This window comes from Podarcis tiliguerta (assembly GCF_965153285.1).
Source record: "Podarcis tiliguerta genome assembly, chromosome: 3".
NCBI lineage: Eukaryota > Metazoa > Chordata > Lepidosauria > Squamata > Lacertidae > Podarcis > Podarcis tiliguerta.
The window spans coordinates 117875534-118152793 of NC_139536.1; the positions used below are offsets into that span (position 1 = coordinate 117875534).

The 277260-nt window shown below is 44.3% G+C and overlaps 7 protein-coding genes and 1 long non-coding RNA gene across 29 annotated transcripts; 4 read left to right on the plus strand and 4 right to left on the minus strand.

Moving 5' to 3' along the window:
* Window positions 1-5597: 5597 nt before the first annotated feature.
* Window positions 5598-65951, minus strand: CLIC5 (chloride intracellular channel 5). 3 transcript variants are annotated; one of them, XM_083435623.1, is made up of 6 exons: window positions 65402-65951; window positions 37645-37754; window positions 36192-36317; window positions 33960-34066; window positions 9802-9983; window positions 5598-7018 (listed from the first exon to the last, which is right to left on the minus strand). In XM_083435623.1, exons 1-6 carry the CDS (start codon window positions 65858-65860, stop codon window positions 6851-6853), a joined length of 1152 nt encoding a protein of 383 aa, XP_083291749.1. In that variant the 5' UTR covers window positions 65861-65951; the 3' UTR covers window positions 5598-6850. The 3 variants fall into 3 exon arrangements, with proteins under 3 accessions (XP_083291749.1, XP_083291750.1, XP_083291751.1); XM_083435624.1 differs by lacking the exon at window positions 65402-65951 and adding an exon at window positions 52876-53253; XM_083435625.1 differs by lacking the exon at window positions 65402-65951 and adding an exon at window positions 50012-50033.
* LOC310675336 lies at window positions 31327-32845 on the plus strand. The gene is made up of 2 exons (XR_014510063.1): window positions 31327-31550; window positions 32405-32845. It is a non-coding gene; the product is annotated as an uncharacterized lncRNA (long non-coding RNA).
* A 22954-nt stretch (window positions 65952-88905) lies between the features above and the next one.
* Window positions 88906-157170, minus strand: CYP39A1 (cytochrome P450 family 39 subfamily A member 1). 4 transcript variants are annotated; one of them, XM_083435606.1, is made up of 13 exons: window positions 156923-157170; window positions 155658-155943; window positions 148369-148504; window positions 142935-143109; window positions 140958-141107; window positions 138429-138522; window positions 130515-130613; window positions 126826-126916; window positions 125277-125410; window positions 124591-124686; window positions 120342-120430; window positions 118940-119027; window positions 116569-116912 (listed from the first exon to the last, which is right to left on the minus strand). In XM_083435606.1, the coding sequence occupies exons 2-13, from the start codon at window positions 155835-155837 to the stop codon at window positions 116841-116843; spliced, it is 1404 nt and encodes a 467-aa protein (XP_083291732.1). In that variant the 5' UTR covers window positions 155838-155943; window positions 156923-157170; the 3' UTR covers window positions 116569-116840. The 4 variants fall into 4 exon arrangements, with proteins under 4 accessions (XP_083291731.1, XP_083291732.1, XP_083291733.1 ...); XM_083435605.1 differs by lacking the exons at window positions 116569-116912; window positions 118940-119027; window positions 120342-120430 and adding exons at window positions 88906-89228; window positions 91212-91383; XM_083435607.1 differs by lacking the exon at window positions 118940-119027.
* Window positions 157171-172408: 15238 nt separating this feature from the next.
* On the plus strand, window positions 172409-186480 carry TDRD6 (tudor domain containing 6). Of its 5 annotated transcripts, none has more exons than XR_014510028.1 (6): window positions 172409-179909; window positions 180261-180822; window positions 180904-181022; window positions 181152-181241; window positions 184010-184070; window positions 185182-186480. XR_014510028.1 is itself a non-coding variant. In XM_083435526.1 (5 exons), the coding sequence occupies exons 1-5, from the start codon at window positions 172439-172441 to the stop codon at window positions 185295-185297; spliced, it is 6627 nt and encodes a 2208-aa protein (XP_083291652.1). In that variant the 5' UTR covers window positions 172409-172438; the 3' UTR covers window positions 185298-186480. The 5 variants fall into 5 exon arrangements, 2 of the variants coding, with proteins under 2 accessions (XP_083291652.1, XP_083291653.1); XR_014510029.1 differs by having other exon boundaries at window positions 185925-186480; XR_014510030.1 differs by having other exon boundaries at window positions 172409-178679; window positions 180735-180822; window positions 185925-186480.
* A 2269-nt stretch (window positions 186481-188749) lies between these two features.
* On the minus strand, window positions 188750-210384 carry PLA2G7 (phospholipase A2 group VII). Of its 4 annotated transcripts, none has more exons than XM_083435618.1 (12): window positions 210279-210384; window positions 206079-206199; window positions 204459-204570; window positions 201621-201771; window positions 200549-200642; window positions 199734-199802; window positions 196730-196874; window positions 195420-195533; window positions 193819-193910; window positions 191577-191747; window positions 190136-190284; window positions 188750-189093 (listed from the first exon to the last, which is right to left on the minus strand). In XM_083435618.1, exons 3-12 carry the CDS (start codon window positions 204543-204545, stop codon window positions 188981-188983), a joined length of 1185 nt encoding a protein of 394 aa, XP_083291744.1. In that variant the 5' UTR covers window positions 204546-204570; window positions 206079-206199; window positions 210279-210384; the 3' UTR covers window positions 188750-188980. The 4 variants fall into 4 exon arrangements, with proteins under 4 accessions (XP_083291744.1, XP_083291745.1, XP_083291742.1 ...); XM_083435619.1 differs by having other exon boundaries at window positions 210260-210297; XM_083435616.1 differs by lacking the exon at window positions 210279-210384 and adding an exon at window positions 209403-209523.
* A 2599-nt stretch (window positions 210385-212983) lies between these two features.
* On the minus strand, window positions 212984-235636 carry LOC310675290 (dual specificity calcium/calmodulin-dependent 3',5'-cyclic nucleotide phosphodiesterase 1A-like). Of its 5 annotated transcripts, none has more exons than XM_083435568.1 (15): window positions 235591-235636; window positions 234109-234291; window positions 232888-232954; window positions 231999-232115; window positions 231136-231276; window positions 230383-230483; window positions 229923-230048; window positions 229167-229277; window positions 228901-229021; window positions 226070-226151; window positions 221402-221534; window positions 219994-220214; window positions 218205-218483; window positions 216767-217048; window positions 212984-213582 (listed from the first exon to the last, which is right to left on the minus strand). In XM_083435568.1, exons 3-15 carry the CDS (start codon window positions 232951-232953, stop codon window positions 213221-213223), a joined length of 2142 nt encoding a protein of 713 aa, XP_083291694.1. In that variant the 5' UTR covers window position 232954; window positions 234109-234291; window positions 235591-235636; the 3' UTR covers window positions 212984-213220. The 5 variants fall into 5 exon arrangements, with proteins under 5 accessions (XP_083291694.1, XP_083291692.1, XP_083291690.1 ...); XM_083435566.1 differs by having other exon boundaries at window positions 221402-221483; window positions 235374-235602; XM_083435564.1 differs by having other exon boundaries at window positions 235374-235599.
* A 4035-nt stretch (window positions 235637-239671) lies between these two features.
* ANKRD66 (ankyrin repeat domain 66) lies at window positions 239672-243858 on the plus strand. 3 transcript variants are annotated; one of them, XM_083435651.1, is made up of 5 exons: window positions 239672-239801; window positions 240200-240354; window positions 241322-241550; window positions 242882-243056; window positions 243335-243858. In XM_083435651.1, exons 2-5 carry the CDS (start codon window positions 240216-240218, stop codon window positions 243353-243355), a joined length of 564 nt encoding a protein of 187 aa, XP_083291777.1. In that variant the 5' UTR covers window positions 239672-239801; window positions 240200-240215; the 3' UTR covers window positions 243356-243858. The 3 variants fall into 3 exon arrangements, with proteins under 3 accessions (XP_083291777.1, XP_083291776.1, XP_083291775.1); XM_083435650.1 differs by having other exon boundaries at window positions 239672-239835; window positions 242882-243858; XM_083435649.1 differs by having other exon boundaries at window positions 242882-243858.
* A 13948-nt stretch (window positions 243859-257806) lies between these two features.
* On the plus strand, window positions 257807-276603 carry MEP1A (meprin A subunit alpha). 4 transcript variants are annotated; one of them, XM_083435572.1, is made up of 14 exons: window positions 257807-258221; window positions 260127-260151; window positions 260252-260299; window positions 261186-261226; window positions 261325-261400; window positions 262323-262440; window positions 263792-263967; window positions 265774-265995; window positions 267763-267900; window positions 268743-268958; window positions 269893-270366; window positions 271824-271997; window positions 273048-273240; window positions 276201-276603. In XM_083435572.1, exons 1-14 carry the CDS (start codon window positions 258195-258197, stop codon window positions 276337-276339), a joined length of 2067 nt encoding a protein of 688 aa, XP_083291698.1. In that variant the 5' UTR covers window positions 257807-258194; the 3' UTR covers window positions 276340-276603. The 4 variants fall into 4 exon arrangements, with proteins under 4 accessions (XP_083291698.1, XP_083291697.1, XP_083291696.1 ...); XM_083435571.1 differs by lacking the exon at window positions 257807-258221 and adding an exon at window positions 258252-258562; XM_083435570.1 differs by lacking the exon at window positions 257807-258221 and adding an exon at window positions 259460-260038.
* Window positions 276604-277260: the final 657 nt, after the last annotated feature.

Genomic DNA, 277260 nt, shown 5'->3' on the forward strand with positions numbered 1-277260 from the left:
TTGTTGTTGTTCAGTCGATTACTGACACAGGTCTGCAGGTGACTTTGCCCAGAGGGCTGCCTCTGTGGGGATGGGATCCCTGACTGACCAGGGTTCACATGCTGGTAATAAGAATACACCCACATTAGCTCGCTTGTCATTCCTCAATGTGCATTTCTTGTGCAAACACGTGCTTCCCCTGCTTCCTCCATAAATTCACTGTTAGGGATCTTATGCAGGGCCAGAAAGATCAGTCTATTTCGGGGGCCACCAGGGGGCGCATTGGAAGATGGCTGACAATAACATCTCTCCAACCCACACGAGGTAATTAAGAGGCTGCTATGGGAAGTATGCAGCCTTCCCGACCCCCCAAGGAGATGGGGGGAGGACTGCCTTGCCAGCGGTGTCCATAATGCAGCCCCGGATCGAAAGAAGGGGGTGCCCGGCCACTTGGCACAAGCCCTCGGTGAAGTCGGCTCTTCCTGACGCTTTTTCCAATCAGCGTACTGGTTCGCTTCAGCTCAAAAATATAACAAAACAAAATTTAAAAATTTGGCTGTATAATTTGGAACTAATGTGATTTGGAAATAATGTGATTTGATTGGCCTGTTAATAAAAATTATATTAAAAAAGAGAAAGATCAGTCTATTTCTGGACTGCTCAGTCCATTTCCACATTAATGCATGGATTTTATTCTTTCCAATTTGCATTTAATATGTTTAAATGCATATTTATATAACTTTCTCAAAATATGCATTTTAAAACTTTGATACTTTATTTCTAATCTGAAACGTGCACTTCAAAATTTGGAGAAGTGCAAAATCTATAGGATAACAAATGTTTTGGTCTCTATCAGGCCTAGTCATGTTGGAATTTGCAAAAACTGAATGCCTGAAACATTTTTACTTCTTCAATGCAAGCTGAATTAGTGGGATTGCATCACACAATTGTTACCATTCTCTCAACAAATTTGATGCAGTGTTGGAAAGGGTGCAGGTAAAGTGGGAAGTAAAGTGGTCAGAAGCTTCAGCCACTGGGCAAAGTTGGGAGAGTGTCCAAGGAAATGAGAGTGCAAGACATTGGCCTCAGTATTTCTCAGGAAAGAAAGCTCTGAAAGTGAGGAAGACATAGGCTAGAAAGGAGGAGAATGAGAGGTTTTGGTCCAAAACTGTAGTGCCACTTAAATGCTATAGTTGGATTTGCAAAAAATAACAAGAAGTGGCGTTTGAACAGTATAAGATCACAGGGAAATAGGCAGACTATATATATATTCCCCTTCATGGATCACTGCCTTGCCGTGGCGAAGGGGCTTGAATAACTCAGAGAAGCTATGAGCTATGCCGTGCAGGGCACCCAAGATGAACAGGTCATAGTGGAGAGTTTTGACCAAACGTGATCCACCTGGAGCAGGAACCGGCAAGCCACTCCAGTATCCCTGCCAAGAAAACTCCATAGACAAAGACAACAGGCATATCAAAGTTATGACGCTGGAAGATGAGCCCCTCAGGTCGGAAGGCATCCAACATGCTACTGGGGAAGAGCGGAGGACAAGTACAAGTAGATCCAGAGCTGATGAAGCGGCTAGGCTAAAGCCGAAAGGACGCTCAGTTGCGGATATGCCTGGAAGCGAAAGGAAAGTCCAATGCTGTAAAGAAAAATATTGCATAGGAACTTGGAATGTACGAACCATGAACCTGGGTAAGTTGGATGTGGTCAAAAATGAAATGGCAAGAATAAATATTGACATCCTGGGCACCAGTGAACTAAAATGGACGGGAATGGGCGAATTCAGTTCGGATGACCATCATATCTACTACTGTGGGCAAGAAACCCGCAAAAGAAATGGAGTGGCCCTCATAGTCAACAAAAGAGTGGCGAAAGCTGTACTGGGATGCAATCTCAAAAATGATAGAATGATCTCGATACGAATCCAAGGCAGACCTTTTAACATAACAGTAATCCAGGTTTATGCACCAACTACTGGTGCTGAAGAAACTGAAATTGTCCAATTCTATGAAGACTTACAACACCTTATAGAAGTGACACCAAAGAAGGATGTTCTTCTCATTATAGGGGATTGGAATGCTAAAGTAGGGAATCAAGAGATAAAAGGAACAACTGGCAAATTTGGCCTTGGAATTCAAAACGAAGCAGGGCAAAGGCTAATAGAGTTCTGTCAAGAGAACAAGCTGGTCATCACAAACACTCTTTTCCAACAACACAAGAGACGACTCTACACATGGACATCACCAGATGGGCAGCATCGAAATCAGATTGATTATATTCTCTGCAGCCAAGGATGGAGAAGCTCTTTACAGTCAGCAAAAACAAGACCTGGAGCTGACTGTGGCTCAGATCATCAGCTTCTTATAGCAAAATTCAAGCTTAAACTGAAGAAAGTAGGAAAAACCACTGGGCCGGTAAGATACAGTCTAAATCAAATCCCTTATGAATACACAGTGGAAGTGAGGAACAGGTTTAAGGATTTAGATTTGCTGGACAGAGTGCCTGAGGAACTATGGATGGAGGCTTGAAACATTATACAGGAGGCAGCAACGAAAACCATCCCAATGAAAAGGAAATGCAAGAAAGCAAAGTGGCTGTCCAATGAGGCCTTACAAATAGCAGGGGAGAGAAGGCAAGCAAAATGCGAGGGAGATAGAGGAAAGATACAGGAAATTGAATGCAGAATTCCAAAAAATAGCAAGGAGAAACAAGAAGGCCTTCTTAAACGAGCAATGTGAAGAAATAGAGGAAAACAACAGAATGGGAAGAACCAGAGATCTGTTCAAGAAAATTGGAGATATGAAAGGAACATTTCGTTCAAAGATTACCATAATAAAGGACAAAAGTGGTAAGGACCTAACAGAAGCAGAAGACATCAAGAAGAGGTGGCAAGAATACACAGAGGAATTATACCAGAAATATATGGATGTCTCGTACACCCCAGGTAGTGTGGTTGCTGACCTTGAGCCAGACATCCTGGAGAGTGAAGTCAAATGGGCCTTAGAAAGCATTGCAAATAACAAGGCCAGTGGAAGTGATGGTATTCCAGCTGAACTATTTAAAATTTTAAAAGATGATGCTGTTAAGGTGCTACACTCAATATGCCAGCAAGTTTGGAAAACTCAGCAGTGGCCAGAGGATTGGAGAAGATCAGTCTACATCCCAATCCCAAAGAAGGGCAGTGCTAAAGAATGCTCCAACTACCGCACAATTGCACTCATTTCACACGCTAGCAAGGTTATGCTTAAAATTCTACAAGGAAGACTCAAGCAGTATGTGGACTGAGAACTCCCAGAAGTGCAAGCTGGGTTTAGAAGAGGCAGAGGAACCAGAGACCAAATTGCAAACATGCGCTGGATTATGGAGAAAGCTAGAGAGTTCCAGAAAGACATCTACTTCTGCTTCATTGACTATGCAAAAGCCTTTGACTGTGTCGACCACAGCAAACTATGGCAAGTTCTTAAAGAAATGGGAGTGCCTGATCACCTCATCTGTCTCCTGAGAAATCTCTATGTGGGACAAGAAGCTACAGTTAGAACTGGATATGGAACAACTGATTGGTTCAAAATTGGGAAAGGAGTACGACAAGGCTGTATTTTGTCTCCCTGCTTATTTAACTTATATGCAGAATTCATCATGCGAAAGGCTGGGCTGGATGAATCCCTAGCTGGAATTAAGATTGCTGGAAGAAATATCAACAACCTCAGATATGCAGATGAGACAACCTTGATGGCAGAAAGTGAGGAGGAATTAAAGAACCTTTTATTGAGGGTGAAAGAGGAGAGCGCAAAATATGGTCTGAAGCTCAACATCAAAAAAAACGAAGATCATGGCCACTGGTCCCATCACCTCCTGGGAAATAGAAGGGGAGGAAATGGAGGCAGTGAGAGATTTTACTTTCCTGGGCTCCATGATCACTGCAGATGGTGACAGCAGCCACGAAATTAAGAGACGCCTGCTTCTTGGGAGGAAAGCAATGACAAACCTAGACAGCATTTTAAAAAGTAGAGACATCACCTTGCCAACAAAGGTCCGTATAGTAAAAGCTATGGTTTTCCCAGTAGTGATGTATGGAAGTGAGAGCTGGACCATAAAGAAGGCTGATTGCCGAAGAATTGATGCTTTTGAATTATGGTGCTGGAGGAGACTCCTGAGAGTCCCATGGACTGCAAGAAGATCAAACACATCCATTCTTAAGGAAATCAGCCCTGAGTGCTCACTGGAAGGACAGATCGTGAAGCTGAGGCTCTAATACTTTGGCCACCTCATCAGAAGAGAAGACTCCCTGGAAAAGACCCTGATGCTGGGAAAGATGGAGGGCACAAGGAGAAGGGGACGACAGAGGACGAGATGGTTAGACAGTATTCTTGAAGCTACAGACATGAGTCTGACCAAACTGCGGGAGGCAGTGGAAGACAGGAGTGCCTGGCGTGCTCTGGGTCCATGGGGTCATGAAGAGGCGGACACGACTGAACGACTAAACAACAACACATATATATTCTTGCGTGAATAGCAGCAGCTAGCTTCATGGGGGAAATCAAGGCATGGCTATCAACAAAGCCATTTCCTGTGCCTGGGGAGATGTCGTTGCAGGTTGGTCACAAGGCAGGATAGCCTCTGCACCATTGGGGTCCTCGGCCACATCATCCCTTGGACTGACCAATGCGGTTGGTCTGGGGGCGTGGCTTGGGCTATTTAAATCGCCCGCGGTCAAGCACTCGCCCACTTTTGCTTCCTGCTTGCGCAGTTCTCCCACCCTCCCTCCCTAAGGTCAGGCTCCTTATCCCTTGACCTTACTATGGATCTCGGTTGGTCGCCTGTTGAAGGGGCCGGGTAGGAATTTTTTCCACTTGGCAAATTGGCACCAGCCATTTGGTTTTTCACCTACCTTGTAGCAAATCGTCACAACTTTGTAAGGTTTGGCGGTTAGGCATTGGAGTATTTGGTTGGAAGTGATGGGAGGTAGTGGCCATCACCTACCCCTCCTAATTCAAGGGTATTCCATTAAAGGAATCTGAGGGGAGTGGTCTCTGTCCGAACCCCAGATTGGAGGCTTGGGCCATGGCACGACCCCTAGCAGTGACCCTGGCGGAGTACCTAGTTGATGTGCATCAGCAGGGCTCCCCCTCTTGGAGGTTAACCCTTCTGAGACTCCCTGCAGACGGGAAGGAGTCAGATATAGTCGGTTCGCTTCCAGTGCCTAAGCCAATACCACTCATTCTGTAACCAATAAAGTTGTGGCCTTTTTTAGCCCATTAACCTAAAATACTGGTTTCATTCTTACATCTCGGGATGGTTTGGGACCTCGCCATGCAAACCCAGTTTCTGCAAAATAGATCCAGGGAATGCTAAAGAACCCCGATCGCAAAATGTGACATTTGCCTTCTCTTTGCAAGCACCGGGTGTCCTTCTTTTCTTTCTTTTTAAAAAGGTGTAGCTTAAGGAACTGCAGTGGAGAAAAAAGCAGAACAGCAACACATTGTTGAACCTACTTGCAGACTTGTTCTATATGATTCAGAGCCAAACCTTTTGCCTTCCAAAATGTTAGGAAATATGAGCTAAAACATCTAAATTTATAAATAAATGAATAAATGAATAAAGAAATAAATAAATGCTTTAAAGTAATTTATGGAACAAAATATCCATTGGCTTCAAGCAGAACTCTTAATACAAAGGCTAGATCGGGCACAGAATAATCCATTTCATAAAATCAGTTTAGGTGAAGTCCAACTTCATGCCAACAGACACAGCAGAATTTCCCTTCCTCTGAACCCTGCTTCTCACCCCCTCACCCCCGCCCCCCCCCAATCTGCTCTGGAGGGTCCTTCAACCCCCACAATAGTTTTTAAGAGCACGCAAGGAGCTGTAGGAGAGAATGTAGGGGAATCTGCTGCCCAGGGGGAAGTTACAATTGGATGTTACCCTCTGTCAGCACAAAGAAACCCACCAACTCTCGGAAGCAGTTATATACCTGCCAAACTTCAACCGAGTGTTGGCAGTGGGGAATAACTTTTTTAAAAAACAAACTGCTGTTTTCAGGATTTCTAGACCAAATGACGACTTAGGAATAGACAATGAACTCCATTTCTTATCCATTCATATGAGGAATCAGATTTCTGTTGCATGCTTCTTCTTTTTTTCTTAACATGCTGAGATGTTCGAAAGGATACTATAGATTGTGAGTTAGCTGTGAAGAGCCGTTCAATATATATATATGTCTAAATTCCATCTCAGTATTATCCGAGTTTCTTTTCAATATTACCTACACTGTTTTTGTATTACTATTGCTCCTCCAAATATCCTTGAATCATATATGTAGACAAAGTTATTGCATTCACTATTTCCCCACTTCTGGGGCCTCTGCTGAGCAAATCTGCGTCCCGCGCCAGCATTCACTCAGGCTTCCCCACTAGCACGAGACTTCTCTCAGAACTGCCTCCTTGCTCTAGGAGGGCAGGACATGCCTCGAAAGATGCTTCCAATTCCCTAAAGTTATGCTCCCCGCACGACAATGTCCCCTTTCTTACTGTCAGTCCTATTTTCCCTCCAATGCTATTGACGGTGTATTTTTAAATAGAACACATCAAGGGTCCATGAAAAAAGGTAGAAATACCCCAAACCCAAATAATTCTTTACATTCATGTTCTACTTAACTTTGAAATTTCTAGCTATAGAATGTACTGTTAGCAGGAGGCTATTTAATCAAACATGGTGATTTCAAAACACTGGTCATAAATGATAAAATTTGTTCCAGCAAATTAGTACACATTTCAGAAGTAATGTTTCCTCTTCTGCATTGCCACCTTGCATTTTCTCGAGGGAACAGATAAGTTTATTTCCAGCCATCCAGTGAAATAGATTTTGATTAGAATTTGCTGAGCCGTTTGGCTACATCAGCATAAGCTATTTCAATTTCTTTGTCCGCAGCACAAGTGTTGATGAATTCATCCCGAGCATAAGCATTTTTCAGGTATCGCCAAAGTCCCGTCATTTCTGCTGGAAACTCATAGTTTCGATATTTCTTCGTTACAATCTAGAATGAAGACCCCCCCCCAAAAAACCCTGCTTTTAATACTTGAATATTATTAATAAGTTTTGTAACATATGGACAAAACTGCCCCCCCCCCCCGCTGTCCAAGCTCTTGTGAGATCGGGAGATCTTGGATGGCCCTACAAGATAAAATAGTCATGGGAGACTTTAACCAATATCTGTTGGAACGCAAACTCTGCCAAGAATGAAAGGTCCAACAAATTCCTCCATTGTCTTGCTGACAATTTTATTTCCCAGAAGGTGGAAGAAGCATCAAGGGGATCATTTAGTTTGGACCTGGTCCTCACAAACAGAAGAACTAATTGGAGAAGTCCGCTCCCCTTCCCCGGGGGGCGGTGTTGCAGGAGGGCACCCAGGACCTGCCAGTGACCCGCCAGGAGGGTGGAGGGATGCTGCCCCCTCACTGTGACTCCCGGTCATGCCACGCCCCCCAGTTGACCAATTGGCACAGCTGGGGGGGGTGACTACTTGCCGTTTAAACTGCGGCGTGGCCGGGGTGTGTGTCCTTTCACCTCCTTGCCGGATTTCCCAGGCCACCCACCTTCTTTTTATGTGTTGCTATGACATCGACTTTGCTATGGACTAAGGTTGGCTGCCATGTTGTTGGGGCCAGGTAGGAATTTTTCCACTTGGCAAATTGGCACCAGCCATTTGGGTTTTGCCTACCTCATAGCAATTGTCACAACTTTGTGAGGTAAGCCTTTGTGATGGGAGGGGAGGTTGTAACCTCTGCCTGCCCCTCCTCAATAAGGGCATCCTGTTAAAAGGATCCATGGGCTAGAGCCATGCCACGACCCGTGGGGGACGCCCTGATTTGACGTATGTCTACCCTTAGTGTGACTCCTTGCAGATGGACAGGAGTCAGGATATAGCCTGGTCTTACCCAATGCCTAAGTCAAATTGCTCACATCTGTAACCAATAAAGTTGTGCCCTATTTTAGCCCATTAACCTAAATTATCCATGTCCCTGTGTGTTTATTATATAAGAGAACTGTGGGACCCGGGGCCTTGCCATGCAAGTGGAAGTACTGGGAAACTTGGGAGGAAGTGATCATGTCCTCCTGGGTTTCATGATACAGAGGCAGGAGAAAAGAATTTAAGAAGGCCAATTTCAAAAAGCTGAAGGAGCTACTGGCTGAGATCCCATGGTCAGAAATACTCAAAGAGAAGGGAGTCCAAGATGGATGGGAGTTTCTTAAAGGAGAAATATTGAAGGCCTAAATGCAGATAATTCCAACAAGAAAGAAAAGTGGGAGGCATCTAAAGATACCAGTGTGGATGCATAAGGAGCTTATAGATGAGCTTAGAGTTAAGAAGGGTGTATCTATGAAATGGAAGAAAGGGGAAATCACAAAGGAGTATACACAAGAAGCCAACAGTTGCGGTGGGGAGCTCAGCTGGGCCAAAGCTCAAAACAAGGTCCCACTTGCAAGAGAGATTTTTTTTTAAAGCTTTCTTTGGCTATGTTCAAAGCAAGAGGAAGAACAAGCAAGTTCCATCATACGAGGAAGCTGGCAAAATGTTGGTTGAATGAGGAAGCTGTTAGGTGGATTTGGAATTGAGGGGATGCTCATCAAATTTGCAGACAACACAAACCTAGGAGAAGCAACTAATGCCGCAGAAGACAGAATCAGGATTCAAAAAGACCTTAATAGGTTGCAGAACCAGGCCCAAACTAAAAAACTGAATTTCAGTGGGGACAAATGTCAGGTTATGCACTTAGGTATGAAGAACTAGATGCACAAATATAAGGCTTAATGTGGCTTACAACTGGCTTACTAGCAGTGCATGTGAATAGGATCTATTGACATGTTGACATGAGTCAACAGTGTGATGCAGCAAAAGAAAAAAAAGGGGAGGGAGCTAATGCTATTCTAAGCTGCATCTACAGAAGTCTAGTGTCCAGATCAAGGGAAGTCATAGTGCCACTTTATTCTGCTGCAGCCAGACTACACCACACCTGGAATGCTATGTCCAGTTCTCGGCACCACAATTTAAGAAGGATACTGACAAGCTGAAACAAGGGCGATCAAGATGGTCAAGCGTCTGGAAACCAAGACTTCTGAGGGAGCTGGGTATGTTTAGACCGCGTGCCATGTTGATTCAGTTAGAAGTGCCCTTTTGGTTTTTATGTTGCTGGCATCAAAATTTTGACCTGACCCCGAGTACCAGAAGTGTATTGGGTTTCTACTGATCCTGCTGATTGAAAAGATACTGCAGAGTAGTAAGACACGGAAAGATAAGTGTGGTCAGAGCACCAAGGAACTGCTGACCATCCTTTGCTAAGCTGATTGCTTGTTAATTATCAAGAGCGATTAGCTGATATTCCTTAATGGGCTCAATGGTGAAGATATTTTCTCAAGGGGAAATCTTCCTACAGGGTACAGTCTGCCTGTGTAGTCAGAAGTCATGAAGGCTGCTTACTGAATTTGAGCAGCATCAGCTGTGAACTTAGCATGTCTGGAGGTGGCTTGGAGGTCCCCCCCCCCCACCTGTGAATCTTGGGCAGGGAACCTGGGGATCTCATGCAGGTTTAGCAGTTATGCTGCCAGCTTTAGCAATCTGCTGTGTTTGCAGTGTGCTCTGCTGGGACTTTTGTAAATAAGACAAGTCACCAAAGGCTGCAGTGATCTCCCTCTCATCCAAAGGTTTATGTAGGGCTCATTCTCCTAGGCTTCTCACTGCTCAGGGAAATGCAAAGCATGTAAAACCATGAGAGGAATGGTGGCAAAGAGGTGCCTGTTCTGAAGACAAATTCTTTTCACCTTGACTACATGAAGTTTGGGCAGAAGGTTGCAGTCGGCAAGAGTCAGCTCATCCCCATCCAAGAACTTGCGTTTCGACACTTTCTCCACCTCTGTGCTACTTGCATCTATCTCTTCAGGTAAAGGATTTCTCAGATAGTCATCCAGTTTCTTCAAAGCCTTTGTTAAACCTCTCTCCAGGCCTGTGTCAAGAAACAAATAAAGAGAAGAGTAAATAAAACAGAATTTCCAATAAAGTTCACAGCCATATACAGAAAACTTTGAACCTAGTCTGCTGGCAAAGCTTGTGATAGTTGTGTGTCTGGCCTATGTACTGTTGGGGTGATGAATCCTAGTCTTCACTAATAAAGACTGACTGTGGGACAGACAAAAGAAAAGGAAAGTCCAAAATCCTATCTTCTACACACCACCCTGGAAACCTTAGAGCATTTTTGGGATACTTGAGGCTGTTACATTGAGCTTCTGGTCTCATACAGAGCAATCACAAGCCTGCTGTTGGCTTGGCACTTCATCATGGCACTGTTATTTTTGGACATTCCCCAAAATACGGAATGAATCTCCTCTCTCTGCTCCAGCCATTCTCTCTCCTTCTAAAACTTTGCAATTATAAAAATCTCTGTGCCACTTTAAAAAAATAAAAAAGTATTGAAAACTTAGTTCAGTATCTTTGCCTTCACAACATTCAGACGATTCGAAGAGGGGTCTGTGATGCCAAACTGCCCGGCCTTGCATGACCAGGATCTTAGAATATATCAGACGAGTAATCTGACAACAAAATCAAATGCTATGAAAGAGTCATGGGGAGTCAACAACAGACAAACGGGGGCTAAGGTTCAATACTATGCACATTTACCTAGGAATAAATCCCATTAAACTCAATAGGACTTACTTCTGAGTAATTGCAATTAGGATTTTGCTGCACAGTGTATATTCAGTAGATTTTGATGATGATGATGATGATTTATCAAATTTAAATTCCCCCCTCTCACAAACACATTTTAAAGGCTGCAGAATATTAATCAGCCAAAGACATGGTTGAGGAGGAACTGTTTTGCCTTGTGCCTAAATATGTAAAATGAAGGTGCCAGGTGAATCTCCCTAGGGAGAGCATTCCACAAATGAGGAACCACTACAGAAAAGGCCCCGTTCTCCTGTTGCCACCTTCCGGACTTCACATGGAGGCGGCACACAAAGGAGGGCCTCAAATGATTGTGGTTCATATGGAGAGAGGCAGTCCTTGAGGCATTGTGGTCCTGAGCCATTTAAGGCTTTATAGGTCAAAACCAGCACTTGGGCCTGGAAACTAATTGGCAGCCAGTGCAGTCAGGCCAGGATCAGTGTCATGTGTTCCTGGGGAGCAATCTGGCTGCTGAATTCTGCACCTGCTGAAGTTTCCGAACTGTCTCCAGAGGCAGCCCTGTGTGTAACGCATTGCAGTTACAACTGAACCTTTAGTTGACTAACAGACAAAAGCTATGATCAAGCTTTACAAACACAGAGAATCTCTGTTGTTGTTGTTGTTGTTGTTTTGGGGGGGGATCCAAGCTATAAATGACAGAACTTACCTATACTAAAAAATAAAAAAAAACCCCAAGAGACTGTTATTTTTTACCTTATAAAAACTTCCCCAAAAGCCAGAGGGCCAAAGCGAGGCAGGTAGAGCTTTTGCTAAGTTGTCCAGGGGGAGAGGGCTGAGCCCCCCTCAAATGATCAGGCAAACCCCACAAAGTCCTGCTGTTGTAAGTCAAAGCTAAAAAGGTGAAGTTCATCTTTTTAAAAATTGTTTATAAAATGCCACATAATTCTCTATTTCATGCTCTCATCAAAGCAAGCACACATTGAGCAAGATTCCGGGAGCATTCGAGAAATGATGATGCTGTGAACTATATTATTCACAAAATGATATATTTGTAAAACCCGTTTCCATAATAATAAAAGTGGTTGGCACCACTTTCCACAGGTAATCTCCTTTCCACATAAACATAGATCATAGTAAAATTAAGCAAAATTACACAAACAGAAATACGTTATCTGTTATATGGCTGGAATTAATGTGATGAAACACACATTGAAGTTTTCAAAAACAATTATGGAATCTTATGAAAGAACATCAAAATTTCAAAAGTGAACAAGCTGCAAAGTGAGATGGGCTGAATAATTCACAGAAAATGAACAAAGTGAGACAGCATCACAGATTACATCACTAGCCAAGGCTGATTGATAAATGAGAGGGAGGGAGGGAGGGATGGGGCTGACTGCAACCTTAGCTGTATGGCAAGAGAAGGGGAGAGAAAGTGGAGACTGAGAAGGAAGATATCAATGAACAGTGCCGTTCCCATACAGTGCAAATCCCTTTGGATTTAAACTTATAACTTCCCCCTCTGAAATACACTTATGGAGTCTTTTGTATATTGAAGAACCGACAGTAATACTTAAGGTTAAAGCACCAGGATATGTTAATAAGATTATTTATGCCAATAAATGTTTTATTGTCTCGCACAGGTAGATCTTATAGGCATATTGTTGTTGTTTAGTCGTTCAGTCGTGTCCGACTCTTCGTGACCCCATGGACCAAAGCACGCCAGGCACTTCTGTCTTCCACTGCCACCCGCAGTTTGGTCAGATTCATGTTTGTAGCTTCGAGAACACTGTCTAACCATCTCGTCCTCTGTCGTCCTCTTCTCCTTGTGCCCTCCATCTTTCCCAACATCAGGGTCTTTTCCAGTGAGTCTTCTCTTCTCATGAGGTGGCCAAAGTATTGGAGCCTCAGCTTCAGGATCTGTCCTTCCAGTGAGCACTCAGGGCTGATTTCCTTAAGAATGGATGCGTTTGATCTTCTTGCAGTCCATGGGACTCTCAAGAGTCTCCTCCAGCACCATAATTCAAAAGCGTCAATTCTTCGGCGATCAGCCTTCTTTATGGTCCAGCTCTCACTTCCATACATCACTACTGGGAAAACCATAGCTTTTACTATACGGACCTTTGTTGGCAAGGTGATGTCTCTACTTTTTAAAATGCTATCTAGGTTTGCCATTGCTTTCCTCCCAAGAAGCAGGCGTCTCTTAATTTCGTGGCTGCTGTCACCATCTGCAGTGATCATGGAGCCCAAGAAAGTAAAATCTCTCACTGCCTCCATTTCCTCCCCTTCTATTTGCCAGGAGGTGATGGGACCAGTGGCCATGATCTTCGTTTTTTTGATGTTGAGCTTCAGACCATATTTTGCGCTCTCCTCTTTCACCCTCAATAAAAGGTTTTTTAATTCCTCCTCACTTTCTGCCATCAAGGTTGTGTCATCTGCATATCTGAGGTTGTTGATATTTCTTCCAGCATTCTTAATTCCGGCTAGGGATTCATCCAGCCCAGCCTTTCGCATGATGAATTCTGCATATAAGTTAAATAAGCAGGGAGACAAAATACAGCCTTGTCGTACTCCTTTCCCAATTTTGAACCAATCAGTTGTTCCATATCCAGTTCTAACTGTAGCTTCTTGTCCCACATAGAGATTTCTCAGGAGACAGATGAGGTGATCAGGCACTCCCATTTCTTTAAGAACTTGCCATAGTTTGCTGTGATCGACACAGTCAAAGGCTTTTGCATAGTCAATGAAGCAGAAGTAGATGTCTTTCTGGAACTCTCTAGCTTTCTCCATAATCCAGCGCATGTTTGCAATTTGGTCTCTGGTTCCCCTGCCTCTTCTAAATCCAGCTTGCACTTCTGGGAGTTCTCGGTCCACATACTGCTTGAGCCTTCCTTGAAGAATTTTAAGCATAACCTTGCTAGCGTGTGAAATGAGTGCAATTGTGCGGTAGTTGGAGCATTCTTTAGCACTGCCCTTCTTTGGGATTGGGATGTAGACTGACCTTCTCCAATCTTCTGGCCACTGCTGAGTTTTCCAAACTTGCTGGCATATTGAGTGTAGCACCTTAACAGCATCATCTTTTAAAATTTTAAATAGTTCAGCTGGAATACCATCACTTCCACTGGCCTTGTTATTTGCAATGCTTTCTAAGGCCCATTTGACTTCACTCTCCAGGATGTCTGGCTCAAGGTCAGCAACCACACTACCTGGGGTGTACGAGACATCCATATCTTTCTGGTATAGTTCCTCTGTGTATTCTTGCCACCTCTTCTTGATGTCTTCTGCTTCTGTTAGGTCCTTACCACTTTTGTCCTTTATTATGGTAATCTTTGAACGAAATGTTCCTTTCATATCTCCAATTTTCTTGAACAGATCTCTGGTTCTTCCCATTCTGTTGTTTTCCTCTATTTCTTTGCATTGCTCATTTAAGAAGGCCTTCTTGTCTCTCCTTGCTATTTTTTGGAATTCTGCATTCAATTTCCTGTATCTTTCTCTATCTCCCTCGCATTTTGCTTGCCTTCTCTCCTCCGCTATTTGTAAGGCCTCATTGGACAGCCACTTTGCTTTCTTGCATTTCCTTTTCATTGGGATGGTTTTCGTTGCTGCCTCCTGTATAATGTTTCGAGCCTCCATCCATAGTTCTTCAGGCACTCTGTCCACCAAATCTAAATCCTTAAACCTGTTCCTCACTTCCACTGTGTATTCATAAGGGATTTGGTTTAGATTGTATCTTACCGGCCCAGTGGTTTTTCCTACTTTCTTCAGTTTAAGCTTGAATTTTGCTATAAGAAGCTGATGATCTGAGCCACAGTCAGCTCCAGGTCTTGTTTTTGCTGACTGTATAGAGCTTCTCCATCTTTGGCTGCAGAGAATATAATCAATCTGATTTCGATGCTGCCCATCTGGTGATGTCCATGTGTAGAGTCGTCTCTTGTGTTGTTGGAAAAGAGTGTTTGTGATGACCAGCTTGTTCTCTTGACAGAACTCTATTAGCCTTTGCCCTGCTTCGTTTTGAATTCCAAGACCAAATTTGCCAGTTGTTCCTTTTATCTCTTGATTCCCTACTTTAGCATTCCAATCCCCTATAATGAGAAGAACATCCTTCTTTGGTGTCACTTCTATAAGGTGTTGTAAGTCTTCATAGAATTGGTCAATTTCAGTTTCTTCAGCACCAGTAGTTGGTGCATAAACTTGGATTACTGTGATGTTAAAAGGTCTGCCTTGGATTCGTATCGAGATCATTCTATCATTTTTGAGATTGCATCCCAGTACAGCTTTCGCCACTCTTTTGTTGACTATGAGGGCCACTCCATTTCTTTTACGGGTTTCTTGCCCACAGTAGTAGATATGATAGTCATCCGAACTGAATTCGCCCATTCCCGTCCATTTTAGTTCACTGATGCCCAGGATGTCAATGTTTATTCTTGCCATCTCATTTTTGACCACATCCAACTTACCCAGGTTCATGGTTCTTACATTCCAGGTTCCTATGCAATATTTTTCTTTACAGCATTGGACTTTCCTTTCGCTTCCATGCATATCCGCAACTGAGCGTCCTTTCGGCTTTGGCCCAGCCGCTTCATCAGCTCTGGATCTACTTGTACTTGTCCTCCGCTCTTCCCCAGTAGCATGTTGGACGCCTTCCGACCTGAGGGGCTCATCTTCCAGCGTCATATCTTTTATATGCCTGTTGTCTTTGTCCATGGAGTTTTCTTGGCAGGGATACTGGAGTGGCTTGCCGATTCCTACTCCAGGTGGATCACGTTTGGTCCAAACTCTCCACTATGACCTGTTCATCTTGGGTGCCCTGCTCGGCATAGTTCATAGCTTCTCTGAGTTCTTCAAGCCCCTTCGCCACGGCAAGGCAGTGATCCATGAAGGGGTATAGGCATATTACCTGCCTTAAATAAGCTGTCATTAGATCCTTATTCCCAAGCTGCCTATCATCACAACTCTCTTCTCTTTTCCATTTCTAAAATTTGAGAATATGTTGTTTCTGCTCAATGGCTCTACTTTTCCTACTTCCAAAGTTGCCCCTTTGCACTGGTTCTGCTGAAATCACTTTAATGAAAAGGCCCAGCAACCCGTTTCCTGCTACAACACATGATCTCTTACCATGTTCTTCTTTTAGATTTAAATTGTAAATATCTATCCTTCAGGGCTGAGAGAGATGACAAGGAAGACCGGGGTGGGCAAGGGGCAGCATTTTGGGGGAATTGTGAATGAAACTCTGTATCCCAGTGACTGGAAATGAATCATATATTGGTGGAATCAGGTTGAGGAATCAATCCATGTCACAACTGAATTCCATGGGATTCAATGACATCTCCTGGCCTTAACCTGTCAGGGAAGGTGCACAAGTACAAAGGGGGGGGGATGACAAAAACTTATTTCTTCAGGTCTTCAAAGGCATTCGGGTGAACCGGCTGGTCCAGTGCCCTATGAAAGTTCTTCCCCCAGGAGGTGCCATTGGGCTGTCAGCTTTGTCTTCCTGGAGGTGGTGTGGGAAAGGGTCTTTTCCACGTCCCCCCCTCCTGGAACCTCTCCCCCGGTGTTATGTACTGAGTTGAATAGGATCCAAACTGCAGCAGTCTGATTGGTCCTAGAACAATAGGATTCAGAATGCAGCAGTCTGATTAGTTGGCAGGAACCACCCAATCATGCGCCAGATATAAGTGAATCCACAACCTGATTGGCTTACAGTAAAATTCCAGAATTAGCCAATCATGTGCGGCCCATTGTGTAAATAATGTATATAAAGCAGATACTTTGAGGGGACTTTCATTCATTCCTCCTCACCACTATGAGCTGAATAAAGAGCATGAAATCACTTTGCGACTTTCACTGGTGACGAAGGTGGGATCCCGCTGAGCTGACTGCCACACACAGCACCGCCACCTGCCGCACCGCTGCCTCGCACCGTGTATCCAGGCTTCAGCTCCGGGACACAAAGAACTCAGAATGGCAACCGACAGCAGCTTCTCGCCGTTCAACCCAGCATCTGGAGACTGGGAAGCGTACGCCTCCCGTTTCACCTTCCTCCTAGAAACCAAAGGGGTCACTGATGAAGAAGACGCCAAGAAGAGGGCGATATTCTTCAGCATCTGCGGAGAGGAGATGTTTGAAATCGCACGGGCTCTCCTTGCACCGGAAGACGTCGCTAATGTTCCATACAAAACAATAATGGAACAAGCTGAAGGGGCACTTTTCGCCACAGCCCTCAGTGGTGGCTCGTCGAAATGCCTTCTACGCAAAGCGGCAAGCTCCTGGGGAAACCATAACTGGGTTTGTGACCTCTCTCTGCCAAGCCGCCCAGTTCTGCAACTTCTCAGAGCTGGAGAACATGCTTCGTGACCGCCTCGTCGGTGGCCTGGAGGATGAGAAGCTGCGACGACGCCTCTACGCTAAGAAGGACCTAACGTTCCAGGTCACTCTGGAGGAGGCCCTGGCAACGGAAGCTGCCAAGAGGTCGACGCAAGAGGCACGGCCGAGCCTGCCATCCCAACCAAGGGTCCACCACGAAGACCTCACCGATGACTCAGGATCTGACAAGGAGGAGGTGCACCGAGTACAGCAGCGCACTCAAGCAGCCCACATACCACAGCTGCCTCGACGAGGAGGGAACTGTGCAAGCTGCGGGGAAAGTCACGAGAGGAGGACCTGTCGTTTCCGCAACACAGAGTGCAGGCAGTGCAGAAAATCGGGACACATCGCCCGGGTGTGTCGAGCTCGGCCCACCCGACGCCAGGCATCAGATGACCAATACAAGAGCCCCAGGTCCCGGGGCCCAACGCACCAAGGCAACTCGACGGAGCTCACGGACTTCCAGGTATACCAGTTGCCCCACCCCAACGTAGAGAAAATTTATGTAGAGGTACAGATAGAGGGGGCCCCATGCCGCATGGAGCTTGACACGGGTTCAACTCTATCCATAATCTCGGCAAGGACCTTAAGGAAACTGTGTCCTACTGGGGGTCCCAAACTCAGGCTGGCCCCATTCACCCTCCGGGACTTCCAGAAAGGTAAGGTCCCCACAATGCGGGTGGGGACCTTCAGGGTGCAATACCGAGGGAGGACGCGGCAACTGGACTTGCTTGTGGTCAAGGGCCCCTACATTAGCTTACTGGGATTGGCATGGTTTGGACCACTGGGGCTAGCCATCACCGGGGTGAACCACACTACCTTACAAGTGGACGTGGATGCCATATGCAAGGAATTTCCAGGGGTTTTCAATGGGAAATTGGGACAGTATACGGACCCCCCCATTGCTCTACAGCTTGACCCCACAGTACGACCGGTCAGGCTCAAGGCCCGCTGGGTCCCGTTCGCCCTGAAACCCCGTATAGACGAGGAATTGGACCGGCTCGTGGAGCAAGGAGTGCTGGAGCCAGTGCCTAATGCCCCCTGGGAAACCCCAATCGTCACACCCGTCAAGCCTAATGGTTTGGTCCGCATCTGCGCAGACTACAAATGTACCATAAACAAGGCCCTCACGGCCCATGCATACCCAGTGCCAGTGGTCAGCCATGTCCTTGCCACCCCGGCTGGGTGGAAAATTTTTGGCAAGCTGGACTTGGCCCAAGCATATCAACAGCTGCCAGTAGATGAGGCCACAGCAGAAGCACAGACGATTGTGACGCACAGAGGAGCCTTCAGGGTAAAGCGGCTGCAATTCGGTGTCAGTGTGGCACCAGGCATATTCCAGAATCTAATGGACTCTCTCCTTAAAGGGATTCCTGGCGTCACCCCCTTCTTCGATGATGTGTTGATTGCCGGGCCCACACCACAGGAGTTTGAGGACCACCTCCGCACCATTCTGCACCGTTTCCAGACGGCGGGTCTCAAGGTGAAGCGGGAAAAATGTCTACTAGGAGTGCCTCAGGTGGACTTTCTGGGATTTATGGTGGATGCAGAAGGGGTCCACCCGACTGGGGACAAGGTACGGGCCATTTGTGATGCCCCAGCGCACAAGAGCAAGACTGAACTTCAGGCCTTTTTGGGACTATTGAACTTTTACCATTCCTTCCTTCCCCACAAGGCGGCGGTAGTGGAGCCCCTACACAGACTCCTGGACAAGCGGGCCCCTTGGGTGTGGGGCCAGCGCCAGGAGGCTGCATTCCAGGCAGTCAAGGACTTGCTTGTCTCAAACTTGGTCTTGGCACACTTCGACGAGAGGCTGCCGGTGGTGCTAGCATGCGACGCCTCGCCCTATGGCATTGGCACTGTCCTGGGACACCAACTCCCGGATGGAAGAGAGGTACCGGGAGCATAATTTTCCCAGACACTCAACGCAACCAAGCGGAACTACTCGCAAATAGACAAGGAGGGGCTGGCAATCGTGAAGGGAGTAAAAAAATTCAATGATTTCTTGTACGGGCGGCCCTTCACCGTGGTGACTGACCACAAGCCGTTACTTGGCTTGTTTGCCCCCGAAAAGCAGACCCCCACAAGTGCTGTCTCCTCGCGTCCTCAGGTGGTCAATTTTCCTTGCCAGCTACCAGTATGCACTGATTCACCACCCGGGGAAGGCGATGGGCCATGCGGACGCCCTCAGCAGGCTACCACTACCGGAAACAGGCCCCGACCCAGCACCTGCACAAGAGGTTATGAGCCTGGAGCTGCTTCCCAACCGCCCCATTCAGGCACAAGAAGTTGCACACCATTCCAAGAAAGATAGGGTCATCTCCCGGGTCCTGGACTGGGTATGGAGGGGATGGCCCAGCAGCAGCCCTGGCCCAAAATTCGCTGGCTACACAACCCGCAAACATGAACTGTCAGCCCACAAGGGGTGCCTGTTATGGGGAAGCAGGGTCGTTGTTCCCCAGCCCCCTCCGCAAAAGGGTCCTCACAGCCCTACACGAGACACACCCAGGGGTAGTAAGAATGAAGGCCCTGGCCAGGAGTTATGTGTGGTGGCCGGGGATCGACGGAGAGATAGAGGCCTGGGTCAAACACTGCCAGGCCTGCCAAGAATCCCGCCCAGATCCCCCAAGGGCCCCAGTCCAGTCCTGGGAGTCTGCCCAAGCACCATGGTCATGCCTGCATGTGGACTTCGCTGGCCCCTTTCAGGTGAAAACATTCTTCATAGTGGTGGACTCCTACACCAAATGGCTGGAATTCGCACTGGTACCGTCCACTTCTACATCCGCAGCCATCCGGGTACTACACAGGCTGTTTGCAACCCACGGGCTCCCTGACACTCTCGTCTCAGACAACAGGACTGCATTTACGTCAGAATTCCAAACCTTCACAGCACAGAACGCCATCCGCCACATCCGTTCGGCGCCATTCCACCCTGCCACCAATGGCCAAGCAGAACGCATGGTGCAGACCACCATGGACACCCTTCGCCACATGACGCAAGGGGATTGGGAGTACCGCCTTGCCACATTCCTCCTAGCACAGCACAGCACCCCCAGCTCAACGACTGGCCGGAGCCCCGCTGAACTACTAATGGGTCGGCGCCTTGCAATCAGATTGGACCGCCTTCACCCTGATAGAGCTCAGGATGAGGTAGTGGTGGGGGAAGGCAAGAAACCCCGGACATTCGAGGCCCAGGACCCAGTGTATGCAAAGAACTTTGGGGCAGGCCCAGCATGGGTACCCGCCACAGTCACCAGGGTCACTGGCCCCTTGTCGTACGAGGTGCTAACAGATGGGGGGCAATGCTGGCACCGCCACTGCGACCAGATATGGTGACGATTCCCGGGAGAAAACCAGGAGGAAGAAAGGTCAGAGGAGTCCCAAGGGAACAGAGGGGCAGTGAGGCCCATAGAGCAGGAGGGTCCAGCAGGAGAGGCAGAATCAGTAAATACAGAGAGGACCCGCGAGGCCGAAAGGACACCGGAACCAGAACCACGACTGAGCGAGCCGGTTGCGCCAGACCAAACAGCCCCATCACAGCCAGCATCCTTGGAACACGAGCCAGAACCTGAACCCCGGACCAGGGAACACCACAGGCCGCAACGCACACGTAGGCCGCCGGCGGACCTCGAGGACTATGAATGCGACCTCCCGGGCAGGACTGGAACTTAGATGGGAGGGGTGTTATGTACTGAGTTGAATAGGATCCAAACTGCAGCAGTCTGATTGGTCCTAGAACAATAGGATTCAGAATGCAGCAGTCTGATTGGTCCTAGAACAATGCAGCAGTATGATTGGTTGGCAGGAACCACCCAATCATGCTCCAGATATAAGTGAATCCACAACCTGATTGGCTTACTGTAGAATTCCAGAATTAGCCAATCATGTGCGGCCCATTGTGTAAATCATGTATATAAAGCAGATACTTTGAGGGGACTTTCATTCATTCCTCCTCACCACTATGAGCTGAATAAAGAGCATGAAATCACTTTGCGACTCTGAGTATATTTCACCCTCTGACTTGGGCAACTCTGCAAGGCTTGTGTTCAAGGCTGGCAAGGAGCCATGCACGAAAGCAGGCCTTTTAAGGAACTATAACACACACCAGAACAAGGGCCCATTTATCATTTTTTAAAGCAGTGATATAAAGTGATTGAAGTATTGCCATTTCTCAGACAAAAGTGTTACTATCTCTAATTTAATAAACCCTAAATTTAATTTTTGCACTTGATATTCTACTGCCCGATTAATCTCCTTCGGCTGCATTTTTCTATGCAAGCCACACTGAAATGACAATATTGGCAGGGTCATAGAACACTATTATTAGGGCAGCCCTGGAAATATGGAGAATTCCCTTTTCTTTTTCGAACATATTAACACCGATTGAATAAAAGGTTTTCCTTGCACGGTAAGCAAAGAATAATATTCTTTTACTGTCCCATTCAAAATCAAGTTATTTACTTAATTTAACTCAATTGGATTTTTGAAATCCTGGCTCAACCATCTATTTTTCAGTGGTGGCCGTCTTCAGATAGGCTTGCCTGCACTTGCCCATCTGCTTCCTATTTCCCATTAGAGGAGGTGGTGGAGAGGAAATGAAGAGCATGGCTTGTATTCTGTGGCCAGCACCTGCCTTCTTGGGAGCCTCTCTGATTCTCCACGCAAGTCTGACTCCTTCGCCCTCACCTGTTCTCTGGCTCCACAATAGAGATGAAACCGCCCAGTGTTCAAGGTTTCTAAAGCTATGGGGCACACCTGCTCAGGCGTTGCATATAAAATACAGAAGAAAAATACTGCCGGTGAGTAACTTTTTTCAAAATGTAAAGATTTCATAATTTTCACAATTTGGTGTGCGACTGAAGAGGCAGATAAAATTTGCTTTTGGAGTTGAGTCTGGCCCCATGTCGCCAACTGCCATTCCCATTTTAGAGAAACAGCAGTGTTTTTATGATGGCAACACTATTCCAGAAACTAGACACCAAGCCTCCAATTATATTAACTGTATCTTGCACAGCTATTCAGACATTTGCATAAGACAGACCCATATCCCCCCCCCCCCAAATCATGCAGGATAGAGCAGTGCATCCCTGCCACTGAACCGTGGGCCACTTTAGGGGGGGGCAGCAGCACCCAGGGCCCCACAGTCTGCCCAGGGACTCTCTCCCTTGCTTGCCTGCCCCCCTGGTTTTGCTATAGCCTTTTGGGTGGGGGGAGAGGGAAGGCTGGAGGACTTGTTAAAGGAAATTGGACATAAAGGGGGAACATTTATTAGAGAGAGAATATAAAAAGGAATGAGATAAGAAAGGGATGCTGAAGAAAGGCATGTAAAAGGACCAGGGAGGAGGAAGGAAACAAACTGGCAGTGTGGGAGCAGTGGTGTAGAGATGTCCAATCTGGCTATGGTGAGGCAATACAACTTAATTGCACCTTATTTGGACTGTAACACACTCTGTGTGAATGTCTGAAAAATGTCCAGAAATTTCAGAACGCTGCAACCATTCAACTGCCTGGGGACGGTCTTAGCCTGACTCCAGCACGGCAGGCTTCCTACCCATCTGTTTCTAGGTACAATCCAAATAACTAGGTATAATCTACAAAGCCCCAAATGGCTTGAGAGCAGGTTCCCTGAAAGACCACATTCCGTCCTATGAGCCCATTTTGAGGATCTTCAGGGCTTCTTGGTGGCCAGAGCTCCTTGCCAGGGAGGCCTCTCTTTTCAGCCTGAAGACCTTCCGGAAGCAGCCAAAGGTGTTTTTGTTCCGACTGGCCTTGAGCCTGATCCATTCTTTTATTTTCTATCCCAGCCTTTCCTCAGGGCAGCGTGCAAAACAGAGGCCCACCCGTACAATTCATTTTATCTTCACAAGAACCTTGTGAGGTAGGAGAGGGTGAGAGAGAATAACTGGCCCAAAGCTACTCATTGCCTTGAGGGTCTGGACCTCCGTGTTAACCATTTGATGGACAGGGCTGGATGGAAACATCATGGACCAACAAGAATACCTTTCCAGGCAATGACCCAACAATTCTTGAGAACAGAAGCCACTTTTCAAACAAATGAGGGCGAATTCTTCTGCCTCCGCTATGCAACTCCTTACTAGTTGTGAGGGAAAGTAGTTCATGCAGCCACATATGGGAATGGCTGAAGCCTTCCTGACAACGCTTCAGAGCTCTCTTTTTTCCTAAGGCAAGCAGACTTCCTTTCAGGCTGCAATATGAAGCCACCCCAAAATGACCTCTGTAAACCTGCAAGCTGCTTAATTGTCACGCGGAGGCATGTTTAACAAACTATGACCTGTGTACAAAATGAATCGTGACTGCTGCTACCTTTGGCCACTGATTGATGCCTTTTCTTTTTACTGCTCTTTTCCACCCACACAAGATTTATCCCATAACACACACAAATGAATTGGATGAAATATGCAATGAGTGAAAAGGGGAAACTGTACATAAATATTCAGTCTCACACAAACAATCTGAGATTTATTTTTCCTTAAAACACACACACCACCTTTCTTGATCACTTCCAGATTCATAGCATATTGCATGAGGTCTATTGCATTTTTCTGGTTTGTTCCCACTACTTTGGAACAGAAAATTAAGGTAAAATACAACAAAATCAAACCATTCCACTTAATTAGGCAGTCTGATTTAAAGACCACATCTTAGTTAAACTTCATATAATCTGGACAAGTAATACCCTAATGCAAATTTCAACCCCCTTAATTTTCTTTATAAATTCATCTTCAGCAATTAAACTGCTCATCTAGATATTGTTTTTGCCATGGGGCAGGTTTTGTACCCTTGGCTAATCTTGCTTTGGATGGCAGCTTCAGGAGTCTCTGTGCTGAAGCCATGCAGATCTCGAGTGGAGACCATGAGAAGTCAGCTTGAGAACTAAGTTGGCACCGAAAAATGAAGAAATAAAAGGGGTGTCTGTAGGAAAAAATAATATAAAGTCAAAGCGTTTGCGGACAATCTGGTAATAACGGTAGAAGAACCAGCGGGAAGTGTTAAAAGAATTTTAGAAGGAATAGATCAATTTGGTCAAGTTGCAGGATTTTACTTAAATAAAAGAAAGACCAAAATTATTGCTAAAAATATGAATCAAGAACTAATAGAGGTAATGCAACAACAGACAGGGATTGAAGTGGTGAATAAAGTGAAGTATTTAGGAATATGGTTAACTCCCAAGAATATTGATTTGTTTCAAAACAATTACTTACCTGTTTGGAATGGAATAAAAAGGGATCTGGAGGTGTGGGGAAGATGAAATTATCTTTTTGGGGGAGAATATCTACGATTAAGATGAGTGTGCTGCCAAAGATGTTATTTTTATTTCAATCACTACCGATAATCAAGGGGGCATTAGTATTTAAAGAATGGCAAAAAACAATTTCAAGATATATTTGGCAGGGCAAGAAACCAAGGATTCAGTTTAAGTTACTAACTGATGCGAAAGAAAGAGGCGGCTTCGCCCTGCCAGACTTGAAATTATATTATGAAGCATCATGCCTCTGTTGGTTAAAGGAATGGATTAAACTAGAGAATGGGGAGTTGTTGGACTTAGAAGGATTTGATAATAGATTTGGTTGGCATGCATATTTATGGTATGAAAAGAAGAAAATTCATAAAGGGTTTGAAAACCACATCTCCTGAAGATCGCTGATAGAGGTATGGGAGAGGTATAAAAATTTGCTTGAACCAAGACTCCCCCACTGGATTTCACCACTAGAAGTGATGAGTGTGAAAAAGATTAATATGAGGGGGGGATGGATAACATATGGATAATTGATAGTAAGAGAGGGGGGGAATGGAAAATGAAATCTTATGAAGATGTGAAAGAATTTGTTTATGATTGGTTGCATTATTATCAGGTCAATGAAATTTCAAAAAAGATTGTAAAGAGCGTGGATATGAAGAAAGAGAATCAAAATATCAAACAGAGGTATTGAATAATGAGTATAAAAATTTGTCAAAAATGTATAAAATGTTGCTGGAATGGCATACAAAAGATGAAGAGGTCAAATCGGTAATGATACATTGGGCCAGAGATTTTGGGTATAATATACAATATGATGATTGGATGAAATTATGGAATGAGAGGTTAAAATTTACAGCCTGTACTGTGTTGAAGGAAAAATATAAAAGGATGTCACATAGAGGAGGGAGAAAGGTTGTTTTCTGCTGCTCCAGAGAAGCGGACACGGAGCAATGGATCCAAACTACAAGAAAGAAGATTCCACCTAAACATTAGGAAGAACTTCCTGACGGTAAGAGCTGTTCGACAGTGGAATTTGCTGCCAAGGAGTGTGGTGGAGTCTCCTTCTTTGGAGGTCTTTAAGCAGAGGCTTGACAACCATATGTCAGGAGTGCTCTGATGGTGTTTCCTGCTTGGCAGGGGGTTGGACTCGATGACCCGTGTGGTCTCTTCCAACTCTATGATTCTATGATTCTAAAATATAATGAAAATGGTATACAGATGGTATATAACGCCAGTAAAACTGGCTAAAATGTATAAAACATGCAATAAGTGTTGGAAATATAAAGAAAAAGAAGGAACTTTCTATCATATGTGGTGGGAGTGTAAAGGGGTGAAAGGTTTCTGGGAAATGATATACAATGAATTGAAAAAGATGTTGAAATATACGTTTGTTAAGAAACCGGAGGCCTTCTTACTAGGATTGGTAGGTAATGAAATTAATAAGAAAGATTGTAAACTTTTCCAATATGGAGTAACAGCAGCAAGAATACTTCTGGCGCAAAGATGGAAGCAGAAAGAAATTCCAACGGTGGAAGAATGGAGAGCGAAATTGACTGAATATGCAGAATTGGACAAACTAACAGGGAAGATTCGATACCAGAGAGACCAAAAGTTCATCGAGGACTGGGGGAGATTTACAGAATATCTGAAAAGCATATGTGATGTACAGATAACGCTTGTTGGTTTTCAAGAGACTCTGTGAAAAATTAAGAAATATTGTAAAAAGGAGAGTAAGAAGGGAGAGGTGATTTTTAAAGGCAATAATAAGTTTAGAAATGCGTTAACAATATAAAGATTGGCAGAGAAACTGAGGGAAGTCAAAAATTGATGAATGTGTGATAAAATGTGAATTGATTGTTTTGAAAATGAATAAAAATATTTTTATTTTATTTTTTTTAAAAAGAGAGAACTAAGTTGGCACCAGCACCCAGCAGAAAGGCGCTCCCATTACGGAGCACAGGTGCAGAGACACACCTTGATTTACTTGGGGGTTCCTTCCCCTCTTTCCATCCTCAACGGAGTAATCCGTACATACAAATATAACTGAGATCTAAGACCCACCTAGTCCAGCACTCACCTCAGAATGGCAACCAGGAAAAGTATACCTGGAGAGAGGCTCCTTGTAGTCACTTGCAATGGTTATTTTAATTGTTATTGCTGTTGTAAGTTTTTAACCTTCTTTTTTTTTTTTACTTTGTAAGTCACACTGAGCCTTTTGAGTATAAGACAACATATAAATAAAGTTGTACCGTAATAATAAAATATAACAATTGCTCCTTACAAACTGCTCTGAAATTTATTTTCCTCTTTGCATGCAGGTAGAATTGAATCAAATAATTATAATTTTTAAACATTAAATCATCTGATATTTTTCTAGAAAAAGAGGTGCCAAAACTCACCATGAACCCTTGAACTCTCTTATAATGACAATGGCACCCAACTGAGAGAGGCCAGAACTGAGTTCCAGCTGGGGGAGGAAAGCCCTTATTAAATCAGACATGAAAAGATACTTCCATTAGAGATATTTATCAAATTCTTAAAAGTTTCCATGTAGGTAATATAGTTGTGGGTGAAATTACTGAGATCCTAAAATGTGCAGGGTGAAGCAATATCTGGGATACAATTTATAGACTTTTAGGACCACATTGATGTAATAGTCCCATTTCTTTAACCTTAGTTTGGCTGACCCACATATAAAACAGGTGGAGGTACATTATTATAAAAGGTAAAGGTACCCCTGCCCGTCCGGGCCAGTCTTGCCAGACTCTAGGGTTGTGCGCTCATCTCACTCTATAGGCCGGGAGCCAGCGCTGTCCGCAGACACTTCCGGGTCACGTGGCCAGCGTGACAAGCTGCATCTGGCGAGCCAGAACAGCACACGGAACACCGTTTACCTTCCCGCTAGTAAGCGGTCCCTATTTATCTACTTGCACCCGGAGGTGCTTTCGAACTGCTAGGTTGGCAGGTGCTGGGACCAAACGACGGGAGCGCACCCCGCCATGGGGATTCGAACCGCTGACCATGCGATCGGCAAGTCCTAGGCTCTGTGGTTTAACCCACAGTGCCACCCGGTAGCTAAAACACATGCAGGTGGGAGAAGATGAACCCTCCCACTACTATTTACCTGTCTGAAGCAGACACCCCCACCTGCCCTACCGCCATCCATTCCCCTAGTCTAGCTCACTTCCTCTACTGGCTCATCTGCAGCCAGTACTCTGAGGAACAAATATAAAAGCAATGACAAACCTAGACAGCATCTTAAAAAGCAGAGACATCACCTTGCCAACAAAGGTCCGTATAGTTAAAGCTCTGGTTTTCCCAGTAGTGATGTATGGAAGTGAGAGCTGGACCATAAAGAAGGCTGATTGCCGAAGAATAGATGCTTTTGAATTATGGTGCTGGAGGAGACTCTTGAGAGTCCCATGGACTGCAAGAAGATCAAACCTATCCATTCTGAAGGAAATCAGCCCTGAGTGCTCACTGGAAGGACAGATCCTGAAGCTGAGGCTCCAATACTTTGGCCACCTCATGAGAAGAGAAGACTCCCTGGAAAAGACCCTGATGCTGGGAAAGATGGAGGGCACAAGGAGAAGGGGACAACAGAGGACGAGATGGTGGGACAGTGCTCTCGAAGCTACCAGCATGAGTTTGACCAAACTGCGGGAGGCAGTGGAAGATAGGAGTGCCTGGCCTGCTCTGGTCCAGGGGGTCACGAAGAGGCGGACACGACTAAACGACTAAACAACAACAAAACCATGAGTAGAAAAGGACTTTATACCCCACATTCAAGCACAGCCCCCTCATGGAGGCCCCACTTCAAACAAGCAGTGCCTTCCTGTGCTTGTACCGTGTTCGTGTGAGGACTGCCACTAAGTATAAACTGGGCCATAAAGAGAGGGGAACAAGTGAGTAAAGCATCTCGTGCAAATCTTTGAATTTCTCTAGCAGCCACATGCTCAGGCCCAGCAAGCGCTGCTGCTTCTTTTCTGGAAAGAAACTGTGCTTAGTAGATAAGGCCCTTTATCTGCCTCCTTTAAAAATGTCTTTACACCACATACCGAGTGCTAATGCTGCAAGAGAAAAATCAAGACCTAAATGTAAAGCCACATTTTATAAATGAAAGATGATCATTACAGCATTCCAAATTAAGCTGCTGTGTGTTTACACAGACTGTGCAGTGCAATTTAAATGATCAAAGAGCAGTGGGAGATACCTCGAAAACCAGGCATCCCAAAGTAATTTCAGATTTTTACTAAACGTGTTAGGCCATGGCCACAGGAAAATGGAATATCTTCTAGTCTAGTGTGCTTGGCCTGGACTACAGTGCCCCCTGGAGTTCTAGAGAACAATTAACAATTTACAAAAAGAAGGTCCCATTGGATTCATCTTCTTATATTCTATTTTATGCATATGTACAAACTGATAAAGAATCCATTTCTGATAAAAGAAACTCTATATTTTAGTGGATGGCTTTGCTGTTGCTGCATCCCCCATGCCAGAAAACTACCACATTTGACACATGGGGAGCATCCTGTCACTGGGTTCATGTCACACGCTAGCTTACGATTTTTGATGACACATTAGTAGACACAAGACACATTTTGTGTACACACTGAAGAAGAATGCAACTGCAAAAAGAACAAAAGTCAAATGTATGTGCAAGGTCTTACACAGACTCAGCAGTTACCGGAATGTATTTCTTAATATTCCTCATGACGATACAAGATTCTCTTCTTTCATATCACTTACTTTTTTAAGCACCACTGATATCTCTATAAATTGCTTTTGATTTGTACTGGAATAAAACAGAAAAAAGTCCATGAGCGAGACCCAAAACCAAAACGCTCCATTGCCCCCTGGAGAGTCACGACCAGTTGGCCTTGACCATGCTGCGCACGGTCATCTACACACACATACAGTCAGGGCTTGACCCCCACTTCTGCTGACCCATGCTTTCTAGGTACAGGTCCAAGTGGTTTCCATCTTGCCTGGCTCTTTTCTCAGGGAAAACCAGCTCTTCAACTCTTAATTGGAGCAAAGGGTAGTCCACAGAAAAACTGAATTGCTGTTTGCTCCGACTGAGCACCAAAGAATGGTTTTCTTCCAGCGGGAGAGCAGAGGGATGAGAGAAAATATGGATCAGCTCTCAGACCACAAACCAAAAGACAGGCACAAAAAGTATGGGATGGGCAGGCAGCACCATTGTACTTTAAAAGCTTAAATATATATATCACAGTACATTTCTGGAAACTAGGCCTGCTATGTTTTCTTGCCTTTTTCTATATGTCTTTTAACAGAAGCCTGAAACACAAATTAAGCAGATCTGCCTGGAGACAAGGCCAACACACCTACTATCCGTGGCACACCCAAAAAACCATTTGGCTGCTTTGAGCATTTGGCAGGGATGGTGAAGAGGTCCCAATGGCCTGCGTACCTTTTCCAGTCCCTTTCCTTCCCAGGCAACAAAACCCTCTTCCTGTGCAGGCATATAGCCAGCAACAGGGAGGGCTAGAAAGACACCCAAGAGGTCCTGTGGGACCTGCCCTTAGAAACGACATCAATACGGGTTACTGCCATCTTGGGATTGTGGCGTGTCCACACCACAATCGGTAAGGAAAGGGTGACTGAGGAAGGTTAGACCCACTTGAGCCAGATCCAGACTCAAACAGTCCAGACCCAAATCGAAATGGGGTGAAGATTTGTGAATGGCACCAATGGGGGGCGGGTGTGGGGAGCTCTGATTCCAAACTTTCTGCATTCAAAGTTTGCCCCATCATGACAGGCCGGTTTCCTCTGTTAATTTCTCCACATCGGCCTGTTTTCAAAATCCTAGAGGCAGGGCTAAGCTGACAACCGAACTGGAAACACTTGTTACCTCGGGTTACACACGCTTCAGGTTACAGACTCCGCTAACCCAGAATTAGAACTTTGCTTCAGGATGAGAACAGAAAATGCGTGGCGGCAGTGGGAGGCCCCATTAGCTTAAGTGGTGCTAAGAACAGTTTCGGGTTAAGTACGGACCTCCGGAACAAATTAAGTTCTTAACCCGAGGTACCACTGTACTTTTCTTGTCATTAGTTTTGCTTCATATCTTGTTTTCAGCCATATAACGGGGGGGGGGGGGAGTACCAATCCTTTACGTCTTTCAAAGCAAGGTGAAAGATCCAGCCAGGGAAAGGTAGCAGCTGGGATGGAGATGCAGCGCTGTGGTCCCTCTTTGGGCCCGTCCTGCCTGTCCTCTCTCCTCTATTCCCTTCACCTTGGCTTTGGCAGGATCAGTGCTGGCCAAGTCCTTATTTGACTAGCAGCCTCCAGGCACAGCATTAATCACCATGCTTGACAGACAGTGACAACTTCTGCCTCTGAATAAATCCTCCGTTTCCCACAGAATCCTCAGAAACATGAAACAACAAAATCCCTGAAAAATATTTGAGAAAAAATTGTTTGTATTTCAATTACCCACTTTTGAAAAGTGAATAGAATTCCTTTTTGCAAAGCCTGAAATCAAATCCCTTGTAACTTTAAACCTTATCCTTAAATAACAAACGACCAGGTTCTGACCATCTTCAAGTGCACATCTGCTTCCTAGTAAGGCTCCCATGTCTAAACTCTGTCCTGTGCTGCTGCACAGTTCTTCCCACCACAGTGACGGGAGAAGCTGTACTTGAGAGAATTCTCCATGCCATCTTCAATGCAAAGGCTTCCTCTTCAGGTCTACCTTCCAAGTAATACAAATTCTTTCAGAAATTGGTGGTTGCTTGATAAAGGAAAGAGCACACTTAAAACGCACACGACAAGCACCGTAAATCACCACTTGCCTTCCTGCAAATGTGCCAACGTCAGTACTGCTAAGCTAGAGTCAAACTGATGTAGGGATTCCTGGGAATCCAACAGAGACTTCTGGCAGCATACTCTTTGCTATATATAGCCAATAGGCATTTCCCGCCTCTCTTACCTAACCACATGATGCAGCAAGGGGGAGGGGGGAGGGGGTTAATCATATGTAAATTAATGATATAATGTTCTTTTATTTTTAGGGCCTTGATCTGAATCCAGGCCAGACCAGTGGATTCCTCTGGGCAGACGGCTGGAAATTCCACAGAATGAAATCGATGCTGGTGGTCTCACAGCTCAGCGAAGAGCAGAACATTGGAACACCTTAATGAAGGTGGCCACCAACACGGGGCACCATTAAATATTCAATTCAGTACAAATTTTAAAAAACAACCCTCATATGAAATCAAAGGGCTCATTCTCTCAGTCAAGGTGAGTACAATTTTAGGAAAGATTAGTCAGCTGCAAACAGCTAGTTGCTCTCTAAACCATCTCCTTCAGCAGCAAATAAACAGCCGGGGGTGTGGGGGGGGGAGCACCTGAGTACTCAGCTGATCATTGGCACATAAATGCCTGCTTTTACCTGAATCTCCTGTGCAATTGTCAGAAATCAGTTGGATTCTTTGCATTTGCCAATTTGGACTAGGGGGGTCAGGTATACTGAGGATATCAAATGGCACTAATTTCTGATTAACAAGCAGCTTTTCTGAGGAAGAAGCAGACGTTAGATGGGGCAAGGCCCTAATCCAGGGGTCAGCAAACTTTGTTAGCAGGGGGCCTCAGACTGTCCCTCAGACCTTGTGGGGGACCAGACTATTTTTTTTGGGGGGGGGGGGATGAACGAATTCCTATGCCCCACAAATAACCCAGAGATGCATTTTAAATAAAAGGGCACATTCTACTCAAGTAAAAACATGCTGATTCCTCGACCGTCCACGGGCCAAACTGAGAAGGCAATTGGGCCAGATCCGGCCCCTGGGCCTTAGTTTGCCTACCCATGGTCTAATCCTTCTCCCCACCATGGAGCTACCCCTCCCTCCATGCTACTCTTTCTTTGTGGGCTGGCAAGTGATGGGCCAGGACATCACACCCTCAGAGAACTAGATTGGTCTCGGCCCATGCCATGTAAGAAAGAGTCGACCTTCAGTACCCCAGAACCTGCGGAGAAGTCTGCATAACTCCTGTGAAATGGACACAACCTCATTACATGTATTAGCAGTTTAATGCCGTTTTTATTGCCCATGGCTTCTTGTAAGGCATCCCAAGTCTTTTATTTCATTTTGCAGGGGTCGCTGAGAAACCTACTGGCAATCTCCTTCCTTCTTTCCAGAGCTACAGTTCCCATGGTTCCCAGGGGAGAGGAAATACCCGTTAAGGCAATTTTAGTCTGTGTGTAGATATGCCTCCATCAGATAGGAATTCAAAGAGCTGATTCTAGGAAACGGATGTCAAGATCCTTCTCATTTGTATCTTCTCTGTGTTCTTTGTTCTTGTATCAGATGTGAGGAAATTAAATTCTAGCTATGTCAACCACAGTACTAGGACTTTGCAGGAAAAAGTTGAAGCGTAGAGTCACGCTACGTGCTGAGATGGGACGTGGCGAAGATCACGCCTCGAGGAAAGCCTGTTATTAAAATGGTTTGGCTGATGTTGGGGGTAGAAGGAATCAAGTTGGCTGTAATTGAACTGGCATGAAATAATAAATATGCACATTTTCTTCAAACACAGCTTTCCACATCCTGAGAATCTGGAATCAATTCCTTCTCTTTCAAGATGCTTAAAAGTTGTGGAACTTTGATATGGAAGAAATGTGTTTGCTTCTGGGCTTACAGCCCCAACCAGCCTGCTGCAAACCTTTCATATGTTCAAGGCAGGAAGCTAGCCAAACAAATGGGAGAAAAGGACCAAAAGCGCAGGGGGTGGTGATATAAATTACTATTCAGGTAAAGTGAGCAAAAGACATTTGCCACTGCCATATATATATAACCTGCCCAGAATACGAAGGAGAGAGGAAGGGCTGGAACTCAGTGCATGTGGAAGGTCCCAAGCTCAATCTCAGGTATCTCCAGGTAGAGATGGAAACATCCCCTGCCCCGAACACTGGACTGGAGTCACCAGTGAGTGTGGTTGGTTGTATATTTCAGGTTCTAGACCACCGCAATAAAACAAATATTGCTATAAAGCGCACCACACAATTATTGCTATATCACAGCTCCACTCCTGTGGCCAGAGGAGGGGTGGGGCTTCCTTTCCCTGGAAGCGGCCAGGCTGCCGGCAGATGCATCCTCCTCCTCGTAAGGAGCAATAAAATGAGGTATCTAAGGAAACAAGCCTTTTCTAAGTTCAAAAAACAACAAGCATTAATGCGCTAGGTGGGCCAGTGTTCTGAGGCAGTTCCCTGTGTACCTGTGAGGTGTGTGTGATGCATGTCTTCTACAGTTCACAACCTTCTTCTGAATATTCAGGCTATTTCCTTTAATGCCTAAGGTGGGGAACCTGTGGCCTCCAACTCCTGACATGAGTAGCACTAGGAAAGGGTGCAAGCCGTAGCCCAGCAGCACCTGGGGGCCACACTCTCCCCAGCCCGGATCTGTACATTTCATAATGGCCAGCAGAGAGCAATACAACCCTCCTCCCAAACAAACGTATCTGCAGACTTGACTCAAGTGGTCTATGCTCAGAGTTGTTTTAAGTTTTTAAGCAGCCTCTGTCAGCTCCACTTCTGATTAGGGACCCGGTGAGACAGTCTTTAACCCTTTCCCCTGCAGAGTGCTCCCATTCCCAGCGCCCACAAAGGATGGGGATGTACTGGAAGAGTATCCTCACCGCCCACAAACTTACTCGCATTGTCCTGCTGCTTTGTGTTTTTGATAAACGCAGAGAATTTGGAGAAGATATCTATGCCTGCAGCATTTGATTCACGGTGCTTGGCAGCTAGCTTGGGATACCTGCAAAAACAGAAGAGTGGTTTTAAAAAGGAGGCCTCTGCGGAAATTTAAAAGCAAAGAAATTGCACACAAATACCACAAAAGGCATATGTTGCTCACTTCTAGTGCTGCTTGTAACACAAAGCAAAATTCTTGCAGATCAAGTACTGCTTTTAAAACTGTCTCTTATCTCAGCATGTCAGCCTCTCAGGACCCTAACTGAATACTGCTGCCACTGTGGGGAGCCAAGAATTTTAAAAAGTTACACAATGATGGTTTTATGACAAGGTTAATTGTACCGGGGCTTAATGTGAAAGGAACCGAGAAACAGCATCCTTAAATCAGAACTAGTCATATGTTTTCAAAAGATGCAGAGGCGTTTGGCAGCAACAGCTGCTTCTCTTCACTGTGTGAATGGTGGCCTTTGGAGAAAACCATTCCAGGATATAATGGCACTTATAAAGAGGTACTTGGCGAAAAGGAGTCTATACGGAGCTGAAATGCAACAATGAATCCGTGCGGGCTGCTGAAAAGTGTATTGTGCTTCTTGGAAAGGTTTCTGTTTTCTGTGAGTCGGGACCTCAAGGGGTCCGTCCAATCAAAATGCCTTCCTCCAGCAATAATGAAACACCACGGCCGTGTAACAGCCCTGGGCAACCCGTGACCCTGAAGCAAAAAGCTGCTTACTAGCCTCAGCACCAGGGCTGGGCACAACCCCCGCGACCACCACCGCTTCCACCCTGTAGCAATGGGCAAGGAGACCTTCTGAGCTGGCAAAGGGGGCCCGCAAAGACCACAGCACCGTCGGACAGGGGGTTGCTTACCATTTGATGAGCCCCCCAGGCTGCCTCCCCACAGGCACACGCCTCTTTCACTTTAAACAACAGCAAGCTGCTCTGCTCAGTAGCAGGTAGTTAAGGTTGGTGCTGGGACTGATGCTATATTTACAGTGGTACCTCGGGTTACAGACGCTTCAGGTTACAGACTCCGCTAACCCAGAAATAGTACCTCGGGTTAAGAACTTTGCTTCAGGATGAGAACGGCAGCAGGAGGCCCCATTAGCTAAAGTGGTACCTCAGGTTAGGAACAGTTTCAGGTTAAGAAGGGACCTCCAGAAAGAATTAAGTACTTACCCAAGGTACTACTGTATATGGCATTGGTTCCCAGACAAGCTGTACCAAAAAGAAGATGGCTGTCTCCCTGGCTATTTTAAAAAACAATTTTAAAAGTGACCGGCAGCCAGCTACAGAGCACAGTGCCTTGTCTACACTTATTTTTTCTCCTTATGGGTGAGGAGGAAGGCCACCTAGCCCCCTTGTCAAATTGTAACCACCCCCCAAGCAGAACGTTCTCCCCCTGCCTTGCAACCTCCCCACACATCCATTGCCCTCCACCCCACTTTATGGGAGGTTTTAGCCAGCCCATCAGAACCTCTGCACGTTTGGGTCTGCCCTACCTTGAAGCAACAACCCCGGAGGGAGGCGTCAAGGACCTGTCGAACCTCAACACAATGCTGGCAAGCTGGGTTCAGTTTAGTGGATCACATGTTGGGCAAACCTGCTACAGAAGGTGAGGCCATCCCATAGTATTCCCTCCTCTTGTTACACTGCATACAAAGCGGGGCAGGCAGGGAGTCCTGCAACCCAGAGTCATACAAATTATATTTACAGGTACAAGGATTTAGTACAGGCTTCCTCAACCTCAGCCCTCCAGATGTTTTTGGCCTACAACTCCCATGATCCCTAGCTAGCAGGACCAGTGGTCAGGGATGCTGGGATTGTAGTCTCAAAACATCTGGAGGGCCGAGGTTGTGGAAGCCTGATTTAGTACAACAACTTAAGTGCTGCATTTAAGAAGTTATACTTTGCGGGATGGGAAATGGGGAGAGAGGAAAGAACAAATTGTGGGCTATACAAGGGGGGGGGTCATGAAATCAGGTCCCATGGTTAAAAGTCCTTAGCCCATGCTCAAATTAGCACCAGAGGAGGAGGAGAGGCAAGTTTTAGAAATATGTATTTTTCTAGGTTGACTAGCTAAGAGGCAAGCAGGCTCATTGTAACACAAAGCAGATATCAATTTGCCCTTTACTTTTACCCATTTCATGTGGTAACTACACCATAATTCTAAAAAAACTCTTATTTTTTACTTTGGAGGTGAAAGCGTTTCCTCCAAAAATTCTTCAATTTTGTTGATATCTGTCTTGACTTCCCCATTGAACGTCAGGAATGGTGGGTGGCTCCCAGGAGCTAAATTATGTAAATCAGCTGGCTTTCTGTGGAAACAAAAAGAAAGTCCAATAAATTACTAATCATATATGCCATGGAAGTCCCATTGGTTTAGTACTACTGAGAAAATTAGCCCTTTGCTTTTTAAGCTACATATAGGATATACAGGCCTCTCCCCATTTATGCAAGGATTGTACGCCAAGGCAAACGCAGTGCCTGCATTGGCGGTTGCTCAGGTGCAAATGGGGAGTTGCCTGTACTTAAAGAGTGCAGAATAATAAGCAAAGTAGGATTCGCTGTCTGTATGAGAAATATTAAAGTTCCCAACAGAAAATCCAAATAAAGTGATCAGAAGGAATATCAAGTTGTTGGGAGAAGTCATCAGGAGCTTTCAGGTGAGGTGTCATCAGTATGTGGATGACATTCAACTCTGCTTCTCTGTTCCATCTGAGGTGAGAGAAGAAAGGGGTCCTGCTCTTGATGGGGTTGCACTCCCTTGAAGGAGCCACCTCCCACACTTGAAGCTCAGGTGGCTTCAGCGGCCAGGAGTGCTGGTTTCCAGCTCTAACAGGTTCACCAGCTACTGCCATTTGTGGTCAGAAATAAATGTGGTCACAGTAACCCATGCTCTAGTGACCTCCAGATCAGACTACTGTAACGCGTTCTATGTGGGACTGCCCTTGAAGACGTTTTGAAAACTGCAGCTGGAACTTATTGCAGTGGCCAGAATGTTAACTGGTATGGCCAACAGGATGACACTGGTCTTGAAAGAATTGCACTGTTTGCAAATATGCTCCAAGCCCAACTCAAGGTTTTGGTGTTATCATACAAAGCCCTAAGTGACTTAAGAGTACAGCTCTCTGAAGAACATCTCCTCCCTCACAGACCTGCCCATGCATTAAGACCAGCTGAGAGAGCTCTGCTGCTGCTCCCTCCACCAGGTGAGAGGACTTCCCGGGCGGCAAAGCCCCATTTAATAACAATAGCAATAAATTTGTTATTTATATGCCACCCATCTGACTGGTTTGCCCCAGCCACTATTAAAATGCAAGAAAACATCAACCATTACAAACTTCCCTGGAATGACCTCTCCTCTGAGGTGGTGCTGTTAAGTTTTTGCTGGCAGAGCAATAGTCTGCCAGTCAGTTCTGGTTCAGCGGGCTTTAAATGCTGATAATTTTATGGTTCATGGTTTTTGTGGCTGTTCATACTGTTTTTAAATCCAATTTTACCCAGGTGTAGAACCATTTGGTGAAAGGCAGGTTTACATAATTCTTTGGTGAAAGGCAGGCTTATTATAATTCTTATAAATAAACACAAGAAAACACGAATGCCATTGTGTCTCATCAAATATTTTTTATCAAGATCCTTTACCTCTTCAGGTCAACTGTGGTGACATTGAACACAACCCCTTTGAGCCAAAGTATCATGAAGAGACGCTGTGAAAAAGGGCAGTTCCCAATGCTTTCACCATCTACACCAGCCTAGAGGAAATAAGAAATAGAGAAGAAAATTATCTGGAGGTGTATTTTTCCTATCACTGCAAGCATCACAATGCCAGTTTGAGTCCACCCAAAATCCTTGTCAAGTTCTTCCAAGCTGCTGATTCCATCTCCATCCACCTCCTACCAGCTCAGCTCCACTTTGTTCCCAGACTTCTCGTACTTTGTTTTTCAGGGCCAAACTGGACATGGCAGCTTTGAGTCTTCTTTTTCTTTAAATAATTACATGGCGGGTGCCATTCTTACTGGGAAGGCAACACACAAGGGTGAGAGACTTATCTTTTCCCTCTCCCACTGCAAACGCAGATTGTTTTGGGAGTATGGGGCTCCTGTGCTTCCTCCCTTGGCTTCCCTACACAGTTGGGAACTACAGCAGAACCTGCACAACTTGTGACCCTGCCAGGTGAAGGTCGCCCACCGGCCACATACGCAGCTGAGTCTGCAGTCCTGGGCAAGTCTCCAGACGCAGACCAAGGCCAGTGAAGTGAATTTGGCTCTGCATGTTGTGCCGGCCAAGCTATAGAAGTCCCCCAGGACTCTTAAACACATGTCTTTGTGTCTCCTTAAGAAAATCAGCTTTCCTGGCCCTCCCAAAGGCTTCTCATCTCAACACAATCTTCTCCATAGCTTTCACTAAGTCTCTTCTTCACAGGGATCTGGCCTTCCCTGCCATCCCACCAACCCACCAACAAATCTGAGCAACTTTTTCTGATTAAATGCTTCCAATTCAAAACCAAGGTTAAACACTTAACATAGTGTTAAGGAGCAGTTCGTGCAATTGGAACAACTTTGATTTGTGCAAGAGGACACTTCCCCTCTCTCCCCGCCCCCAGCAGATTTGGAAATGGTACCAAGTGAGCACAGTAAGAAGGAAGGGAAGTCTCGCTGTGCAAGCAGAAGTCGTTTTGCTTGCACATTCATTTAGTTGAATACTACCCAGTTGCGTGGAAATTGAACTACTGTTATGGGAGATGTGGCAAATTAACATCGTCAGATGATAAGAAGAGCACAGTATTTTTCATTGAAGTACAGCTACAAATCTAAGAGATGTTTCTGGAAATGAGATGCTATAATTTGTTTGTTTATTTGTTTATTAAATGGTCTCAAGGCCCCTTGCAGCCATATTGTGAATACAATACAGTAAAACAGCAATAAAACACCAAGTAAAAACACAAAAAGCCAGGTGCATAAAACATGAATAATACCAATATAACAAGGAGCTAAAACTTACTGCAAGATAATTTCAACTGAGTTTATGTAAAATAGAAAGCTATCCACATCTGGAATTCAAATTTCTCTTTAAAATCTATAGACTGGAATCAGTAATCTGGTTATGCCTGTAGCCTCATAAATGTTGGTGACCCTCAGCCAAATTTCCATACCTCTAAGCACAAAATTCAGCTAGCAAAAAATAATGGCAGTCAGGTGCTGAAAGTTAACCCTGAAAATGTAACTGGAGATAAGCTTGAATTATTTATTGAAATTCCATTACATTACTTGCCGTATTAGAAGCCGGGTGAATCTGCAGCTAGTGCAAATACTGAGCAATAACCTTTTGCTTATGGGAGAAACAAGCATAGACTCTGGCACTCCAGTCCGAAACATTTCCTGAGAAATATGTCCCACTGATTTCAATGGGATTTACATCCAAGTAATATCTTTAGGATTGAAGCCTAAGAGTGCATGCCTATAAAGATGAACTGGCTGGGGGAATATAGGATTCCTATTGTGTGGGTGGCACTTGAGAGACCCACCACCACCACCACTGGAGATACACGGGAGCACATCTGCACTGGTGGCCAGAGATGTGGATGGAGCAGAGGAGGAGGAGGAGATTTGCCCCAGATCTTACACCCACCTTGGCTGTGAGTCCTGGAAGATCTCCTCCCTGCCTTGCTGGCTTGGGCAGGGGCTGCCCTGACTGACTCCAGCTACAAAGGCTGAGGTCACTCAACAGAATCTTGGGCTCGGGTGTTGCTGGTGGGGTGGGTGTGTTTGGGGAGGGGGTGTTGCTGTTATTGATATTAATTTTTAGTATATTATGATTTATGTGGAAATTGTTCAGTTTGGTTGTGTACTTTTTGATGTTTTATTTATTGTTTATGGCTAGTTGTGTTTTGAAATGCATTTTTTCCCTTGTTATAAGCCACCCTGAGCATGGTTTTGACTGTGGGAATGCGGCACACAAATAAAATGAGGGCTGCATGTATGTACACTCCCCTTGAGCTCCTGACCACACCACCACAGGTCAGGCAAAAGGCACATTTCACTCACTGAGCTCAATGGAGCAAGGGTGGAAACAGTTCTGAAAACCCACTGCCCCATCTCCCCTCATTGTCACCATGGCAAAGCAGGGTTTGGCACAATTCTGGACGCAGTCCTAGCCAGTGGGGCAGCTGTCTGAGGCCTGTGCCATGAAGGTCAGCAAATGGTTGGTTATTTAATTTAGTCTTGTGGTTGTAGTTTTACTCCCACAGAGAAGTCTCATGGGATTTTCTGCCTCAGGAGCCAAAATAACTTGGGTGCTGTGTCCAGGCAGGGGTTGTCTTTTGCTGTCCTATTTCTCGCAACATGGAAGCCCACCATGAGGCCATCCCTCGCAGGAGAGGCTGTGCAGCAGGAGGCTATGTCACACAGGCCCCACATCATGCTCCCTTAGAGGATGGCCAAACCTTTGCACACAACAGCCCTCAGGCATTCTATGACTCCAGAACTATTACACATGAGGGAGAGGGTGCAGAAACAAGGACTCCAGCTGTCATCCCCATCACCCTTGCGACTGTCTGAAGGAGCTCGTGGAGGCTCCTTCAGGAAAATCAGGATTCCAGTTGGTAGCGTGTACACAGCCTAAGTGTGTCTTAGGTAAAGGGATCCTGGATGTCAGGGAACTGCCATCAGTGTCCGAGGGAGAGAGCAAGCTCCAAAGGGATCCCAAAGAGTGTCCCGAGAGTGGGAGAGGCAGCCCGTCTTCTGGGGAAGAGAATCAACGTAGCTCCAGTGGAGAAGGGGGGCAGATGGGGGAATTGGCGAGGCGGTCCCATGATTCCTTGCCGGGGACCAGCGGGGAGAGGAAGGGTCCTCCGCTGCCTACGCCCTCCTTGCGCAGAAGGCTTCCGCGCAGGGAGAGTAGGCGGAGACTTGGCGTCAAAGAGCTTCTTTGCTGGAAGAAGTTTAAGAAACGCCCACTGACGGATTCTGCCAGCGATTGAGACAGTCACGGGCGAGTGGTTGCCCGGACAGGAAAGGTTCACTCAGGTAACCCAGCCAGACGTTGGGACAAGCTTACGCACGAGCAACCCCGAGAACCATTACACCTGACCATTAAGTCCAGCCACGGACGACTCTGGGGTTGTGGCGCTCATCTCGCTTTACTGGCCAAGAGAGCTGTTTGTCCACAGACAGCTTCCAGGTCATGTGGCCAGCATGACTAAGCCGCTTCTGGCGAACCAGAGCAGCACATGGAAACACCGTTTACCTTCCCACCAGAGCGGTACCTATCTATCTACTTGCACTTTGATGTGCTTTCAAATTGCTAGGCTGGCAGGAGCTGGGACTGAGCAATGGGAGCTCACCCCGTCGCGGGGATTCGAATCACCGACCTTCTGATCAGCAAGTCCTAGGCTCTGTGGTTTAGACATGAAAGAAGTGTGCATGCACATGAAAGCTCATACCAATAACAAACTTAGTTGGTCTCTAAGGTGCTACTGGAAGGATTTTTTTTTAATTTTGTTTCACCCAAAAGGAAAGCAATGCCCAACCTGGTGATAAGAGAATAAATGATGGAAGGAGGGAGCTGCAGCCCAAGATACGAAAAGAGGTAGTAAGGCAACACCTCACTACTTTAAATAAATTCAAATCTCCAGGGCCTGATAAGCTGCATCCAAGGGCACTAAAGGAGCTTGTGGATGTAATGTCAGAGACTTTGTCTATGATCTTTGAAAATTCTTGGAGAACAAGTGAGGTTCTGCAGACTGGAGGCACGCAAGTGTTGTCTCCATCTTCAAAAGGGGGGGGGGAGAGAAGACCCAGGTACCTATGGACCGGTGAGCTTGACATTGATACCAGGGTAGATCCTAGAACAGATAATTCAATAGTCGGTCTGTGAGCATTTAGAAAAGGATGCTGTGATTACCAAGACTCAGCATGGGTGTCTCAAAAATAAGTTATGCCAGACCAGGGGTTGTCATCCTGGTCCCTACTGCCCACTAGTGGGCGTTTCAGGATTCTGGGTGGGCGGTAGGGGGTTCTACGCCACAAGCTGAATCCTCCTTCCATTGAGCGCTGGGGGGCAGTAAAGAAATTCTACCATCAAGAAAGATGCCTTAGTGGGTGGTAGGTATAAAAAGGTTGACTACCCCTGTGCTAGACAAATCTCATTTCCTTTTTTGATAGAGTCACCAGCTTCATTGATCAGGGGAATACTGTGGACATAGTGATTTCAGTAAGGCTTTTGACAAAAAATTGCATTATATTCTTGCAAGGAAGCTGATAAAATGTGGGTTGAATGAGGTAACTTTTAGGTGGATTTGTAGCTGATTGACTGACCAAACCCAAAGAGGACTCATTAATGGTTCCTAGTCATCATGGGGGAAAGTGACATGTGGGGTGCTGCAGGGACCGTAGTCCTGGGCCCATTGTTGCTCAACATCTTTATAAAAGACTTGGACAAAGGAATTGAGGGAATGCTCATCAAATTTGCAGATGATCCCAAACTGGGAGGGGTAGTTAATGCCACAGAAGACAGAATCACGATTCCACCCTAACAGGTTGGAGAACTAGGCCCAAACTAACAAAATGAATTTCAATAGGCACAAAGGTCAGGTTCTGCAGTTCAGCAGGAAGAACCAGCTATATAAATATAAGACAGGGGACAGCTGGCTTACAGAGCTATTAGTTGGCTTACTAGTAGTACATGTGAAAGGGATCTAAGGGTCTTGGTGGACCGCAAGCCTAACATGAGTCAACAGTGTGATGCAAGAGCAAAAAAAAGCTAATGCTATTCTAGGCTACATCTACAGAAGTCTAGTGTCCAGATCAAAGGAAGTAATAATACCACTCTATTCTGCCTTGGTCAGACCAAACCTGGAGCCCTGTGTCCAGTTCTGGGCACCACAGTTTAAGAATGATATTGACAAGCTGGAACATGCACAGAGGGCGGCAACCAAGATAGTCACAGGTCTGGAAACCAAGACTTACGAGGAAAGGTTGAAGGAGCTGGGTATGTTTAGCCTGGAAAGGAGGCGACTGAGACGATGTATGATAGCCATCTTAAAATATCTTAAGGGCTGTCACATGTAAGATGGAGCAAGCTTGTTTTCTCCTGCTCTGGAGTGTAGGACTTGAACCAAGGGCTTCAAGTTACAAGGAAGGAGATTCCAATTAAACATCATTAAGAACTTTCTGGCAGTAAGAGCTCTTAGACAGTGGAACAGTCTCCCTTGGGAGGTTGTGGACTCCCATGGAGGTTTTAAAGCAGAGGTTGGATGGCCATCTGTCCTGGATGCTTTAGCTGAGATTCCTGCATTGCAGGGGGTTGGACTAGATGACCCCTGGGACCCCTTCCAATTCTATGATTCTGTGATTCTCCTCCTCCCTCTTCCAGAAATGACATTTTGTGTTGGGACAGAAGTTGGTGGAAAACTAATTTCTTTTACTCAGCTAGTGTTTGCTTGAAGCCAAAGCTTAGTAGAAGAGAGAATAGGCAGATATACAGTGAGAGGTAAAAGATGTTGACCATGCAATGATCAGGAGATGATGTTCTGAAAAGAAAGTAGAGATTAATAAAAATACTGAAACTCGCTTTCCTGGGGCTCCCACAACCTGTGAGAATTTTCTACAGTGCAACTCTTTTCTATTCAGGTGTCAAATGATCAGCCACTATGACTAAAACACCAAATGAACCCAGTTTGCATAATAATCTCTAACAAAGGCTCATTACAACAGACAGAGGGGGGAATATTTATTCTTTTGATATGCGGCCACATCTGTGTGAAGTAATCTGCCCTTTCAGCAGCAAAAAGGAAAACATTCGCACCACATGCCTGCTGTCCATCACAAAAGGAACAGGGAACTAGAAAAACAGGGGCAAACAATAGCAGCAGCATTTCTGTCCAAGGCCAACCTCTAGGGAGGAATGCAGCCCTGCTTACAATGCACAGGTAAGGGCAGATGGACCCCCAAGAAGCACACTCCATTACTCTCTTCTCCTGTAGCTTCCATTTGTCATCTAATAGTCCATCATCTCCTTGGCCACTTTCAGCTTCTGATAAAGTGGCATATTTGTACGTGTATAAGACAATGGTTTTTTGCTAAAAAAAATTAGTCAAAAATGGGGGTTGTCTTATATACGGATGGTGAATGCTCCAATCATCACACTTACCACTAAATATACTGGTGCTCATTAGCATAAGAAGGCAGGGTGTGTGGGTGGGTGTGGGTGTGTGTGCGCGCGCACCAAGTGGCACGTGGGCTGCAGGGCATGGAGCCACTGTCCTTCCAGAACTTTGGGCGATCTCAGGTGTTTGTGGGGCCTGCTCTGCTGCTGCCCACTTGTGCACACACACAACCCGCCTCAGGCACCTGCAGGGGCTGCTACGCCTGTGCCAGTGCTTTGAATATTTAGTAAAATATAAAAGTTGTTCTGTGGATGTTTAAAAATATTAATTTCTTAATTTTGGGTTTACAAAAATAGGGGTCGTCTCATACATGGGAAAATGCGGTAAACTCAACTGTTGTTCTGAATGCTCACTGGGGCAAGATTGTTTGAGGATATTGCACTGATCCTGTCCTGACTGCACCGGCTGCCCATTACAGTGGTACCTCGGGTTACAGACTCTTCAGGTTACAGACTCCTCTAACCCAGAAATAGTACCTCGGGTTAAGAACTTTGCTTCAGGATGAGAACAGAAATTGTGCTCTGGCAGTGTGGGGATAGCGAGGGGCCGCATTAGTGAAAGTGGTGCCTCAGGTTAAGAACACTTTCAGGTTAAGAATGGACCTCCAGAACGAATTAAGTTCTTAACCCGAGGTACCACTCTAGTTTCCGGCCCAACTCAATGGGCTGGTTTTAATGGTCCTCTTTAACTAGGCCTTTGACTGATAAGTTTTCCAGAGTTTCATCGCAGGGACACTCCCTGCTCTTCCTGGAGGTGTCAGGGATCAAAAGTGGGACCTTTTGTATGAAATGAACTATGGCACTTCCCCATAAACAATAAATAAATGCACTGGATCCCCATGGAGTCCTTGCAAGATATATCATTCATTACCAGCTGTCATCACAGTAACGGGAACTTTGTTAATTGCACAGTATATATCAATACAGTGCAGAGCAGTGTTGAAAGTTGTAACTCCAGAAGAAATACAACAATGGATTCAAAAATGAAGGCTTTGCTGTTGGCAATTACACTTATTTCCGAAATACCTCTAGAGAAGTCACTGCCACGGTGTATCCTTGCTTAATTTTTGAAAGAAGAGGTGGTGATCAATCCTGCCTGGATACTGCAGCCTTCCAAATCTCATCCTGAAGATCCATCTCTTGACCCAAGCCCAATCCCCAGCATGTTCACATTCTTGTCTCAGCGATGCCAGTGCTGCTTTGGTCATGGCCTTTGAATGGGGAGCTTCAGGCACCAGGCCTCTTGGCAGGCCAACTCTGAGCCACAGCCACTGCCCAGCCAAAGGAATGCACACAGCAGATAGCCAAAAGGGGACACTTCCAGTCATTCCTATGGCTCCAAACACCCCTCCACAACACACACACACGTCGAGCATCTAGGCAGCTATTCCCGGGTCTGCGCTCTATGGAGTAGTTGCAGCAACAGGGGGCCTGTCATGGGGGAATCCCTTGCAGATTACGACAGCGTCTGCAAAATCAGGTCTGCCAAACATACTACACTATAGCAATAAAACAGCAATGTTTTCTATCAGTTATTTATGTTTTTTAGTGAAAAGTGCATGTTAAGAAGCAACGTTCTCCCCTGGCATATTTGCCGAACTGGAATTTCATGCTCCCTCACTTGAAGCCAAAGGAAACATTTGCCATTTACTTCAGAGTAGTCCACTCACCAAATGACTATACCATGCAATTGTCTACCAAACTGACAGTGACCGTGAACTTCCTATCATGAGAAAGAGCGCTTTCTGCTGACCTTCTGCAAAATCCCTCCAGTATATTTTTGGGATGCAATGTCAAATGATCCCTGTGACATTTACTGTTGTGGAATGACCTCTGCCTTCTCCTGAGCCTCATACAGTTCCAGGAGCTTCACTTCCATCACAGCATCATGACACAAAAACCGGCACTACAGTTTAGAAGCATGCAGATAGCAGGGACACAGACACCATGCAAGCACAAGTGTGCACAGAAAAAGTAAAATTGCTGGAAACTATTGTGAATGATTGCAGCAATTGCAATAGTAGGATGGAACCTCTCCAGGTCTTGAAACCTTTGCATCCAAAGCCAAATACCTGTCCCTTTGCACTACTACAGTCAAACCTCGGTTGCTGAACGAAATCCGTTCCGGAAGACTGTTAGACTTCTGAAACATTTGACAACCGAGGATCAAAGGGCGGTCGGCAAAGTCAATGGAGAAAAAAGAAAAAACTCCCCGGAAGCCATTCAGCTTCCGAAAATCATTCAAAAACTGGAGCAGTTACTTCTGGGGTTTCGGCATTCAGGAGCCAAAACGTATGATAACGGAGATGTTCAGGAGCCGAGGTTTGACTGTGTAATTCTCACTACAAGAAAACAACCAATAGATTGCCTGGATTAAAGTCTTCTGAATGTCTCCTGCTAGGGATGCCAGTTCCCCGTCCAGTGATGCTGCTTCACAGGTCAGCACCCTGAGGCTTGAAAAGTAAACTGCTGCTGAGCTTCCTCCATCATTCCTTCTCTAGTCCCCTTGTAAACCTTCCCTTCCGTCTGCTCCGGCCAGCAAGACTTTATTAATTGGGTTGAATTATGCACCAAAAAGAATGACCAAAGTGGTCTATAAATATTGCACTGGAGACCTGTATATTTAGGCAAGAGAGGAAGGCTAGCGGCAAAACAGGCAAATAAGATTTAGGGCAGATAGAGATACAAGGAGAGTTAGGGGACAGCAAGAACAAGGACGGGGTTTCAAGTGGGCAGAGCATGTACTCTGTGTGCAGAAGGTCTCTGGTTCGGTCACTTGCTTCTTCAGTTAAAAGATAACAGGAAGCAAAGCTACGAAAAACCAGCGCCTGAGATCTTAAATAGCCACAGCCTGTAACCATTACTGGGTTAGAAGGACCAAAGGACTCATTGAGATGACTTTTAAATGTTCAGTTCTCAGGCCAAAAGTAAAACTACAACCTTGGTTAACTAAAATTACAAGCCCATTGACATAATAAACTTAAGTAAAAGTAATAATAATGACTTAACTGGTAGGTTAAAGAGATAGATTTAAGAGATAGAAATGTTGGGAAATGACTTTGTTGGGGAGGGAAAAATCATTAGACAAGGATGGGATGTTGAATGATCAGCTAACCAATTTAGCTCAAGGTAGTGAAACTGCAGGTACAGAAATTTCAGATTCTATTTCTCAATGGAAACATTTTTTTTGTAATGGGCCAAATATCTATCTATGCATTACTTTAAAAGAGAATTTCCACATTGTTTTGTATTGTTTGATGCATGACTCTACTAAAACTGGCAAACCACATATATTCAAATCAGCAATATTTGTTGGAAATGAGGGGAAGATGTGCTGTTTTCATTCAAAACAACTGGATATTACACACCTATTCATTCCCTCTATATTATATTGCTTTTATTAAAGCAGTTATAATTAGCAAAAAATTAGAGTTGGTAGGAAGTGTTTTAACAGCAATGGAAATAATAGCCTCTTTAGGCATCTCCAAACGGGGGGGGGGGCACAATCAGTCGCTGGGGGCTAGAGCCAGAGGGCACAGGCTGGCAAAGTGGCAGGTCCAAGGTTAATGAGCATCGTGAAGATTTGAACCTGAGTCTCCCTTGGTCCTGGACTCTAACCACTAGACCAGCCTCCCCCACCCTTCTTCCCTCCAGAAGTTGTGAGACTTCAACTTCCATCAGCCCCAGGCAGCGAGGGCAATTGTTAGAGGCAACATCTGGGGGGCACGGAAGTGCCTTGTTTCTAAGCGTACACTTCAGAAGTAGCCACACACTTAACGTAAGAGCACAAGAAGAGCGCTGCTGGACCAGGCCAAGGCCTCATGAAGTCCACCACACGGTGGCCAACAAGACGCCCACCAGTGCAGCAACACTCTCCCCACTTGGGATTCCCAACAACCAGCCTGCAGAGGCTTCTGAAAGAGGAGGTGAAACAGTCACAACGAAATGCAGCCACTGGGAGTTTGTTCCTCCATTGGGAGAGGGGCTTGTCAAGTAAAAGAGGCTTGTGAACTCTGGTGTATACAACTTCAGGATGGGGGCATGTCTGTAAAATGTGTGGCACATCAATCAAAAGAAAGCTCGATATCCCTGTCCTGGGGCCTGCAGATGGCTTGAAAGCATCCCTTACACAAGCCCATGTTTCTGCAGTACCAGGGGAGCAGCAAGAGCAATTTCTGCTGGGCTCCTATAAATATCTGTCAGAATGCTTTTAGAATTCATGGGCCACAAATTGTGCAGGCCTTTTATATGCCATTTAAAAGCCAAATGTTAGGAACATTGTTACTGACTTTTGCTTTAGCACCAGCTGCCCATAACCCAACAGTTTCTAACATTACAATAGGAGCAATTCTGTTTTCACACCATAGTAAAATGTCAATGCCCTTGAGATACTTGAAGATTGCTCTCATGCCACCTCTCAGTCTCCGCTTATCCAGACTAAACCTATGCAATTCCCTCAACCATTGCTCATCAGGCCCTTGATCATCTCGGTCGCTCTCCCCTATATACGTTCCAGCTTGCCAATATCCTTCTTAAATGGTGGGACCCAGAACAGGACCCAGTATTCCAGGTGTGATCTGACCAAGGCAGAATAGAGCAGGACTATTACTTACCTTCATCAAGACAATAGACTTATGTTGATGCAGCCTAGAATAGCATTAGCTTTCTTCCTTCCTTCCTTCCTTCCTTCCTTCCTTCCTTCCTTCCTTCCTTCCTTTCTTTTTGCTGCTGTATCACACTGTTGACTCATGTTAAGCTTGTGGTCCACCAATGTACTGCTAGTAAGCCAAGTGTACCCCATTTTATATTTATGAATCTGGTTCTTCCTGCCTAAGTGCAGAACCTGACATTTGTCCCTATTGAAATTCATTTTGTTAGTTTGGACCCATTTCTCCAATCTGTTAAGAGCATTTTGCATTCTGATTCTGTCTTCTGCAGCATTAGCAACCCTTCTCAGTTTGGTGTCATCTGCAAATTGGATGAGCATGTCCACAATTCTTTCATCCACGTCATTTATAAAGACGTTGAACAACAATGGCCCCATAACAGAACCTTGCGGCACTTCACTGTTCACTTTTTCTAGGATGACAAGGGTAAAGTGGTACCTTGGTTCTCGAATGGCTTGGCTCCCGAACAAATCGGCTTTCAAACACTGCAAACCCGGAAGTAAGTGTTCCGGTTTGTGAATGTTTTTGGGAAGTTGAATGTCCGATGTGGCTTTCACAGCTTCCAATTGAGTCCAAGAAGCTCCTGCAGCCAACTGGAAGCCATGCCTCGGTTTTCAAGCAGTTCCAGGAGTCGAACGAACTCCTGGAATAGATTAAGTTCGACAACCAAGGTACCATTGTACTCTTTGGGTTTGGTCAGTTAACCAGCTACCGGTACAAATCCACCTAACAGTTACCTTGTCCAGCCCACATTTTAGCAGCTTTTCTGCAATAATACAATGGGGGACTTTGTCATAATGGCCTTAATATACAATTGTACAGATCTGTCTCCCAAACTAGGTGGATTATTTTACTATTGTTTCTGCCAAAACATTCTCCATTCATACAAAATATCTAGATAAGTGTATATGAGAATTTCCACGAATGATGTTTAAAGCACCTTTCAGCATCACTTGCACTATGAATCATAACATGTATTTGTGATGCTTCTTTTCTAGAAAAAACGTTGCTGGTACTCACCATTATCCTCTCCCCCCACCCTCTTTCCTCTCTCACACACTGATGGATGGGGCAATTAAAAAGAACCTATTTTAAATAGGGCTGATGAGCTGAAATGCCTCCCCAAACTTAGCCATGCTTTCCCCCTGCTGCCATCATGGGAGATGCTCCAAACTTACCACCAGCAGTGACTGCTCTCCTCAGCGTCTCAGTAGCAGGAGGCAACCCTCATTTTTTCTTCCCAGCAGACTACAGAATGAGGACAGGAAGTATTCTCCCTTCACTCTGGAGGCTGCTGGGAAGAAAACAAAATGGTGTTTTCCATTGCTTTTCATCTAGAAAAAGAAGGTGCCAATACTGCTTACCCCGAGTACCCTCAGAAAAAGCACTGGTGTTTTCCCAGGCTCATCGGGCTCCAGGAACAGCAGCACCCCCAGGCCCACAAAACACCCCACTGTGGAAAAAATAGGCCATGGAGCGAGCACAGTTTTGATCCTCCCATAACACCAGCAGTTGGAGACAGAAGAACTTCTGCCTCGGCCCTAATTTTATATCAGTTACAGATTTGCACTCACACTGCAGAGACAGGAAACTGTGGGTGCAATCCTATACCCCAGATTTATTTTCATTTTATGCCATCCTTCCTCCCAAACAGGAGCTCAGGATAGTGTACAATGTATTTAAAACACCATTACAAAATGTTTCACAATAACAACAAAATTAAAAATGCATCAATTCTTAAAAACTACAGTGTCAAATTTACAGTTGCTGGATCCCCAATACATTTAATTCTCAAAAGACCCAAGTGAATAAAAAGATCTTAAGTGGCTCTTGAAGAATAGTAGGGAAATGAGGAGGACCAGCCATATTTCCCCAGGAAGGGGTCCAAAGTCTCAGTGCTAGCTGGGTGGCAGCCCTGCTATAAAATCCCCCTCTAGAGATGCCCCCACCAGCAGAAATGCCCTGGTGCCAGGTCACACTATGGACCACCAGGCCAAGCCAGAGCGGTCAGAACATGCCAGGATGAGGGTCAACGTGAGCCAATTCCTGTATTTCACCAGACCTTGGTCCTGCCCCAATCCTTGGCATGACATTGTACTGATTTTGGATGTGGTAAAGGTAAAAAACTCAATAGTGCTCCCCACTGCCTCCTCCCCTGCCCAGGCTGTCAGGATTCAGACAAACTCTAAAACCAACCAAAGCACATCAACAGCAGGACGGAGTGCGTGGCATGAGCCCATCTCTCTCTGGCCTCTCACTTGCACACTGACCACGCAAGGGGAGACTTGGGTGGGGGCCACCAGAAGGGCACTGGACAGAAGCAGCCTGGTCTCGTGACATACAGTGGTACCTCGGGTTAAGAACTTAATTCCTTCTGGAGGTCCGTTCTTAACCTGAAACTGTTCTTAACCTGAGGTACCACTTTAGCTAATGGGGCCTCCTGCTGCCACTGCACCGCCGGAGCACAATTTCTGTTCTCATCCTGAAGCAAAGTTCTTAACCCAAGGTACTATTTCTGGGTTAGCAGAGTCCGTAACCTGAAGCGTCTGTAACCCGAGGTACCACTGTACCTATAAGAGAATATTGATAACATTTCTCTTTCCAGAATGCTTATGGATACCTTGTATCCAACACACGAAACCCCCCCCCCCCCGGTCCTATAAGTGGGGGGGTCAAAGAAAAATCACCCCACACAGGTATGCAAGGGAAGAGGGGGAGCCATGCTGCAAAGCAGAACTGCTGCAAATGTGTCCCCCTTCCTTTGCCATATGTGAAAACTGTGCCCTGCCCCCAACAGCTGGGACTGGGGTCTCCCAGGCAGCAGACACAAGGTTAAGCAGGTGCTCTCACCTGCGGGTAAATAACAGCATCTCCCCTCCTACCATTGCAACGACTGGAGACATTTGCTTTGGGTCCACAGAACAGAGCAGAGCAGTCCCAAGACACACCTCACCTTCTTCAGGGAAGGCTCCAAGGGAGGAAGGCTGAGGCAGGGAAACTGAAAGAGCACACAAGCGGCAGCACTCTCTACCAAACCCCGGCATGTGCATCCAGAATGAGACACCATGTGCTGCAGCCACTGCTGGTTGCTTTCTGGTGCTGCCTTCCTGCTCTCCCTTTGCTCTCCACAGGGCCCTGTCTAGCAGGAAAAGGGGCAGCACCACTTGCCCAGACCACATGGGAGCACACAGTTTGACCAGTAGCATTTCCTGCTATTTCTCCACAAGGATGCCAGCCTACTCATCTCTGCAGGCCCCGTGACTGCAAGCTGTGTGACAAGTGCAACCCTACTCAGCGTGGAGACGGAGGGTGAGGAACATGCCGCTCCTATCTGCAGGCAGGCGACTTGTGTCTGCTGCTTATCAAGCTGAGCGGCTTGAGGAACTTCTGCTCTTCTACCTGCCTGAGGTAGATGTAGTGACTTAACATGTGTGGAAATACTTCACGTATAAAAAGCCACAAAAGCTTTCATTTTGTCCCAGTCAGTAGCATTTTCAGTGAAGTTCACACAAGTGGAACCAAGCTATGACCAAAACACTCGAGCAGTGTGAACTGGTTCCACACAATAACAAAATCTGCCTATGTTTTTACTTCTGCATGGACAATGGTAACACTGCAAGTATATATTGAAGGGGAGAGGGTTCCCAGAATTTTTCACATGCAGATGTGTGCGGTGCCAAAGGGGTTTCTGGGACGAGACCCTCCCTCCTGTTTCCTCAGAGGGACACGTTCTCTCACACACTAATACAGAATTCAAAAGATGGAAGCAAGGCTCTTTGTGGCTCTTTGTGGCATGCCTAGCCCACGCGAGTGAGGAGATCGTGGCACCCTAGACAACAAAGACTAGTGCAGTAAGCAGGAAGGAAGGCAAACAACAGCACACAAGAGAACAAGCAAGAGAACAGAAGCACAAAACTGAAACCCCTCCAAGGGAACACCGAGCTGTCAAAGTCAGCCCTGCCAGGCAGCAGCAGGAGAGTTCGGTGCATTCAGTGGAAGCCCAGCTGACAAGAGAGTTAAAGCATTTCCATGTCTCACCTACCTTTACAAAGAGCTCGATTTCAGGGTCCTTTCCTTCTCCATTTGCAGGAGATGAGTCTGTCATTTTTTACTCCCCCCCCCCCCCAGCTAGGAGGTGTTCTGCTTACACCACAAAGCAATAAAGGTTCCAGCTCCACAACAGCTATGCTTCCTTTTATAATAAGGGGGGAAAGAGAAGCCTTGCAATGCTTTCTTCCCCTCCTCTAAACCATCTCTTTGCTGTTTCTGAAACTTCTATTAGCAGAGAAAATAAATTTCCTAGCTGAGGATTTTCAAAAACGGGGAGAGGACTTATCAGAAGACTCTGCTACGGTTTAATGGTTCACAGGAGCAACAAGTGCTAACTGTGCTGCGTTGTGTTTCAGAGCGCTCATCTGTCAGAGCTCTGGCTCACACAGCCAGCCCAAAATAGCCCCGTGCCAGAGAAGAGGGTGGAGTTAGCTCACAGGAGAGCAGAGAGCTATTGGTACCTCAGGACAAATAGTTTCTTCTCAGCATTATATGGAAATCCATCCCCCATGTGTTTCCCTCTGCCCCAGCTTTTACAAAATGATATCAGAGTGTTTCCTTAAATCTCAATGTTATCTTCCAAAGCATATTATTTCCATTACACACATTTCGAGGGGACCCAAAGACGTGCACCCCAAGGTTCCTGCCGACGCTGCTCATTTTGCTGGCTCACAGAGCTAAAAACAAAACATGTCATTCTCTGCCTTTCATTCATTCTCCTATTCAGAGGCAGGCTGCAGAAAGGGTCTCTGCAAACTCATAGAGTAATGTGACATATGCATAAAATGCAATGCAGCAGGGAAGAGAAGACCATTTGGGGAACATAGAATGTGTGTATGAAGCGGGGAGTGGGAAGGTGGGCAAGGAATCTTCCTGCAGTTTTTTGTCTTACATTTTGAGATCGAAGCTTTCAAAACTGCACTGATATATTGATTTCTTAGAATTCTCAAGCGGTGGTGGGAAGAGGCTGCAAGCCATTTATATTGCATATTACTAGTTGAACTTTATTTAGCAATAAGAGCATAATCCATCTTTTTTAGGTATTACATTTCAACTATAATGTCCCCCCCCCCCTACTTCATCCTGTGTTCTGCATTTTTACAGAAAAACAACTGGAATGTATCAATTGGCTATTCCCATTCATTTAAAGCAGGGATGGATGACCTGCAGTCCTCTGGGTGTATGCATATGAAAAATATAGCTTGAGACTCTTAATCTCCGGGTTGTCTGTTTGAGCCCTACGTGGGCTGAAAAATTCCTGCATTGTGGGGGGTTAGGCTAGATGACCCTCATGTTCCCTTCCAATGCTGCAGTTCTGTGGATCTATGATCCCCGTCTCACACAGTCTTCCTTCAAAGGGTTATAAGTCAATGAATGACGACACCACGCTGGTTAAGCTCTGCCTCCTCCCTCAGGTTTGAAGTCACAGGGAAGCTTCCAGGCCCGGCACTTAGAGCTCTTCCTCAACACCCGGAGAGCCGTGTGGACAGGCAGCAAGAAGTGGGAGAGGGACCAGGGCCAGAGACAAGGAGACACGTGCAAAGTACAAACCTCCCGAATGAGAACACTACCTAGACGTCCCGTCAGTGAGCCTGTTCTGATCAGCACACGGTGCTCTTCCAGCCCCTGACCTTCTCTGTCACCTGCTCTGTGTATGTCAATGCAGAGCTCATCTGAATTGCGGCTGAACAAATCTGAACTATGTTTCACTGCCATGGCTTCTAACAAGAACAACAAAATCCCAATAAGAGAAGCGTGGGGGACAAAATGCTCCTGCAGGGCACCAGTTTCTTTTGGAAAGATTTTTAATTTAACAGTAATGCTCATTTGTAAGGTGTTGTTGTTTGAATGCCAGGAGTTATCTAAACGCCATAATGAAAGGCCAGGATCCTCCCTCCACAGAGACTTAATAGAAACAGCTATCAAGTGCCTCAAGAACGCCATTTGTGCCACAGTTAACTTGGAAGAAAGTCCCACCTGTTTCAACAGAGCTTGAGCTGCCCAGGCTTTCTTCCCAGAGGTGGGTCTGGCCTCCAACCCCACCTTTAAAAAAACCACCACCTTTTCTTGAGTGCAGCTTTTCCTACAGCGCTATGTTGCAGACTATAGCTCTGCTCAGTTGGTCTAATAAAGGTAAAGTAAAGGTAAAGGTACCCCTGCCCGTACGGGCCAGTCTTGACAGACTCTAGGGTTGTGCGCTCATCTCACTCTAGAGGCCGGGAGCCAGCGCTGTCCGCAGACACTTCCGGGTCACGTGGCCAGCATGACAAAGCTGCATCTGGCGAGCCAGCGCAGCACACGGAACGCCGTTTACCTTCCCGCTGGTAAGCGGTCCCTATTTATCTACTTGCACCCGGGGGTGCTTTCGAACTGCTAGGTTGGCAGGCGCTGGGACTGAGCAACGGGAGCGCACCCCGCCGCGGGGATTCGAACTGCCGACCATGCGATCGGCAAGTCCTAGGCGCTGAGGTTTTACCCACAGCGTCACCCACGTCCCCTCAGTTGGTCTAATAGGCTCTGTTAATTGTTCTAACTGGCCCTGTCAATGTTGCTGCTTTTGTTAGTTTTGGTTATTTAAGATTATTGTATTCACGGTGCTTTTACAATATTGTGAGTTGCCATGGGAAGGCTGTGCACCCAAAAGCAGCACATAAATAATTGTATAAATGAATACAAAGTATTAAAAACTTACTTTCAAGTTATACTTAACACCACATATTAACAGCTCAATCATAACTATGTTTACACATATATTTTGTTTACTTCCAAATAATTTAACATCATTTGTCTGTTCAGTTTTGTGCATTGGAGGACGGCTTGAATGGAAGTTTTCCTGAATTTTGCCAATAAGAGTTTTTATCAACAGTATCTCTTAGAGTGGTGAATGGCACTATTTAGTGGGAAGAAAGTCCAATGAAAATCCTCATTACATATTTTTACATGGCTGTTTATTTGTATATATTCTAAACATTTATGTATCAGTGTTTTATGATAACCTATATTTGTATTGCCTAATAAAGGTTTGGTGTAGAAGAATAATTTTGCCAATGTGGAGGCACCTGAGGCACCCCCCCCCCATGAAGCCTGCCCTCTTCCCTTGTCAAACTGAAATCCATTTTAACTAGAGCTATGCAGACCCCTAGAAATATTCCTAACCTTGTTGAAACTCTTTTGGCTTACATCAAAAAACTCAAATAGTCTGATTAGGAACGTCCTAATTTATGTTAACATTTTTGCTTCAGTTGCTTTCAGGTGTGTTGTTTTCATTAATCTGTAAGCCACTCTGGCAGTACTTCTAGCTGAAGAATAGGGTAAAATTGCTTTGAATGACATCTGGTGACAACTCTGAATTGGAACTAACACCCAAATCTTAGCTCTTTTGTCCCATTTTTGCTATCCCTACTCCCTTGTGATGTACACAACACTTCCTAGACAGCCCTGACCGGTCTATGAAGATGGCCTAGGTGTTGTCATATTACATCCATGAATCACTTAAATGTCAGCTAAACTTAAGAGCAACAGTTTATTTATACAGTCAAACCTCAGTTCCTGAACAGCTCTGTTTTCAAACATTTCGGCTCCCAAACGCCGAAAACCCGTAAGTAAATGCTCTGGTTTTGAACATTTTCCGGAAGCTGAACGTCTGACGCGGCTTCTGCTTGAGTGCAGGAAGCTCTTGCAACCAATTGGAAGCCACGCCTTGGTTGTCAAACGCTTTGGAAGCTGAATGGGCTTCTGGAACTGTTTACATTCGACAACCAAGGCTTGACCGTATCCAACTCTTCTACTGAAGAGCAGCATAGAATATAATAATAAAGCCAAATAATGTAATAATTAAAAATGTAATGCAGCAATTTCTAAAAGCAATAGCAAAATACAGTTAACCCTTAAAACAAAGTAAAACACAAGCCTAGGGGCAGCAAGTGTAAAATATGTTAAGACATTAAAAATTTCAACAAATAACCCTAGGAGTTACTCATTAAGCAGCCAAGATGGACAAGGATCAAAGGGATGAAACTTCGGTCACATCTGTCTTATTGGTGACCATTTTTTCTTTTGATAATGCATTCAGAATAATCTACTAAGAAATAAATATTAGTGCACGCTCATCTTACTGCATCAGAAAAGGCTGGTGAGCAAGGCCAATTAGTTATTATACCAATCCAGGTTTCAGATTACACAATATAAATGAATATAAACTCAGCTCCGCAAGGGCTTCGGCATTTGCCCTTATGAAGTATACAGCAGAATATGATCATGTCACCACATTAATAAAACAGGAAGGCTGCTCAAGAAATGGAATAATCACATTCTGTGCAAGAAAACTTCATTGTACCTCATCTTTAAGGTGTGATCATGTTTCATAGGCCTGAGCTAAGTACGACTTTTGATAAGGTGAGCGCAGGGCCAAGCATAAAGCACATCACTGCACAACAAAATATTTTTTTTAAAAAAGAACAACAACCTTTAGCTTGGGGGTTCTACACAAAGGGGGCACGGAGCCCACCAGCATCTCTGCTGCGTTGCCCCTGGAAGAGGGAAAGGAGGCGAGGCGACTGCTTCTTCTCCCTGCTCATTTGCTTGGGGAGAGCAGCTGAAGAGGCAGCCACAGCAAAGAGCGGCCCTGGCAGGGCCATGTGGAGCCCTCTCTTCCTGGAGCCCATTCGCCAAGCGGCAGCTCAGCAAGGCAGCAGGCAGCCCTGGAGGGAGCCTGGTCAGCTCTAGTATCTGCTCACAGAGAACAGATAGGAAAGCTGCAGTAAAAGAAGCCCTTGGCCAGTTGTTAAAAACAAGGCCAAGGGCTGGTTATCATGCAATGGTCACTATGGGGAAACCGGATTAAATGACCAGCTCCACTTAGTGCTTGCTGTATTGTAAAGAAAACTATTAAAGCTTTTCAGCAGTTGCGTAACTACTACCTAAAGTCCTGTATATGCTGAAGTGAGCACAGCCCCCCCCCCCCCCGCAATTCACCTTGTATCTGCACATTTAAAAAAAATTCTCTTTAGAAAGTTACCACTCTCTGCTTCCAAGCTGTTCTATGTAAAACAAGCCTCAGTGTTACCTATTCATCATCATGGAGATGCTAAAGGAGGCTTTTCCCTTTGGGGCCAAAGTGCATGAAATACAGGCACAGAAGCCCCTTCAGAATGGATTAAACCTATCCAAGTCTTCAGGTGAAAGGCACCTTTAAAGTTTTGTTTTTTTAAAAAAGTAAAACTAAAGTCTATATAACTTTTTGATTTTTTTGGCAGAATTTGGATGCAATTCACACAAATAGTCACCCCTTCTGAGGGGATGAAGCCTGCCCAATTTCAACAAAAGGAAAGAAGGGGAGAGAATCTCACCTCTCAAGCTCTGGGTAGCCTCTCAGAAGCTCGTTTGTCTGTAAATGCCTTGTTAGCAGCAAAACCTGCCTAGCAAATATTGAGAGTTTTCCACTTCTCCTTGTAACTTGGGGCACACAGAGATCCCTTAATATATGCAAGGGCTCTCTATTCTCTACTATGAACATAGCTGTCATCTTTTCCCTTTTCTTGCGAGGAATCTTATTCAGAATAAGGGAATTTCCTTTAAAAAGGGGGAACGTTGACAGCTATGACTATGAAGGAGAAAAACACTCTGCCTGTGTGGACAGAGCCCCTGCTCATGTGAATCTCAGTACATATGAGGCCTTATGAGGAACGGTTGAAGGAGCTGGGTATGCTTGGTCTGGAAAAGAGGAGACTGAGAGGAGATCTGAGAGCCGTCTTCAGGTATCTCCAGGGCTGTCCCATGGAGGAGGGAGCAGGCTTATTTTCTCCTGCTCTGGAGGGCAGGACTCAAAGCAATGGCTGCAAGTTACAAGAAAGGAGGTTGCAACTAAACATCAGGAAGAACTTTCTGACAGGAAGAGCTGTTTGACAGTGGAGCAGCCTCCCTCGCAAGGTAGTGGACTCTCCTTCCTTGGAGGTATTTGAGCAGAAGCTGGATGGCCATCTCTCATGGATGCTTTAGCTGAGATTCTTGCATTGCAGGGGGCTGGACTAGATGATCCTGGGGGTCCCTTCCAACTCTACGGTTCTATGATTCCATGATGTATAGAAGCCACAAGATTGTAGTTCATGTATTGGCAAACCTACTAATGTGATTATTTAGAACCTAACTATATACACATGCATTTAAATAGAACTGCAGCAAGTCTTCATTTCACTCCTGCTGTTTCCTGTTACAGCTTCCAGAGGGCACTATTTTGCTGTTTTATACCAGTGGCCAAAAAACCCGAATGGATGAAAAGGAAAAGAAACCTGATGACAAACTGCAAATCTTTCATATAATATGGGCTGGTGGTTTACCTGCAGCAGGGATGTATTATTTTGGGTTGAATGCTCACTTGACTGAATGCTCCCCCCAACACCCGCCAGAAAGGATCCACTTAGAAAACTGGATGTTAAGGGTAGAGATACAGAGTTTTATTTGGAAAGTGCGTGCAAAAGGAAGTCTGGATGAGCCTCTAGTTAAAAATGGTTTGGGCACAGAAGTACATTTCCACACCTGAGTTGGTCTTCTCCTTCTGAAACTCCGCATGTTAAGGGCTGGTACTAAAAGAACAGAAGAGACCTGAACCCAGAAGGATGCCAGGCATATAGTGCCAGTCCTATCATCTAATAATAATAATAATAATAATAAATTTATTTATACCCCACCCTCCCTGGCTCAGGGCAGCTAACACCAATGAAGTTACAATAAAATGTAATAGGAAGAAAAGGAAAAAAACAGTTAATTAAAAATAATAATAATAATAATAATAATAATAATAATAATAATATTTATTTCCCACCCTCCCCAGCCAAAGCCAGGCTCAGGGCGGCTAACAACAATAAAATAGTACAACATACCAAAATCATTCATCATAAAATTAACTCAAATCAAACTGATGGAAACCACTGGGCCAGAGCTCTGCAAAGATTGCCAAAGGAGGGAGTCAGGCTGTGCCCTGACCAAAGGCTTGGTGGAACAGCTCTGTCTTGCAGGCCCTGTGGAAAGATGTCAATATGGGTTAAAATACAATTTAAAATGCAGCCTCATTTTAGTAGTAGTCCATAAATCAAAACCATAAGGGGAGGGAAACATAAGGGTCGGACTGAGTCCAAACCAAAGGCCAGGCGGAACAGCTCTGTCTTGCAGGCCCTGCGGAAAGATGTCAAGTCCCGCAGGGCCCTGGTCTCTTGTAACAGAGCGTTCCACCAAGTCGGAGCCAGTACTGAAAAGGCCCTGGCCCTAGTTGAGACCAATCTAACCACCTTGCGGCTCTGGACCTCCAAAGTGTTGTTATTTGTGGACCTTAAGGTCCTCTGCGGGGCACACCAGGAGAGGCGGTCCCCTAGGACTGACTGCCATTGACAAAGAGAAGCCACCCCACTAGGCAATCAGTTCCATGGCACGCGGCTGCGCTAATCCCCATAGCACTAGAGATCTGGCTGATGGACACGGCAATCTTGGACTGCAGCCTTTGAGCCAGAAGCTCCATTGCATTCTCTTATGTACATTTGCTACATTGAAGTTCCTGGCTTGTGCCTATCCCAGTCTGCGCAAGTATCACATGACCATCAACATCCATGCAGATCAGAAATGGTTATCTCCTGCTTCTTTCACAAATCCTTCCGGCGCAGATCCAACAGAGTGAGAAGAGTCAGTGTTCAGGGTCCTATAAAAGAGGACTCATTGACCAAGTATGGATCCTCTGGTGGCCAAAATAGAATCAACCATACAGAAGAAGAGGGGCCAGTAGCCTTTGGAGAACTGGGGTGTATGCAGAAGCACAGCAGGGAAAGCCCTGCGAAGGAGGGGAACCCCTGACAGCCCAGTAAGGACTGAGCATGCTCAGTGAGCATGACGAGCTCAGTGGTTTGACTGGCATTGTGCTGGCAGTGCTGCATACCTTCCATAAATGAATAATATCCTGACTGCTGACCTAGTGAGGAGTATCACTCTCTTGCTCTCCTTCGAGATCTGCTGACCTTATTCATTTTTAATGTCACACCTTGATACTTTTGTGCTTAAGTTTCCACAAACTTTGCCAGTCTAATTAGTCCTTTTTTCACATATCATTTTAGAGCAATCTGAAACCATGGTTCCCTAACTCCAACCCCCCATGTGGACCACTTGAAAACCATTGAGGGTCTTGGTGGACCACTTAATGATTTTTCTGACTGTTGTAGCAATTGTGAGGGACTGTGGCTGCGTTTGCATGTCCAAATCATGGCTTAACAATAACTCACGAACCTGCTGGCTCCAAAGGAAGAGGAGACTGCAGGCACTCTGCTCCTCACTGAGCCTTTTAGGTGCAGCAGCAGCTAAGTCAAGGTTTGGCTTAGTATGCCGTTTGACCCCAGGATTGTGGTGAAGGTCCCATCAACTGTAGCCAAGATAAGAGGTCATGGTTAAGGAGGAGAGAGCTTAAACGTGAGCCGAAGGTTTGGACACTACAAGTTCCTCTCTGGGAGTCAGCACAGTCATTTGTTCTCAGGAAGTGAGGGACACGGGAAAGAGGCCTTTCACACAGGCCAGTTAGTGCAGAGCCCTTTAGCTTCAGGCAGGAATAACAGGTTTCTACTGTCAAGGCTGAGCCACGGGCAGCAGTCCGAGATCAGCCAGAGGTTGGAAACCGAAAGCCAGCAGTCAGGACGGAAGAGGAACTTGCAGGACGACAGGAAGGCCCTGTTGCTCAATCACAACTCAACAGGAACAGGAGAGCTTTCCTGTCCAGGAGGGTCCAGTGGCCAGTCTGCAGCACACTGCTTGCCACAAGGACCAGCTGTCCACCAATCCCCACAGCCGCTGGCATCCCCAGAGCTGGAGAGGGAGGCAGTTGAGGCCTGCCCAAAACGGGATGGATGCAGTTCCAGGGTGGGCTCATCACTCCTGGGTGCATCCTGACATGAAATAAGCACAGTGCAACTGGCAACATGTTTGGAAAAGCACCTTTCAGTGCTCACACAACTGTGCTCACATGAGGTGGACAGCAGCACCAGGCTCACTGGCCGGCCTCCTCTGTCACAGCCCCATCGGCCGGGTCCTGTTTGGGAGTGGATGCTCTGAAGTAGGCAGACAGAGGGACTCCCCACATGGTGGAGAACCCTGACAAGGGCGCAGAATGACACAGGAAGCCTCAAGGTGCGCAGCAGGCTCCCTTCTGCAGAGCTTTACACACACACCATGTGGGAAGGGGAGGATGGGGTGACGGACCAAGGCCAGCAAGTGAAGCCTCATGCTTCCTCTCATGTGAGTGTCATCGCAGGAGCACCTAATGCCTGAGAAAGTTCCCTGATTTGCTGTGCTTGGAGCTTTTATACTCTTGCTATTCTTAGAGTATAATCTTATCGAGCACACAGCCAATCAGCTCTCGAGGCCTGAGAGAAACTTTGCCCCCTGCTCAACTGTTTTTCAGAACCAGTGGAGAAAGGAGCCAAAGAAAAGGCTTTATTGCTACAGTCGTCAGTAATTAGACCTATCATGGACACCAGCTGAATCAACAGCAATGCCATGTTCAGAGGAATGAATATGTGAAATTAATTGCTCTTATCGGAGGAATTAGTTGCTTCTGATCAAACTGCTGCATGCTTTACTGCCATCTCAGTGTGCTTCACGTTTATGAGAAGGAAGGATATAGCACCTCAAATTGGCAGTGAAAACAACAATCCAAGCCATTTAAAGAATACTTTATGCTGAATGAGCATAGTTCCTCAGAACTTTCAATGTTTCTTCCGAGTAAGCAATTACACAGTCAAGCCTTGGTTATGTATATGGCGTTTATTGACCTGACTAAGGCCTTCGACACTGTAAATCGTAATGCCCTGTGGACTGTCCTTCTGAAAACATCATTCAGCTCCTCCATGATAATATGACAGCAACAATTGCAGATAACAATAGCTCTCAAAGTGAACCATTCACAGTGGGATCAGGTGTTAAATGGGGTTGTGTTATTACCCAAACTCTATTATTTTATTGCCATGATCCTACAACTGTTGAAGGGAAACTCCCCACTGCGGTAGAAATCACATATCAAACAGATGGAAAGCTCCTTAATCTGACCAGGCTGAAAGCAAAGAGTAAGGTTACCATAACTTCCAACGTACCATATTTGGACAACGTAGTGTGTGCACACTCAGAGGGTGACCTCCAAACCATGCTAAATATATTCACAGCTTAAGGAAAGCTTGGCCTATTGCTCAACATCCAAAAAACCAAAGTGCTGCACCAACAAGCACAAAACAACCCCTCTGCAGTGCCACAAATACAACTCAGTGGTGTAACGTTCGAAAGTGTTGATCACTTCTCCTACCTGGGCAGTTACGTTTCCACAAGAGCCAACATTGATGCCAAAATCCAGCATTGCCAGAATTCTGTGAATGCAGCTTTTTCCTGATTGAAGGGCAGAGAGTTTGAGGACCAGGCCATTCGCAGGGAAATCAAAATGCTTGCTTACAAAGCTATTATACTACCAACCTTACTGTATGCTTGTGAAACATGGACCACTTATCAACGCCATCTCCAACTCCTCAAAAGATTCCATCAATGGTGTTTCCAAAATTTTTTACACATAACTTGGGAAGACAGGCAAACTAATGCCAGTGTACTGGAAGAAGCAAAGTTCACTAGCGTCAAAGTTGATTCTTCAATATCAACTTCGTTGGACTGGTCATAATGTTCAGATGCCTGACTATCATCTTCCAAAGAAACTACTCTATTCCCAGCTTAAGAATGGAAAGTGAATACTGGTAGTCAACAAAAGAGGTTTAAAGGCAATTCTAAAAAAAAGAAAGAAAAGTAGTATAAACACTGAGAACTGGGAAACACTGGCCTGCAAGTCCTCCAATTGGAGAACAGCCTTTACCAAAGGTGTCATGGGCTTTGAAGACGCTCAAACTCAGGATGAAAAGGAGAAACGTGCTAAGAGGAAAGCATGTTTGGCAAACCCTCACCACGATCAACTCCCACCCAGAAACCTATGTCCCCACTGTGGAAGGATGTGTGGATTCAGAATTGGCCCTCACAGTCACTTATGGACTCACTGTTAAAACCATGTTCATGGAAGACAATCTTACTCAACTACAAGTGATTGCCAAAGAAGAAGACTGGTGCAAACCTCTTGTCCAGGCAGAAACAATGCGGCAGTGCTGCAATGCTCTTAAATATGCATGCAGCTTAATGTAAGCAAACCATCATAAGCAATTTTTACAATTTTTATAATACCTACCCTGGCTCAATATACAAACTTGTGGCTCACAATTAAAAGCGGTCATACCATCATAAAATATGATATGCAAATGAGCAGGTGAGAGAAAATGTAAGGTCTGATCCGCAAGCATAGAGAGATTTGCAAATCACTTGATTTTGTGTATAAAACGCACCCCATGGAAACCTTTGTTCATTCTCTGCAAGTTCAGACATGCCACAAACACTCAGAAACAATTTGTTAGCTTTGTGGGTTTCCCCCGAAACAGTCTTTGTAAAGCAAACTAGTGTGATATGGGACAGGCTTGTGTGTGGGACACAGTGTTAAAATTATGGAACCAATAGTAATAAATCAAGTCAGCTAAAAATGGTCATTAAATGGCCAGGCTTATATTGTGGTGGGAGATGTTCACAGGGGCATCCTTCCCACCCTCAACAACTGGTATCATAGGCTGCAATCCTACATTCAGGGAGTAAGCACCAATGAACAGAGCAGAAGTTACTGCCAAGTAAACATGCATAGGCTTCGCATGCAAACATCTGTATATCAAGGTCCATCAATGTTGATTGCCTAGTGAGTTTTCTCCTTGTAAAATGTATCTTTCACTATCCTGTTTTATTAGGGAAGTACACCAGACTGGTACTTGAGAGTAGCACTGGGAGACTTCTGTTTGACCCCCCCCCCCCACCATGGCAGTTGATTTATGGATCCTTCAGGGATCTATTCTGTCCCCAATGCTACTTAACAACTATATGAAGCTACTGAGTGAGGTCAAGTGTGCCACTTTTATTTGAGAATAGTTAAACTGCTGTTTCTATTGCACTTTAATGATGTTTCTGTGTTTTAAGATCTGATTTGGATTGCTCCCTTACTTCTTTACTGAAAGGAAAATGTATACTAACAGAAAAATAGCTTTAAAGCATGCCTATTGTGTTTGAGAAAAAGTGTTAGGAGAACCTAAGCTAGGATTGTTCATGAAATGTAAAATAAAGATAAACAGCATCAACCTGTCACACTGCTGTCCATTTCTGTACTTAATGGGGACAGAGTGATGGAGCCTTAAGGGATGGTGCTAGTTCCCCAGCAAGGGGAAAACGCCACCAGCGAGCTCTGTCCAACATCTGAAAGCCATGCGCCCTGGCCTGGAGAGCTTTGAGGGTCCTGCCGTGTGAATGCTTCCTGGGAGATGCACTGTGCTCATTGGCAGCTCCCAGTGCCACTCTGACCGAAAATGCATTTTTATTTTGTAGCTGATAAGAGTGCTCACATAATTGTGAATATACTTGGAAAAAGAACCTACCTTAATGATGAGGAAAAGCTGAAGGTCCTCTTTCTGAAAGTTGTTGTCTTCTGAATTATTATTGCCAGGCAATGTGATGGTATTTTGAGCATTTCTGGCCATGCTGTGGATCTTCTTTAGAATGTGATCGGTTGAAGACGCTTTATTTGCAGAGGAGCCCCCTTTGTCACTTTGTGCTGGGCTAAGCAGCTGCATCTCCTCCTGATGTTGCTGACCTCCCAGAGCAAAAATCTCTCTCTGAAAGGAATTTCGTTCTTCTTTCCCATTGCAGCTATACTGAGATGACAGAGAATCCACATAGCTATTTTCCAGGCTCTCTCCACTTCTCATGTCCATGCAGTCTGCCACAGCCTTAAAAGAAAGGCATGCTAGGTCTTCACTGATTTGATCATAAACTTGTTCCGCTTCCTCTGGAATTCCACACAGCCTAGCATTCTCTGTGTTTCCCACATTTTCCATGCTGGGCAGTTAGTTAAATCAGCTGCTTCGGTGATCTCTGAGACTTGGAACTAACTTGGCAACCGTGACAGATAAACAGTGAGAGTAAGCAATGTTTGTGGTATACTTTCTGAATGCATTGTTGCACGTGACAGATTTCCAGCAATCATTTACAGACAGCTTCAAATCAACACTCTCCTGACTTGCTCCCCTTTAACCCTTGCACTGTTCAAAGTACCTACAGACGATTCTCAAAATAATTTAATGTTCTATTTTTACATCATGGTTTTTGTAAAAATGGGAGGACTAATAAAATGTAATTATTTTCACCTGGTTTTGTTGGGATTGAGCTCTTATCTATCAAAACAAACACACACTTTTACCATTTGAAGACTGAAAGCAACAGCAGCAAATGTTTGCTGGGTTGTTTCCTGTTCTGGATATAGGATGAATTCCCTTGTCATCTCATTGTAGGGACCCAGTATCACGCCAGTCTCAGATAATAATAGTTTTATTTATACCCAGCCACTCTGGGTGGCTTCCAGTACATAATAAAACATCAAACATTAAAAACTACCCACTACAGGGTTCCCTTCAGATGTCTTCTAAAAGTTCCATAGTTCTTTATCTCCTTGACATCGGACGGGACGGTGTTCCACAAGTGTGCAAGAAAAACTGCATTAACTGAGTTTGTAAGACAAACACGAGGACTCTTACAAACATTCCCAAACAATTAGGACTGGGGTACATTCATATGATAGGGGGAACAGAATCACAATTGAGATGTTTTGATAACACACAGCTTTCTCTGTAACACCTGAGTTGGGAGAGACTGTGCAGCTTTTTGGTGCCTGGATAGTGGTGGGCTCGGTGATGGTGAATAAGCTAAACCTGAATCTTGAAAAGACAGAGCCTTGGTGGGTTACTCCCTTTTCTAAGAACTGGGGACTGTTCTCCATGATACTGCACTCCCCCTTGTAGACTGTGGGTAGAGTTTGAGAAAACTATGCTGGTGCAAGTCCAGGTGGAAACCACAGCTGAGTGCCTTTCACCAGCTTTGGCTGGCTCCCTATATGGCTGTCCCTGAACAGGCAGTGTCTGGCTACTATTGGTGATTTCATGGCTGAAATCAGCACAATTCCCTCTACAAGGCTGCTTTAAGGTCTGGCTCAGAAGTTGCAGTTGGTGTAGAACACTTTTGGGGACATCTCACAAACAATGCAGGTGTTGAAAGCTCTGGACTGACTGCCAACTGACTTCAGTAGCACTACTGAAGCACATTTATACTGTACTTCACATTTTGACATAAAAAGCTCTAGGCAGCTCAGGACTGAAACCTGAAAGACAGCCTGCAGCATAAACCAAAATGTAGCAGACTCTAGAATGCATTTAAATATACGCACATATATACTGGTACATACAAAGCTTTACACAAAAAATTGTGAAATTCAAACTGATATGGATATGATTTGGCACTCACTTTTCCTTGTTTTAGCATGCACTGAAGATAGAGGAAACTATCAGAAGACACTTCCTTGGAAATAACTTTGTTTAGGAATGTGATCATTCAAGCTTTACAGGAAGGAAATTAGAGTATAATAATAGGTATTAAGTAAAACACCTATTCGTGTACTCTAACGCAGAGCCATGTAGGAGAGAGTAGATCTAGAAATTTTAACTACCGGTATATGCTGAGTCTACTGCTAGTTCCTCTGCTGTATATACACTAGGATGAGGATTGTGACAAAGTAATTTTGTTTTTGTTTTTTTATAATATTTTATTGGATTTTACAATGAATATGAAACAACAATAAACAAACAACTTCACAACAACAAAAAACTAATAAGAAAAAAAATACTACAACACACAAACGCAGAACAATGAAGTACAAAACAGAAAAAATAAAAATATTAAAAACAGTTTTTGTCTCCTTGTATTCTTTGCATTAACTTATTTCTCCGACTTCCCCAGACCTCCCTTTGCTGTATTCCAAACCAAATATTCTGTCTGCAAATTCTTTCCCTCTATCGTATTTTAATTTTCTAATGATCTTAATGCATTATAAATAGTTGCATTTCCTTAAATCTGAAAAATTTGGATCTTTTTCTATTCACTTTTTTACTAATAACCATTCACCATCAATCCGATGTCAGCAAACATTCATTATCTTATAGTGTTTCTGTAAATAGTCTTTAAATTTCCTCCAATCTTCCTTCACCGTCTCTTCTCCCTGGTCTCTGATTCTGCCGGTCATTTTTGCCAATTCCATGTAGTCGGTAACTTTCATCTGCCATTCTTCCAGCGTGGGTAGCTCTTGTGTCTTCCAATACTGTGCGATGAGTATCCTTGCTGCTGCTGTGGCATACATAAAAAAAGTCCTATCCTTCTTGTGCACCTGTTGGCTAACCATACCCAGGAGAAAGGCTTCTGGTTTCTTCGGGAATGTGTATTTAAACACTTTTTTCAGTTCATTATAAATCATCTCCCAGAATGCCTTAATCTTTGGGCATGTCCACAAAAGGTGAAAGAATGTACCTTCAACCTCTTTACATTTCCAACATTTATTATCGGGCAAATGATAGATTTTTGCAAGCTTGACTGGTGTCATGTACCACCTGTATATCATTTTCATAATATTCTCTCTTAGGGCATTAGATGCTGTAAATTTCATACCAGTGGTCCATAACCGTTCCCAGTCAGCAAACATTATGTTATGACCCAAGTCTTGTGCCCACTTAACCATCACTGATTTCACTTCCTCATCCTGTGTGTTCCATTTCAACAGCAAGTTATACATTCTTGACAAAATCTTAGTTTTTGGTTCTAGCAGTTCTGTTTCCAATTTTGATTTTTCCACCTGGAAGCCAATTTTTCTGTCCATTTTATAAGCCTCCATTATCTGATGATAATGAAGCCAGTCACGAACTCTATTTTTTAATTTGTCATAACTCTGTATTTTCCATTTTTCTCCATCCTGTTCTAGGATCTCCCAATATTTTGGCCAATTGGCCTCCATATTGAGTTTTTTTAGTGCTTTTGCTTCCATTGGAGACAACCACCTTGGAGTCTTGTTTTCAAGCAAATCTTTATACCTCATCCAAACTTTAAACAATGCATTCCTAACAATGTGAATTTTAAACATTCTATGCACTTTAACCTTGTCATACCATAGATATGCATGCCAACCAAAAACATTATTAAATCCTTCTAAATCCAAAATGTCTGTGTTTTCTAGAAGTAGCCATTCTTTTAGCCAGCAGAAAGCTGCTGCTTCATAGTAAAGTTTCAAATCTGGCAGGGCAAAGCCTCCTCTCTCCTTTACATCTGTTAATATTTTAAATTTTATCCTTGGCTTTTTGCCCTGCCAGACGAATCTTGAAATGTCTTTTTGCCACTTCTTGAAACAGTCAGTTTTGTCTATTATCTGTAGTGTCTGAAATAAGAACAACATTCTTGGCAATACATTCATCTTTATCACGGCAATAAGACCCATTAGTGAGAGTTTCAGATTTGACCATATTTCTAGATCTCTCTTTATCTCCGACCAACATTTATCATAATTGTCTTTATATAAATTCCCATTTTTAGCAGTCATAGTAATTCCCAGATATTTCACTTTTTTCACTACTGTCAAACCTGTCTCATTCTGAAACCTTTCTTTCTCAATTTCTGTTAAGCTCTTTACCAAGACCTTTGTTTTTGTTTTATTTAGTTTAAAACCTGCTAATCGACCAAAGTCCTGAATCAGTTCTAGAACTCTTTTCACACTGGATTCTGGCTCCTGCAATGTCAAAACTAGGTCATCTGCGAATGCTCTGAGTTTGTATTGTTTAGCTCCGACCTGTATCCCTCTAACTAGTTGGTCCTTTCTAATCATGTTCAACAGCACCTCCAGGACTGATATAAAAAGCAAAGGGGAAATTGGGCAACCTTGTCGTGTTCCTTTCTCTATTCTGAACTCCTCAGTCACTACATTATTAACAATTAATTTAGCTTTTTGTTCAGAATAGATTGCACCTATACCATTTTCAAATTCTTGGCCTACCCCCATACCTTGGAGATTCTTCTTCATAAAGCTCCAAGAAATATTGTCAAAGGCCTTCTCCGCATCCACAAATATCAAAACCGCTTTTGTATTTATTTTTTCTTGTAAAAATTCCAAAATGTCTATTATATTCCTCACATTATCTGATAAATGTCTTCCTGGGAGAAAGCCTGCTTGGTCCTTGTGAATCTCCTCTATTAATATTTTCTTAAATCTTCTAGCCAATATGTCTGCAAAAATTTTGTAATCCACATTAAGCAATGATATAGGGCGGTAGTTTTTAAGTTGATGTTTTTCAGCCTCTATCTTTGGTATAAGTGTGACAAAAGCTTCTTTCCACGTTTCTGGTGCTTTTTCCCCCTGAAGTATATCATTACAAACTTCTTTCAGTGGCTGAATTAGCCAGTCTTTCAGTGATTTATAATATCTAGCAGTCAGTCCATCAGGTCCTGGGGATTTGCCGAGCTGCATATTCTGAATGGCACTCTCAACCTCTTGGTCTGTTATCGTATAGCTCAATTTCAATCTACTTTCTTGAGATATTTTCGGTAGCCCATTCTCTTTCAAAAATTCCTCTATATCTGCTTCCTTCTGGGGTTGCTGAGAGTAAAGCTGTTTAAAATATTTTTGAAAAGCAGTCCTTATTTCAAGTGGGTTCTGTATAATTCTTCCTTCCACTTCCAAATTTGTTATAGTATTCAGTTTTTGTCTCTTTTTTATTTGCCATGCCAACAACTTTCCACATTTGTTTGCCGATTCAAAAGTCCTTTGTCTCATTTGCCTTATTTTCCACTCAATTTCTTGGTTTATCATTTGCATATATTCAACTTGACATAACTTAATCTCTCTTAAAATTTCCTGCGATTTTGGTTTTACTCTCAATCTCTTTTCTCCCTCGTTAATCTTTTCCAAAATCTTTTCTCTTTTTTCCTTTTGTAATCTCTTCTTAAGCGTATTCTGTTGAATCAGAAATCCTCTCATAACAGCTTTACTTGCGTCCCATACAGTTCTTTTCTCCACCGTAGTATTCAAATTTATCTCAAAGTAATCCTTCAAAGTTTTCTGGGCTTTCTTAGTTATTTCCTCATCTCTAAACAGAGTGTCATTCATCCTCCACTCTAAACAGAGTGTCATTCATCCTCCATCTAAAGGAACCAGTTGGTAATAAGTGACAAAGTAATTTTGAATCAGTAAATGGAAAATTTGCTGCTTATATTAGATTAAGCCATCACATTTCTTCAATAACTTTTTTAAAATAAATATTTTTTATTAGATTTTCCATAAAAAAAACATTTTTACAAAATTATACATCCATTTTTAACTTAAACCCCTTTTTCCAGAACTTCCCTCAGCTTGTCTGATAATTTTCCATATATTTTTTATCCTCGTCTCACATTTCCCAATATTATATTGCACTCAAATACTCTTAATCACATCATATTTTTAAAACAATATTTCTAACAGTAATTTCACAGAGCTTCTTGAAAGCCAACGAACGTTATTTGCTCATCACAGAAATTTTTGATATACTCTGTAAATTTCTTCCAGTCCTTGGAGAATCTCTGGTCACGTTGGTTCCTAATTCTCCCCGTCAATCTGTCCATTTCTGCGTATTCCATCAGTTTCATCCTCCATTCTTCTTTTGTGGGCATCTCTTCCTGTTTCTATTTCTGTGCCAGCAAAATTCTGGCTGCTGTTACTGCATACAAAACTAATTTCACATCTTTTTTACTAATTTCATTATCCAGTATTCCCATCAAGAGAGCTTCTGGTTTTTTTAACAAAAGTATATTTCAGCATTTTCTTTAACTCATCTCCCAGAAGCTTTTTACCTTCTTACATTCCCACCACATATGGTAAAATGTTCCTTCTGTCTCCTTACACTTCCAACATTTATTACACACTTTATACATTTTACCCAGTTTTACTGGTGTTATATACCATCTATATAACTATATAACATCTTCATAACATTTTCCTTAATCGTTGTACAAGCTGTAAACTTTAACCCATCCTTCCATAATTTAGTCCATTTCTCAAATTCAATATTATATCCGAAATCTCTAGCTCAACTAATCATAACAGATTTAACCTCTTCGTCCACAGTATTCCATTCCAACAATATTTTATACATTTTAGATAAAATTTTCACTTCATTGTTTAAGATTTCTTGTTGAAATCTAGATTCTTTTTCAGAATATCCCCTCTCTAAAACCTCTTTTTTAAACATTTCATTTAACTGAAAATAATGCAGCCAATCCTTAACATATTCTTTTACTTCTTCATATGGTTTCAATTTCCACTTATTTCCTTCCTTTTTTAATAGTTTCTCATATGTTATCCATCTCCCGCTCATATTTATCTTTTTAATACTCATAACCTCTAATGGTGATAACCAATGTGGAATCTTTGGTTCTAATACATTTTTATACCTATTCCAAACTCCAATCAAAGATCCTCTAAAGATGTGGTTCTCAAACCCTTTATGTATTCTTTTTTTATCATACCATAAATACGCGTGCCAACTGAATCTATTATCATAACCTTCTAAATCCAATAATTCATTATTTTCTAACTTCATCCATTCTTTCAACCAACAAAGACATGACGCTTCATAATATAACCTCAAGTCTGGCAGGGCGAAACCTCCTCTTTCTCTTGCGTCAGTTAATATCTTAAATTTAATTCTTGGTTTCTTGCCCTGCCAAATATATCTTGATAATATTCTTTGCCATTCTTTAAATATTGTCACTCCTTTTATTATTGGTATTGTTTGAGATAAAAATAACATTTTCGGTAGCACATTCATCTTTATCGTTGCAATCCTTCCCCAAAATGAGAATTTCATTCTACCCCACACCTCCAGGTCCTTTTTTATCTTATTCCATACTGGTACATAATTATCGTGAAATAAATCAATACCTCTAGTGGTTAGTGTAATCCCTAAATATTTAACTTTTTTCACCATTTCAATCCCTAATTGTTGCTGCAATCTTTCAATTACATCCTGTTCAATGTTTTTCGTAATTATTTTGGTTTTCTTTCTGTTTAACTTAAAGCCAGCCACCTCTCCAAATTGTTCTACCTCTTCCAACACTTCATCTACACTCTTTATAGGATCTTCTATTGTAATAACTAAATCATCTGCTTTGACTTTGTATTGATTTTGCCCTACTGACACGCCTTTGATATTCTCATTATTCCTTATTGATCTTAAGAAGACCTCCAATACCGAGATGAATAACAGCGGTGACAATGGACATCCCTGCCTTGTACCTTTAGTTATAGCAATTTTCTCTGTCAATACATTATTAATTATTAATCTTGCTCTTTGTTCCGAATAGATTGACTTTACACCATTTAGGAAAGATTGGCCCATTTCCATTAATTCAAAATTCTCTAACATAAATTCCCAAGAAACATTATCAAAGGCCTTTTCTGCATCCACAAATATCAACATCGCCTGTTTATCCTTCCTGTTGTTCAGATACTCCATAATATTAATTATATTTCTTATGTTATCTTTCATCTGTCTACCAGGTAGGAAACCTGCCTGATCTTTGTGTATCATCTTATTTAAAATCTTTTTCAGTCTACTTGCTAGGATGCTTGCAAATATTTTATAGTCATTATTCAACAATGAAATTGGCCTATAATTCTTAACTTGAGTCAAATCCGAATCCTGTTTTGGGATAAAAGTTATATAAGCTTCTTTCCATGTTTCCAGAATTTCAGCCCTTATTAGTATATTATTCATCACTTCTTTTATTGGTGCAAGCAGTATATTTTCATCTCTTTATAATATCTTGCGCTGAATCCATCTGGGCCTGGTGTCTTCCCACTTTCCAATTCTTTTATAGCCTTATTAATTTCCTCTATTTCAATCGGTTCATTCAATTTAAGTCTGTCGCTATCAGTTATTTTCTGCACTTCTTTCTTCTTTAGATACTCTTCTATTTTCTTTTTGTTGCATCTCTTCTTTTTCTTATATAAATCTCTATAAAACTCCACAAATCCTTTTCTTATTTCTTTTGGATTAACAATCTCTTGATCTTCTATTTTTATCTTATTTATCATATTTTGTTCCTTCCTTTTCTTAATTTGCCATGCTAACCATTTCCCTGATTTATTTGACCATTCAAAGTTCTTTTGTTTCATTCTTTTATATTCCATTCCACTTCCTTGTTGATCATCATCATTGCAAATTGTGTTTGGAGCAATTTTATGCTTTGTTTCACTTTTACATCTCCAGGTCTGGTAATCAATTTTCGTTCATTCTCCATAATTTGTTTCAGGACTCCCCCCCCCCCTTTTCTCTCATTCTGTTTTTAATAGCATTTTGTTGTATAAAGAAGCCTCTCATTACTGCTTTACTAGTTTTACATTTCTTCAATAACTTAACATAAAGTTTGCCTTTATTTTCATTTAGATCTTATTAAAGCATATGCAATTGCTACATAGCTCAACCCTTAGCGTTCTGTAAGAGAATTTTTTAAAATTAAAATTCTTATACGTAGCAATTTAAACCAATCTGTGCATGCATGATATAGAACGTGTGATTTCCACTTTTTACAACTTGCAGAACTGCAAGTTATAAAATTAATTATTTGATTAAGTTGGAAGACTGAAAGCTTAAAGCGCATTTAAGATTATTTCCATCTCAGATTTCCAGTGACTTAGCCTTCCATGTTTCTCTATAAAAGCTTTTAACCCTTCCCACAAATGTTCTGCTGTCTACCCCAGCTGAACAGGAGAGTTCACATGGTATTGCTCTTGTTCATACACATATACGATTTCTAAGAAGGCTTCTTATGAGCAATACCTTTATTTTAAGAAAGCATTAAGTCTGAAGAAGTGGCTCAATTATTTCAGCATTTTGTACCCACAGACCTGGCAAGTGACTGTGAATTAAATGTTTTATGAACACTAGAAGAAAGACAAAGCCAAGTATGCTGCCAAGAAAAACTCCAATAAAACAGGCATCTGATTCTTGCTGATAGTTTATATGTTGTGGCTCTTTTGGGACGGCACTAACAAGCTGATCCTTCACATTGTCAAGCGACCCATTGTTGGGCAGTGGAGTAATATCCAAGAGATGACACAAAAGGGGATATAATCTGTGGAATTCATAGCTTGCTTGGTGAGGTTCTTTCTAAAGGCAGGCCCATGAGCTAAGAAGATAGGCTGCGTATCTGGTAGCACATTGTCACATCCGTGGTTACTCACTAGAAAAAGAACAAACAAATTCTCAATCACTGCCATCTTTTGACATTCATATGTATACAGCTATGTTTCAAGAGACTATTAGACTCTTTAGACCTCTTTCCCAGAAAAACAACAACTGCTGGGACATGCAGTCATATGACCTCGGTTATATCGTAATAACAGATATACCTCTGTAGATAAGTTTGGGTTTTTAGTCCCCAAACGTCTCAGACATTAATATTTTATTATTTAGTTATTTATTTATTATAACCCACCAAGTACATGGTTCTGTTTCTCCCCACTTTATCCTCACAACAACCTGTGAGGCAGGTTAGACTGAGAACTGTGACTGGCCCAGGCCACCCAGTGAGATCCTTGGCCGAGGAGGGATCTGAACCCTGGTCTCCACACGTCCTAGTCTACCATTCTAACCACTATACCACACGAAGTCACTATGTATCACTATGACTCCTCACAACGGTTGGGAGGAATGTTTTTGCCAAAAATCTCAGAAACCTCATCAGGAGGGCTTTAAACTGACTAATGTGGGGGAGGGAGACAGTGCTCCTGAAGGTAGGAGTCTATCAATTGATGAAGATGATCATCCAAATGTCATAGACCAAATGGAGCAAACAGCAAGCAGACCTAGTGGTGGGAGGAAAAAATCCTTAAATAAGAGACACGGGGGAATGATTAATGGACTTCAATGTCTGTACACTAATGCGCAAAGCATGGGAAATAAACAAGATGAGCTTGAGCTCTTGGTACAGCAAACTAAATATGTCATAATAGGCATCACTGAAACCTGGTGGGATAAGTCCCACGATTGGAATGTAATAATGGAGGGATACAATCTATTTCAGAGAAATAGACCAGACAAGAAAGGAGGAGGAGTGGCGTTATATGTCAGGGATGTGTATACCTGTGAAGAGATCCAAAATTTAGAACCTCAAAGCCAAAGTGAGAGCATTTGGGTCAAAATTAAGGGAGAGAAGAATAACAGTGACTCATTGTGGGAGTTTACTATAGATCCCCAAGCCAAATGGAGGACATAGATGATGCCTTCCTGGAACAGATGGCCAAGCATGCAAAAGGAAGGGAGATAGTAGTAATGGGGGACTTCAATTACCCGGATATTTGTTGGATGTCAAACTCAGCCATGAGCATAAGGTCAAACAGATTCCTCACTGGCCTTGCAGACAACTTCATTGTCCAGAAAGTGGGAGAAGCAACAAGAGGAACAGCCATTTTAGATCTGGTCCTAACCAATGTTGATGACCTGGTTAGTGGGGTAGAAGTGGAAGGATCATTAGGCGCGAGTGATCATGCTCTTCTGAAGTTTACTATACAGTGGAAAGGAGCAGCCAAGCATACTAGGACTCAATTTCTTGACTTTAAGAAAGCCGACTTCATAAAACTTAGGGAAGTGCTGGGTGAGATCCCATGGACAGTAATACTAAAAGGAAAGGGAGTTCATGATGGCTGGGAGTTTGTTAAGAGGGAGATAGTAAAAGCACAACTTCAGGCAATACCAATGAGACGGAAACATGGAAGGTGCCTAAAGCAGCCAGGGTGGCTATCTAAAGAACTTTTAACTGAGTTAAGATTAAAAAAGGATGTGTACAAAAAATGGAAAAGGGGGGAAACCACCAAAGAGGAATTCAAACAAATAGCCAGCACGTGTAGACACAAAGTCAGAAAAGCTAAAGCACAGAATGAACTCAGGCTTGCTAGAGAGGTTAAAAGCAACAAAAAAGGCTTTTATGGGTATGTTCGTAGCAAAAGGAAGAACAAAGAAACAGTGGGGTCACTCAGAGGAGAAGATGGTGAAATGCAAACAGGGGACACAGAAAGGGCTGAACTCCTCAATGCCTTCTTTGCCTCAGTCTTCTCCGATAAAGAAAACAATGCCCGACCTGAAGAATTTGGAGCAAATGATTCAGCAGAGAAAACACAGCCCAGAATAACTAAGAAGATAGTACAAGAATACTTGGCTAGTTTAGATGTATTCAAGTCTCCAGGGCCAGATGAACTGCATCCAAGAGTATTAAAAGAACTGGCAGATGTGATCTCAGAACCACTGGCAGTCATCTTTGAGAATTCCTGGAGAACAGGCGAAGTCCCAGCAGACTGGAGGAGGGCAAATGTCCCTATTTTCAAAAAGGGGGAAAGAGAGGACCCAAATAATTACCGCCCAGTCAGTCTGACATCAATACCAGGGAAGATTCTGGAGCAGATCATTAAGCAAACAATCTGTGAGCACCTAGAAAGGAATGCTGTGATCAGCATGGATTTCTGAAAAATAAGTCATGTCAGACTAACCTGATCTCGTTTTTTGACAGAATTACAAGCCTGGTAGATGAAGGGAACGCAGTGGATGTAGCCTACCTTGATTTCAGCAAGGCATTTGACAAGGTGCCCCATGATATTCTTGTAAAGAAGCTGGTAAAATGCAGTCTTGACTATGCTACCACTCAGTGGATTTGTAACTGGCTGACTGACCGGACCCAAAGGGTGCTCATCAATGGTTCCTGTTCATCCTGGAGAAGAGTGACTAGTGGGGTGCCACAGGGTTCTGTCTTGGGCCCGGTCTTATTCAACATCTTTATCAACGACTTGGATGATGGACTCAAGGGCATCCTGATCAAATTTGCAAATGACACCAAACTGGGAGGGGTGGCTAACACCCCAGAGGACAGGATCACACTTCAAAACAACCTTGACAGATTAGAGAACTGGGTCAAAACAAACAAGATGAATTTTAACAGGGAGAAATGTAAAGTATTGCACTTGGGCAAAAAAAATGAGAGGCACAAATACAAGATGGGTGACACCTGGCTTGAGAGCAGTACATGTGAAAAGGATCTAGGAGTCTTGGTTGACCACAAACTTGGCATGAGCCAACAGTGTGATGCGGCAGCTAAAAAAGCCAATGCAATTCTGGGCTGCATCAATAGGAGTATAGCATCTAGATCAAGGGAGGTAATAGTGCCACTGTATTCTGCTCTGGTCAGACCTCACCTGGAGTACTGTGTCCAGTTCTGGGCACCACAGTTCAAGAAGGACACTGACAAACTGGAACGTGTCCAGAGGAGGGCAACCAAAATGGTCAAAGGCCTGGAAATGATGCCTTATGAGGAACGGCTAAGGGAGCTGGGCATGTTTAGCCTGGAGAAGAGGATGTTCAAATATATAAAAGGATGTCACATAGAGGAGGGAGAAAGGTTGTTTTCTGCTGCTCCAGAGAAGCGGACATGGAGCAATGGATCCAAACTACAAGAAAGAAGATTCCACCTAAACATTAGGAAGAACTTCCTGACAGTAGGAGCTGTTCGACAGTGGAATTTGCTGCCAAGGAGTGTGGTGGAGTCTCCTTCTTTGGAGGTCTTTAAGCAGAGGCTTGACAACCATATGTCAGGAGTGCTCTGATGGTGTTTCCTGCTTGGCAGGGGGTTGGACTCGATGGCCCTTGTGGTCTCTTCCAACTCTAGGATTGTATGATTCTAAGTGCACAATCTTCATGGAATGGAGCCAGCTGCTTTCTGCAGGCGACACATCCTGCAAGGACGACACATGCAAATGCACTCTTATTTCCCAGCCTGAGCAAGTCAGTGGCACCAGCTGCCCTCCACACTCTGCAAAGCTTATGAAACACGGGGGGGGGGGGGAGGGAGTGTCACTATTTAATTTCTTACAAGGGGCCAGGGTACAGGGACACTTGTTGCAGTCAGATGGATGTGCTTCAAAGCAAAGTGCTGGAGAGGCTTCAGCTGTCTGCCGCCTCAATTCCCCAAGAATGCCTCATGGCCCAAGTGGGAAAGTAAGCGGGGGGGGGGAGTTGGAGTCCCACCAAGTGCATTATTTTTTTTAATTTAAAAAAATCTGGTGGGGCAGAAGACCTTGCTGTGGCACCCATGGGCACCACATTGGGGAAGGCAGGACTAGATTATGGCTGAATTGCAGGCACACACTTTCCAAGTGGGTATGGGCTCAGTTTTGCCAGCACATAATAACATTATGGCCACCACAGAAATATGAACATCACTGCTAAGATTTTGAAGAGAATCTTGAAGCGGGCAATACTTATGGCTCTTACCGAAATATCCCGACACTGCTCTAGTTACTATAACGTTGCAAAATAATTTCCCTGTAATCTACTGAACAAGTCAGTTTGAAAAGCTATAAATGAATTATTATTAAGCTTCTAGCCCAACTGCAACATTTTAAGAGGTGTTCTTTTAATTCTAGATAAAGTGCTGCATCCAATCATTCCTTACTGGTTTTGGATGCTCTGTCGTGGTCATTTCGTACCTCCTTAGCTGCATCAGGCGAAGGGCTGATCACTCTGCTCTCCATCCCGACCAGGTCCCGCGACTCTCTCCTCCTGGCGCCCCCAAGGCTGCTCCCTTCAGCTCCGACCCCGGCCAGCCCCGCTCCGTGGCGGGATTCCTGGGGCGCCCGCCTCACCTGCTGCTCGTGGCCCGCCAGACCCTCGCCTCGCTCGGCCCTCGCCTCGCCCGGGACGAGAAGGAGGTCGGGGGGGGGAGACGGGCAGCGAAGCCCCACGGGGGGGAGGCCCCCTCTTTCCTCTGAGCGCGCCTGCGCGGTGAAGGAGGACCCCCCCCCCGCTCGGGCTCCGCCTCTTCGCCTGGCCGAGTTCGCGTCCCGCTCGCGAAAACGGGAAGCGAGGAAAGCGGAGGAAAGTTCGCAGCCAGTCTTGAAGGCGTGCAAAGGCTGGGATGCTGAACAGAGAAGACAGGGTGTGTGTCCCCCCCCTGCCCTGCACAGGGATGCTGGAGGGAGGCAGTTTGCCCCATGATTCAGCCCCCCCCGCTCCTCTCTTTTTTCTTTCTTGTAAAGGAAAGCTCAGAGTCTGGGCCCCTGCCTGGCTGGGGGTGCCCTTTCCAGAAGTGTCCTTGGGCGTAGCCGGGGTGGGGCAGGGAGGATCTGCCCCCCAATCAATACAAATCTGAGGTTCTGCCCCCCCCCCAACAAAAACCATGGCTACACCCATGGAAGTGTCACCGCAGCCCAGGTTCACGGGGGGGGGGGGGGCTGTGCTTTATGGCACCTTTTCTCCCATCTTATCTCTTAGCTTCATGCGATGGAATCCGGCCTCCTTAGTAGAGCCTCCTTTTGCCTGGCACAGTGACTCCTGTATAGAAAGAAGCAGAGAGGCTGCGATGGGAGAAGGTGGTGGATGCCCAAGACAAAAAGGGAATTCATGCTGCAGGATGGGGGGCAGCATTCCTATTAAGTTGTGGGTGAGCATATCAGACGACACAGCGATTCTTCAGACAGCTCTTGTTTATTCACAGGCCAGAACAGAACTGAACTGAAGGGTTCAGCCGGCCTGCTTATATAGAGCTCCACCAGAACGCAACAGTAACAACTTTCTGTAACTATCCAATCACTGAACGTCACTTTCAATTCCTTATTTGCATATGTGGACCTGAGTGAAAACTATATACAGTATCCCCCTGCTGGCCCAGTATGAGAACTTCAGTACATAACACCCCTCCCCACTGAGATAAGGTGGTAGTTACAATTGTAATGGTTTCCTTATATACAGCACTACACGTAATGGTTCAATTAGGTACAAAAGCATATCGGTTACATTTTACATACTTCCATTAGACCGACAGTGTTACATTTCTAACAACATAGTCCTTTAAATAAGTTGGGCGCTTGGAAACTCTGCCGGATCGCTGGGGACCGGTACCCACATCCGGGGGGGCCACCCAATCCTTGCTGAGGCTGTGGTGCAACCCTAGGTGGTGTTGAAACCAAGTCCCCTGGATCTGCTGCTGTGGGTGGAATATCCGCAAGTGGAGTTGGCAGAATGTCAGGCACAGCAGTGGTCTCAGTCTGTGGGAAGTCCGACAGACCCTCTGAAGCAGCTTGGTTCGGCTCCACGCCTGCAGTTTGTGAGGTGTAGGTGGAACCTCGCCATCTGTAAGTGTCTGTTCCGGAGCCACGAGCGCAACTGGGGACACTGCGGTAGTGTCCAAGTCCCCAACCCTGTGCCTAAGCTGGTCTATGTGCTGGTGCCACAAATGTCCATTTTTGAGTCCCACCTGGTACGGGTGAAGTCCAGTGACTCCCACTACAGTGGCTGGCACCCAAGGAATGAGCCCCACAAAGTTCCGGGCAAAGACCTGGTTTCCTGGAACAAAGGATTGTGGCGCATTGGCACAGCCTGGGGGTTCGGCCACGGCAATGTCCGGGTGCAGCCGGTCGAGCAGGGACCTGAGGCGGCGGCCCATAAGCAGTTCAGCAGGACTCCGCCCTGTGGCCACATGAGGGGTGATCTGTTGCACGAACAAGTATTAGGCGACCCGCTCGTGCCAGTCCAGGCGTGCCAGTGTCTCTTTTGCCGGGCGCACCATTCTCTCTGCTTGCCCGTTGATGGATGGATGAAATGGTGCCGTTAGGGCATGGCGGATGCCCAGTCCCAAAAGGTACTGCTCAAAAGTGCCTGAGGTGAACTGCGGTCCGTTGTTGGAGACGAGGACATCAGGACACCCATGCGTCGCAAAGAGGCCTCGCAGCACCCGGATGACGGCCTAGGTAGTGGTGGAGGGCATCAGGGCCACCTCCAGCCATTTGGAATAGGCGTCCACCACTACCATAAAGGTCCGGCCGCGAAAGGGGCCGGCCAGATCGATGTGCACCCTCGACCAGGGTTTCTTGGGCATCTCCCAGGTGCGTCCCTTAGCTGCCGGTGGCGCAGGCCTCAATTCTTGGCACGCTTGACAGGTGGAAACCCAGGCAGTGATGGCATCGTTCATGTTAGGCCACCAGACGTAACACCGAGCCAACGCCTTCATTTTGACGATTCCTGGATGGCCAATGTGCAGAGCCTCAAGGACGCGTTGGCAGAGTCTTTGGGGAACCACGACTTGGTCTCCCCACAGCAGACAGCTGTGATGAGCCAAGAGTTAGTGTTGTTTGGTTGCGAATGGCTGGAACTCTGATGCAAAAGGCCCTTGTGGCCACCCCCTCCACACCCAGTTGAGCACACAGCTGATGGTACGATCCTGGGCAGATGCGGAGGCCACAGTGGCAGCCAGTACAGGCGCTGCCGGAAGATCCTCAATCAGGAGGAGTGATGAAGCTGGAGCCAGGTCTTCCACAAACGCTGGAAGAGGGCAACGGCTGAGGGCATCGGCATGGCCCATCGATTTCCCTGGGCGATGGATGAGCCGGTAGTGGTAGGCAGCCAGGAAAACAGTCCATCGCAGCATGCGCAGCGAGAGGACCGGTGGAGTTGGATGATCACTAGTGAGGAGGCCCAGGAGCGGCTTGTGGTCAGTGATGAGGTCGAAAGTCCTGCCATTTAGGTATTCATGGAATCTCTTCACTCCAGCCACAAGTACTAGTGCCTCCTTGTTGAGCTGGCTGTAATTCCGTTCAGTCAGAGATAGCATTCTGGAAAAGTAGGCGAGCGGTGCTTCTCTTCCGTCTGGAAAACGGTGACTAAGGACAGCTCCGATGCCAAAAGGTGAGGTGTCGCAGGCAAGGACCAGCGGCCTGGCTTCACTGTACTGTACCAGCACACTGTCCGATGAAAGGAGAGCCTTGACCGCGTAGAAGGCCGCCATCTCCCGATGACCCCAGGACCAAGGCGTCTTTCTGCTGAGGAGTCGGTGAAGAGGCTCAGCCACCATGGCCTTGTGGGGCAGAAACGTGTTATAAAAGTTCAGCAGTCCCAGGAACGCCTGCAACTCCGTCTTGTTCTTCGGGATGGGGGTCTGCTGGATAGAGCAGATCTTGGATGCGGTCGGGTGAAGGCCAGAGGCATCGATAAGATAGCCCAGGAACTCCACCTGTGGAACGGCGATCTGGCACTTCTCCCTCTTTACCTTGAGCCCGGCCTCCTGGAACCTGGTCAGCATGGCGCGGAGGCGCTCGAACAGCTGCTAGTGTGAGTCTGCGGACACCAAGACGTCATCAAAATTCGGCACCACGCCTGGAAGCCCTTGCAGGAGACGCTCCATAAGGCTTTGGAAGATGCCAGGAGCCACACTCACCCCAAACTGCAACCGGCGGCAACGGAATGCCCCTTAGTGGGTGACGATCGTCTGTGCTTCAGCAGTGGCATCGTCGATGGGCAGTTGTTGATAGGCTTAGGCTTGGGCAAGGTCCAGCTTAGTGAAGACCTTACCCTCACCCAGGGAATGCAGCAGGTGGTAGACAACAGGAACCGGGTAAGTGTGCTACTGAAGTGCCTTGTTGATCGTGCACTTGTAGTCGGCGCAGATTCTCACCGACCTGTTCGGCTTGACAGGCGTGACAATGGGGGTTTCCCACTTGGCATGGTCAACCGGCTCCAAAACTCCTTGGGCGATCAGCTTGTCCAGTTGTTCATCCACCTTAGCCTTGAGAGCAAAGGGAACCCGGCGTAGCTTTAGCTTGATGGGGGCGACTTGTGGATCAAGGCTAAAGGAGATGGGTTACCTGTATATTGCCCCAAAGTGCCGCCAAAAACCTCGGTAAAGTCTTTGATCAGACCCTCAGTCTCTGTGTTAGAGATGCAGTTGACTTCCCTGCCAAGCCGGTGACTTCCCTGCCAAGGACATCATACACACAGACATCTATGGATGTTGGTGATCTAACACTAAGTAAAAGCGAAACGAAAGACGTGCCATGGTCAGATCACTTCCTGGTGCAACTGGACTTATCCATGACCCTTCCCCTCTGCAGGGAGGTGGGACCGATTTGGATGGTCCACCACTTAGTGGATCCAAATGGTTTCCAGAGGATGTTTTATCCCATGTTGATGGCCTTTCAGCTGATTCCCTGTTGACCCGCTGGAATGCAGAATTAACCAGGGCTGTCTGGCTCCGAAGCGCCCTCTCCTATTGCATGGAGCCTGGACAGCCCCATGGTTTTCGCCGGAGCTGAGGGCGATGAAACAATTGCTGAGACGGCTAGAGCGCCGGCGGCGGAAAACGCATTCTGAATCGGACCAGACACGGGTTAGAGCTCAACCTTGAGCCTACCAAGTGGTGATAGCGATGGCAAAGAGGATTTTCTTCTCCGCCTCTATTGCAATTTAACGGAACCACCTTTGCCATTGGGGCCTGGTAAAGACCCCAAGATCTCCTGCAACGATTTTTGCAGATAAAGTAGTTCAGATTCAGAAAGAGGTAGACTCCACCATGGGAGCAAGGCAGGGGTGGGAGAGTGCTAGAGTCCTGCCTAGTTGAGTTGCATGGAATAAATTACAATCTGTTACCTCTGAGGATGTGGACAGGCTGCTTGTTCCTTGCCCATCGTGGCTAATAAAAGCAAGCCGGGAAGGGCTGGGTGATGGGCTTTGCTGGGTGGTGAATGCTTCTCTCTGTGAGGGAGCCTTCCCAGACCCGCTGAAAGAGGCGGTTATTAAACTGCTTCTTAAAAAAAAATCTTTAGACCTGCCCAATATGGCCAACTATTGCCCAGTCTCAAATCTTCCATTCTTGGGCAAGGTGATTGAGCGAGTGGTTGCTGAACAACTCCAGGCACGCCTGGAAGAAGCGGACCATTTGGATCCCTTCCAGTCGGGATTCAGGCCTCATCATGGGACTGAAACTGCCTTGGTCACGCTGGTTGATGATCTCCGGCGGGCTAGAGACAAAGGTGAAAGCTGTTTCCCAGTTCTGCTGGTTCTCTCAGCAGCCTTTGATCCCATCGACCATGACATCCTTCTGGAACGTCTAGAGGAGCTAGGAGCTGGGCGCACTGTTATACAGTGGTTCTGCTCCTTCCTCCTGGGCTGTGTCCAGAAAGTGGTGGAAGAGGATGAGTGTTCAGACCCCTGGGCTCTCACTTGTGGGGTGCCTCCGGGTTCTGCCCTCTCCCCCATGCTTTTCAACATCTACATGCAGCTGCTGGGAGAGATGACCGGGGGTTTGGGCTGGGTATGCAGTATGCAGATGACACCCAGCTCTACCTCTCTTTCATTTTTTTTTAAATGATATTTATTAAATATTTAATAATTACAAAAAGAAAAAGGAAAAGGAAAAAAAGAAACAATAAAAATTTAACAAACAATACATCAAAAATGAAAAAAAAACCAGTACAACAAAAACAACAAGAAAAAGCAAAAACATTTAAAAACACATCCAAATTTCATCTCATTATCTTTCATAAGCTTGTTTCCTCGACTTCCTCGCACCTCCCTTTTTTGTATTCTAGTTCAAATTAGCTGGTTCAACAAATCCTTTCCCTCTTTTTCAATTTTTGTTCTATAATTTATCCTAACACAATTTAACTTTAAATTTTCCACTTTAGCGCATTAACAATTAATATTCATATAGTTCTTAATAACACTTCTGCTAAAACCATGTAACTTCATTCCAATATTCTTCTAACATTCATTAATTTTGCAATATTTCTGTAAATATACTTTAAATTTTTTCCAATCTTCTTCCATCGACTCTTCTCCCTGGTCTCGGATTCTGCCAGTCATTTCCGCCATTTCCATATAGACCATCAACTTCATCTGCCATTCTTCCCGAGTGGGTAGCTCTTGTGTCTTCCAATACTTTGCGATGAGTATTCTTGCTGCTGTTGTGGCGTACATAAAAAAAGTTCTATCTTTCTTTAACACCAATTGGCCGACCATGCCCAGGAGAAAGGCCTCTGGTTTCTTTAAGAAGGTATATTTAAATACCTTTTTCATTTCATTATATATCATTTCCCAAAAGGTCTTAATCTTTGGGCACGTCCACCAAAGGTGAAAGAAGGTACCTTCCAACTCTTTACATTTCCAACATTTGTTATCGGGCAAATGATAGATTTTTGCCAGCTTGACTGGTGTTATGTACCACCTATAAATCATTTTCATATTAAATTCTCCTTTAAGGCATTACATGCCGTAAACTTCATACCAGTGGTCCATAACTGTTCCCAGTCAGCCATCATGTTATGTCCAACATCTTGTGCCCATTTAATCATAGGAGATTTCACCGTTTCATCTTGAGTATTCCATTTCAACAGCAAGTTATACATTCTTGACATTGGCTCCCAATTGGCTCCCAGTACATTTCCGAGCACAATTCAAAGTGCTGGTGCTGACCTTTAAAGCCCTAAATGGCCTCAGCCCAGTATACCTGAAGGAGTGTCTCCACCCCCATCAATCATTGAGGTCCAACATTGAGGGCCTTCTGGTGGTTCCCTCCCTGTGAAAAGGGAGGTTACAAGGAACCAGGCAGAGGGCCTTCTCAGTAGTGGCGCCCACCCTATGGAACACCCTCCCATCAGATGTCAAAGAAATAAACATCTATCTGACACTTAGAAGACATCTGAAGGCAGATCTGTTTAGGGAAGCCTTTGATATCTTCTTCTTTTTTTTAATGTATTTTTAATCTCTTGTTGGAAGCTGCCCAGAGTGGCTGGAAAGAAAGAAAGAAAGAAAGAAAGAAAGAAAGAAAGAAAGAAAGAAAGAAAGCAAGCTTGGGGGAATGGGACGACTCCCAGATACATCTTTGTGACTACACTGGCTGGGAGTGCCGTTTACCACCTTTGCCTGGTACAGTATATGCCAGCTACAGTTGCATCTGGATTGTGCATGGGCAACCTCAAGGCTGGATTAATGCAAAGTGTTCTACATGGAGCTGAACCTTGGCCTTGCCTCGAAGCTCCAGCTAGCCGACAATATGGAACACCTGCTAAAACATCTGTACTGCCTGTCTATATGCAACCAGGCCAGGCTAAAGGTTTCTATATATAAAGCCCTGAACAACTGGGGTCCAGCTGCATCTAATGCAGTGTTAAGTAACTGTCATGTCAACTTGAGCAATGGGACTTTCCCCTCCCACTAAGTCTGTTCTGCATTCCCCCCTAACCTGCCAGAGTAGCTTTGGGGAGGGCACAAGCCAGGCAGATTCCTTAAGGTAAAGTAAGCATATTTTTTTCAATGAATCCGGGGACACTTTAAATAAATAAATAAATAAATAAATACTACACGTTTGGGATGTTGATGTTGCAGTGATGGCGGTGGCAGAGGGGCAGCTGCTGCCTTGACCTCAACCACCACGTTTCCCCTTCCTCCGAGGCTTCTATCTCCTTTCTCCATGAGCCTGGGCAGCCCCTGAGTTGTTGGTTCTTTGGTGGTGGTGGGGAAGCAGTGCGGTAGGTCAGGCATGGAAGGCAGAGAAGGAGGGCCAAGAGCATCAGCAAGGCTCAGGCAGCCCAATGCCTCCCTTCCCACTGGAGCAGCCCCAATCCCATTCCTACTTGCATGCAAGCAGGAGGGGGTGGGGACCCCTCAGATGGGAAGGGAGGCTTCCCGTTGCCTAACTGAGAGATCCCTGCCCCCTCCTGCTTGCATGCAAGCTCTGATAGGCAGTGTGAAGCCTCCCTTCACAGCTGAGAGATCCCCGCCCCACTCCTGCTTGCACACAAATAGGCAGCACGAAGCCTCCTTTCACAGCTTAGTTGCTGGGGTCAGGGAAGGTGGAGGCAGCCTGGACATTGCGTCTTTGAGCCCCTGCACCACCATCATATGGGGACTTCCAAGCAGCTCCTGAAGCCAGCCAGAGCCAACTGCTCCGGGCTGCTGAGACTGCCGCTGCTGCATTTCCCAGGGACATTTGATGAAATCCAGGGACATTCTGGGGATGGAATTTGTCCGAGGACTTATTCGCAAATCTGGGGACTGTCCCCGGGAAACGGGGACGTCTGGTGACCCTACCTTAAGGGCCAGCTGAGCTCATACATCCCAGCTAAGTCACTGAAAACAGGGCTATCATTCCACCCCCCCACCCCGTGACTGAGAAGCTCAACTGACTTCAACTAAAAGTAGAGCATTTAGTGTCCCTGTATTGCAGAGTGTTGGACTAGACGACACCTGGGATGCCTTCCAACTCCACAATTCTTTGGTTCTAGGGTCCCATGTTGTGGAATACTCTTCCAGCAGAGATTCTGCAGGCCATCTTAGCTGCTAGCTTTCAGGCATCTCTTAAATATTTTTATGCCAAAAGAGCAAATTATTAAGTTGTTTAAACTTTTTCAAGAAGAATCGGTCATTTTTATAATTATTTTCTAGTTTTTACGGTATTTGATGTTTGGTTCTACTTGATATTTTATATGAAGGTGTGGTCTTTAAATATTTGTATAAATAAATAAGTACATTATTAATCTCCTTTTTGTCCCTTAGCACACTTTTGTCATCCAAAGGTCCAGCTGGTTTCCTGCTTCTAATTTATCTAAGGTGGGTTTTTTTGTTTGTTTTTTACTGTTGATCTTAATATTTTTAGTGTTGTGCTTCTTATATTTTTGTCCTTGTTACTGTTGCATCTCTTATTGCCTGCAATTACCTGCAGTTCTTTTGTTCTCATTTGGACAAAACTTCCATTTTCCTAAAGGAAGCTTTGTTGCCTCTAAGAGCATCCTTTTGTGTCCTTTCACTGCATGGAGGCACCTCCCATCTTAGACCCAAAACTGAAGGTTTAGATAGGACTAGATATATTGGAAGGGGAAATGATTAGATAGTGTTGAATGTAACTTGTTCCCTGCTCCGCAAAGGCTGCCAAGCCATTGCCTTCTGTAAGTCAACATAAGCCGTGTAGTTAAGCAGGGCTTATGGGGATCCTGTTTGAAAAGGAAGCTTACTTGGAAGAGTAACTTGTGGATCCTGAATTGCAAATCACTGGTACTGTTCATTGAATGATGCTTGACATTCAAGTGAGCAATGAAATATTGCCTAGTCAACTTAGCTCACCAGCCTTGCATTATCTGACCCATGCCAATTGTTCTGTGTGATGTGCAATATGATTACTGTAGCCCCCCACAAACAACAACAACAACAACAACAACAACAACATATACTCTTTCGTAAGATTTCATTGCAGCAAAGAGTGTATTCCAATAAGGTAAATATCCAGAAACACAATATATTTTTACCAGACAAACAAAGCCAATAGAAATTAAAATACATGGGAAGACTACAGAAGTGGAATAAAAAAGAGGTGCTCTTGTTGGAGAAAATCAGTTAGACACAGAAGGTGGCACATCAGGACGTCGAGTTTGAACAATTTTGGGCTTGGGTGAATTGTTTGGGTCTCCCTCTTCTGCTGCATCCGTGTCACAGACATGCACCACGACACTTGGGGTGGACTCTGTACCTGCGTGCAGCTCGTATTTCTCACCTGCAAGCAAAGACAAACATTTAGACTAAATGCTATTTAGCATCATAGAGCCCCACTAGAATACATTACTGCTCAACAGTCAAGAGGGGCGTCACGGTTGGAATAAGACCTAGGAGACCAGTGAGCCATGGAGCTCGTTGTGTGACCTTGGATCACTCGCTGCCTCTCAGCCTAACCTACCTCACAGGGTTGTTGTGGGAATTAAATGAGGAGGGTGAGAATCAAATGAAAAGGTAGGATATAAATGCAAAAATGGCATGAATGGATTTTGGACATTGACTCAAGACCCTCATGATGCCACTATTGTTTAAGTATCCCATTTGGGACACAAACTGTAATTGAACATGCTTTTCCCTAACTTCTCCCCAGGGGGCAGTGTGTGATTGTTTAGTTTGTGGAGGAGCATTTTGCACGAATGCACTTACCATATTTGGCTGTAAACTGGCAACCAGTTCAAGTGGCCTTTGTGCTGTTCCATGTACGTGCGTTTTCTCCTTCACTGTAAAAGTCTTTAGAAGAGAGAGCGCGCTTGGGCAATACGAGAGATACCTGCTGCACAATACTACGTTGCCCTCTGTACTTTATAGTATGACTTTCTGCACAAGCAGAGATCATTCCCAAACAGAAAAAGAAAGAGGCAGCTCTCAGTGTAGCAGATGGGAGGAAACTTGATTAGCAAGCTTTGCCGACAGTGTCTATAAATCTATCTTCCTGATGAGTTTTATCACAGTGCCTATATTAAATTTGAAATTTAAGAATATCTTGGGATTCCTATCTACTAATTCATGTGTAATAAAACATTAATGGGCTTGTTGACAGGATAAAATACAAAGGGAGAAATTACAAGTGCTTATTTGCCTGCAGGCATCAGTTGATTTGAGATGACCGTTGGTCAGCTCCAAGGCCTTGGTGGTCATTGCCTGCTGCTCTGCAACAAAGGTCCACACATGCACAGCAAATTGTTTGAGTCTGTGGACATAGTTGTCTACCCCCAAGATACAGTACCTTTATACTGAGATTCATTTTGTTTTAACAGTTGCAATCCTAACCCTATTTACCTGGGAGAAAGCCCCACTGGACTTAACTTCTAAATAGAATGGTTAGAATTGCTCTGCAAGTTGGTTCATTACTTGGCCATCACATCCTCTTAGTTGTTAATTAAGCGCACAAACACCTATGTATTTGAGGATATGTCATAGAATACAGTAGATGGGAAGAAAGGTGGCCAGATGTTTTTTAGCAGAAAGAACTGTGCCTTCCTCCAGAACACAACAGCCCATCTCCTCAACTTCTCCAGTGGTCATTCAGACAGCAGCCATGAGTTGATCTTATGCATAGATCACTGGGCTGCTTGCTGAAGGTGTTTAGCATGATTGCATTGCTCCATTTATTTGTGTAGGTGCATGGAAGGATTCCAGAAGAGGCACAGCTAATCATAAAAGATCCTGCTGGTGGTTCTAGTCACAATCATGCCATGCAACAGAGTACAGAACATGGTGCCTCAAAACCTGAGCTTTTGGGGGGTTTTAAGCCACCTTTCTAGTTGTCCTTGGTTGTGAAAAAAAGGTAGAAATGCTATAGATCTCAGACCAAGTCAAGGTCTCATGGAGAAATACGGTCAGTGGTTACTTCTCTTGAAAACTGCAGCATGCAACCATACATCACATTTTTCATTTAGATAAGAAAAACTCATGAAATGCAGGTATTAAGTTCTGTGATGCTGTACATGTTTCAGTTTCAGAACTACTCTCAGAACAAGAAGTAGGAAAACTCATGTCCTTGGAATACACAGAAAATGTCCTCAAGCTGAAACTGAAGCTATCCATATAGATTTCTTACAATTCCTACCCAAGATTTGCACCCAAGTGATTAAAAAGAGAACTTTGGTGAACTTAACGATAGATAGAATTTAGGTATTCATGTCTCTATTGGCTCAGTTCATCTTCTCTTAAACTCAAATACCTGAAATTTCAGAAGACCTACCTGATTCCCGTTTAGAAACTGCATAAAGGAGGTCATAGTTAGCAGCAGGTGTTGCATCGTTCATTGGGTGCCAACCTACAGGAGGAGAGGCTGGAGGAGAGATAAGAAACTGCTTTGATGGCTGGGGTGGAGCCAAATGCAGTTTGTCCCCTTCGATCTCAGAACTCCGGACCTTTACATGGATGAAAGAAAGAGTCTCACTAAAGAAGAGAAGACAGTGCTTTGGCAATAAGTGCTAGCAATGCAGTATATACTGCCATTTTCAGAATATCATTGATATTGAATTTTGCTGGGCTGCTACCAGCTGAGTTTGTTGGCACCCAATGACCATTAAGTGGACCCACTTCTCAGAAGTTCATTGCATAAAATATGGGGGGGGGGACACCACATTTGGTGATAAGTCTTCCTGGAAGCTGAGAAATGTAGTAGTGAGATGTTGTCCAGTTTGTCCCACTGTCCTTTTTTACTTCTTTCTACATGTCAGATCTCTTCCAGCCACCTCCCTTATCTGCCCATCATTTCCCCCTGTCTCCTGAATGTAAACAGGAGCCTAGGATTTTCTTTGGTTATCCTATACTCTAGTTATGGCAGCTGGAAGGTATTGGGTCAAGATTAAGTCCTGCTGTGGTCTTGAAGATACACTGACATATGATACTAGTTAAGTCAGCATAACATTATACAAGGGCAATATCATAATAATAAATGATAAAATAATTCATTTATTATTTCTTTCCCTCCCTCTTCAGCCAATATGCCCATGAACCATTTACAACATGGAAAATAAAACAGTACAATATAAACATAGAAATGTAAAGCACAATAATGAACATTGACTGAGAGCAGTACGATCCAACACATTGTGCTCCCTTGGTGCACTTTTGGTGAACTCCCTGCACCAAAACGGTTCTCCATCAGAGATGAATCATGGTTAAAATGATTTCTGTTAGGGCTGGTATCTGAAGAGATGGGAAATAGGTGGTAGACTTCTAGCAGTCACTGGGTTGTGTGTTTAACTATAAGTTTAACCATCACCCCCAGTTGTGTCAAGGTTTCTGTGTATGAAATGTTCATTTAATAAATATTTTTCAAGGCTCTGGAGGTGAAACATTTATTAAAAGATAGGTGTGCATGCTTGAATCTACTATAGAGAAAATTAAACCTTCTTAACCTTAGTAGGGATTAAAGGGATTTTAAAAATCCTTTCTTTAAATAAGAATTACTTGTAAGATCTTGAAGACATTTATGCAATAGTGCACTTTATTTACCTCAGTTATACAGCTACATTATGTTTAAATCTTATGTAGAGAGTGGCTCTGGAACTCTTCAAAATACTTGGAATGTAATGAAAAATATTATGATTAACATGGATACTGTTATTGTCAGAGCTGGCTCCTGGTCCCAGCTCACAGAGGACCAACGCTAGCCAGTGGTAATGTACAAAAGTCTTTATTGAAGTACAGTTTCCATTTCCAAGCCTCAGCGCCCAGCTCTACGTCTAGGGTTTAGACCGGCGAAGCTCCATCTGAATCTCCGCCCCCTGTACACCAGTTTAAGACTCTAGCCTTACTCCACCTCTTCCGCCTCTCCTTTCTCCTCTGGGTCCTGCTACCCCCCGGGGTTCCTTCCTTCCTGGACTCTTCCGACGCAGACGTTGACCCCCCTGACTCCTCCCTCTCTCTTCGGCGGGCTTTAGGACCTGGCTCCTTATCCGGGCTGCCAACAGTGCCACCCTCCTGTACATTTGAACTTGGCGCGTGCGCGCAGCCTTCAACCTTCCTCTTGACCGTTTCCTCGCTCCCCGACGGAGGCGTGGTCAATCCTCCCTCATGTTCTCCCGCTGGCAGCGCACCGCCTGATCCCGATGCCTGGGACTCCTCCCCCCTACTGCACTCTGGTGTGGACGCTGGTCCGGATTTCCAACTGCTGCTCTCTGAGTCCCCTCTGGCCCCTTCTTCCTGGGGTGTCCCCCTGGGCACCCCCCTTGCCCTGATCATGGGAGCCCCTTTCTGTGAATCATCCGATTCACTGGAAAGACTCAGAGACCTCGGACCGCTGTCATCGCTGACATTTCCTTCGGACTCCTCCCCCTCGCTCTCCATTTCCTCCCTTCCCTGTGCCTCTGCTCCTGAACCCCTGACATCCATCCCCCCCTCGAAGCCCCCCCTTCCCCCCTCCCCTCCTTCAGGTGTGGGTGCTGGGTGCTCCGTCGTTGTGGGGGTGAATGGCGGATACAGTTCTTCCCCCTTGGCGTGCCTCCAGCCGGATAAGTCCGGCTCGTCCTCCGTGCTCTCGTCGACCTCGATTTCCTCTGCTTCCATCTCTGTGCCGCCATGCTCGAACCCAAGGTCCTCCCCCAACACGTCCATGTCCGTCTCTCCCCCGGTCACCTCTGGGGCCGTTGCCTGCCAAGGACCCCCCAGCCACTTCCTGCTCCACCGCTCCTCTGGTCGATCGTCCCACCAATAAGAGCGGTCTGAGGCAGACCCCGAGTGCGATCCCTCCGGGGAACGTGTGTCTAGTGCCGGTTCTTCGTCCGAGGTGAACCCCTGGAACGTGCTGGTTGAAAGCGTGGGTGTGAAAAGCCAGTCGTCGAAATACGCTGCTGGCATGGGCCTGTGCGGGAACAAGGCATGAAACTCTTCCTTGAGAAGAGGCTCGTCCAAGGCATAGTCCGGCACCCAATGGTTGGCGCTGGCCGGGGTACCTTCGCTGGCGAGAAAATATTCTACTCCCTCTTCCCCCCATCTTGAGTCTAAAATCTCTGTGACCTGGTTGATGGGTTCCCCTCTTGGCGACCCCCTCCTTGTGGGCGTCTCCCTACACGGGTCTGGTGCCGTGCCCGGCACCTGAAATCTGTGAGGTGCTTTGTAGGGCGTGAGCACTGATCTATGGAAGACTGGGTGCATTCTGGATCCCTCCGGAAGTGTCAACCGGAAGGCCACTGGATTGATCTGTGCCTCGACTTGGTAAGGTCCTAGCTGCTTATGTCCGAGTTTCTTCTTCGCTAACGATCTGGTCGGCACTGCCTGGGCTGCTAACCAAACCCAGTCTCCCACCTGTATGTCTTCCCCCACCCTTCTGTGCTTGTCAGCCTGCAGTTTGTATGCGTGCTTTGCTAGTTCTAACTGCCTCCGAAGCTGTTCGTGCACTTCCTGCAATTCTGACGCTAAGACTTCCGTTGCCTGTGGCTCCCCCTCCCCCAGTCTCTCTAATCCCGGGAAGGTTCTGGGATGCCTCCCGTTGTTGGCGAAAAACGGTGTCACCCCCGTGGACACGTGCTTCGTGTTGTTGTAGGCGAACTCAGCGAGCAGCAGGTAGTCCACCCATGTTGCCGGCTGCTGATTTGCGTAGCATCTCAGGTACTGCTGCATGATGGCGTTGACCCGCTCCGCTTGTCCGTTGGTCTGCGGGTGTCTCGCCGACGCTAGGTTGATCTTGACGTTCAGGAAACCCATCAGCTTCTGCCAGAAGTTCGAGATGAACTGTCGCCCCCGGTCGGACAAGATAGACCGTGGCAGACCGTGAACCCTGAAGACGTGGTCTATGAACAGTTTGGCGGTCTGTTCCGCCGTGGCCACCTTCGCGCACGGAATGAAGTGGGCCATTTTGGTGAACATGTCCACCACCACTAGCACTGCCGTCTTGCCTCTCGAGCTGGGTAAATCCGTGACAAAGTCCAGGGCCACCCTCTCCCACGGTTCGCTCGGTGTCTGCAGCGGTTCGAGCAGTCCCGCCGGAGGTTTGTGCACTGACTTGGCCCTTTGGCAGGTGTCGCACCTCAAGACGTAATCCGCGACTTCCACCCGCATCTTGGGCCACCAAAAATCTCTGGCTACTAATTCTGCCGTCTTCTCTTTGCCAAAGTGCCCGGCGGTGGGTGCGTCGTGCAACTGCTGCAGTACTTTCGCGCGGAGGTCGTCTCCCGGTACGTAGAGGGCCCCTCTGCGGATGAGCAATCCGTCGCGTATCTGGAACTCGTCGTCCTTCGCCGTGCCCTTGTGCACCTCCTCCATCTTGGCTTGTGCAAAGGGGTCTTCCTGAAGTGCTCGACGGACAGCTTCCAGATCCACGGTTGCTGAAGCGCACGCCCACGCTTCCGGTGCGAAAATGTGCTTGGCCGCTGCTGGTGCCGCCTCTTCGAGGTATTGCGGCTTTCTGGACAGTGCATCTGCCATGATGTTGTTGTCGCCTGGGATGTACTCTATCCTGAAGTCGAAATCTGCAAAGAACTCCGCCCATCGTATGTGCCGCTGGTTCAGGAACCTTGCCGTGCGCCAGTACTCCAGGTTCTTATGGTCCGTGCGAACCTGCACCGTGTGTTTGGCTCCGATGAGGAAGTGCCGCCACGCCTTGAATGCTGCATGAATGGCCAGCAACTCCCTGTCCCAGATGGTGTAGTTCTGCTCTGACTTGCTGAGCTTTCGAGAGTAGAAGGCACACGGTCTCCAATCCCCATGCGGGTCCTGCTGCAACAGTACTGCTCCCACTGCTCTGTCTGAGGCGTCCGTTTCAACTCTCATCGGTCTGCTGGGATTCACGTGCAGTAGCTGCTCTTCGGACGAGAAGAGACGCTTGAGGTTCTGAAAGGACTGCTCCGCTTGCTCCGTCCAGATGAACTTCTTCTTCTTGGAGCTGAGCGTGTCGGTAATGGCCGCTGTCTGCATCGCGAACCCCTTGATGAACTTGCGGTAAAAGTTGGCGAAACCCACAAACCGCTGGACCTCCTTCCGATTGCGCGGGCTCTTCCAGTCCAACACTGCGCGAACCTTGGCGCTGTCCATGGCGAGCCCCTTGTCCGACAACTTGTAGCCCAGGAAATCCACCTCCTTCCTGTCGAACTGGCACTTTTCCAGCTTGGCATACAGCCTATGCTCCTGCAGTCTCTGCAGAACTGCCTTGACGTCTCCCTCGTGGGTCTCCTCTGATTCTGAGAATATCAGGATGTCGTCCAAGAAGCAGACGCATTTCTTGTAGAGGAGACCCGCCAGTACGTGATGCATGAAGGCTTGAAAACAGTGGGAGCCATTTTGTAATCCAAAGGGCATAACTCTGTATTCATAGGTGCCCAGGGGGGTGAACATGGCAGTCTTCCATTCGTCGCCCTCCCGTATGCGAATCAGGTTGTACGCCCCTCGCAGATCCAACTTCGTGAAAATGCGTCCTTTCCTCACCGTTGCGAGCAGGTCGTCTATTTTGGGCATAGGAAAGGCCGTGGGCTTGGTCTTGGAATTTAAGATCCTGAAGTCCACTACAAGCCTCTTTTGGGGCGTGTCCTTCTTCTTCACAAAGAATACAGGACTGCCCCCCACTGCCTTCGACTCCCGGATGAAACCGCGTTTCAAGTTGAGGTCTATGAACTCCCTGAGTTCCTGCAGCTCGTCTTCAGACATGGAATACAGTTTCCCGGTTGGCAGCGTCGCCCCTGGCAGGAGGTCAATCTTGCAGTCATAGGGCCTGTGGGGAGGCAGCTTGTCCGCTTCTTTCTCGCAGAAAACCTCCAAAAACGCTGCATACTTGAGTGCACTGCTTGCAGCGTGCCTAATTGTAGCTGCGGGTCATCCTCTTCCCCTTCCGGGCTAGGCAGAATGCAATGTTCCGCACAGTAGGAGGAGCCGAATGTCAGTTGGCGCTGGTACCACGCCAAAGCTGGGCTGTGCCTGTGCAGCCAACTCATGCCCAATACTACAGGCGTGTCCGACAGGCGGGTGACATTGAAGCTGATGACTTCTCGGTGATTCCCAATTTGCATCACCATGGGAGGCGTTTGCTGCACCACTTGCCCCCCCCAGCAATTCCCTGCCATCCACCGTGACAACCTGCAGAGGCCGCGTGGCTGGCAGTAGTGCTATGTTGTGCTGTTGAATGAATTCCAGTCCTATAAAGTCTGCGTTACTACCAGAGTCAATGGTAATTGGCACTTCCATAGTGAGTCCATTGGGCAGTTGGAGCGATGCTGTAAGCTGCACCACTGGTTTGGGTGGGAGGGGGTCTGTGGGCTGCAAAATTTCTGGGGATTGCTTCATTGACTTGTCTGGCTGGACCCCAGTGCCTCTTCCTCCAGCCAGACTCTGTCGTTTCCCTGCTGTGGTTCTCTCTGCTGAGTTGCGTCTGTGACTGTAGCAGAGGCTGCAGTGTGCTTGTGGAGCCTCTGGGGACACTCTTTCGCCATGTGCTGAGCACTGTCGCAGATGTAGCACTTCCTGTTCCCTCTAGGAGGCTTCGCTTTGACTGCTCCCGGTGTTAGGGCTCTGGTAGCTGACTGAGCCCTGGCACCTCCAATCTCCATCGGTTCTTCTCCCCCTCCCTGCGAGGGTGTGGATTGCGCACGCGCTGCATCTTTGGGAAAGAGGGGAGGTGCTCTCGCTGGCGTACGTCCCCAACGTCCTTCTTCTCTGTTCCATGGACGTTCTTCCAGACGCACCCCAATCTCCAGCGCCCGCTGGACCACTTGCTGAGTGCTCTTTGGTCTCTCCCCCCTTGCAATCTCATCTTTCACATTTGCATTCAAGCCTTCCCAAAAAAGGTCTCTGACGGGAGCAGAATCCTTCTCCCATCCCAGCGCATGAACTAATCCAAAAAAGCGGGAATGGTACTGCCTCACACCGGCTCTGCCTTGTTTGAGCCCATGTATGTCTCTTCTGGCAATATCGATGTCTATCTTTGATGAAAAACACGAATCCATCGCTTTAATGAAAGCATCCGCATCTTGGAGCGCCGGATCATTATCTCTCCACAAATTCCTCAGCCACGCTTTGGCTTCCCCATGCAAATGGGACAAGATAAACCCCACTTTCTCTCGCTCATCTCTAAAGTCTTTTTCCAGCAGACCCAGCGCAACCAGCAGGTCTGCTCGGAAGTTAGGGTACTGCTGTAAACTCCCGTCGAAATGAGATACCAGGCTGCCCCCTCTTCTTCCCAGCCCAATGCCCTCTGGTTTGGGTCCCGTTTGCCCCTGTTTAGAAAGCACTTCCAACCTGGCTTGGAGATCCCTGTAGGCGGTATCCATTTCCTCTTCCCTTTTCCTGGATGCAAGTACCTCCGCGTTGAGTTGACTCACTGCATTTCGCAGTTCTGTTAGTTGCTGTTCTGTAGTCATTTTGCCTGATTTGTGTGAGCTCGCGAAGCACCAATCCTCTTCCCTCGCTGCGTCGACTCACGTTGCGAGGTTCTTGGTGCAAAACTTTTCTTGAGATGGAGCTTACTGTCAGAGCTGGCTCCTGGTCCCAGCTCACAGAGGACCAACGCTAGCCAGTGGTAATGTACAAAAGTCTTTATTGAAGTACAGTTTCCATTTCCAAGCCTCAGCGCCCAGCTCTACGTCTAGGGTTTAGACCGGCGAAGCTCCATCTGAATCTCCGCCCCCTGTACACCAGTTTAAGACTCTAGCCTTACTCCACCTCTTCCGCCTCTCCTTTCTCCTCTGGGTCCTGCTACCCCCCGGGGTTCCTTCCTTCCTGGACTCTTCCGACGCAGACGTTGACCCCCCTGACTCCTCCCTCTCTCTTCGGCGGGCTTTAGGACCTGGCTCCCTATCCGGGCTGCCAACAGTGCCACCCTCCTGTACATTTGAACTTGGCGCGCGCGCGCAGCCTTCAACCTTCCTCTTGACCGTTTCCTCGCTCCCCGACGGAGGCGTGGTCAATCCTCCCTCATGTTCTCCCGCTGGCAGCGCACCGCCTGATCCCGATGCCTGGGACTCCTCCCCCCTACTGCACTCTGGTGTGGACGCTGGTCCGGATTTCCAACTGCTGCTCTCTGAGTCCCCTCTGGCCCCTTCTTCCTGGGGTGTCCCCCTGGGCACCCCCCTTGCCCTGATCATGGGAGCCCCTTTCTGTGAATCATCCGATTCACTGGAAAGACTCAGAGACCTCGGACCGCTGTCATCGCTGACATTTCCTTCGGACTCCTCCCCCTCGCTCTCCATTTCCTCCCTTCCCTGTGCCTCTGCTCCTGAACCCCTGACAGTTATGTATTGAAGTTCTCACCCTGGCCACCGGGAGTATTGTGTGTGCAGTTTTCACTCAGGTCCATGTCAGTTATTTTAGGCGGGAAACCCTGGGTTGTTGTTGCTACAATGTTGACAGCTGGCTGCCTATAAAAGCAGGCCGGCTGAGCTGTTTGCTGTTCAGTTCTGTCCAGCTTACAAATAAAGAGCTGCTTTGGAAGAATCGCTGTGTCGTCTGCTGTGTCTACCCACTATTCAACAGATACTAGTTAATTTACAACATAAGCAAAAATATGTACCACATCACTCTTGGTTGTTATTGTTGATGTTTTTTTTCTTTGGAACAAAATCTGAATAAGGTGTATATGAAAAAGCAGCTTCATATCGTTCTAAGACTTCATTTCTGCAAGTCAAAATTTATTAAAACACCAATAGAATATTCTAGGTATGATTCAATATGCTTGTGCTAAACATTCCATTCAGCACCCCAAGCAAGCACACAGCAACGCTGTGCATTGCACTTTCACAGGATACCTGCAAGTTTCAGTTGTTCAAAGGTGTATACAGAGAGCAATCTTATACATGCATGCCAAGTTCAATGGAGCGCAATCCTAAGGATGCAACCCAAAACATGCCTACTCAGAAGTAAGGCCTACTGAATCCAACAGGGCCCGCTGCTGGGTAAGTGAGTGTAGCCAGTGCCTTGACCTGAAGATGTGTGGTCTCACATGTTCATATTCAAATTAGTTGCCAGGGCTAGAATGTGAAATAATAAGGTTGCATGTGCTCACACACACACACACACCATGACCCTCACAGATTATATGAGACTCTATTGCCAATCTACTATTGCGCAGCATGAAACAAACGTAACTAAAACATATGAGCTCATCCACAGACTACATACCAGCTCAAAAAAACATGTAACATACACATTATGTAGTGTATTATCAAGGGACTAAATATTTGTAAAGTCTTTACACAGGTTAAGTACATTAGGAAGGCTGGAATTAGTTCTTTGCTATATGAGAAGCTGCAGCACCATGCCAGATGTCTTGAAGCTCAACCATTATCTACTGAGAAACCATGTTTTGCTGGTGAGAGGAACATAGATGTAAGGAGTTGTTGCTGCCAAACTAGTAGAGATAAGGCTCCAGGCACACAGCCATTTCTGTCTTGCTGATTTATTACTAAAAGTTCAAAGCAGTTACAAGAGTTCAAACAAAAGCGTCCATGCTTCAGTCAATCAGATGTCTCGACTGAATATTTGTGATGTCTTTTTCCCCAGCATGCCCATCGGTGCAGGGCACGCCTCCTATTTCCTTTGTTCTGTGAGTAGCTAGTTCCGGGGACTGGTTGCCCCCTCCCTATTTCCTCTTCTGAGTCGGAAGACAAACTGCTAATGAGCTCTTTCGGCTCTCGATAATTGCTTCTCTCCCCCCCTCTCTAGCTGTCTCCCTTTCCCTGACAATAGACCACTCAACCAAATAATGCACTGATTATCTTGGTCCAAACTACCCAGGCTTTGGGTGGTGGCATTTTTGTTTTGTTTTGTTTTGTTTTGCAGTTTAGCAAACCTACCCTCTCATGCTTTTTATCCAAATTTATTACACATTCATTCTCATTAGTTTGTGGAGTGGTTGGGAATTTCCCCCTCAAGTCAGTATTAATCCTTGCTTCCCTGTGCATCCTTCCATCATTTGCCTTATTGAGTTTGCTTCACAAGAGCTCCAAATCAACTTTAATTGCACAGCCTGAAGCAGGGGTGGACTGTACTAATTCCTTTCGTAATCTGGCACCCTGTGTCAGGCCAAAGTTTGGTGCCCCCAAATGGATCTTCTCAATATTGGACCTTCTCAATTGTGTGGTCCCCTCATCTTAGTGCTCTGTGCGGGGGAACCCCCTGCATCTCCCTAAATCCAGCACTGCCTGAAGTTCCCAGTGTGTGGCCAAATCCCACTTGGAAGGAGCAACACCCTGGAAGAGCCCAAGCTTGCTTCCTTCCTACTCCCTCCTTGTCTCCTTTCCTTTTGTGTTATGTCTCTTAGATTGTGAGCCTGAGGGCAGGGGCTGTCTTCTCAGTGATATTTATGAGCAGCTCTGGGAGCCTTTTCCCACAGTACAGTGGGATGAAAAAGCATTGCATGGCCCAGACACAGAGGTCCAGCTCTGAGGGCCTTCTGGCAGTTCCCTCACTGCGAGAACCAGGCAGAGAGCCTTCTTGGCATTGGCGCCCTCCCTGTGGAACACCCTCCCATTAGATGTCAAGGAAATAACTGTATGACTTTTAGAAGACACCTGAAGGAAGCCCTGTATAGGGAAGCTTTTTAATGTTCGATGTTTTACTGTGTTTTAAATATTTTGTTGGGAGCTGCCCAGAGTGGCTTGAACTTACTGTTTAGCCCTGCAGATTACCCCACTGTTATTATCATTATTGCATTATTCTTATTTGCAACGGATACAACTGAAGAGAATTCAACATATGATATATACATGTGAAATATGTTCATCCTAGAGACTGTCAGCTGCATTCCCTTGCTCACAGAGGGGAAGAGCGTGGAGAGACAGGAGGAGGTAATTCTGCAGGAATGCAGAATGACAGATGAGCAGCCTAGTTGCAGTAGAAGCCCGAGCTCCACGAACATGGAGAAGGAAGTGGGGAGTTCAAGGGGAAGACCCAGACTGACAGTTTAAGCTCGGATTCAGAGGGAGGGCCACTGGAAATAGCCCATCCCATGACGCGCAGGCAAGCAAGAATTAATGAGAGGTGTGAACAGGAATGGAAGCAAAAGTGGGGCTTTAAATGGGAAAAGAGGAAGGGGCAGAACTCAGACCCGGCAACAGCTAATTTGGAAGCAGACGCTGAGTGACTGAGCTCCAGAGTGATTTGTGTGTTTTGAGCAATAAACCTGAGTTCATTGCTGCCGGAGTTGTCTCGCTTCTGTAGGAGAGACCCAACCATTACAGAGACATTGCAAAGTATAGTTTTAACTTCTTCCCTCAGAACAGTGTTTCATGAAGTTCTGTTCTGGCATGGACAGCTGATTTGGGGTTCTTAAAGAAAAATTCAACCTCAGTTGGCTACATACTCCCCTTGGCTAGCATATTAGAAGCAGCTAAAAGGCAGACTCTTCAAATTTTCTGTGTTGTTCCCACCACCTACCAGCACAGTTAAGGGTGTCCTAGACGCATTCATTGTGAGGTCTTTCACACAATAAAAACATTTACATGAATATAGCAAAATTTATGCTTCCAGCCACTGGCACAAAGCTGCAGTCAGTGCAGCCAAAGCCTTCATGAAAGAAGTGCCTGTTTAGGAGGTATCTGGTCACAAGTAACTAATGGAAGAAAAAAAGAAGATCATGCTGTTGATAATCTTCAGAGTCCAATTCTCTAAACTGGAAGAGAATTTAATTCAAGCCAAAGGGAGACATATATTAAAGATTTACAACCTCCTCCTCAATTGGGAAGTAAAAGAGGAGGAGGTGAAAGCTGTCATGATAAGTTGGGCCCAAGATATTGGACACAATATATACATGAATGAATGGGAAAGACTGTGGAAAGAGGACATCAGATTCACTGCATGTTATAATATTAAGAGAAAATGTGATGAAGATGTTATACAGATGGTACCTAACCCCAGCCAAACTGGCCAAGATGTATAAGAACAGTTCAGAGGTTTGTTGGAGGTGTAAAAATGGGGCAGGAACATTTATGCACATGTGGTGGGGGTGTAAGAGAATAAGAGAATTCTGGGATAGTATATATAATGAATTTTAAAAGATACTCAAACTCTCATTCAAAAAAAAACTCTGAGGCCTTCCTATTAGGAATTATGTTTATAGAAATCAAGAGAAATCTTAGATCTCTTTTCATGTATGCAACCACAGTGGCTAAGATTTTAATAGCAAAGAATTGGAAAAGTGATATCATCCCCACAAAAACTGACTGGCAAGCAAAAATGATAGAATATTTACAACTAGCAGGGATGACAGGGAGATTAAGAGGAAATTCAGTACAGAAAGTTAATAAAGATTGGATAATGTTTAAAGAAAATATAGGTGTATTTCAAGACCTGATCCATTTCCAAATTAATGTCGGTGACCAAGAACTGAAATGTCACTATGATAAATTTACTGTTTTATTTTTTTTAAATGTGACATATATGTTCCCTCAAATCCAAAAAGAAATTGTTGATCAATGCAGGGCTATTAACAAAGATGACCTTATAGAAGATCAAAGAAGGCGTCTGCTGTCAGCATACTTACTGATGAGGCAGCTATCAATATATCAGGGAAGGAGAAGTTGTCCATTGGCTTGCGCTTCTTTGAACAACAAGAAAATAGAGTTTGTGGGTTCTGTAGAGCTCCCTGTCCTTGATGCCATTACAATTGCAACAGCGATAGACAAGTTCCTGGAGGAAGAAGGACCCAGAGAAATGTGTGGGCCAGAGTTACGACAGGTGTTCAGCTATGGCTGGCAAGGTCGGTGGCATGCAAATAATTTTAAGAAAAAAGTATGAGAAAGCCATGTTTTTCCATTATGCATCTCACAAACTGAATCTTGTAGCGAATGACTTGAACAATGTTCCAGAAATACATAACACCATCTCCACTATCAAGGATATCATAAGGTTCTTCAGAGAGTCAGTGTTGAGAAGAAAATATGCCCAAACATTCCACTCCTCCGTGAGACGCGGTGGTCCCAAAAGTACAAAATTATTGCCATTTTCAAAGAGCATTTTGTGAGCATCATTGAAAGGTTGGTGAGATTATCACCAGAAAGAAATGGCAACATGTGGAAATAGGTATTACAGATACATTCTGCTGCCACCAAAGCTCAATTCATCATTGCTGTTGCTCCAGTAGCCAAGTATTCTGTCTTATTGGAACTTGTGGTAAATGCTCTAAAAACCTGGACCTGCTCCAATGTTCAGAGTGCATCAAACAAATTCTTGGAGTGATGACAACTCACTGCAGTGATGCAGTGCAAGTTGCTACAGAGCTCATTTAGGATACCTACAAGATGGCCAAGGAATTTGGAGTGGACTTGAGAGTGTCGAGATTTGTTAGAAGACAGCAACATGGCTCCAACCCTCCAACGTCCAGCCCTTTAGAGTACTAGAAGAGATCCCTAATAATTATTTACTTGGACTCCTCAGTGTCTTCATTGGAGCAACAAATGGAGCAGGTGAACAGCACTCACTGGTTGGCCTCTGTTATTTTCTCCCACTGATAGGGAACCCACATAAGGACTCTCTCCGGACTCTAGGAGCAGTTTTTTCTTCTAACAAAGTGCACGTTCATAAGCAAAATACCCCAAATCTCTCATGGGTGGCTGGGGGCTTGGACACGCATGTGGGTTCAGACACATACTGTAACAGTACTAAAAGCAATAATTATTACTTGATGGGTCTTTTTATTGCATTTTTATGTGGTTGCACATCTCCCCAGATGCACAAACTTGTTTGCATTTTTGTATTTACTGCTCCAGTAAGCTTTATATGAGAAGTGTTTCCATGTCCCAGCAGGGCTGATTGTGGTATAAACAGAACAAAAGATTAGGGTATTGATCAGATCAGATCAGATCAATTAAATTTTCCATAGTTTCTTGTGCAGTCATGTATTGCCTTTACAGAAGTCACAAGCTCTTTTGCCCCACACATTGCAAAGAAAATTAAACCTTGCTATGGGAGCTAAAATTCAGAATAAACATACCAAACTAAAAACAAAGCAAGTCTTCAACTACAGGCACGTTAATTGTAGTGCCATTTATATTAATGGGTGGAGGCCCTCAAGGCAATGCAGACATTACATTAGAAGAAAGGATGGCCAAAATGCAAGTGGCTCATTTTTATTTCCTACCTCAGGCATATTATTATTATTATTATTATTATTATTATTATTATTATTATTATTATGAAGAGTGATACTGTAGTTTCTAAATAGTGAAGACACTTCCACTCTGGCTGGATACAAGATTTGGAAACAGGGAAGCAGAGTCAGGCCTGTTTATTTTGAAAAATGGAGCCTTCGTGGAAAGCAATCTATTGGCTGCATTGTGCTTCTTCATTTATTTATTTATCTTATTTATTGTATTATTTATTTCATAACATTTATACATCGCTTGATTGTAGAGGACCTCAAAGCAGTTTACAAAAGATAAAATAGTAAAATCAAGAAATATTCACAAACATAATTTAAAACATACAAAAGTTAAAATATTAAAACTGATTAAAATTACCTCAATTTCCTAAGCATCTGAGTAGGCTTGTCTAAAGAAGAATGTCTAAAGAAGAAGCAGGTGCCAAAAGGAGGGCAGGGAATACGCCTGCGTGATGTCAAAGGCAGGGAGTTCCAGCGTAGCTGCTGCCTCACGAAATGATTGAGTTTTTACAAATGTGGAATGGGGATTATGTATCACCTGCAGTAGCGCCAATTCTGCCGACTGAAGCAGTAAAATGGACACAATGTAAAATGGAGGCAATCCCACAACCAAAGAATTACAGAGCACCAAAGAACCTGGACAAACTTGCAGAGCCAGATCTCATCCCTGTTTTTGCCCTCTGCTTGTCCACCCCAAAGGAAGCCCAAAGCAACATACAGAAACAGATGCTCTAGCAAAAGGCAAATGCTATGAAACAATAACCAATGCAGTTAATGATCAATACAAATGCCAAAAAACAATCAGTAAGTAACAGGGGGGAAATAAAATAACCCTGCTCCAGCAGTCCATGAACAAAACCATTTGGCTGTAAAGTAAAATTAGACACATCTACCTGAGAGACAGCTGAAGCCAAGGGAAGAGCAAGCCACAGCCAACTAATGCAGTAAAAAACCGCAATACGGTGGACCACCACAGAACAAAGCTTTCTAACGTCAAACTTGCCTTCTCATCACAGTTTAATACATTGTCCAAAAACACCTGGAGGCAGCCCACCCTACTCTCCTGTCCGACAGATGTGCCTCTGTGAGGGGTTGTGTCTGCAGCTCAGGAGGGGCCAGCGACACAGGTGCTCCAGGCTGAGGGGGGAGCCGCTGGCCAGGCTTGATGTTCCAGGCAAAAGGAGAGAGAAAGGAAAGGGGGCGGGGGGGGGGGGAGAAGATGGAACGGATGTGTGGATGTGAGTGTGGAGGGGGGGGGTGACATCCAATGTTTCAGCCCACATTGTTTTAGAGGGGAAAAGAAAGAAACAGTGTGAGGCAGTCATTTTAAGGTATGTGTTTGTGGGTTACTGAGACACTTAGCTTGAACTCTGCACATGCCCTGGAACAGGGGCAACCAATGTGCCTCCTTCCAGATGTTGTTGGACAATTCCCATCGTCCTTGACCACTGGTCATTTTGGCTGGGGTTGATGGGAGTGGGGGTCCTGGAGCACCTGGAGGGGCCCACACTGGCTCACCCTGCCTCGGAGTTTGGCCGGGCTCTGCTTGTTACTGGTCTCAGAACTGCAGCTCAGATTCAACTGGAAAGTTTTAAAGAGACAGATTCTAAACTTCATGCTTCCTCTGCTGTGGCATCTTGTAACCAAGCAACTCTTTTAGCTGCCGTAAGATCTGCTTTGGCAGCTGCCAAAGTTTAAGCCAAATTTCTACTTCTGTTGTACATAATGTGATAAGTACATAAGATTTTTGAATATCATTTTTTGTAATTATTGTTAATTGTTTTTATCCTCTGTTGTACGCTATGGTGAAAATATTAAAGACTGACTTACACACTCCCTGTACTGTGCAGCACCCACAGGATGTGAATATGCCAACAACCTTTTTCTTTTTGCCTCTTCTTCCATCACAAAATTTGGGATGTGGGGCACAACATATGCTACATTAAGGATTCATTTACATATTTACCTTTTTGGCCCAAAGAGGTGAACAGTATATCAATTCAAAGAAGGGTGCAATAAAAGTACAATAAATGCAGTGACAATCTTCAAAATAATATAAAATAGTAAAAATCGCAAGATACCCCATAGTGGTCTACTTACTCCACGAACAAGCCCAAATACGATGGTGACCACCCACGGGGGGGGGGGGGGCTGTCACACTCACTCCCGCCCTCAGCCCTGTGTCCCCTCTCGCTGCATCAGGGATGCTTCATCGGTCCAAATTATGCCATTTGCAACTATTCTTTAAATGAAGGCTTATCTCACTGCCTTTTAAAATTATACATTTTCACAAAATTGATCTTTATTTTTAGGATTGCTTTTTTGGCAGCTCAAGAAAAGAAGGGAAATTATATTTAAGTTGCTCATGGTTCAATCGCCAGGGTTAAACAGAAAACCTAGCCCTTTACAACTGATAATTTTTAGTCAAAGTTACGGGTTTTTCCAGGCACTTAGAACAGTTGGCATACTGGAAGAAAATCCAGAGAACCCACTCTCATGGACTCACATGGCATTTACTATTCATTTCCTTATCATGCTGTCCAAAAAATGCAGAGTAAACAAAGATAATTTTGTTTATGCTAACAGACTGGTAAAAGAACAAGGACATTTTGCTAAGAAATCAGCTTTCCATTAAGATTCAATTTTTTTTGTTACTATCACAAAGGTAATTCAAAAGCTATGTTTTTAAAAGCTCATACTAAGGAACAGCCCCCTATTCTCGTCATATAAACAGACCTACACGCTCCGTTGTTGGGCTTAGAATGCCAGCATCTTATCTGCTTTATCGCAGCCCTTCAATAACTCCCATTGCCCTCCGTCCCCTCTCCCTACCTTCGCATCTGGGCTGGTAAAAACCTCGAGGTCCAGAGCGCAGGCGGCCGGAGAGGCGGCCGCACAGTCCATGCCCCTCCCCCGGGGTCAGTCTGGAAGGAGCTTCGCAGCCTCGGAGCTGATGCGCCTCCAGGGCTAAAGGCAGCCGCTTTAAAGTGGAGGAAACACAGATGCAAATTCTCGCCTCCAACACAACTTCCAGCTATGCCAGCACTGCTGTTCCATTTCGCATTGCAATTACATCACCACAAGGACTGACACAAGCTACCTCACCCCCAACTCGCACGTTTTATCAACTCCAGGCAGCACACTGAAGCAAACAGAATATGATTATAATAAACCCAGACTAAATCAATGTAGGCAGCACAGGCTGGCAACAGAATCATCATCGTTTGTGTTGGCGAAACATGAACGTCCTCCAAGGCATTTTGCTTTTCTGGATACTCACTAGAACCCTCAGCCATTGTTAAAAGGCAACATCCCATCCTTTCTCCCAGCCACAACCTGTGATGCAGCAACGCTGCTACTGATCCCCCTTTGATAGGGTTGTCAGTTGCCACCACTTTCCCTCAACATAATTCCTGTGTCTTTAATAGCTGCATGAAATTCAGCAATTCCCCCCTCCCCCCCCCCATGCTTGGAACATAGTCATCTCCCTGCAACATAGCAATTAAAGTTGAACCAGAATTAATGGTGGCAGAATAATGGTACACAGAAGACAAATCTCCATAAGCACAGACCCCACAAGTCCTCCCTAACCCTCTTCCAGGTTCTCTGCCGGGTGGCCAACGTGGCTTGTAGAGTATTGCCTTCCTGTATTACTAGAATATGGCTTTCCTGTATCCCCCTCTCCCAACACAGGAAGGGAATACAGGAAAGCCATAGTGGCTGACCAGGAGAATCTGAAAGAGCCAGTGGTGACAGATGAGAGCTCTTCAGCAATATGGTTGGAAGGTCCTACGATAATGCCAAAAGTTTCTCTGCTCTCATGGAGAATAAGAGAGGTGGACATTGCACTGAATGCTTGTAAAGCAGGGCCATGCCTCAGATCAATTACCCTCTTCTACAAACTTGCCCCCAGGAAGCTGCTACTGCAAAAGACAGGCTCACCTCAGACCAGGCAGGCTCCTGTCACAGGCTGCTCTGCGACTCTGGGTAGAGGAAACCATCAGCTCAGGGAGACAACATGAGCTACTACCTGGATGCCTTCCTGGATGGCCTTGTAGCCCATGTAGCTCTGTAGTCTGAGGTTGAGGCCGGGAACTTGCAACAGGACCAGCCGCTCTGTACAGCTTGCAACAGATACAAAGGACGCCACTTCACTCACTCCTTTTTCTTCCTTACTCCCACTTTGCACACCTGCCCTTCTTTTTCCCCCTGGTCGGTTTCCCAGGCAGTCTCTGAAGAGTTCCTGAGAGGTGGGCCTTTCCAGGGATGTGGGTCTGCCATCTTTACTCTGCTTCTGTCTGTTCCAATTGAGCGTTTTTCTTCTCCCCTCCTCGCCTGAGCCTGCACTGGATGTGGCAATGCAGTGGCAGCGTATCTCTGATCCTGGTGTTATAGAAGTATAGGATTGCTCTGTATGTTATGGCCAAATCCAGTACTTTCTAGGCTAGAAAACATTAATTTTCACAGCAAATAAACAGCAGTGTTTATATCCAGTCATGTACTTCCATCATAAATTTTACTGAATTGATGACTGAGCCTTTTCATAGCCTGTCTCTAGTCTTGGAAAAAACAAACAACCCAGCTCCTCTAAAAATACTAGGAATTTAATTATTAGGTTTTAGGATTTACAGTAGAATATAGGATATTTCATACACACACATACACACACACACACACACATGCTGCAGGCTTTGCCTTTTGAAAGCAAGACTCATTTGACTTGCAAAGTCCATCATTCTATACCTTAGTTGCCCTTGAATTTGGTAATAGAATGAATGGTAAACGTTCAGCTTTCTTATAGCACAGAAATGTCTGTCAGAATGTGCCTGGTTGTCCTCAAAGCCTTTTGACCAATGGGATTAAAAATAAAATGCAAACTGAGAGGTAGCTCAGAGAGATGGGTTCAATTGTTCTCTTTCATGCTCCGTAATGCTGATGTTGCACTTAGGAGCACAAAGATTTTGGTTCGGCAGCATCAGCAAAATGAATCTGACACTATAATACTGAAGTGTAGATTCCTGTTTCTTTTGCTTAGGCTACAGCACAGACACCATGGAGCACACATCATTACTGAACCGCCCTTCAATTGGAGCCTGAAAAAGAACTGAAAAATCAAAAAGCATTTCAAACTTTAAGTAGAACACACACAATAAAAAAGAAATTATGACATGTTTTCCTATGACATTGCAACCTCTGTTGCAATTTTACTTAGGAATCCAGCTCTCATATGTTTTATCTTATTCCATCTTTCTGCCAATCATTCAAGTACCAAAATAATTTCCCTATCAATATACAGAAATGTTCATTTTCCTGTAAAAATTCTTAAACAGTAACCAAAGCAATACTAGATTCAGGTAGATAGCTGTGTTGGTCTGACAAAGTCGAAATAAATAAAAAATTGTCCAGTTCAGATACTTCTGTTTCAGTGTATCCGAAGAAGCGTGCATGCACACGAAAGCTTATAACCAGTACAAATTTAGTTGGTCTCTAAGGTGCCACTGGACATTTTTTTATTCAAAGCAATACTGTTTATGGTCCTGTAAAAATAAGGCTAAATTGTAAAATTCCTGCAGAAGTATTTTATTCCGAGAGAGAACAATAGACTAACATAAGAAACTGCATTCTAAAAGTTGTGACATCCAGCTTTGTTAAATCAGCATTTAGTTTTAACACTCTTTGATATCAGCAGTGATCGTTGTAATGTTCTGACTTAATCACAGTTCCCTTGTTAGTATTCCAACAAACTGCCTCTGGCTTTACATACTTTGCCTTAGTGCTGTGTTGCAGGGCAGCAGCTGAAGGAGCAAAAGGGGTTTTCTTGTGTGTGTGTTTATCTGTGGCTGATTAGCTGCTCTCCCTGTGCAAAGGTCAGAGGGGGCTGGGTTTGTTCCATCTTTTAGATTTAGGGGAGCTAGTCTCAAACGTTTGTTGGGGGAGACCTAGGTTTTTTTTGGGGGGTAGTTATTTGTCCTGTCTTCACACTTTATATGATGGAGGACCGCTGTAGCCACCCCCAACGACACGTTCTCAAAACCAGGGAAGATTCTGGAGCAGATCATTAAGCGAACAGTCTGTGAGCACCTAGAAAGGAATGCTGTGATCACCAATAGTCAGCATGGATTTCTGAAAAATAAGTCATGTCAGACTAACCTGATCTCGTTTTTTGACAGAATTACAAGCCTGGTAGATGAAGGGAACGCAGTGGATGTAGCCTACCTTGATTCAGCAAGGCATTCGACAAGGTGCTCCATGATATTCTTGTAAAGAAGCTGGTAAAATGCAGTCTTGACTATGCTACCACTCAGTGGATTTGTAACTGGCTGACTGACCGGACCCAAAGGGTGCTCATCAATGGTTCCTCTTCATCCTGGAGAAGAGTGACTAGTGGGGTGCCACAGGGTTCTGTCTTGGGCCCGGTCTTATTCAACATCTTTATCAACGACTTGGATGATGGATTCAAGGGCATCCTGATCAAATTTGCAGATGACACCAAACTGGGAGGGGTGGCTAACACCCCAGAGGACAGGATCACACTTCAAAACAACCTTGACAGATTAGAGAACTGGGCCAAAACAAACAAGATGAATTTTAACAGGGAGAAATGTAAAGTATTGCACTTGGGCAAAAAAAATGAGAGGCACAAATACAAGATGGGTGACACCTGGCTTGAGAGCAGTACATGTGAAAAGGATCTAGGAGTCTTGGTTGACCACAAACTTGACATGAGCCAACAGTGTGACGTGGCAGCTAAAAAAGCCAATGCAATTCTGGGCTGCATCAATAGGAGTATAGCATCTAGATCAAGGGAAGTTATAGTGCCACTGTATTCTGCTCTGGTCAGACCTCACCTGGAGTACTGTGTCCAGTTCTGGGCACCACAGTTCAAGAAGGTCACTGACAAACTGGAACGTGTCCAGAGGAGGGCAACCAAAATGGTCAAAGGCCTGGAAACGATGCCTTATGAGGAACGGCTAAGGGAGCTGGGCATGTTTAGCCTGGAGAAGAGGAGGTTAAGGGGGGATATGATAGCCATGTTCAAATATATAAAAGGATGTCACATAGAGGAGGGAGAAAGGTTGTTTTCTGCTGCTCCAGAGAAGCGGACACGGAGCAATGGATCCAAACTACAAGAAAGAAGATTCCACCTAAACATTAGGAAGAACTTCCTGACAGTAAGAGCTGTTTGACAGTGGAATTTGCTGCCAAGGAGTGTGGTGGAGTCTCCTTCTTTGGAGGTCTTTAAGCAGAGGCTTGACAACCATATGTCAGGAGTGCTCTGATGGTGTTTCCTGCTTGGCAGGGGGTTGGACTCGATGGCCCTTGTGGTCTCTTCCAACTCTATGATTCTATGATTCTAAACAGCCCTGCCTGTTTCATTTTGTTTACTAATTCACTACTGTACATTAATGTGCTCACATGAAATCCTTTCCCAGATCCATAAACCCTGGAGGTTTTCACTAAACTGCTGCTGGACACTTTTAATGTTCAACACCTTTGGTTCCCCTCCCTTCGGTGGCTCTGCAGAAAAACACAATGCCTTACTAGACTAGCAACATGAAAACAAAGCAGGGGAAACAGGTTGGTGTCATCTCCAATGCAATTGTAGTGTTGGTGGACTGAGCTAGCTTGACAGCTGCTGGGAAAATCAAAACACCAGCACCACCATTAGCCTGAGCTACTGTAAATTGCTTGTTGTCAGTGCACTGATGGGTCATTGTTTCTTTTGACTTGCATGAAAACAATTTGTGGATCTGTATTTTGTCCATGAATATGATTTCTCGACCTTCTCTTCTGCTATACAACATGTCCTTGATACTGTACTGCAGTGTTTTGTCAACCCTGCATCCCCATATGTGGTTGGACGACATCCCCAGCCAGCTTATCCAATGTTGAGGGACAAAACCTGGGGAGCATAGCTGAAGATCATTGGCATTAGTATATCCATCAACCACAATTGTAGTTCTTGGGCAACATGTACACACATATTTTTGTACACTTAAGTAGAATACTATTCCAAGATGGCTGAATATGGTTAGTTTCATTGGATCCCATGTAGAAGAGCTCCCCTCTGCCCCCCATCCAGCACAAATGTTATTCCACTTGCTGGCCTACATACTATAGCATTGTCTGTTCGAAATAGTATTTGAATAGTATGAAGTAATTTATTTTGTTTTTGGAAAAATAAGCTGAAGTCAAGACAAGGATGTTGGGTGTAACCACAATTTGAATCTGATGCAACCTTCTTCTTAAATGCTGCTAGATTTTGCAGTGGAGGGGAATCTCTAAAGGGTTGACTCAATAGTTATTCAGTTGTTTGCTTGGTACTTATTTCTCTAATTGTGTCCATGTGTTTAAATGAAATATATTTGGAAGTTCTGCAAATCATTTTATTATTTTCTTGTCCATTTCTTTAGCTATGTCATCCCCATTTATATCTGTCAATGCAACTATTCTGCAGCTTTAGGTGATTATTCTGTTAAATATTCAAGTACTGGTACCACCAGAACATCCTTGCAGACTTTTTTCCTGCATCAAGTCTCAGTTTTCCTTATTTTAATGACTTGTTATATAAAATATTTCAGTCAGCTGTTCCATCAGTAAAACGATTTCCAGATAATCTGGGCATGATAAAATCCAAACTCTACCTTTAGTTTTCCTGCTCAATGACCAACTCTGGTGGTGTTCCATTTTCAATTTTGAGGAAACTGATGGACTGGTGATTTTTAAGTTTTCCATGTTCTGGAGATAAAGGTATACTGGTGTGTGTGTGTGTGTAATCTGTTCTACCTTAATCTATTTCCATACTTGTCATGTTTCACCGCCACAAAGCTGCTGTGCAGATATCTGCCAAATTAAACTTCCTTATTTGAAGTAGTTGCATAGGTAGGTCAGATGGTAGACTTTGGGGATGGGGCACCAGCTACCACAGTAATGTTCCAATCTGAAAAGAGAAACATGTTCCTAAATGTTGTGTGTGTTACTTCCACACACTACTTACGTGTTGCTTGTGGCTTTAATGTACCTGCGGTTAAAAAAAATGTAATTGTAAAAAACTAACTGGAATGCTTTCTATCTGGAACATACATGGTTGTGGTGTGTGTGTGTGTGTGTGTGTGTGTTCTTGTCAGATTCTCAATGGTACAGAGTGGTACAGAGTGGTACTGAGTATGGCTGTGCAGTTTTCTGCAACTTGAGATGCTGCATAGCAGCAGCATGCCCTTGAAAGGGCTTGGAATACCGCTGCCCTCAGCTGCTTGAGACCTTACTTTGTCATTCAGCCCTGCATAAGAGGCACAGGTAAGAGATGCTCTAGCCTCGGGGGAGGAGAGCACAGCTTCCTGCCAAGTTAGCACAACCTGGCCAGCTCAAGGGAGGCAGACTATCCCATTGGTAAATTGCTGCTCCCTTCTGGGTGGACATTCTGCTGGTCCCTCTCAGCTATGCCAAAATGTGTACATGAAGAGCGAGTTCAAGAGAACACAGTGTCACTTAACTTCTACAAAGATGCTTAAGAGTGGGCTGTAAGAAACTTGATTCTTGAAGAAAGAGATCCAGATGGGCAGAATGCCCACAGAGAGTATTCTAGAAATTAGCCTAGAGGGTCTCTCACAAGAGCTCTGTGCAGTGAGTTTCCAAGTAGTTGTACTTTGCATCCCAAATGCCCTGGGACTTGGACATTTTGGCTCCTGAATGCCACAAACCTGGAAGTGATTGTTCTAGTTTGCCAATGTTCTTTTGGAACCCGAATGTCCGACAGAGCTTCGACAGTTTCCGATTGGCTGCAGGAACTTCCTGCAGCCAATCAGAAGCCGTAATTTGGTTTTCGAACGTTTTGAAAGTTGAACGGACTTCCGGAATGGATTCCATTCGACTTCCAAGGTACGACTGTACAATGCGGAAAGATGAAGCTGCATTACAAGAATACCCACTCACCAAGATGGACGCAATCCAGAATTTGGGTGAGTGATGCCGCTACAAGACAGAGTGTTCAGGACAAAACACGGGACAGTTCACTATATGTTTCATTTAGTTGTGCTAAATGATCATACTCAGTCAGCTCACAGAAGGGGTAGTCTAATTTACCAATGCCCTGCACCTAACAAAGCAAATATTTCCCTTCAAATTTTGGTAGTATTTGACACCCTCTTAATTTTATCAGCGCTCATGCAGCTGCAGAACAAGAACTAATCAACGTACAGTATATTTAAAAGGAACTCCCAGCACCGTTGTTTGGCTCAGAGAAATCATTTTCCCTCAGTTAACTCGCTTGGTTGTGGGGGTTTCTAATTAACTGGGTATTTCAATGACGATAAAATGTGTCTACTTAAAAGAAGTTGGCAGTTCTCTGGATAGCCAAGCCCAAAACTGGAAGTATAATTGGCATCCTATAAAAATAATTGAAGTGGATTGAAGTGGATTGTGTGGTATATTTAAACCTCTGATGATCAAAGGTGGTAACAGAGATTGCAGGACACATTGGAATGGAGCCAATCCAGTGGGGGCTGCTAGGGGCGCCTTGGAAGATGGCGGATATTAACATCTATCCAGCCCCCATGAGGTAATTAGAGGCTGATTATGGGGAGTAAATCAGTCTCCCTTCATCTCTCCAGGGGGGAGAGATGCCGTTTTCACCCGTTGTTGCCATAAATCACCCCCGAGTTCAGAAGGAGGAGGGGGTGAGGCACTGGGTGCACAACCCTCGGCGGGCCTCGGAACTCCTCCGAAGCTGCTTCCAGGTGCGAAACTAGTTGCGTTACTTAAAAGGAAAAAATTGGTGAAAGATAACGCATATGCTTCAAGAGAAGCAGGAGGTTCTTATCTACTAACAATTTTACCGCTGAAATGAAGAAGACTGAGACGGAAGATTACATCAAAGTACAACAGACATGGTATGTGGAATGGAATGCGACGGAACTGAAAGGGGGGGATATGACTTTTTTTTTTTTGCTCTATGTGATTAACTAATAACCCTCCCTCTTAGAAGATACGTCACAGCAACTAATTGCAAATGGGACTAAATATGAATTGTGGGGGAATAATTTGAACTTAAAGGTTTTACTCTGTGAAGGATTTGGAAAGAAGGAGGGCTCTCTTGTGATGCAGTAAGAATGGAGATTTGATACGAGACCTGTGTTGCAGAGGTTTGGTCTTGGGGAGGGCGAGCCGAAGATTTATTACTTACAAGGAGATTGTGATCTGGAAGGGGCAGCCCTCCTGGAAAAAGACTAATTTACAATGCAACAGGTCGGGAAAGTTAAAGAGCGAGCTTTTAGACTGTATTTCATCGGAATGACAAAATGGCGAGCGGAAATGCCTGGATTATTGGACGAGAGCGATTTATGAGAGAGCAGTACAAAGCCCACACAGAAACACAAATAAGACTGTTTTTTTTTCAACCCACTTGCGGAGCAACTCGGAGGTGAATGGAAAGGAAAACGAGGAATGACAAGGACTGAGAAGACGGGACTGGAAATATCATTCTTAAAATGAAAGCAGCACAAATATTCGAGGATTGGACTCTTGCCGATCGAGAAGCATGGGTACCCCCCACAAAAAAAATTAATTTGGAAAACAATTGGATTACATGATATGTATTGTTATAATTTGGATTAATTGATTTGATGTGTTTAATTTGGTAATATGAAACTTAATAAAAATTATTTAAAAAAAAAATAAAAAAAGGAATGGAGCCGATCCATCCGGCATTGCGGGGTTTGGGCTAGATGCCCCCGGGGTCCCTTCCAATTCTGATTCTCAGTCTGACAGTTAAGGAATTGGGATGGGCACCAATGCTCAGCTTCATATTCTCAGCTTATACTGAATTCGGCATGGTCCCTCAGGCTGCTGTGTCCCCACCAAGTGGAGAAGGCTCTGCAAAAACAGAAAAGAAGTTACAAGCAGACACTTCAGATGATAATACAAGTGATAATATAAGTGTAATTGAAACAAGAATTTTACCAAGAATTAAGCATATTCCCCCCCAAAAATGTTCATTATTTTGAGCCAGAATCGGTCTCCAAAGCAGTTTAGAATTAAACTCTGTGGGCAAGTCCTACATAGCCAGTCCCGTCAACAGAGGCCCTGCCAAAGGACTTTTGCTTGTGTGACAGGGCTCCTTCCCCCGCTCCCCAAAATTAACTGGGGGGGGGGGTAGTTTGGGAGAATCCCCAGAACAGTGTGTGGGAGGAGAAGGGGGCGTTTTCTATCTGGCAAGCCATAATGTTTGCACAGATAGAACAACTGGAAGAGAGTGATGTTGAATTCTACTTTATGACAAGATAAAACCTAAGTAAATGAGGTTGTAGATATTGGGCAGAGGAAGAAGGCAGGCTCACATGGTAGGAGGGTTCAGGTTGTAGATATTGGGCAGTTGTAACTGGAAAAGTGTGCTACAAACCATCACCCTTATTCCTTGACTGATGTTGTCTATTTTTTGCACTTTATGAATAATCTGGGTTTTTTAAGTGTTTTTATTCATGCATGCTTTTTTCTCTTTTGCCTGCAATTGATCTTATCATGCCTCATAATGGGGCAGAAAAGTGGGATTAAATCTTTTTCATAAATATTCTAACAAGGGACACAGCTAACAATCTGGGATGCTAGTTATTCAAAAGTGGAGCATATACAAATTTTCACATTTTAAAACAAGGATTACATTTCAGATTATCTAATCATGAACTGTAAGGGAGACGAAGAGATCTAAATAGAGATTATCTATATTTAGTGGAATTTTTATGAACATATACTTTTAAGGATCTTTCAAAAAACTATGGGAATAAAAGTCTGTAATAACATAATAGGGGATGTTAAAACAGTACAGTAACTTCATTGACATCACAAGGTTGCTGCATGTTGGTTCAAATAATAAAAGAGCATGAAAAAATTCCTGTTTGTTCCATGAAGCTAGACTGTCCACTATGATTATAAGCCTGCACCTAGTAAATGTGGAGGTTTCAAGAGAATTTACTGTAGCATGGACTAATTGGATGCAGGCCTGTAGCCTATGGCTGCAACCCAGAACTCAGGTAAGCATATTTAACTTCCATTTAAAGTAACTAGGGTGCCAGCTTCAAGTTAATATTCCACTGACAAATACCTATGGAGGAGTATATGTGAAAAATTATTACATTCAAATTCCTAATCCATAAGAATCTTGCAGAAAAGATACACAACAGACAATACAGAGGATGGTGATATAACAGCAGAATGCAAAGTTACAGAAAAATATATCACCAAGAACAATAAGGAGTACAGACAGGCAGACAACAGAGACGTAGTCTTTTTCTTTACAATACCTCATGTATTTGATAGAAGTAACATCAACTTGTAAATCAACACCCAGACAATGTTCCAGTAAACTCAGAGTTTCTTCCGACCATTTTGCAATTAGACTAATAATATTGTCATTTTGTTGTATCTTTATAGATTTGTCCAGTTTTCTAAGCTATTGCTTGTTTACTACTAAGACTTCACTGTGCATCTAATATATGATGTATGTATTCTCACTGAAATGTAACCATTTCAGCCGGAAATAGATGTTGACTATATATCTTGTTTTATCTTATCAGCTTGATAATCGATTAAGCCTCTTTGCAGGAAGAAACGCTGAGTCCTTATTGTGGAGCATTTGTCCCAAGTGATATGTTTTTCTGTGACTTTGGAAAGATACACAAGCAACAGACTGAAATCCAAAATCTGTATTGGCTGACATCTGTTGCAATGTTTTTCATGTCTGTTCCTCCACAGATACTCTTCACTTTAAAAAACTGCTGCATAAGAAAAGGCACTACATGGTGAACTTTTATCTAGTTAGAAAAGTTACAAAAGCTTAACAGAAGAGATGAAAGATAATTAAAGTTACATACTATGAACTTTAATTTTCATTATGAATATGTTACCTCCTTTGGTAGTGGATCCAAAAGATGGCATTCATATTTGCAAAGCAACATAGCTACTAGAATTTGAATCTCCATGATAGCAAACCATCTAAAATGCAAACAGTACAAGTAGATAAAAACTGACTTGCTCTCAGGAAACATCATCTAAAATTCTGTTACAATGCTTCATTCTTTATTAATTTTTTTACACCACCATTCATCCAAAGATCATAGGGCAGTTTACAACATAAAAACACAAAATGCATAACATAACAATAATAAAAAAATACCCTTCCCCAATTTTTAAAGAGGCATATAGCAAAGAAACAACTTTCCAAAATATACAGTAGACTTGATTTATCTTAAAGCAGATGTTTTCATCCACTTGTGTGTAGATAACCATTTGCACAATGCCCCTTTGGTTGCACAATGTGGGAGGGGGTAGTCTGTGTGGGCTCATTTCATGGGTAAAACAGTTTTGTCAATGATGGGATAGTTTCAAAACCTGAGTAATGCAAACATTAGCCCAGTTTGTATTAGGAGTAGTGTGTTTATCTGAGTGCTTGTTTTGTACTAAAAGGAAGTAAAATTCAGTAGGTTTCTTAGGCCTGCTCTTGGATACATTCAAATTTCAAACTTGAAAAAAAAGGGTTGCATCTTTTTTGCAATTTAACTTTGCAAGCTTTCCCACAATTTTTACAAAGATACTGTTCCATCATGGAATGTTTGTTGTATTCTAATTCTTACAGTGAAAGCCATCAACAACAAAATGTTGACACAGTGCACTTTGTGAGAAAATTTGTTCACACCTATACAAATGGATGCAAAAGCTATTGTTTCAGCTAATGTTTAACATTGCATCCTGCAACTTCAACAGAATGCATTGTGACCAAATATTGAAATAAGTATACAGTGGTACCTCGGTTGTTCTTAAACCGAATCTGTTCTTAAACTGAAGTGCACTTTCCCTAATGAGGCCTCCCGCCACCGGTGCCCTTCCACCGTTTGGATTCCGTTCGTAGACCGAGGTAAAGTTCACAAACCGGGACACTACTTCCAGTTTTGCGGAGTTTGTAAACCGAATAGTTCATAAACAGGACTGTTCTTAAACCGAGGTACCACTGTATGGAGCAACTGAAATTAACTTTACACAGCTTCAGAAGGTGGCAAGGAAACTGAAAATTCAGAGAAACTGCAAGACATTCCTACATGCCACATTATCCAGCACTGCCTTTACCATTCAACTTTGGAAGACCTCCATCCAGGTATCTGCTGTAATAGCTTGTAACAGTAATAAACTTTTCAATCCTTTTTGAAAAAAGAAAATCATCTGTGAAGCTTTGTTGTTAAGAGGGAATGAAGTTATAGGAGTAGAGTCACTCTCTAAAGCGTTTAAGAAATAAACTCCGTCTGTTTTACTGACCTTCCTGGACACTGATGTGCTCCTCCTCCAAATGCCACAAAACCTTCCAAGGAAACATTTTTCTCTAAATTTGCTTCTTTCCAACGATCCTGTGTGATGAAAATTCCCTTTCTCAAAATCAACTTTGTGGTAAATAAGCTTAATAACAAACATGACCTTCTATTTGGCTAAGCACGGAGTAAGAAGCTACTTTTGTGAGTTTATTTTAAACATTCATAAATTCTAGATCCAGAAGAGGGATAGCAGGGAAGCTTAAAGTGCAGCAAGTGCTGCTGCAGATGTTTTAGCGCTCAAAAGCTTCTCTTAGAATCCCAAGAATCCTTGTGATAGCAATGTAAACAAGAACTTGGCTCTCATTTTAATAAAAGGTGTACTTTCAATACTCATGGTTGTGGTTATTTTTTAAATAATTCTCCTTTCCCCAATAGTGCTTTCCTCTGTTATGACCTTTAGCCATGCCTAAGGAGAAGCATTCGAGTTCCTCTATGGTAGGCAAGTCCAACCTCAAGTAGGCTGTGATCTACCAACAAGTATCAAAAACTGGCAGTGATCTACCACCCTACAAAGTCATTTAAGTTTATTAAATATGAACAAGTACGGTAACTAAACAAGTGAGAAAAGTCAAACTATATTTTTATATTAGTTTGCACAGATCTGAGGAACCAGCTTCTCTCTCTGTTAACTCTTTCCCTCCCTCCCTCCCTCCCTTCCTTCTTTCCTTCCTTCCTTCCTTCCTTCCTTCCTTCCTTCCTTCCTTCCTTCCTTCCTCCATGTTCTCCCTCCCTCCCCCTGCCTCCCCCCCATACGGCATCCTCACTCTCTCCCTCCACCTCTGTCTTTCTGCTTCTGGAGCTTTTCGTTCAATCATGTTATTGCCCCCAGCCCTAAGTTATTACCCCGCAGGAACACCCTCCCCACAAACATCCCAGCCCTCCCTCAGGGCACTGCGTCCCCACCACTGGCGCTCTACCCCCCCCCCCCACACACACACAGAGCGCAGTGCAGAGCAGGCATCGGGGAAGGAAGGCAAGCCTACTTCCATGGCTGGAGGAAAAGGAGGAGGAGGAGCTCAGGCTTGCATGAGACTGACAGTAGCAGCGGCGGCTGCTGTGTCCTAGGCTGCAGAGAAAGGCTTTTCTTTCTCAGCCTGCGACTGATGAAAATAGGCCAGCGATTCCCAAGTCAATCGTGATCAGCGTGTTGGAAATGCCTGCTCCATGAGAACTATGTCCACACAGAAAGTCAGTGCCTTGTAGTGATTCATGTTGGACTACAACCTGGAAGACCAGTGTTCAAATTCCCAGTCAACCATGAAGCTCCCTGGCTCCCTTGGGTCAGTCACAGTGTGGTGGATGACCCTTGCTCCAAAAAACATGGCCAAAATTAAAGGGTTCAGGAGTTCAGACCAGACCAAATTTCATAAAATCATCCACAGACTTTACTAAAGTAAAACCCCACGAGAAAGAAAAACTCCAAATAGCTCAAAAGGTAAGAAAACAACAAACACTAACTTATCCAGCTAATTAACATAAACACACTTAAATCTCAGTAGGCTGAGCAACGGAACAAGATGCTGTCAAAAGCCCAACCTCTGCTTGGCTGGCTGCCAAGAGCTCCCACCAACCCAGGTTTTATGGGGGCTTAGACCATGGGCGTTCACCTCTTCCACCCAATTACCTTGTGACACCGGTCTTGAAGCCTTAACGGGAGACAGCTGTATCTAAGCTCATTATCTCTGAGGTTCTAACTCATTTTCATATAATTTTTAAAGAATAATTTTTTAATTAGTTTTCCAATATACCCCCAAATTATAATAACAATTAATTCCCAAATTATACAATTATCAAAGTGCCAATCAACTTCCAATTAATACATTTTAGTTAAAGTGGCTCCCCGCATGGTGGTCTGGGTGCATTTCCGATCCTATATCACTGCATCCCATAAACTTAATTGTCAATTGCATTTCAGTTATAATAATAATCCCTTAGTCAACAGCTACATAATTAATGGTTTTCATTTTTGATGTTGTAATATATAAATTTATAAAGCTTCAAGTGAGGAACTCAAACTATTATCTTTATTCTGCCCTGCGTGTGAAAACTGTTATATCCATAGAGATTCCTTCTTTCCATCTATGGTGTTGTCTCTTTCCCTTCCCAGCTGTTGTTTTCTCCCATCGTGGCCTCGGGCGGAACTGAATCTCCAAGTTTCTCAGAGGTGTTATCTCTCCGTCCCTTGCTTCGATGTCTCGGAACAGGCAGCAGTCTGCTAGAAACCATTCTGTCTCACTAGTAAAACATGTCACAGATCTTTGCCATTTCCCCCTCAGCCTTGGAAAAGGTGAGCAGTTTTCGAATGTGCTGAAGATTTAATACTCCTTTCCAGCTCCCAGGATCTCTGCAGTGTTCTTATCACAGTTCCTAAATTCTTTTCCTTCCAGCAAGAGATTTATGGCTCAATTAAACTTCATCTTAGATTACATTCCGTCAGTAGCACACAAAAAGGGTTGCCAAATCATAAATATATAAATGCTTCCTTCTCTCCAATCGACTCTCACGCCAAAGAAAATCTTAATTCAAACCTTTGATCCCTGTAGTTAGTATATTCAGCAGTATGTTGTTGCAACCCTTTTCCATCACATGCTGGTACAGTGGTACCTCGGGTTACATACGCTTCAGGTTACAGACGCTTCAGGTTACAGACTACGCTAACCCAGAAATAGTACCTCGGGTTAAGAACTTTGCTTCAGGATGAGAACAGAAATCGTGTGGTGGCAGCGGGAGGCCCCATTAGCTAAAGTGCTGCTTCAGGTTAAGAACAGTTTCAGGTTAAGAACGGACATCTGGAACGAATTAAGTACGTAACCAGATGTACCACTGTACTTTAAAGCCAATTAAAGATCCAATTAAATAGAGAACCTCTGCTTCTTTTTAAAAAAATTAACTTGTTTTCCAAATTTTAACAAATCAATCCAAATTATTTAAACATTTTTAAAATAAAAAAAATAGGCTTCCAGCTCCTGTTGCAAATATGTCCAATTCTTTCTGATGTTGCTGCTTCATTGTTCTTATTTAATCATTTTTTCATCCTTCTATTCGTTTTAATCCATTTATATAGCTATCCGCTCTTGTTGCCCTACAGTCAGTTCTTCTGTTGTTTCCCAAACACATAAAAGTCCATTTCACGTGTGCAGCCCTTCAGGCACTCTTTTCTCAGGTCTGGTGTGTAGAGGGACTAACCACCATAATTCATTGTCCATTCACATTCCACTCCTTTAAGAACTCCTTTGAAAGCAGTCCTTCCGTTGTTCAAGGCCACACTGAGCCATAAATAAATCCCCGACAAGATGACCATTCCACCATTAAAACTCTGGGGATTATTTTCCACAGCCCGCAGTTAAAAGTCAAAGACACATATAAAATCCCCCCCAAGTGTAATTAGCAGACCCTCGTCCTTGCAAATCTCATCTCACTACAGATCAAGTCCAAGAATAATTTATATAATAATTTATACGTTCGAGAGGGGAGGGTATAGAAAAGCATTGTAAAACCCTTTATAGAGCATAAATCAATGGCTCCCACATTTCTGGATATCAGATAACATCATAACGCCTGCACACGATTCTTCCATTTTGTGGGGAGGTGGTCAGAAAATAAAAGACCCTTAAAAAACCACGAAAGCAAACATTGCCCCCCCCCATCATTGTTCCTTACTGTTGTAAGAAATTTCGTGCTTGTTCAAAGTCATTCAGATACCTTCATAGCTCATGTCCAGTCTTAACTGCAGCGTAGGAGGGCTTTTGCCAGGAGAAGTACTTTGGCACTCAGTGCCTCCCTGCCTCCCACATGCCATGCTGGAGCGAGAGCCAGGCACTGAGATGAAGAACTGCAAGTGAAGTCCATTCCCCCTGTCCCTTGGGGTAATTTGCAAGGAAGATTTGCCCTCTGTCATCCTTGTTTTTTGTTCGCCTGCTGTCGGGGGGGGCTGCCTCCATTAAGGCTGGCGGGATCGGAAGCCCCTAACCCATTCCCATAAACCAGTCTTAAAGGGGCGATGTCACCACACACAGCCACTCAGCCTAACCTTCCTCACAGGTTGCTTAAGTTTTTTGGCAAAGGTGGGATAAAAATGCAACCAGCATCAAATACATACATACATACATACATACATACATACATACATACTAACTATACTCCACATCAGCTAGTGAGAAAAGAGAAAAACAAACGGCTCCCATGTAATAACTTACTGGTTTAAAAGTATTGGGCTCAGGAAAATATTTGGGGTTTCTATGAATCCAATATGGAGACAAGGCCAGCAGGTCACCAGCAGGGATAACAAAATTCTAAAAGCAGAAGAACATGCTCATAATAATAATAATAATAATAATAATAATAATAATAATAACAATAACAATAACAACAACAATATATTTATTTATACTCCTCCCATCTGGCTTGGTTTCCCCAGCTACTCTAGGCAGCTTCCAACAAAATATTAAAAATACAATAAAACATCAAACATTAAAAACTTCCCTAAACAGGGCTGCCTAATGCACACTTCAAACTCTGTTCCAACAAAGCCAGTCATTTATAAACATTTATTTCACAAGAACACAGCAGATAATCCTGTCTATATGAGGTCACTAATAAAGTGATGCACTTAGGTAATAATTTAGCCAGACCCTAAACACGAAGGTGTACTGTGCTTGCTAGCTTTTATCTATGATGCCGTCATTGGAGTAGAATCTCACATAAATTTCAGCATCCCTCATTATCTTCAAGACAGTGAAACAGGCTGGAGAGGGTGTCATTTGTGCTAAATAGATGACTTGACAGGAATCTGTATGTTTCATACATTCAACAACATATTCATTTTAAAGATTATTGAATGAAGAACTGTGCTACACTATTACCGTCATTAACAAAACCTTACTTGAATTGTCATTGGAGCGATCACTTTCTTGATGATGGCACCTGGTGCCCTTAATCGTATTGTTTCCAAAATACACCACTTGATAAATGGGAACTTTTTTAGGTCATCTTCAGATAACTGGATGTTTTCTTTACCTGCAAAAGTCACATACAAAAGTCCAGTTACTGAAACACTGCAAGCTTTCCCATATCTTTATGTGAATTCACAGCCATGCAAGAGTGGGAACTCTTAATGAGAGCAGTAGAACTCAGGTTAAGTATAATGAGAGAAAGATGGTGTGACTACGATCAAATTTTGGAGGAGAAGTTACAAATGTTAAACAGTTGAAACAATATTGATTCACTCTCCTCTCCGGCAGCCCTACCATATCAAATGTCTAGCAAACGCCCTATAATCTTACTCAACAAGTGGGTTGTAAACTGCAGTAGAGAGTTGGGCCTTGCTTGCTTGCTTGCTGAGAAAGGTGGATGCCTTTGGCAGACCAGGACTTGGTTCATTTGGAGCACTTGGTTCATAACAGGCACCCTTCTCCTTTTTTTACCCACTATGGGTTTCATTCATTTGACATGACAAGGATTCAGGCATTTCAACTTGCAATAAATAAATTAATAAATTTGTGAGTTCCCCAAAATACAATGAGTTCATGACAGGAGTTTTTATCTTATCTCCTTGGCAGCTTCCCTCATGCTTGGCAGGAAAATCCCATTGTTCAAGATAGCAGAACAAGTCATTGGCCTATAGTGTTAGAAAGTACTGTATTTTTCTGTGTATAAGACTAGGGTTGTTTTTTTTTTAACCAAAAAAATAAGGTTTAAAATTGGAGCATGTCTTATACACAGGTAGTGCTGAGGGGTGTTTTCTTAATTTGGAGTCCCCCAAAACAGGGGGCGCCTTATACATGGGGGCATCTTATTCATGAAAAAATATGGTACATTCTTCACAGATGCTACTATATACCACTCCCTACACTCTTCAGTCTAGAAGATATAATTTCTGGCACCTGTTACGTCTTGTAGCAGTAGGGACCTTTTATGTCTTAGTTTAGAGTTATGAATAGATTACAATATTCATAATTAATGCTACCATGCACCCAAATAATTTTGTTTCTCTCTCTTTTCTTGCATTAAAAGAAAGCTTTGCTTTAGTCAGGTCTGGACCTACATTATTGGGTTACACACAAACTATTCAGACCCATTCAAGGACACTTCTTCACAAGCGTATTCTTCTGGCCAATTCCCATGTGATTTAAAAAAAACAAAACTAAGATACTGTATGTGCGTAGATTAATCCCAGTTGGAACATAAGTGTAGTTATACAAATGTCTACTTCAATATCAAGAAGTACCTGGGGCATATGTCTCAACACTAAAACAATAAGCATTTTGTGATCCTCAAATTGCATCCAATACCAATTCACTGCTTACTGCTATGTCTAAATTAATTTGGTGAAATCCTTCAGATCAAAGCCTATGACAAATGCACATAGATGCAGATATGCAGACTGTTCCAAACAGTTCCGAAGTCATAGTAAGGCATTTAGGCATATTTACCTGATTTTCTATAAACCGGTTCTAGTTCATCCATGACTTTTTTGTAAACAGAAGGTTGAGATAGAATAAATGCTAGTGTCCAGAATGAAACCTAAAGAAAGACCAGAGGAAATGGTCATAGAATGACCTGAGGAAATTACACATTAACCCATAAAATTTGTTGTCACTGTGAGTGCTGACAGCCACTACCTCAGATGTCCTTAAAGTGGGATTGGACAGATTCACATGGAATGGGTTTATCAATGGCTCCTAGTCTAAGTGGCTAACCTGCTATATTCAGAGGTAGCAAGTCTCTGAATATCAGCGGCTATAACCCTCATGTCCTTTTAGTGGGCTTTCAGGAGCATCTCATTGTATACGATGGGACTAGACAGCCAGGACTCCTCTTATTCTCTTCCTAATGATTAAACAGTATGTACATTTGTTTGTTTGTTTGTTTTTAAAGTTCTTTTTATTATTATTATTTGTCCCCATTCTTTATGATCACACTTTCATCTAGGGATGCCGAATAACTTACAAAAAAAATCGTTCAGTTGAAAATCTAACAATAACATGCATCAAAATCATTCTCCTATTAGTTATACATAACAGTATATACTTTTGTCCCTACTCATTTATCCTATTTTTTTTATTCCCCCCTTCCTTCCTCCCCTTTACCCCTCCCCCCAAAACTTATTCTTTCTTCATATCTTTAACCATGTGCACAGATTATTCATTCTAATTTGGATGCTTGGGTTGGCTTCCCCCCATGCTATCCAGTTCCTATAACTTGTCCTTTTATCCAAAATCTTTTAACATTTGTTATCCCATGTATCTTCCGTCATTACCTGTTCAAATATATCAGATTGTATATATTCAAAAACATAGTCATTCCATTTTTCCATTGTCCATTTATCCTTTTCTTTCCATCCTAATACAATAACAAGCATACCAGCTAAGATCATAATTTTATACCAGTCTTGCTCTTTTCTTTCTATTTTACTATTCTCCAGTATTCCTGAGATAAGCATTTCTCTATTGACTTCTATTTTAACCTGAAATACATCAGAAATAACCTATATAATCTTTTGCCAATATTCCTTTACACAAATGCACTCCCACCCCTAACTCTTGACCACAATGCCAACACTTAGGACTCAATCCTTTAACTATATATGCCAGTTGCACCGGGGTTCTATACCATTTCAATAGGAATTTTCTACTTAATTCTTTATATTTATCTTATTCTTTTTATTTTAACTGTACTCTTCATCATCTCTTGGACCGTGTTCAAATGAAACAGCCCTTCCCGCTCCCATTTATTCTGAATTATCCTTATCATCCTTTCCTTACTTCTTATCATTGATTTATATACCATGCTTGCTATCCTTTTCTCTGTTATTTGTCTTTTGTTAAGTATTTCATCAATTATGGATCCTGACCTCATCATATCCTCTATTTTTTCCACTTCTATTAATTTATATAGCCCTTGCACTTCCAACCAATATTGTTTTCCTACTTTCTCCAAAATGCTATTTTTTGTCCTTAACTTCCCGTCTTCATCTAACACATCTTTTAATTTATTAAATTCATGTTCTTCTAATTTCTTCCACCATCCAGGATCTGTATCACTCTTATCTATATATTTTAATGGAGCTCACTTTGAATATATAGGCATCCATTTCTTATTCCACTTCTTCCAAATTGCTGGAGCTATTTTCCTAGGTCCTGTCGTCTTCTTACATGCCATCTGTATATCTCTGATAAAGATCCCCTCTCTTCCTATTCCATTATTTACTGCATTCTCCATCCTAACCATTTGATCTTATCATTATAAACAATATCTATTAAATATTTCAATTGGAACGCTTCATAATAAAATTCTAAATTTGATATCCCCCATCCCATCTCCTCCTGAGGGGAGTAGTTTACTATATCTGGTGTTCTGGCAACAGTATGTACGTGATCTAGCCAAATGTAATTTTTATTAGACTCGACTGTTTTTGCTTCAGTATCTGAAACCGGAATGTATGGGACCTAAAATCTGTGGGAGATCCGCAGTCAAACAATGCTCATAAGTATATGAAGGGGTTAAAGACCACAAAGTTCAAATTGCTAGAGTAGACTAACTGATCTCACATCCCCTCTGAACAGTCTCATTAGGGAGGTGGTGGACTCTGCTTCCTTGCAGGTTTTTAAGCAGAGATTGGATGGCCATCTGCCATGGATACTTTAGAATCCTGAACCGCAAAGGGTTGGACTAGATGGCCCTTGGGGTACCTTCCAACTCTACAATTCTATGATTCTATGACATGCCTCATCTCAGCTATTTGCTGTTTTTTCTTAAATATTAAATATACTTAATATCTCTTCTTAACAATACACAATCATAAAATTGCATAACTGTGGTTGGATTACATATTTAAACTTTGCTTCTAGTCCCAGAGCTCCTCTTTGGCTGGCTCCCTGTGTACAGCAGGAAGAGAAGGTGACTCTGGTCTGCCCCTTTCTCTCAAAGGGGCACTCATTGGCTTTTATACACAAGGAAGGGAAGATCATAGAATCATTGGGGGCGGGGGGAGAGACTTGACACAGGGCTGCTGTTTTCAATGTGTGTTCAGAATAATGCCCAGCCTCTAAAACCTGTGAAGGCATTATGCGTAATATTCTTCAGGGTTCCGAGATGAAACGTTCATGCGTCATGTTACGATGGGATTCAGAATCTTTTGTTACTGAATCAATCTCTCCTGCAAATTTTGCCTCAGATGAAGGGGAGGAAGAACCCCAAAGGATAGCGCTTCCTTTATTCCCCGCTCTTAAGAATATGTTCTTCACAGCATCCTCAGATACCTATGGATTCTCCTCAAAAACTGCCGCCTAATCCAGAAATCCCACCTTGGTGAGACCCAGAGAAAGAAGTAGCACTACCAGAATGCCTGCCTCACATACAAAAGCAGAGTGCTGTCCCTTGAATTGAGGGTGGCAGTATCAGGTTCCTGATTTGTGAGGCCCTGTGCACAGCCCATTTTTGTGGGGCGGGGCTGAATGTGCCTTTGCACTGTGCACACCCCTCCCCAAACAATTTTTGCTGTAAGCCAGGCAGAGGGGGAAGATTATGAGGCCTCTGAATTAGGTGGAAGCTCCTCCTCATGTGCCCAGTCCCTGACACTCTTCTTTCCATCTGGGTCTCATGATAACTGCCCAGGCAAGTCCTTCCCTCCAGAAAGGGAGAGAGGAGTTAAAATCATAACCAACTGGATTTGAAAGTGGGTGGGCCCTTCCAACTCCACCCAGGGCTCTTTGTCTGCAGAGTGAGAAGAAGTTACACTAGTCTCTGCTTGCATCAGACCCCAACTTAGAAGGTTGCTTCATACCTTTCTTTCTATAAGGACAAGAGACTTACTCTTTTAAAAAATGCGACCTCAGAGTCTGGGGCCCCGGTTGCTGGCATGGGCCCTGGTGCAAATCACCTTATCAGTCACATGCCTGACTTCACTCACTGGCGATAAACATCAACACAGGAGCAGCTAGCCCAGGTCATTTGAAAGAAAATACATAGAAATTGCACATTGTTTCATAACTTTCTTCCTGGAAGGGCTAGAGACTTACTGTACTTTTCTAAGAAACTGAAGGCTCAGAAAATTGCCTGCCAGTGGCTCCTTGATTCACTTTACTCACTGAAGGAAGCATACTTTCTGTCTCATACTTACAGGAATTGAATTAGCTTGAGATGCCCAAAGGAGTAAGAGGCCATAATTAGCACTGAAGGTCTTTCCTTGCAAAGTATCTAGGACATGTTGCCAAAGTGTCTGTTAAAATCAGAAGAACACAGACCAAATAAGAATAGCATACAGTAATGGGGTAACAAGTCATTCTCACAGAGCAGCCATATTTTACTTTGAACCCAAGCTATTTCTATAACAAGCCGACTTACACCGGCCACTAGCTATCGAGTGCTTTTTATTTTAAATTTTGTAGACTTGTAGAATCATGGAGTTGGAAGGGACCCTGAGGATCATCTAGTCCGCCTCCCTGCAATGCAGGAATATGCAGCTGTCCCATACAGGGATCGAACCTGTTATCATGGTGCACCATGCTCTAACCAATTCACCGTATTTTTCGCTCTATAAGACGCACCAGACCACAAGACGCACCTAGTTTTTGGAGGAGGAAAACAAGAAAAAAATATTCTGAATTTCAGAAGCCAGAACAGCAAGAGGGATCGCTGCGCAGCGAAAGCAGTGATCCCTCTTGCTGTTCTGGCTTATGGGATAGCTGTGCAGCCTGCATTCGCTCCATAAGACGCACACACATTTCCCCTTACTTTTTAGGAGGGAAAAAGTGAGTCTTATAGAGCAAAAAATACGGTATATGAAATTTTAATGACAATCTTTCCTCCTTGTGAAAGAGGGTATTTTAATGCCTCTTTTGCGGAGAAGGTGAGAGAAATTTCATGGGGCAGGGGATGAGGAGGAACATGTGTGTGTGGCTGTTTCCCCATACACTGCAAGTTTTACTATGGAAGAGGTGGCCCTGCCTTCTCTTTGCAGAGGTGTGAGGCTCTGCGCACACACAAGCTTTCTTCCTTACACCATTTTCTAGAATGCCCAAGTGACCACACTTCCTTCAGGTACAGATGATGGGGAAAGATACAAAAGTGTCAAATCTGTTGCTTCATGATAGCTGGTATTTCCCTGTGCTCTGCTCATCACCAATTTCATTTGGATTTTAATGTGAGCCCTGCCTGATCCACACTTTAAGAAACAATAGCCAAGCCAAAACACAGTTAACCTTCAAATTTTGTAAAAATTCTCTGAGACGCAGTTCTCCAGTCAAATAATGTGTACAGAAATGTGTATATTAAGGGAAGGGGTGCATAAAAATGCATATATTAGTGAAAATAACATATAAAATATTATTGTACTAAAATGCATTGACTATTATTATTATTATTATTATTATTATTATTATGGATCTCTTGGGGGGAAATGTTTAGAGTGGGCAAAATCGCATGCATGTATGTATTTGAACAAATTTGCACTAAAAGCTTGGCTGTTTTCCATGAGGACTTTTTTCCTTAAGCAAAATGATTCTGAACTGAACTGATTCGGAACCGATTCAGAAACTGACCTATTCTTTTATCCCTAACTGCAACCGAGGTGGGAGAGATAGGCACTGATGGTCAGACCACAAAGAAGCCCAAGCACAAGAGTTATTTTTTATGATTCCATGCTTCTAAATATTTGTTAAATGGAAATAGGTACATTTTACATCTTGAAGATGACAGTAGGGAAGAAATGTGTACACCCCACACGCCCTTGTTTATTGTCATTGTATGTTTTATTGCTGCTAGCTGCTTTTAGGGCACCCAAGATGAACAGGTCATAGTGGAGAGTTTTGACCAAACGTGATCCACCTGGAGCAGGAACCGGCAAGCCACTCCAGTATCCCTGCCAAGAAAACTCCATGGACAAAGACAACAGGAATATAAAAGTTATGACGCTGGAAGATGAGCCCCTCAGGTCGGAAGGCGTCCAACATGCTACTGGGGAAGAGTGGAGGACAAGTACAAGTAGATCCAGAGCTGATGAAGCGGCTGGGCCAAAGCCGAAAGGACGCTCAGTTGCGGATATGCATGGAAGCGAAAGGAAAGTCCAATGCTGTAAAGAAAAATATTGCATAGGAACCTGAAATGTAAGAACCATGAACCTGGGTAAGTTGGATGTGGTCAAAAATGAGATGGCAAGAATAAACATTGACATCCTGGGCATCAGTGAACTAAAATGGATGGGAATGGGCGAATTCAGTTCGGATGACCATCATATCTACTACTGTGGGCAAGAAACCCGCAAAAGAAATGGAGTGGCCCTCATAGTCAACAAAAGAGTGGTGAAAGCTGTACTGGGATGCAATCTCAAAAATGATAGAATGATCTCGATACGAATCTAAGGTAGACCTTTTAACATCACAGTAATCCAAGTTTATGCACCAACTACTGGTGCTGAAGAAACTGAAATTGACCAATTCTATGAAGACTTACAACACCTTAAAGAAGTGACACCAAAGAAGGATGTTCTTCTCATTATAGGGGATTGGAATGCTAAAGTAGGGAATCAAGAGATAAAAGGAACAACAGGCAAATTTGGTCTTGGAATTCAAAACGAAGCAGGGCAAAGGCTAATAGAGTTCTGTCAAGAGAACAAGCTGGTCATCACAAACACTCTTTTCCAACAACACAAGAGACGACTCTACACATGGACATCACCAGATGGGCAGCATCGAAATCAGATTGATTATATTCTCTGCAGCCAAAGATGGAGAAGCTCTATACAGTCAGCAAAAACAAGACCTGGAGCTGACTGTGGCTCAGATCATCAGCTTCTTATAGTAAAATTCAAGCTTAAACTGAAGAAAGTAGGAAAAACCACTGGGCCGGTAAGATACAATCTAAACCAAATCCCTTATGAATACACAGTGGAAGTGAGGAACAGGTTTAAGGATTTAGATTTGGTGGACAGAGTGCCTGAGGAACTATGGATGGAGGCTTGAAACATTATACAGGAGGCAGCAACGAAAACCATCCCAATGAAAAGGAAATGCAAGAAAGCAAAGTGGCTGTCCAATGAGGCCTTACAAATAGCGGAGGAGAGAAGGCAAGCAAAATGCGAGGGAGATAGAGAAAGATACAGGAAATTGAATGCAGAATTCCAAAAAATAGCAAGGAGAGACAAGAAGGCCTTCTTAAATGAGCAATGCAAAGAAATAGAGGAAAACAACAGAATGGGAAGAACCAGAGATCTGTTCAAGAAAATTGGAGATATGAAAGGAACATTTCGTTCAAAGATTACCATAATAAAGGACAAAAGTGGTAAGGACCTAACAGAAGCAGAAGACATCAAGAAGAGGTGGCAAGAATACACAGAGGAACTATACCAGAAATATATGGATGTCTCGTACACCCCAGGTAGTGTGGTTGCTGACCTTGAGCCAGACATCCTGGAGAGTGAAGTCAAATGGGCCTTAGAAAGCATTGCAAATAACAAGGCCAGTGGAAGTGATGGTATTCCAGCTGAACTATTTAAAATTTTAAAAGATGATGCTGTTAAGGTGCTACACTCAATATGCCAGCAAGTTTGGAAAACTCAGCAGTGGCCAGAAGATTGGAGAAGGTCAGTCTACATCCCAATCCCAAAGAAGGGCAGTGCTAAAGAATGCTCCAACTACCGCACAATTGCACTCATTTCACACGCTAGCAAGGTTATGCTTAAAATTCTTCAAGGAAGGCTCAAGCAGTATGTGGACCGAGAACTCCCAGAAGTGCAAGCTGGATTTCGAAGAGGCAGGGGAACCAGAGACCAAATTGCAAACATGCGCTGGATTATGGAGAAAGCTAGAGAGTTCCAGAAAGACATCTACTTCTGCTTCATTGGCTATGCAAAAGCCTTTGACTGTGTCGATCACAGCAAACTATGGCAAGTTCTTAAAGAAATGGGAGTGCCTGATCACCTCATCTGTCTCCTGAGAAATCTCTATGTGGGACAAGAAGCTACAGTTAGAACTGGATATGGAACAACTGATTGGTTCAAAATTGGGAAAGGAGTACGACAAGGCTGTATTTTGTCTCCCTGCTTATTTAACTTATATGCAGAATTCATCATTCGAAAGGCTGGGCTGGATGAATCCCTAGCCGGAATTAAGATTGCTGGAAGAAATATCAACAACCTCAGATATGCAGATGACACAACCTTGATGGCAGAAAGTGAGGAGGAATTAAAAAACCTTTTATTGAGGGTGAAAGAGGAGAGCGCAAAATATGGTCTGAAGCTCAACATCAAAAAAGCGAAGATCATGGCCACTGGTCCCATCACCTCCTGGCAAATAGAAGGGGAGGAAATGGAGGCAGTGAGAGATTTTACTTTCTTGGGCTCCATGATCACTGCAGATGGTGACAGCAGCCACGAAATTAAGAGACGCCTGCTTCTTGGGAGGAAAGCAATGACAAACCTAGACAGCATCTTAAAAAGTAGAGACATCACCTTGCCAACAAAGGTCCGTATAGTAAAAGCTATGGTTTTCCCATTAGTGATGTATGGAAGTGAGAGCTGGACTATAAAGAAGGCTGATCGCCGAAGAATTGACGCTTTTGAATTATGGTGCTGGAGGAGACTCTTGAGAGTCCCATGGACTGCAAGAAGATCAAACGCATCCATTCTTAAGGAAATCAGCCCTGAGTGCTCACTGGAAGGACAGATCGTGAAGCTGAGGCTCCAATACTTTGGCCACCTCATGAGAAGAGAAGACTCACTGGAAAAGACCCTGATGTTGGGAAAGATGGAGGGCACAAGGAGAAGAGGACGACAGAGGACAAGATGGTTAGACAGTGTTCTCGAAGCTACAAACATGAATCTGACCAAACTGCGGGTGGCAGTGGAAAACAGAAGTGCCTGGCGTGCTCTGGTCCATGGGGTCACGTATCAATTTCTGGATGGTTTCTGTATTAGTATTCACCTTTTGTCCCAGACTATTTATATTTTCTGTATTTAAGTCGATTTTAATAGCTGTAGCATCAACTTTAATAGCTGTAGCATCATTTATCACGTCTGTCTTCCTGTTAAGCTGTTCCAATGAATCATTTATCTTATTTAATACAACCGCTAAGACTTCTTTTGTCGACATTCCTCTTGGTTTTGATTGTACTAATGCAAAAGCAGCAGCAGGAGAAGCAGAAAAGCCTGATGTTGAGCCGCTCCTGGGCCTTAATGTTTTTTCAGCAGTTGACTGATCTATTTTTTCCTTTCCATTTGCCATAACACTTAAGAAGATTCAAAGTCAGTCCCAGAGTCTCACAGTTTTTTATCTTGCAGCTGGAAATTCCCCAGCCCAGCTCTTGTAAAACCACCAGTTTCAAAGGCTTCCACTAGGGGAAAACATTTTCTGTTTATATTAGTCAATAATGTCTTCTTTTAAGCACAGTTCAAACAATCCAAAGTTAGTTTCAGTTTTCAGTTACTTTTACTCCTTTTTAAAAGCAGCCAAAGACAGAAGAAACAATGTATCTCTCTTATTTAGCTAGCTGTCAATGAACGTTCTAAGCGCTGCCAATGAACATTCCAAAAGATGTCAGTCCTGCTAGCAGCCCGTTTCCAGGGTCAGAGCGGCGGTATTTTAACTCTCCTCACTCTCTCCTGCAGGCATACTCAGTCCACAACTCCCCCCCCCTCTTCTCCTGCCTTCAAGGGGGGTTTAATGTTCTTTACCGGTGGAAATTTAATCTTTTACAAAGGGTTTTCCAAGACTTCTTTTTTTTAAAAAAAATAATATTTATTAGAAGTTTAATAGTTACAGGGGGAAAAACAAAAGAGAGAAAGAAACAATAAAAGATTTAACAAACAATACATCAAAAAGAAAAAGAAAAAGAAAAGAAAAAAAATACATCAAAACAACTAGAGAAACAAAAACATTTAAAAAGCATCCCATATTTCCATATCTTTACCTTTCATTTACTTGTTTCATCGACTTCCTCACACCTCCCTTTTTTGTATTCTAGTTCAATTAGCTATTTCAGCAAATCCTTTCCATCTTTTTCCATTTTTTGTTCTATAATTTATCTTAACACAATCTAACTTTAAATTTTCCACTTAGGCCCATTAACAATCAGTTTTTGCTTAATTCTTTATAACATTTCTGCTAAAACCATATAACTTCATTCCAGCATTCTTCTAGCATTCATTAATTTTGCAATATTTCTGTAAATATATTCTGAATTTTTTCCAGTCTTCTTCCACCGACTCTTCTCCCTGGTCTCGGATTCTGCCAGTCATCAGTCTTAATGGCAGCCCATTTCCAGGGTCTGAGTGATGGAACTTTAGCCCCTTCCCTCTCTTTCGCAGGCAAATACAGTCCAAAACAGTCCTTCTCCTGCTTCCAAGGGGGGGATTCACTATTTTTAATACTGGAAATATAGACTTTTACTATTAACTTTTCAAAGCTTTAGCTTCAGTCTCTTTGCTTCCGTCTATTTACAAAAGAGGAAGGCGGACTTCCTGTTTTCAACCTCCCCCGTTCGTTGCCAAATTCAAACTTTTTAGAAATTCCAATTCTTCACTTTACTCACAGGTAGTTACTTTAGAATCCAAATGTCTTCAGGAAAAAGTCAGCGCTCTCCGGCAACGGCTATGCGGCTTCACTCCGTAGAAGTAGCAGTCGATTCACAGCACCACGCCACTCAACCCACTTCGCTAAGGATCGCCCGAAAAAGGGTTTCCCTGCGTTTAGGGGGGGCACTGATGGTGCCCGCCGAATCCCACGTTCACAGCCTTCACCCACCTGTGATTTTTGAGGGGTCTCCGCCTTCGCCGCGGCGGCCAGACCCGATTTCTGCGGGGCAAATTCCTCCCGATCAGAGGAATTCTGCCATTACCGGAGGCACCAACCTGGAAGTCTCTATTTTTATTAAATATTTGGTCGACCTTGATTCCAGTAGTCTCCACGTAGGGCTGACCCTATGAAGCGCAAACTCCATCTCTGCTCTTGCAATTCCCAATTTTCCTTTTGCTTTGGCATTAGAGTTAACCACCAAGTTACAGCGAGGTCACCAGAATTAGATATTGACTGTGGTTTTTATTTCACGCTTGCAAGTTGCCTTGCAGGCTGCTGCCAATAGGAAGAGCAGGATTATACCTTCAGAAGTAAGGCCTGCCTTTGAGATCACAAGGGTGCTTTCATCCTGATGTCAGTGCTCTGAGTTCCAACTGGCATCACCTCAGCTGTTGCTTTTCATATATAACCACAGTTGGGGAACTTTGTGGGTTACAGATAGCAGAGTCAGGCTCCTAGCTAGTTTAGCTATGCATGGTATATGCCTCTTTTACATATAGCCACAGTGTTATTTAGTTGCCCAACTAATAGTAACTTGGGGAGTTACTAATTATAGGTTGCCTAATTATCAGCTTGTCTGATGCCCAAGTGGTGGTGACTGCTTCCCATTAGGGCTGGTGGGGCAGAGGCAAGGAAGATAACATCAGATGGACCCTTGCTCCTACATCAGATAGCTGTTTAAGTGAAACTTCTGGAACCCTAAAACATGGGTACAATTGCTAATAACACATGCTCATATCTCTTCTATAGGTATACTTAGAAGGAAATCCCACTGTGCTCAAGCTTAGTCTTACACTCACACACAGGAGTATAGCCTTCACCAACTTATTTTTTACAGGCTATTATAGATAAACTCACAGAAGAGCCAGTAGAAAAAAAGGGAAAAAAGCACCCCTGTTGCCACCTTGTAGTCTAAGAAGACTCCTCAGGTTGTAGATGACAGGTGGCCCATAGGACTGCCCCCCCCCCTTACAGCCTGTTAGGCAATGATGAGGGATTCTGTTGGACTCCAGCTGGAGGACCACAGGCTCCCTTTCCCTCTCTGCCGTCAAAGCAACGCCTCACTCCCACTCTGTGACATTTCTCAAAAGTCCTCCCATTCCCCAGTCTCCTCACTTCAATCCCAGCCCTCCCAAAACTGCCAACAATTTTGTCAAAAGGTTTGACACTTCATTGACTTGTGCAGCACCTGGTTTAGTATTTTATAAATAATAATATTAACATGAAAAGCCTTATGGAAGGTTTACCTTAGAACTGTCATCTGAAGGATTAGTTTCCTCTGCATGCAAGACAACTTTTTCAAAACTTTTTAGGAGCCACTTCTTTGATTTAGACCATTTTCTAGGAAGCAAAAAGGAAAACAAACCCTTATGAAATATATATGATTATCTATACTCAGGAAATAATTCTAAACAATTTTCCCATTTTTTTTTAAACTTTCAAGTAATGCTCAGTTGCAGAAGTTCAGCAGATCGCGGTGGCAGGTGCTTGCCCTGCTTTTGAGCAATAAGGGCTCAGCAACCCTGTCCTTTGCTCTGTTCTTTCCAGGCTCATCCCACGCTGTAAAGCCCCATGTCTATATTTTTGGCTCTGGAGCCTTTCCAGGCAAAACCTGCTCTTCAAAGTTCAATTGGAGCAAATGGCAACCGGTGGAAAACCCAAATTGACATTTGCTCAGATTAAGCACTAAACAGTGCGGTTTTGTGGGGAAAGCTCTGGGGCAAAAAATCCAACACTCAGGCATGGAGCTTTAAAGTGTGGACCTCTGCCTGGAAAGAGCAGGGCAAAAGGTGAGTGTGGATGAGCCCTTGAGCAACCAAATCTGCTCACAGTTCAAGGCACCACATTAAGGTGCTGTTTTCTGTTTATTCTGGCTAGGAAGAATGGTTCTTCTCCTAACTGGCTGGCATAAACAGAGCGTGCTGCCAGAAGAAAGAGTGGTGATGTCCTGTCAGTGAATATAAGGAATAAAACTCTAGTGGGACAAACTCAGAGGGTAGTCTCTCAATTTTAATTTTTATGTGTTTTTATTGTATATAGATACTGTTGTTGTAAACCACTTAAATGTTTTTATGATATGTAAAGGAAAAAGAAATACACCTCTCCCCCCCACCACTCTCTTTCATTCCCATGGGGTTTTCCCTTTCCTCACAATAATTAATGGAATCATTACACCCCACAGGAGGAGAAAGAAAGATGCTCCTAGTTCATGCTGGTCAGTAAGATTGAAAGGACCTGCCATGCTGGCCTTCATGAACAGGGGGCGCTGAAAAAGAAGGAATAGTACTGCCACTGCCCCTTTTGTCACTACTGGAGAATTGCCAGCAGAATCAGGGAAGGCTTTCTGCTTGAGGCAGAACCACTTCTAATCCCAACTCTGATCACAGGGCAAGTCCTTTCACTTTTATGAGAAGCCCTGCAGGATTTCTCAGAAGAGCCTTATGAAGTGTAGGTGGGTGCCCACAAGGCAAGATGCAGTGATAACAGCAAGAACCTTTATTGAACTACATAACTGGGAAACAGGTGCAAAGAAACTGCTTATATGCATTCCTGAAAGCCTGGGCCACTCCCACTCTCAACGTGATTGGATGTCTAAACTTCCAAACTGTGAATCGTGACTCAGAGTTCAAGGGCCAATGGCAGAGGCCCAAATCCTGAAATGTTCTGTGATTGGACATCATGTATCGAATCAGAATACAGGAGCTCAGAATCCTTAGTCCAGACTCAAGCTCAGGCAAACACAGGCCACTAAATACCCATATAACACCTTACAAGAAGGGGGAAGATCCAATAAGGGCTTGCTGCAGGCCAGGATCTAAAGGATTTCTTAGGCATACAAAAGCACTTCTAAATACATGGTGAGCTACTGCAGACTGGCTCACAGCTAACTCCCAGAAAAGAAAGAGCCATCTTTGGAACATCCTTCCACTCTGCTCAGGCAGTTTGTCAACTCATGATGCAGTTAAGGCTAACCAGGATTTCCCTTACTATCTATCTCTATTTTCATTGAGGTGAGGATTAAATGACCACAATTATTTTTTGAAAAAAAGTTTAGCATCTGTTTCCAGATAGCCAAAACTGCACTTGGCCTAAATTTGCTCCCATTCAAGCAGGTTCCATAGCAGGGCCATGAGGCAAGCTCGCCTTGAGCGGCAGAAGCCCACCAGGCAGTGCCCTGTGGAGTCCTGCCACCTCTGAAGAAGCGGCACCCAGAGCAGCAATGGCTTCTGCAAAGATCTCACATAGCACATGAGAACTTGTGAGATTTCAGCGAGATCTCGCCAGAAGCCAGCACAACTGCTGGTGCTTTGTGAGTGCCGCTGTGCAATGCAGGTAAGGCAGGCTTCAGCAGTGGCGGGGGAGAGGAGCGTAATCAGAGGTGGGGCAGCAAGGTGGCACATTTACGTTTCTCCTCCGGCGGTAAAACAGGATGCACTGCCCCTGTTCCACAACATCACACTAAGCTGACTCTGTGCTCACACCTCTTCACAGAATGCAGGGTCCCCTCTTTGTTGTAGTGTAAATCTAGCAAATCAAAAGTGAACTTTGCGCATACTAGTTAGGCTCCCCAACTAGCTACTGCAAGCAGTCTTGGATCCAATGACTACAGGAGTATGCCCGTTGGAGGGAAAACATGACATCATATACGGTACGTTGTCTATGGATTACACCCATAATATTGTAGACATAAGCAAGAGGAATCTGAGAACAGTCTAAGCTAGAACATGAATTTCTGGATACATTTATATTGTCAAACAGAAACACTACTCCCTTACTTCAAAAAATATTTTGGAAGTTGGGTAGCATATTCAAAATCACCATCAAAGTTCTGATAGTGCTCCTCAAACTCCTTGACATCATCCCTGGTGGTCAAAAATATGTCTTTTCCAAACAGGGTGTTCACTGTTGATGGGAACATGATGTGCCTGCAATGGGAGAAAAGGTATAGTTGTGGACTGAAGGAAAATAATGTTAGAATCCACTTGGAATGGTCAGCTGTTGGCTATACTGGTTTCATACAACTAAAGTAAAAATAGTAAAGTAAAAAGTAAAGTAAAAATAGGTGAAATAGATTGTAGTGGATAAACTTCTGCTGTATAGGGCTTTAAAGGTTAAAACCAGCACCTTAAACCTGATCCTGTACTCCACCGGGGGCCAATGCAGCTAGTATAGCACTGGGTAAATGTGATCCCACAGCGAAGATCCCGTAAGGAGTCTCGCTGCGGCATTCTGCACCTGCTGGAGTTTCTGGATCAGTTTCAAGGGCAGCCCCACATAGAGTGAGTTACAATAATCAAGCCTGGAGGTGACCATCACATGGATCACAGTGGTGAGGTCAAGGTGTGAGAGGTAAGGGACCAACTGCTTAGCTCAGCGGAGATGAAAAAATGCTGCCTTTGTTGTAGCTGTAACCTGTGCCTTCCTAAAAAGGGAGGTGTCGAAAATTACACCCAAACTCTTGTCGGAAGGTGCTGGCACTAGTTGCACCCCTGCAAGGGATGGGAGTTGGCCCCACAACCCCATATCGTCTCGACCCAGTCAAAGGACCTCTGTCTTCAAAGGATTTACCTTTACCAAGCTCCCACGTAGCCATCCAGCCACGGCTTCCAGACATCTGAACAGTGTGTCTAGGGCTGAGTCAGGGTCCATCAACAGATAAAGCTGGGTGTCATCAGGATATGTCATTCTAATACAGTGGTACCTCGGGTTAAGTACTTAAGTCGTTCCAGAGGTCCGTACTTAACCTGAAGCTGTTCTTAACCTGAAGCACCACTTTAGCTAATGGGGCCTCCTGCTGCCGCCGCGCCGCCAAAACACGATTTCTGTTCTCATCCTGAAGCAAAGTTCTTAACCTGAAGCACTATTTCTGGGTTAGCAGAGTGTGTAATCTGAAGCGTATGTAACCTGAAGCGTATGTAACCCGAGGTACCACTGTAATGTTAGAAGCCAATTCTCCCAAACCAAAATTCCGGACAAGCTGGGCAAGGGGGCGCATATAGATGTTAAAAATCATCGGGGAGAGAATTGCACCATGCAGTACTCCAAACACAAAGGAGTAGCGTGACGACAACTCCCTCCCCCCCCAGTGCCACCCTCTGTCCCCGACCAGAGAGAAATGAGTGCAGCCGTTAAAGGACTGCGCCCTGAATCCCCTCGTAGGTGAGGTGGTGGTCTAGAAGTTTGTGGTCAACCATGTCAAAGGCTGCTGACAGATCTAAAAGAATCAACAGCCCCGACCCGCCTCAATCCAGCTGCCTACGGAAGTCATCTGTTATGGTGACCAGAGCCGTCTCGGTCCCATGACCAGAGCAAAAACCAGACTGGAATGGATCCAAAGCAGATCCAAAGTCAAATTGTTCCAATGTACAAGTATGTATTATGGTTTGATCCCTGTATGGCCAGCTGCATATTCCTGCATTGCAAGGTGTTGAACGGGATGCTCCTTGGGGTCCCTTCCAGCTCTATTCAATGATTCTATGAAATTAGCCTCAAAGAGTATATTTATCACACTCCCTTGCTATTACATACTAAGGAGATGCTACTGTTGGCTTCACAAGAATATCCTATCCAATAGTGAAATGGGCTTATGGCAACTCCACCCGTGCCCTACCCTTCTGCTTTCTCTTGTAGTGTTTAAACTATATTTTATTTTCTTCTAAACTACAACATTTATGGCTTATTCTAGATATTAATTTTATTTAATGAAAAGAATGGAGGCCTGTGCCATTCTGGCTGTTTGCAAAATCACCTACCTTACAAGATCTCTGAGCTCCTCAGTCCCCTCGTGACCCAAGTCCTCCATGTGTTTCTGAAGTTCCTGACAGAGACTCCTAGGCATATGCTGCAGATTAGATGTACTCAGTCTTCCCTTCATCATGATATATAACCTGCTCCTATTCTTGTAAAATATTTCTTCAGGAATTGAAGCTTCAAAATCCAAGTGGGAAAAATAACATCAGTCAGAATAAGCTGTAAAGTTTTACTTAAAATACCCTAGAATCTGTGCAGGCATCATGAACAGTTTTGTTTCTATATTTCATGTTGTGTTGTCTTTCAAAATAGGCAATTCTTTCTGATTAGACATAAAAAATATGTAGATACAGAATCTTGACATAATGTGCCCTGGTAAAGTTGGCTGCTTCCTTGTCTTCACTAAATAGGTCTTCATTATAGCGTGAATAAGCAACTGAGAATTTCTTAATGGCATATATAGGAATGGCAGACTCCTCCGAGTCTGATGCTATGGCACTCCCACACTGTTTCTTCCATCTAAATTTCATGCCCCCCCCCCCCAGTGGAAAAATACAGGTACCTGTATGTCACGGAAGTGTACATGGAAGTGCATATTGCTGTAGTTTGCATATTTATCTGTGTTCTAGAACCAGTAAAGTGAATAGGATCAGAATTCATTGTTGTGGAGTGTGTGTTAAGTCCACAAATAATAAGTAATTAATGGCATGTTCAGCATGTTTCCTTTACATTGGGGTGGGGAAGATAGTGATCAGTTGATAGGTGGGGGTTAAATCCTGCTTTCCGCAGGGTTAGGTGGCATGTGGGAGTTAGGTAAGTAGTTCCCAGTGAGTTAGTTAGTTCCCAGTAGTGATGTATGGAAGTGAGAGCTGGGCAAATAATAATAATAATAATAATAATAATAATAATAATAATAATAATAATTCTATTTATACCCCACATTTCCTGGTTTCAAAACCGGGCTCAGGGCGGCTAACAGCAAATATAATACATTGATTAAAATGTGACTTTAAAACAGCATAAAATACAACATAAAATACAGCATCAATATCAATAAAATTCAAAAATTCAGGAGTCATTTTTTGGGGGGGGAACCCAGTCAGTAGACATCAAATGATCACCAGGGTTAACTGGCCAAGTTGGTCCTACAAGGGCCAGCAAGGAGACCAGGGAAGAATTTAAATGTGGGGTCCCAGAAAGGGTTTCTTCATAGAAGAGGAAAGAGAAAAGGGAATAGAGGTTCAGGCTAATTCAAATTGAAGGCCAGGTGGAATAGCTCTGTCTTACAGGCCCCGCAGAAGGAACTCAAGTCCTGCAGGGCCCTAGTCTCATGGAACAGAGCATTCCACCAGGTCGGAACCGTCACTGAAAAAGTGACGGAGGATAGTCTGGCTTCCTTAGGGCCCGGGACCTTTAAGCTAATTATTATTCATGGACCTTAGGGTCCTCTGCGGAACGTACCAGGAGAGGCAGTCCCGCAAGTACAAGGGTCCGAGGCTGCATAGGGCTTTAAAGGTTAAAACCAGCACCTTAAACTATACTCCACCGGGAGCCAGTGCAGCTGGTGAAGCACTGGGTGAATATGCTCCCAGGGCAAGGACCCTGTGAGGAGCCTCGCTGCAGCTGGAGTTTCTGGGACAGTTTCAAGGGCAGTCCCGCATAGAGCGAGTTACAGTAGTCAAGCCTGGAGGTGACCGTCGCATGGATCATGTCACAGGCATGGATCATGTCACAGGCATAAAGAAGGCTGATCGCTGAAGAATTGATGCTTTTGAATTATGGTGCTGGAGAAGACTCTTGAGAGTTCCATGAACTGCAAGAAGATCAAACCTCTCCATTCTGAAGGAAATCAGCCCTGAGTGCTCACTGGAAGGACAGATCCTGAAGCTGAGGCTCCAATACTTTGGCCACCTCATGAGAAAAGAAGACTCCCTGGAAATGACCACTCCCCACATGCCTTTTGTGTGGTTGCGTGCAGCCCCCGGATCCTTTTGTGTGGTTGCGTGCAGCCCAGTGAGGCTCCCGGTAGTATGGGCTGGCTTCACCCTCCCCAGACTGGATACCTGGAGATCTCTGCCTACCTCAGCCAATCGCCCAATCCTGCCTGGGGAGGCATTGCCAGGGGATCGGCCAGGTAGGGGGAGGGACCATCCTGCCCACACAACAGAAAGTGAATCTTATACCTGCGAAGCGTCAGTTGGCTCCAGAGCTTTTCCCATCCTGCCCTCCCTCAGTTAAGCCTTTTTTTGCAAGTTAACCTCTTCTCCACAGGTACGTGGTTCACTGTTGAAGGGCCAGAAAGGAATTTTCCTGCATTGGCAGGTTTTGCCTTTCCCGTAGCAAAAATGTCACAACTTTGGCGGTTTCAGGCCTTGGGTGGAATCCTTTAGTCTATCTTCCTAAATGGGGGGGGGTGTGAAGCGGTGACCCAAGCCCCCCTTGCGGCAGTGATCCCAGGGTTCCCCATTAAAGGGGTCTTGAGGAGAGGCATTAGCCATACGCCAAAAGGTTGTCATTGCTTTCCCCTGCAAAGGCGGCAAAACAGGGGGCGGGCTCTCTGCTTGAACATATGTTTTCCAGAGCCAGCCCAATCCCCACATATTCTGGATAACCCTGAAGTCTCCCAGATCCCCGGCTGGGGACTGAGAAGGGTAAATGCCCAATGCCTGAGCCAAGGTCTCCCTACATCTAAAACTTAATAAAGTTGTGGCCAATTTTAATCCCATAGCACATTTCTTGAGTCATTATTCCACTCTGGGGTTGGGGGGACTCCGCCTGTCCACACAAAGATCCTGATGTTGGGAAAGATAGAGGGCACAAGGAGAAGGGGGCGACAGAGGATGAGATGGTTGGACAGTGTTCTCGAAACTACCAACATGAATTTGACAAAACTGCGGGAGACAGTGGAAGACATTAGCCTGGTGTGCTCTGGTCCATGGGGTCACAAAGAGTCGGACACAACTAAATGACTAAACAACAACAACAAATTTAGTGGAAACAAGCTGCAGTGGAATGGAAGCAGTGCTAATGTTTATGAACACAGACGAGGATTGAAATTGTTGCCTTCTTACCTGTATAGTGCCTGTATTACTGGAACTGTCTTTAGTAAGGCTAGCAACATCTCTGAGGAAGGATAATTTTGAAATGAAAAACATGAGTGTGTTACGTAAATTTGGTTTCCCTATAGAATACTGTAATTGGATAAAAAAGGATTTATAAAAACCCAACGTCCCGGGTCATTACAAATGGAAGAATTTCGAATTTGATTAGTTTAAATCGAGGAACGAGACAAGGATGTCCTCTTTCTCCGTTATTATTTAATCTGTGCCTGGAACCATTGACAAGAGCAATAATTCAGGATGAGCATATCAAGGGTGTAAAACACAACGAAGATAATTAGAAAATTGTATTATTTGCGGATGATATCCTTTTATTTATTACAAAACCAGAAGATACAATTCCAAAAATTATGGAGAAAATAAAAACCTTTGGCAGAATATCGGGATATTCTATAAATTGGACAAAATCAGAGATTTTACCAATTGGGCCAAGGGCTACATTGTATAGAAATCATCAATTTCGGATGTGCAAAGACTTTATTAAATACTTGGGTATAATGATTTCATTGGATACAGACCAAATTGTAAAATTAAATTTGAATCAAATTATAAATGAGATTTTTTTATATATATTGAAAGGTGGGGACCTCTAAACCTTTCCCTTTGGGGAAAGGTTCATGTCCTCAAAATGAATGTTGTTCCAAAGTTTTTATACATTCTCAGAGGATTACCAATACATATTCCCAAATTTTACTTCCAAAAAATAAATCAACTAATTAGATCATGCCTATGGGGTACAAAGCCACCAAAAATATCACTACATAAAATGCAACTTCCAACTAAGGAAGGTGGCTTTGGTCTCCCAAATCTGGAACTATATCACCAAGCCTACCTGCTGAGTAAGACTAACGTTTGGAGAGCTGGCAGGAATCCCAATTGGGCTACTCTCAAATAGAGTTTCTTTGAACCTCTTGTAGGGTGGTCTAAACTGGGCTGCAATTTTATGAAATATCCTATTATCCTGGAGACTATTAAAGCACCTATAAAAATTGGATGAATATAAATAAAAATAATAAGGATTACCTCTTTCAGCATGAGAAATTAACAATTTGGGCCAACCCAAAATTAAAAATTGGAAATCAAGTAATAATTTGGCAAAATTGGATGAAAAAAGGTATTTTGACGTTGAATCAATTAATTGATGAAAATTACAAATTTGTGGAATATAAGACCTTGCAAGTAAAGTATGGATTAACCAGTGAAACACAATGGCAATACATCCAATTGAAACATATGTTGGAAAGGCAGTTTGGCCCTGACGCTATAGCAGCATCGGAAACACCCATGTTGCTACAAGATTTAATCTCTGCAACAAAAACAAAGAACTCTACACTTGCAATATATAAAACCCTACTCAACAGAAAGAAATATGATTTAGAATATGAAAATGGAGTGAAGAGTTAGGGGTACAGATAACAAATGATAAATGGGAGTCAAGTATAAAATCAACAGAAATAGCCTCCGTGGATTTAAGACTTATTCAGCAGAAAATAATATTCAGAGTCCATTGGACTCCAGCAAAACTTTACCAGAAGAAAATAACAAATGCAGACAACTGCTGGAGATGTGGAAGTAAAAATGCGAACTTAGTACATATGATGATTAACTGCCCGATGATAAGATCATTTTGGTGTGAGGTGAGGATATATATAGCAAGAGTAATAAAAAGAAATTGTTATTTAGGGGATTTGAATTTAATTCTAAATTATATACCGGAAACGCGGCAGATTACCAGGGGTCAAAAAAAATGGATGTACTGTGCCATATTAAAAGCAAAAAAACCTTGTTTTGATGAATTGGAAGAGCTGCAAAAAGATTCCATTGAGCACATGGATTGACAATATGGACAGACTAGCGACATACGAACAAATTGCATATTGACACAAATTAAGAATGGATAAATATGAAGAAATCTGGAAGGAAGACTTAAGCGATAAGGCGGACAGTGGTGGGAAGTAGGGGGAGGAGAGATGGGGAAATATTGTTAAAAAGGTGTAGTCATAGGTATATCAGTGTATCCAAATCTGAATTGTTAAATTGTGTTATTAGTGTTATTGTGGTTTTTGTTGTATGTGTTTTTTGTGGTTGCTGTTTATATTGAAAAAATGATTAAATAATTTTTTTAAAAAAATGAGTGTGTGTGTGTGTGAGAGAGAGAGAGAAATACTTGCTCCCTCAGCACATTGCTCCAGTAAAAACTGGAGTCCCCAAAGCTACATTAAAGTAAAAAGATATCCCACTTCACATGTTTCAACCCTTTATCAACTAAAATAGAAAGAAATCATTTCCCCACTGAAATTAAATATCATTTACCTACCTGTACGCTGGACAGACTGTTGCACTGCCTGCTCAAAATCCACATCTTTAGATATACAAAATGCTTGAAAACCTTCTTCATCAGTTACAAATGTGTATCGTTTTCCCAGCATATACACTGTGAATACTGGTCCATACTGAAAAATATAGTGTTAAAAAAGTTAAGTAGTTAAGTAATAATATATATATATATATATATATATATATATATATATATATAACTGCAGGAAGAATAGACTATGCAACAACTGCAGCAAGAATTTTGTTAGTCTAAAGATGGAAACAACAGGAGTTACCAACAAAAGAAGAGCGGCAGATGAAGCGGATGGACTTTGCAGAACTGGCGAACTGGCAGGAAGAATCCGGAACCAGCGAGAACAAGCATTCCAAATTTATATTATATTTGAAAGACAACTGTAAGCAATCAACATCACTAGCAGGGTTATCTGAAGTTCTGTAAGATGAAATTGCTACCTATACAGGTTGAGTAATATAATATTTTAGGTACTGATACAAGGATAGGAAACAAAGCGAAATGTAAAGATGTAAAGTTTAATTTTGTAAACCATCAGACGGGAGGGAAGTCATTAGGCTCAGTTGAGCCAAAGAGATAAAATAAGAGGGTACAATGTTACGTAATGTGATTATATGTAATCTTTTACATATAAAAATACCAGTATGTAATTTTTATAATAAAAAAGTTAAGTAGTTTAATACAACTACATTTAGGGGGAGCCATTGGGTCCTGCCCATTGGCTCCCCTTCGGCACCAGAAACTCAGCTCCCAGGCAGACATTGCACACAGCAAGCACAAGAAAAGCAATCATGGCACCTGCCTGCATGCCCAGCCTTCCACTTTTCCATCTATTCCCACCAGCAAGGGCTGGTAGACCGGCTGGCTGGGCTGCCTCACCCAATTGCTTGCTTGCTTACTCCAAGGCTGCCTCAGTTCCTGGCAACCAGCACCTCCTTCATTTGCCTGGGGAGCTTATAGCCAGGGCTGCTGCAACAAACAGCCACACAAGCCTTTGGGAGGCAGAAAAGCAAGAGGGCATGAGAGGAGGGAGGGGAGGAAACAGGGGCAGAGGCCAGTGTTGCCTGCAGTACACCTGACCACCATTCAAGGCACCCCAACATACCACGGCACACAGGTTGAGAAACATTGTTCTAGGGAATGGATTTTGAACAAGGGGGAGGCAATGCACCCATAAGGTGTCTCCACCCTTGAAATATACTCAGAGTCGCAGAGTGATTTCATGCTCTTTATTCAGCTCATAGTGGTGAGGAGGAATGAATGAATGTCCCCTCAAAGTATCTGCTTTATATACATTATTTACACAATGGGCTGCACATGATTGGCTAATTCTGGAATTCTACTGTAAGCCAATCAGGTTGTGGATTCACTTCTATCTGGAGCATGATTGGGTGGTTCCTGCCAACCAATCAGACTGCTGCATTGTTCTAGGACCAATCAGACTGATGCATTCTGAATCCTATTGTTCTAGGACCAATCAGACTGCTGCAATTTGGATCCTATTGTTCTAGGACCAATCAGACTGCTGCAGTTTGGATCCTATTCAACTCAGTACATAACACCCCTCCCCTCTAAGTTCCAGTCCTGCCCGGGAGGTCGCATTCATAGTCCTCGAGGTATGCCGGCGGCCTACGTGTGCGTTGCGGCCTGTGGTGTTCCCTGGTCCGGGGTTCAGGTTCTGGCTCGTGTTCCAAGGATGCTGGCTGTGATGGGCCGGTTTGGTCTGGCGCAACCGGCTCACTCAGTCGTGGTTCTGGTTCCGGTGTCCTTTCGGCCTCGCGGGTCCTCTCTGTATTTACTGATTCTGCCTCTCCTGCTGGGCCCTCCTGCTCTATGGGCCTCACTGCCGCTCTGTTCCCTTGGGACTCCTCTGACCTTTCCTCCTCCTGGTTTTCTCCCAGGAATCGTCGCCGTATCTGGTCGCAGTGGCGGCGCCAGCATTGCCCCCCATCCGTTAGCACCTCGTATGACACGGGGCCAGTGACCCTGGTGACTGTGGCGGGTACCCATGCTGGGCCTGCCCCAAAATTCTTTGCGTACACTGGATCCTGGGCCTTGAAGGTCCGGGGGTTCCTGCCTTCCCCCACCACTACCTCATCCTGAGCTCTATCGGGGTGAAGGCGGTCCAATCTGATTGCAAGGCGCCGACCCATTAGTAGTTCAGCGGGGCTCTGGCCAGTCATTGAGCTGGGGGTGCTGTGCTGTGCTAGGAGGAATGTGGCAAGGCGGTACTCCCAATCCCCTTGCGTCATGCGGCGAAGGGTGTCCTTGGTGGTCCGCACCATGCGTTCTGCTTGGCCATTGGTGGCAGGGTGGAATGGTGCCGAACGGATGTGGCGGATGGCGTTCTGCGCTGTGAAGGTTTGGAATTCTCCTGACGTAAATGCAGTCCCGTTGTCTGAGACGAGAGTGTCAGGGAGCCCGTGAGTTGCAAACAGCCTGCGTAGTACCCGGATGGCTGCGGACGTAGAAGTGGACGGTACCAGTGCGACTTCCAGCCATTTGGTGTAGGAGTCCACCACTATGAAGAATGTTTTCCCCTGAAAGGGGCCAGCGAAGTCCACATGCAGTCGTGACCATGGTGCTCGGGCGGACTCCCAGGACTGGACTGGGGCCCTTGGGGGATCTGGGCGGGATTCTTGGCAGGCCTGGCAGTGTTTGACCCAGGCCTCTATCTCTCCGTCGATCCCCGGCCACCACACATAACTCCTGGCCAGGGCCTTCATTCTTACTACCCCTGGGTGTGTCTCGTGTAGGGCTGTGAGGACCCTTTTGCGGAGGGGCTGGGGAACAACGACCCTGCTTCCCCATAACAGGTACCCCTTGTGGGCCGACAGTTCATGTTTGCGGGTTGTGTAGCCAGCGAATTCTGGCCCAGGGCTGTTGCTGGGCCATCCCCTCCACACCCAGTCCAGGACCCGGGAGATGACCCTGTCTTTCTTGGAATGGTGTGCAACTTCTTGTGCCTGAATGGGGCGGTCGGGAAGCAGCTCCAGGCTCATAACCTCTTGTGCAGGTGCTGGGTCGGGGCCTGTTTCCGGTAGTGGTAGCCTGCTGAGGGCGTCCGCATGGCCCATCGCCTTCCCAGGTCGGTGAATCAGTGCATACTGGTAGCTGGCAAGGAAAATTGACCACCTGAGGACACGAGGAGACAGCACTTGGGGGGTCTGCTTTTCGGGGGCAAATAAGCCAAGCAACGGCTTGTGGTCAGTCACCACGGTGAAGGGCCGCCCGTACAAGAAATCATGGAATTTTTTTACTCCCTTCACAATTGCCAGCCCCTCCTTGTCTATTTGTGAGTAGTTCCGTTCGGTTGCGCTGAGTGTCTGGGAAAAGTATGCTACTGGTACCTCTCTTCCATCCGGGAGTTGGTGTCCCAGGACAGCGCCAATGCCATAGGGTGATGCGTCACATGCTAGCACCACCGGCAGCCTCTCGTCGAAGTGTGCCAAGACCGAGTTTGAGACAAGCAAGCCCTTGACTGCCTGGAATGCAGCCTCCTGGCGCTGGCCCCACACCCAAGGGGCCCGCTTGTCCAGAAGTCTGTGTAGGGGCTCCGCTACCGCCGCTTTGTGGGGAAGGAAGGAATGGTAAAAGTTCAATAGTCCCAAGAAGGCCTGAAGTTCAGTCTTGCTCTTGGGCGCTGGGGCATCACAAATGGCCCGTACCTTGTCCCCAGTCGGGTGGACCCCTTCTGCGTCCACCATAAATCCCAGAAAGTCCACCTGAGGCACTCCTAGTAGACATTTTTCCCGCTTCACCTTGAGACCCGCCGTCTGGAAACGGTGCAGAACGGTGCGGAGGCGGTCCTCAAACTCCTCTGGTGTGGGCCCGGCAATCAACACATCATCGAAGAAGGGGGTGACGCCAGGAATCCCTTTAAGGAGCGAGTCCATTAGATACTGGAAGATGCCTGGTGCCACACTGACACCGAATTGCAGCCGCTTTACCCTGAACGCTCCTCTGTGTGTCACAATCGTCTGTGCCTCTGCTGTGGCCTCATCTACTGGCAGCTGTTGATATGCTTGGGCCAAGTCCAGCTTGCCAAACATTTTCAACCCAGCCAGGGTAGCAAGGACATGGCTGACCACTGGCAGTGGGTATGCATGGGCCGTGAGGGCCTTGTTTATGGTACATTTGTAGTCTGCGCAGATGCGGACCGAACCATTAGGCTTGACGGGCGTGACGATTGGGGTTTCCCAGGGGGCATTAGGCACTGGCTCCAGCACTCCTTGCTCTACGAGCCGGTCCAATTTCTCGTCAATACGGGGTTTCAAGGCGAACGGGACCCGGCGGGCCTTGAGCCTGACCGGTCGTACTGCGGGGTCAAGCTGTAGAGCAATGGGGGGGCCCGTATACTGTCCCAATTTCCCATCGAAAACCCCTGGAAATTCCTTGCATATGGCGTCCACGTCCACTTGTAAGGTAGTGTGGTTCACCCTGGAGATGGCTAGACCCAGTGGTCCAAACCATGCCAATCCCAGTAAGCTAATGTAGGGGCCCTTGACTACAAGCAAGTCCAGTTGCCGCGTCCGCCCTCGGTATTGCACCCTGAAGGTCCCCACCCCCATTGTGGGGACCTTACGTTTCTGGAAGTCCCGGAGGGTGAATGGGGCCGGCCTGAGTTTGGGACCCCCAGTAGGACACAGTTTCCTTAAGGTCCTTGCCGAGATTATGGATAGAGTTGAACCCGTGTCAAGCTCCATGCGGCATGGGGCCCCCTCTATCTGTACCTCTACATAAATTTTCTCTACGTTGGGGTGGGGCAACTGGTATACCTGGAAGTCCGTGAGCTCCGTCGAGTTGCCTTGGTGCATTGGGCCCTGGGCCCTGGGGCTCTTAGATTGGTCATCTGATGCCTGGCGTCGGGTGGGCCGAGCTCGACACACCCGGGCGATGTGTCCCGATTTTCTGCACTGCCTGCATTCTGCGTTGCGGAAACGGCAGGTCCTCCTCTCGTGACTTTCTCCACAGCTTGCGCAGTTCCCTCCTTCTCGTCGAGGAAGCTGCAGTATGTGGGTTGCTTGAGTGCGCTGCTGTACTCGGTGCACCTCCTCCCTGTCAGATCCTGAGTCGTCGGTGAGGTCTTCATGGTGGACCCTCAGTTGGGGTGGCAGGCTCGGCCGTGCCTCTTGCGTCGACCTCTTCGCAGCTTCTGTTGCCAGGGCCTCCTCCAGAGCGACCTGGAACGTTAGGTCCTTCTTAGCGTAGAGGCATCGTTGCAGCTTCTCATCCTCCAGGCCACCGACGAGGCGGTCCCGAAGCATGTTCTCCAGCTCTGAGAAATTGCAGAACCGGGCGGCTTGGCGGAGAGAGGTCACAAACCCAGTTATGGTTTCCCCAGGGGCTTGCCGCTTTGCATAGAAGGCATTTCGACGAGCCACCACTGAGGGCTGCGGCGAAAAGTGCCCCTTCAGCTGTTCCATTATTGTTTTGTATGGAACAGTAGCAACATCTTCAGGCGCAAGGAGAGCCCGGGCGATTTCAAACGTCTCCTCTCCGCAGACGCTGAAGAATATCGCCCTCTTCTTGGCGTCTTCTTCGTCGGTGACCCCTTTGGCTTCTAGGAGGAAGGTGAAACGGGAGGCGTACGCTTCCCAGTCTCCAGATGCTGGGTTGAACGACGAGAAGCTGCTGTCGGTTGCCATTCTGAGTTCCTTGTGTCCCGGAGCTGAAGCCTGGATACACGGTGCGAGGCAGCGGTGCGGCAGGTGGCGGTGCTGCGGTGCTGTGTGTGGCAGTCAGCTCAGCGGGATCCCATCCTCGTCGCCAGTGAAATATACTCAGAGTCGCAGAGTGATTTCATGCTCTTTATTCAGCTCATAGTGGTGAGGGGGAATGAATGAATGTCCCCTCAAAGTATCTGCTTTATATACATTATTTACACAATGGGCTGCACATGATTGGCTAATTCTGGAATTCTACTGTAAGCCAATCAGGTTGTGGATTCACTTCTATCTGGAGCATGATTGGGTGGTTCCTACCAACCAATCAGACTGCTGCATTGTTCTAGGACCAATCAGACTGATGCATTCTGAATCCTATTGTTCTAGGACCAATCAGACTGCTGCAATTTGGATCCTATTGTTCTAGGACCAATCAGACTGCTGCAGTTTGGATCCTATTCAACTCAGTACATAACAACCCTGTTACCCATTTCTGAAGATCAGCAGGATAATAGTTGGGGTGGGAGATATACAAAAAACAAAATGCTAAGTGTGGTTGTTGTGATGAAATAGAGTAAGACAAGCTGGCAGCCACAGCCAGTCATTCCTTGCTGGGCTGGGAGCACACAGCCTTTCCCCTCCATGGCTCTGATTTAAATGTGCTTTGTGTTCCACACAAACCTCAGTTCCTCTCTGGTCTCTGTCCTTGCTTGCCTCTCCTACCCAGTTTCACTCTGCGTTTCTGCTGCTACTCCTCCTCCTTCCTCCTTATGCACAATCTTTCCCACTCTATGGATGTGGTTTATACTCTGTTTCTACCTCTTTCCTGCATGTGGGAACATATGCAGTTGTACCTTTCCCTATTAGGTTTCATTTTTTGCTAATTTGGGGATCACTTGAGTACAGAGAGAAAGAGAGAGACCTCCCACTTTTACATGTCTGGTGTTATTCTGCCTACTTACGCCATCAGCACTGAAGGCTGCATTGAAAATGCAGAAAACAGTATTATCTAAAATCTCTTAGCAATACTGTTGTGAAAGGGGGAAAAAGCAGACAGCATTACAATGAAGTTGCAAAATTTATTATAAAAAACACATTTGTATACATAGTGCTTGAAAATACTCATTTTATAAGACTCTCGTAGAATTCTATTTTAATGCATTCTTTCAACACTGAGTAGCTTTCAGGACAGCTTGAAAAGCACACATGAACTTTAGTAACCTAACACTTGGCTTGTTCAAGGGGAACTGTCCTGTTAGACAAAAACAGTCACATTGTTCTGAAAGCACAAGAGAGAGAGAGAGCAAATACGTGTTTTAGCATTTCTCTCAGCATGTTATTCTATCATAGTAATTCAGACTATATAAATTGTTTGATAACAGTCAGCTAACACAAAGCATATTAAATTGTAAAAAGCAAAGTACCGTATTTTTCGCTCTAAGAAGCACCTAGTTTTTGGAGGAGGAAAACAAGAGAAAAAAAAATATTCTGAATCTCAGAAGCCAGAACAGCAAGAGGAATCGCTGTGCAGTACTAAATGGTTTCATTCATTAATTCTCCCTCCCCATCCCTGGCTCCCACAGTTATTACCTTGAGTCTGGCTTGTTTGATGAATTCCAGAGGAGCTTTCCCAAATCTGAAGGCAGCTCCGAACCAAGGGATGCAGCCAAGGATACAAGGCGGCTCATTGACGTTTCTGAATGGAAAGAAAATATGCTTGACAACAAAACCTAGAACCACTGTAAACAGGAGAGCCAAAATGATTTCCATCTTCTTTCCTCTGTAGCAGTTGCTTTTCTGACACAGGCTGCCGCTGTAAGATATAATGCTGCTAGGGGTTATGTCAGGATAGTACAGTTTATACTGTAGCACCCTGCTTGTGGTTAACGCTTAGCTGGAATGAAATATTCAATGCAGCAATAGAGAAATTAACATAATAATTTATTTGTCAGACAAATAAATGAGAGACACTGTGGTATATGGTTACCAAAGCTCTGCCCACTCCAGCCCTGATGGCCAGCACTTATATTTCCTCAGTCCAGCCCCTTGCTCCTCCTTTGGCTGCCTCTGTCCAATCAGCCTGGTTGAAATTCCTATTGGCTGTTTGCTAGAACGAATCATAAAAGATACACCCATTTCCTATTACCTTTTATGGGAGACAAAGAGCTATATTTCCTTCTATCCATAAATGGCAGACAAGTAGCCATATATCTTACATTTGCCTCGCCAAGGCACCTTAATTACCAGATCACCTTTTGCCCCTGCTGCCCCTTCAAAACAAATGGCTAAAACAGATGGCTCATGGTATTAAATTCTATCTTAAACAGAGATCTTGGGTTCTCATCTCATACATAACATAGCTTTTTAGAAGAAAAGGCCTTTTGCAAAGTAAAAGAAACTCAGTAAAAAGAAAACCTCTTCATTTTACACCCCCCTTTCCCAGCCAGCTGCTTTTCCCATTAGCTCTTTGCCCTTTAACCTTCTCAGGATACCTTAAACCTTGGGAAAATATGGCTAGAATCTGATGGGAGGCACATGGTATTATTTTCTGTTAAACAATAAATCTTACTATTTACCAACTCTTAATTAGTGTTTTTGCAGCTTGATTGTATTCTGTAATATGTAGGGTCAGTATAACCTTTGCTCCCAGCCTGTAATTCCCTTTTACAACTTTGAGAAACGTGTCTCTTGCTACTGCTATAAATCAAGGGGGCTCTTGTCCAGGAGAGCAGGAAGAGAAACACTGCCAGAGTACTTAGCCAGCTGGACTTTGCCTGGCATGAAACCTACAAACATTTGCAAATATATTTTTACGCTCATTTTAAAATACAGACCTTGATCAGATGCCTCAGTACTGCTGCCTTCTTGTGGATGCTATGATAAAAGACGAGTTTATTACATAGTTCAGCTTACCTCTGGGAGAGGCTAGTTTTACTTTCTAACTGACCCTCAAAATGGACTTCTCTTCTCTCTGTTCTCTGAAACATGAAGCCATATTTCATTTTCCTTCTTGTCCAATATTAACTGTTGTAAGCTATTCTGTTCCAAATAATGAAAATAGATCCTTTGTTATTTAACTGTGCATACATTGCCTTGATATTTTTTTAATTTATTTTTTTTAAATTATATTTATTACTTTTTGAACAATTTAAACACTACAAAACAAAACAAAAACAAAAAAGAGCAATACAATACAATACAAAGACACTACATAACACTAACACATTAAACTAACAAATCCAAACAAAAACAGTTTAAAACACTCAAACAATTTCAATATCTTGTCTTTCATTCACTTATTTCACCGACCTCCTCGCACCTCCCTTTTTGTATTCCACTTCTGTCAATTGTTTCAGCAATTCCTTTCCATCTTCCTCTGTTTTCTGTCCTATAATTATCTTAACACATTCTAACCTTATTTTACCTTTAATATTCTATTAATCTATTTATACTTAACCCTGTGGCACCAAGAGCACACACTGGAAGCGCTAATGGTGACATGTGCCATAGCATCTGGTAAAATCTGTGTAAAAAGCCATTATGGAACTTAAGAACCGGTAACAGGATTTATATCACTTTTATTATTGTGCGCCTTAAGATTATAAAACTGTGGGGAGAGGTTGTCTTGTTTTTTATATCACTTCAGTGCCTAGAAGATTGAAGGCACTTTATAAAATAAAAACACTACTAATACTGGGAGGAATTCAGTGATGCGCTCTTCTGATGGTTCTGTAGTGCAAGCATTTCAGTTTGCCAGACAGAACAATCCCCCCCCCCCGCTGCCTATTGTTCCCAGGGTTCTTCTGACTGCCCCCCACCCTGGCTGCAGGGCCAATTTCGAGGGGCACACAGAGGGAGGAGGAAGCCCTGCTGCATAAGCAGAAGCCCCTGTACAGAGCTTTCATGGATAGGACTCGTATATATATATATATATATCCCGCCCTCCCCAGCTGAAGCCGGGCTCAGGGCGGCTAACAACAATAAAATAGTACAAGATTCTAAAAACATTTCATTATAAAAATTAATTAAAATCAAATTGTTGGCAACCATCAAGCTAAAGTTCTGTGGAGATTGCCAAAGGAGGGAGTCAGGCTGCGCCCTGACCAAAGGCCTGGTGGAACAGCTCTGTCTTGCAGGCCCTGCGGAAAGATGTCAAGTCCCGCAGGGCCCTAGTCTCTTGTGACAGAGCGTTCCACCAGATTGGAGCCGCAGCCGAGAAAGCCCTGGCTCTAGTTGAGGCCAGCCTAACCTCCCTGTGCCTGGGACCTCCAAGATGTTTTTATTTGAAGACCCTAAGGTCCTCTGTGGGACATACCAGGAGAGGCGGTCCCGTAGGTACGAGGGTCCTAGGCCGTATAGGGCTTTAAAGGTTAAAACCAGCACCTTACACCTGATCCTGTACTCCACCGGGAGCCAGTGCAGCTGGTATAGTACCGGATGAATGTGATCTCGCAGCAAAGACCCCGTAAGGAGTCTCGCCGCAGCATTCTGCACCCGCTGGAGTTTCTGGGTCAGTCTCAAGGGCAGCCCCACGTAGAGCGAGTTACAATAACCCAGTCTGGAGGTGACCGTCGCGTGGATCACAGTGGCTAGGTCAGGGCGAGAGAGGTAAGGAGCCAACTGCTTAGCTTGGCGGAGATGAAAAAATGCCGCCTTTGTTATAGCTGCAATCTGCGCCTCCATGGAGAGGGAGGTATCGATGATTACACCCAAACTCTTAACGGACGGTGTGGTGGAGTCTCCTTCTTTGGAGGTCTTTAAGCAGAGGCTTGACAACCATATGTCAGGAGTGCTCTGATGGTGTTTCCTGCTTGGCAGGGGGTTGGACTCGATGGCCCTTGTGGTCTATTCCAACTCTATGATTCTATGATTCTATGCTCTTTGTTCTAGTTCTCTATCTGGTGATCTTCTATCCAATGATCTTGGGTCTTTTCCAAGTCCCTTCTGCAGATCTTCTTCGTATTTATACAAAAACTTTACTTTATCTTCTACTGATCTTATTTTTATTTTCCTTCCTTTGAAGCTGAAAGATAGACCTTGGAGAAACTCCCACCTAAAAATGATTTTATTCCTTCTCAGCAGGGCAACAATATCTCCGTAGTTAGGCCTAAGATCCAAAAGATATTTCAGGACATCTTTAAAAATTTCCACTCTTGATTGTTGTACTTCCAGATTCTTCTGGTAATGCCAACCCAAGATTCTATCTCTCTCTTCTTTAGTTTGAAGGGTGATCAAGCAATCTCTTATTCTATTCTTCTCTTTTTACCCTCCTCTTCCAAGTCTAAAGGCCCTCACAATTCTAAACTCTCCTTGAGCCAAGTCCAAGCCCCCAAAGTCAGCAAATTCCTGTGTGAGAAAGTCTATCAAGCTTTCCTTCTCAAATTCAGGTAGGGCTCTGATCCTCAAATTCGTCTGTTTTTCTTTAAGTTCAATCATAGCAAGCGTCAACTTATGTTCATCAAGTTGCCTCTGTAGGGCTGGGACTCTCCTCTCCAGTTGTGTTACTTTACATTCAGCAGCAACGGCTTTCTCCCTGGCTTCCTCTGCAGTTTGCCATATCAAAGTAGATTCCTGTATCAATTTCTGGATGATTTCTGTATTAGTATTCACCTTTTGTCCCAGATTGTTTACACTTTCTGTATTTAAGTCGATTTTAATAGTTGTAGCATCTACTTTCGCATTTATCGCGTCTGTTTTCCTGTTAAGCTGTTCCAGTGAATCATTTATCTTACCTAATGGAACCGCTAAGACCTCTTCTGTCGACATTCCTTTTGGTTTTGAATGTACTGTTGCAGAAGCAGCAACAGAATAAGCAGGAGGGCCTGATGTTGAGCCCCTCCTGGGTTGCTGCCAAGTCTTCCCAGACCTTAAAGTTTTTTCAGTAGTTGACTGATCTGTTTTTTCCTTTCCATTTGCCATAACACCTAAAAGATTCAAGGTCAGTCCCAGCGTCTCACAGTTTTTTATCTTGCAGCTGGAAATTCCCCTTGCCCAGCTCTTGTAAAGCCACCAGTTTCAAAGACTTCCACTAGAGGGAAACAGTTTCTATTTATATTAGCCAGTAATGTCCTTTTTTAAAAAACACAGTTCAAACAATCGAAAGTTAGTTTCAATTTTCAGCTACTTTTACTCCTTTTTAAAAGCAGCCGGAGACAGTAGAAACAATGTATTTCTCTCTTGTTTAGCTAGCTGTCAGTGAACGTTCTAAACGCTGTCAGTGAACATTCCATAAAACATCAGTCCTGCTAGCAGTCCGTTTCCAGGGTCAGAGCGGCTGTATTTCAACTCTCATCACTCTCTCCTACAGGCACACTCAACCCACAACTCCCCCCCCCTTCTCCTGCCTCCACGGGGGGTTTAATGTTCTTTGCCGATGGAAATTTAGTCCTTTACAAAAGGCTTTCCAAGACTTCAGCTTGCAGCCTCATTGCTTCAGTCTATTTACAAAAGGGGAAGGCGGACTTCCTGTATTGAACCTCCCCGTTTCGATATCAAATTAAATGTTTAAAAATCCAATCCTCCTGCTTCAGCTCTACTCATAGGTAGTTACTTTCAAGTCAAATTGTCCACAGGAAAAAGTCAGTGCTCTCCGGCAACAGCTATGCGGCTTCGCTCCATGGAAGAAGCAGACGATTCGAAGCACCACGTCGCTCACCCCACGCCACTCCGGATCCCTGAAACCGGGTTTCCCCGCGAGTAGGGGAGGAGCAAAAGGTGCCCGCCAAATCCCACGTTCACAGGCTTCTCCCACCTGAGATTTTTTGCGGGTCTCTGCCTTTGCCGTGGCGGCCAGTCCCAGATTCCCACGGGGCAAATTCCTCCCGATCAGAGGAATTCCGCCATTACCGGAGGCACCAACCCAGAAGTCGCCTTGATTCTTTTTATATATCAATAGTATTATAGTTTTGGGGCCACAGAGCCTGAGCGCATTTGGTATTTATAGACATTTAGGAACAGACACAATGCAGACAGGTCCAGGAGTAATGTGTCACAACTGCTGATCATTACTCATTTCTGTCTCTCTCTGTGCACTCCAGTAGTTCAAAAGGACAGGACTCTCATCACATAGACTATGGAGAAGCTCACCACATGACTAGCTGTGATGACCTAAGCTCTTTCAGCTTTTTCTCCACATTTTATCTGCAGGCTTCCAGCCATGGGAGCTATTTGGAAGATTCCCCTTTTCTTCCCCTTGTATTTTGGGGCTGAAAAGAGCAGTGTGTACTCATAAGGAGCTCTGGGTCTCTGTATTCAGGGATTCTAGCAGCTGGCTTGCTCATTTATTTATCTAGGTCTTTATATACTTTTTAATATTCAGATTTTCTAAGTGGTGTACAGTGGTGCCCCGCAAGACGAAATTAATTCGTTCTGCGAGTTTTTTCGTTCTACGAGTTTTTTCATCTTGCGAAGCACCAATGTGTATTGACAGTTTCCCATAGGAATGTATTGGCGGTTTTTTAAAAAAAGGCGCAAGACGTTTCGTCTTGCGAAGCAAGCCCATAGGGAAATCCGTCTTGCAAAGCACCTCAGAAAACGGAAAACTCTTTCGTCTTGCGAGTTTTTCGTCTTCCGAGGCATTCGTCTTGCGGGGCACCACTGTATAGTAAACCCACAGCTCATGCACATTTAACTTGTGTGCATTCAGCTTTATGCCCTTGGCAAAATTTTATTTTTAAATTTTTATTCTTTAAAGAGGACAGAAATGGATGGGCATCTGGGGGAAAAGACTTTGGCAATCCCACTCGCCATTTACTGTGACCAATTTTAGCTTTAGATGTGATCCCCAGAATGTAAGCCCTGTGTAAATTGAGGACTCCTTGTACATAAAACTTTATATATATATATATATATATATATATATATATATATAAAAGTCAAGCACATTGCACTTGTGTTTCTACAATGAGCCTTCATGAGGAACCTGCTTCCAGAACTGTGAGGGGAGAAAGACTCTGTGTGTGCCATTTGGCAATGACTGCTTTTGTCTGCCTTGCCCCACGCTCCAGGCCTGAGAGCCTCCCAGAAGAATTCTGTAGCCAGGGAGGGCGGGGGAGGTAGCTATCCCCCCTAACAGATGATCTCCGCACGCAGCTGGATCGAGGCGGGTCAGGGCTGCTGATTCTTCTAGACCTGTCAGCAGCCTTTGGTCAGGGCGCAGCCTGACCCCCTCTGGCAATCTGCACAGAAGTTTGCTTAATGGTTTTCATCAATTTGATTTTAATTAATTTTATAATGAATGTTTTTAGAATGCTGGATTATTTTGATTGTTGTTAGCCGCCCTGAGCCCAGCTTCGGCTGGGGAGGGCGGGATATAAATAAAATTTATTATTATTATTATTATCAAGTAAATAAATAAAAATACTTAACTATCTGACTGCGTCGCATATAACTCATTCTGCACCCCCCCCCCCAAAATGCCTGCCCACCCTAAAATAAATCCTGGCTACGCCCATGGGCTTTCTGGGCTTTTGGTTTGAGGCATAGGTCGAGGGGTGCCAGGTACTAGCATCATCAGCTTTTGGACTACTTTTGGATAGGAAGTTATTGGAAAGCCTTGCTTTTAATATTGGTGAACTTATGTTCACTTAACTTTTAATGAATGCTAATGCTGGATTCTTTTGTAATGAGATTATATTTTTTATTACATCTCAATAATGTACTTAAAACATTTTTATGTGAACTGCTTTCAGCACATACATATTTGTGGGAAATGTGGTATATAAATAAATTGACCATGAACTGAGTAAAATATCTGTTTATCTTCCAAGCTGTCATACGTGTAGATGGAGCTATAATATCCAAATACTGTTGTTACATTCATAGGCAATCTTGAAAAAATACTGGATTTATCTTAGAATAGTTGAGCTTCCCAAAGTGAGCTGATTGTTAGTATCATGCTGACCTAGCAAGGTTTGGTGATGGAACACGACCTTTGAATCAAGCCACACTATAGGCTATTTAATCATATGCTACATTTTTTTCACAAAACATTTGTCTGCTTACTAAATGTGATGCTGTTTGTTGTCCTTGCTTATAATACATTTATCAAACTTATGAGTAAATTTTAAAATCCCAAAAATTTGGTATAATACAATTAAAAAACCCCACACAAGACTACATTTCAATTAAAAACCAAACTGGTATAAACTCCCTTTGATGCAACTTTGTTGCCCCATTCTCCCTTTTACTTACTTGTGGTCTTGTAATGGTTCTAGGGGTTTCTCGTGAGTAAATCGGTGCCAACACCTGGCTGGGTTGCCTGAGTGAACCTTTCCTGTCCGGACAGCCACTCACCCGTGGCTGTCTCAATCGCTGGCAGAATCCGTCAGTGGGCGTTTCTTGAACTTCTTCCAGCATAAAAGTTCTTTGACGCCTAGTCGCCGCCTACTTTCCCTGCGCGGAAGCCTTCTGCGCAGGGAGGGTGTGGGCACCGAGGGACCCGTGCTCTCCCCGCTGGTCCCCGGTGAGGAGTCTTGGAGCCACCTCGCCGATTCCCCCTTCTGCCCCCCTCCTCCACTGGTGCTACGCTGATTTCCTTCCCCAGAAGATGTGCTGCTTCTCTCCCTCCCGGGACGCTCTCCGGAATCCCTCTGAAGCCCTCCCTCTCCTTCTGGCTCTGATGGCAGTTCCCTAACATCCACCTCCTCCCCAGGGCCCCCTCCACCCCTGGCGTGATCTTCCGATACAACCTCGTCTCCTTACTCAGCCGACGATGCGGGGAATCCCCTGAAGGAGCTGTCACCATCCTCTGAGGATTCAAAACCAGTTCCCCACCCGCTCCGATCTCTCCCCGCAGGGTGGACCTCCCAGTCTAATCAGCTTGCTAAATGTTATTGGGAAGATTTACTCGGGGTACCTGCTAAACAAACTATCGAAATGGATGGAGGATGACAATATCATTGCCGATGAACAGGCGGGTTTTCGTCCTGGAAGATCTACCACAGACCAAATATTAACATTGAATCACCTGGCGGAAAAGTATGCCGGCAAAGCCCCAAAGGGTCTTCATGTGGCTTTTATTGACCTTAAGCAGGCATTTGATCGAATCTCTAGAAAGCAGCTATGGTCAAAACTGGCCGCTACAAAGATCGATCGTCGTCTCCTTCATCTGATTATCAGACTCCATACAAACACCTTTCTGAGAATCAGGCTAGACAATAAAGGCCTAGTCTCCAACCCTGTTACCACCACTAGAGGGGTAAGACAGGGTTGTTTATTGGCCCCAGCATTGTTTAGCTTTTACATTAATTCACTGGTGACTCACATGGCCAATGATGCATTCCACCCCCCCAAATTAGCAGGCCGATCTCTGAATGTTCTTCTGTATGCGGATGATGCCGCACTTCTTGCCAGATCCCCTATTGGACTGAGGAGAATGTTGCAAGCGCTACATGAGTACTGTGATCAGCATGAGCTCCAACCCAACTATGCTAAGACCAAGATCATGGTCTTCTCTGCCCGACCGAGAATCCATCGATGGTCGATGAACAGGATCCCCCTAGAACAGGTTAACTGCTTCAAATATCTGGGACAAGTAATACGGTCAAATAGGTCTTTTTTGGCCCATAGAGACTATATAACAACTAATGCATCTAAAGCAGCCATCCAGATTAGATCTCTATATGCTAAGAATCAGGCTCAATCAGTGAAGATAGCTTTGAGACTCTTTCAAATGAAAGTCCTCCCCCTTCTTTTGGTGGGCATCTCTTTAGGCTCCCGTAGGGATTTTTTGAAACTGGATTCTATTCAAACGCATTTCCTTAGAGCCATCCTTAGGATTCCCCCCCTGGTAGCGGGTGCGGTTATGAGATTAGAGGTCGGCTGGCAAGCTCTACGGTACGTGGCCTTGAAGACGAAGCTCTGGCTATGGCTCAAGCTTTGTTTTAAACCAGTGGGTATTGCCCCCTTGATATTGAGGGACGATTTCCAATCATCGTGGGAAAGGGAGGTCATTAATGAGGTTCAATCCTGCAGATTGTCTCACCTTTACCTTGAATCTATGACGTACAATCAAGCTAGAACTGTGATTTCCCGGAGACTGAGTGACATTGCCAGGCAAGAGGACATAGCCCAGGTAAAACCAGGGATGGTCCTAGGGGACCAGATTTACCGGACCATACCAGCCCCCTACCTTGCAGAAATCTACTATGTGGAATACCACAGACTTTTTACAGTGGCTAGATTAAATGTCCTTGACTCTGCGATATTGTGGGGAAGGTACAGGGGAGTACCATACGCCCAGAGAACATGTCATTGTGCCATGGGTGTGCTTGAGTCCACCGAACACATTCTCTTGACTTGCCCTTCTTATGCAGAGCTTAGACAAAATTTTATAGCCCCACTTCTACGTCAATTTAGCTTCCTACCCGGAGAAAACCAGGTTTTACACTTGCTAAATAATGTCACTAGAGCTATACCTTCCTTGGTGGCCAAATTTCTTTTTTTAGCTTTTAAGCGTCGCAAGACTATAATTGACTGTATTGATATAGGGCTATCTGTTTAACCCATTTTAGTGTTAGTTAAGTTTTAAAATCTTTTTCGATGTTTTTAACTGTGTACTGACAAATGTTTCTTTTCTGACTGACGGTCGAATAAAAGGTTGATGATGATGATGACCTCCCAGTCTGATTCTTCTCCCTCTGACACCTCTCCTCCCTCCTCTTCGGAGGCTGGAAAACCCACAAAGTCCCCTTCGTCGTCTGTGGTTCCAAATTCTTCCTCCCAGAATCTCGCTAGTGGTTTTGGCTTATCCGGGAACAAACTGTGGAATTCTTCCACCAGATATCCGTCCTTGATTGACTCAGCGGGGACCCACGTGTTTTCTGACCTGGGTTCTCCCTCCCAAGCTACCAAGTACTCCACCTGGCGACCTCGCCACCTTGAATCAAGGATTTCCGTAGCTTGGTTGCGGTGTTCCCTCTCCTGCCTGCGGGTGGGTGGTGACTCCTCCCTCCCGCCCCGGAAATTCCCGCTCCTCCCTGTACGGTGTGATTAGGGACCTATGGAACACCGGATGTATCTTCATGCTGTTCGGCAACCTGAGTTTGAACGCCACTGGGTTCACCTGCTGTGTTACCTCAAAAGGCCCCAGCCTCCTAGGCTGCAACTTCTTGCACCCTCCCCTTAGGGGTAATCCTTGGGTTGACAACCACACCCGGTCTCCTACCCGTATGGCCTCCCCCTCCCGACAGTGCTTGTCCGCCTGCCTCTTGTAAACTTCCTTGGCCCGCTCCAAGTTCATCTTGAGTTGTTGGTGCAAGGCCTCCATTTCTTCTACAAACTGCTCGGCCGCAGGTACACTTCAAGCTTCCTCCCCCCTCCCCAGGAAGGCCCTGGGGTGACACCCATAATTGGCCATGAACGGGCTCATCCCCGTGGACACATGCTCAGCGTTATTGTACGTGTAGGAGCTGCTCTTCCGAAGCGAACGCCTTCTTCAGCCTTTCAAAGGATTGCTGGGCACTTTCTGTCCACGCGAACTTCTTCTTGCTACTGAGACAATCTGTTATGGGAGCTGTCAAGTGAGCGAAGTTCTTTATGAACTTCCTGTAGAAGTTGCTGAAGCCTAGGAACCTCTGCACATCCTTTCTGTTTTGGGGGGCTTTCCATTCCAGCACTGCCTTCACCTTGCCCGGGTCTATAGCTAGACCCTTGTCTGACAACCTGTACCCCAGAAACTCGACCTCCCGGGCGTGAAATTGGCATTTTTCCAGCTTGACCCACAACTGATGCTTCTGCAGTCCCTGTAGCACTTCCCTGACGTCTCTGACGTGTTGTTTCTCATTGTCCGAATAGATTAAGACGTCATCCAAAAAGGCTACGCAGTTCTTGTACAGCAGGGGCCCCAACACTTGGTGCATGAACGATTGAAAGCAGACAGAGCCCGATTGTAATCCAAATGGCATGACTAAGTACTCGAAGGCCCCCAGGGGGGTGAACATGGTAGTTTTCCATCCTCCCTTATCCTAATTAAATTGTACGCTCCCCTGAGGTCTAGCTTGGTAAAAATCTTCCCCTGCCTCACACGTGTCAAAATATTGTCAATCCTGGGCATTGGGAAGGTCACGGGTTCTGATACCAGGTTCAAGGCCCTGTAATCCACGACCAGTCTGGGCTGATTAGTCTCCTTTTTGTCCACAAAGAACACTGGACTGCCCCCCACCGCCTTCGATTCCCTTATGAAACCTCTCTTCAGATTCTTGTCAAGGAACTGCCTCAGCTCCTGCATCTCCCGATCGGACATGGAATACAGCTTATCCACTGGTAACTGAGCCCCTGGAAGCAGGTTGATCTGGCAGTCAAAGGGCCTGTGGGGGGTAACTTGTCTGCCTCCCTTTCACTGAAGACCTTCTTCAAATCAGCATATTGTGGTGGCACCTGCCCTTTCAGCTCCAGGGCCAACCCCGCCACTCTGGCTACAGTCAATCTTGGCTCCCCCCTCCCCCAGACAGTGTTCTGAGCAGTAAGCTGACCCAAAGGTGATCGACCGCTGATGCCATGACACCACCGGGTCATGCATTGCCAGCCAGCTCATTCCTAGTATTATTGGGGGTCCTGCCAGCGTGGCCACGTGAAAGGCAATGGTTTCCGTGTGCCTGCTGACCCTCATTCGCATTGGCAGTGTCTGGTGTGTCACTTCTCCTCCCAGGAGTTCCCTGCCATCTATGGTGTTCACCTGCAAGGGAAAATCTAGTGGTAACAGGTGGAGTTGGTGCTCCAGGGCGAAGTCTCTGCTGAAGAAATTGCACGAGCTGCCAGAATCTAGCAGTCCCTCCACCTTGACCGGGTGCCCATTTGGGAGTTCTAGCACCACCTCTACGGCTATTGCTGCCTTGGGAGGGTCAGGCTGGGGCACTTCTATTGGTTGCTGGCCTGGCTGCTGGCCCCACTGGTCCCGCTCTTATCTTCCGCTTCTCCTGAGCCCGCGCTTCCTGGCGTACACCAATAGCAAGCACAGCCTGTGAGTTCATCCATCGACCGTGGGTGGGGCGCTCGGGACAATTCGTCTTTCACTTCGGGGGACAAACCCCCCCTCAAACAACATCTGCATTGGTTCAGAGCCCAGATCCCACCCAAGCTTGTGGACTAACATCGCAAAACGTGACCAGTAGTTTCTGACGGACTGGCTCCCCTGCTTGCACCCCATCAGCTCCCGGTGTGTCACACTTTGCTCAACCTCGCTGGAGTACATCGCGTCCATCGCATGGTAGAACTTCTTGAGATCTTTCAATGCGTCATTCCACGTCGCCATTAAGGGCCTGATCCACTCACGCGCCCCATCCTGCAGATGTCCCACAATGTAAGCCACTCTCTCCCCGTCATCAGCAAAGTCATCTTTCTGCAGTTCTAAAGTGTACTGGATTTCCGTTCGGAATGCATTGTTGTCTTGGGGCTTTCCACCAAACTTGTGTACCAGCCCCTGAACCTTCCTCCCTATTGGGGTGGCTCTGCCCTGTGTATCCTGAACCCGTCTCTCCTCCAGCCGCGCCATCATGGTAGCTGCATGCGCCTCCAGGTCTCGGTTTCTCTCGACCAGACCTCGCACCAAGGCTTCTTGCTCTGTCCCTCCGGCCGGCTCTGTTTGGCTCATCGTGCTGCCTCTCCGGGGCTGCGCACAAGCAACGTCAGGGACTGACGGAGTGCTGTAATGGTTCTAGGGGTTGCTCATGCGTAAATCGGTGCCAACACCTGGCTGGGTTGCCTGAGTGAACCTTTCCTGTCCGGACAGCCACTCACCCGTGGCTGTCTCAATCGCTGGCAGAATCCGTCAGTGGGCGTTTCTTGAACTTCTTTCAGCATAAAAGTTCTTTGACGCCTAGTCGCCGCCCGCTTTCCCTGCGCGGAAGCCTTCTGCGCAGGGAGGGTGTGGGCACCAGAGGACCCGTGCTCTCCCCACTGGTTCCCGGTGAGGAGTCTTGGAGCCACCTCGCCGATTCCCCCTTCTGCCCCCCTCCTCCACTGGTGCTACGCTGATTTCCTTCCCCAGAAGATGTGCTGCTTCTCTCCCTCCCGGGACGCTCTCCAGAATCCTCTGAAGCCCTCCCTCTCCTTCTGGCTCCGATGGCAGTTCCCTGACAGGTCTTTGGGTTCTTTTTCTTCCAGTCACCCTTCTTAGCCCCTCCCTCTCTTTTCCTCAATCGGTCCCTCTTCTGCACATCTGCCTTCAGCTAATTTTTCTATAATTCCTCCATGAAACTTCAGAAATACTGTTTCCCCTCTCATGATCTCTGCAATGCGGAATCCTCCATGCAATGTCTGTCTTACATGCTTTGCCAGCCTCTGATTACTAAGACCCATCATGGGTTTCTCAAAAATAAGTCATTCCGATGAATCTCATTACATTTTGATGGAGTTACAAGCTTGGTGGATCAGGGGAATGTTGTGGACATAGTGTATCTTGATTTCAGTAAGGCTTTTGACAAAGTCCCCCATGATATTCTTGTGAGGAAGTTGGTAAAATGTGGGTTGAATGAGGCAACTGTTAGATTTGTAGCTGGTTGGCAGACCAAACCCAAAGTACTCATTAATGGTTCCTAGTCATCCTGGGGGAAAGTGACACATGGGGTGCTGCAGAGTTCTCCTGGGCCCCTTGTTGTTCAGTGTCTTTATAAGCGACTTGGATGAAGGAATTGAGGGGATGCACATCCAATTTGCAGATGACACCAAACTGGGAGGGGTAGCTAAGACAGAATCAGGAATCAACATGACATTAACAGATTGGCGAAGTGGGCCCAAACTAACAAAACGGATCTTAATAGGGACACATGTACGGTTCTGTACTTAGTAGGCAGGAAGAGCCAGATGCATAAATATAAGATGGGGGACACCTGGCTTACATGTGAAAAGGATCTAGGGACCTTGGTGGACCACAAGCTTAACATCAGTTGACAGTGTCATGCAGCAGCAGAAAAGCCTAACACTACCCTAGGCTGCATCAAGATAAGTACAGTGGTGCCCCGCAAGACGAAAAACCCGCAAGACGAAAGGGTTTTCCGTTTTCAGAGGTGCTTCGCAAGACGAATTTCCCTATGGGCTTGCTTCGCAAGACGAAAACGTCTTGCAAGCTTGTTTCCTATTTCTTAAAACCGTTAATACTCAGGGTGCATTGCTTCAAGAGGTGCAGTTGCGACTTGACTTCGAGGAGCAACTCATAGCACACGGTGTGGTAGCCTTTTTTGCGATTTCTGCGATTTTTGAAGACTTCTGTGATTTTTCGAAGATTTTCCAGAACTTCTTTTGCAGCCATTTGGTAAGTTAAACTTTTAAAACTTTTTTGGGGTTTTTGGATTTTGGGTTGGGGTGTTAGGAATTGAAGGACTTGGTGTTGGGGAAGGGTCTGCAAGAATCTGGAAGCTTGTGGGGGTTTTTTCCTGATTTTTCCTGATTTTTTGGGACCATTGGGGCAAACTGCCTTTTTTTAAAAAAAATTGTCTGGCTTTGGATTTCTGAGTGGAGGGTGGCTGGGGGGTTCAGGGAATTGTTGAGAAGGGGTTTGCAAGAATCTGGAAGCTTGTGGGGGGTTTTACTGATTTTTTCTGATTTTTTGGGACCATTGGGGCAAACTGCATTTTTTGAAAAAAAAAATTCCTGGCTTTGGCTTTCTGAGTGGTGGGTGGCTGGGGGTGGTTCAGGGAGTTGTTGAGAAGGGGTTTGCAGGAATCTGGAAGCTTTTGCGGGTTTTTCTGCATTTTTCTGACTTGCTGTGACCACTGGGCAAAACTGCCTTTTTTGAAAAAAAATGTCTGGCTTTGGATTTCTGTGTGCAGGGTGGCTGGGGGGTGGTTCAGGGAGTTGTTGAGAAGGGGTTTGCAGGAATCTGGAAGCTTTTGCAGGTTTTTCTGCATTTTTCTGACTTGCTGTGACCATTGGGGCGAACTGCCATTTTTGAAAAAAAAAATTCAGGCTTTGGATTTCTGTGCAGGGTGGCTGGGGGGTGGTTCAGGGAATTGTTTTCTGGGAGGTTTGGTGCTTTTGGATTTTTTGGATGCACAGCACTGATTTTCTCTTTTTCTCTTTTCTGCCATGTTTACAAAGTTAAGTTATTGTTCCTTCCATTATTGAAATGCTCTTTACAGTATGTGTGACTTTAAAGAGCACTTAATAAACTGTTCTTGTACCAAATTTGGCTTTGTTCCGACTTTTTTTGACCACAGGAACGCATTAATTGATTTTCAATGCATTCCTATGGGAAACCGTGCTTCGCAAGACGAAAAATTCGCTAGATGAAAAAACTCACGGAACGAATTAATTTCGTCTTGCAAGGCACCACTGTATGACCAAATCTAGGGAAGTCATAATACCACTCTATTCTGCCTTGGTCAGACCATACATGGAATACTGCATCCAATTTTGGGCATAAAAATTTAAAGTTATTGACAAGCTGGTACATGTGCAGTGGGGGCAACCAAGATGATCCAGGGTCTGGAAACCAAGCCTTATGAGGAACAATTGAAGGAGCCGGGGAAAGAGGAGATATGATAGCTATCTTCAACTATCTCAAGGGCAGTCACATGGAGGGTGAGGCGGGCTTGTTTTCTCCTGCTCTGGAGGGCAGGCTTTGAACCAATGCTTTCACATCACAGGAAAGGAGATTCCAGCTAAACTTCAGGGGCTGTTCAGCGGTGGAATGGTCTCCCTTGGGAGGTGGGAGGTTTCCTTGGAGGTTTTTAAGCCGCGGTTGGAAGGCCATCTGTCCTGGACTGGTTGCCCCTTAGGGTGAAGGGTATTTGCCTGCCTGTGACTTGGCCCCATGAAACCTCCTCTCCTGGCTTCAACTTGACATACGGATTTCTGCTGGTCACCCAAATGTTAGCTCCCTCCGAAGGCAGCTCAGCAACGAAAGCAGGGAGCGCCTGCCCAACTTCTCTGAGGTGTTGTCTGTGGGGCATTGAAGGCTCGCTCCTTCCCGCGTGGCGAAGCAGGAGGAAGACGACGGACACCTTTTGCTCCAGCCCTTGAGGAAACAGGCCCGGGGGGCGGGGGCGGGGGCGGGGGGGGGCAGACACCTGGGTCCAGGTCGCGGGATGAAAGGATGGCGGGCGGAAACAAGGGGCGCCGCAGCTCGGCTGCTCCGGCTGCCCGCCTGCGAGCAGCGCCCCGGCTAGCCGCCCTGGGCAGCTGGACTGGCGGGACCCTCCCTGTCCCGGCCACGGCGGGCGCCCCATTTGCCCGCGCCTTCTGCCGCCTTCCCGTGAGGTAACTGCCCTCGCGCGCGCGCGCGCGCCGCCCGCTTCCCTCCTCGGCTCGCTCCCGCAGGGAGGGGCGCGCGCGCGGGTGGGCGGGGCGAGGAACGGCCCCTCCCCTCCCGCGTCCTCCGCCGTTGGGGCCTCGTGAGGCGCCGGTGTCCGCCCGCCCGCCGCCTTCCCTCCGCCATGTGCTCTTCGCTGCCGAGCCCGGGCAGCTGCCTGTCTCTGCGCGTGTCCTTCGTGGAGCTCCACGCGGAGGCTCCGCTGGTGCGGCTGTGGGGCTTCCGCGGCGAGCGGCGCGAGGAGTACGTGCGGCTGGCCGAGGAGGTGCAGGCGCGGGCGGGGCCTCGGCTGGCGGCGCTGCCGGGCGCGGGGCCCCTGGCGGCGGGCGAGCTGTGCCTGGCGGAGGCGGGCGGGCGCTGGCGGCGCTGCCGGGTGCTGGGCCTCCTCCGCGCCGGCCCCGCGCCCGCCTACCGCGTCTTCCTGCTGGACGAGGGCCGCACGCTCAGCGCCGGCGCCCAGGCCCTGGCGCGCGGCCCCGCCGAGCTCTTCCAGCTGCCCTCCGAGGTGCTGGGCTGCGTCCTGGCCGACCTGGCGCCGCCCCAGCGCCTCAGCTGGACGCTGGCCGCCGCCGAGTTCCTGGGCCGCCTGCAGGGCCAGGAGGTGTCGGGCCTGGTGAGGGAGGTGCTGGTGGCGCAGCACCTGGTGGTGCTGGAGCTGCCCTGGCTGCTGGCCCAGATGCGCCACCTGGGGCTCGCCGGCCACCTCTCCCCCAGCACCTTCGCCGGCCTGCTCGCCACCTCCCTCGGCGCCCCACCCCAGGCGCCAGGGGGCCCTGCCGCTCCCCGCACCCAGGATGACCCCACAGCCCTGGACTACTTCTACCCGCAGCTGCAGATGAGAGTGACGGAGCCCATGCTGGTGACCCAGGTATCCGACCCCTGCAGGATATATTGTCAACTGCGCAGCCTCTCCAGAGAGATCCAGCTGCTCTCGGACGCCATGCGCCAGGCTTTCGAGGCCTCCGCTGGGAAAGACTTGCAGGAACCCCTGCCGGCCCCAGGATCCCCTTGCGCCGCGCGGGGCATCGATGGCTGCTGGTACCGGGCCCTGCTGCTGAAAGTAGATCCTCTGGGTGGCCCGGAGGAGCAGCTTGGAGAGGTGGCGCAGGTGATCTATGTGGATTATGGGAGGAAGGAATTTGTGACAAAGCAAAACCTGCGCAATTTGCCTGCTGAGTGTTTCCGAATGCCGGTGGTGACCTATCCTTGTTCATTGCAAGGTATTACCGATGGAGGCTGTGGCTGGACCCGCTCTCAGATAAGTCAGCTTAAAACATTGCTGTTGAGCAAGGTGGTGCAAGTCCACATTGAAGCCTACTGTCCCTTTGAGCACCTCTACTATGTTACTCTCTATGGAGAAGATGGCCTGAACCTTAACTGCCTCTATGGAGTCCAGGCCCATTGTCTGGAGCAGAGCCTCCTTCACAGCAGTCAAGAGCATTCCTCTGACTTAATGGCTGAACTAAAGAAGGTAGGTGCCACAGCCAAGGAAGAACGTGCCTCTCTGTTGGGAGTTCAGTCCATGCTTGCCGCTGACCCACTTCCTGTTGTGCGTTTGAAGGCTGGTGAGTACCACAGTGCTCAAGTGTCCTTCCTCCAGGATCCCACAGACTTCTGGGTGCGCCTGCAGGAGCATCGCCAACCCCTCCGTTGCCTCATACAGAACTTAAGTGACTTCTATTCTCAGAGTAAAAAACTAGAGGGTATTCTGCTTCAGCCCAAACCAGGATCCCTGTGCTGTGTCGCATTGAAGGAGAACTGCTATCACCGTGCTGTTGTCACCAAGATGCTGGGAAAAGGAATTGAAGTTTATCTGGTCGACAGAGGAAACACTGAAATTATTGACTTGCGTAAGGTGAAGGAATTGCTTCCCCAGTTCAGAGAACTTCCTGCTGCAGCACTCAGATGTGCATTGGCTAATCCTTTCCCACCAGGGCAGTCATGGAGCCCAGATGCTGTAGACTATTTCAGGAAAGCCGTGCTAAACAAGGAGCTGGTAATCAAGGTCTTGGGCATGCAAGGGGACATGTACATAGTGGAACTTTTTGATCATTCACTAGCAGGAGAAAAAAACTTGGGCAAAATCATGTCTCAGCAGAAGTATGCTGAGCATCATAAAAGTGAGGAATTAGAGACTCTCCAGAAAGTGACCAAGGAGCCATTGAGGAGCACGTCTGGAATAGAGGGCATAGGGCAGAAGCCTGTGAGAAAAATTTTCCCCAAAGATGAAAATGAACCCTCGCCACAACGTCACAGCTCAGCCCCTTATCCTACTGAAACTTTGATCGTCAAGCAGCAGCCCGGTGAAGGTAGTTGCTATTTGTCATGCAAAGCATTTGCAAAAGAGGATTCTAGCATTGCCCCAACCCCTTCACTCTATGTTATGCAAAACTACTCTGAAATAAAGCCAGGGTTTTCTAGTGAAGGGCATCTGGAAGTTGGAAATACAGTAGATGTGGTAGTATCCTATACAGAAAGTCCTAGTCTCTTCTGGTGTCAGCTAGCTAAAAGTTCCCAAGACCTGAGAGCACTTATGGCTAAAATTCAAGATTATTGTATGCATTCAGCACAACCCCGTGAATGGCCAAATTCTGTATGTTTGGCTAAGTATTCTGAGGATGAGAAGTGGTACAGAGCTCTTATTACTAGTAAAGTATGTTGTGCTGAAGAGGTGGAAGTTGCATATGTTGACTATGGGAACAAAGAGCGTGTTTCACTAAAGAATGTCCGTGCAACTAAGACAGAGTTTCTGACGTTGAAAGCTCAAGCTTTCAGATGTAGCCTTTACAACTTAATTCAGCCAAATGGCCAGGATCCGTTTGTGTGGGATGAAAAAGCCACTGAAGCTTTTCATGAATTTGTAGAGTCAGCAAGCACATTAGAACTGAAATGCACCATATTTGCTTTTGCAGCATTAAACAATACAGATTTCATCAATATTGTGGACTTGATTACCCCTTTTGAAAGTGTGTGCCATTTTTTAACAAAGAAGGGTCTAGCCAGATGTGTGGAGCCCCAAAAACCTCTAATATCTTCTGTTCATCTTCTGTCATACTATTATTCTACACATGACATTAAAATAGGAAGTGAAGAGGTGGTTTATATCACACATGTTAATGATCCCTGTCACTTTTACTGCCAACTTGCTAGAAATGCAAATGTTATTGGGCAGTTAACTACTAGTATTGCTAAACTCAGCAAAATGCAGTACAATTTGGAAACATCACAGGGCCCTGGAAATGTGTATCTTGCAAAGTATATGGATGGCTGCTGGTACAGGGCAGTAGTAACTTCAGCAAAAGATACCAAAGAAGTTTTCTTTGTGGATTTTGGGAATAGGCAATTGCTAAAGAATGGAGACTTGGTCCTAGTACCAAATGATGCTTATGAGTTACTGCTTTTGCCAATGCAAGCCATAAAATGCTCTCTATCTGATGTTGTTGAAGTTCCAAAAGAAGTCTCTGCATGGTTTGAAAAAGCAGTACTAGATAAGCCCTTAAAGGCTTTAATTGTAGCAAAAGAACCTGATGGAAAACTGATCATTGAACTATATGATGGCAAGATGCAGATCAATGCAAAACTGAAAGAGAGTTTGCAGTACAGCAGAGGGACGGCCAAATATACAAAAAATGGAGCTTCAGCATCCAGATATCTGCTCACCAGGGAACAAAACACTGAAAAAAGGCTATCTTTGACAGAAATGGATAAACCAACTTTTGAGGACAAGAGGTGGGACAATGAAAATTTGGACGTAGTAGGCAGTAGCAAACACACTGTTGTATGTAGAGAAGTAAGGCAATTTCAGCAGAAAACAAAAAGAGAGGTGACAATTCAGCAGAAAACAAAAAGAGAGGTGACAATTAAGCTTCCTGGACCAGGGGGGGGAAATAATGGAAATGATCCTGTAACAGATAGGAGTCATAGAGATTCCATGCTAAGCAGAGAAATTCCCCCTGATAACTTGAAAAGCAGATATCAATCTGAAACTAATACACACTTTTCACTTAAAAATATTTGTGCTTTACCTCAAAAAATCATAAGCCTTGGTCTTAAAACTTTGGTGTATGTTTCTCATATAAATAATCCATCCGACTTCTATGTTCACCTAGTAGAAGATGAGCCCTTGCTTGACAGCATTTCAGAGAAACTAAATAAATCTGAAAATATTGAGAGCCTGAATGGGCAACAGCTTCACATAGGAGACATAATGTGTGCATTGTTTTCAGAAGATGGCTTATGGTATCGAGCTGCAGTTATTGAAAAACCCTCTGGTAAACAGGTGAGGGTGCAGTATATTGATTATGGCAATACCGCACTGGTTAGCATCTGCAAAACAGGTAGACTCCTTGAAGACTGTTCATCAGTCCCAGTGATGAGCATTCATTGTTCATTGTATGGAGTTAAGACCACAGAATGGACACAGGAAGCAGTGCTGTATTTCTCCCAAAGGACAAGTGATACTCAGCTAAATAGCGAATTTGTGGAGAAAACTGAAAGCAAATGGAACATTCATCTCTGTGACAAAGATGGTAATATAGCAGTGGATTTGGTTGATAATTACCTTGAGTACAAACAACCTCCTTTGGGGGAAACATCTGACAAAATGGAGAGTGACACTGATCTGATAAACCTGTGTGAAGTTGCTGTTCCTGATAAGTATAGCAAACCTTTCAATATGTCAAACACCAAATCCTTCCTCTGGAAGATTCCTAAGGTGGGTCAAACTTTGAAAACCTTTTTGATAGTTGCAAAGAGCCCAGGATATTTTTGGTGCCAGTTTGCTGACTCAGATGATATTGGTTTAATTGAAACAAAGCTTCAGGAAGCTGGAGAGCTTATGGGCATAGATGTTGAGGATATAAAAAGTGGCTGTCCCTGTCTAGCAAAGAATAGTGAAGATAATACCTTTTACCGAGCAGTTATTAGCAGTGTAGAGGGGGAAACCTTGAGTATCATTCATATTGACCATGGAACCGAGGAACTTACCAGCGCAGAGATGATCAGGCAAATTCCTGATGACCTGCTGGTAATACCACCTCAAGCATTTCTTTGTTGTTTGTTTGGCTTTAACTCTGCTGAAGGTTTGTGGGCTGAAGGAATAAATAAGATCTTCAGTGATGTCACAGCAGGCTCTCTATTAGACACTACCATCATGGAAAAACAAAATTATGACCCTTTTGAAATCCCCTTATTTGTTGTTCAATTGGAATGTCAAAAAATCAGCATCAATGAACAAATGAAACCCTTTTGGAAGCCTGTTGTTGAAGACTGTGCCTTAACGTTGACAAATAGTATTCACAAACATGAAGAACAGATTAAAGATGTAGGGACAGATAGTTCAAAGGTGGTTATAAATGAAATCAAAGTATCTGCCTGTGCACTAATGCCTTCAGAAGATCTGTTACGTTGTTCAGAGGCATTCCAACCGGCAGATAAGTGTTTAGTTGCTACAGGGAGTGGTAATTCATTTGGAGCATTTTCCCCAACTTCTTCACCCAAATCTCAAACCAAGCACCACCAAACCACTTCTGAAGTACTTGACATTGGAGACCAACACACTGTGTCTGAAACATTTAAAAAGGGAACTGACTATTCTGCATTTGCAAAAGAAAGTGATATACCAAATTTTGCAGATGTTACTGAAACACAGCTTCCTAATGGTGGTGAATCTAAGGTGTTAGAACTAGATTTGTTTGAAACTCTGAAAGAGACTGAAGGCCAAGCAGAAATGTTAACACTGGATACATGTGAAGTACATTTAGCTGTGGATGAAACACTGAGTGTGTCAGATTTGGTGCCTATTGAGGTGGTGACTTTATCAGATACAAATCAGCTGCCTTTTCAACTGAAGATGCACCCATTTGGAGACACACTGGATCTGGAGACAGTTGAAGTGAGCCCTCCCCTGTGTGAGGAAACACGAGAGAGAGCAGAATTGGACTTGCTTGACATGACACATGCAGAAGGGGAGTTAGAACAGCGCTCTTCACTAAAGGATAAAAGTGACTGTTTACTGCTGGAACCTGTTACACCTGAAGTGTATCTTTTACAAGCTGGTGAAATCAGGGAGGATATGTTGTTGGAGCTGCCTGTGGATAATGAAATCCAGTTACCATTTTCAAAAACTGGATTCAAACTGCAAGACTTCTTTTGCCGTGAGGACATTGTGGAGGTGTGTGAAACAGGACAAGAAAGCGAAGGTTACCGTTGTCTAGCAAGGCAAACTCTGCTGAAGAACCACATTGAAACACAGATGAGCCATGATGCGGGTGAAAGATTTAAAGAGAGCAATTTGGTTGGAGAGGATTTTTTGAGAAGCACACTGCTAGATGAAGAAGCAGTTGACATTCCAAGTCACAGTACAGGTAAGACAGTGCTTGTTTTTACATTGCTTACTTTTAAGTGTTGCAGGTGACCTGTGGTGCATATGGTGTCTCTCGCTGAAGAGAGTAACTCTTACTTTGCAGGTTTTGTTACGTAGGAATACTGTAATAATAAGTGGTCGCTAGGAGGAGGAATTGTACAGAAAGAAATGAATGTAAAAATTGTTTCAAGGATTGCAATCACCACCACTTAGGAGTACTATTTGTCAAAACTGAAATGTATTATTGAATATAGAATGAGTAATGACATTATTTTCCTTTTACAAAACATTGTAAAATTGTTGGGCTCAGATAAATGTGCTGGTTAGTAAATACTGTATAGATATATACTGAAGTAAAAGAAAAAAAATGGCTTTTTGAGTTACACCTGTTGTAACATTTCTAGTCACATGGTGTGCTGCTCCCTTCTGGAAAACGGGAATTCTTGACAATGCAAAACATGCATTAAGGGAAAGGCCCATTCATATTTGTCATCTCTTGGTGGGCTCTAGCTAAAGTTGTTGAATAGAATGTTGTGTAGGGCTCTTCCTTTTTTTATTATTACAGGTAGATAGAAGGTCAGCAGCAGTAGCTTTACCACAGTGGTGGGAAAAGGTGCATCCACTGAAGTTCTTCTGTCTGTGCACCAAGAAGCAAGAGTTACTCCCTGTTCCATCCATAGCAATATCCACAGCAGCATTGTTTAATGCTTTCTTTGTTTTTAACTCTTCTCTGGACCTATGAAGTTCATGCTTCATTTCTGTGCACTTCAACATCATCAGGGCTCTTTTGGGTTGGCACTGATAAACTTTAACAAATAGAAATAGGCTTGTAACTGCACAAGCAGTTCTAGCTCCATAGGATGGTATCCATTTGCCATGTTCCACTTGTGCAGCAGATTCCCACTCACAGACACTGGACTTCCCTTTCCTTCCTTCTGCAGTCGGCCTCCGGAGCAGATAGGGAGTTCTGGGTGAGGGAGAAGAGAAGAGGGCAAAGTCCTGTCTCATCTCCTAGCATGATGTTTGAAATCTATAGTGATAATAAAGAATAGGATTTCACTGTGGGGTTATGAAATGCCAGAAAAGAGATGTCATAAAAATATACCTCCAAAGCTGGCAGTGTTATTCATGCCCTGTTTGCCTTTTGTCTCCCTTCCCCTTAAAAACACTTCTGGGGTCCTGAAGAGACTAGCCAGCCAGCCAACATGAAATGCCTGCCTAAACAGATACAGTGGTGCCCCGCAAGACGAATGCCTCGCAAGACGGAAAACCCGCTAGACGAAAGGGTTTTCCGTTTTGGAGGTGCTTCGCAAAACGAATTTGCTATGGGCTTGCTTCGCAAGACAAAAATGTCTTGCGATTCCTGGGGGGTTTTTTTCGCTCCTCACCCCCTTTTTCTAAGGCACTAAGCTGCTAATAGCCTTTTAGCAGCTAATCCCTTAAGCCACTAATAGCCGCTAATAGCCGCTAAACCGCTAATAGCGCTAATCCGCTAATGGGCTTGCTTCGCAAGACGGAAAAACCGCTAGACGAAGAGACTCACGGAACGGATTCTTTTCGTCTTGCAAGGCACCACTGTAAGTGGCTAAAGCAATAACACAAGCGGAGGTAGACCAGTCTTGCAGGACAAGGAGCTCCACAGCCTGGATTCCAGAGCAGATGCTTAAGAAGCAAATAAAATTATGGATTGCATAGTACCATTTAGAATGTAGAAAACATTTATGCACAGTAGTTAGAGATAACGTGAGCGATGCACATGTTCCTTGCATCCGCATGCAGCAGTAGGACTTCTCTCACTCTTCCTTGCACACACCCCGCACCTGCACTGCTGGCTTCTTTTTCTTTCAGCGGTTGGCTTCTGTTGGTTGGGAGCCCTGATCAGTCTAGCGGTGACCATTTTTCTGTTAGGAAGAAAATGCCCAACAGGCATATTATAAATTGCCGTAACTTCAACTGTTAACTAAGATAACTTCAGACTGTTAACTAGTGGTCAGGTGTTGCAGTGGAATACTGAAAAAGCAAGCTGCCTTCAACGTAATAAATTGTCTGTTCATAGATTGAGTCAGCTGTAAAAAAGACAACATGGAGGAAAGCCTTGAAATCTGGCAATACTGCTTGGGAGTTGTCATTTTGGACTGCAATCGGTAACCCTATAGCTTCATTTTAAATTGCTTATGCCTTGCAGTGTGACATCTTAGAAAAATAATGCACATTCTCTGTTTCAGAAAAAAATGAAACTACTTGCAACTTAAATGGCTTTGATATTGGTTCCAAATGCATGGTGTGGTCTGGCATTCATTGGTACAAGGCTCAGATTTTAGGTGTATCTGCTGAAGGTACAAAGGTAAGTCAGCTTGAATATGGTGAATAAATTTGCCACATGTAACTGGATCTTGTTATGTCAATGATACTTGTCCATTAAGGCGCCCTATAAAAGTTACGTCTGTAAAGATTGCGTTCTTTTTACATAAAGGTTTTGAATCTTTCAAGTGGAAATGAAGAGGTAGTAAGTCCTATCAATGTTTGGAATCGGATTCCTGAACAGGATGCAAGTCCAACTGAGGTAAAGTATTTTCTAAAATGCTAAGTTGCTTTATTTTAATTATTTAAAAACATTTTCATTAGAACCCAAGAGCAGTAAGACACAAAACCCAGAAAGAATTGTACGGTATAATACAAACCAAAACAATGGAGTTGTTAAATCCAAAGGTAGTCAATAAAATAATAATAATAATAAAATAATAATAATAATAATAATAATAATAATAATAATAATAATAATAATAATAATAATAATAATAAAAAATAAAAAATAAAAATAAAATCCAGACCTACTGGGGTTGTGCAAAAAGTTACACAGAGCAAAATGAATATCATTGTTGAAAAAGACAGTAATACATAATAAATAAAGTTACACATCTCTCCAAATAAAGTCCTACTTTGTGCAACCATATGTTGGTCTTGTCATCTAAGTCTCAAAAAGCCACCAAGTGGCTGCAACGTCTTGTGGGTCAGCCTCCCCCCACCCCCCAATGGCTCACAGATGATGAGATCTGGCAATGTAGAAAGATTTTTGAGCCAAATGTCCAGAGAAAAAGTTGAGACATCATGGGAAGACAGAAGTACTGTTTTGGGGGGATAGGGGGTGGGCGGGGGTGGGGGACTCCTTGGTCCTGAATGGGGTAACTGTGCCCCTGAAGCACCAGGTGCGCAGCCTGGGAGTCATTTTGGGCTCACAGCTGTCCATGGAGGTGTAGGTCAATTCTGTGTCCAGGGCAGCTGTGTACCAGCTCCATCTGGTATGCAGGCTGAGACCCTCTCTGCCCGCAGACTGTCTGGCCAGAGTGGTGCATTCTGTAGTTATCTCCTGCTTAGACTTCAATGAGCTCTTTGTTGGGCTACCTTTGAAGGTGACTCAGAAACTGTAGAATCCAGAATGCGGCAGCTAGACCGGTGACTGGGAGTGGCCACTGGGACCATATAACAACGGTCCTGAGAGATCTGCATTGGCTCCCAGTACATTTCCAAGACAATTCAGAGTGTTGGTGCTGACCTTTAAAGCCCTAAACGGCCTCAGTCCTGTATACCTGAAGGAGCGTCTCCACCCCCATCGTTCAAACCTTGACACTGAGGTCCAGCTCCAAGGGCCTTCTGGCTGTTCCCTCATTGTGAGAGGTGAGGTTACAGGGAACCAGGCAGAGGGCCTTCTCGGTGGTGGCACCTGCCCTGTGGAACACCCTCCCATCAGATGTCAAGGAAATAAGCAACTATCCTATTTTTAAAAGACATCTGAAGGCAGCCCTGTTTAGGGAAGTTTTTAATATTTCATAGAATCATAGAATCTTAGAGTTGGAAGAGACCACAAGGGCCACCGAGTCCAACCCTCTGTATTGTTTTTAATATTTGATGGGGAGCCTCCCAGAGTGGTTGGGGAAACTCAGCCAGCTGGGCGGGGTATAAATAATATATTATTATTATTATTATTATTATTATTATTATTATTATTATTATTGATAGCCTGAGATAATTCCAGGTATCTTGACCGCTTGTGTTTGGGGCATAGAATTGGTCTTCCCCGTTGTGATGTGCATTGGGCTAGAAATAGGCCGGCCCTCCTACAGGCCCTTTTTACAGGCCCTTCTGACTCCACCAGGGAGCAGGAAAGTGCAAGTGTGCTATGCCTCTGAAGCATGCAGTGAACCTATTAGAGCAGAGGACACTGTTAGAGCCAACAAGGAGTACCATGTACAAGTATTGTAAGTCTCCTGCTTGGCTTTGCACTCTGGCTCTCAGCCTGAATGTCCTCTGCCCCATATTTCCATTTCAAATCCTTTTGCTCTTCCTCCCTCAAACTAGTGGCTATCTTTTGCAGTAAGAATGCTCCACTGCCTAAACCAAGCAGAATGATGGGTTGTAGCCAACAAAATTGTTTCATTAGCACAAGGACCTCTGCTTGTGTAACCAAAGGATGGAGATGTTCAGTTGTGCAAGCAGAAGTCCTTGCATTAATATAATTTTAACCAACAAAGTTGCCCCATGTTAGCAGTAGCTCACACCTAGTGCTCATTTCTCCTCTCACTCATGTCCAGCAATAATTCCTCCTTTTTTCTGCGCTAGCAGGGGTGCTAAGGGGTGAGGCTAAGAGGCAGGATGACGTGAAAGTAGCAGAACCCTTTTTCTTCCTTTCTCACTATCTTGCACAGTGGTGTAAGGAAAACATGACCTGGGCATTGAATGCTGAGGGTAAAAACTTGTTTCTATCTGTATTTTATCCCATTTTCCTTCTCAGATGCTTCTCTTCTTTCTGCCCTAATCTATACCCTTAATGTCTATCCTGGAATTAAGCATTTGGAATAGCCTTGCTGATGAAGAATTAACATGGCTTCTGCAATAATAAATAGGATATTGCTTCTCTGTAAGTGTTTTTAGAATTGTGAAGTGTGTTGGTGTAACATAGCTGCTTGTTGTGTGAAAAACTAGAACCTTATTCAATAATGTACATTATTTGTTAATTGAAAAGACGAGCTTATGCCTTGTTATTTCAGTAAAGTTCTTTTGAAGCAACTTTTGTTTAGGAAACTGATTCAGAGTTTAGGAAGAACATTTTTGTTGCTGAGTGCTGGTTTCTAATAAAGGCTTACTGCCAGTTCTCTCCTGTAACAGAAGCCCTTGCATAAATGAGTAAAATGAGGAGCGCTCTCTTTATTTTGCACTTGTCAGTGAATTGTAGTTCAGTACTATCTTACAATACCATTAAGCAATACATTGGAAAGAGATATCAAAATATTATTTTGTTCTTGAGATAATTCTTTCCCCTCCCTTTCACTACAGATATTAGACAACAAAAGGGATACTGTGTATTCAACTGTCAAGCCACCTGTTGGCACAGAAGGTAAGATATTTAGAAAATGTTTGAATTTGTAACTTGTACTAAATAATATCTAATCTTCTATGTGTAAAAGGTAAAGGTAAAGGTACCCCTGCCCGTACGGGCCAGTCTTGGCAGACTCTAGGGTTGTGCGCCCATCTCACTTAAGAGGCCAGGGGCCAGCGCTGTCCAAAGACACTTCCGGGTCACGTGGCCAGCGTGACATCGCTGCTCTGGCGAGCCAGAGCCGCACACGGAAACACCGTTTACCTTCCCGCCAATAAGCGGTCCCTATTTATCTACTTGCACCCAGAGGTGCTTTCGAACTGCTAGGTTGGCAGGCGCTGGGACCGAGCAACGGTAGCGCACCCCGCCGCGGGGATTCGAACCGCCGACCTTTCGATCGGCAAGCCCTAGGCGCTGAGGCTTTTACCCACAGCGCCACCTGCGCCCCATGATCTTCTATGTGTATCGTATATTTAATCCTTGCCTCACTTCCCTTCCCTCTTGCTGCTGATTAAGGTCATTTTGCAAGTCGTCTTTTCATGCAGCTAGAATTCTGTGAGGGAAGAGTGAGGATTGCTAGCTAGCTGCAGCCTCTCGTGCTGCCAGCCCTGCCTCCCTTCGTGCTTTGGAGGGCAAACGTCCGCAGCAGATGGACCTGGTGTGATCCTCTCCCAGCTTTGCCTGCCACAGTTTGTTACGCATCATTAGCCAAGGGTTGCTGTAGTCTGTGAGGATTCCTCCTCCTTGACCAAGTGTGCATTTAGCATACTTCAAGTTTTGAGTGTTCTTGAGAGTGAGGGGTCAGAGCAAAATAGTGGTTCCTTGGTGCACCAACCCCTCTGCTGCTCAACAGTGTCCTTACTGGAGCTGGCTGGCCATTGTGGTCTTGCATGTCATGTTTCAGTCTCCCAGTTTGATTGAACTGGGTGATTTCAGCATTCAGGCTGAGTTTCCATGGCTGAGAGGCCCAGGATAGCATGGCCTCCCTATGGGACTGAACCCCATTCAGTAGCACATACTTTGGAGCTGGTGCTTTGTTTTGTCCTGGCTGGGATGATGGCTGCCTGGCTATGGAGGCGCAGCGCATGGTCCCTTTGTCATATAATTTCAACTATCTGGTTGTACTTAGATTCACAGGGCCTCCCGAACACCCCAGAGGTGTGGGATGTGAAGCATGGCTTTGCAAGGGACATCCTGTCTCATGAACCTATTAAGAGTTCTTTGAGAGTGTCAGCAAGAACATAGAGGTGATCCAGTTGACACAGCATACCTGGAATGTCTAAAAGCTTTTGAGAAAATACCTTACAATGCAGTGCACCTCCCGGGGCTGAAAAAAGAGGAGGAGAGAAGCAAAGCATAAACTTTGGAGCGGCATGCATCGGCATGGCACTCTTTTTCCTGCAGCAGAGGAGAAGATCCCTGGATGAGTTGTCCCTCCCATTATAAAGGGACCACCGTGATATAACCCATCCAAGGAGCCCCTCCTGTTGCAGGAAAATAGAATGTGGGATTCAGCATGATAAATTAATTTTCTGCAGGGGTTGGGGAGGATTTGCTTCGCTCGCCCAGCAATTGGAGTGGGGAGAAGTGCTGTTGTCAGAACTGTGAAGCAGTTGGCAGGGAGGCCAAGGTCTACGTCTCCCCTGTGCTTTTGTTTCTTTCCTTTCATCTCTGCTCAGTCTTGATTGTTGCCTTGTCATTCTCGGGTACTATTCTGTTAGCTGTGGAACTTGTGAACGAGAGTTCTCTCCCACTCTCAATTTTGCTGGAGTTTCAGATCAGTAGAATTAAATTTATTGGAACTAGTCATATGAATAAAGTTCCTCATGATTTGAATGACAACTGATATCAGAAAAAATTGTCTCTTTACAGCTGTTGCTACTGACAGATTAACGTCTGTAAAGGAAATGTGTATTTAATACACTTGAGAGCACACACAACCCTCTATGGTATAAACGGTTAACTTGCCTGTATATCCTACAGTGGAGGAAGTGAGTGGCGTTTCAGATGGCAGTGCTGATCTTCCTGCTTTGTGGATATTGCACTAAATTGCACCTGAGAGATGGCGGAGTCTTGCACACAAGGCTCTTCTGTTTTTGGCATTGATGACAAGCATTTAATGGGCATGTCCTCTTCCAACCAGGAGAATGCCACTTCTGAGTCTTTAAAATATGTTCCACTCAAGTATGTTCATTTTCTAATGGTACCCTTTGGCAAACCTCAAATATGTGTTCATTATCTTTAATGTTAAAGTTTGTTTAAGCTTTGGAGCATCTTTGTAAAAGAAATACTCTTCCTTGTGTATTTTGAGTGCACTTCCATTCAAACCAATTTTTTTTTAAGCCTTAGCTGTATGAAAGGCTTTGTGTTTTGTTACTTTTTTGTTTTGTTTAATGAAACAAGAATAAAGTTTATAGTGTGGGTAGTATTCATTCTTGCCGTTTCATTTTCCTGCTTCACGGATGGTGTGTGATCTCAGCCATTATAAATAGGCCACATGCATGATTGACCGTACACAAGAGATGTGGAACTATGCTAAACCTTGCAATATAACTTATAATACTGTATGCAGTGGTACCTCAGGTTAAGTACTTAATTCAATCCGTACTTAACCTGAAACTGTTCTTAACCTGAAGCACCACTTTAGCTAATGGGGCCTCCTGCTGCTGCCGCGCTGCCGGAGCACGATTTCTGTTCTCATCCTGAAGCAAAGTTCTTAACCCCCGAGGTACTATTTCTGAGTTAGCGGAGTCTGTAACCTGAAGCGTATGTAACCCGAGGTACCACTGTATAGGATTTTTGTACAACAATGCAGAGTTAGGGGTATGGTAGGTGGGGCTCAGTCTGCCCAGTTTGCAGTGGGTTTATAACAGTTACAGCTTTGTTAGTTACAGCTCGCCAAGTTTGGTTCCCTGCCCTATGTGACACCAATCACTAGGCAGCTCGATTAGCTCATTGTTGGTGATGGCTGGCTGCACTTCCTCTGCCCACATGGTTTCAGACTTTGTGGCCAAAGGAAACAAAGTTTGCAGCCAAGCTTGTGCCACAACACAGGCAAAGGAAAACACTTCAGCTAACATTAGGTAATTGGCAGGTGTGCAGCCCTTTCCCATCTGTTGAAGTGGTCCTTGGGGTTGGAGGTAATCAGGATCTGGCCCACTCTTTCTCAAGGGGATCTCCCAGTAGGAAGCAGGATGCTTATCCCACACCAGGCCCAGCACCTCTGCCACCAGCAAGAGAAGTGATTTTTCTTGGCTCTTGTCCAGGCTACCACGACAGAGAGAGGCTTAGCAACAGGTAATGTGTCCCAGCAGCCACCATGATCAAGTTTGGCAATAGGAAAGGCAAGGCTAGTCAGACTAGAAGCAGCGGTCCAAGTTTATGGAGTCCCAAGATTAGGGCAAGGAGCTCACAACTGCACAGGAGCAGTGGTGCCATTCCAGAGGGTTGGTAGCTGCACTCACTTTTAAGAAGAGGCAAGGCTGGCTCACTTGTGAGATGGTTGAGCATGTGTTGAGGCTACGTGTGAGTTCCCTTTCTGACTCTGGTTCTCCCCCGCCCCTCAGATTCCATTCCCATGCTCTTTTCCCCAGCTGAGACAGCCATCCTCTGCAAGGGAGAAGCACCCACTGTCTCCAGGCTCTGTTGCCCTATCTCAGCCCTTCCCTCATTCTTCTCAACCTCCTATTCCATGCCCGAGCCTGGTCCCACCTCAGCACTCATGATACCAGTGATGAGTTCAAGCACAAGTAACACCAAGGATTCTCCTTGATCTCTCAGTGGCTTTTGATACCATGAACCATAGTAGCTTCTTGGAGCAGCTGGGGGTTGGAAATGGGAAGACAATGTGCTGCAGTGATGTCTCTCTTACCTTAGGAATCATTTCCATAGAGTAGTAGTGGGGGACTGCTACATCATGGGAGTTGTGTCTCCCAGAAGTCAATCTTGTCCCTCATGCTGTTCAACATCTGTATGAAGCCACTGGGGTTTTAAAGTTGTTACGCCAGTATGTTGCTGGCATGCAACTTTACCTGTGCCATCTGAATCAGGAGAGGCTGTTGAGGTGTTGGACCACTACCTGGGGGAAGTAATGAGCTTCATGCAAGCCCCTGTGGGTAGTTGAGTTTGGGAAGTGAGCGCACCTGTTCTGGATGTCATGACTTTCCTCTGCAAAGAGGAGGCTTGTTGCTTGGCTACTCCTTGAAGCCCAGGAGGCTTCATTGGCTAGGAATGCAATTTTATTGGCTAGGAATACAGGCCTTCCTGGGCAGATCCAGCTTGATGGCAGTGGGAAGAAAGAGAGCCCATGGTAGTGTACTCCACAGTGACACTGAACTTCACGTAATAGGTCTGATTCTTCCAACTGGGACCCCTAACATGCTAACATAAAGAGAGCCTAAGATGATGAGGCTGGATGAAGCCTGCAGCCCACCTAGTGAAGCATTCCACTTGTGTGGAAGTGGGTGTTATAGCGATGCCTGTTTTTGTTTTTCATACAGTAGAGATAATGTCCTTTAAAGACTTAAACTGCACAGTATCAAAACCTGCATTACATATGAGTGGCAAAAAATGTGCTCTCAATAACTGAAATGGAGGCCTCCTAATCTCATGTTTAGCTCCCCACCCCAATGTTTGTGCATGTTAGGAACACTTGATCTGATCTGTTCTACACAAAGTCATCTTCAGGCAACAGAAGGCACATTATTAACTGATGTTTACTTGGTATATTTCTTGGCTTTGGAAAGTAAATTAGCAGAGTGGTGGCACCTTCATATACTGCTGTTGTAACAATAAACCAATTATAATTTGCTGCACAGTTGCCTTCATGTTACAAAACTATTCTTCAAGCTCTCAATTTGCAGATAGCACTGTCAACAATCAAGAGCTCCTTGTCAATTGTTAAAGGGTCCACAATTTCCATTCTGTCTTTATTGTTTGGACTGAGGTGGCATTGGAGGTAGATCAATGTTGGTGCCTGGAATGACATCATGCCCTTTGCCTTCTAAGAGAGAGTCCCACTGGTCAAAATCTTTATTGAGACCTACAGAACAGAGGTGTAAATCAAATGAAAGCATATCTCAGGGCAGAAGAATGATTAAAATCAGATATGGTGAAATAACATATCAGTGTTACCTTTTAATATCAAGCTTTTGTGACATGTTGGAGTTGCATTATATTAAACCTGATCTTCTTTTAGATGTCTGACATTCTGCTCCTACCAGTTATTTTAGGACTTTTATCAATGTTAGGTTGGGGATTGAAATTCATTTTAAATTTTCAATTTGCTGCGCATATTAATAAATAGTACAGTGGTACCTCGCAAGACGAATGCCTCGCAAGACGAAAAACTCGCAAGACGAAAGAGTTCTTTTTTGTGTTTTTTTTTTGAGTTGCTTCGCAAGACGAATTTCCCTATGGGCTCGCTTCGCAAGACGAAAACGTCTTGCGCCTTTTTCTTAAAACCGTCAATGCATTCCTATGGGAAACCGTCAATGCATTTCCTATCGGAAACCGTGCTTCGCAAGATGAAAAATTAATTTCGTCTTGCAAGGCACCACTGTATAGAATGGCTAGAACAGCCAGAAGGGCAAGAAGTCCAAATGGGCTTCTCCACACTTACTTTTTGCCCTGTGCTTTCCAGGCACAGATCCATGCTTTCCCCGTCTCTCCCCTGAATAATTCCTCAGGTTTCCCCCCCAAGACTTCCTGCCAGTGGTGAGATGGGTGGAGACAACCCACATCATGGATCCCAATTCTCCCCTTCAGGAGAATGGAACTACACGTTCAGCTAACAGGCCCCCGCAGTGCCTGCACAAGGATTTCAGATTCTGCAATGGGGCTCCCCCCTTCTCCTGCACAGACACCCCAAATGGCTTATGAGGGCTGGGGGTCAGGAGAGACCTCAGAACAGTGCACGGGGGGGGGGGGGATCATTCCGCCTGGTAAGATGAAATACTTGTGCAGATGAAACATTCATCATGGCTTGCTGTTGAATTCCATCTTTTGACTTTCAGATATTACCATTCGGATGGGGTAGACAACAAATCACATATAAAAATAATGTAGCAAATGTAGTAACTTACCTAAATGTTTCTGTAAGAAGGCTAATGAAGCTTTGTTGCTAACATCAATGGCTGTATTAGGATTTAATTGTCCCTTCAGTCCAAAAATCTTTCCAACAATGTTGCCAGTCAAAAATGTAAAGTCTGGAAAACTCTGATGTACCGTTCCTCTGCAAATAGCAAAGATATTTCCCAACTACATTACAGCCACAAAAGGGTAATTGTACAGTTATAAGCAACATCTTTAAAAATTAAGTTTTTTGTTAAAAGTAAAGCATAATGGTTTTTTTCCTTAGGATGGCAAAGGAGCACCTCTTATCACAACTGCATGTGATTCTCACCCAATTAAATCTAAGTAGGCTAATAAGGTAAATTTTAATCAATTACAGCTGCATACAGATGATAGTTAGGGTTGCAATGCACAGTGCTGTGCAAAAGCAGGTCACCTGACATCTTTGCCACACCAATCAAAACATTTTATTCAAGCGAATATGCGTCCCAAATTACAGATTAGTAATTTGCTGTATCTTTTGCCCTTATGTGTTGCTCATCAATGTAGCCCTTTTTGGAGACAGGCAGATACTGAAAAGGATTTGCTTTAAAATCTTTACTCTTTCTTTTCTGTAAGTCGCTGCAGACTGACACAACGGAAACTGGGATACAGAATGAAGTGGATGGGAGCTTTTTCATGAACATTTTATAGGGACAGGAGAAGGGTGAGCCCACTATTTAGGTTTTGCTGTCGTGCTGAGAATCTTCAGAACTTGCAAAATTTTGCATTCAGAAGAAAGTTTCCCTTTCCCTCCAGTTTGCTGGTTCTGTTTTTTGAAACATGCAGGTTTTTTAAAAGCAAATAGTAACACCTGGAGCAGGGGACTGATCATTATTAGGAAAGAAGCAAAAATAGGGAGAGTTGAAGTCTTTCTCTCCCTCTCCTCTGCCCTTGTGGTCCTGATGAAAACCCATCATCTGAAGCATTTATTTATATAGAGAGGAGAAAATGCTCCATGGGTGAAAATTTCCTCTCAACGCAGCTTCAGAGTTTTGCTTGGGGGTGCAGCAGGGAAATAAATAATTGATTTCTTTCCAGGAAACTGCTTAAATCTTGGGGTGGGGGCTAAGAACTATTCACATTTTTAAGGACCTGCGCATTATAAATGCAAATATACATTTAACATCACATGTAGTTTAGCCCTAAGAGGATGCACCTTGATTCTTCCTGCTCTTTTGGAGGGCATGCTAGAACTTGGATAGTCACAGGCTGCATTGTCGCATGGGCTAGCCTGATATAACCATTTTGCCACAGGACAGGTAGGACTGAAATAGAATTTGAAGATGAAACAGCTATGTGATCTAGCAAAGTGCTGTTTTCTTCCTGCAATAGCTTTCTGCCTTCACAACATGCAGAGACAATTCCAATTCCTCTGAAAATAAACTAATACTGTTGCAATTTAGCACTTACTTGATAGTGATCATTTTTCTCTCTCTGTCTTTGTAGTTAAGTTTCTTTATTTCTAGAATGTTTAAAGCCCATTGGAATTTTTCTGAATTAATAAACAGCAATGGTTGACGAACTCTAGGATACACTTCTTCACAAAGGGGTAGCATCCATGCATCAAGGGCAATGCCACACCTGTACGGGGGGGAAAGTGCAAGTGTGTAGGCATGTTGGTATTAGTTGCACAAGGTCTATTCTTTACTTTTGGTGATACTATATTCTGAGATCTGCAGAGGACGTGGGACACTAGTTCTATATATACTGCACCTCATTCAGCTTTTCCACAGGTTTCTCAGAGATGTTACAAATACAAGCTTTAGGAAGATGTTCTGTTCAAAGCCACATCTTGTTCCAATGAGTGGGATTCAACTCATGACCTGTCAGCAGCCTTTGACATGGTCGATCACGAACTCCTGGACCACCGCCTTGCCGACGTGGGGATCCAGGGCACAGTCCTTCAATAGCTGTGCTCGTTTCTCTCTGGTCGGGGACAGAGGGTGGCGCTTGGGGGGGAATTGTCATCACGCCACTCCTTGGTGTGTGGAGTGCCTCAGGGTGCGATTCTCTCCCCGATGCTTTTTAACATCTTTATGCGCCCCCTCGCCCAGCTTGTCCGGAGTTTTGGGCTGGGTTGCCATCAGTATGCCAATGACACCCAACTCTATCTGTTGATGGATGGCCATCCTGACTCGGCCCCAGACACACTGATCAGATGTTTGGAAGCTGTGGCTGGATGGTTACGTGGGAGCCGGTTGAAGTTAAATCCTTCGAAGACAGAGGTCCTCTGGCTGGGAAGGGACGATATGGGATTGGGGGGGGGCAACTCCCATCTCTTGCGGGGGTGCAGTTGGTGCCAGCACCGTCCATTAAGAGTTTGGGTGTAATCTTCGATACCTCCGTCTCCATGGAGGTGCAGATTACAGCTATAACAAAGGTGGCATTTTTTCATCTCCGCCAAGCTAAGAAGTTGGCTCCTTATCTCTCTCGCCCTGACCTAGCCACTGTGATCCACGCGACGGTCACCTCCAGACTGGGTTATTGTAACTCGCTCTACGTGGGGCTACCCTTGAGACTGACCCAGAAACTCCAGCGGGTGCAGAATGCTGCGGCGAGACTCCTTACGGGGTCTTTGCTGCGAGATCACATTCATCCGGTACTATACCAGCTGCACTGGCTCCCGGTGGAGTACAGGATCAGGTTTAAGGTGCTGGTTTTAACCTTTAAAGCCCTATACGGCCTAGGACCCTTGTACCTACGGGACCGCCTCTCCTGGTATGTCCCACAGAGGAACTTACGATCTTCAAATAAAAACATCCTGAAGGTCCCAGGCCACAGAGAGGTTAGGCTGGCCTCAACTAGAGCCAGGGCTTTCTCGGCTGCGGCTCCAATCTGGTGGAATGCTCTGTCACAAGAGACTAGGGCCCTGCGGGACTTGGCATCTTTCTGCAGGGCCTGCAAGACAGAGCTGTTCCACCAGGCCTTTGGTCAGGGCGCAACCTGACTCCCTCCTTTGGCAATCTCCACGGAACTTTAGCTTGATGGTTGCCAACAATTTGATTTTAATTAATTTTTATAATGAAATGTTTTTAGAATCTTGTACTATTTTATTGTTGTTAGCCGCCCTGAGCCCGGCTTCAGCTGGGGAGGGCGGGATATAATATATATATATATATATACACGAGTCCTATCCATGAAAGCTCTGTACAGGGGCTTCTGCTTATGCAGCAGGGCTTCCTCCTCCCTCTGTGTGCCCCTCGAAATTGGCCCTGCAGCCAGGGTGGGGGGCAGTCAGAAGAACCCTGGGAACAATGGGCGGCGGGGGGGGGGGGAAGGATTGTTCTGTCTGGCAAACTGAAATGCTTGCACTACAAAACCATCAGAAGAGCGCATCACTGAATTCCTCCCAGTATTAGTAGTGTTTTTATTTTATAAAGTGCCTTCAATCTTCTAGGCACTGAAGTGATATAAAAAACAAGACAACCTCTCCCCACAGTTTTATAATCTTAAGGCGCACAATAATAAAAGTGATATAAATCCTGTTACCGGTTCTTAAGTTCCATAATGGCTTTTTACACACCATTAGCGCTTCCAGTGTGTGCTCTTGGTGCCACAGGGTTAAGCCCTACCTTTTGAACAGAGTTCGGTTGTTAATGCAGGGGGTGGGGATCAGAAAACATTCACAGGCTTTTAAGATGACAGTTCTTACTTGAACTGGACATTTTTGCTAAGAGCCTCAATAGTTGTAGCAGCACCAAAAGAGTGTCCCATCACAGCTATTTTCTGTACATCAATAGAATCCTAAAAATACAAAAGATAAGAGAAACTGTTGCTCTTCTAGCTCGTTAATAATAATAATAATAATAATAATAATAATAATTTATTCCTTATACCCTGCCCATCTGGCTGGGAATAACTGAACGCACTCAGTCCAAGACAGAGTTAAACATGCTTAGACCTACAGAAACCAGGAGGCTAATACATTCAACTCTTAAAGGCCCAATGTTCCTTTTCAACCAGACCTTTGGCTGATTAATATTGTACAGCCTTTTTTAACATGTGGCTGTGGGAAGGGGGGGTTATTGTTTCACTGTTTTGTTTTAATTATTTACTTGTGTTTTTATCTTGTATTTTATTCTGGGAACCGCCCTGAGATCTTATGATGAAGTGTTGAATATAAATTTAGTAACAACAACAACAACATCATCATAAGAAGAAGAATTGAAGTCCAACAACATCTGGAATCTTGCCTGCAGAAGAAGATGAGCCTGTTCAGTTCTGCCTCCACCCCCTTGGCAAATCATGGGGTCTCAGAATGGTGACTCCTGCCGGGAGCTGGCTCTGACCCTATTAAAGCTGATTATAGATTATAATTTCTGGGAAACAATGGGAGCAGTTTCCCTTAACTGCTGTGGCACTGATCATGAGGTATTAGTACCCTGGTATTTGTACAAAGGTATGTGAGGAGGACGCGGGTGGCGCTGTGGGTTAAACCACAGAGCCTAGGACTTGCCAATCAGAAGGTCGGCAGTTTGAATCCCCGTGACGGGGTGAGCTCCCATTGCTCGGTCCCTGCTCCTGCCAACCTAGCAGTTCAAAAGCATGCAAAAAAAAAGTGCAAGTAGATAAATAGGTACTGCTCCAGCGGGAAGGTAAACGGCGTTTCCATGCGCTGCTCTGGTGTGCCAGAAGCAGCTTAGTCATGCTGGCCACATGACCCGGAAGCTGTCTGTGGACAAACAGCTCCCTCGGCCACTAAAGCGAGAGGAGCGCCGCAACCCCAGAGTCGGCCACGACTGGACCTAATGGTCAGGGGTCCCTTTACCTTTTACCTATGTGAGGAGGATAGTGAGTCAATAACCAGCTTTTAGTCTTCATTCCTAAGGGAAAGTCAAGAAAGAGTCTTCAATGGTGGGACATTGCTGTGAGAGGCAGGCAGCACTGCACTTCTCTTTATAGGGCACCGAGAGTTGGTAACTGAAAAGAGGAGTGAATCGCCATACTTAAAAGGAGCAAAAACCAGTAGGTGTCTCTGACAGTCACCTCAAAACACAACACAGCTCTCTTGTGGTGGCTGAACTGCTAGCACTAGTTTCAGCTTCTGGGTATTACTTGACACACTGCTGAAGAGCTCTACAAAACCAGACTGAAAAAATGAACATTTGTGCCATGTACAAAGGCAGTTCTGCCATGTTTCAACTGCTGGGAAGTGTAGCAAACAGCACAAAGAAAGAAATTAGAAAGTCTGTAGCGAACAGTTTAGCCCATGTAGTTACTCAATTTGTATTAGGAGCCCACAAGTTTCTTTACCTTTAAAAGCATCCAGTTAAAGTTCAATGGCAGCACATTCACTATTTGTTTTCCGGAATTAATATCAAGCATGAGGTCGAGGGCTCTAACACACTCATCAGCTCTTTGTTGCACCTACACAAAAAAGCAAACATAAATCATTATCCTTTTGGACTTAAAACAGCCAATGCACCAAGACGCTGATTTGATAAGCAGAGGAAATTTCCTATGAATCTGTGGTCTGACATCAACAGAACCTAAGAAATGTGGTCAAAATCTTTTTTAAACCAAGTACTGGACTTCATCTATAGAAACAGTAGACTTTGTTAATTGACATTAGAACTGCAAGTGTCAGGTCACTCCGCAGAGGTACAGCACTTCCAATCTAGTTTCCATTAGTCCCAGAACCTCACAATTAGGTCACACGAACACCATACATGAAAAGAAATATTACACTTTTTCATGTATAATGCCACTTCATCAGTCATGGAGAGGCCTGAGAACTGACCTTGCAGAGCTACAATTCCCAGCGCCCTAAACAAACTACAGTTCACAGGATTCTCCACATCCTCCAAAAGGTTATATCTAGCAAATGAAAGATTATAGTCTCACTGGGTGTATGGATGTGTTTTTAAAAAACCCCAAAAATAATGACTGTCACCCTCTAGAACTGCTGCGGAAATGAACCCTTGAGCTTGATTTAAATTTCTCTTCTCATGGGGTCTCGAGTGGGGCACTCTTCCCACCACCCTGTTTTATAAGAAAAGAAAACCTGACATTCAGAGGCAGAAGCAAGAGTCCGTGGCCTCTGACTTGTTCTTGGGTATGTGAATTTCTCAGCATCCAACTCAGATATTCTGTATCCAGAAGAACCTCCTCCTGTTTCCTTCTATCCGGTGTGCACCACTTACTGCACTTAGCACGGCTGGTTGGCTGGTTTTTGTTCTTGTTTTTCTTACATGATTTTCACTTTCTAGGACTAATGAGTGTCCCCCCCCCCCAAGGAAAAAGAAAGCCCTGGAATTGCTCTGGGATCTGTCGAAAGGTTCCTTCCTCTGGGGTAAATTATTACCAGAGAGCCCTGCCTGTCAACCAAAAGGAAGTGCTTCCAAGACTGCTCTATCCCAAACCCCAGAGACCCCATTCACATTTCCCTTTTTAAAATGCTAAAAAAAAACCTGGAAAAGGAGCTTGTCCTTTTCCAGGACAAGGGAAGCAAACATAATCACCACAGCCAATGATTCTTTCATGTCATCTGCAACCTTCTTGAGAACTCTCTACTGCCACAAAAGCATACTGCTCCAAGACAGAGGACTTCTTCAAACAAATACCTGTTGTTGACGTAAAGCAACTTCATCTTCACCTGCTTTTAATTTCCTGTAATAGATCCACTCCTTGTGCAGTTCTGAGGCTTCTCCCTTTGCTCCCAAAGCAGGTTTCTCATTAAGGTAATATGTAGCTGAAGATGACTGGTCTCTAATAAAAAGAAAAATGCTGTTCTGAAGCCTCTGGGCCTCCCTTTTGAGAGAGCTGCACTCCTTTCCTCTCAAGCACCATATTCTGCCTTTATGTTCAAGTAGAAATACTGAAAAACCAATTCACCATTTACCTTGAAGAATGATAGTACTGAAGGAAACTTCTATTAAAAATGGTTGTTATTCTACTTTGCGTGCAGAAGGTCCCCTGTTCAATCTCTGGCAACTCCAGGCAGAGCTGGGAAAGGCTTCTCTCTGAAACCTTGGAGAGCTGCTGCCAGCCAGTGTAGAGCAGTGGTGGTCAAAGGATAGATTGGGACACACTGGTAGACCTCTGGAGGATATAGGGATGGAGTTTTGACTCCCAAGCAACTTTCCCCACCTAAATTAGGCTTCTGAAATAAGGAAAGCTAACAAGGAGTGGACATCTATGTGAAATGAGAGTGAGCTCAGTTCAGTCTTGCTACTGAATATAAATCCCAGGCTCAGAATATGCTCAAAGGCACCTTGATCTTGGTTCCTAAATGTATGTGCTTTGCACCTGGCTCTCACTGGTACATCCTGAGGTTCCAGTTAAAAAAACAAACACAGTAGATCTATAGGCCATAAGTCAACTCAGCACACTTGAGGCAAACATGCATGCCCATGCTGCTGTTGACCAGGAGTGATTAGGCCAACCGTTTTGGAGAATAATACTCAAATAACTAGAGTGCCACTCATTCCTAAAAAATCCATGAAGATGTGAAGTATCTGGGGATTAATATGACAGCTAAGAATGGGAACTTATTTAAAGACAATTATGATAAATGTTGGACGGAGGTGAAGAAAGATTTAGAAATTTGGTCTAACTTGAAGCTTTCATTGTTAGGCCATATTGCTGCGATAAAAATGAATGTATTGCCTAGAATGCTGTTTTTGTTTCAGACATTGCAAATTATTGACAAAATGGATCCAAAAATGGACAAGAAGTGGCAGAAAGATATTTCTAGATTTGTCTGGCAGGGCAAAAAGCCAAGAATAAAATTTAAAATTTTAACTGGTGCAAAAGAAAGAGGAGGCTTTGCCCTGCCGGACTTAAAACTTTACTATGAATCAGCAGCTTTCTGCTGGATGAAAGAATGGCTGCTTCTTGAAAACACAGACATTTTGGATTTAGAAGGATTCAATAATGTTTTTGGTTGGCATGCTTATCTATGGTATGAAAAGGTTAAAGTGCATAGAATGTTTAAAAACCATATTGTCAAAAAAGCATTGTTTAATGTTTGGACAAGGTATAAAGACCTACTTGAAAACAAAACCCCAAGGTGGTTGTCACCAATGGAAGCGAAAGCTCTAAAAAAGCTCAATATGGAGGCCAAATGGCCGAAATATTGGGAAATTTTGGAACAGGAGGGAGACAAACTATAACTGCAGAGTTTTGAAAAACTAAAAACTAAAGTGCGAGACTGGCTTCATTATCACCAGATAATGGAGGCATACAAATTGGATAGAAAAATTGGCTTCCAGGTGGAAAAATCAAAATTGGAAACAGAACTGTTAGAACCCAAAACTAAGATTTTGTCAAGAATGTATAACTTGCTGTTGAAATGGAATACTCAGGATGAAACAGTAAAATCTGCTATGATTAAATGGGCACAAGATGTTGAACATAACATAATGATGGCTGACTGGGAGCAGTTATGGACCACTGGTATGAAATTTACAGCATGTAATGCCTTAAGAGAGAATATTATGAAAATGATATACAGGTGGTACATGACACCAGTCAAGCTAGCAAAAATCTACCATTTGCCCGATAATAAATGCTGGAAATGTAAAGAAACGGAAGGCACATTCTTTCACCTTTGGTGGACGTGCCCAAGGATTAAGACCTTCTGGGAAATGATCTATAATGAAATGAAAAACGTGTTTAAATACACCTTCCCGAAGAAACCAGAGGCCTTTCTCCTGGGCATGGTCGGCCAATTGGTGTTAAAGAAAGACAGAACTTTCTTTATGTATGCCACAACAGCAGCAAGAATACTTATTGCGCAGTATTGGAAGACACAAGAACTACCCACTCTGGAAGAATGGCAGATGAAGGTGATGGACTACATGGAATTGGCAGAAATGACCAGCAGAATCAGAGACCAGGGAGAAGAGACAGTGGAAGAAGATTGGAAGAAATTTAAAGACTATTTACAGAAATATTATAAGATTAATGAATGTTAGAATGACATCGGATTGAGGTTAAAAGGTTATTAGCAACAAAGTGGTGAAGGAGTAGGGAAAATTCGAAGGTTAAAAAGGGTAAAATCAAAAGGTTTAATATATTAAGATATTAAGAAAAGATTAGGATACATTAAGATATTAAGATAAAGATTAAGTTAAGATAGAGGGAAGGGATTTGCTGATCAAATATTTGACCTGGAATACAGGGAGGGAAGGTGTGGGGAAGTCTGGGAAATAAGTAAATGCAAGGAATATTATGAAAATGGAATTGTTTTTATTTGTTTTTTTCTGTGTTGTTGTTTTTGTCTTTTTGTCTTTTTGTATCTTTTTCTGTTTTTTCTTTTATATGAAAACTCTAATAAAAAATATTATAAAAAAAATAAAAATAAAAAATCCATGAAGATGTTCAGTTCTGATGTCATACTGTCCACACCTCTGAATATCATTCAACACCCCCAAAGAAAAAGAAAGTCTGTGCAGTAAAATTAAGCTTTCTAAAATCTAATTCTAAAGTGTCTATTTTCTACTTTCTAAATCTAGTCCATCCATCTTCTTTATTTACTGTGTTTCTAGTTAGTACTTAATCAGATATTTGTGTACATGCTTCTTCTTCAGCTAATACAAAACTCAAGATGTGTAGTCAACATACCTGTGCTCAACAGCAGCAACAACAAAACCCCGAGATGCCATTTCAGTGCAAATTGCTGAATACAGAGTTCTGTAAATAAAAACACGACAAATTAGTTAAACAGATTATTTCAGTCCTGACAGAATTTATCATTCATGTGCATACTACATCTTGATGATGATGAAGTTTTTTAGATGCTGTACACAGATTTTAAAAACCCAATTGTTCCACTTGCAGGTAAATCCTACACGTGAGCACAGTGAGCAGGGGACAAATGAACTTAAGGTAAAGTCTGAAGGAGAGCCCCTATTTCATTCACGGAGGCTTTCCACATGCTTTAGAACCCCAGTTCTGCAGGGATCTAGTCACCGCATGTCGGGAGCCTCCATGGGCAGAGTGGGCTCTGCACTTCTCCAACTGATGGAGGGTGAGCAACTGGGGTGGGCTTGGATGGCAGCAATTCGTACTCACATCCCCAGTCAGGTAGTAATACTTTTTGTAGGCTGAAACCATTATTGAGGACTGTCAACTTCATGAACCACATATTTTGATATATTATGTTGCTTAAATGCAATCATCTATACAGTGGTACCTCGGGTTAAGTACTTAATTCGTTCCGGAGGTCCGTACTTAAATCTGAAACTGTTTTTAACCTGAAGCACCACTTTAGCTAATGGGGCCTCCTGTTGCCGCCGCACGATTTCTGTTCTCATCCTGAAGCAAAGTTCTTAACCTGAAGCACTATTTCTGGGTTAGCGGAGTCTGTAACCTGAAGCGTATGTAACCCGAGGTACCACTGTATTAGGAAACACTCTACTACCAAAATGCAACACTACCTGAAAGCTCCAAGTCCATGGGAGAAAATAATTAGGGGGTATTTTTCTCCAAGCTTGAATGCAGCGTTCCATTTTGCAGGACATGTCACTGAGCCTAAATGGAATAGAATATGTGTTCGTATTATGAATTTGGGAAATGTCAATTTGTTGCTCTCATGCAAATAGTACTTCACACCTGAAATTGCTCTTCCTCAACCACCCCAAACAGTAGCTCATACATGTTTGAGCCTGTAGCAGCAGTTGTTACAGTATGTATCCACATGCATGTCCAGAACTCACGTATTCATATACACAAACCTGCAAGAGGTTTGGGATCTTTGGCTAGAGTTATAATATATATTTGTTTATGAAAATGAGTTTGCCTCTATTCCTACCTAAATAAAACAATATTCCAGGTGCAGTTTGACCAAGGAAGAATAGAATGGTACTATGACTTCCTTTGATCTGGACACTAGACTTGTGCGTTTTTCAGATATGGCTTGCTAGCTGTTATCATAAATGTTGAAGAGCTGCATTTGTTTGTGGAGTAAGGAGTCTGGGCAGTGTGACATGAAGCTATCACCACAGTTATTTACAGTATGTTTACTTCAAGTAAGAAGACTGATAGGTCCTGTAACATCTTGCACAAATTCGTTTCGGACGGGGGGGGGGGGAATCAACTGAACCTGTTGTGTCTGGAGTTTAGCATCTAGGAGAGGAGTCACTGAAAGGAATTAAAGATAAAAGAACCTGCCCTACAGTTAAGTTCGAAATATTAAGTGAAATAAGCAAACTCGTCTGATAGGAGATATGGTGATCACAAGAATACTATTATATGAATTTTCAGAACAATGTCATCAAAATAAATGAAATTATAACTCAGGCCTTACATATGTTAATGAATGCATGAAATGATTTTCTCAGAAGAAGACACGAGAAGGGACCATTGTTCAGGGGTAAAGCCAAGTAGAATGTCCCAGTTTCAATCCCTGGCATGCATTCACTTGAAAGAAAGGAACTGAAACACAAGGGAGGCAGTAAAACATGCTCTTCATTGAGTCCAACTGTATTAAAAATGTCCTTCAAAACTTACCAAAGTTGCATGTGAAAAAGAACCCTCCTAATGTCCGATTTATGTTCAGAAAATCAGATAGTCCATAATAATATTCTTTATTGGGAATCCATATTGTTTCTTCATCACTTGTACCAATTTGGGATGGGTAATAGAGACGCAAAAAACTTCCCTAGCAATGAATAAGAAAATCAAGTTATTCAACGCTGCTTTCAAAAGTTTTAAAAGAGAAGAAGGCAGGGCAGATATATAGGTATGCATAATATGTGCAGGATTAAGGGGCCCTTCAGCTGAGGGGCCCCAAGTATACATTGTTAACTGAGAGGTTGCCTTTGAAATGAATTTTAACGTGTTGCATTGTTTTCCGTTTTCATGTGTGACAGCAAGGCAAGGCAGCCGGGGAAACCACTCTGCCCCTCCTTTCCCTGATCTAACCCCACCCCCAAACTCTAAATAAAAGGACTTAAATTACAAAAACAATTATGCAGGTAAGATGCCAGCAGGGGTGGGGGGCTTTCCAGGGTTTTGCACCGTCTGTCATGTCTGGACAGAAGTCATGGGTGTGCCCAAGGTGTAAGGAGCTCCTGGGTGTCCAGGAACAATTTCATTCCCTTGAGGCCAAGGTGGCAAACCTGGGAAAGCTAAAAGAGGCAGAAAGGAGGGTGGGTGAGGTCCCACTCCACGACAAGGGGAGGGTCTTGTGGAAGAACATCACTGTGAAGAAGAGGGAAATATTTCCTCAGAAGGCACCGATTCACCACACAGTGGATTGCCTGTCTGGCACAACGCTTACACATGTTGTCTGTTGCCTAGAGAGCCTGGTAGATAGGGTTTGGGAGGAGTCGGTGCTTGTGCCTTGTACTGACATGGGAAAATGTACTTGTGAAGTAAAATTTATATTGCTAGCTAGGATGCTGAAAGTCAAGGGCATATGTGTTGTTTGTCTGGCCCCCCACTTAAGCTGTTTTCAAATAGATTTTAAAAATACTTGCTTCCAATTTACTTTAAATTAATGATGTTGGGGTAGATTTTTAGCTGCTACGGCTGTGTATTATTTTATATTATATTTGTTGTAGATTGCTGGTTTGGGTTTGTTATGTAATGAGGCTGTTTGTTTTAATATTGTATACGTGTGTTCTCTATTTTTTTTAATTGTACTTACGTTATTTCTTTGACCTACTTTGGAAGGGCTTTTCTGATCTAAAAGGTAGCATAAAAATATTTGTAGGTTCATCCACACTGGAGTATAATAGGGATCTGAAGCTGCTTGTGTCTCTATTTACGTATTCTTGTGGTAATCACACCATCTTCTCCACATCCAACTGGCAGACTGCAGTTTCCCCTTTCTAAATTCTGATTTTTCCCAATCTGTGGATAATCCGATAATGCACTATAAAACTGCGTACAGTGGATGAAGGGCATTCTGTGGGTGTTTATATGTATGTGTGTGTGGTGACATTTTTGCTGGATGCCTGCCATCTGTCGCCACCCTCCGTATTTCCATTTTGTTTCCATTAGCCCAAGGAAAAGGATGCAGCCTGCTTTTTCCCATTGGTTGTTGCTGAAGGCACACCACAGTACAGTGGTACCTCTGGTTACGTACTTAATTCATTCCGGAGGTCCGTTTTTAACCTGAAACTGTTCTTAACCTGAAGCACCACTTTAGCTAATGGGGCCTCCTGCTGCCGCCGTGCCACTGCCGTGCGATTTCTGTTCTCATCCTGAAGCAAAGTTCTTAACCCGAGGCACTATTTCTGGGTTAGTGGAGTCTGTAACCTGAAGTGTATGTAACCTAAGGTATCACTGTATTTTCATTTTTAAAACAACTCTTTTGCACAGAATTGCTCTTGCACAAAACAGCGTTATCAAAAGAAATGCCCTTGCAGGAGGTGGGAAAGGAAAAACAGAGGAAAGAAGTACCAGCTTCCCATGCCAGCAACTTAAAGTCCTTCCCTGCTCTAGTTGAGATTCCTGCATTGCAGGGGGTTGGACTAGATGCCCTTTGGGGTCTCTTCCAACTCTATGATTCTATGACACACATTTTTACACTACATTTGACTTTGGTGCAAACTTGCTTTATCAAAAAAATTGTATTTTCAAAAATATACGGTTGTACCTTGGAAATTAAATAGCTTAGTTTCCAAACGTTTTGGCTCCCGAATGTCGCAAATCCAGAAGTGACTGTTCCAGTTTGCGACCTATTTTTGGAAGCCAAACGTCCGACAGGGCTTCCAATTGGCTGCAGGAGCTTCCTGCAGCCAATCCGAAGGCACGCTTTGGGTTTTGAACATTTTGGAAGTCGAATGGACTTCTGGAACAGATTCCGTTCAACTTTCAAGGTACGACTGTATAATGAAAGGTGCCTGTGCATGGGTAAACAAATACTGACATGCCTGCCCACCGTGGACACCAGGTTTCTGGAAGTACTACTTGAAGGGAGGAAACAAGACACGGCATGAATGTATCTCATCATTACCCACTAGCACAAGTGGGAAACATCAAAACAGATTTTGGAGGCATAAAACTGAAAGTGCTTATATGTAGATGAAGGTTCACAAATGTGCCCATGGAAGTAGTGACCCATATACACATTACACGCCCAGCATGAACGCTGCCTGCATAAATAAAGGTAAAGGTAGCAGTTCGAAAGCACACCAGTGCAAGTAGATAAATAGGGACCGCTACATAAAGTAGTTACTGGATGTGTTTTGTCTATGGACCACAAGGGGGCACTATACATAATTCTACATATATAGCTGTTAAATCTATTAACTTGTACTTTGGATCACCTTCATTTTGTTTACCGTAAGCTGCTTTGGGTGCTAAAAGAAAATCTGATGATTTAACAGCTGCAGATACCTGAATGCTGTGGCCGGTCATAAGATCTGTGCATCCAACTGAGTAAGGGCCTTTCCCTTCAGGAATCCTCTCAAGGTTGCTCCCCATTTCCTTGGCACTTTGACAGGCAAGTCTGAAAAGCAAGATAATCTTACGAGTGTGTTGGTATAACTATGGGTATGCTGCAAAGGCATATTATTGATTTATTTCATAAAATCTATATACCGCTTGATTATAAAAAACCAACCACCTCAAAGCAGTTTACAAGAAAATTGTCAACCATGTGGAAACTAAAGAGACCTGGTCAGGCAGTGTTTGGACATAGTCTAAATACGCTGTCTTCCATTCAATTGAAAGAAATAGGCCATGCAGCTAGTAAATATTAATAACTAATTATGCTGAACTGAACATTTAAAATCAGTAAAGATTCTCCAAAACAATATAAAGTGCTACTGAAACTGAAAAGGACTTCAAAGAGATAATATAGCCCACATAATATCTACTCAGGGACGCGGGTGGCGCTGTGGGTAAAACCCTCAGCGCCTAGGACTTGCCGATCGAAAGGTCGGCGGTTCGAATCCCCCGGCGGGGTGCGCTCCCGTCGCTCGGTCCCAGCGCCTGCCAACCTAGCAGTTCGAAAGCACCCTCAGGTGCAAGTAGATAAATAGGGACCGCTTACCAGCGGGAAGGTAAACGGCGTTCCGTGTGCTGCGCTGGCTCGCCAGATGCAGCTTGTCACACTGGCCACGTGACCCGGAAGTGTCTGCGGACAGCGCTGGCTCCCGGCCTTTAGAGTGAGATGAGCGCACAACCCTAGAGTCTGGCAAGACTGGCCCGTACGGGTAGGGGTACCTTTACCTTTACCTTAATATCTACTCTAGTCAGGAGCTGCTGAAGACCTACTTCAGGGGTTGGAAGGTTTAACTTGCCTGAGGCACATTGGTCCCGCAAAGATCCCTCCGTGGGCCGGACTGCGTGCGCACGTGTACCTGCGATTTCTTGCGTCTGCGCAGATGCAATTTACAGCGTCTGCGTGTACAGACATGATTTCTGGGGCGCCACAGAAGCGAGTCCCCACACCGTGCTGCGCCGGTTTAGTGCAGTGCGTGTGTGGGCAACTTAGTTTGGGGGCGGCTCAGGGAAAGGTCAAACGACCTCCGTGGGCCACTTCCAGCCCATGGGCCTTAGGTTGCTGACCCCTGACCTACTTCCTCCATTGGCCCTCAGTTGACCATCAAGATGGCTGAGCAGTTCTATTTGCTGTGCATCGTGCACTGCTTAAATCTTGTTGAAGTTTTGTGCGTCTTGATAATCTTACAAATTTAATGTGGCTCTGATATTTTACCGCAATTATTCTAGTGTTCTGTGAACTTCAAATTGAATGTTGGTCTAAAATAACAACATTAACAACGTAGATTACTCCTAATGTTCATTGTCTTTGTCACACTGAGAACTGGTTGGGGAAAGACACCATTTTTTAAGCATTCTTGCCTCTCTCGCCTGCAACCAAGGGTCTTACTTCAGAGGTGAATGTGCAACACCCATGATTTGGTTTTGGGAGACATTTTGAATATGCATTGCATCCCTCATGCCCTTCCCACAGCAACATTACTAGTTTTTGTAGAGTTAGGAATGGCGTACTCTTGAAACTTTGCCCTCGGTGCTTCGGAAACCAGCTCCTTGGGTGACTGCCAACGGTTCTTCAGCTCCTCCTCCAGGGGACTACTGTTGCTGCTTTGGTGTCCTTGGGGCTGGGCCAGATCTGCAAAAACACGAACAAGCATCTCTGCAGGGGGGAAACAATCCACGACAATGGCCTAAATAAAAGACAAGGCACGGGGAACCCTTCAAATACATACACTTCCTTAGTGCCCATCGCTTAAGGCATGCCTCTAGGCCTAGTGCCCCCAATGTGGCACCCATGGAGCATCTGCATTCCTTCCCCCTCACTTTGTCAGGAGGCCTGCTGCTCCTTCCCCCTTCCTCTTTCAGTCCTCTCATTTTCCAGGCAAAATTCAGAAAACACTGTGACTGGAAAGGAAGGCAGGGAAGCAGAAAGAAAGAAAAGGGAGAAGAGACCAGGAGAGATGGGAAAGGAACAAAACAGAATGCTTATTTCTCCTGCTCTCTGGGTGTTGGCATGGACTTGGATCTGCTTGTTCCAAAGCCTGCTCACTCTCCCAACAATCCCTGGATAAATTTCCTGGGACTTAAAAAAACCCCTCCACACATTAGAAGAAGAAAAACTTGTTCCACCTCCCAACCTGGCAACAGCAAGTCAGCAGGGAAGCATCTCCCTACATCTCCCCTTAGGTCTCCAAATGTTGAATTGATAAAAATAAAGACAATTTTTTAGCCACCAACAGTTCCAAAATCCATCATAACCTGTCACAAAGAAAATGAAGTTATGCCAAACAAATTCCACAGGAAGCTCATGAGATTATTAACTCCACAAATTATTATTCTCATAGAAACATAGAGTTGGAAGAGACCACAAGGGCCATCGAGTCAAAACCCCCTGGCAAGCAGGAAACACCATCAGAGCACTCCTGACATATGGTTGTCAAGCCTCTGCTTAAAGACCTCCAAAGAAGGAGACTCCACCACACTCCTTGGCAGCAAATTCCACTGTCGAACAGCTCTTACTATCAGGAAGTTCTTCCTAATGTTTAGGTGGAATCTTCTTTCTTGTAGTTTGGCTCCATTGCTCCGTGTCCGCTTCTCTGGAGCAGCAGAAAACAACCTTTCTCCCTCCTCTATGTGACATCCTTTTATATATTTGAACATGGCTATCATATCACCCCTTAACCTCCTCTTCTCCAGGCTAAACATGCCCAGCTCCCTTAGCCGTTCCTCATAAGGCATCGTTTCCAGGCCTTTGACCATTTTGGTTGCCCTCCTCTGGACACGTTCCAGTTTGTCAGTGTCCTTCTTGAACTGTGGTGCCCAGAACTGGACACAGTACTCCAGGTGAGGTCTGACCAGAGCAGAATACAGTGGCACTATTACTTCCCTTGATCTAGATGCTATACTCCTATTGATGCAGCCCAGAATTGCATTGGCTTTTTTAGCTGCCGCGTCACACTGTTGGCTCATGTCAAGTTTGTGGTCAACCAAGACTTTAAAGTGTTGAGAACACTATCTTTAACATTCTTCATTGGTGAAGATCAAGATGCTCAATTCAAGAATGACATTTACTTTCATGGCTCATTTTCCAATTCAATACGTTTCTGGAAAACCACACATTTAGTATGGCTTTGCATGACATTCAGCAAACCTATATGAAGCAGTCTGATTCTGCTTAGAATTCTTGAAACTTTAGAACTCGAGCATTTTGGCTAGGATTCAGAGGGCAACACACAACCCAGCCTGTGTACATCACAGCTTTTTAACTCCCCACCCTCTGCTCCCCCTGCTTGCCCCAGAGCAGCCTTTCAGCTGATGTGTCAGGCAACGCGCTTCTTAATCTAGACAGCCAAGCTTTCCCCTGGTTTCTCTCCTGCCTCAACCAATGTTCAGCACACATGCCGCTGCATGCTTACCCCAGAGAGCAAGGGCCACTGACTGAAGCAGGGCTTACTTCTAAGTAAAGTGAACTCTGGGGCGCAACCTTCAAGTTAGTGCCTTTCTGCTGGCGCCTTGTTGAAAGTCATGCAAAGACAAGCAGGGTATTGTCAAAAGTTCCTGCTAGATTTAGACTAGTTCTATGTCTGTGTGTCTTATGGAACGATTGCGTGGTCCCTGGAGCCGAATTGCCCAGGGGCAAAAAACAGATCGTGCTCTTTTTTTCTTTAGAAAGAGGGAAGGGGGTATTGAAATGAAGCTGTGATTGGCAAGCGATCGGGAGGGAGATAAGGCTGCGGGTAAAGGAGGCTGCCAGGGGAGGGGGGGAGGTAAAGACAGCGAACAGGAGAAGAGACAGGAATACTAAAACAAGCAATGAGGAGAGAAATTAGAAGAAAAGGGGAAGCAAAAAACTGCTCTAGCTAAGGAAAAGACGCTAAGGCAAACAAGAGGGAAGGGGGTGTTGAAAGGAAGCGGCTAAGCTGCTGAGCAGCTGATCGGCAAGCAACATGAGGGAGGCTAGCGATAAAGGAGGCTGCCTGGGAGGGGGAAGGTAAAAGCACATGGATCCTCAGGATTTTTGCATTGGGTTACCCCAAATTCACCATCAGATCACATAGCACATCCATGGCTATAGCCTGCACCAAAAAAAATCATGCATCCACTGTTTCTTGGGACCGCAATGGCGCAAAAATATTGTTACAAAGCACAGATCCACATGGATCCTCAGGATTTTTGCATTGGGTTACCCCAATTCACCATCAGATCACATAGCATGTCCATGGCTACAGTATGAACCACAAAAATCATACATCCACTGTTTCGTTCAGAATATTTTCCCCCCTGTTTTCCTCCTCTAAAAACTAGGTGCGTCTTATGGTCAGGTGCGTCTTATGGAGCGAAAAATATGGTAAGCCCCATTGAACTTGGTGGGCTTTACTTATGTGTAGACATTTACAGGTGTGTGCTTTTAAACACCCAGTTTAAGAGTCATTTGTGATTATGAATTACATCCCAGGGTGTGTGGTGTTTTTTTGAGGGGGGGGGGAGATGTGGGAGTGTCTAGGTATGCCTCTGGCTCTGATATTTGCTTTTTCATGCATACATGGATGAATAATGTACACAGGACCTTGGAAGGGATACTAGACCAGATTCCCTTTCCTTCTAAGAATAACAATATAACAAGCAGCACACAGCCATATCAGAATAAACCCCACCAATAAACTCAGTATACTGGTGCTTTTCTGCTAATAAGTGATGGCCCTCCCTAAACTAGGCTGTGTCCTGACCTAAGCTTGGTTGCATAAGTAGCAGCACTAGTTCCTTTGTTTTCTTGTGAGAAATTTGACTACATACAGAGACACATGAGACAAGATTATAACAAATAGAAAAGTCACTCACATTTACATATTTTTAAGCAGAATCTTGAATACATGTACCATGTTTTATACAAGACAATGCACCCACTGTTCTACATATGAATTTTTTAAAGTGAGCATCATCTCAAATAAAGAGAGGATTTAACATTTATATTAATGTCCTCAGTACTAAAAAAAATCATCCTAAATACCTTCTGTGCCAAAAGGGCATTATGCTTTATTTGCCCAGTTGTCTCTTGTATTAAGTTTCAAAGAAATAAATTATTTTAACTTTTAGATATTTTAGATAACCTTTAACTATGATATTTATAATCCTACACTTCCATTTCACAAGGCTAATAGGACCAGTTTTTTCTTTTAAATCACAAACGTTGACTGTTAAGTTTTGAAATTGCGATAGGATTGTGAAAAAGGGCCATCCTTCCAGTCCGGGCAAAGGCGCTTTTCTTCTTCTGGGCTTCGCTGGTCTGCCCGCCCGGAGGGAAGAGGGACTGGATCCCGGAGCCCTTTTCGCCTCTGCCACTCCGGGATGCCTCGGGGCGTGTGAGGGATCCAGAAAGGGGCTCCTCCTCCCCTGGCGACCCTCTCGATCCCCGCGGAAGGGCGGCCGGCTCCCAGAGGGACTCCCGGCCACCGGCCTCGCCTCCTCGGCCTCCCTCTCCGCCGGCCGGCCGCCCTTCCCAGCCCCGGGACAGAGGCGCCTCCCGCTCGCCGGCGCCGCGAGGGACGGTGCTGAGGAGGAGGAGGAGGAGGGCGGCGGCGGCGAAGCGGAGGCCCCGACCCGCCTCTCCTCCTCTCCCCAGGGGAAGCGGGACACCGGCTTCTGCTCCCCCGCCGCCCTCGGCAGAGGCGCAGAATAAAAACGAGAAGGAAGAATACCAATCCGTAGCAATCTTGCTGCGAAGCAAGCGACCTTTCCTCCTCCTTCCTCCGCCGGCGAGGAGAAGCCGCGCAGCCCGGCCGCCCGGGGCCCGTCGGAGGGAGGCGCCGCTCCGGGTCTGGTCGCCTCACGCGGAATCCTCTTTTATTCCTCGGCTTCTGCCCCACCTTTTTCCCTGACAGGAAAGGGAGCCGAGGAAGGACTGAAGCGGCCGCGAGGGAGGGCGCCGGGGCTGCCTCCCCCACCCTTCATATTTTGGAGTATTTTCTTTATAACAAAAAACGCCACTATGAAAAATGGAGAACTGAGAATATATAATAAAAAGGCCATTTTCTCTTCTTCAAAAGAATGATTAATAATAATAATAATAATAATAATAATAATTTATTTATTTATTCCCCGCCCATCTGGCTGGGCTTCCCCAGCCACTCTGGGTGGCTTCACCCAAAAAATATTAAAATACTGTAATACATCAAACATTAAAAGCTTCCCCAAAGAGGGCTGCCTTCAGATGTCTTCTAAAAGTCTGGTACTTCTCTTGGACACCTGCTGGGATGGCGCTCCGCAGGGCGGGTGCCACTGCAACTTATCTTCTCGCAGTGAGGGAACGGCCAGAAGGCCCTCGGAGCTGGACCTCAGTGTCGAGGCTTGAACGATGGAGGTGGAGACGCTCCTTCAGATATACTGGACCGAGGCCGTTTAGGGCTTTAAAGGTCAGCACCAACACTCTGAATTGAGCTCGGAAACATCCTGGGAGCCAAAGCAGATCTCTCAGAACCGGTGTTATGTGGTCTCGGCGGCCGTCCCCAGTCGCCAGTCTGGCTGCCGCATTCTGGATTCTACAGTTTCTGAGTCACCTTCAAAGGTAGCCCAACGTAGAGCGCATTGCAGTAGTCCAAGCGGGAGATAACTAGAGCATGCACCCCTCTAGCGAGACAGTCTGCGGGGAGGGAGGGTCTCAGCCTGAGTACCAGGTGGAGCTAGTAGCAGCCCTGGACACACACCTCCATGGATAACTGCGTCCAAAATGACTCCCAGGCTGCGTATCTGGTCCTTCAGGGGCACAGTTACTCCATTCAGGACCAGGGAGTCCCCCACACCTGCCCACGCCCCGTCCTCAAAAAACAGTACTTCAGTCTTGTCAGGATTCAAGCTCAATCTGTTAGGTGCCATCCATCCTCCAACCGCCTCCAGACACTCACACAGGACCTTCACCACCTTCACTGGTTCTGATTTGAAAGAGAGGTAGAGCCGGGTATCATCCGCATACTGATGAACACTCAGCCCAACCCCCCTGATCACCTCTCCCAGCGGCTTCATATAGATATTAAAAAGCATGGGGGAGAGGACGGAACCCAGAGGCACCCCACAAGTGAGAGCCCAGGGGTCTGAACACTCATCCCCCAACACCACTTTCTGGACACGGCCCAGGAGGAAGGAGCAGAACCACTGTGCTCCCAGCTCCTCAAGACGGTCCAGAAGGATATTATGGTTGATGGTATCAAACACCGCTGAGAGATCCAGCAGAACTAGGAAACAGCTTTCACCCTTGTCCCTAGCCCGCCGGAGATCATCAACCAGCGCGACCAAGGCAGTTTCAGTCCCATGGTGAGACCTGAATCCCGACTGGATTGGACACTAAGTAAAAGCGAATCCCGACTGATTGCCACACATGGCTGATTACATGCAGGTTGCACATATTTTCTTAGGCTGATTGATATGTTTTCCATGTAGGAAAAATATTTATGAAGTTGTCCTTGTTAGTTTGGAGGACACTGCAACTTGAGAAAGTTACTATGGCCAGGCATTGCTGTTCAAAAGAACACATGAATTTGAAAACTGTCTACTCAAGACTGATTCCTCTAGGATGAAACAATAGTCGTTCTAGATGAGCATAGCAGAATGTTGACTTTTATGTTTCATATTTTACATAGTTTGATGCTTTGTGATGTAGGAACATAGCAATTCCATAGTAAATTACTATGGACAAAAATAGTATACCACACCCTTCCTGAAAAGTTAACATAACATTTAAACCTTAAGAGGACTTTTTTTAAGGATGCAGGATTTTACTGCACTGATAGGCTAGGCTTACAAAGTCCGCACCCTACATCTCAGTGTCTGAAAATAGATACAGTATTTGTGTTTGTTTGTTTCTTGCTGTGTAAGAGGAACAGAAACAGCCGCCATTTGAGAGTCACAGGAAATTAGAAATGTTGTAAGTCAATTGATCTGGGAGAGTTCTTCCATGTTTCTCACCAGCACTGGGAATGACCAGGCAATGATCTGTCCATCTCAAAGGAACAAGTAAGAGCTCCCCCAACATATCACATTCCCTAACAAAACACCAGATTGAGAGTGTGCTCTGCCACGTGCATTTTGCCAGATCCTGAGATGGGTCCCTAGTGTGCATGATGGGTAGGAAGTCTCAAAGTGCTCCTGAAAAGGTTGGTTTTTTCCTCTTCAAGACCATATGTGCAATCTTTATACCCCTTCTCTGCCCCTTCACCATTCTTCTATCCCAAACACAAACTCTGTAGTCTGACTAAAAATGGTATCAAAATAAATATTTAACATCTGTTTCTTTAGCACACAATACTGCTACTAATTCCATCCCATAGACATGCCTTTCTTCTCCTTGTATATTTTCTCTCACACTTCTATTTCAGACTCCTGAAAAGTCCCACAGACTCAAAATCTTCAGGGGAAGGGGAAGAGGTGGGTTTCATTTCCACCAATAAGAAGGTTTATTAAGAATTACCTCTGCCTATTCTGTAGCGACCAATGCGTGTTTCAGATTTCTGTCAACTGATCTCACAATAAGCATTTCCCCCTTAACTTTTGAACATTCAGCAGTCAGAAGTTCTACGTTTGAGTCAGGTGCCTTGTATTTGATCAGGTCTTGGTTTCTGTGAAGCTTGAAGACAGTGCAATCTTAGCCTACCAGTTAGATCAATAATCTACTGGGGAATTTTAAATACCCCATAGCTCAAGGATGTGACAGATACAGCTGCAGCTGCAGCTCCACGTGGGGTTGTTTCATTTTGTTGGCATGCATTTGATGGCGTGGTAATATCTTGCTTTAGGGCAGAACTATTGGCAACTTCCTTCTGGGATGGGTCACAATGTTGTCCTGATTCTGTCCTGTTTGTTATAATAGGGGTGTCAATAGAGATTACTTGTAGAACAAAGTTTTGATCAGCTGAGTTTGCTTGACAACCCTCATTTTGTTTTGCTGATATTGCCACCTGTAACGCAGCGTCAGCAGCCATTCTGCTTTGGTCTTGTTTCTGCTGCTCCGCAGCACGTCTCATAATTTCTTCTGCAGAGAGGGAGAAAAAAGTATATTGTTAGAGAATATATTACTATGTTTGCATGCATTTTGCCTGATTGAGGGTGGTATTTAACTAAGTGTTACTCAGAGTAGACCTATTAACATTAATAAACATGATTTAAATTAGGTCTATTCTGAGTAAAACATAGTGGAAAAACCATGCTTAGAGTTTGTGAATCACAGCATATTGGAAATGTGTGAAAGCATCCATGTTTGACAAGTCCACATAAACATATTTCATTGCATGTACATGTGCTGATGAAGGTTCTGTATATGCCATTTAAAAAGATGATCCACATGTAGCTTTTTTTCTCTTCTCATACACATAATTTATTAATTACCGGTATTTATCACATTAGTTTGTTGACCAGGCATTGAGCTGGATAGATGAGTCCATTTAATGTTACATTTTAATAAATTTATTGTTACTTTTCAACATTTTTATGTGGGATTAAAGTTTAATTTTGTTTTTTCATACTATTTAGCAATGCCATCATTTTTTATCCTCACCCAACTCAATGTTTGAGCTCTGCTTTAAAGGCTGAGATCTGCTCATCCTTCTGTGTGTTGAATTGTGGGAAAACGTGTTCTCCTTCATGGAGAGCACGTGTTGCGGTGGGGGCCACCAGACACTCCAGAGTTGGGGGCGGGCTAATTGATCATTGGTCACTGATGCGATTGGGGCCTCCCTTGTTGTTGGAAGAAGTTAATGTTGCCATTTGTTGATTGACAGCCAGAAATGCTAAAACTCCTTGCACGAGGCTAGGGCTTCCTCTTTTCGCCCGTGCATCGGATTGCCCGTCCCCCCCCTCCCTAGAATTAGGGTTGTTCGCTTTGACCTTGCTATGCCTGTCATGGGGTCGTCTGCTCTTGGGGCAGGGGCCCGGTAGGAATTTTGTCCATCTGGCTGATTGGCTGGGGCCATTTGGTTTTTGCCTACTGCGTAGCAAATCGTCACAACTTGTAAGGTTGCGGTTAGGCATTGGTTTATGGTTTGGTTGGTTGAGGGGCATGGATTGGCTGTGCCTGCCCCTCTAATGTTGCTGCTGCAAGGGATTCCGTTAAAGGAATCGGGGGCTAACTATTGCTTGTCTACTCTGTCAAGGGGGCTCGGGCCATAGCAATGAGCTCCTGGTTGCATTTGGGGAGGGCTGAGGGCAGGTTCCCTGCTCCGTCGCTACCCCCAAGTGTATTCCCCTTTTCTGACTTTCGCATCATGCGGAATGTCAGTCTGTCCCCCATGGTGGGGGCAGATAGTCGCAACCAATGCCTAAGCAACCACTCACATTTTTGTATTTTAATAAAGTTCTGGCCAAAATCATGCCAAAAACCTTAAACAAAAAATTCAGTGTGATGTGTGAGTTATTGGGGTGGCCCTGGGGACCTCAACACGCAACTGACTTTTACGAAATTATTAGTCTCTAATATCACTTGTTTCAAGTCAGGGTCATCAAGAAACATTCCATCATCATATATTAATTTCAGAATTTCAGACTTTTCTAAAAAAATATGTTATTTGTCCTAGTTCTGGGGCTTGAGAGGTATAATGATATAGTGAACCTGAGGGAGGGCTGGGCCAAGGCATTATGGCACCCGAGACGGACGTCAAATGGTACCCCTCTCTTCGCCAGAGAAAAAGGGGTGAGGGAAGATCAACAACAGGAACAAGAGGGAAGAAAGATCGATGTCAGGATCTGCTGCCCCAGTGGATCTTGCCTCATGGGTGGGCCGGTCCTGATCTGAGGGTGTAGACCACCATTGTTTCTATCGAGTGCCAATGTCTGGTGTGTGTGTATATATATATATATATTGTAGGTCATGTAGTCTGCCTGTTTTTACTACTATTTCAAAGCATTTCTGTTTAGTATGCACATGTTTTTACACGTTTTATAAGTATCTACTGTTTCCAGTTTTTGTTTTGCTCTTAAAAACTTGCAAAAAAGTTCCTTAGATTCTGTTTCCTTACGTTTCGTTTCAAAATCAAATTCATTTTGTCCTTGTATTTTTCTGTTGTTGTCTTGACTTACTAAATTACTGAAAGTATGAATAATCCATAAATACTTATGAACATCCTCAAGCTTTACATGTATCCCACATGGTTAAGATTGGTACTTCCTTTGTTTTGCTACTTTGAAGAAAGGATTTCAGTTCAGGTTTTTTTTAACTTTCTCAGTTATTCTTTTTCATACAATAATGAGTTATTCAATTTCCAAATTTTGCTTTTTAGCTCATTGATAAAACATTAAGTTGAACATAAAAAATTTAAAAAACGCACTTTTCCAGCATGTTTAGAAGTCATTAAAACACACCTTTATTTTGTCAACGCGTCTGTTGTACTGATAGAAGAAGGGATGGGAAAAGGGGGAACCAGTTGTAGAATTTGTGGAGGGAAAGGACTGTCAAAAATGATCAAAAATTCTAATTTTGTTGCCATGCATGTGCTGAAAGGCAACATCCTTCTGAATTCTGAGGGGAAGCAAGAAACTATAGTTATTCAGTGGTGATGAAAGCCACATAATCAGATAATTGGACTGCCATTTTCCAGGACTCAGTCTTGGCACTGAAACTCTAGGCTGAGTCCTGATGAGGGCATACCTTAAACCAGGAAGCAATGCATAGGGGAGGGAGAAGCTGTCATCATTTTGGCAAGTGGAAGGAACTCTGTATAGGCTGGGAGGTACTCTATTATTGTTTCTCCTAAGAATTCTGTGTCACCAGATGGTCTTCCTTGACTGTAAAATGAGATTACAGTGGTACCTTGGGTTACAGACTCTGCTAACTCAGAAGTAGTACCCCGGGTTAATAACTTTGCTTCAGGATGAGAACAGAAATCATGCGGCAGCGGCAGCGATAGGCCCATTAGCTAAAGTGGTACCTCAGGTTAAGAAGTTTCAGGTTAAGAACAGACTTCCAGAACGGATTAAGGTTGAGGTACCACTGTATAAGTGCAATGTACTGCTTTTGCCATCTCTATTTGTGGCACACAGTGCCTGCATTGTGTTGGCACCGCTATTTCCTCCACCACCTGTATGATGTTGGCTTGTCACTGTTCACCAATGGCACCAGCCAATAAGTGACCATTTTCATCTGTGAAATGTTGAAGGTTCATTGAGGTTTGTGCTAAAACTACCTATTAATCATCACTGAAGCCTGAGCAGAAATGGCCAATTACCGTTCCACAGGGAAAAGAAATCGACTTCACTTTTGGTTAGCTCTGACATAAAGCCAAGACCAGGTGACAGCTGAGCACCATTGTGATCAGGGACGGCAGGGTGTTCACTTTCTTTTGGGGGCTCAGGATCATCTGGTATGAATTCCTCAATGATCACATCATCGCTTTCATTAGGACGCAAAGGTTTTGTTTTTGGAACCATGCCTCTCATCTCGTATATGTTTTTATCTGTATCCTGGGCAGCAGCTTTCCTCCAGGAACTTTTATTATCCACCAATTCCTCTACAAAACAAATATGCAAAAAGAGGGACAGTCAGCTAAATCTTCTCAAATGAAAAATTCTATTTCTCAAATGAAAATGCCACTTCTGCTTACATTCTTGTAATCTAGACAACTGTTGATAAAAATTAAAAACTTAGGAACTTGATCCTAATACTCCACTCCCATAAAATATTTGTCTCCTAAATTACTGTGATGTGTTAAAAATAAGGTATTACATTCATGCACTGTCGTCTTTGATCAAAAGCACTGGGTTCTTGTAATTACTTGTGAAGCATATGAACATTGGTTGGAACTGCCTGCAATTTTGGCTTATTTGAGGCTTAATCAATGCAGATCTACCCTCCCTTATCTCAAGTGCCTCTGTAGACAACCTGCATGAAAATATGAATCCAATTCAGGAACTCAATTTTTCAAGGAAGCAACACTCATCTGGAAGCTGCAGATGGTATGTCTAGATTTCTACATCAGTTCCTGCTACACTTTTGTAAACAGAAAATAACAGGTTCTGTTACTGAAATGAATAGAGATGGGGGAGAAGTAAAATTCAGTTTGCATTTAAAGCCGAATTTCTCAAATTTGCCTTTTCTGAAACAATATAAGAATCAAAACATAACCATCCTTAAAAATTTGTATTTTTCTGAATACTGAAATGCAGTTCTCCAATCAACCAATGTTTACAAAAAAGTGTGCATTAAAAATGCATATATTAATGAAAATGCATTATATTAGGAGACATTGCAAAAATATGTACATTAATAAAAATAGATTACAAAAATGTGTTTATTAGATAACACTTGCACTAGAATGCTGATTCATTTTCAAATTGCTGCAGAAATGTGGCAAAATTAAGATCAGAAAAATCAAAACCTAAGAGGACCAAAACTGACAAATCCTTTTATCTCTATTAATGAGTGAATGAATGCAAATTACAAAACTCTTAATTTGGTGCTGCAAAATCTGAGGTTTTGCAGAACTGGAATTTGTTAAATGTGGGGAAAGGATGCAAGGAAAATTGGTTGGGGAGTGATATACAGTAGAGAGAGAGAGCGAGAGAGAGAGCGCACTACCTAAGGATAGATTGAATGCATTTTTGTGCAAAATAAAAATAATGGATCTATGAAGACAACAATCTGGATAGAAAAGTTATTTTGAATACCATATGATTCTGTGACATCCATGACCTCATCATCCGGCTGTGGCTGAAACAGTTCTGATGCACCTGTGTTGTAAACGATGAAGCTGACATCCATTGGTTCAAATGCTCTGTTGTGGCAGAGCTCACAATCGCAAACGGTAGGACTTTGTGGTGCAATACAAAGTTTATTGGACTTTGAAGGATGGTGTTTGGGCTTTGATGTTTTCTGGGGTTTCCCGCCCTCTTTTTTATCTTTACTTACTTTGTCTTTGGCCTTGTTACTTTCTTTCATTGGTGATTCTAAAAACAAAGGAAATTTAAGATATTCCCCTTAAAATAATTTCATCTGTAGAAAGACAGATAAATATTTATGAAACATTTCCCAATATTCTTTTTTTTTAAAATGTGGTTTATGCACAACCACTTTGTGGACCACTCGTTTTAGGCTTTCATTCTTGTTTTTTACATGTACAAAAGTATCAGAATCAGCCTTTGTACACTGCTAAGCTGTCTCACACCTTGGGTGAAGACTTCAACTTTTAGTCATCTCCTACATCTGCTAACTCAAATTATGGGAGAGAAACTGGTACCCAAGACTTTAAGGGGAATCCGCCCACCCAAACTCATAAATATATTCATCTCGGTGTCTCTATCCCTGTTTTACTCAAACTTTTGTTGTTTGGATACAGTGGGAACCGAACCTTCCCTAACTGAACAGGTCAACTGACAGGCTTGCTCTTAATGCAAATGCATCTGAAAGATAAATGTGTCAGCATGGGGGGGGGTGCATGCAAAGAGAGCTGCAGAATAAGAGAGGAGGCAGCATGGAGAAAGGGTCAGTTTGTATGCAAGAGAGTTGGAAAAAGGAAGGGAAGGTGATTAACTGTGTGCCTGTGCAAAGAGGGATGCACAAAAGAAGAGGAAAAGGCATGGAAATGGGGGTGATGCGTGGGCAAGGGAGAATTGAGAAGAGGAGGAAGATGAAGGAAAAAAGAAAGTGAAGGTGAAAAAAGGGGCCTAAAGACGGTTGCAAAAAACAAGGGTGTATGAGACATAGGACTGGGGCTGGAGATGAAAGCAAGAGCATGGCAGGGTCTGAAGAATAAGAAAAAATGGTGACAAGTGTGCCGAGTAGTTGCAATGTGTGGGAGGAGGAAGATGTGGGAGGTTACCGAGTTGTGGCTTGTGAAGGCAACTTGCACAAAAAGAGAGGGAGGAGGCACGGACATCAGAACAAGAATAATATTTGTATGCCTCCCATCTAACTGGGCGGCTCCCAACAGAATATTAAAAAACGATAAAACATCAAATATTAAAAACTTCCCTAAACGTGGTGAAGGTGAAACTGGGTGCAAAGCAGTGCTGCAGAAGAGGAGAAAGAAGTGACTTCAGAAATGGGGCTGGGAAGGTAAAAAGTAAGGTTAGTAGTTAGCTGCATGGGGTGGGAAGGGGGAGCTCTATGGGATGGGGGGGTGAGGGGAGGGAGCTCGGGTGCAGCCCATAGTTAGACATATAAGAATAGCAATGAGCTGAGATTGTTCCCAGTATTGATTCTGTTTAATTGGACAGAGGGTTAGGGCTAGTCTAGGAGAATTGAAATGCCAAATTAAGACCTTGTCGTTGTTTTTAATAATAGTAAGACATTTTTATTTAAGGAAAATATAAATTGCAATGTGTTCTGCTCCAGAAAACAGTCTCTTCTTTCTGCAAAGGACTGTTGAGAGCAGCAAGAATGGCGTGGACACAAATGTGGGAAATGGTTATTGCAGTGTATGGAGGGCTCAGAGTCTGCAGAAATGGATCCTCCTACCTTTGCTCTTGGGCTCCTGGCTCTCTTTCCACTTTTTTCTGTTTGCTTCAATATTATGCACCAAGTGTTCTTCAAAGCTTGCTATATCCAATGAAATTAAGAGATTTCTCTCTGTGCAAGTCCCACTTTCACTTTTGACGCTTCCCAGACTAAAGTTTTCTTCCTCTTCAAAACTGTTCCCACTAAGTTTTGGTTTATTTTCATCTTCAATTGACCCTGATCTTTACAAAAGGAAAGAAAACCATAAGTAATGAGTCAGGCTGAAATTGTTGAAGTAATTTTTAAGGTTTTTAGAGTTCTGGAGAAGCAACTGACATCTAAAATTGGCACGGAAAAAAGCACTGATTGCTACATGGCACCCCAATCTGTAGCAAGCAGTAGCATGACCCAGGGCTTCCAGGGTCTCCCCCAGGGTCATGTTTCCATTGTGAATTCAGGCTACGGCAGAGGCTGTAGCATTTATTTTACACGGATGTGCAGCTGCCTGTCTCCCCGGGCTTCTCTCAGAGCACCAGCCAGGCTCCCCAGGCTCTGGGTTGCAACCTCTCCAGTCAGCAGCCAAGATCATTCTGCCCTTGTCCTCTTTCCCCCCAGTAAATCTCTCACCCAAAACCCTAACCTTATGTTAAGACACTATTTCCTAATAGTTCACCTTGGTAACCTGCCATTTCTCCTGCTGGAAAAGACAGTTCTCTTGCATTGCCAATGGTTCTTAATGGAGCTACACTTAATTAGCCTGGCCAGGCTGCTTTGCATGGATTTGGCAGCTTGCATTTCCCCTTCCTATCTCAAATATTAGTTAGAATCTGGCATGCATTAATTTCTTGGGTTTGGGGGTTTGCGTCGTTCCTCAAACGTATACCAGCATATATTTTAAAACACCGGAAAATATATATAGTATAATAATGAGAGAAAATCAATGCCCTCTTTTTCAGGAACAGAAATGAACACTGGGACAATCAAATGCAGCTATTGCAGGACTTTTTAAAGACCTATCAATCTGCTAGTGGAGTCCAATTCACCCTTTCACTGGAAATTAAGTGAAATATTGATATCAAAAATTTACTCCACTTCAACATTTTAAAAACTAATCTCACATTACAAAAACATGAAAGTTACTGGAATGCAGTAAACTCACAGTGTTAACTTAAAATTCCTCATTGGGCTATCAGGAAGCCCTGGAGGAGTAAAGAGGAGAAATGCATAGATGAAGTACAGGGCTCTTAACAGAACAAAACAAAACAAAAAATGTAAAAATGAAAGGTTGGGGAGTTAAATGAAGAACAATTATTGAAACAAAACTGAAAATGAGTTAATATCTTGCCAGTATCAAAGACCATGGTGACAAGAGCAATTGTTAAAAAAATAAGGATAACATTAGCAAAAAAAGCAAGAAGAACAGTCATACCCGGAAAAATACCCAGAATCTCTGCTAGAGGAACATCCAGTTTCAAAAGCTTCATATATAAGAGGCTCAACAATTTTCTCAGCTGCTTCAATTATAAGAGAAAAAATTGGTTTCACTATGACATCAATAAAGCCTGAAAAGAAGAAAACATCCAGACATAATTCTTCAATTTCTTGTCCTAGATGAAGAAACATTCTTCAGTACAGAGCTTATGGGTCTAGGACTCAGCTACATTAGTGTACTTATAACGTTATAAATGTGTTATAACAATGTGGCATCAGATAGCTCTGTAGAGCTGAAATCCAAAGTCAATGATCATTTCCATTGTGAGCTTTAAAATGTTTTTTTTCATAGCATTTTTATAGCTGTGTAGATCCAGCCCTGGTCTGAGATGAGTGCAGATATTTTGGCTAAAACTATGATATATCTGGAAAGGATTCTAAAGAGGCAAGTTTCCCCCCAAAAGTCAAATTATTAATATTATTATTACTATTATTATTTCTAGTGGTAGTACACTAAGCTATGGTTTAATAAACATGGTTTAGGGTCATGTGTGAATCAGGCCTTGAGTCCATGTGAACATGCAGGTTCCTGGGGAGGAGCTTGCAGCTGCCTGCCTCCTCCCATTTCTTTTTTGCTTCCATACTGACCTAAGACATCATGGCTAATAAGGATGGAGCTTAACCACAAGTTCCGGTTTGGACAGCACCCTAAGCCAAATGTTAGCGTAACCTGGGGATCCTGGGAGCAGCAAAGTGGATGTGAGCTCCTCTCCACAAGCTCACTAAGTCAAAGTCTGGCTTAGCATGTCAGCACCAGGGCAGTGTGGTAAGTTCAGCTGGTCTTGCCACAGCCATTCTAGTTTTCTCCTGATGGAGGCCTGGTCTCCCAAAGTAATGAGAGAGTGGCGAGAATGTCTTGCATAAACCCTCAACATATCCAAGTCTCCTAGAAGCACCAAGACCTATTAATAGGATTCAGACATGGCAAAGCTCAGCCTACAGCTTGCAACCCCAGTGGTAGCTCCCAGTTCATAGAATCATAGAGTTGGAAGAGACCACAAGGGCCATCGAGTCCAACCCCCTGCCAAGCAGGAAACACCATCAGAGCACTCCTGACATATGGCTGTCAAACCTCTGCTTAAAGACCTCCAAAGAAGGAGACTCCACCATACTCCTTGGCAGCAAATTCCACTGTTGAACAGCTCTTACTGTCAGGAAGTTCTTCCTAATGTTTAGGTGGAATCTTCTTTCTTGTAGTTTGGATCCATTGCTCCGTGTCCGCTTCTCTGGAGCAGCAGAAAACAACCTTTCTCCCTCCTCTATGTGACATCCTTTTATATATTTGAACATGGCTATCATATCACCCCTTAACCTCCTCTTCTCCAGGCTAAACATGCCCAGCTCCCTTAGCCGTTCCTCATAAGGCATCGTTTCCAGGCTTTTGACCATTTTGGTTGCCCTCCTCTGGACACGTTCCAGTTTGTCAGTGTCCTTCTTGAACTGTGGTGCCCAGAACTGGACACAGTACTCCAGGTGAGGTCTGACCAGAGCAGAATACAGTGGCACTATTACTTCCCTTGATCTAGATGCTATACTCCTATTGATGCAGCCCAGAATTGCATTGGCTTTTTTAGCTGCCGCGTCACACTGTTGGCTCATGTCAAGTTTGTGGTCAACCAAGACTCCTAGATCCTTTTCACATGTACTGCTCTCAAGCCAGGTGTCACCCATCTTGTATTTGTGCCTCTCATTTTTTTTGCCCAAGTGTAATACTTTACATTTCTCCCTGTTAAAATTCATCTTGTTTGTTTTGGCCCAGTTCTCTAATCTGTCAAGGTCGTTTTGAAGTGTGATCCTGTCCTCTGGGGTGTTAGCCACCCCTCCCAGTTTGGTGTCATCTGCAAATTTGATCAGGATGCCCTTGAGTCCATCGTCCAAGTCGTTGATAAAGATGTTGAATAAGACCGGGCCCAAGACAGAACCCTGTGGCACCCCACTAGTCACTCTTCTCCAGGATGAAGAGGAACCATTGATGAGCACCCTTTGGGTTCGGTCAGTCAGCCAGTTACGAATCCACTGAGTGGTAGCATAGTCAAGACCGCATTTTACCAGCTTCTTTACAAGAATATAATGGGCACCTTGTCAAATGCCTTGCTGAAATCAAGGTAGGCTACATCCACTGCGTTCCCTTCATCTACCAGGCTTGTAATTCTGTCAAAAAACGAGATCAGGTTAGTCTGACATGACTTATTTTTCAGAAATCCATGCTGACTGTTGGTGATCACAGCATTCCTTTCTAGGTGCTCACAGACTGTTTGCTTAATGATCTGCTCCAGAATCTTCCCTGGTATTGATGTCAGACTGACTGGGCGGTAATTATTTGGGTCCTCTCTTTTCCCCTTTTTGAAAATAGGGACAACATTTGCCCTCCTCCAGTCTGCTGGGACTTCGCCTGTTCTCCAGGAATTCTCAAAGATGACTGCCACTGGTTCTGAGATCACATCCGCCAGTTCTTTTAATACTCTTGGATGCAGTTCATCTGGCCCTGGAGACTTGAATACATCTAAACTAGCCAAGTATTCTTGTACTATCTCCTTAGTTATTCTGGGCTGTGTTTTCTCTGCTGAATCATTTGCTCCAAATTCTTCAGGTCGGGCATTGTTTTCTTTATCGGAGAAGACTGAGGCAAAGAAAGCATTGAGGAGTTCAGCCCTTTCTGTGTCCCCTGTTTGCATTTCACCATCTTCTCCTCTGAGTGACCCCACTGTTTCTTTGTTCTTCCTTTTGCTACGAACATACCCATAAAAGCCTTTTTTGTTGCTTTTAACCTCTCTAGCAAGCCTGAGTTCATTCTGTGCCTTAGCTTTTCTGACTTTGTGTCTACATGTGCTGGCTATTTGTTTGAATTCCTCTTTGGTGGTTTCCCCCCTTTTCCATTTTTTGTACACATCCTTTTTTAATCTTAACTCAGTTAGAAGTTCTTTAGATAGCCACCCTGGCTTCTTTAGGCACCTTCCATGCTTCCGTCTCACTTTAGTTCACTTTAGAGGCCGGCCAAGTCGCCCTGCGGTAGTCAGCGCAGGAAAAGGCCTGGGGTGCTCAGGCCTCAAGCGGAAATGTTGAGCTTGGTGGCAAAGGCCAGCATGAAGGCCACAAGCAGGAGACCTGGTGGATGAGGCGCAGAAAATTGGTAGAAGTGCAGCTCTGCCAGAACAGGTTTGGCATTTGGAGAGAAGCACAGCCCAGTGAGCATATATTAGACCAAGCAGGCACCAGAGCAAACAACATGAAATGTGCAACCCCGTATCTGATGATGTAAAAAAATTAACAACAGTTGTAATAAAAGGATAAACAGTAAGTGCATTTATCTCATAAGCGTTTATACCACAGATTAAGAAAGGTACCATCAGCACCAAGACTGTGCTGTAATGAGTACAGTGGTACCTCGGGTTACAGACGCTTCAGGTTACAGACTCCGCTAACCCAAAATATTACCTTGGGTTAAGAACTTTGCTTCAGGATGAGAACAGAAATTGTGCTCCGGTGGTGTGGCAGCAGCAGGAGGCCTCATTAGCTAAAGTTAAGGTTCAGGTTAAGAACAGTTTAAAGTTAAGTACGGCCCTCCAGAATGAATTAAGTTCTTAACCCGAGGTACCACTGTAGAGTCAAAGAACTCTTCAGAGGCAAGGAAGTTTCCTTTAGAAATTTGTGCAAATGAGGAGAACCAAAAGGAACATAAACTTTGGCAAAATAAATACAGCCAGACAATAAGCCATGCCTTAAAGAATTCAAAGAACACATACATGAAAACAGTGGACAAAGTGGGCAGAGATAAGTTTCTCCTTTCATAACACGAGAGCTTGTGGGCATCAAAAAAGCTGAATGTTGGAAGATTAGGACAGACAAAAGAAAATACTTTTCACACAGTGCATAATTTAACTATGGAATTAACTCCCTCAAAAATAGTTTACCAGTAGCCAAAATTTATTATTTTTTAAAATGGTGAAGTAGTGTAGGCTTGGAAACTGCTGAGTAATCTGCACTGCTTAAAACTGAAAGAAAGGCAAGACCCGAATGAAGCTCAAAGGCATTCAGGACTGGGATGTTGTAGGGGACCCATGGCTTGCAAGGACGTCACAAAGCAGTGCAGTGGGGGATTTGACAACGAGTCAGGTGGTTTGGTGGTGAAAGGGACATAGCACTGAATAATAATAATAATAACAACAACAATAATAATAATAACAATAATAATATGATTAATGTGATTTCTGGATCTGCTTTTGAGCTTCAGGAAATGGTGATCCAGCCAGGACATTTTCTAGCACCTATGGCATATTTGTTTGTTTTTGTTTTTTGTTTTGCTGTGGTGAGAAAGAAAAGCATACATCTTTAAAGCAGCCAAAATATGAGATGATTGGAGCCTTACTGAACTCGAAGCATGGGTACCCCCAACAAAAATTTTTAAAATTTGGCAAAATATTTGGATTTTATGATATGTATTGGCATAATTCGGATTAACTAATGTGATATGATTGGATTGTTAAATGGAAAACTTAATAAAAAATATTTTTAAAAAAAGGGGGGGGGGAGAAAATCATACATCTGTTTTTCAGAAAGAAAAGGATTGAGAGGAAGGACTAAAGATTGGCTCCCTCCCTCATATTACCTATTTGAGTTTCAGCAATATTGGTAGTCCCACGATCACAGAGTGGAGAAATAGGCAATCCTAGTTCAGCCTCCTTGTCTCCCTGAGGTGGAGGGGAAAGAATGCACAGAGATATAAGACAGTGTGAACGATATCCAATAAATTCACTTCTATTTTGATATGAAACTCTTGAAACTAAGGCTTACGAGGAGCGCTTGAAGGAGCTGGGTATATTTAGCCTGGAAAAGAAGAGACAGAGGAGATATGAGAGCCATCTTCAAATATCTGAAGGGCTGTCACATGGAAGAGAGGGAACATGCTTGTTTTCTCCTGTTCTGGAGGGTAGGACTCGAACCTATGGCTTCAAGGAGCAAGAAAGGAGGTTCCGACTAAACATTTGGAAAAAGTTTCTGACAGAGCTGTTCAACAGTGGAACAGACTCCCGCGAGGCAGTGGACTCTCCTTCCTTGGAGGATTTTAAGCAGAGGTTGGATGGCCATTTGTCATGGATGCTTTAGCTGAGATTCCTGCATTGCAGGGGGTTGGACTAGATGACCCCTGGGGCCCCTTCCAAATCTATGATTCTATGAAGCAGCTTAGAACAGGTGTGGGGAACTGATTCCCCTTCAGATATTGCTGAACCCATCATCTTTAGCCTGCTTGCTGAGGTTGATGGGCATTGCAGTTTAACATCAGCTGGAGGCCCACAGATTTCCCACTACTTAGAAAACCAGCATTAAACCACAGTTTCTTGTTTCAGACATTATGGGCAACTGTGGCTTAAAGATACCAACATAAAAGCTTTAAAGCTCGTACATGGGAGGGAGAAATGAGATGGGAGAGTGTAGGCTCAATAGTCATTTCTGACTTAATAAAACCATGGGCTATACAAGATTGTTGCATCTGAATCACCCCTGAATCACCCATACACTCTGAGAATGTATGTAATATGAAAAGATAAGTGTGTGTTTATTTATAATTGTGTAAAAAGAGACACTATTTGTGAGAGTGCAGTGTGAGCCCTCCACTCGGAATTTCAAAGATTCTACCAAGTTTATGAAAGTCCCAATAAGGAATAAATGACAACCTTTATTTCAGGGTGTTTTCCTTATTTAAACACATTACAGTATTTGGTATAGCATAATGCAATGGATCCCAAACTTTCCTTGCCACAAAGCCACCTGAAAATTGCTGAGGGTCTTGGTTGACCACTTAATATTTTTTCTGCTTGTCGTAGCAACTGTCATGCGCTGCACTAGATGACACAGTATTTTTAGTTATTTTTCTACAGACAAACCATGGACCACCTGAATGAAGCTCAACAGACCAGCGATGTTCTGCAGATCACAGTCTGAGAACCTCTAACATAACAGATACTCCTGTTTTCGGAGACATAGGGCCAAATGAAAGATAATATAAATGACACAGTCAGCAACCACGCCATGGGTTTGATAAAGTTAAATACCAGGCACAGGACGATTGTCCTCAGGAGCGCAGTGTGTGGTGCTTAAGCCTTTTCTCTCCAGTCACAATATCAGTAAAAAAAACCTCCAGTCCCCACATATAGCAGGGGTGGGGAATGCAGGTGAATCACATGAATCTCATAAATCATTGCAATCATTGCAATTGTCTATTGTTGGCTTCACTGCCAGAATGGAATCACTGTAGCTGTTACTTGACCTTGGGCTGAACATGCCCAAAATTCTTAATATGAAGCACAATGTGGGACAGTTTGTGCCTTCCTATTGTCAACCTGCAAGTGTGTGAAGCAAAAACCTAAGAGTTGAAAATTCTGCTCCTCCAATCATCTTGAAAAGCAACATTTTCAAATTCTGACACAGAGTTTGAAACATGTGGGTGTTAATCTTTCATACCAAGCTGTTAATCACACCTATTTATCCTTAAAAGACAACAGAAGGGATCCTCAAGTGTACAGATACAGGGATGGGGGCACACCTATCAGTCCTCCCGAAGATATTTTAGCCACAACAGAGCCTGCTATTTGGGAGCAATGCATTCCAATGGGGTTGTTACTTGTATGCAGCACAGCAGGAGAGACCTGTCCTGCTTGCTTTACAGTGGATGCTGCTTCGGCTGTTGGCAGAAGAAGCTTTAGAACAACTATAATTAGCCAGATTATTCAGCTTTGTAATACAGTGGTACCTCTGGTTATGAACGTAATTTGTTCCGGAGGTCCATTCTTAAGCTGAAACTGATCTTATCCTGAGGCACACTTTCGCTAATGGGGCCTTCCAGCGCGCGATTTCCGTTTGCATCCTGGGGCAAAGTTCTCAACCAGGAGCAGCTACTTCCAGGTTAGCAGGGCTCATAACCTGGAACATTCACTTGGCATTACATAAATGGGTTTGTCCCTCCTCAGAGAAACCATGCTCAGTAAGCCTAAAGTAAACAGCTTGTAATTTATTTGGCATGAGACAAACCACAAGCCTGGATTCAGATGCAATGCTAAGCCAAGCCATGGTGCATCCTAAGCAATGAGGCGGCGGCAGCAGCAGCTCTGGGAGAGGGAAGAGGGAAGTGGCTTCCATGTCCGCTCTGTGTGCGCTGCCTTGTTCCCACTTAGCCATGATTTGACTTAGTACTACATGTGAATTGAGACAGCGCTTCACAGTGGTTTCTTGTGACAATGGGTGCAAGCAACAAGGGTAGGTTATGTTACATTACATACAACAATAAATGCCAAGTGTTATCTTATGCATGTTTGCTTGCATATTTTTTAATAAAGGTTTTAGGCCATTTGGGATTTTCTGGACAGGTAAGATATGAATTTGATATCTATCTCAAGATATGCAAAGGAATCTAGCCTACCAATGAACTTTTGAAAATGGTACCTGCTTGAAGAATTCATCCATTAGTGCATTTGCCCATTGCTGATGCAATTTCCAGGGCTTTGATGGATGACTTATGTCAGCTGCATGGACAATCGTGGACATGAGTTTATCTCTATCTGTCCTGTCAAATGTAGGGCATTATTGAATTACTTCAGCAGAAAAGTAGGATTGTTTCTCATATTAAATGAGAGATGATTTAAAGAATTCATACCACCAACAAAAATTCAGATTTCCAACACGCACACACCCTTCCCAATACAACCAACCTTTTTACATGCTGAAGGCATTTCAGAACGTGTTTCAGATATTTCATTTGCTGGAAATGATGTGACATGTCCGTAGCTAAAACCATCTCAATGACCAGCCGGCGCAGTTCCCTGAAGGCACATAAATAATTTGTTCATGGTGAGTGTTATGTACTGAAGTTCTCACCCTGGGCCAGCATGGGGATACTGTAGATAGTTATACAAATGAAGGATTGAAAGTAACGTTCAGTGATTGGATAGTTTGTATGCAAATGAAGGATCGAAAGTGACGTTCAGTGATTGGATAGTTTTAGAAAGTTGTTACAGTAACAAGGTACTGGAGCTCTATATAAGCAGGCTGACTGAGCCCTTCAGTTCAGTTCAGTTCAGTTCTGGCCTCAGAATAAAGAAGAGCTGTTTGAAGAATCGCTGTGTCGTCTGATATGTTCACCCACAACTTAACAGTGAGTTCTGTGAGTTCTCTAAAACAAGGATTTCCATGCATTTTGTCCTCCTTCAGAGCCCAAAGTTATCTGAATTAAGCTGTCTGCTACCCTGAGAAGGAAAGCCATCCACATACAAAACTGTATTTGTCATTTATGGCCTACAAGCCATAGCTGCAAAGGTGGGAAATTAGTAAAGTCTCCCTGTTACCTCTGGAGTGCTTGTAAAGGCAATCCTTCCTTATAGAATCCTAGCATTGTTGAGTGACTCTTGAAAGGCCTGTAACTGCACAAGCATCACTACACCTTATGTAGCACCCCTATATTATCTCACCTCCATTCCTCGTTGGTTAAATTGACCAAGATGTTCATATCTTCATTTTGCATGAGCTGGTAAACAGCACTCACATGGTGGTTTTCAAGAACTGATTTATCATTGTACAAAAGTGCCATTTCTGACCTAGAATAAAAAAAACTAGCCCTGTTACCCAAAACAGACCTAGGAAGGGCTGCACAGTCACAGATTGAACATTTCTTTTTCCTGGTGCCAGGTCATCCCCAGAGATGAAAATATACCATTTTTAGGGGCGAAATGTTGACTTTTTAGAGTACTGGTTTTCACACTGTGCTCTGGGGATCTGACATCTATTAGCAAGCACTCCACTGGTTCCAGCAGAGGGAGAGATGGGCAATCTAGCTCTGCTGAGCTGCTTCTATTTCAGCCACTCAGTTCTACCATTTCAGTTTAGGTGGAGCTGCAATGGTCACACTGGAAAATGAGAAAAGAGACTTACCTTGTCCTAACATGGAAATGGTTTGTGGTTCCAGTATGTTCATAATCATGGATTGACGTGCTGAAAAGAATTGCTAATATCTCCAGGTCAGTGAACCAATGCTAGTGAGAAGAATTAAAAGTCAGTCATGTCCTGCACGCAACTAACAATTAGACATGATGCAGAATGATCTATGACTACAATCTCCTCTAGCAGTTTTTCTTTTTTAAGTGGTGGGGGGTTATTTGGGACCCCGGTGCACATTTTGTCCTGTGGGCCAAGCAGCTTCCGCTTCCTCCCACAATACTGGGGTCAATGGTGGAGTCTATGCCTGACGCTCCTGAGTAATGTATACCTAGGGTTCCTCCTAAATCTTATGCCAGCCTTCCTGAATCCTGTGCACTAACACAAGTTCATCTGCCTTAGCTTTTCCATTGATCTCATGAGTCAGTGCATTTTTTTAATAGCATGGCAACACCATGTATAATTCACTTGTTCCCAGATTCTATTTCCTGCCTTGCAGGGGGTTGGACTAGATGACACTCGGGGTCCCTGTCTAGCTCTACACTTCTGTGATTCTATGATTCTGGGTCAGCCATATCCTATGAGTGAAATGGCTACAGATGTGTTAGTAAATAATGAATATAGACCTTAGTAAAGAACTATAATATGTGAGTTTCTAAAATTATTCTAACAAAAGGCTTTCCTAGGTCAAGAAAAGGAGGACCTAAGAATCCCAAATGCTCATTTCCTTCACTGTAGGGCATTTCTTACCATCATACCAGTGTGAAGCATTATGCAATGCACAGTTTGGGTAACGTCTGTAGCATGGATCACATTGTGATATGGATTTTGGTGCTTGCTGTAGCCAACTTCCAGAGCACTTGCAAATGAAATCAGGCAGGTAATCGGGATCTATGAAAGGCAAGAATTAGGACATGCTTAGAACTGGAAATAAACATTTTTATTGCAACCATTGGCAAGACCAGTTGTATGACAAACACCCCTCTGAATTTATCATTCAGGGGTCAAATGAGATGTTCCTGGGTTGTTTCCAACCAAACCATTGTGCATGGAAAGCAACAGGCACACTCACAATAGGACTTCCCCTCTTCTCCGCCCCCCTTGCCCCGTCCCTAATCTCTTCTAGCTTTCCAGCAACCCTCCAGAGCAGATTTGGGGACGGTGCAGATGCACAGAAGCAAGTGAAACATCCATGGTGGCACCATGGCATGGAATGGACAGATGGAGGCAAGAATTAGGGCTCGTCCACATGGGAGTTTAATGTAGATTGGAAGCTCCATGTGCATTGATTTTTTTAGGTGTCATCCATCCAACTGGGAGCCCACAGCTTTCCAACACAAAACTTGGATTTTCCCAATCTGGGGTAATCTGGAAAGGGGAACTTCTCTGCAGGGCAACCCCCCCTCCCCCGTTCTCCACACACTCACTCTGTGAACACGCCCCTTTGCTTCACCATGTGCTTTATTTCACACCTATCATAATTTTTTCTCATTTGCTTAGATGCTGCCGTATTATAATTTGCCCTTCAAGAACATGGAATTTGCTCTATTAAAAGAAAGTCTGGAAACACTGGATTGTTAACATACTAAGATTTAACTAGATAAGTTCCTGACCTTGAATTGTCTCAGAAGATCATACTTGTTGAACAGATCACACATCAGGTATTTTAAGCTGTGCCCTTCACAAGTTTCATTTAAGGCAAATACATCAAAATCCCATTTATCAATGTCCTGTTGGTAATTGAAAACACACAAAAAAGCACTTTTATTTCTTAATCTAGGTTCCTGGGCAACGTGTAAAATGTAAAATGTAAAAATATAAATGCAAACATTTTTGTTTCCCAAGTCACGTGAGTAAAAAATGTAATACCAATGAATGTAGTTATGGCAGATTATTGAAAGCGTGTAGATAATAAACGGCTCTTCCTCCAACCACAATTTCCATTAAATAAAGACAACCTATTTGCCACATTTGGCTTATAGATATGGGAGTTTACAGAGATCAAAACAGCAATTTATTAGGTGTTCTTATGGCTGGTCATAATAGTTTATTACAGATCTTCATTTTATGGCTGCAAAGTTCTCAGATCCAACACCACTAACTATGCCGAGGAGACTCACGGGATTCAAGGCACACAAGAAACGAAACCCCTATTTCAGAGCAGGAAGGGTCTCAGACCTACAAGCCAGAGATGGAGAGAGATGAACTCCCTCAACCGAATGACCTCCTCCTTCTCTGGACACCCAGCCACAGCAGGCCCCCTGGCTCCCTTGAGAAGGTCCTCACATCCTTCCAACAAGGCTCTCTTGGCCAATGACTTCTGCCATCAATACAAATGGCTTCTTTCTTTCCTTGTTTCTTTCTTTCTTTCTTTGATTTAAGAAATGAAGCAACTCTGACAGGTGGTCATCCAACCACTGCTTAAAAACCTCCAAGGAAGGAGAGTCCACCACCTCCCCAGGAGACCGTTTTATTTTATTATTTTTTAAAAACCACTTTCACCTTAAAAGCTGCAATTACTTTCTCTGGATAAGCCAAACCACTTGCACTGGTGGGTGTACGGAACATCCTAGGAGAACAAATGAAATATATGTAAGCCATAGATTATTTTCTAAGAAGACCCTTAGAGTAGGTCAAGTCAAGTAGTGGGGGAGACTCTATGTGGCAAAGCAGGAAGAGGGTTGGACTAGGGCTGATGAGGCAACCCTGGTGGAAATCCCCACATGGCCATGTTGGTCTCTAAATGTTGCCCCCACAACTGGACTGGGCTGCTCCGTCAAGCGTTATAGACAGCTAATTGCCCCTGGGCCATTTCTCAGGCTGCTGAGAGGCTGGCATGGTCCTGCCCTGCTGCCCCTCCTCCCAGTGAAATGGGTTTGGCAAGAAGCCTTGAGGCAACAGAAGCTTTTCCCCCAGCCTAATGCTGGTGTGTGTTGTGACTTCAAGGCTCCGTGTTCTCACTGGGCTGGGAAAGTGGGGCGAATGTGCCGCATTGGAGCCCTTGCCTTCAGGAAAGGTGAGCAGTGAGATGGAGACAAAAGCCCCAACTCCTTGTCCTGCATCAGAGGCAAGTGAGGAAGAAAGATAGGCATGGGGATCTGCTGCCCTGGTGGATCCTGCTGCCTGAGGCAGTCGCCTTGCCTCACCTAAATCTCCCATCTCCTGCGCTCTCTCTTCGTAGAGAACGGGTTTAGGGCTGTGATGATTCTGATGCCAACGGATGTGTGGGTGCTGGTGGCTCTTGGTGTGGGAGGGGATGTTCCCCACCCCTGCATTATGCTGTTAACAACCAGCTCTCGATCTGACCTTATTTTGCATATTCCATTAAGTGTGCCACAGAGAATATCTTCTTGGTCACAGTGACACCTGCCGTAATTCCCTCCGCGAATCCTTTGTTTAATGGGAAGAAGCAGCCCCTTTCCCTGCAGCCCCAGCTCAGACCACCCTGGTTGTGCCACTGCTGGAGTGAGCAGGAAGCAGAGGACCACTCCAGCCCCCGCTGGGTGAGCTTGCCGGTGCTGCTTCACATCTGGTCCTGGGCCTCCTGGGCCCCCCAGACTCCCTGTGTTTCTGGTCTTATGATGAACACGTGTATGTGTAAATTGGTGAATGAGATTCCGGATGTAACAATTCTTGAAGGGACTGCGTTAGATGCACCTTTAATTCCACCAGTCATGAGCTACAGAGTTTAGGCTCATTACTTCTTCCATGGCCCATGCTCACCTTTTTACCAAAACACTAGCCTGGACTGCATATGAAATAGTTCGAATGCTTGGCTGATCCTCAGGTTTGATACTGTACGCCTCTTTTTTCCTTGCAAAGGTAACAGTCAGCCAGTCCTGTACTTCTAAAGGCACTGATCCCCACTGGATATTAGAGAGGTCGTCCTCAGTGTCCAAAAGGCTCCTGCAAGGAACAGAGATATGTATTTAAATAATATATACCCCAGTTTTCAAATAAATTAAGTAGCTAAAAGAAAGATTAAAATATAGCAACAATTTAAAGAGCAATTCTAAAAGTCAAATATAAAACGCCCAACAGAAATACCAGCAAAACCAACTTAAAACATCAAAATCAATTATAAAATGCCTTCCAATAAATAAATAAATGCTATCATCCTGTTTACCACCGCCACGAGAATGATATTAGTGGCCTGGTTTAACATGTTTATTTTTTATTTTCCGGTCACACTATTCTATGGATGGGATACATTAGGGTTGGGGCCCCTGTGGCCCTCCATCATCCCTGACCATATGGGCCATGCTGGCTGAGGCTGCAGGGAGTTGGAGCACAGCAATGTTTGAAGGGCCACATCTTGCCCACCTTTGGCCTAGATCTCCTGGGTTAGGGATTTCTCTTTTACTTGCCATTCCCCAGGTGTCCTAGTTCAGGGGTTCTCAAACTTCTATCCCTAGGACTCACTTGAGACAGCAAAACACAACAGATCACAGTGGAGGTGCCAGGGTGCAGCCATAACAAAATGGCAATGGATGGGGATTGGGGCAATCAGCACACAATTTTTGACATTTTCTATTGATATCTAATCTGTGTTTGGAGATTGATAAAAGGAATAATGCCAATGATCTGCAGTTCTTATTTAAGATGATGATTACAATCTGAGGACCTCATAGCTCCTACATCCAGCCTAATTTATGTATTTTGATTGGGGGATTAGTGTTTTTCCTTCTCCCCTCCCAATTTGTGTAACATCTTACTTGTTGGTCCTAATAAAAGTATTGTCCAAGTGTGGATTTTGGACTTTTCATGCAGCTTCTGTTATAAAAGTCATATATACCGTATGTTTTTAAAAAATATGTTGACCATTTAACTAGGGTTGGACAATGTGACTGAAACAGCTGTCAGAGCCAAAAGAAAGAGTGGCAAGCTTCTGATCAGGCCGTGTTCTTGGGTCAGACGAAACCCAACGAGGACTGGGAGCCGTGGGCCCATCCCTGCCCTCAGCTTAGAAGTGAAGATGCTGGACTTACAGCAGAGTGGCAGAAAGTTTCTTCTTGGCCCTTTGATCACAGGTTTTTGACTTTGCTGAGGTATAATTTGTTCTGGCACCAAGCTTCCCCCGTTTATCCTGTGTCATATTTGCAGCTGTTTTGTCTACTAACTTTACTGCAGTAAGTTGCTACATTTAAATATACGTAAGCTAAGAGTAGCTCCCTATCCCTACGTGCACATCATTCTTATAAATACCTTGTGGATGTCAGTTCAACAGAAGGAAGTCAAGACCTCACATAAGCATTGTGATGTCATCCTGATGTAGCCACTAACAACCTTGGCATAAACAGCAGTCCACACTTATTTCCCAGGGTTGTTCCCCCTCCCTTGCTTATATTTTATGTGAAAACCTAGTGGTACTGACAACAGATGCAAGGATTGCTAAAGTACATGTCAAAAGCAGGAGAATCTAGTAGCTCTGAGATGAAATAGTGAAATAGATGAAATTGTCCAACCCTAGTTAAATGCTCAACATATTTTTAAAAAACTTTTATGGACTGTTATCCTTTCTGTGGGATAAATCAGCCTCATATAACCAACATGCTTAACACTAATTAATGCATGAAGGGGTTAAGACCATAAAGTAAGCTGTCGTGCCAGCCTTAGCTAAGTCACTGCCCCTCGCCTTGGGAGGAAAGGTTATCATGCCATTCCACCATGTGATTCCACCAGTAAGGAGGTTTAAGCAGGGTGCTCCAAGCTTAGACAGTGTGGCTTAAGCAACCATCTTTGTGTTTCTATACAAATAATCTAGAAACATTCACCCCTTTGGAACCTAAGTTTTACTGCCTGCATTTTCAAACTGCTGTATGGAAAAGCACATAAATTTGACCTTTGAAGAGTTTGACCTTTGAAGAGTTGAAAACCTTTTTTAAAAAAACAAAACAAAAACAGAACATTTTTTTTTATTTTACAATTATGAAATTATAACAATCCACACTGTTGTTTAGTCGTTTAGTCGTGTCCGACTCTTCGTGACCCCATGGACCAGAGCACGCCAGGCACTCCTGTCTTCCACTGCCTCCCGCAGTTTGGTCAAACTCATGCTGGTAGCTTCAAGAACACTGTCCAACCATCTCATCCTCTGTCGTCCGCTTCTCCTTGTGCCCTCAATCTTTCCCAACATCAGAGTCTTTTCCAGGGAATCTTCTCTTCTCATGATGTCTTCTGCTTCTGTTAGGTCCTTTCCACTTTTGTCTTTTATTATGGTAATCTTTGTACGAAATGTTCCTTTCATATCTCCAATTTTCTTGAACAGATCTTGAACAGACAAAGGCAACAATCCACATACATATCCATATATTGAGATTACTCTCAATCTCACGACCCCCTCCCCATGGGGTCCTATTTTCAACACTTACAACTGCATATTCTTCCATACTCTAAATTTTATATTAATCCATATTATCCATAGTATTTGTTACATTACAAGTGGAATTGTTGTTGTTGTTTAGTTGTTTAGTTGTGTCCGACTCTTCGTGACCCCATGGACCAGAGCACGCCAGGCACTCCTGTCTTCTGCTGCCTCCCGCAGTTTGGTCAAACTCATGCTGGTAGCTTCAAGAACACTGTCCAACCATCTCGTCCTCTGTCGTCCCCTTCTCCTTGTGCCCTCCATCTATCCCAACATCTTTTCCAGGGTCTTTTCCAGGGAGTCTTCTCTTCTCATGAGGTGGCCAAAGTATTGGAGCCTCAGCTTCACAATCTGTCCTTCCAGTGAGGACTCAGGGCTGATTTCCTTAAGAATGGATAGGTTTGATCTTCTTGCAATCCATGGGACTCTCAAGAGTCTCCTCCAGCACCATAATTCAAAAGCATCAATTCTTCGGCAATCAGCCTTCTTTATGGTCCAGCGCTCACTTCCATACATCACTACTGGGAAAACCATAGCTTTTACTATATGGACCTTTGTTGGCAAGGTGATGTCTCTACTTTTTAAGATGCTGTCTATGTTTGTCATTGCTTTCCTCCCAAGAAGCAGGTGTCTCTTAATTTCGTGGCTGCTGTCACCATCTGCAGTGATCATGGAGCCCAAAAAGTAAAATCTTTCACTGCCTCCATTTCTTCCCCTTCTATTTGCCAGGAGGTGATGGGACCAGTGGCCATGATCTTCGTTTTTTTGATGTTGAGCTTCAGACCATATTTTGCGCTCTCCTCTTTCACCCTCAATAAAAGGTTCTTTAATTCCTCCTCACTTTCTGCCATCAAGGTTGTGTCATCTGCATATCTGAGGTTGTTGATATTTCTTCCGGCAATCTTAATTCCGGCTAGGGATTCATCCAGCCCAGCCTTTCGCATGATGAATTCTGCATATAAGTTAAATAAGCAGGGAGACAATATACAGCCTTGTCGTACTCCTTTCCCAATTTTGAACCAATCAGTTGTTCCATATCCAGTTCTAACTGTAGCTTCTTGTCCCACATAGAGATTTCTCAGGAGACAGATGAGGTGATCAGGCACTCCCATTTCTTTAAGAACTTGCCATAGTTTGCTGTGGTCAACACAGTCAAAGGCTTTTGCATAGTCAATGAAGCAGAAGTAGATGTCTTTCTGGAACTCTCTAGCTTTCTCCATAATCCAGCGCATGTTTGCAATTTGGTCTCTGGTTCCTCTGCCTCTTCTAAATCCAGCTTGCACTTCTGGGAGTTCTCGGTCCACATACTGCTTGAGCCTTCCTTGTAGACTAAGTGGAATTAAAATCCTGCTAATGTTTCCATTTGCTTACAGTGGTGTCCTAGATAACTTATAATTTTTCCCATTCTTTTAAAAAGTTTTTGTTCTCCTGGTTCCTTACTAAATGTGTGGTTTCTTTCTATGCTAAGGGAACTGGAGAACTTCGGGATTAATTTAGAATAGTCTGTTAGAGGTCTAACAGCCTATATTCTCATGCTTTGCTGCATGTTTTGTGATTTTAAAACATCATCAAATACTTGCCCCAAACCTGGATCTAGACATCCAGGGAAGTTGTCTTTTATTCTATTAGATTAAGCAACAGTTTCAAATTTCAGAAATATAGTCATACTTTATTTGAAACTAATATTAAAAACTAATACTGTAATAAAATGACAACTTATAGTAGCAGCACACCATAAAAACATAACAGCCAACAGCCAACAATAATTAAGCAGATCTTGTACACTAGGCATTTAGTGCAGAATTTGCTCAGTTATTATGGGATACTCACACAACATCCAATCATTGCAATCCTGGACTTTTTCCTGTCTTTCCTCTGGCAACAAAAAGTCCTCCCTTTTTTCAGAAGAGCAGCACTAACTGCACAGGTGTGTTTTTTGAAGTCCATGGTTTGAAGGGCAATGATGTATCAGGCAGGTGAACGATCACAGAACACACTCACCATAATATTTCCAGTGGGCGCCATTTATACTGTATGGTTCATTTTAATCTATCTTTTCATTGCTGGTTATAATTTTTAATATTAAAAATTTGTTAAATACCACTTAAATGAAAGTGTTACAGCATTAAAGTATGATGATATTATGCTATTATAAAAATGTTTGTTAAAAAGCCATTTCTCTCATCATCATTTATTACCTTTGTAAGGTGGTAGTGACCAGAAAGCCCCGCCTTCTTTTCAGAATTAGCATTATAGTGTTGCAGCTCTATACTTTCATTTAAATGGCATTTCCATATTTTAAAACATTCTTAAAATTATAACTAAACAAAGCATTTTGTGTTAATTAAAAGATTGATTAAAAACCCCAATGTCTGATAAAACAACAGCCACTGTGGCAAATGTGGGCTTAGAGTCAAGGGCAGCTCAGGTCAATTGGGACCTTCCCTTTGACATAGACAGCAGCCATGTCAAGCCTGCTGGTGCGTAGGACTGAACATAGCAGATTGTACACATTTTAAAAAGCACAATATGCTCACTAGTATGGAGAGTTGCTTGCAATTCCGCTTGCCGCTTGCAACAGAAGAGCAACAATTGGGAAGCCTCAGGTGCTACCCATCTGGAAGCACCTCAAAAGAGTTCAGGCCATCCCTTTTTCAGATAGGGAAGAGCAGTTGGAAAGGATGCCTTCCTTAAAATATTTAATAAATCTGCAGCATCACGAAACCTTACAACCCAATTCTCTTATCGTGCAATATTCACCCTTTACCTTATTTGCACAGGCTGTCTAAAATTCAGTGCCTAAGCCTGTGTGACATGCATCTGCTGAAAACATTCCTGTAAAGATTTCTCCTTTAAAGCTCTGCAGCTTTAACAAGGGAGGAGCCAGTTCCCATAGAGAGTAAGTAACAACAGACTGGGGGATTTTGTCGTCAGCAGACAGACTTTGCTTTCTTTATTGCAGGGGCAAAATCTCATGTTGTCTTTCTCTCCCAATGTCAGTGGGACTTAAGCCCAAACAAGGGGACATAGGATAGGAGCATGAGCACAGGCGGTGGCATGTGATTCATTTTCAGCAAAGACTGCCTGTAAATATTTTCTTTCTTACTTACTACTTTCCTTTTACAGTGGTACCTCGGGTTAAGTCCTTAATTCAATCCGGAGGTCCGTACTTAACCTGAAACTGTTCTTAGCCTGAAGCACCACTTTAGCGAATGGGGCCTCCTGCTGCTGCCGTGCCGCCAGAGCACGATTTCTGTTCTTAGCCTGAAGCAAAGCTCTTAACCTGAAGCACTATTTCTGGGTTAGCGGAGTCTGTAACCTGAAGTGTATGTAACCCGAGGTACCACCGTACCACTACTAACTGTGTCTCATTTGGATAAAAAAGTATTATCATGCAGGATTTGGGTTTTCAGTTGTTGTTTTTTGTTGTTGTTGTTTTGTCTTGCGCAGAGCTTAATGTAACAGCATGACAGAGCTGCACGAAGCTGTAGCATTGGGCAATTGTGACTTGGTGGGTGAGATTCTCAAGACAGGGCTGTGTGACCCAAATTGCAAAGATATTTATTGGAGTGACAGAACACCGCTGCACTGGGCTGCAGCAAAAGGTAAGTAATAAATCTCTTCTACTGCATTCACAAAGAGGGTACTAATCTCACAGAAAAAAACAGCAGAATTCAGAAACAAATAGAACATTTCAGTCTCCTAAGATTCTCTGCTGCTGACCTGACCTGAAAAGTGACATTCTCCAAAGAAGGAAATTCCAAAGGGAGGCTGCAGCATGAAATGTCTGAATGACAGCTCGTTGAGAGGTTAGTTTCTGTGCACATAGGCCTTATGTGAGTTGTTGGTTTCCTTTTCCACTAGGAGTAGGAAATAACATAATAGTGTTAGGATGACTGCACTATGACCAATTACTGCTTTTGTAAATGGTCACTGTATTTACTGAATTGCCCCAAATCTCATCTGTTGCCTGTCTTGGCCATTTGACAGCACTTCTTGCAATTCTTGTCTTTTCATGCGCATGTATACACATCAACACAGCATTACACTTTGTTCATTTGATGAAATGGTTTTGAGCCATGAAAGCTTAGCTTACAATAAATCGGTTCGTTTCAAAGGCTGGTGGGGGGAACATGTGAGCCCTCCAGGTCTTTGACTCCAACTCCCATCAGCCCCAGCCAGCCTGGTTGAGGGCCAGGAATGGTGGATGAGAGCCAGCATGTGGGGAGCCACCAATTAACACTCCACACACACACACACACACACACACACACACACCCTTAAGGTGCCACAGAGACTTGGGTGTATTTGCAGCAACCGAGGCTGGCCCACTCACGAGGCAAGGGTGGCAGGATCCACGGGGCAGCAGGTCCTGATAGAGACCTTAATTTTCTCCTCCACCCTTGTTCCTGTTGTACATCTTCCCTCACCCTTCTTACCTGGCAGGGAGGGGGACACTATTTTGTGATTTGCCTCAGGTAGCAGGTGGCTGCAACTGGAACTTGTCTATAATGAAGAAATTCCACTGTGATCCATTTCACCCACTTTGCTCCCATCCTTGTATTTCTACAGGGCACTCAAAGATAATAAAACTGCTTGTGGAGCATGGGGCTCGCCTGTGCTTGAGAACTGAAGCAGGATGGACTGCAGCTCATTTTGGTGCTGAATCAGGGAAACTAGGAGTGTTGAGAACCCTTCATTCTCTGCATGCGCCTATTGATGCTGCAGATCTCTATGGGGACACACCCAAGAGGATCGCAGAGATCTACGGACACAAAGATTGCGTCACGTTCTTAGAGGTGTAAGTATCAACAAATTGTTAACAGATAAATCTATTATTATTAGCTAGATTTATATCCCACTCCTCAGCTGGTAGAGCAGAGAAACTACATCATTCAAAATAAAATAAAAAAGTTGTTATTTTAAAAAATCAAGTTAAAAGAATGCAATTTAAAGCAGGGAGTAGTATAAAAATCAGATTAAGAAGATGAGGCTCTAAAAATAACAGTGTTTGAGTGACAACAAAGAGGCAGCCAAATCCCCACTGGAAGGGATATTCCAAAGCTCCAGGACCACAACCTGTGCAGGTGCCTCAGGACCCCCAGGGGAGTTACGTGACGCTGCCCTGCTGTGCAAGGCTGAAGACGAGTGTCAAGGAGTCCGGGGGGGATGCCAGCCAGGAGGACGGACTAACCAGGCAACCTGTAGGGGGGGTGCATTGCCATGAGGGCTGGTTGGCATATAGTTAAGCCAGCTGATGATCCACACAGCTGTCCTGTTGGACTCCACTATGCCTCTCTGGCCTTCAGGGGGGGGGGAGGCAGCCAGGTATGCTTGCCCCTGGCCTTGGAGGGCTAACCTGGCCAGGGCTCCTTTCAGTGCCCCCCCCTCCAGGCCTGCTGGACCTCTGCTGTCATGCGAAGAGCAAGACTCGCACACCGGCCTCACATAAGCTCTGCAACGGCCTGCCTCCCCTTTCTGGCATCCTAGATCTGAACCAAGGATTTTCTGTCCACCCCCACCCCAAACAGGGGCTTGTCCACACCAGAGCAAAAAGTAGATCCCAACCCATTGTTGTCCAACCCATTGTTGGACAAACAAAATGTAACATAGAAATAAGTGCTTTGGGTTACTGATTGAAAACAACCAATCAGCACACTAAGAATATTATATTTTATTTAATAAATAAAAGGGTAAAGGGACCCCTGACCATTAGGTCCAATCATGATCGACTCTGGAGTTGTGGCGCTCATGTCGCTTTACTGGCCGAGGGAATCCGGCATACAGCTTCCGGGTCATGTGGCCAGCAGGACTAAGCCGCTTCTGGAGAACCAGAGCAGCGCACGGAAACGCCGTTTACCTTCCCACCTATAGCGGTACCTATTTATCTACTAGCACTTTGAAGTGCTTTCGAACTGCTAGGTTGGCAGGAGCTGGGACCGAGCAACGGGAGCTCACCCCGTCACGGGGATTCGAACCGCTGACCTTCTGATCGGCAAGTCCTAGGCTCTGTGGTTTAACCCACAGCGCCACCCGCGTCCCCTGTTGAATAAATATGCCATATCAATTCCAGATGGCTTGAGAGGTTTTGTTGAATTTGGTGAAGATGACCGTCCTTTCTCTTTCATCTAGGGCAGAGGTAGAGTGTAGGGAGTTCTGTCAGAGAGCAAAATTAAAGGGGACTCAGCTGGACCTGGAGGACGAAGATTGGGAGCGTAAAAAGGCAGAACCTTTGAAAAACAAAGCCTACACACAAAAGAAACCCACAAAAAAGCATGTGGGGAAAGACGATGATCCAACTCCTAGAGTAAGTAATGAGCAGAGCTCTATAGATGCAGCCCAGCTGCCTTAGCTAAGTAATACGGACACCTTCCTTTTGAGCAGCGCTTACAGCATCTTTTGGTTCGATGCAAACCATTTACTGGTGATATCTAGTAAAAATTAGAGGTGAAACCGGAGCGGCTGGTGCAGGATGCCAAGAGGTTGGTGCCTGTGGTGGTGATGTTTCAGACACAAGGTTTATATATTTATGTATGTGTTTGCCATGTACATTTATGAACATTTATTTTATATTTTGGACCGTAGAATTCTAACAACAGGAGATAACACATTGCTGGATAAATCACACTGAAGAAAGAGATGCTGGTGATCAGAGATAAAGAATCCAGGAGGTGAATGTAAAGGAAGGGACTGAAGTTTGCAAACCTTCCCACTGTGGAAATGCTCAAGCAAACAGCAAATCGGAGGTCAGAACAACGAAAAACCAGAGTATAGCACTGGATTATTGACATGGCTAGAGCTTGTAAAGCAGGTCCAGAATCAGACCAATTTCTATAGCTTTGCAAGAAACATGTAGATTGCTGTACCAGCCCATATTTTATTTTCTAAATCCAACTGTCTCCAATTATAGTTTGACTTCCAAGTACGAGGGACGCAATTAATGGTTGTGCCAATGCCCAAAATTTAGAAAACTGCAACAATGGACTGTTGTCAGACTTTGGGGGATCGGATCCCTCCCCCTGTGGCAGCAAATAAGCAGATAAAACGAAAGGAGCGTTCTTACCAAATAAGTTCTTTAATGATCACAGCAAGAGACAAAGGAATGCATATCTCTCATGGTTGTCACCAATGGAAGCGAAGGCATTGAAAAAACTCAATATGGAGGCCAAATGGCCGAAATATTGGGAAATTTTGGAGCAAGAGGGAGACAGGCTAAAATTGCAGAGTTTTGAAAAATTGAAAAACAGAGTGCGAGATTGGCTCCATTATTATCAAATAATGGAGGCATATAATTTGGACAAAAAAGTAGGTTTCCAGGTGGAAAAATCAAAATTAGAAACAGAACTGTTAGAACCCAAAGTTAAGAATTTGTCAAGAATGTATAACTTGCTGCTGAAATGGAATACTCAAGATGAAACGGTTAAATCTGCTATGATTAAATGGACACAAGATGTTGAACATAACATTATGATGGCTGACTGGGAACAGTTATGGACCACAGGTATGAAGTTTACGGCATGTAATGCCTTAAAAGAGAATCTAATGAAAATGATTTACAGGTGGTACATAACACCAGTCAAGCTTGCAAAAATCTATCATTTGCCCAATAATAAATGTTGGAAATGTAATGAGACGGAAGGTACTTTCTTTCACCTTTGGTGGACGTGCCCAAGGATTAAGACCTTCTGGGAAATGATATATAACGAAATGAAAAAGGTATTTAAATATACCTTCTTGAAGAAACCAGAGGCCTTTCTCCTGGGCATGGTCGGCCAATTGGTGCCAAGGAAGGATAGAACCTTTTTTATATATGCTACAACAGCAGCAAGAATACTCATCGCAAAGCATTGGAAGACACAAGATCTACCCACCCGGGAAGAATGGCAGATGAAGCTGATGGACTATATGGAAATGGCGGAAATGACTGGTAGAATCCGAGACCAGGGAGAAGAGTCGATGGAAGAAGATTGGAAAAAATTTAAATCATATTTACAGAAATACTGCAAAATTAATGAATGTTAGAAGAATACTGGAAGTTATATGGTTTTAGCAGAAATGTTATAAAGAATTAAGTAAAAACTGACTGTTAATGGGTTAAAGTGGAAAATTTAAAGTTAGATTGTGTCAAGATTAATTATAGAACAAAAAGTTGAGAAAGAGGGAAAGGATTTGCTGAATTAGCTAATTTGAACTAGAATACAAAAAAGGGAGGTGTGAGGAAGTCGAGGAAACAAGTAAATGAAAGATAAAGATATGGAAAATGGATGTGTTTTTAAATGTTTTTGGGTTTTTTGTTGTTGTCTTGATGTATTGTTTTTACCTTTTATTTTTGATGTATTGTTTGTTAATTTTCTATTGTCTTTTCTTTCTTTCTTACTTTTTTTCCTGTAACTATAAAACCTTTAATAATTTTTTTTTTTTTAAAGGAATGCATATCTGTCAGAGCTGGCTCCAGGTCCCAGCTCACAGAGGACCAACGCTCACCGGTAGTAATGTACAAAAGTCTTTATTGAAGTACAGTTTCCATTTTCAATCCGCAGCGCCCCAGCTCTACGTCTAGGGATTAGATCGGCGAAGCTCCATCTGAATCTCCGCCCCCTGTACACCAGTTTAAGATTCTAGCCTTACTCCACCTCTTCCGTCTCTCCTTTCTCCTCTGGGTCCTGCTACCCCCCGGGGTCCCTTCCTTCCTGGACTCTTCTGATGCTGACGTTGACCCCCCTGACTCCTCCCGCTCTTTTCGGCGGGCTTTGGGACCTGGCTCCCTATCCGGGCTGCCAACTGCGCCGCCCTCCTGTACATTTGAACTTGGCGCGCGCGCCCAGCCTTCAACCTTCCTCTCGACCGTTTCCTCGCTCCCCGATGAAGGCGTGGTCAATCCTGCCTCATGTCCTCCCGCTGTCAGTGCGCCGCCTGATCCCGATGCCTGGGACTCCTCCCCTCTACTGCGCTCTGGTGTGGACGCTGGTCCTGATTTCCAACTGCTGCTCTCTGAGTCCCCTCTGGCCCCTTCTTCCTGGGGTGTCCCCCTAGGCACCCCCCTTGCCCTGACCATGGGAGCCCCTTTCTGTGAATCTTCCGATTCGCTGGAAAGACTCAGAGAGACCCTCGGACCGCTGTCATCGCTGACATTTCCTTCGGACTCCTCCCCCTCGCTCTCTATTTCCTCCCTTTCCTGTGCCTCTGCTCCTGAACCCCTGACAATATCTCTCTAAAAAATGGCGTTGCTCCCAGTAAAGTTTCACCCCTCCGTCCCCATTAATCTACATCACTCCTACGTTGGATAATCTGAGCTTGTTGCTGCTGAGCTCTCTGTTCTATCACTCTCAGAGCCCGTCTGGTCTTAGGCGAAGGGGGTCAGGAATGCTGTCCAAAGACACTGAATCTGCCAGCTCTCTTGGCGTTTCCTCTTCTAGCTGTTCCTCCCCCAGTATTTTCCAGCTTTTCCCTCTGGACTATGTCGATCTGCAAACCACTGTTCTAAATCAATACTGTCCTCCTGCCCTTGGGAAGGTTCAGAAAAAGGGGGATGGGCTCCCATCATTCCTCCTCAGTCCAGCTCCTGACAACTGTGACCCTTTAAAACAGCTTTTCCATTCAGGAGGAAAATCTTCATGCCACATCCTTAGAATATGGAAGTTGGATGAACAGCCACTGAGCTTTCAGACTTGTCCAGAGAAAACAAACCCACTGAGTTATATCCATCATAAGGAAGCTCCAGGTTTCTGAGAAATGTAAATATGGAGAGTATTCTTTTCACAGGCATGGTGTCATATGCTCAGTTTTGCCTGCTTATGTAGAAAAGCTAAGTACCATGGATAACAGCATTTAAAAACCATATGAGAAACATGGTGAGTTTCATTAACTCTGTGGAAACCTGAAGGTTGGAGTTCCAGATGCTATAATAAAACTTATCTTGCTATGCTTCACACAGTTTAAAATTGTTTTTGTTGTTTTTTTTTTTTTTGGAAAAATATATGAACAAGTCAATCTTCTTCATTCCCTGCTACGATTAAACTGATATTGGACTCACCATCTGAATTAGTTTGGTAGCAAATATATTTAAAAGTTTGTGGACATTTTGGTACATCATTTAGATATATTCTGGACACACTTGTCTTCCCCTAAACAATCCTTGGAACCACAATTTGCTAAGGTTACTGGAAATCGTAGCTTGGTTTCCTTGATTCTTTAGCCTTTTGCTTTAAATGTGATTAAAATGTATGTTGTGGATGTGGCCAGACATCCTAGGAGTTTCAAGAAGTAGACCCTTTCCCTTAGAGCTGCAGTGAGACAAAGGGGGAAGTCTTTCTAAACAAAGGATTCCTTCCTCCTATTCTTCTTCAATTTCATTTCTACTCCACTGGGGGGCGGGGGGGGGAATCGCTTCCATTGGCAATATAGAAGGGAGGAAATAAAAATAACAGACAAGCAAAGGAATGAAACTGCCTCATTAAAGGGTTGCTTTTAAAAGTCTTCACTTGAAGGACTCCCATGTCCCTTATGCACCATCCAGAATGGTGTATCGGATCCGTGGGATCCTTGAGAGACGGCCTCCTGACTTCTATTAGCGCTCATCTTTTGCTGCCCTGTGCCTAGAAAGCAGCCAGTGTCTGAGCGGTTTCCCACTTGTCCCAGCCCTGTGGCCTTGGCCCGGCCTCTTTCCCCGGAAAACCCACTCTTCAGCACTCATTTGGAACCAACAGCTATCTGCGGAAAAACCCCTGGCCGTTTGTTCCAATTCAGCGCTATGCCATGGGTTTTCCTTGGCGAAAGGGAAGTGTGGGTGAGCCCTTCGTTTCTACCCCAACAGGCAGGTCAGGTGGTGGCACCTTTGGAAGACTTCCTCTGGAAGCCAAACTGGAAGCTGCCATTCTAACGTTTTGTCGCCTGCTGAAAATGTTCTTTTTCCACCAAGCATTTTTTGATGATTAATTTGATTCAATGTTGGTCATTTCTCTGCATTTTATAATCTTATAGTGTTACGATGTTTTAGTGATGTTATTTTCATGAGAGGACAGTTTATAAATATTCAGAAATATAAATAGATATAATAAGTAACAGTGGATTGAAGCTTAAAGGGTGAAATCCTACATCATGCTAAGACAGTGGTTTTCAACCGGTATGCCACATTCTGGATTACTGTAGTTGTAGTTTCCGGGTCACCTTCAAAGCTAGAGCCATGCGGGAGATAACTAGAGCATGCACCACTCTGGCGAGACAGTCTGTGGGCAGGTAGGGCCTCATCCTGCATACCAGGTGGAGCTGGTAGACAGCTGCCCTGGACACAGAATTAACCTGTGACTCCATGGACAGTTGTGAGTCCAAAATGACTCCCAGGCTTCCAGGCTGCGCACCTGGTCCTTCATTGTCCCCATTCAGGACAAGGGAGTCCCCCACACCCACCCGCCCCGTCCCCCCAAAACAGTACTTCTGTCTTGTCAGGATTCAACCTCAATCTGTTAGCCACCTTCCATCCACCAGCTGCCTCCAGACACTCACACAGGACCTTCACAGCCCTCACTGATTCTGATTTGAAGGAGAGGTAGAGCCTGCCCTCTGTCCCTCTTTCTGTCCCTCCCTCCTCTGATGCCCTCTCGCGTCTCTGATTCTCAAAGGCTTGCACAGTTGTTTATTGCAGCAGCCCTGGCTATAAGCTCCCCAGGCAAATGGTGCCTCTCTTTGGGGCAGGAGGGCACCCAAAGACCAGGGGCAGCAGCAGCGGCTGCCCAGAGGACTCCCAAGGAGAGGGGGAAGGAGGCTGAGGGAACACTCCACAAGGGAGGGTGTTTGAAAAGGGTTGAGGGGCCGCCAGTTCTGCAGGCAAGGGGTGACATGCTGGTAACTGGGCTCTGTCCTGCGCCCCACAGGGGTGCTGCAGAAAGAATGTAGTTGGTCAAGGGAGCTGTGGACCCAAAACAGGTTGACAACCTCTGTGCTAAGGTGACTGTTCCAGAAGTGCAAGCATTTCTGCTTTCTAGAAGGAATGTTTTCTCCTCTTTCCTCTCCCTCCTCACACTATTTTATATATTTATTCATTCCACCTTTCCTCCCAGAGCTCAGGGTGGCACACATGGGCCTCTTGGGTATTCCTCCTCATTTTATCCTCACAACAACCCTGTGAGAGAGAGTTAGTGTGAGAGAAAGTGACTGGCCCAAGGTCACCCAGTGACTTTCATGTCTGAGCAGGGGCTTGGACCGTGGTCTCCTAGGTCTTAGTCCAATACTCTCACCGCTACTCCACATGGGCACACAGTTTTTGGGCGTTCTCCCAACGGTTCTGAGCCAATTTGAGGAGGGTGCAGAGGCATGTGAAGAGACGGGGAGGGGGGATCATTGCACTGGCTTCTGTTACCTCAACAACTTATTTGGCTCCAGCCCAATATATTTATTTATTTATTTAAAATTATTTTTATTAACAGACCAATCAAATCACATTAATTCCAAATTACAAAACCGAATTTTAAATTTTTGGTGGGGGTACCCATGCTTTGAGCTCCGAAAGGGATCCAATCATCTTTATTGCTGCTGCTTTGATGTTCATAGTTCTATCCAATTAGTATTCACAGTTCTGTCCATTCCTCTCTTTCTTATTTCCTCATCTCTTCTTGTTGTTATCATATATTTTTCCTTTCTTTGTAACCTCTGATAGACTCCACAAGCGAGTTGAAAACAAACGTTGTTATAGTCCTGTGTGTGTTTTTACATTAATCCAAAGGTCATATTCACACAGCAGACGCCATTCCAGCACTTCCATAGAAAACAGTCTTAGCGTCTGCTCATTAATCTTCGCAGGCTTGTCACTCCCACCTCGATCTTTTCAGGGGGTTCTGCCAGGTCAGACACAGAGTCCAATATAATAACACAGCCACGGCTTCCTCCCCCTCTTGATCGTCAACGTTCTGCCAGGTCAGACACAGAGTCCAATATAATAACACAGCCACGGCTTCCTCCCCCTCTTGATCGTGCAACGAAGCCTGCCTGTCATGGCGAATCTCTTTTTAAAACTGCGTCATTTCAAAGGCCTTCCATTCCTTTCCAGATCTTCCACAAACAAATCCTTTGGTTAATAATTCATTTCCACACACAGTTCATAATCATCCCGCTTATTATCAATTGTTGCAACGGTTCTTCTTGGGGGGGATTGTTAGGTAATCACATAGAGGGAAAAAGAAAAGTCCCCCCCCTTCCATCCCGTTCCGACATACCGACATCTTTGATGTATATTCTTCTTGATTTATTTTCCTGTTGAATCCAGCCCGTCACTCAGCTTCACAGAGGTCACTTTAATTAGCAGTCTTAACTCCCTTCCTTCACTCGAAACATGTGCATTTGCTGTTCTCTAATTGTTTATTTTGAGCTCCTGCAACCAGGTCGCGTGATCAGAAGTGGCGTCTGGGAGAGCGGGGGGGGGGACCACACGAGTGCTGTGCGCTTAGTGCCCTCACCCCCTCCTTCTTTCGAACTCGGGGGTGATTTATTGGCAACCGCAGGCGAGGGCAGTGTTTTCCCAATTCCCTGGGAAAACCTTGGGAGGCTAATTACTCCCATATTAGCCCCTTAATTACCTCGTGTGAGCCGGAGAGATGGTATTGCCGGCCATCTTCCAATGCGCCCCTAGCGGCCCCCAATATATTTATTTATTGAATGTTATTCTTAAATTTGTTCTTTAATTGTAAATTGAATTGTCATTTTTTTTAAATGATCCAGTTAAGATGAAGAATTCTTTTCATTATAATCTGAAGAATTACTCTCTGAAAAACAGTTTTCTCAAAATGTTATTCCAAAAGTTAGTAATATATATACTTGCTACTGCAGAAGTATGTATTACAAAGCCTGGGAGAAACAGTGGCAAAGCAGCTTAAATAGGTGCAACCCCATATTCTAGTCAGTGGCAGCTCATAACACTTTGACTACTTAGGGCTTTCTGCTTTCATCACAGTAAGACTTGCACAGCACTTATTCAGGAATGTGTGTGATTTCACATGAGCAGAGTGCTGCTGACTAAAAGTCCATTATCCTCTGCACATCTGTGGACGAAAGAAGAACTTCTATGCAAGAGGCCCAAGGTATGATTTTTAGACAAGATTGACTCTCTGCTCCTGGCAGGCTCACTCATACAGAAACAAATATTCTTAATTTTCTTGCCCTTTCATCCAGTCCATCATAATGATTGGTGTTTTCTTTAATAGCCTAATTGTAATGCATATTTTCACTCATTCTATACTGTAGTGGAAAGGTTATGCATAGTTCAACAATCTGTCTCTACAAAGAAAGATTCAGTTGGCTCACTACTTCATCGAAAGACTCCACTATCATTTTATTCTATAGGGACACAATTTTATTTTCAAGATTATTTTAAGTACACAGCAGGCAAATCAGGCTAGAATACAGGCTCAATCAAACAACAAAACTGCTTTATCATCTTCTCCGTCCACAGGATTTTAATTTAATGCAGTGCCTCATGTGTCACTTGTCTCACTTCTGGATTACACGAATATGAATGTGTGTTTGGGATGCAGCTCATGCTTCCAATAATTTTTGATGGAAGACAGAATGCATCTCTCATCACACCTTTTCCAAATAAGAACATGTACCCGATATAATGCACAACTCTACCGAATTCCCTTTTCAGTTTAGGATTTCCCCAAATCAAGAGGCTAGATTGCACGGAAGGGCATGCATTTACAATGATGGCGCAAAGCCGGCTTGGAAGACTGCTGTCTAGAAATATATTGGACAGAAGGACCATCAAAGACACAAAATTAATGACATTTATGACCAAGAGAGAAATGATTATTTTCACAGCCTGAAAATGGGCAGCCATGCTTGGGCTGCTGAAACTGGCTGAATTGTTCTGCATCTGCTGGGTGTGTCTCCACAGAGAAAAGAGTAAGAGAAAAGTTGATGTGGTTGAGATGAAGAAAGCCACTATGAATCCCAGACCACACCACAGAAACAAATGAACCAAATCTGTTTCGACTGTAAAGCCTTCAAGCGTGACATTTCCTAATATATCAAAACTACTATTGCTTTGGCATGTAAAGATGTAAATTTCTTTGAAGAAAGGTGACGTAGTTGCCAATGATCCAAGCAAAGAAGCCAGAAGCATCCAGGGTACCAATCTGGAGATTCTCGTCTTCAGGAGGAAGAAAATGTAGTGCTGGAAGTTAGCAATCTTTGCACAGTAAAATGTACACAGGCAGGCAGTGAAGCAGAGGTTGGTACAATTTAGAAACCACGTTGTAGCTTTGTATGTTTGGTATAAGCTTGTGTATTCAATTATCCAAGGAAAGAATGATATCCAGAAAATCTTGATAACTATCAAGCACATGTAGAAACATCTGGAGACACCAAAAGCAGTCAAGATTTTATCAATGGATTTCAGGTGTCCATTTCTCATCCCATCAATGCAATTCACTACAGCAATGAAAGCATTCAACGACATCCCAACAACAGCCTCAATTGATGTGCAAACTATGTAGAGTATAACTGGGAGTGGAAAATGCTCCGCTCTTTGATAGTTGCACCCTTGGTCTTCCATTCTTCCAGATACACAGTCTGAAAAGGCTGTAGTCTTTAACTTTTGGATAGCACATGCTTTATTATCCATGAAATTGAGAAGTGATGCTGTCATAGGGCACCTATTGCACGCTGATTTGCATTCTTCTTTTCATGGGGTGCAGAACAACCAACTCTTTTGCCAAGAGCTTGTGGCAAAAAAGCAATGATTTACATGACATTTACTCACAATCCCCAGAGCATTTGTTTTCAAGGTTATGTAGAGATGCATTCTATTTTTATCTGAGACTGATGCATTCCTGCAGGACTTGAAAATGATGGACAATTTGCACCTGTTATTTCTTGCTAAAGAATTAGTATGAAACCCTAGGCAAATATCAGAGGAAAGTGCAACGAGTGTAACGTAATATTTAGTGATACTGGTAGAGCTAGGTTGCTGCCAAACCATTCCTTAGAGCTGTGGCTTTGACTTTAAGGATGCACTCAAACCTCTTTCCACAGGGCAGAGCTTTGACACCAGCCTATGCCAGGAAATACTCCAGAGGCACATCCTCTGCACCAGTTTTCCAACTGAAACTTCTCAGGCTGCTCCCACATGTCCTCAAGTGCCCTGGCTGACTTTCTGCATAGTTCAAGAGTGAAGAAGGATGGCAAGGCTGACAAGAGTGATGCACAGAAGGAGAAAGGGACAGCCTTATATGCCATGAATGGAAGTTTTTAGAGAGCGGAATGGCAGATTCCCCCCCCCCCCCCAGCTCTTGAATCTAATAGTTGCTGTTAGCAGACATTTCAGCTTGGGTAAATTAGACTGGAATAATCACTTACAGCTTTTGGAGTTCAAAGGCTTTAGTCATGCAAGAACTATTTTCAGATTATCAGGGCTGGATTCCTATGCAAGAAGTAGAGTTTGTCAGAGAAATTAACCCTTTATTCAAGGAAATGGTATACAGCTCAGCCACACTTCTCACTCAGTCTTGTCCCAATAGAGCAGTTGCCAGGACTGACTGCTCCCACTTTCACCCCCCTCCACTGGCTGTTTCCCAAGCAGTCTCCAACTGTGGACAGGGCTCTCTGTTCCGCTCTACACATCACTCTGTATTGTTGTGTTCTGAAGGTAAAGGAAGGACTGGACCATGATTAATAAAATACACATGAGGCTTGGCCAGCAAGACTCTGGGAGGAAGTGCCAATAATAATCTGCCACACCCTGGCCCAGGTCCCTTTTATTAACAAAAGAACTTTTGACACAGAGTTTGTAAGAACCCATCAGGTTTCCTCTGAGCATTTCAAAAAATTACCACGTGGGACAAAGTTAGATCAGATAAATCCTTTTAACTACAAAGAACTAATTTCCTACTTGAGCATGCATACATACATGGTTAAGCTAAAATAAACAGGAACCAATGAGAAATGCATTTAGTAAACCCCGGAGGTCATAAACAGGCAGTAAACAGGAAAGGAAGAACGACAAGGAAAGTCAGGCATTTTTATCACCTCCATGTGAAACTCCATTTCCTGGCCCTAAGATTAACAAAACTAACAAAAGCTACATCAAAGCTATCTCCTATCTTATGTACTGAGGATGCCTGGTGAAGCAACTGGTCTGTGTAAAATGCTCTATACGTGACTGTCAGGCAGAGAGAAAGAAAATGGCAGAGGTGCAGAGGCTTGTGGGATTTGGTCAGAAATTATTGTCAATGACTCAAGTCCATTCAAGCAATGCTTTCATCGCCGACAGAATGGCGTGCTGCCTTTTTCATAATTCCTCATAGCAATCCCACCTGACCACCATACTGCATGCCCTTGGAGATGGGGGGGGCGGAGCTTGTCATAGTAGGAGAGGCAGGCTCCGTGTATGCTTCGGCCTCTGAGTTGGAACTGCTCTCTGTCACAGGCAGAGGGAAAGAGGACCTAAACAGCTACAGGTTGATGTCAATTTCAGGGAAGTTCCTTGAAGTCATCATTAAATAATCTGTCTGTGAGCACTTAGAAAAGGATGCTGTGATTTCAAGGACCCAACATGGGTTTTTCAAAACAAGTCATGCCAGACTACTTTTATTTCTTTTTTGGATAGAGTTACAAGCTTGGTGGATCAAGGGAATGCTGTGGAGTATCTTGACTTCAAAAAGGCTTTCAACAAAGCTCCCACATGATATTCTTGTGGAGAAGCTGATAAAATGCAGGCTAGATGAGGTTGCTATTAAGTGGATTTGTAGCTGGTTGACTGGCACAACCCCAAAAGTGTTCACCGATGGTTCTTCATTATCCTGGATGAAAGGGACAAGTGCAGGATTCTCTTTATGAAGGAATTGAGGAGATAGTCATACAATTTGTGGAGGACTCCAAACTGGGAGGGGTATCTAATGTCGCTGAAGACAGATGATGCTGAAGACAGATGCCGCTGAAGACAGATGACCTTAAAAGTTTAGAGAACTGGGCCCAAACGAAACAAAATGAATTTTAATAGGGGCAAATGTAGATTCTACACTTAGGCAGGAGTAATCCTACAGACAACTATAGGATAGGGGACATCTGGTTTGACAGCAGCATAAATATGAGAAAAGCATCTGGGCATCCCCTTTCACCTTAGAAATTGCAGAAATGTTTATTGTGTTGTGACCAGTGTATAGTGATACATTTCCCCCTATTGTTCCAAATTTCCTAAATCAACATCAGAACAGAACAGAAGAAATATCCAGTGATAACGCTTTTACCCAGTAGGCTGGGTATGGAAAACAATATTTATAGTATTTGTATGAGTGAATATTTGTTTTCTTAGTCCACATTTAGCATCACTACGCATGTAAATGTGGGAAATATTCCATTACAGTCACAAGTTTAATTTGCTTAGATTTGCTGCTGGGTAGTGGTGTAGCTCAGGCTGCCTTTCAGATGGCATTTTGTGCACAGATTAGGGCCGCTTCCAACATCCAGCGGAAGCCAAAGGAAGTCTGAATGGGAACATGTTTTATCCAGGGCAGCTTCTGAAACCTGAAAATATTTGAAAACACTTCTAAAAAGGGGGGGGGGGGGATGGCATACCTTCCTGCAGTGTATTCCACTTTTGGTTCCATGTGTCGTCTTCCATGAGAAATTCCAGATTCAACGTAGTAATTTGAAATATCTATTTTATTAACAAGCACACACTCATACACATACAATGCCCATCAACTGAACTGAACTTTCTCAAACTGAAGAAGCCGACAGCCTTGCCCGTGTTACGGTAAAATCTGGGTGCGAGGCTACTCTGCCACCCAGCTCGTCGGACTAAGTCCGCGGGTCCCTGCGGAGGAAAATGAGCTCAGCCGGAGACAGGAGCAAGATGCAGAAGATCCAAGTTTGTTGCGCAACAGGTTCAAGGCGAGATTGAACCCCGAGGAAGGGGTGACATGAACTTTTAAAACTTCCCTCCATGTCCCAGGATACAGTGCAAAATACATCACGGTTACATCATGAATACATTAAGAAGAGGTTGGGTTACACAGATTACATCATGAATATATTAAGAAGAGGTTGGGTTACCCAGGATTAACATATGGAGGAGGGAGGGGGGAATATGCAGAGCTGGAGATATGCGTAGATAAGCACATCCTGAGTCCCGGTGATGAGAAGACAATGGTCCATGTATGCATAGTCTGCCACCTGGCATTGCCCGTGGGAAGGGCTTGGCAGGGTGATTAGAGAAGATTAGGGTCTTCCTGAGTGTACCTGACACCTCGCTTGAGGGATTATGGAGGACACAGGAGGTGTCATGGAGTCCTAGAGAAATTGAGCAAATTGGCACCGAAAGCAAGAAAATCGGTGTTACAGTTGATTTTCTATGAATTTTATAGATTTTTAGTCCCTTTTGACATTGACAATTGGACTCGGAAATAAATGGATATATTGTAGCGAAGAAGAAGGTGAAGAAGACATGCCCCCCCCCTTCCGTATCACCCGGAAGAGTTTGTTAATTTTAAAGCTACAGCAACATGTATCCGCCTGGGAGTGCGCACAGAGAACGGAATGAAGAGGCGGGGTGGAAATGGGGCGTCTGCACCCAAGGGGCTGGAGGAGATGAAGGGCGTCTGTGCGCCCCAGGGGCTCCGAGACAGAGAGAGGGAAAGGCGCAGAAATGGGGCTGAAAGCGAGGAGGAGCAGAGACGGGAAAGGGGTGCGAGGGGCGGCCCCAAAGGAAGAGTGGGAGGCAGCTGAAGGTGGGATCCGGGGAGAGGAAGAGTTGGAAGCATCGCTGGGGAGGGAGCGAGGGACGGAGGGGGCTCCATGCCTGCGCGGAAAGGGAGCCGCGTGCTTCGAAGATGCAGGAGAGGCGCAGAGCGGGCGGGGGGAGCCAAAGCAAGGCTGCAGAAGAGAGGAAGGGGGGAAGGCAAGGTTAGTTGTTGTCGGCGGGGCACGGAAGAAGCTCGAAACAAAGAACACCAACGTGCGCCGCGTGTTCTGAAATTGCGCAGGAACCCTTTGCAGAGACCCTGGGAGATTCGCAGAGGCCGAGCTCTTTTCCAGAGGAGCCGCGATGGCGCCCGGCCGGGCTCGCGCTGCTGGTCCGGGGCGCCCCCCCCCCCGCACTCCTCTTCCTCCGCCAGTGCCCCCCCCAAAAAAACACACGCTTCCCCCACCGATCCCTTCCAGCATCCAAAGCAGATTTGCAGGTTCAAAGCAAGTTCGTGAGAACAAAAATTGCTGAGCAACCAGAAAGTGTGATGTTCAAAAGTTTAATTTATCCGCTCTACATTCAAATCCTGAGTAACAAATTCTAAGTACTATATAGAGCAAGAGGAAAATATGGCAAGGAAAAAAACTGTTAGTAGCAGGCATCGGAGTAGGCAGGATTTTTTAAGGGAGGGTGAAATATGCTCAGTTGTACAGTGATTTCATGCTCTTTATTGCAGCTCCTAAAACTGAATGCATGCCCCCCCCACCTCAGGCTTTATAAACATTATTTACACAATGGGTTCCTTCTGATTGGCTGATTCTGCTTCCCTCCTGGAGCCTGATTGGTCTTCTCCTGCAGGCCAGTCAGGTGTTGCATTCTAGGATCCTACCTGCCTCTTGTTCTAGGATCCAAGCTCAGTCCATAACACCCCTCCCATCTATGTTCCCCTGGCACCCGGGAGGTTAGCATTCATAGTCGCCAAGGTACACCGGGTGCCTACATATGCGTTGTGCTCAGGGGTGTCCCTCGGCGGGGGTTTCTGGTTCTGGCTCTCGTTCCGGCGCTGCCGGATGCGATGGGGCCTTTTGGTTGGGCGCCGCCGGCCTGCTCAGTCATGGGTCTGGTTCCTGTGGCCGCTCAGCCTCGGGGGGGGGGGGTCACCTCTGGCCTTACTAGTTCTGCCTCCCTTGCCTGCTCCTCCTGCTCATGCAGGCAAGGGAGGCAGAACTAGTAAGGCCAGAGGAAGGATGATTCAGGTGGATAGCTGTGTTAGATAGATCTGACATAGTCATAATAAATAACAAGATGAAAGATGAAAAAATCTTTTTAAATAATTCCAGTGCCACCTTAAAGATCAACTAAATATAAGCTTTCAAGATATGTTGTTGTTGTTTAGTCGTGTCCGACTCTTTGTGACCCCCTGGACCAGAGCACGCCAGGCACTTCTGTCCTCCACTGCCTCCTGCAGTTTGGAGTACCACTCTATTCCAGACCACACCTGGAATACTGTGTCCAATTCTGGGTGACACAATTTTGGAAGGATGTTGACAAGCTGGAAAGTGTGCGGAGGAGGACCATCAAGATGGTCAAGGGTCTGGAAAGCAAGCCTTTTGAGGAACAGTAGAGGATGCTGGGCATGTGTAGCCTGGGAAAGAGGAGGCTGAGAGGAGATACGAGAGCCATCTTCAGATATCTAAAAGGCTGTCACATGGAGGAAGAACTTTCTCACAGTAAGAGCTGCTTGACTTCGAGGAGAGGTGGTGGACCTCCATGGAGGTTTTAAAGCAGAGGTTTGTGGTACGTCATGTTTCAGCAATGATACATTCAGATCAGCTTCAGTGCTCTAAAAATACAGTGCATGCAGATCCCACTATCTGAACACAATGCATTTTCAGGAAATTGTTAGGTAATGATTTCCATTGATTCCTATGGGAAAATTTATAATGCATTCCTGACCACAGAATTTTAACCCCAAGATGACAAAAGAAACATTGGGAAAACCCTCTGCAACCTTCAAAAAGGCAGACAAGGGAGGAAAAAAATGTTGTATTATTGATCCAATCTCTCCACCTCCTTCCTCCCCACTCCCCTCTGGTTTCTGGAAGATTGACTGCTGTGGACCAGCAATACACAAAAAGGTTGTTTAAGGCTCTTACTCTTTTACACACACAGTTTGGTTTGGATTTGGTTTGGTTACACAGTTTGGATATCTGTATGGCAAGGTTTCGTACAACAAGAGTTTGGATAGCAGGACTTGCATGTATTATGCCGGCCTTAATTGTTAGTCATTCAGCTAACTTGCTAGATCCTGCCTGTGGTGTTAGTGTGCAACCTTGAGCAGGTGGGGCACTTTCACACCCACTGTCACTGTGATTTTCTGATTTTCAGAATCTTGAGCCTAGCTAGGATGCATCAATTACAGGGGGAAATAGCAAGATCCCACAGACTCCCAAGTATAGAGATATGGGTGTCTTCAAAGACCCCCCACCCCCGATGGACAAATCACTCAACAATGTCTTGTTGTAGGGGAAGAGAGAGGGAGAGAAATACAGGCAGCACCGGGGTGTGTTCCTGTTACTTTTTAAGGAGAAGGAAGGTGCAGAAGGCAAAGGATGCAGAAGGGCCCACAGTGGAGCCCCGAGAAAGTATTTCAGAGGAATATCAGGAACCTGAAGATACATAAAGGAAAGCAAAACCCCCAGCTGGACTATATATTTAGCACTGTGGTTAATGGAGCCTGATTTTAAGCTCCAGGGTAGTTATTAATAAGCTCCCTGAGGAGATTGTTCTCTCTGTTAGTCCCTCTCCTACTATCAAGAAGGAACTCGCTGACATAATGTGTGGGACGCTCTGCCCACTCAGCCAGTTTAATCACGTTTCACAGGACATCTAGTGCACTGGAGGTCGGCAATGGACACTGAGTTCAGATTTAATCTTATAGTCATAGGATTCTGTTTGCTTCTGTGTTGTAATTAAAATATTAATTGAATTTTGATTTTGCAAGAAGTTCAAAATGAAACAAGTAAAACGCACCAGGCAGCCAATAACGATACATGCATCTAAAAGGTCCTCATTAGCTTCTTTGAACTCACAATTACTTACTAACTTGGGTGGACTAGATGATCCTCAGGGTCCCTTCCAACTCTACGATTCTATGAATCTGTGAAAGAGGACCGCTGTAATCAGAGTCTTTTTGTAGGAGATTCTCTTCTATAAAACAAGATTTTAATTCCATTGATTTTGTGGAATAGGGACTGACAGGCAGGCAAATGGCAGCAATAGTCAGAACATATTGTGGCTGGCTTTTTCAGGATGGATTCTAACTGAACTCTGCTTGCTTTTAGCATACCTCACCTAGGTTCTGCAAAGCAGCACAGAGAAGCCTTGACATCTCAACTGCTTTGCTGAGATGTTTCTGCCTCTGGTTTTGTTAACTTTCAATGAGGGGTGGGAGGATAAGCTCCAAGCCTCATTTAAAAGTGTTTCTGCGACAAGCTGCTTTGTGCATTGACAAGAAGGGATTAGAAGGCCTGTTTCTTTCTGCCATGGCTTCTAGTACAGCTTTCCAGTTTTTCAGTCTCACTGTGCTTTTTGCACATTGCACCTCATTTCCAGTAAGTTTCGATCCAGCGACACTCCTCCCGTTTCGTTGCCTCTTTCAGTGATTGCTAAACACAAGGAATAATTTTCCTTCTTTTTTAGGTCGACTACTTACTACCGGATGATGGTAAGGTGCTGGAACTCATTAAGACGCTCAAAGTAAAACCTTTTTTATTTCGTTTTCTCTAATGTGTCTGAAACTTAATATTATTGCTTGTATTGATTAGATGCTGATGCTGGTGAACTGAGAAAGGACATCCCTGAAATAAATTCAGGTGGGTTGCAGTGAGACAGTTAACACTTGGATAAACATACTCCCAACCCCAAATCTTTCCTTTTTCAAATAAAATGGGCTCTATGAACATTTTGGCACTTTGCTCAGCTCCTTTCTTTGGCATCAAGAACATTGCATTTTACGGTGTTGTGGGTTTGTGGTGTGCAGTTTGATGTGTGTGTTGGGGTAACACTCCCAAGATCCAAGAGTTGAAACCGTATTCTCTCCCTGCCCCTTGGATAAATGTTCTTGCTGGCCAAGAGATAATTTAACTGTTCGGATAAAGCTTTGAAAAGAATCCAAAGGGAATATTCTCAACAGAATTCAAGAAGTTTACCTAGTGGACATTTTCTTTTAGCCGTGGGTTAACTCCTTTCAGCTCTCCTCTGAATGTGTTTCTTTTCTCCCAAGTTTTAAAAAAACTTCAAATATTTTTGAGCTTTTCAACAAAAGTTGTGTGTGTGTGTGTTTCCCACGCCCCCTTCTTAAGCAAAATCAAAACAAAACAAAACAAAGCAAAACAAAACCACTTACCTTTGAAAGGAAGAGTGGTATTCTGAGTAGGAAATGAAGATTATGAACACGCACAGAAATGGCATTTCCAGTTAAGACTTTCATTTTGGAAGGAAATGCGAAGCAGTCAGGACCTGGCAGGGAAGGTTGTCTAGGAAGGAGGAGAGGCCCCGTTAGAAGCCATAAGTGAATTTAGAGTGGTGTTGCTAAACGCATGTGGCCATGTTGCAGATATTAGTTTGGTGCGCTTTGAATAGAATTGTTCGTCATGTTGTGAGTCTTTATAGTAAGCAAGAGTGAACACATTATTTTAAATATCTGATGAATCATCTTTTGCATTTTGATTATGCCATCTTGTTTTTATTTTCTTCTAGCTGCTGGACTCACCCTCTTCCAGGGGGATATTGTATTGCCTGTAAGTGGTGTTGTTGATTAAGGTCACACATTTTTTTCTTCTTATTTGTGTGCCCAAAGGAAAAGCATCTAATCTTAACCTTTCTCCATTTTCAATAGAGAAGCCGAAGTGCGATCAAAGATGAGGCTTACCGGTGGCAGTTCCCTATTCCATTCATTCTGGGTGACAGCCTTGGTAATGCAACCTTTGTATCACTACAATACTGCCGAGGTTAAAATCTGATCCTGTTGTGATTCCTCTAGCTGTGCCTCCTACATTGCACAGGGGGTTGGACTAGATGACTCTCGGGGTCCTTTCCAACACTATAATCCTTTGATTCTATGACTCAGAAGATCCCTGTACCTGCACAAATAAATAACCCAACCTGTTAAGCAGTTCCTCTGAACAATTCCCTGCCTTTTATGTAAAGGTAATCTGATGTCCCTCTTTAAGCTGCAGTAATCATAGGAACATGGGGAGCTGTCTTACATCCTAGGCCAGGGATCGGCAACGTGCAGCCCATGGGCCGGAAGCAGCCCATGGAGGCCGTTTAACCGGCCCACAAGCCACCCCAGAACCGAGCCGCCCGCTGCGCTAAACTGGTGCAGTGGGGACTCCTTCTGCAGCGCCAGAAATCACGGGCACACTCGCTTGTGTGTGCGCGCATGCGATCCAGCACAATCCAGTCCACGGAGGGATCTCCATGGAACCGTCCGTCTCAGGCAAGGTAAACCTTGCCGACCCCTGTCCTCGGCAGGTCCATTGAGCTCAGTATTGCACACTGAGTGGCAGCAATGGCTCCCCCAGCTTTCAGGCAGTGGGCCTCATCCCCACCTGGGGATGCCACTTGGGGTTGGGCCTGGGACCTTCTGCGTTCCAAGCACATGCCCTGCTCCTGAGCTAAGGCCATTCCTCTCAGTTTTCAGAAAGATAAAGCTAGTGTAGATTTGTCCTGGTCTGGTGCATGTAATGTCTTTTGTTTTGTACCTGTGTGATTTGTGCTCATATTGTATTGTGATGGCCATTGGCTATAAACAATAAAAATGATTGATTGATTGATTGATTGACTGATTGATAGTGGCAAAACTGATTTCTCATGAACTGCTTTTTTTAAAAGATCTGAATGCCAAAGGGGTAATTCTTAGAACGCTTGAAGGATTCCAGTTAAAATCCTGTGTGGATTTCAAACCATATAATGGGGAGCAGTCGTATATAATATTTCAGAAGTTAAAAGGGTAAGTAAAAACACATTGGTGCTTGGGGTTTTTCTTTTCTAATTTTTAAAATTAAAAACACATTTATTCATAGGTTGCACTGCCATAAAACCACAGAATGGTCACCTCATTTTCCAGAGACATTTAGGTAAGGGGCAGTGAATCACATTGTTCTAGTTTCTTCCAAAGCGATGGAAGCTTATGAAATCTTGGCTGTGAATCATTGCTCAAGTACTCTCTTGTTTGGACAATCTTGTAGAGATAGGCAACCTGTGAATTTCATTTTCTCTCAATTCATCTAACTTCAGCAGCGAGGTTATTTGTTTGTTAAAGTTGCATGAAAATTTGTACACTTTTTGTATGTAACTTTGTCTAATAGAGACACTTTTGCAAGCAGCTTCCCCCAGCCCCCGCTATAAAGCTGCTTGAATGATATTTTCACACGTATTTGCTTTTTTGTGTGCTCTTCCCCCTAATATACAAAAGCGTTTTCTGTCTGGTGAAGGGCATCACAAAATTTGGAGAAGTGCGAAATCTGAAAGGTAGCTGTGCTTTGGTTGGTCATGCTGGCTTGATCCCTGAGACGCTGCACCAGAACACAACCAAAAAGCCTCTTCCTCTACTTCCTTCCACCTTCCTGAACCTGGTTTGGTCCTCCCTCCTCTGCCTCCAGCCTTGTGTGGAATGAAGATTTCCAGCTGTATCATCACCATTCTAGTTGTGCAGAGAAGGTGAATGTGTTGGGGGTGGGCTGGATCTTGTGCGCTCACAGCCTCATGGAAAAAGAAAAACGGAGAGGAATGATAAAAGGCCAGAGGCAGAGGCAGAAGGAGGCCAGAGAGTGAGTTTGCAGAGGACACAAGGAGGACTCTCCACCTCTTCAGAGACGTTGCTATGAAGGGGACGTGCGAATGGTGGGAGGAAGCGTGGTCCAGAGGAGAAAGGAACATGGGAAGAGTCTGGCTGCTGGATCCGGCCAAACAGGGCTCCGCATGTCAGAGGTTATTGAGCTACTGCATCTGTATTGCAGGGGGTTGGTCTAGATGACCCTGGAACCCATGTCCTGCCCTACAATTCTATGATTCAACAAAACCAGATGACAGGAGCTGGCCTTCATACAGCCCATCACTATTTATTTTGTTTTCTTTTCTTTTAAAAACTGTATTTTACATGCAGTTTGGCCCTATGAATGCTGAATACAAAAAGAAGAGGGAACGGAAAGGCAAAGGAATAATTAAAATTAATTTAAAAGGTGTAGTCCAAAATAGTTACAAATTGTTATTGGTTTCCACATATAAAGAGTGTTGTCCAAAATGAAAAGCTGAAAGTTTATCCCTGTCAAGCACCTTTACTTTTCATTTGCGTTTTTCAGATGTTGGTCTAAAATTGGAGATGTAAAAGGAGGCCAGAACCTTTCTGTTGGTGCAGGATGTGACACCAAAGGCATCATATCTCATGAGATCTTACATGCTTTGGGACGTATCCATGAGCAGACACGGGCAGACCGAGATGATTATGTCGAGATCTGGTGGGATCACGTGCTTCCAGGTTGGTGTTCAGGCCCTTGAAATGAGTTGGGATGTGGACATTGCAGCTGCTTGTTTCTCCTCCTGCGGCTGCCAGGGGAAATGGGGGAAAGGACTTTGGAGAACAGATGGGCGATTGATCTCGCCTCTGGTGCTATGGATTATTCCTCTGCCTTATACGAAACATTCATTCAAGAGAATATACATATGCATGCTCAGCAGTTAGAACAGGCATAGGCAAACTCGGCCCTCCTGATGTTTTTGGGACTGCAACTCCCATCATCCCTGACCACTGGTCCTGTCAGCTAGGGGTCATGGGAGTTGTAGTCCCAAAACATCAGGAGGGCCTGTGCCTGAGTTAGAACAATAGAAATGGTTTATTGTCAAGAAATTTGAAGCTACAGAAATGGCTTTACAATTGTCCATCTACCTAAGTGGTATTATTATTATTACTATTATTATTACCACCCAAGATGGGTTACAACAATGTAAAAATACAATATTAAATATTTTGTAAATGCCTTTAATTTCATATATCCCTGAATATACTGTAATATTCACACATTATATGCCCACAAAACCAGGCTTTCTACTAAGTGTAACTCAACAGACAATCCCAATTCTCTGATTCTTATATATGTATGATGCACATGTTTTCAAGAACTAATTTGTTACTTTCGTGGTCAATTGTTTTTTTAAAGTTTAGTCATTAGCCATAACCAATTACCAAAAATTAAATTAAAAACAAAATTGAATGGCCCTGGGATCTTCAGATGAAGAGTGGTATACAATTATTATTATTATTATTATTATTATTATTAGCAAGAAGAACAGTCTGACATTTGCAACACAATTAATCCCATTTAGCTTAATTAAAGTACATTCATGCCTTGGCTAGTGACAATTAAAAATGACAACTTTTCATTATCCTGGAATCATTATTGAAAAGTAAGTGATCCATATTTTTAATTCCTGGCTATTGGCCACCATGGGAGTTGTAGCCCACAGCAGCTGGAGGGCACCATGTTGGCTGTCCCTGTTTCAAAATATTGTTTATTTACACCTCGCCTTTTTCCCTGTCAGGACTCAAGGTGACTTACAGCTAAAAATAAGCAAATCAAGTAAATAAATAAAAATATTTAACTAACTGACCAACTGTGTCGCAGATAGCTTGGTTCTGCCCCCGCCTAAATCTTGACTTTGCCCATGCCTCTACCTGAGCACATTGAACATTCAGTTACGAGTGGCCCTGGACTGTTGAAGGGAGCCAAGCTTCATAGAAGTAGAAGCTTGGCTCCCTTCAGTAGTCCAAGGCCACTTGTAACTGAATGTTCATTGCCACAAACAACCAAACTCTTGGGCAATTTAGAAAGAAGATTTGGAAAACCCCTAAACCATGTTAAAAATATAGGCTGATGTGTATTAGATTCCTGTTTATATGCTTTCCTTGTAAAAGCCATGTGCACTTTTTTAAACATTCTGGCGTGACATTTTCATGCATATTCCCCTGCAGTTGAAAAACAGTGCCTTCTCGTAAGAGGTAACAGCAGTGAGTTGATGGTTGATGAGAGATTTGAAACTGTGAACTCTAGCAACATAGTTCATGCTCTTAATTAGCACACATTAGTTGAGGTCATAATTTTTCTACACATATTTGTTCAGAGGGTGACCCCCCCCCAAGTCATCTTACGAGTCAAAGGTGGCGGCCATGGCCCTGATGAAATCATGGCATCCTGTTCCATAATCAAGTCAGTTGGCAGAGCGTGGGTTGCAAGCCCTTTGCGAGCACTTCCAGAAAGTAACTGTGTGGTGTTTATTCTGCATGCAGATCAAGAGTACAACTTTAAGAAAGCAGATGATGACGATATAACAGACTTGAATACTCCTTATGATTACGAGTCCATCATGCACTATGGTCCATCTTCATTTAGTAAAAATGAAAGCTTAAAAACAATTACTACGAAAATACCAGAATTTAATAACATTATTGGCCAACGCTTGGATTTCAGCGCTTCTGACCTGGAAAGACTCAATCAAATGTACAACTGCAGTAAGTCATGATGAGACAGTGAAGTATTTAAATTGAATAAATCAAAAACAAAGGTTTTGGAAAAGAATTTAACAGAAACTGAGAAAGAGAGGTTTCAGAATGAGACAGGTTTGACAGTGGTTAAGAAAGTGAAGTATTTGGGGATTAACATGACAGCTAAAAATGGGAATTTATTCAAAGACAACTATGATAAATGTTGGACCGAGATAAAGAAAGATTTAGAAATATGGTCAAATTTGAATCACTGTTAGGCCGTATTGCTGCGATAAAGATGAATGTATTGCCTAGAATGTTATTTCTATTTCAGACACTGCAAATTATTGACAAAATGGACTGTTTCAAGAAGTGGCAGAAAGACATATCCAGATTTGTCTGGCAGGGCAAAAAGCCAAGAATAAAATTTAAAATATTGACTGATGCAAAAGAAAGAGGAGGCTTTGCCCTGCCAGACCTGAAACTCTATTATGAATCAGCAGCTTTCTGCTGGTTGAAAGAATGGCTGCTTCTTGAGAACACAGACATTTTGGATCTAGAAGGATTCAATAATGTTTCTGGTTGGCATGCATATTTATGTTATGAAAAGGTTAAAGTGCATAGAATGTTTAAAAATCACATTGTCAGGAAAGCATTGTTTAATGTCTAGACAAGGTATAAAGATTTACTTGAAAATAAAACCCCAAGGTGGTTGTCACCAATGGAAGCAAAAGCTCTAAAAAAGCTCAATATGGAGGCCAAATGGCCAAAATATTGGGAAATTTTGGAGCAGGAGGGAGATAAACTAAAACTGCAGAGTTTTGAAAAACTAAAAAGTAAAGTGCGAGACTGGCTTCATTATCACCAGATAATGGAGGAATACAAATTGGACAGAAAAATTGGCTTCCAGGTGGAAAAATCAAAATTGGAAACAGAATTGCTAGAACCCAAAACTAAGATTTTGTCAAGAATGTATAACTTGCTGCGGAAATGGAATACTCAGGACGAAACAGTAAAATCTGCAATGATTAAATGGGCACAAGATGTTGGACATAACATAATGATGGCTGACTGGGAACAGTTATGGACCACTGGTATGAAATTCACGGCATGCAATGCCTTAAGAGAGAATATTATGAAAATGATATACAGGTGGTACATGACACCAGTCAAGCTAGCAAAAATCTATCATTTGCCCGATAATAAATGTTGGAAATGTAAAGAAACCGAAGGTACATTTTTTCACCTTTGGTGGACGTGCCCAAGGATTAAGGCTTTTTGGGAGATGATTTATAATGAAATGAAAAGGGTGTTTAAATACACCTTCCCGAAGAAACCAGAGGCCTTTCTCCTGGGCATGGTCAGCCAACAGGTGCGAAAGAAGGATAGAACTTTCTATATGTATGCCACAACAGCAGCAAGAATACTCATCGCACAGTTTTGGAAGACACAAGAACTACCCACTCTGGAAGAATGGCAGATGAAGGTGATGGACTACATGGAATTGGCAGAAATGACCGGCAGAATCAGAGACCAGGGAGAAGAGACGGTGGAAGAAGATTGGAAGATATTTAAAGACTATCTACAGAAATATTATAAGATTAATGAATGTTAGAATGATATCGGATTGAACGTAAAAGGTTATTAGTAATAGTTTGCAGAGTGAAACTGAATCCATTGCCTTTGAATAAAACTGATTAAATGGTTTTGTTAAATGGAAATGGGAAAGGCACTTCTCTTTAGTTTTTAAATATTTCTTTCTGTATTTTTACTCTCCCCTCATTCCTGCCCCAGCGAGAACTGTCACCCTTTTGGACCAATGTGATTTTGAGTCAGCTGATATATGTGGCCTGGTTGAGAAAACCAGTGGAGATACCAACTGGATTCGTAAGAAGAGTGGCCAAGACCATACCCTCTCTGGACGCTGTAAAGGTAAACTGGGGACAATCCCCTCCTTTTTTCATGGGACCAGTTCTTTGCTTCTTGATTTGATCACTGTATTATCTCCTGTTGATGCAGTGGAAAGTCTGTCACAACTCTTGGCTTTGCCATTTTCCTGAGCTTCCGATCATCTTGGCCCAAAGTGAAGTGGAAGACATGCCAAATGAGTCTTTAATCCAGACAGCGGTTCCAGTAGTTACATTTTATACTTCTAAGAATTGGACTCCTTGATGCCAGATTTGCATCAATTTATTGTTTTGCATAGAATCTGTGTGCAAAAGAATAAAAGGACCGAAACCTGACTCCACAAAAGAGACGCAAGGGAGAGAACCGTCTTGCAGGAGGACTCCATTCTGGGTGACCCCAGTGCTGCACTAGATGATACTGGAGAAGGGAAAACGGGGAAGCATCTGCCTCCTCCATTTGATAGAATTCACTGAACTTCAGATCTGTGGGGCTACTTCCGCTTCTGGAGCCTAGCCAGTGGCTTAAGCCCGTGACTGCTCAGCCATTTTAATACCATGAAGCAGATATGCCCCTAAGTGCTCAGTTTTTTCAAATTTTTGGAACCCAGCGAAAATAAAATTCTCAGTATTTGTAAGTTATAAAAAATTACAGACATTGTGATTCAGGTTGTATGTAGCTCATTGGGTAGAGCATGAGACTCTTAATCTCGGAGTCGCTGGTTCAAGCCCCACGTTGGGCAAATGATTCCTGTTGGACTAGATGATCCTTGTGGTCCCTTCCAGTTCTATTATTCTGTGGTTCTAAGAGGTAGCATATGCATAATAATGCTTGATACGCCTTCAGTAGCGCTAGCTTCTTCTCCACAGATGCCGGCTATTTCATGTACTTTAACACCAGCTTTGGGAAGAGAGGCGAAACAGCGATTTTAGAATCCCGCATTCTGTACCCAAAGAGGAGAAACCAGTGTCTCCAGTTCTTCTTCAAAATGACAGGAAGCCTCTGGGACAGGCTTTTCATCCAGGTGGTCAAGGATGACGGCACCGGAGAAGTCCGCAGGCTGGTTAAATCCAAAACATTTCAAGGTAATGTTGAAAACCAGTAAAAGATTTTTGGAGTGCTCTAAGCATACAGTGATACCTCGGGTTAAGAACTTAATTCGTTCCAGAGGTCCGTTCTTAACCTGAAACGGTTCATAACCTGAGGCGTGCTAATGGGGCCTCCTGCTGCCACTGCGCCACTGGCATGCGATTTCCATTCTTATCCTGGGGCAAAGTTCTTAACCTGGAGCAACCACTTCCTGGTTAGCGGAGTTTGTAACCCAAAGCGTCTATAACCTGAAGCGTCTGTAACCCGAGGTGCCAGTGTACCTTGTTTTAAGACCACAGCAAGATTTTATATCATTTTGGCAGTGACTGCAATGGCCAAGGACTTTGGTGGTCATATATTTGGAGCAGATTCTCACTCACAAATAACTCCTGCGCAGGAAAAAGATGTAGGAAATATGAGCAACATCCTTTATGAAGACTGTGCAAGTGTCTGTTTCACCAGATTTTCCAGGGTTCTAAAATGCACAGAACCCTGCATCAGATAGCCACCTTCCATTTGGCCACAGAGGCAAGCTGCTTCTTCCTGCTGTCCCCTCATCAGTTTACTGCCTCTGTTAGTGGCACGTGTGTGAATTATTCTGGGTTAATACAGCATTACTAAGAGCTGGAGTCAAGCAGCAATGGGTTCCAGGAAATAAGTTATGCTTTTACAATTAATGGCAATTTTGCTATCAGCAGATACAGCAGGTTTTAGGGATAAATGATTCAGATAATTTCTGGGTCATTCCACTTCTGCATATTTTGGGGGGGGTTGGAGTCTCTTTTGTCCAATTTCAGCAATAATGTGCAGGTGTTTAGTTTTTGTTTTTTTAAGAAGAATTCCACATAAAACTCTGATATGAGCGCCAACATGGTCATCTTTCTCATATGCCAACACAGAAGTCACAGTGTCTGTCTTTACTTCCCATAGGAGACAGTGACCATAACTGGAAAATTGCCCACGTGACTCTGAAAAATAAAAAAAAATTCAGGTATCTCTTCCATGGCCTAAAAGGCAATCCCGATGACTCATCTGGAGGAATTTTCATTGATGACATCACCCTGAGTGAAACGCAGTGCCCCAGTGCTGTCTGGCTTATTCGCAACTTCTCTCATCTTCTTAGAACTGCGCCCGAAGACTATGCCATGCTCAGTCCCCGGTTTTATAGCTCTGAAGGCTATGGATTTGGCATAACGTTGTATCCCAGAGGCCAGAGTGATTCTGCTTCGGCAAACTACACAAGGATTTCTTTTCACCTGGCTAGTGGAGAAAACGATGGTGTCCTCGAGTGGCCAGCTCTGAACAGGCAGGTGACCATCAAGGTGCTAGACCAGCACACCAATATCAAGGAAAGGAGGTCCATCGAGAGGAGCTTCACAACAGATGAATCACAGGTTCTGCCAGGTAGGTAGCTTCTGCCTGATAAGGCAAGAGGGGAGCGAGGGGTTCAATGTTTTTGCCTCCCAGAGATGCTGGAATACAAAATGCCGGAGCTTTTGCTCAAGATTACAAGCAAATGTCACAGAAGATGCTGAGAGTAAAATTCTTTATTTGTGTGCTGTTAATTCAGCAAAGGACGAATTTGCTCTTTAACAATCCAGGGAGACAGGGAATGAAGCATAAACTGTGATTTTAAAAAACCCCATCACAGAAACAAGTTTGTAACGGGAACAAATCTTTGGTGTAAAATGCTTCCTTTAAGGCACATTGATACCTTCAGGTAATAATAATACTATGACATTTGAAGGACATAAAGCAACTGAAAGCAATATAGCAAATCAAAGGAGGGAGTTGCTGCTGCTCCTCCTCCCTCTTGCTCCTCTTGCCGTGCTCTGAGGGGGCAGTTGGAGGAGCAGCAAAAGCAGCAAGGAGGAAGCCACGAGGGGCTCGCGGGGGCCGAGATTCTGCTCTTGGTGCCAGAGCTTCCCTCTGCAATGCCTCACTCATTCTTTCATCTGATTCATCTCCTGCAGCTTTCCCACCAAATTTGTTCTCAAGGCAGCATGCTAAAGTTAAAACCAACACAGCGGCTTAACAAAGGAAGGGTATTTTTTTCTCCCAGCTAGAAAACTCTATCTGGCATTCAACATAGTGCTAAGTGGCGTATGATAAGGTTGCCAGACGTCCCCGTTTCCCAGGCACAGTCCCCGGATTTAGAAATCAGTCCCCTGACAAAATCCATCTATTTAGCAGGAAGTTGAAAAGTGTCCCCGGATTTATTGAAAAAAATCTGGTACCCTTAGGGTATGAGCTTGCGAAGATGGGAATGCAGGACAGCTCTGCTTTGAAAAACTGTTAGTGGTTGTCATGTGTTTCCTTTTGAAAGTGAGCTGGCTTCTGGTGTCACAGGGAAGGCACTCAAACAGAAGGCCCGCCAAATTTCTGGTGTCCTGGGCACTCATGGCAAGGCCTCAAGTATCCGGGACCCAGATTACTTTTGGGCTTTAAGTGTCAAAGCCAGCACTTCCAAGTCAGCCTAGAATCTGAGTTGCAATCCTTGCAGCTCCTCACAGAGTGGATCACATGGTCTCTCAGACTGTCAGCTGTCGGGCTGATGCCTCCTGGACCGGCTGAAGTTTCTGAATGCTCTTCAAGGCCTGCGCAGGCAGCATTGCAGTAGCCCAAAGTAGGGTATGTGCACATTGGCAGCTTAAAAGGCAGAGCTTGCTTCCCGCCCCGCTTTCCAAGTCGCATTTGATAGGAAGCCTTCGAGGGAGGGAGCAGGACGGGGAGCCTGGGGAGGGAAAAGTCCCCGGCTCTGGTGCTCCTGGACTGTAGTCAGTAATAGGATTGCCAACTTAATTTAGAATTTGTGTGCAGAGAGCAAACAGTGTTACTGCATAATTTGTACTATTTTGTAGAAAAAAACGATTCTTCCCGATGGGGAAAGCCTTCTCTTCTGGGGAAATTTGATACCTCATGCAAATGCAGCCGGAGCATAGATCGAGGATGGAGCAAATTTGTGTCCCATGCACACCTAAGAGGAAGGAATTATCTGAAAAATGATGATCTTATTATCTTTGCAGAGTTTGACGGTATGGAAAAAGATTCTATTAGAAGATGGAAAGCAGAGTCTTTTCAGTTTTGACTTATTAAAAACAAAGAACAGAAAGTTATTTTTTCTTAAGTAAGGAAAAGGAAATAACAGTAAAGTATTATTGGGGCTCCATTTGAGCTAAGATTCTACAAAACCTAGCATTCAGTTCCTGGGATTTACTCTGAAGAGTAATAGTAAAAAAGTGTTAGTGAACAAGTACATAATGTTTTTCATTCATCACTGAGTAGCCACACATCTGGAATTAGCAGAAAGAACCTCCAGGGAATAATAATAATAATAATAATTAAATAAATAATAATAATAGTTTATTTTTTATACCCTGCCCATCTGATTGAGTTTCCCCAGCCATTCTGAGCGGCTCCCGATCGAGTGTTAAAAACAATACAGCATTAAATGTTAAAAACTTCCCTAAACAGGGCTGCCTTCAGATGTCTTCTAAAAGTCAGATAGTTGCTTATTTTCTTGGCATCTGATGGGAGGGCATTCCGCAGGGCAGGCGCCACCACCGAGAAGGCCCTCTGCCTGGTTCCCTGTAACCTCACTTCTCGCAATGAGGGGTAACGCCATACAAGTCTCATTTTTAGAAATTAAGCAATGTGCACCACTGTTCTCATTTATACAGATAGATTTTTATCCAGTAGAGTGTGTATTATATATAACAAATGACTCCAGCTTCTCAATATGTTTGGGTTTCTCTCCACCCACCCTCCGCAACCGAGGACTAGGATTCTTACAAACAGCCACCTAGTATTTTATGAGAAAATTACAATTGTGTATAAAGGTTATTTACTTCTTTTTAGTGCAACATTTGACAAAGACATTTAGTTTTAGTCTGCATCGCTCAGCCTAGTTACAATTTTCATTTCATTTCATTTCATTTTAACCTACTGTAACCTATGCATTCTGGTTTTTTGCTGCTGCTTTAAATAAAATTAAATAAATTAGTAGGTGTAAGTTTTCATTTCAATTTTGGTTGAAAAATATGTGCCACATTTTTGGACCAGTCCTTTCTCTCTTTCTGAGTAAGATTTAACACATCTCAAGAAGACGGAACACATTTCCCCAGAAAAACGGCCTGTGGAACAGAATGACTCTCTGGAACGGAAAAAAAGATCAGCCTCTCTGGAAGACTGGCAGTCCTACCTGAGAGAACAGTGTGACCCAAATCCGTGCCAAAATGATGGCATTTGTGTAAAACTAAAAGGAAAAACAAGCTGCAGGTATCCTATGCTTTCATGGCATTTTTTTTCTTTCTCATTTATGTGCCACATGATTAGATCACAACAACAACAACTTCAAAGGTAGACTCCACCATGGGAGCAGGGCCAGGGTGGGAGAGTACTAGAGTTCTGTCTACTCAAGTTGCGTTCCAATCTGTTACCTTCAAAGATGTGGACAGGCTGCTTGGACGAGTGAAACCGGCCACCTGTCTCCTTGTTCCTTGCCCTTGGCTTATAAAAGCTAGCCGGAAAGGGCTGGGCGATGGGCTTCGTGGGGTGGTGAAGCCTTCCCAGACCCACTTCTTAAACCGCTTCTTAAAAAAAATCTTTAGAACTGGCCAATTTGGCCAACTATCACCCAGTCTCAAATCTTCCATTCTTGGGCAAGGTGATTGAGCAAGCGGTTGCTGAAAAACTCCAAGCACGCCTGGAGGATGCGGACCATTTCGATCCCTTCCAGTCGTGATTCAGGCCTCATCATGGGACTGAAACTGCCTTGGTTGCACTGGTCGATGAACTTCAGCAGGCTAGGGACAAAGGTGAGAGCTATATCCTAGTTCTGGATCTCTCAGCGGCCTTTGATACCATCAACCATAACATCCTTCTGGACCATCTAGAGGGGCTGGGAGCTGCGGGCACTGTTATACAGTGGTTCCGCTCCTTCCTCCTGGGTCATGTCCAGAAAGTGGTGTTGGGGTTTGAGTCTTCAGACTCCTAGGCCCTCACCTGTGGGGTCCCTCAGGGTTCCGTCCTCTCCCCCATGCTTTTTAACATCTATATGAAGCCTCTGGGAGAGATCATTAAGGGGTTTGGGCTGGGTGTTCATCAGTATGATGATACCTAGCTCTATCTCTCTTTCAAATCGGAACCAGTGAAGGCGGTGAAGGTCCTGTGTGAGTGCCTGGAGGTGGTTGGAAGATGGATCACGGCTAACAGATTGAGGTTGAATCCTGACAAGAAAGAAGTACTGTTTTGCGGGGACAAGGGGTGGGCAGGTGTAGAGGACTCCCTGGTCCTGAATGCAGTAACTGTGCCCCTGAAGGACCAGGTGCGCAGCCTGGGAGTCATTTTGGACTCACAGCTGTCCATGGAGGTTCAGGTCAATTCTGTGTCCAGGGCAGCTGTCTATCAGCTCCACCTGGTATGCAGGATGAGACCCTCCCTGCCTGCAGACTGTCTGGCCAGAGTGGTGCATGCTCTGGTTATCTCCCTCTTGGACTACTGCAATGTGCTGTATGTGGGGCTACCTTTGAAGGTAATCCAGAATGCGGCAGCTAGACTGGTGACTGGAAGTGGCCGCCGAGACCACATAACACTGGTCTAGAAAGACCTACATTGGCTCCCAGCACGTTTCCGAGCACAATTCAAAGTGTTGGTTCTGATCTTTAAAGCCCTAAACGGCTTCAGCCTAGTATACCCAAAGGAGCGTCTCCACCCCCATTGTTCACTGAGGTCCAGCTCTGAGGGCCTTCTGGCGGTTCCCTCACTGCGAGAAGTGAGGTTACAGGGAACCACGCAGAGGGCCTTCTCAGTAGTGGCACCCTCCCTGTGGAACGCCCCCCCATCAGATGTCAAGGAAATAAACAACTACCTGACTTTCAGAAGACATCTGAAGGCAGCCCTGTTTAGGGAAGTTTTTAATGTTTGATGTTTTATTGTGTTTTTAATATTCTGTTGGGAGCTGCCCAGAGTAACTGTGAAAACCCAGCCAGATGGACAGGGTATAAATAATATTATATCATCATCATCATCACCATCATCACCATCATCACCATCATCTGTTTTGCCTTTGCTTTTCTTGCAAAAATTCCAGCCCATTGATGTTGTACTAGGATAGGGAAAGGACTTTGTGCCAGGGTGCCTCACCTTTCTTTGAGGGCTGCACTGAGCCATGGTCCGCTCTCCAAGAGCTGCAAGTGGGCATAGCCAAAGTATAAAAGTGAGCATGGCCAAAAGAAATGTATTATTATTATTATTATTATTATTATTACCACTACTACTACTACTATTATTATTATTATTATACAAATTTGGGCAGAAAATTTGGGCACAAAAGCCATTTGTACTGTAGCAGGGGACGCATGGTCAGTAAAAAGCAACAATTATTTTTATTTTATTTTATTTTTTATTAAGGAACGAAGGAAGAGTCCCAAAACTCCTTTTAGTATCACAAAGGGGATCTATTGGAGCAGTCTGTTAAAAAAAAAGAATTGCAGGGACCATGGGGGTGGCACATAAAACTTTGTTGGATCACAGGAGCAGTCAATCATTTAAGGGGGTTTCTTAATTACAAATTTATAGGGGTCTTTGCAAACACACCAAAAGACTTGGCGGGGGCTCAGTTACAGCCCCTGGGGTGCCAGTTAGCCCCCCCCCCATGCAGAGGAAGGCTACTCTGTGTGTGCTTTGGAAGCATAGGTACAGCTTTTCTCCATGAAGCAATGTCAACAGAAGCTACACCTGTTGAATTTTCTCCTAACTGAGATCTACGGATGAAGGGTGGTATATAAATTTAATAAACAATAACAGTAATAAATAGCATGCAGCTATTAAAGGCCCCAGAACACCACCCTTCAAGCTCTTAATTTAGCATTTACCTCTGTCCCTAAAATCTTGGCAGTCTTTGAAGCGGGCCAACATGGGCAATGGCTGTCTGGTTGCTCTGAGCATGGAGACATGCATTAGGTCACAGCTCATATTGGGATTATGGTGGTGACACATTTTCTGGGCTGGGCTTTGAGACTAATAAGGGGCAGGGAGGCTAACCTTTCCTTGAGGCAACGAAGCAGCTCCAAACTACCTTCCACTGGGAATTCCTGAACTCACTTCAATGTTGTCCCTGAACAGTCTTCAAAGAAGCCTCCTCTTTACACTCTTCATTTGCATTTCGGCTGCTCTAAATTGTCATGGGGAGAAAATCCAAGCTCCAAAATAGACCTTTTCCCTTCTTCTGTTTACAGGTGTGCTACAGGCTACCTCTTCTTCTACACAGGAGTGAGATGCCAGGTGACACATGTCCACTGGAACACCCTTGGTCTGTTAGCTGCTGGAGCTGTAGCACTAACCATAGTTACGGTTTCCTTATTAGTTAGGCAATAGTCTTCCTTTTTCCAGAGAGTAGTTTTACAGTGATTTCATACTTTCCGTGAATTTTGTTGTAATTCCAACTCACCTGAACTCGATCATCTGTATTATGTGAAAGTGATAACATGATCACCTCCTGTCACCTCAGTCATGTGCTCCAAAACTGGAGGCCAAACAGGGAGGTGATAGAAGGTCCCGACTCCTTGTCTTGGTTTAACTTGACATAACAGATAACTGCCCTTAGAATCTCAATGGAGCATTAAACATGACTATGGCCTCTGTTGGAGTTCTGTTGATTTCATTGTGCAAGCAGAGTCTGTGGAGATGCGAGGAGATATTATGTGCCTGGTTTAGAAGGCGGAGGAGACCTCTTCAAAGTTGGCTTTGCATTCTTAGAGCGTTTGCACTGCGCAGTTCTATTCCAGGCATAAGAACGTTGCAGTATCCTTTCTCCTTTCCTCCTAAAATGCTTTGCTGTTGGTTTTTATGGGTGTGTAGTCCTCAGCACCAAAGACAATGGGGAAAGGCTACTTGTGAATTACTGTTAACTCCAGATTAAAGTTGTGACACAATGTGTGGTACAATAGTTATCTATAGAATGCCAAAGGAATGAAACTGAGTTTCAAACTGAGTACTAGGGATGAAAAAGGTGCCTAGCTCAGTGGTAGAACATCTGCTCTGCATGTAGAAGGCTTCAGCGCCACAGCATCTCTAAGCAGAGCAAGGTGAGACCCTTGCCTGAAACCCTAGAGAGCCGCTGCAGGTCCATGTGGACAGCACTGGGCAGTACGGACCAGTGGTCTGACTCATTAGAAGGCAGCTTCCTATCATTACAGAAATGGATTCATAAGTTAAAGACACCTTTTTTAGGTTTTCATCCTTTAAAAAGCTTGTTTTGTTTCTGGTTTGGTTTGCTTAAAAACACACTCTCTGCTT

Coding starts and splice junctions, on each gene's coding strand:
- ANKRD66 (XM_083435650.1), top strand. CDS start 240,216: ATGACAGAGCTGCACGAAGCTGTAGCATTGGGCAATTGTGACTTGGTG. Junction 240,355..241,321: donor GCACTGGGCTGCAGCAAAAG/GTAAGTAATAAA, acceptor GTATTTCTACAG/GGCACTCAAAGATAATAAAA. Junction 241,551..242,881: donor TGCGTCACGTTCTTAGAGGT/GTAAGTATCAAC, acceptor TCTTTCATCTAG/GGCAGAGGTAGAGTGTAGGG.
- CYP39A1 (XM_083435605.1), bottom strand. CDS start 155,837: ATGGAAATCATTTTGGCTCTCCTGTTTACAGTGGTTCTAGGTTTTGTT. Junction 126,917..130,514: donor CTCAAGCTAATTCAATTCCT/GTAAGTATGAGA, acceptor GTCTTTCTTTAG/GTTTCATTCTGGACACTAGC. Junction 91,384..124,590: donor AGCCCAATACTTTTAAACCA/GTAAGTTATTAC, acceptor ATCCATGTAAAG/GTCCGGAGTTCTGAGATCGA.
- TDRD6 (XM_083435526.1), top strand. CDS start 172,439: ATGTGCTCTTCGCTGCCGAGCCCGGGCAGCTGCCTGTCTCTGCGCGTG. Junction 178,680..180,903: donor CATTCCAAGTCACAGTACAG/GTAAGACAGTGC, acceptor TCTCTGTTTCAG/AAAAAAATGAAACTACTTGC. Junction 181,242..184,009: donor AGGATGCAAGTCCAACTGAG/GTAAAGTATTTT, acceptor CTTTCACTACAG/ATATTAGACAACAAAAGGGA.
- MEP1A (XM_083435570.1), top strand. CDS start 259,865: ATGAGGGGTGGGAGGATAAGCTCCAAGCCTCATTTAAAAGTGTTTCTG. Junction 261,227..261,324: donor AGGGGGATATTGTATTGCCT/GTAAGTGGTGTT, acceptor CATTTTCAATAG/AGAAGCCGAAGTGCGATCAA. Junction 271,998..273,047: donor TATCTTTGCAGAGTTTGACG/GTATGGAAAAAG, acceptor TTTCTGAGTAAG/ATTTAACACATCTCAAGAAG.
- PLA2G7 (XM_083435616.1), bottom strand. CDS start 209,436: ATGTATTCAAGATTCTGCTTAAAAATATGTAAAT. Junction 204,571..206,078: donor CCGAGGGCAAAGTTTCAAGA/GTACGCCATTCC, acceptor CTTGCTTTTCAG/ACTTGCCTGTCAAAGTGCCA. Junction 189,094..190,135: donor CTTCTTACAGAAACATTTAG/GTAAGTTACTAC, acceptor TCTGTTCTGTAG/GTCTCAATAAAGATTTTGAC.
- CLIC5 (XM_083435623.1), bottom strand. CDS start 65,860: ATGGAAAATGTGGGAAACACAGAGAATGCTAGGCTGTGTGGAATTCCA. Junction 9,984..33,959: donor AAAGCAGCAGGACAATGCGA/GTAAGTTTGTGG, acceptor TTCTTGACACAG/GCCTGGAGAGAGGTTTAACA. Junction 7,019..9,801: donor CCAAACTTCATGTAGTCAAG/GTGAAAAGAATT, acceptor TCTTCATTCTAG/ATTGTAACGAAGAAATATCG.
- LOC310675290 (XM_083435564.1), bottom strand. CDS start 235,480: ATGACACAGGATAAACGGGGGAAGCTTGGTGCCAGAACAAATTATACC. Junction 229,022..229,166: donor TGCCTTCAGCATGTAAAAAG/GTTGGTTGTATT, acceptor TACATTTGACAG/GACAGATAGAGATAAACTCA. Junction 226,152..228,900: donor TGGATGAATTCTTCAAGCAG/GTACCATTTTCA, acceptor CCTCCACCTCAG/GGAGACAAGGAGGCTGAACT.